General features: G+C 37.1%; 3 protein-coding genes and 1 pseudogene across 10 annotated transcripts; 1 reads left to right on the top strand and 3 right to left on the bottom strand.

Moving 5' to 3' along the window:
- Positions 1 to 34,921: 34,921 nt before the first annotated feature.
- Positions 34,922 to 196,872, bottom strand: LOC118889450 (lysine-specific demethylase 6A-like). 8 transcript variants are annotated; one of them, XM_036841203.1, is made up of 30 exons: positions 196,410 to 196,872; positions 196,165 to 196,228; positions 169,849 to 169,957; positions 148,953 to 149,002; positions 135,154 to 135,212; positions 132,643 to 132,763; positions 124,306 to 124,360; positions 121,740 to 121,774; positions 102,663 to 102,756; positions 100,967 to 101,093; positions 98,056 to 98,154; positions 97,714 to 97,933; positions 97,064 to 97,198; positions 96,465 to 96,611; positions 95,806 to 95,901; positions 94,364 to 94,459; positions 93,442 to 93,753; positions 77,032 to 77,804; positions 72,189 to 72,318; positions 70,333 to 70,438; positions 69,690 to 69,895; positions 63,267 to 63,331; positions 63,113 to 63,187; positions 62,300 to 62,448; positions 58,014 to 58,128; positions 54,734 to 54,921; positions 51,202 to 51,343; positions 40,260 to 40,386; positions 36,712 to 36,882; positions 34,922 to 35,645 (listed from the first exon to the last, which is right to left on the bottom strand). In XM_036841203.1, the coding sequence occupies exons 1-30, from the start codon at positions 196,559 to 196,561 to the stop codon at positions 35,616 to 35,618; spliced, it is 4,248 nt and encodes a 1,415-aa protein (XP_036697098.1). In that variant the 5' UTR covers positions 196,562 to 196,872; the 3' UTR covers positions 34,922 to 35,615. The 8 variants fall into 8 exon arrangements, 6 of the variants coding, with proteins under 6 accessions (XP_036697098.1, XP_036697101.1, XP_036697100.1 ...); XR_005018535.1 differs by lacking the exon at positions 40,260 to 40,386; XM_036841206.1 differs by lacking the exon at positions 97,064 to 97,198.
- Positions 162,850 to 163,779, top strand: LOC118889451 (gamma-glutamyl hydrolase-like). The gene has a single exon (XM_036841210.1). The coding sequence runs from the start codon at positions 162,850 to 162,852 to the stop codon at positions 163,777 to 163,779; it is 930 nt and encodes a 309-aa protein (XP_036697105.1).
- A 1,980-nt stretch (positions 196,873 to 198,852) lies between the features above and the next one.
- LOC118889444 lies at positions 198,853 to 199,873 on the bottom strand (annotated as a pseudogene).
- A 28,849-nt stretch (positions 199,874 to 228,722) lies between these two features.
- LOC118889452 (ATP-dependent RNA helicase DDX3X-like) lies at positions 228,723 to 241,030 on the bottom strand. The gene is made up of 17 exons (XM_036841211.1): positions 240,873 to 241,030; positions 238,862 to 238,922; positions 237,362 to 237,409; positions 235,219 to 235,348; positions 234,208 to 234,369; positions 233,674 to 233,773; positions 233,135 to 233,270; positions 232,054 to 232,139; positions 231,706 to 231,804; positions 231,464 to 231,624; positions 231,051 to 231,195; positions 230,808 to 230,952; positions 230,402 to 230,583; positions 230,207 to 230,324; positions 229,831 to 229,984; positions 229,422 to 229,555; positions 228,723 to 229,196 (listed from the first exon to the last, which is right to left on the bottom strand). Exons 1-17 carry the CDS (start codon positions 240,912 to 240,914, stop codon positions 229,117 to 229,119), a joined length of 1,983 nt encoding a protein of 660 aa, XP_036697106.1. The 5' UTR covers positions 240,915 to 241,030; the 3' UTR covers positions 228,723 to 229,116.
- Between the last annotated feature and the right edge of the window lie 32,773 nt (positions 241,031 to 273,803).

Consider the following 273,803-nt stretch of genomic DNA (forward strand, 5'->3'; position numbering starts at 1 on the left):
AAATATTTGCAAATGATGTGACCAAAAAGGAATTCATTTCCAAAATATACAAACAGCTCATATGGCTCAATTTAAAAAAAAGAATCCAATCAGAAAATGAGCAGAAAACCTAAATCAACATTTCTCCAAAGAAGACATATAGATGGCCAACAGACACATGAAAAGATGCTCAACATTGTTAATTATTAGAGAAATGCAAATCAAAACTACAATGAGGTATCACCTCACACCAGTCAGAATGGCCATGATCAAAAAGTCTACAAGTAATAAATGCTGGAGAGGGTGTGGAGAAAAGGGAACCCTCCTACACTGTTGGTGGGAATGTAAATTGATACATCCACTATGGAAAACAGAATGGAGGTTCCATAAGAAACTAAAAATAGAACTAACACATGATCCCATAATCCCACTCCTGGGCATATCCAGCAAAGAGGAAAACTCTAATTTGAAAAGATACATGCACCCCAATATTCATAACAGCACTATTTACGATAGCCAGGACATGGAAGCAACCTAAATGTCCATCAACAGATGAATGTATAAAGAAGATGTGGTACATATATACAATGGAATATTACTCAGCCATAAAAAAGAATGAAATAATGCCACCTGCAGCAACATGGATGGACCTAGAGGTTATCATACTCAGTGAAGTCAGACAGAGAAAGACAAATATCATATGATATCACTTATATGTGGAATCTTAAAAAATGATACAAATGAACTTATTTATAAAACAGAAATAGAAAACAAACTTACAGTTACCAAAGGGAAAAGTGGGGGTGGTGGGATAAATTCGGAAATTGGGATTAACACATACACACTACTATGTATAAAATAAATAAACAGCAAGGACCTACTGTATAGCACAGGGAACTATACTCAGTATCTTATAATAACCTATAACGGAAAAGAATCTGTAAAAGAATAGATATGAAACTAAATATATACACAAAACTAAATTAGTTTGCCGTACAACTGAAACTAACACAGCATTGTAAATCAACTATACTTAAAGAGAAAAAAAAACAATCGAAAGGCAAATGAATAAGTCTCTGTCACCTGGGGTAAAAATAAATAGTCAAGGAAAACAAGAGACTCAACAAGCCTGGGAGGAAAAGCCATGGAGTGAGGTTTTGAGGGGGAAAAGGGTCTTTGAAAAGCTACCACTTATTGGAGGAACCTCAAAAGTTACACACATGCTCAGAAAACACTCATGAAGAAAAAAATCTTTCACCTCAGGCCAGTCTTTAGGCTCATGCAAGGAGAGAATGAAAGCTAAGGCAGAGTAGTAAACATCATTCATTGTAAGTGTTTAAAGAGTGCCCCAACATAAGCCAGTCAACAGAGACCTGAGTGTATGTTTTTTTCCTTTTCCTTTTTTTCCCTCCCTGTTTCTTTCCTTCCTTTCTTATTTTTATCTAGCATAATATCAAACTTTCAACATCAACAACAAAATAATAAAGCATGCAAACAAGGAAAAGAGAAATTAACAAAAACTGTCCTGGAGGAACCTAAGCCATTGGACTCACTTAGACTTTAAATAAATTATTCTTAAATTAGTTTTAAAGAGCTAAAGGAAACTATGGTAAAGAATTAAAAGGAGGAGGAACCAAGATGGCAGAGTAGAAGGACGTGCTCTCACTCCCTCTTGTGAGAACATCAGAATCACAACTAGCTGCTGGACAATCAATGACAGGAAGATGCTGGAACTCACCAAAAAAGATACCCCCCATCCAAAGACAACGGAGAAGCCACAATGAGATGGTAGGAGGGGTGCAATCAGAGCAAAATCAAATCCCATAACTAGTGGGTGGGTGACTCACAGACTGGTGAACACTTATACAACAGAAGTCCACCCACTGGAGTGAAGGTTCTGAGCCCCACGTCAGGCTTCCCAACCTGGGGGTCCAGCAACAGGAGGAGAAATTCATAGAGAATCAGACTTTGAAGCGTAGTGGGAATTGATTGCTGGACTTCGATAGGACTAGGGTAAACACAGACCCCACTCGTGGAGGGCACACACAAAATAGTGTGTGCATCAGGACCCAGGGGAAGGAGCAGTGACCCCGGGGAAGACTGAACCAGACCTACCTGCTAGCATTGGAAGGTCTCCTGCAGAGGCAGGGGGTGGCTCTGTTTCACCGAGGGGACAAGGACACTGGCAGCAGAAGTTCTGGAAAGTACTCCTTAGCGTGAGCCCTCCCAGAGTCTGTCATTAGTCCCACCAAAGAGCCCAGGTAGGCTCCAGTGTTGGGTTGCCTCAGGCAAAACAACCAACAGGGAGGGAACCCAGCCCCACCCATCAACAGTCAAGTGGATTAATGTTTTACTGAGCTCTGACCACCACAGCAACAGTCAGCTCTACCCACCACCAGAGCCTACCATCAAGCCTCTTAGATAGCCTCAACCACCAGAGGGCAGACAGCAGAAGCAAGAAAAACTATAATCCTGCAGCCTGTGGAACAAAAACCACATTCACAGAAAGACAGACAAGATGAAAAGGCAAAGGGCTATATACCAGATGAAGGAACAAGATAAAACCCCAGAAAAGCAACTAAATGAAGTGGAGATAGGCAACCTTCCAGAAAAAGAATTCAGAATAATGATAGTGAAGATGATCCAGGACCTCAGAATAAGAATGCAGACAAAGATCAAGAGGATGCAAGAAATGTTTAACAAAGACCTAGAAGAATTAAAGAACAAACAAACAGAGATGAACAATACAATAACTGAAATGAAAACTACACTAGAAGAATCAATAGCAGAATAACTGAGACAGAAGAACGGATAAGTGACCTGGAAGACAAAATGGTGGAATTCACTGCTGTCAAACAGAATAAAGAAAAAAGAATGAAAAGAAATGAAGACAGCCTAAGAGACCTTTGGGACAACATTAAACGCAACAACATTCACATTATACGGGTCCCAGAAGGAGAAGAGAGAGAGAAAGGACCAGAGAAAATATTTGAAGAGATTATAGTCAAAAACTTCCCTAACATGGGAGAGGAAATAGCCACCCAGGTCCAGGAAGTGCAGTGAGTCCCATACAGGATAAACCCAATGAGAAACATGCCAAGACACATAGTAATCAAATTGGCAAAACTTAAAGGGAAAGAAAAATTATTGAAAGCAGCAAGGGAAAAACGACAAATAACATACAAGGGAACTCCCATAAGGTTAACAGCTGATTTCTCAGCAGAAACACTACAAGCCAGAAGGGAGTGGCATGATGTACTTTAAGTGATGAAAGGGAAGAACCTACAACCAAGATTACTCTACCCGGCAAGGATCTCATTCAGATTTGATGGAGAAATCAAAAGCTTTACAGACAAGCAAAAGCTAAGAGAATTCAGCACCACCAAACCAGCTTTACAACAAATGCTAAAGGAACTTCTCTAAGTGGGAAACACAAGAGAAGAAAAGGACCTACAAAAACAAACCCAAAACAATTAAGAAAATGGTCATAGGAACATACATATCGATAATTACCTTAAATGTGAATGGATTAAATGCTCCAACCAAAAGACACAAGCTTGCTGAATGGATACAAAAACAAGACCAATATATATGCTGTCTACAAGAGACCCACTTTAGACCTAGGGACACATACAGACTGAAAGTGAGGGGATGGAAAAAGATATTCCATGCAAATGGTAATCAAAAGAAAGCTGGAGTAGCTATACTCATATCAGATAAAATAGACTTTAAAGTAAAGAATGTTACAAGAGACAAAGAAGGACACTACTTAATGATCAAGGGATCAATCCAAGAAGAAGATATAACAATTATAAATATATATGCACCCAACATAGGAGCACCTCAATACATAAGGCAACTGCTAACAGCTATAAAAGAGGAAATGGACAGTAACACAATAATAGTGGGGGACTTTAACACCTCACTTACACCAATGGACAGATCATCCAAAATGAAAATAAATAAGGAAGCAGAAGCTTTAAATGACACAATAGACCAGATAGATTTAATTGATATTTATAGGACATTCCATCCAAAAACAGCAGATTACACGTTCTTCTCAAGTGTGCTCGGAACATTCTCCAGGATAGATCACATCTTGGGTCACAAATCAAGCCTCAGTAAATTTAAGAAAACTGAAATCATATCAAGCATCTTTTCTGACCACAATGCTATGAGATTAGAAATGAATTACATGGTAAAAAACACAAACACATGGAGGCTAAACAATACGTTACTAAATAACCAAGAGATCACTGAAGAAATCAAAGAGGAAATCAAAAAATACCTAGAGACAAATGACAATGAAAACACGACGACCCAAAACCTATGGGATGCAGCAAAAGCAGTTCTAAGAGGAAAGTTTATAGCTATACAAGCCTACCTCAAGAAACAAGAAAAATCTCAAGTAAACAATCTAACCTTACACCTAAAGGAACTAGAGAAAGAAGAACAAACAAAACCCAAAGTTAGCAGAAGGAAAGAAATCATAAAGATCAGAGCAGAAATAAATGAAACAGAAACAAAGAAAACAATAGCAAAGATCAATAAAACTAAAAGCTGGTTCTTTGAGAAGATAAACAAAATTGATAAGCCATTAGCCAGATTCATCAAGAAAAAGAGGGAGAGGACTCAAATCAATAAAATCAGAAATGAAAAAGGAGAAGTTACAACAGACACCGCAGAAATACAAAGCATCCTAAGAGACTACTACAAGCAACTTTATGCCAATAAAATGGACAACCTGGAAGAAATGGACAAATTCTTAGAAAGGTATAACCTTCCAAGACTGAACCAGGAAGAAACAGAAAATATGAACAGACCAATCACAAGCAATGAAATTGAAACTGTGATTAAAAATCTTCCAACAAACAAAAGTCCAGGACCAGATGGCTTCACAGGTGAATTCTATCAAACATTTAGAGAAGAGCTAACATCTATCCTTCTCAAACTCTTCCAAAAAATTGCAGAGGAAGGAACACTCTCAAACTCATTCTATGAGGCCACCATCACCCTGATACCAAAACCAGACAAAGACACTACAAAGAAAGAAAATTACAGACCAATATCACTGATGAATATAGATGCAAAAATCCTCAACAAAATACTAGCAAACAGAATCCAACAACACATTAAAAGGATCATACACCACGATCAAGTGGGATTTATCCCAGGGATGCAAGGATTCTTCAATATACGCAAATCAATCAATGTGATACACCATATTAACAAATTGAAGAAGAAAAACCATATGATCATCTCAATAGATGCAGAAAAAGCTTTTGACAAAATTCAACACCGATTTATGATAAAAACTCTCCAGAAAGTGGGCATAGAGGGAACCTACCTCAACATAATAAAGGCCATATACGACAAACCCACAGCAAACATCATTCTCAATGGTGAAAAACTGAAAGCATTTCCTCTAAGATCAGGAACGAGACAAGGATGTCCACTCTCACCACTATTATTCAACATGGTTCTGGAAGTCCTAGCCATGGCACTAAGAGAAGAAAAAGAAATAAAAGGAATACAAATTGGAAAAGAAGAAGTAAAACTGTCACTGTTTGCGGATGACATGATATTATACATAGAGAATCCTAAAACTGCCACCAGAAAATTGCTAGAGCTAATTAATGAATATGGTAAAGTTGCAGGATACAAAATTAATGCACAGAAATCTCTTGCATTCCTATACACTAATGATGAAAAATCTGAAAGAGAAATTATGGAAACACTCCCATTTACCATTGCAACAAAAAGAATAAAATACCTAGGAATAAACCTACCTAGAGAGACAAAAGACCTGTATGCAGAATATTATAAGACACTGATGAAAGAAATTAAAGATGATACCAACAGATGGAGAGATATACCATGTTCTTGGATTGGAAGAATCAACATTGTGAAAATGACCATACTACCCAAAGCAATCTACAGATTCAATGCAATCCCTATCAAATTACCAATGGCATTTTTTACGGAACTAGAACAAATCATCTTAAAATTTGTATGGAGTCACAAAAGACTGTGAATAGCCAAAGCAGTCTTGAGGGAAAAAAACGGAGCTGGAGGAATCAGACTTCCTGACTTCAGACTATTCTACAAAGCTACAGTAATCAAGACAATATGGTACTGGCACAAAAACAGAAACATAGATCAATGGAACAAGATAGAAAGCCCAGAGATAAACCCACGCACCTATGGTCAACTAATCTATGACAAAAGAGGCAAAGATATACAATGGAGAAAAGACAGTCTCTTCAATAAGTAGTGCTGGGAAAACTGGACAGCTACATGTAAAAGAATGAAATTAGAATATTCCCTAACACCATACACAAAAAGAAACTCAAAATGGATTAGAGACCTAAATGTAAGACTGGACACTATAAAACTCTTAGAGGAAAACATAGGAAGAACACTCTTTGACATAAATCACAGCAAGATCTTTTTTGATCCACCTCCTAGAGTAATGGAAATAAAAACAAAAATAAACAAATGGGACCTAATGAAACTTCAAAGCTTTTGCACAGCAAAGGAAACCATAAACAAGACAAAAAGACAACCCTCAGAATGGGAGAAAATATTTGCAAACGAATCAATGGACAAAGGGTTAATCTCCAAAATATATAAACAGCTCATTCAGCTCAATATTAAAGAAACAAACACCCCAATCCAAAAATGGGCAGATGACCTAAATAGACATTTCTCCAAAGAAGACATACAGACGGCCACGAAGCACATGAAAAGATGCTCAACATCACTAATTATTAGAGAAATGCAAATCAAAACTACAATGAGGCATCACCTCACACCAGTTAGAATGGGCATCATCAGAAAATCTACAAACAACAAATGCTGGAGAGGGTGTGGAGAAAAGGGAACCCTCTTGCACTGTTGGTGGGAATGTAAATTGAAACAGCCACTATGGAGAACAATATGGAGGTTCCTTTAAAAACTAAAAATAGAATTACCATATGACCCAGCAATCCCACTACTGGGCATATACCCAGAGAAAACCGTAATTCAAAAAGACACATGCACCCGAATGTTCATTGCAGCACTATTTACAATAGCCAGGTCATAGAAGCAACCTAAATGCCCATCAACAGACAAATGGATAAAGAAGTTGTGGTACATATATACAATGGAATATTACTCAGCCATTAAAAGGAATGAAATTGAGTCATTTGTGGAGACGTGGATGTATCTAGAGACTGTCATACAGAGTGAAGTAAGTCAGAAAGAGAAAAACAAATATCGTATATTAACGCATGTATGGGGAACCTAGAAAAATGGTACAGATGAGCCGGTTTGCAGGGCAGAAGTTGAGACACAGATGTAGAGAACAGACATATGGACACCAAGGGGGGAAAACTGCGGTGGGGTGGGGATGGTGTTGTGCTGAATTGGGCGATTGGGATTGACATGTATACACTGATGTGTATAAAACTGATGCCTAATAAGAACCTGCAGTATAAACAAACAAACAAAACAACTAATACTAAATTTTCATTGGGTTATTTGTATGGAAATATGTTAATATAAATGTTTCAGAAATTACATGAAATTTCTAAAAAAAAAAAATTCTGGAGCTGAGTGAAATAAAAAATGCAATAGAGATCATCTGTTTCAATATTGGTTCTGTTTCATGTTTTGGTTTTTCGGCCATTAGGCATGTGGGATCTTAGCTCATTGAACAGGAATGGAACCCACACCCCCTGCATTGGAAGGCAAAGTCTTAATCACTGTACCACCAGGGAAGTCCCAATAGCAGAATTCATAAACAGAAGATAAAAAAATCTGTGAACTCAAGAATGAATCATTTGAAATTATGTAGTTAGAATAGAAAAAATAAATAACAATAATAAACAGTAAAGAAAGAATATGTGAATTATGTGGCACAAGCAAGGGAAACAATACATGCATTCTAGGAGTCCCAGAAAGAGAAAAGGAAAAGAAAGAGGCAGAAAACTATTTAAAGTAATAATGGTGAAAATCTAGGATTCCAAAAATTGGGGAGAATCTGGGAATACAATAAATCCCCCAAATTCCCAAATCTGGGAGAGATAAGGACATCTGGGTATATGAATTTCATAGATGTCCAAACATATTCCACCCAAAATGTAATTCACCAAGACACATCATAATAGCTCTCAAAAGTCAAGTACAATGAGAGAATTTTAAAAGCACCAAAAGAATTCAACACATACTAGGAAACATCCATAATGCTATTACCAAATTTCTCAGCAGAAATTTTATAGCCAAGAGAGAGTGGTAAAAAAGAATGGCCAACCAAGAAAACTTTACTTGATAAAGCTATCCTTCAGAATGAAGGAGATGGACTTCCCTGGTGGCTCAGTTGTTAAGAATCCACCTGCTGATACAGGGGACACAGGTTCGAGCCCTGGTCTGGGAAGATCCCACATGCTGCAGAGTAACTAAGCCCGTGCGCCACAGCTACTGAGCCTGCGTTCTAGAGCCCCTAAGCCACAACTACTGAGCCCGTGCACCACAGCTACTGAAGCCTGCATGCCTAGAGCCCGTACTCCACAACAAGAGAAGCCACCACAATAAGAAGCCCATGCACCACAATGAAGAGTAGCTCCCACTCTCCGCAACTAGAAAAAGCCCATGCGCAGCAATGAAGACCCAGTGCAGCCAAAAAAAAATAATGATAATAAAGATAAATTAATTAGGGGCTTCCCTGGTGGTGCAGTGGTTAAGAATCTGCCTGCCAATGCAGGGGACACGGGTTCAATCCCTAGTCTGAGAAGATCCCACATGCCACGGAGCAACTAAGCCCATGCACCACAACTATTGAGCCTGCACTCTAGAGCTCGTGTGCCACAACTACTGAGCTTGTGTGCCGCAACTATTGAAGCCCGCGTGCCTGGAGTCCTTGCTCCACAACAAGATAAGCCACTGCAATGAGAAGCCCGTGCACCACAATGAAGAGTAGCCCCCACTCACCACAACTAGAGAAAGCCCGTGCACAGCAGCAAAAACCCAAAAATACATAAAATACATAAATTAATTTATTTTTTTAATTAATTAATTTTTAAAAAATGAAGGAGAGATAAAGACATTCCCAGACAAACAAAAGCTGAGAAATTCATCACCACTAGATTTGTCTTACAAGAAATGCCTAAGAAAGTTCTTCAAGCTGAAATGCAAGGATGCTACTTAGTAACATAAAAACATCTGGAAGTAGAAAATTAACCAGTAAGGCACTTCCCTGGTGGTCCAGTGGGTAAGACTCTGTGTTCCCAATGCAGGGCGCCTGGGTTCCATCCCTGTTCGGGGAACTAGATCCCACATGCATGCCACAACTAAGACCCAGCACAGCCAAAATAAATAAATAATAAATAAATAAGTAAATAAATAAATACTTTAAAAAATAATAATAAAATTAACTAGTAAAAGTAAGTATACAGTCAAATTCAGGATACTTTAATACTGTAATGGTGGTATATTTAGAAAGTATTTAAAACAGTAACAATTTGATAATGGATACACAATATGAAAAGATGTAAACTGTGGAATCAAAAACATAAAATGTGATGAGGGAAGAGTAAAAGGGTAGGATTTTGTATGAGAGTCAAGTTTAGTCATTATCAGCTAAAAATAGACGGTTGTAACTATGTTTCATGTTAGCCTTTTGTAACCAGAAGGTAAAAAACATAGCCCAAACAAGTTAGATTTATGATAAAAATTTTCAACAAAAAAGAACTTTCAAAAAACATACCTCAACATAGAAATGACCATATATAAATACCTGACAGCTAACAACATACTCAATGGTGAAAAGCTGAAAGCTTTGCCTGTAAGATGAGGAGGAAGACAAAGATGCCCATTTTTGCCACGACTGCATGCAACATGGTACTAGAAATCCTAGGCAGGGCTTTATGCAAGATAAAAGAAATATAAAGCATACTAATCAGAAAAAGAAAAGTACAATTATCTGTTTAAGGATGACATAATCTTAGATACCCTAAAGACTCCACCAAAACAAGTGTACAATTAATCCACAAATTCCATAGAGTTGAAGGATACAAAATCATAAAAATCAACTGTGTTTCCATACACTAACAGCAAAAAACTATCTGAAAGAGAAATTAGGAAAACAACATCATTTATAGTAGCATCAAAAGAACCAAATACTTAGGAATAAATTTAATCAGGCAGTAAAATCTGTATACATTGAAAACTAGAAGGTACTGATAAAAGAATTTGAAAAAGACACAAATAAATGGAAATACATTCTGTGGTTGTGGATTTGAAGAATTAAACTTTAATGTCTATCCTACAAAAGTGGTCTACAGATCAATGCAATCCTTATAACAATTCCAATGGCTTTTTTTTTATACCAGAAATAGGAGAAACTGGGAATTCCCTGGTGGTCCAGTAGTTAGAACTCCGTACTTCCACTGTAGGGAGCATGGGTATGATCCCTGGTTGTGGAACTAAGATACTGCAAGCTGTGGCACAACCAATTGAGAAGAAAAGAAAAGAAAAGAAATAGGAGAAATTCTAGTATCTGTATGGAACCACACAAGACCCCAAATACCTAAAGCAATTTTGAGAAAAAACAATTTTGAGATGCTGGATGAATCACACTATATCACAAATCATATATCAAAGTTATAGTAGTACAAAATGTATGGTACTGGAATAAAAACAGATACATAAAAAAATGTAACAAATTGAAGAGTCAACTTTGGTCCTTTTAGATCACATGAAGTTTGATTTGCAAATATTTTTATAGCTGAACTTGTATGTGTGGCTGCCTCCTTCGTAAACAACCTGATCATAATGTTTACTATTTAAGAAAAAAAAAAAAAAGAACAGGGACTTCCTTGGTAGCACAGTGGTTAAGAGTCCGCCTTCCAATGTAGGGGATGAGGGTTTGATCCCTGGTCCAGTAACGAGATCCCACATGCAAGCTGCAACTAAGAGTTTGCATGCCACAACTTAGGAGACTGTGGGCCACAACTAAGAAGCCCGCCGGCTACAATTAAGACCTGGTGCAACCAAAAGTAAATAAAAAGAAAAAAGAAAGAAAAGAACAAACCACCCATAAATAGTTAACATATCTTTAACAAGGGTGTCAAGAACACACAATCTAGAAAGATTAGTGTCTTTAATAAGTGGTGTTGGAATAACCAGATAATCATACGTAGAAGAATGAATTTGGATTGCTATCTTATACCAGTCTCCAAAAATCGACGCAAAATGGATTAAAGACTTATATGAGGGACTTCTCTAGTGGTCCAGTGGTTAAGAATCTGCCTTCCAATGCAGGGGACTAGGGTTTGATCCCTGGTTGGGGAGCTAAGAGCCCACGTGCTGCAGGGCAACTAAGCCCACATGCTCTAGAGCCTGCACATCACAACTAGAGCACCTGCACGCTGCAACTACTGAGCCCGTACAGCACAACTAGAGAGAAGCCTGTGTGTCATAAGGAAGAACTCACGCACCACCACGAAATATCTCACATGCTGCAGCTAAGATCCCGCATGCCACAACCAAGACCTGATTCAGCCAAATAAATAAAATAGTAAATAAATATTTTTTAAAATGACGTTTATGAGACCTGAAATTGTAAAACCACTATAAGAAAACAAGAAATAGTCTCACCGCAACAAAAGCACAGGACATGAGAAAGGTTCTGAACATCATGAATAATCAGGGAAATGCAAATCAAAACCACAATGAGAATTCACCTCACACCTGTTGGGATGGATATTATCAAAAAACAAGAACATAACAAGTGTTGACAGAATGTGAAGAAAGGGAACCTTTGTATAAAGTTAGTAGGATTGTAAATTTGTACAGTCGTCATGGAAAATACGACTTCTTCAAAATAAAAAAAAATAGAACCACCATATGATCCAGCAATTGCAGTTCTGGGTGTTTTTATCTGAAGAAAACAAAACCACTAAACTCAAAAATGTATCTGCATCTTCCCTAATCATTGCAGCACTATTTACAGTAGTCAAGATATGGAAACAACTTAAGTGTCCACAGATGGATGAATGGATAAGGAAATTGTGGTATATTATGATATATTAGGCAGCCATAAAAAAAAGTGAAATCTTGTCATTTGTGACAACAGGGATGGACATTGTAGGCATTATGCTAAGTGAAATAAGTCAGAGAGAGAAAGAGAAACTAGACAGAGAAAGATAAATACTATAAATATGATCTCTATTATATATGGAATCTAAAAGAAGCCCCAAAACAAACAAACAAACAAAAAAAACAAGCTCATAGATACAGAGACCAGATTAGTGGTTGCCAGAGGTGAGGGGTGTGGAGTGGGAGAAATGAGTAAGGGTGGGGGGGTCAAAAGGTTAAAAAAATCTATTCTTTACTGTCATCATTATTTTAATAAAATAAAGCAAAAGAAAGTATATTCCTCAGCTTGTTAAAGATACAAAAGACCTACAAATCATACCATATTTAAATATTTTTTCCTTAAGATTCTGAATGTCAAGGAAGCCCCACACTCTACTCCCATTCAACATAGTAATAGAAGTCTTAGCCAGTGCAATAAGCCAAGAATAGAAAAGATATACATGTAAGATAGAAATAAAGCTATTCCTATTTGTAGGTGACATAATTTTCTACCAGAATATCCCAAGGAATCCACCAGAAAACTTCAAGAACTATAGGTGAATTTAGCAATCTCAGGCTACAGGTTCAACCATAAAAATAAATCATATTTCTATATAATAAAAATGTACAATGAGAGGCCTCAAATCTTAAAAATTACCAATTATAATGGCTTCAAAAATTAAATATTTTGACAAAATTTTTAAACAAAATATACCACTTCTGAATACCTGTTTAAAATTCTTTAGTGTATATATCCAAGAATGGAATTGCTGAGTCATATGGTAATTCTTGGTTTAACTTGTTAAACCCAGCCAATTGATTTTTAACAAAGATTCAAAGCAATTCACTGGGAAAGGATAATCTTTTCAACAGATGGTTTGGCACAATTGAACTTCTGTAGACAGAAAAATTAGTCTTAACATAATCTTTCCACCTTGCACAATAAATCTCAAAATGGATCAAAAATCTATACAACTTTTACAAGAATACATATGATAAAATTTTTGTGACCCAGAATCAGACTAACATCCTTAGATGTGACACATGAAAGAAAAATTTTGATAAATTGAACTTCATCAAAAAATCATTGCTCTGTAAGACCCTCTTAACAGAGTAAAAAGACAAGGATATAGACTGAGAGAAAATACTTAAAAACCCCATGTTTGATAAAAGAGTTGTATCCAGAATATAAAAGGACTCTCAAAACATAACCTGTCAAAACAACTGTTCAACTGAACATTATATTAAGATGGCAACTAAGCACATGAAAATATTTGCAGCACCCATAAGGAAAATATTCAAACTCTGATAAGACACCATTAATAAGGCAGAGAATAAAGCAAGGCTGGGACAGGCAAGGGAGGCAATTACAGCATAATTTTTTAGAAGGAACTTACTCTCAGCTCATGCCTAACAGTGAGTACTTCCTTAAATGTTTTGATTTATATATATACGTATACCCTAAGAGTCAAAAATCCCATTCCTGGATAGTTAGCTTAATGAAGTAAAATTTTATTATGTTCATACACAAAAAAGACTGTTTACAGCAGCTCTAGTCCTAATCACTAGAATCAAGACAAATGTTCTTCATCAGTGAATGGATAAATAACCTGTAGTAAATTATACAATGAACTACCATTCAGCATTAAAGAGGAACAAGCTACTGAGGCATACAACACCTTGGATGGATTTCAAACCCTAATTAATGTTAATTGAAAGAAGCCAATCTCAAATGGTTACATAAAATATATACATTGCATTCACATAACATTCTCAAAAAGACAAAGCCATAGCAATGAAGGATAAACCTACTGGTTGCTAAGGATTGGGGAGAATAATATGAGGGAATTTTGGAGTGATGAAGCTGTCTGTATTCTGATTGTGGTCATGGGTATGCATTTATAAGTTAAAGCCATAGCACTGTACACCTGAAAAAAAGACCATTTTACTGTATGATAATTTTAAAAAATGAAAGTCGCAAAAATGTCTTTGGCTATTACTTATTCCTTAACACACAAGTGGGTTTTTTTATGTTTAGGAAAAAGCAACTCCCTCTACTTACATCTCATTGTCTAAAAGTTAGTCATACAAATATACCTAAATTTATATGTTCAGGAGGAAGGGGAGATTGGATTTTGAATGGCAGACAGCAATTTTCACTGCAATAGTATGTAAATTTTCTTTGTAGATTATAACACTTATCATTATATCAAATGTTTACCCTTTTTTCATAGTTTTAATAATTGTTATAGATTTTATTATAGTTCGAAATAATTGCCTCCTCTTTTCCTGGTGGGCCATCTTGTAGGAGTAATACAGATCTGCTCCATTATTGTCAAATTTGCTCAAATGACTTCCATTGATCAATGAAATGTGAGCGGAAGTGATATATTGCACACCTGAAAAGAAACTTTAAGAGCTATTCCATTGTTCTGTCCTTTATTTTTCTTGCTACAATGAGACCAACATATAGACTGAATGCAATTGAAGTCTTGAAATAAAGAAGATATTGAGCAGAGCTGCATTGACATATAAATAATAGGTAATGCTAATGTGAAATAATGTGATAATTCACTGATTGAGTAATCTGTTAACGTAGAATAACCTAGTAAAATCTGTTCATTACAATAATTATTTTTAATAGCTGCATTTATTCCATTTGGGTTATATAGAATGTCGAAATGGACACTTCCGTGTACGTATAGTTTTGCTTCTTTTATATTACTTCCTTAGGACTTGGTGGTAAATCAAGGAGAAGAAAATATTGAGTTGCTTCTAAAACCAACTAGTTCTTTTAATTACGAGAGCAATTAACATATGATTGATTACAGAAGTGGTGACAAGTCAAATAGAGGATGGTGAGGCCCGTTGTAGACTATAGATAGTTAGATCCTGTTTTATTTATTCAGCAACACTGTTTTTTGATTGAGGAATTTAAAACATTTGCACTTAATTACTGATAGGAAAGAACTTAGTATTGCCATTTAAAATTTTTTTCTATCAGTTCTATAGGTATTTCGTCTCTCTTTTCTTCTTGTTCTGCCTTACTTTGTGCCTTATTTTTGTAATTTCATGTTTCAATTTAATATAATTGTTTTAGGTATCTTCTATAAGTATTTTCTTTGCAGTTACCAGGCAGATTACATAAAACATAATGAACATGTAACAATTTAAACTGATAACACTAACTTCATTCACATACAAAAAGTCTGCTCCTTTACATCTGCACAACTTCTATTTATGTTACTGACATCACAATTAGCTTTTTAATACTATATACCCATTAGCAGATATATAGTTATTTTTATGTGTTTGTCCTTTAAACTATATGCCATAATTCAAAATAACTAACACACCAACATCACAATACTATGGGCTTATGTATTTGTCTGTATATTTACCCTTACTAGAAAGTTTTATATTTTCATATAAGTTAATTTTGCTGTCATTTGTTTCAACTTGAAGGACTCCCTTTAGCATTCTTTTGTAGGGCAGCTCTAGTGGTGATAAACTCCCTCAGCTTTTCTTTCTCTGTGAAAGTCATAATTTTTTCTTCATATTTGACAGATGTGCCAACTAGAGTTCTTGGTTGACAACTTTTTTTCTGTTGGTAGTTTATCAACATATCATATGGCTTGCAAGATTTCTGCTGAGAAATTGTGAGAGTCTTATAGAGGGCATCATATATAACAAGTGAATTTTCTATTGTTACTTTCAACATCCTCTTTGTCTGTTCCTTTTGACAGTTTGATAATGTTTCGAGGTGTACTGGGTTTATTGTATTTAGAGTTTGTTGAACTTATACTTGTATGTCAAGTTGTTTCCTCAATTTTGAGGATTTTCTGGACATTATTTTCTCAAATAGGTTCTTTGCTCCTTTCTCTTTCTTTTCTTCTGGGACTCTCAAAATGTGATATTGGTCCAATTGATGGTGTCCCACAAGTAGCTTACACTTTCTTCACTTTTCTTCATACTTTTCTTTTTGTTCCTCTGACTCAATAATTTAAAATGACATGTCTTCAAGTTTGCTGATTTTCTTTCTGATTGGTCAATACACTTTCGTTGTTGAAATTCAATAAAAAACTTCAATTCAGTTATTGTGTTTTTGAGTTCCATAATTTGTTTGAATATTATTTCTATCATTTTGTTGATATTCAGATTTTGTTCAGTGGTTGTGTTGTGTCACTGAGTACTTTTAAGGAGGTTATTTTGAATTGTCAGGTAACTCATAGATCTTTGTTTTTTGGTGTTGGTTTCTCAAGATTTATTGTTTCTATGATTGATTCATCTCTCCCTGTTTCTTTCTAAGTCCTATGATCTTAGGACTTTGTGGATTGATATTTGTGCATTTGAAGAAACCACCACCCCTCCCATTCTATATGGGCTGGCTTTGAACAGAGGAAGGCTTTCATTATGCAGCCTGCCTAGGCATTCTTGCGAGTTTTGAAACCTTTTCTGGGGATTTTCTTTGGGCTAGAACATGTAATTTCCCCATTAAAAACGTTTGTCCCTGGTTTCTCAGGATCCCAATTATCTTGTTCTCCCTGGTGTCTCTCTGTTGTACTGTAGTCTCTCTGATGCTGTAATAGTCCCAGCATTTGCCTTAGTTCACAGTGTCCCCCATGCTTGTGTTCAAAGCATACTATCATTGTAGTCCGTTATTAAAGCAAGTTTGAAACCAGTCCCTTGGACATCCCCCCGAAAGCCAAAATGATGGACACACATTCTACTCTTCTCTTTCCCTCCTAAGGATGAAGCTAGGGTTGGAAGTTTTCTCTTATGTTGCCAGGCAATACCAGGAAGGGGAAGGAATTATGGAAGGAAAAAATAAACTTTGCTATCTACTTTGATGGAGTTTGTGCCTTTGCAAGAAGATAGAATGTGCAGCAAACTTTAACAACTGTTTTCTGGAGTTTTCAGGAAGGTCCATATACTGTTAGGTCAGTGTTCACATTGGTGAAAGAGGTCCTAAGCCTTGCTATTCTGCCATCTTGCTGAAGTCACCCCTCCCCCTACATTTAAAAAAGTTGAATAATTGCCAACATTTTACAATCAGGAGGACTTCTCTAGTGGTCCAGTTGTTAAGACTCCACACTCCCACTGTAGGGGACATGGGTTTGATACCTGGTCGGGGAAGATCCCACATGCCGCTGCAGTAGGGCCAAAAAAAAAAAGTTTTTGGAAAACTGCATATAAAGGTCTAAATTTCTAGTCACATTTAAGAGATTAAAAAATCTAAAATTATTGTTTCCATTTTCCCAGGTGGCAAAATTTGAAGCATGTCTCTGAAAACAAGATCTCTATGTTAGCATGGAGCCTCTGAAGGTGATGGTCATCCTTGAGACACGCATCACTTCTGAAACTTGAAGCAGCAAAGAGGTATGGAGGCTGAAGTACTGATTTCTCGATTTCCAAGAAGAAAGATTGAATATGTTTTCTTCCATATCTGAAGACTGTAATTGTCTACTTTAGGATCTCAAATCTAGATACTTAATCAGGTCGATTCTCCAAACATTAAAATTCACTTAAACTAAGGTGTAGACTAGAACACATTTATTTATTTATTTTTGTCTGTGTTGGATCTTCGTTGCTGTGCATGGGCTTTCTCTAGTGGCAGAGAGCGGGGGCTACTCTTTGTTGGGGTGCGCGGCCTTCTCATGGCAGTAGCTTCTCTTGTTGCATAGCACGGGCTGTAGGTGTGCAGGCTTCAGTAGTTGTGGCTCGTGGGCTCTAGAGCACAGGCTCAGTAGTTGTGGTGCACGGGCTTAGTTGCTCTGAGGCATGTGGGATCTTCCTGGACCAGGGCTTGAACCTGTGTCCCCTGCACTGGCAGGTGGATTCTTAACCACTGTGCCACCAGGGAAGTCCCCTAAAATACATTTAAATAATAATAGCAAATATGTATTGAGCTTTTATAATGTACTATGCACCAACAGCTTTTCCAACGCCCTGTATCATACTTTCTCATAATTAAATTGAGGCTGTGGATTTGGGGGAAGAAAAACAGAGTGGTGATGTCTATCTGACTGAATTAAATCATGGGTACATGATATGCCCAATTTATCACTAGTGTGGTTAACCTTCACCACTTGATTTACAGTCTGCCAAATTTCTATAATGTATTTGCTTTCCATACTCTGTTCTTCGTAATGTTACAAAGTCCAATCCTGCACAAGTGAAGGGAAATTAAGTTCCATCTCCCTCCCATGTTTTAGTTGAATTATTCCTTAATTACTGTTTGAGAGTTCTTTATGTATTCTGTATGCTACTTCTTTGTCGGATGTGTGGTTTGCAAATATCGCTTGGTCTGAAGCTGGTCTTTTCAACATATTAGCAGATTCTTTGCATCTTTGTCAAAAATTACTTGGGTTTTTGAAGACTGATTCAACCTCCTTACTTGTTATAGGTCTGTTCGGATCTTCTTCATGATTCAGTCTTACTAAATGGTATGCTTCTAGGAATTTATCAATTTCTGCCAGGTTGTTAATTTGCTGGGGTATAATTGTTCATAGTAGTCTCTTATGGCCCTTTGTAATTTGTGTAATTTATTTTGTAATATTCTCCACTTTTATTTATAACTTTTGGTCCTGCCTTTCTTGGTTAGTCTAGCTAAGGTTAGAAAAACTTTCATTTTTTTTTTTTTCCAGAAAACCAACTCATTAGTTTTTTTTTTTTTTTGATAAATTTATTTTTGGCTGCATTGGGTCTTTGTTGCTGTGCACGGGGCTTTCTCTAGTTGTGGCAAGTGGGGGCTATTCTTCATTGCAGAGCATGGGTTTCTCATTGCAGTGGCTTCTCTTGTTTCAGAGCATGGGCTCTAGGCACGTGGGCTCAGTAGTTGCGGCACACGGGCTCAGTAGTTGTGGCTCGCGGGTTCTAGAGCGCAGGCTCAGTACGTGTAGCAAATGAGTTTAGTTGCTCCGCAGCACGTTGGATGTTACTGGACCAGGACTCGAACCCGTGTCCTCCGCATTGGCCGGAGGATTCTTAACCACTGCGCCACCACGGAAGTCCCAATTCTTATTAGTTTTATTCATCTTCTCTATTGTCTAATCTCAATTTCATTTACTTCTGCTACACTCAAGGCCATGTTGGGAGGTCACAGTTCTTGGTGCTCTGTTTTGGGCCACATGCTATCCAGATGCAGCATTTTGTCACTCTCCATGAACGGCTGGTACAACTACATTGACAGGCGTCAGGTTGTGGTCCACAGTGTGTGCAAGCTCTGCAACGATGGTGCACTTTAGGACAAGCTCTATCAGGTACATATCAGAGAGCTTTCAGAAAACCTAATAAAATTGGAATATGGGTCATATGTGAAATTGAGGGTGGGGGGAATTTTTTCTCCTGCCCATAATGGTAATTTTCTAATTCACATTTTCTTTGTAGTGGAAGATCGTTTTTCTATTTTCACTTTTTTTTTTTTTTGGCTGCACCAGGTTTTAGTTGCAGCACGTGGGATTTTTAGTAGTTGCGGCATGTGGGATCTTTTAGCTGTGGCATGCAGACTCTTAGTTGCAGCACACAGAATCTAGTTCCCTGACCAGGGGTCAAACATGGGTCACCTGCTTTGGGAGCATGGAATCTTAACCACTGGTTCACCAGGGAAGTCCCCTTCACCTGTATTTTGGACAAACCATTTAAGGTGGCCTGCAACTCCTCACACAGCATCTCAAATTCCTTATTATTCTGAGAATGCATATTCTCTACATTTTCATTGGAAGGCTGCTGCTCTCTAATGCTACTTTACCTTTACTCAGTAAGCTGATATTCACGTTGGCAGTATTATTTTAAATGACACAGGTTTTGCTAGCACAATTTCCTATTTCAGGATTAAATTGTGACTATCAGATGGTTTGGCCTTCACTTATCTTGCACCAGAAGATAACACTGGGCTTTGCATGCCAAGAGTGTTTGCAATTTATTATATAGACTATAACTCAGGAACAGTTGGAAGGAGGAGATGCATAAGGCAAGTTATACGGGAAGAGCCCAGAGATACCATGTTGTCTGGGGATGAAACCCTACCTGAAACTTTATGTGTTCACCAAACTGGAAGTTTCTAGGGTTACTTTACACAATAATAAACATATGACAGTCTAAAAGCTAGACTCATCTTTTTAGAGAATATCAGGCATATTTCTAGTGTAATAAGGAGTAATGCTAGCCACTATCTGTGCTACTATCAAACACTGTACTAGGGGTATCATACAATGCAATGAGATAAAAGAAATCAATTTAAAACATAAGAATGGGGGTAAATACAATCTATTTGCAGATGATATGATCATTTATCTGGATTATCTGAGAGATATAAAATAATTAAATAAAACAGAATACAAAATCAACGTATTAAAAGCAATCTCCATGATGTAAACAGAGAAATGGAGAACATGATGGAAAATAATACCCCATTTAAATGGCCACCAAAAAAAAAAAAAAAAGTGAGAGAGAATTGAGTATAAACTTAAGAAAACCGTGAAGCCTGAAGAATAAATAAAGAACACATATTTGTGAAAACCAAATAGAAAGACACCTTGCCTTGGATAAGTTCATACTACTTAAAAAGACAGTATCTAAAAAAAATAAGACAGACAGTATCTCGTCAGTTTTAGAAAACACACATCTCAAAACTCAGAAGCAATAAAAGATTTATAAATTTGACTACATTAAGAAAAGACGTTTGCAAAGCAAAACAACACTTTCAACAAGGTCAAAACACTATTAACAAATTGGGATTGATATTCAAAACATATACACAAAATAAGATTTAATATCTCTGATTTGTGAAAAAAAATTTTTTTAAAGGCAAAGGGCAAAACCTGGATGAAGGGAAAACTATGAACAAAAAATTCATAACAAGAGGTTAAACAAAATTGGCCATCAAACATATAGAATATTCAAAAAAAATTTATGAAATTCTAATTGAAACATCACTAGAAGAATATTTCTCATCTTAAATTTACAAAATTAAAGAGTATGGCAGCACATTCTCTGGTGAGGCTATGGGCAAACAGGAACTCTCTTAAATTGACGGTGGGAATTCAAATTGGTAAAAGAGTTCTAGAGAGCAAGCTGGCAATCATACTACCTATGAACTTGCCTTCTGACCCAGCAATTGCACTACTAAAATTTTATATTGAACATAAACCTGTAATAATAAGAAAATACATTATGGCCAGGATATACAGAACAGCAATATTTGTATAATTGCAAAATATAAAAAACTCCCTTAAATTTGATTAAACAGGACAGTGCTTGAAAAATTGTACTTCCTCACAATGGAGTACTGTGCAGTTAAAAAAAATCATAGAAGTCTCAAATAGCTCACTTGGAGTGATTTCCAGTGTATATAGTGTTAAATGAACAAGGCACATACTATGCTTACATGTAAGGAAGGGGATGAAAGAAAATACATGTGTCTGCTCATTTGTGCAAAAGAAATATAGGAAGAATAAATGAGAGTCTAAAGGAATCAGCTGATTTCAGGGAGTGGCAGGGAAGAAGAAAGATGGAAAGAATAATTGGGTAGTAGGGATGAATAGAGAGTGACACTTCTCTGACACTTATCTTGCAATGACTGTTGGAAGCATGTTTCCCATATATCCCATTTCCCTAATATAAAGTTAAAATACACTATGACTTTAGAGGAACCTAAAACAGAATACAAACAATTAAGACAACAGCCTAAATGTATTATAAATGAATAACAAGCCCATTGAATGAATGCGGAAAAAAGGAACTATCCTAATTAACTTTGGTAAATAGTGTGGATACTGTAAAGCTAAAGCTAAAAAAAACCCTGTAAACAAAAACTACTGTATTCTGCTTTTACTGTGGGTATAGGATACAGTTTTAAATTACTTTGTATGTGTTCCAGACTTGAAAATATAAATTATAGATAATTTACACCAGGTTTTTGTTATTCTTTTTGTTGCTTTGGCCTTATTTATTAAAGAGGGTCTAAAAGAAATGACCCTCTAGGAGAAATGAACACATCCAAGCCAAAATCTTGGTTTCTAAACGTCATTCTGTAATAACGGTTCCAGGAGTCACTGGAGGAATGGCTGACTCAGGAGTGGGGCGATATTTGCGAGGAAAATATAAGATGAAACTGGAACATCTTGCGATGCCAAAAATAAGGAAATGTTCCAAGAAGAAGGAAAGAAAGGAAGAAAAGCCATACTGTATGGCAAAAAGAGAAAAATGATAGAGGTAGAGATAGGTAGAGTTTAAAGACCGTGAGAAAACTCTGGTTCTAAATTCAGGTTGGCTTAGTACCTAGATGTCAGAGGGACCTAGGAGGAAGCTAATCATGTACATGCAACTGATTAAATAGACTCAAGAGTCTCACAGTACAATACCCAAATTCTACTACACCATATAAAATAATTTGTCTTAGAAGTATCATAGAATATCAGAAAATGAATGAAATTTTAGTCAATAGATATCAACACCAAGACGAATTAGTTACTGGAAGCACCTGAATAAGCTATCATGGGATTTCTAGAGGACCTGGAAGCGGAGACCACAGAGTCAGGGTCATAAGACACAGGGAACAGTTGACTTTCAAAGACGTGGCCATCGAATTCTCTCAAGAGGGGTGGGAATGCTTGGACCATGCTCAGAGGGCCTTGTACAATGAGGTGATGCTGGAGACCTAAAGGAACCTGCTCTCTGTGGACCTCTCTCCTGTACGTGTGATCAAGCAGTTATAACCAAAATGAACAGTGATACAGGAGAAGTATTCCAAAGAGTGATGTTGGGAAGACCTGAAGGTTATGAAATCAAACATTTTTACCTCAGCGAAATCCAGTAAAATATGTATGACTTTGAGTCTCAGCAGAGAGAAGATGAAAGGAATTATAAAGGAATGCCTAAAACCCGTAATAAAAATCTACGAGAAAACTATTAGAGCTAATCAATGAATTTGGTAGAGTAGCAGGATACAAATTTAATGCACAGAAATCTCTTGTATTCCTATACACTAACGATGAAAAATCTGAAAGAGAAATAAGGAAACACTCCCATTTACCACTGCAACAAAAAGAATAAAATACCTAGGAATAAACCTACCTAAGGAGACAAAAGACCTGTATGAAGAAAAGACACTGATGAAAGAAATTAAAGATGATACAAACAGATGGAGAGATATACCATGTTCTTGCATTGGAAGAATCAACACTGCAAAAATGACTATACTACCCAAAGCAATCTACAGATTCAATGCAATCCCGAGAAAACTACCAATGGCATTTTTCACAGAACAAAAAAGTTCACAATTCGTATGGAAACACAAAAGACCCCAAATAACCAAAGCAATCTTGAGAAAGAAAAACAGAGCTGGAGGAATCAGGCTCCCTGACTTCAGACTATACTACAAAGCTACAGTAATAAACAGTATGGTACTTGTGCAAAAACAGAAATATAGATCAATGCAACAGGAAAGCCCAGAGATAAACCCACACACATATGGTCACCTTATCTTTGATAAAGGAGGCAAGAGTATACAGTGGAGAAAAGACAGCCTCTTCAATAAGTGGTGCTGGGAAAACTGGACAGCTACATGTAAAAGAATGAAATTATAACACTTCCTAACACCATACACAAGAATAAATTCAAAATGGATTAAAGACTTAAATGTAAGGCCAGACACTAGAAAACTCAGAAGAAAACATAGGCCGAACACTCTTTGACATAAATCACAACAAGATCCTTTTTGATCCAAATCCTAGAGAAGAGGAAATAAAAACAAAAATAAACAAATGGGACCTAATGAAACCTAAAAGCTTTTGCACAGCAAAGGAAAAATAAACAATACAAAAAGACAACCCTCAAAATGGGGAAAATATTTGCAAATGAAGCAACTGACAAAGGATTAATCTCCAAAAAATAAAAGCAGCTCAGGCAGCTCAGTATCAAAAAAACAAACGACCCAATCCATAAATGGGCGGAAGAACTAAACAGACATTTCTCTAAAGAAGACATACAGATTGCCAACAAACACATGAAAACATGCTCAGCATCATTAATTATTAGAGAAATGCAAATAAACACTACAATGAGGTATCACCTCACACCAGTCAGAATGGCCATCATCAAAAAATCTAGAAACAATAAATGCTGGAGAGGGTGTGGAGAAAAGGGAACTCTCCTGCACTGTTGGTGGGAATGTGAATTGATACAGCCACTATGGAGAACAGTATGGAGGTTCCTTAAAAAACTAAAATCAGAACTACCATACGACCCAGCAATCCCACTACTGGGCATATACACTGAGAAAACCATAATTCACAAAGAGTCATGTGCCACAGTGTTCACTGCAGCACTGTTTATAATAGCCAGGACATGGAAGAAACCTAAGTGTCTACTGACAGATGAATGGATAAAGAAGATGTGGCACAGACATACAATGCAGTATTACTCAGCAATAAAAAGAAACGAAATTGAGTTATTTGGAGTGAGGTGGATGGAACTAGAGACTGTCACACAGAGTGAAGTCAGAAAGAGAAAGACAAATACCGTATGCTAACACATATATATGGAATCTAAAAAAAAAAGGTTCTGAAGAACCTGGGGCAGGACAGGAATAAAGATGCAGATATAGAGAATGGACGTGAGGACATGGGGGAGGGGGAAGGGTAAGCTGGGACGAAGTGAGAGAGTGGCATGGACATACACACTACCAAATGTAAAACAGATAGCTAGTGGGAAGCAGCTGCATAGCACAGGGAGATCAGCTCGGTGCTTTGCGACCACCTAGAGGGGTGGGATAAGGAGGGGGGGCGGAAGACGCAAGAGGGAGGAGATATAGGGATATAAGTATGCACATAGCTGATTCACTGATTCCATCTCCAATAAAGATGTTTTTAAAAAAAAGCTATCATATAAATACTTCAAAAAGCAATTACAAATCTCTTCAGAGAATAGAAAATCTCAACAAAAAAAGGTAACAAAAAAGTCTAAATGTAAATTATAGAACTGAAAAACAGATGACTCAAAATAAAAAAACAGATTTGGCCCAGTAACAGAATGCAAGAGACAAGAAAAATGTAACGAACAAAGGCAGCTCAATATTAAAGAAACAAACAACCCAATCCAAAAATGGGCAGAAGACCTAAATAGACATTTCTCCAAAGAAGACATACAGATGGCCAAGAAGCACATGAAAAGATGCTCAACATCACTAATTAGTAGAGAAATGCAAATCAAAACTACAATGAGTTATCACCTCACACCAGTTAGAATGGGCATCATCAGAAAATCTACAAACGTGGAGAGGGTGTGGAGAAAAGGGAACTCTCTTGTACTGTTGGTGGGAATGTAAATTGATACAGCCACTATGCAGAACAGTATGGACGGTCCTTTAAAAACTAAAAATAGAATTACCGTATGATCCAGCAACCCCACTACTGGGCATATACCCAGAGAAAACAGTAATTCAAAAAGACACATGCACCCCCAATGTTCATTGCAGCGCTATTTACAATAGCCAGGTCATGGAAGCAACCTAAATGCCCATCGATAGACGAATGGATAAAGAAGTTGTGGTACATATATACAATGGAATATTAGCCATAAAAAGGAATGAAATTGAGTCATTTGTTGAGACGTGGATGGATTTAGAGACTGTCATACAGTGAAGTAAGTCAGAAAAATATCATATATTATAACGCATGTATGTGGAACCTAGAAAAACGGTACAGATGAACCAGTTTGCAGGGCAGAAGTTGAGACACAGAGAACAAACATATGGACACCAAGGGGGAAAAACCGCAGTGGGGTGGGGGTGGTGGTGTGTCGATTTGGGCGACTGGGATTGACATGTATACACTGATGTGTATAAAATTGATGACTAATAAGAACCTGCAGTATAAACAAACAAAGCAACTAATACTAAACTTTCTTTGGGTTATTTGTAGGGATATACATTAATATAAATGTTTCAGACATTACATGAAATGTCTAAAAATCTTATATGTTCTGGTATAATGTTATGTCATAATTCTAGTTATTACTTTAAAATGTATATCTCAGAAATAACTAAATTTCCTTGTCAATTCCATTACTATGAACTTTCATCAAATCTTTAACCATGGTCATTTTTCAGTCTTTTGTCATTTACAGACAGTCCTTGGTGTACTCTGATGCTTTTGCAAAAATGTTCCTATAAAAGGCTTTCATCTTCAAGGAATTCATGGAAAAGACTCTGACAAGTACAGGTTTCTGGTAACTGACTATACTGCTGAACTGAATGAATAAGCATTTGCAGAACTCTAATGGAAAACTGATGAACTCATAAAAGTGGTAACAAAAGATCAAGATAAAAAAAATTAATTACATGGGACTGAGTGACATGATGAGGATGATTATAATTTTTGTGACTTTCTGTTTGAATTAAAAAAGAAAATCCCACAAGGGAAAAAAAATACAACTTATCAATATGTGAGACAAAGTTGAAGCATTGAAAATAGAATTTATTTTACTAAGTGTATATAGTCAAAAAACTTCTAAATCAAACTGAGCTCTTACTTTAAGTAACTAAAAATAGCAAAACCGAAAGCAAAAAAAAAAAAAAAGGAAGGAAACATAAGAGAAACTGAATGCGCAAAATAATAAATCAATAACGCAAAGTTCTAGCTCTTAAAAAATAAAAGTTGGCAATATTGACAAAGACAATGCACACAAAATCACAAAACGCCAACAATAAATAAGACAGGATATCTCTATAGATACTACCATTAAAAGGGTAATAATGAAAGACGAAAAAAATTAACTCTTAAAAAATGGAGCAATGCCTCAAAATTTACAGGAATGTAAAATGGTAGCCACTCTGGGAAAAAAATTTTAACTACATGTGCAAAGACTATACAACCTAGTAAAACTGCCCTTGAACATTATCCCAGAAAAACAAAAACGTATATCCCCACAAAGACCTGTACATGAACATAGTGACTTTATTCATAACAGTCCCAATATGGAAACAAAGTTCTTTGATAGGTGAATGGCTAAATAAATTGTGGTACATCCATACAATGGACTACTCCTCACCAGGAAAAGCAAAAAGCAAAAATCCAGATACAAGCAACAACTGGGATACACCTCCAGGAATTACAGCATGTGAAAGAAGCCCTTCCCAAAATATGACCTATTTTATGATTCCCTTTGTAAAACATTCTTAAAACTTACTAAATTACAGAAATAGAGAACATACAATGTTGCCAGTGATCAAGTACAGGTAAAGGAGAAAATGAAGGTGGGTTTTAATATAAAATGGATCCATGTGGTGAAGTACAAATTCTGTATATTGACCATATCAATATTAGTATCTTGCATATGTTCCTACACGGTAGTTTTGTAGAATGTTACCACTGAGGGGATGTGAGTAAAGGTACATAGTTTCTTTGCATTATTTTCTTACAATTTCATTCCAATCTCCGATTAAGTGAAAATAAAAACTGAAACAAAATATACATTGTTACCCTAATTATAGGCTATCAAATTCAAAATCAGCATAATAAAAAGATTCCTCAAACACAAAAGCCTTGTAAACATTTAGCAATCCCAAATTTGCTATTGTGGGAGACAAAAGCACTTTACTCAGACAGCCAGAATGAGTTTCTACTCCTCCATCCCTCAGTCCCTTGTTAGGATGAAGATAGTTTCTACCTCAGAGGAACTGTGGGAAAATGCATGGAAGTTTTTTGCACAATATTATCCACAAGTGTATAATAAATGGTAACATATAGTTGTCATATGAACAAACAGGAAAGATGAAAGGTGCTTCTTTATTTCCAAAGCAAAATGCCAACTGGGTTGCTTCAAATACTGAACACTAACATTACTGAATAAAGCAATCTAGGTCAATCCTACAAAAAGTTCATTGAAGTTGGTAATTTCTCTAGCATATACCAAATACCAACATACTCTCATAGGGGGATTTCTGGACATAACTGACCACACCACTCTCAATATCATAGTATTTCCCCTAGAAAGGCAGTCTTTACTACCATTACTTCACTAAGCAGCTCAGATTAATGTCACTTGCTATGCTCATGTCTTTTCACTTTGTATCTTTTCAGGATAATGGGGACTCGGTTGTTCCAAAAATTCTGACTTGACCAACATTACCACTTGTTCTTTTAGCTTTTCTCCTCTTCTCTCATTTCTTCATTGTGAGTTGTAGTTCCAAGGTACATTTGGTCTTTCTCTCAACTTTGTTACCCTAACTTGTAACTTCCAGCCCAAACCACTCCTTAATTCCAGACCCACAAATCGTTTATTAACAAACTAAAATTACTTAGATGGTCTAATGACACTGTAATCCTGTGCTATGCCTTTTGAATTTGTTAAAAGCACTCTCTCCACTGGGAAGACAACCAAATGTGGCTTGTGGACTTTATTCCCCAAAATGCTTCCCAAATCTGTGCCTTTGAACTCCATTCTCATCTGAACTCCTTTGAGTTCAAGTCCAAAGCATTTCTTGATCTTCTATTTTTAGAAATATTCCTCTAGGAAGTGTGTAAACAAATGGAGCATGTTAAAAAGGAAGAATATTGCAAATTTAATACTCTCCTTTAAAACCTGTCGAAAACTCCATTACTTAACTGCAGTGAAGGTTTACAATGGCTGAGACTTCATGTAAGTATTATACTTCTATTTTTTCCAGTAGTCTGTTAACTCCCTCAGTGCCTTCAGTCACGCCAAAATACCTGACGTTCCCAAACATTCATGTTTTGTGAGGTGTGAAAAAAGTAGATGACTTAAATCTGTTCTGAAATGCAAATCCTAAAAATACTTATTATTTGATATATTTACAAGAATCTCCCAAATTAGTGATAAAATTCTTGTAAGGACAGCAGGCAAAGTCTTCATCTTTTCCATACTTGTCTTTCAGGAAATGGTAAAGAAGCAGTCATTAATAAATGAAAGTATCACAGAAACATAAAAGAGGAAAAAGAAAAAAACCTTACAGCACAGATCCTACATTTATCTAAATTCACATTATAAGAGCTTAAACTTCAGCTGATCAAATACAACTATTTTAATATTTCATTTTATTAAAAAAAACTACTTTATTAAGGTATGATTCACATACATAAAAATCCTAATTTTCAGTTTACACCTTTGGAAAAGTGACTTAGGTTTTATTCCAAAATGCAAAAGCCAGGATATTTTGTAAATAATAATTTAAGCAAGTGAATTGCACATTCATGCTGGAAATGTAAACTAATTTTCACAACACCAAGAAAAGTTCTTATTAAGTTGGCAACATAGAAAAAAGAATATGACTTAGTTACTACTTTCTGAATTAGTATCCCGTTTTATGCAACTTGTGGATTAGGTTCTTTTTCTAAATAATGTATGTGCTATTATACAAATCTGTTTAATTAAAAGGTACTAGAGAGAACTGTACAATTTGGGTAAGCATAAAGACCCTGAGCTCACCTCCTACTATGAGCACACCAAAATCACAACTTTTTCCAGTAAAACCATCATCTTCTTCAACTAAAGATACAAAGGAATCACAGGGAGATGGGTAGGAGGGGCAGAATTGTGATACAGTCAAACCCCATACCCCTGGGTGGTCTACCCACAAATGGGAGAATAATTACAAATGCACAGGTTCTCCCAAATGAATGAGAGGTCCAAGCCACATGCTGGACTACCCAGTGTAAGGATCATGCACCAGGAAGACAAGCCCCCAGAGCATCTGGCCAGTAGGAGTTACTTCCAAGAGATCCACAGGGCTGTGGGAAAGACTCCACTCTTGAAGTGTGCATAGAAAATCTCACACACTCTGTGATTCAGGGTAGAAGCAGTAATTTAATAAGAGCCTGGGCCAGAACTATCTCGTCACCTGGGAGTCTCCCAGAGAGGCAAGAAGCAAATGGAGCTCACCCTGGGGACAAAGACACTGGTGGCAGCCAATTTTGGCAGCTCATTCTACTATGAGGACACCGGTGTTGGGAATACTTTGGAGTCAACCCCCTAGTTTATCAGCACCAGGACCCAGTCCTGCCCCAGTCCAGCAGCCAGTAGGCACCAGTTACAGAGGTGTCTCAAGCCAAGCAACTAAGTGGGCATAGCCACAGTTGCACCCATTGGCATTCAGGCTGCCTTAAGACCCCCTGAGCCCATAGGCCACCTTTGGACACAGCCATACCAAGGACCATGAACCTACGCAACAGTGGGAAGGCACCAGGCTCAAGACCTCCGTGACCATCCAGCCAGAGACCCTGGGAACCAGCTCTACCCATCAGGGGGCAGGCACCAGCTTCAAGTAAACCACAGCCCTGCAGTCTGTGGACATGGTCTGCACAGCAGCTGGCCAGACATTGCCTGGGACCAGCTGGGTCCAGACCCCACCCATTAGAAGGCCAAAACAAGCTTCAAGACACTCCAAGCCAGGCATCCAAGTTATATAAGTAACCAGTCCCACCTACCAACGATTTCACACCAGCTGCTCTTGGGACCCCTGGGCCCTGCAATCAAACCCCAGGACACAACTCTGCATACCAGTGAGCCAGTACTAGCCCCAAGGCTCCCTATTTCTGCAGTTAGCCACCTCGTGACCCGGTCCGGTCAAACAGTGGCTGGCACCAGTAATCCTGGACTTCCCTGGTGGTGCAGTGGTTAAGAGTCCACCTGCCAATGCAGGGGACACGATTCAAGCCCTGGTGCGGGATCCAACATGTCGTGAAGCAACTAAGCCCGTGTGCCACAATTACCGAACCTGCGCTCTAGAGCCCATGAACCACAATTACTGAAGCCTGCGCACTTAGAGCCTGTGCTCCGCAACAACAGAAGCCACCACAATGAGAAGCCTGTGCACTGCAATGAAGAGTAGCCCCCCTCTGCCGCCGCAACTAGAGAAAGTCCACATGCAGCAACGAAGACCCAACACAGCCAAATACATAAAATTTTATTAAACAAATAAAAAAACAGTAATCCTGAGGAGAGGGAAGTGAAAATGAAGGACTGTAAAAATGCATTTTAAATTAAAAGATCAGAAACTTCGAACAATCATATGCATATGTATGCGTGTGTGTGTACTTATATATAAACCCCAGGGTAACCAACCAGAAGTCAAAAATCTGTAACAGATACACACACACAAAGGAAAAGACATCCAAACATAAGTCATTAAGGGGCTTCCCTGGCAGTCCTGTGGTTAATACTCCGTGCTTCCACTGCAGGGGGCGTGAGTTCGATCCCTGGTTGGGGAATTAATACCCCATGGGCCACTCCATGCAGGCAAAAAAGAAAAAAAAAAGTCATTAAATCACAAAAGATGAGAAAAAGACCTACTAAAAAACCCCACAAACAACAAAACGGCAATAATAACATACACTTCAGTGATCACTTTAAATGTAAATGGACTAAATCTTCCAATCAAAAGAGATAGGGTGGCTGAACTGATGTGAAAACAAGACCTATCCACAGGTTGCCTACAAGAGACTCACTTCAAATCTAAAAACACATGTAGATGGAAAGCGAGGGGATGGAAACGGTATTCCAAACAAATGGAAATCAAAGGAAAGCTGGGGTAGCAAAACCTGTATCAGACAAAATAGATTTTAAAATAAAGATTGTTACAAGAGACAAAGAAGGACATTCATTACATAATGATTAAGGATTAATCCAAGAAGAAGATAAAACAGTTATAAACATACATGCACCCAACATAGAGCACCTAAATATAAAGCAAATATCAACAGACACAAAGAGAGAAATCAACAGTAACACAGTAATAGGAGGGGACTTTAACACTCCACTTACATCAGTGGACAGAGCATCCAGACAGAGAAATCAGTAAGGAAACACTGGCCTTAAGTAACACATTAGACCAAGTGGACTGAATATATATATATAGAACATGTCATCCAAAAGCAGCAGAATACTCATTCTTCTGAAGTGCATACAGAACATTCTCAAAATAGATCACAAGCTAGGCCCCAAGACAGCTGGAAACCATAAAACCCCTAGAAGAAAACAGAGGTGGAATACTCTTTGACATAAATCATGGCAATATTTTGGATCTGTCTCCTAAGGTAAAAAAAATACAACCAAAAAAACAAACAGAACCTAATTAAACAGAAATGCTTTTGCAGAGCATTCATTTTCATCAACAAAAAGACAACCTAATGAATGGCAGAAAATATTTACAAATGACATGGTTGATAAAGAATTAATACACAAAATATATAGAGTTCTTACAAATCAATATCAAACAACCCCCAAATAACCCAAACAAAAAATGGGCAGAAGACCAGAAGACACATTTTCCCAGATGAACAACGAACACAGGAAAAGACTGTTAACCATCACAGAAATGTAAATTAAAACCACAATGAGGTATCACCTCTTGCCTGTCAGAATGGCGGTCATCAAAGAGAACACAAGTCACCAGTGTCTGAGAGGATGTAGAGAAAAGGGGACCTTCCTACACTGTTGGCCGGAATGTAAATTGGTGCAGCCCCTATGGAAAATGGTTTGGAGGTTTCTCAAAAAACTAAAAAGAGAACTACCATGTGATCCAGTAATTCCATTCCTGGGTATATATATGCAACAAACCCCAAAACACTAATTCGAAAAGATACATGCACCCCAATATTCATAGCATTATTTACGATAGCTAAGATAAGAAAGCGACCTAGGTATCCTTTAAGAGATACGTGTTTAAAGAAGATGTGGTATACAGACACAATGGAATACTACTCAGTTATTAAAAAAAAAAAAAAAAAAGAAATGTTGCAACAACATGGATGGGCTTGGAGGGTATTATACTAAGTAAAATAAGTCAGACAGAGACAAACACTGTATATCATTTATATGCAGAATCTAAAAAATAAAACTAGTAAAAATAACAAAACAGAAAGACTCACAGATACAGAGAATAAACGAGTGGTTACCAGTGGAAGAGGTGGGGCGAGGGCAAGATAGAGGTAGGGAACTAACAGGTACAACTTACTATGTACAGAATAAATAAGGTACAAGGATGAATACACAGGGCATAGCCAATATTTTATAATACCTATAAATGGAATATAACCTTTAAAAATTGTGAATCATTATGCTGTACACCTAAAACTTACGTAATATTGTACCTCAACTTTTGGAAAAACTGCATACTGGAAAAAAAAGGCTTGGGTGGAGTCTATCTTAACAAGTCTTATACCTCTGGCAGTAAAATAACAACCACCTCCAAAATCCAATTTATAAAGGATATTAAACTGACGAAAGAAGATAGGAAACAGAAGACTTCTTTCATGTAGACATACTTCTAAGTGATGTTGGTATATTTGATTTCATGTCCTGTTCTCTACTGCTGTAAAGACTGTAAAATTCTGTGAAGTGTAATTCTTGACAGGCAATCCAAATAGAACTAAGGCTTTTTTATGTGCAGGTAAATACAGTAAGTTCAATTTATATGAATCTTGGCAATAAATCATCTCAAAAAGAGATGAAACAATAAGATGCTCTGTAAGAAATACAAAATAGAGCTAGTTAAAAAAATTCAGATGTAGCACTAATACATTATAATATAAACATAATACTTTATAAGTCTCCGATGGTTAAATTTTAACTTTTGTTTCAAAAGAGTCTGTCTTGAGTTCTATCATCAATGAACTTTGGACAAAAACCATTTACATGAAAATCAGAAAATATAGCTGTTAAAATAATATGAGTGGCATTTGCTAGTTTTCATAACTAAAATGGAATTATAATTACTTCCTTTTGAAATTATATATACATGTGTATACATATGTGTATCTATATGTATGTATATATATATATGATTACTGTTAAGATTTCAATTATTGAAAAACTGTTACCTAAATTTAATAAAATATGCACAACTTTTCATCTTTAAATTATTTCAAGAAGTTATTTGACAAAAGTACTTCATTAATACAATCATAAAGGCATTTCACCAGATAGGATTATAAATTCTCTAGACATTTGCATAACTTCATTTGTAGAACTTTACCAAAACTCCCTGGAAAACTGTTAGAAAGAAAAATGTGATAAAATGAGAATACAGGCCAAATGCTTCAGCAAGTACAGATAGAAAACAAGGAAATCTTACAAAATGGTTAATGGTTAATTAAGAGTAATTTGTTCATATGAAGTAAAAAACCTTCACCTTGTTAAAATTTACTAGTGATACAGAATTTGAATATATTCCCCCCTCCCCTCGCTGAACCATGCTGTACAAGCAGAAGATCATGAAATTTTAAGTCATGTAACTCCAGAAAATAAGTCACTTAATATATTTGTTCTTAGAGTGGAGGCCATCATTTTGAATCTCCTCTTCATAATAAACAAGATTTATCAAACCTACATAATGTTTCTCTTTAAAATCTTAACTTCACTATTCATTTCCTACTCTACACTTTTCTGGTACTTATTTATTGGCGATCACTGCAATAACTGAAACCTAACAAATTAGATGAAAGACATTTACTTTCAAAATAAACATACTTTTGCAAGTAATACTTCAGAGTAGGTACCTCAGAAACTACCATATATGTGAAAATGCAAAATTTGCTTTATCTTTTTACAATTATATATTGTATTATATATGTTATACATGTGTGTGAATATATATGTACATATAAAATATATATAATCAGATTTGAAAATGAATAAAATCTGGGTCTTTACAGAAAGTCTTTCTACAACTCAAACAGTGGAAAACCCTTTGAACATTAAACAATTTTAACAAAAGATTCTGTACAATGCTAAACAGTTTTATTTATACATACAAAATATAAAAGGAGTAGTGTTTAAAATTACAGAACTCCTTAATATTTAACGGCAGGCAATCTCAAAAAAAAATAACATTCCATTTACAAATATTTTCAAGCAATAAATATGTATTCATAAATAGTGTAAATCTGTATCAAGATTAGAAACAAAATCACAAATTTAAAGTTTATTCCTTAGTCTATGTGCAATCCATTATCTTTGTATCTTTGTTATTAGGCTACTAAATTTTTAAAAAAGTTTTAATTTGGAACCATTATGGCCTCAAAACAATACAGAAAAACTTAATGCAGTTAAAAAATATTTTTCTCCTTTAATTTTTCACATTAAAAAAGTTAACCAAAGATTTAAATTTATTAACTATCTTCACGAACAAATGGCCAGTGAGGACAGTGTATCTTCCTCCAGGAAACTTCTGAAAGGATAAAATATAGATGAAAACTAATTTATCAGTCCAGAAACAGAGAAACAAACAACAAAAAAGGTATCTTCAAGTCAGTAGTCTGTTGGACAATGCCAGTTTTTTCAGATACCATAAAACATGTGATAATTATTATTAAGCAAAGCTGGATCATCCTGGAGCAGAAAAGTGCTCTCCTACATTCAGTTGGTTGACAATATTCTTGGAAGGTTGCATAGACATTAGCTTTTAGTCAGCACTCTTATGAAGCAGCTACAAACCCAGTGGTGCAGAACTTTCCTGAAGATCAGAAAAGATGTCATTTAATATTCATGGAACAATATCAAGAAGAGGAGGATGATACTGAAGGAGCCTAAAATTAAAAGTGAGGTGTATTAATTATTTTAGTATATTATTAATCCTTAAAAGTGTTCTCTAGTTCATGGCTATAAACGATATACAGCCTACTTATGAAGTGAGTTAGAAACACCAAGTCTTAAGAAAGTTCAATAGCCTGCTAATTATTATGTGCTTTTATTGTGTCCTTTAGGACCATATTTCTAAGAGTTCTAAATTGTTACCCTCATTTTTCTGTACATCATTTAGTCACAAAAACTTACAGGACATACCAAATTGACTGCTAAAACAAAGAATTTGTGAAAAACTTTTAAAATTTTAATTAAAATTTCACTAGTTATTGGTTCATGAACATTTCTCAGCTAGAGTATATATTGCACATATTTCTCATAATTTTTCTCTTTTTTAAGCAAGCGTAGGCACCATTCAATTAAAAATACTACAAACTAAATTTCAATATTTAGAACAAAAGGCACTTGACCAGTATTAACAACTCATGAATAACTGTATTTCCATTCATAAAGCCATTCAAAGTCAAAAGTAAAGGCAACCTGTCTTTGATATTAAAATCTGCAGAATTCACAAACTTCTGAATTTAGTTTCATGCATCTTATAAACTGTATCATTAGTCAAAATCCATCAAATATTTCCATGAGTTTAAAACATAACCAGAACGAGGTTTTAAATAAATACAATTAAGCTCTGAAAATAGAAGAATATTAAAAACATAATGATTTTTCTTTAGATCATAGCTACAGAATTAAGTAACCAACATTTGGTTTTATCAATTAAGTCAAGTAGCATAAAGACTATGATAATACTCTAAAAGTACACAAAGATTTTTAAATGTAATTATTGTTATTATTTAGGCCATTCTCACTGAAAAGGACAAACAGTAATATATATTAATTTCATAAAAGGCTTCAAAGTATGAAAAAGAGGAATATTTTCTTACACATCATCTATTGAACCAATGGAAAATGTATACATCTTATTAATCCTTATTAACTAGTTAGCAAAAACAAACACTGCTTCTTCACAACCCAGCTAACTATGTACTCTCACATGATGAATTCACTTACTAATGTAAACTGGTCATATACTTGCATGAGGTCCTCCATTTTGTATTCTTCTAGCACCACAAAATTGTCCAGATTTCCACTTGTTTTTCGTGCACAGTCATGGCAATGTACTATGTATGTCTTTTGAGAATTGCTTTCAGTAGTAACAAAAAGAAGATCAAAAACCTCCACCTATTTTATAAGAGAAAAAGCACTGAACAGAGACAGCTGAATTTATCTGCACAACTTATAAAACTATGGAATTCTACTTTACATGAAAATGTGGACAGTTATTTTTGTCTAAATGCTGGGACTTAAAAAAGCCAGAGGGTTGTATGTTTGAGATACCAGGTTTATTTTGTAGGACATCCAAAGACAAGGGTAATGTTATATATTTAGAGATTAAACTAATGGAATGAAATCCTCGTTATAATCACTAATTAAAGTTTAATCAAACATTTACAAGGATCAGCCTATTTTTATTTTCCCCAGAATATCAGAACAAAAATAGAAAAAAGAGATAAATGATTTTTTTTTTACTTTTTCATAATAGTATTCATAGTGTTCTGGTTTTGGTTGTCTCTCTCTCCTCACACTGAGCTCCACAAAGGTTGTCACTAAACTATTTTATTCATTTTTGGACTCTTAGATATCATAGTGCTTAGTCTGGAAGCAAACCAAACCAAAATAATAATAATAATAATAAAAGTAAAGGAAAAAAAGGAAACAAAACACTTGAATGAACATGATGAGATTATTTTCAAGAGCCCAAAACTCAAGGATGACTAATAAAGGGTGTTCACTTCTAAGCCTACTATATTAAGAAAAGTAAGTACAGGGTGTATTCATGAACTTTACCATACTGAGAGACAATAAGTGCATCTTAGAAAGAATGTGGAGTTGCAATGACTCAGCCAGGAAAATGGATAATAGATAGAATACTTGTTTTCATATACAGAATAGATTCTTATTTATCTGAGGTATAATACCTAACCAGAATCTGTTTGGCCTTATAATAATATACTTCAATGAGGCTATACAATATTAAAATAGCTAACAGATTTAATCAGTATATCTCATAAGTGTAACACAATTTCAAGATCTAGTTCAGAACTTTCCAAGTTCTAGGCAAGTGATCTGATTTCTGTTTGACTTGTTCAGTTATTAGAAACTCATCACCTCAAATCATCTTGGAACAACTTAATTAAACTTAAAAGCTTTTGCACAGCAAAAAAAAAAAAATCCCATAAAAGATACGAAAAGACAGCACTCAGAATGGAAGAATATTTGCAAACGAAGTAACTGACAAGGGATTAATCTCCAAAATACACAAATAGCTCATGCAGCTCAGTATCAAAAAAACAAGCAACCCAAACAAAAAATGGGCGGAAGACCTAAATAGACATTTCTCCAAAAAAATGACCATACAGATGGCTAAGAGGCACATGAAAAGATGCTCAACATCACTAATTATTAGGAAATGCAAATCAAAACTACAATGAGGCATCATCTCACACCAGTTAGAATGGGCATCATCAGAAAATCTACAAACAACAAATGCTGGAGAGGGTGTGGAGAAAAGGGAACCCTCTTGCACTGTTGGTGGGAATGTAAATTGATACAGCCACTATGGAGAACAGTATGGAGGTTCCTTAAAAACTAAAAATAGAATTACCATATGATCTAGCAATCCCCCTACTGGGCATATACCCAGAGAAAACAGTAATTCAAAAAGACACATGCACCCCAATGTTCACTGCAGCACTATTTACAATAGCCAGGACATGGAAGCAACCTAAATGTCCAATGACAGATGAATGGATAAAGAAGATGTGGTACATAAATACACTGGAATATTATTCAGCCATAAAAAGGAATGAAACTGGGTCATTTGTAGAGACGTGGATGGACCTAGAGTCTGTGACACAGAATGAAGTCAGTCAGCAAGAGAAAAACAAATATAGTATACTAACACATATATGTGGAATCTAGAAAACTGGTACAGATGAATTTATACGCAGAACAGGAACAGGGATGCTGCATAGAGAACGGGCATGTGGACACGGGGGAAAGCAGAGGGTACAACGAATTGGGAGATCAGGATTGACATAAATACACTACAATGTGTGAAACAAATAGCTAGTGGAAACCTGTTGTATAGCACAGGGAGTTCAGCTCAGTGCTCTGTGGTGACCTCCTAGTTGCATGGGATGGTGGGGTAGAAGAGGGGTCCAAGAGGGAGGGGATATATGTATACATATAGCTGATTCACTTCATTGTACAGCAGAAATTGTAAAGCAATTACAAAAAAATGCAGAGTTCATAAGGTTTTCTTTTACTATGAATAGGCAGTAACATACTTTAGCGACCCCAGTTAAAAAAGTTGTGTTTCTTCAACTTGTCATCATTTGTCATTTGATCAACTATCCTATTGATTTTACTTTCTAAACACTTCTCCCTTTCTTCTATATCCCTAACACTACCTATGAGTCTCAGCCCTCCGTTAAGTTCTCTTAACACCATTCTAGCGATTTCCCTGGCAGTCCAGTGGTTAAGACTACGTGCTTTCAATGCAGGAGGCATGCGTATGATCTGGGAACTAAGATCCCACACGCCTCGTGATGCAGCCAAACAAACAAACAAAAAAACAAATAAACCAAACACACTACCCATTCTAGTAGTCTCCCAACTAGCCTCTTCACTTTCTACCTCCATCCTCTTCAATGATCAACTACCACTCCTCCCTGAAACACGTATCTTTACTTAAGAGTCCCTTGCTCTAAAACTTTTAATGACCTTAGAATAAACATCAGATTCCTTAAATTCAAGATGCTCACAAGCTACACACCATCTCTTACACATTCTGAAAATATGTGCTACATTTTCTAGCCACACTGAATTACTTAACCTCTTTATTATGTACACCACTTGTTTCCCCATCTGTAATACCTAATGATGCTTTATTCTCCAATTCAAGCCATTTTTCACCTGCTGAAATCAAATTCATCCTTCAAGGGGCTTCGATGGTAATGTTACAAAATCATTTTTCGTAAACATTTGTATAGTAGTCTGTATATATGCCCATAGTCATTACGGTTTCATATATATCACATTTAGTTGTTAACAAACTGTATTATCCAAGTAGAATATAAGCTCCTCCAGAACAGCTACCACATCTTTATCTTTGTACTTTTTACAAGTCTTGGTCACAAGAGAAAAAAATTAAAAATTAATGAAATTAACTAGAAAGGACTTAACACTTATCAGCCTAGGCCTATACTGAAATAGATCCAGTTTGCTGGCAACTGTGCACTTACTACAAATTGTTCCTGATTTAAAATCTGAGATGATAATCATCTGGTAAGAAGGTACAACACAAATACCACTGTTAGGAGATACTTCTGAGTTAATATTTAATGAAATATTATACCATCAAATGAAAATTTAATACAATTGCTATGATAGTCAATTTCAATAAAATACATTAAAGTATAGGTAAATTTATAATTAAAAAACAAAAGAAACTAAATCTTAGAGAAACCACAACAAAACTGTCAATAAGAAGTTACCTCGCAAATGCTACAGTAATGCGCTGGTTCATCATTTGTCCGCCCATGCCATATAACCTCTTTTCCTGCTGTAATAAGAGCTTCCCTCAGTGTCTGACACTGCTTTAGAATTTTCATAAGACAATACCTATTATGGAGAAAAATTATTGTGACAACTGAATACTGAGTATTCTTAGCACAAAAGAAACACCAAATAGAAATAACTTTGACATTCTTGGTTCTAAGGTCTATTCACATAATTTTCCTTTTTTCAATTTTTCAGGTCTAGTAGGCCTAACAATGATAATACTAAAGCACTGAAAGTTGAGAACTAATATTTGAATATAAAAATACAATGTTCTTAAGTCTACCAAAAAAACCCTCACATCTTATTTGAAGATATATTCTTACTTTTTACTTCAATTTAGACAACTGAGAGAGTTTCCCTAAGAGTCAATTTCTTCATCTTTGAAATGACCAGTCTGAACTGCAGGCTGACTTTTGATTATAGTAAGGTAAGAAGGTACATATTTACATCTAGATACAACAGAATTATTTTTATATAATTGATTTTAAAATTCTGGATTATGTAAAAAATTATCTATGAATTATGATATAAAATTAGTTTAACTATAGTACTAAAGGAAAAAAGGGTATTATTGTTTCAATTTAAATTTGAAGGTAGTATAATGGAATCTTTATATTAACACAAACTTTTTTGTAATTTATACTTTCCTTACGTGCATACTTGATGCTAACAATATATTGAATTCTCACAAAAAGTGCTAATTTTTCTATAATTTGCTGTCACTGCTCAGAATTGTCTATTACAGTTGCCACAAATGTGGCAACAATGGGAACTTTGAGAACTCTCAAAGTTCTCCTTTGAAGGCAGAGCTGGACTAGTTGATCTATAAGGTACATTTCAACTCTAAAATTATCCTAAAAAGCACGAAATTGGTTTAGCAAAAATGATGTCACAACAATGTCTGTGAATAGTATAACCCCCTGGAATCATGATCAGACTAACTTGGAGCTCTTTGATATACTGAATTGCTACTAACTTAGAATTTGGAACGTATTATTATTACATAAACTATTATTTGAAAAAAATGATATTACATTAACAGTATCTGAAACTATCTTATCTTTATAGGCTTTTAGTCTTTCTTTCCCATTAGAATGTAGGATTAATGAGAGCAAAGGCTTTGTCTATTTTGTTACCTGCAGTAGGACTGTGCCAGGTATACAGTAGGTATATAATAAATATTTGATTACTAAGCAAGTAAGTAAATTCTACAATATGATACATAATAGCAGATTTAGATTCCCTTAATTTATATTTCTATGCTATTTGTTATTTGCCAGGTTAAACTATTATTATCCGTTTTTTAAAATCAAAGAATAAGTCTGGAGTAAATTTACTTTAAGTAAAAACTTGTTCATTTATTTAAAAACATAAAAAGTATAATAATATTAAATCTAAACTTGCATGAAAATTTTCTTGAGTATCATATAAAATCATACCACTTTCAATCTGCCTAGACAAATTCTTTTCAGTTTTTAAGAAACAAAGCCATACCTTACCTGTATTTGTATATCGAAGTAAGAAAAGCTTTGTAGTGTGGTGTGGTGTGTTTGTGTGTGTGTGTTTGAAAGAAGTGCTAGGACAAGCAAGAAGTAAAAATTCAGTTCTGGAAAGAAAATATATATCAAACTAGACATACAGCATTCCTTGATGTCCTCCTCCTACCCCTCTCCAATATGGTTTCACCTCTGGGACTAGACATCTTTTCACATAAGTACTGCTTCAAAATATTTATTTCACAGGAAAATAATGATTAAAACTCTGCAAATTTTTATTTGCACAGACAGCAATGCTCATAAACTTAACAATGCTATCATGTGGGAAAATAAAATGTTAACATTTTATTCATGAAGATAGCATTCATGAAGGGTTACATACATTAGGCCACCTAAGTTTTTATGCTACCTAAGCCCACTGTCAGAGGCATTATTGTCCATCCCATTTTACAAACAAGGAAAATGGAGAACAGAAGGGTGAAATTTCCCAAAATAAGATCCCAAATGATGCAGATAGATACTGGAATAAATAAAAGTTAGGCTGACTCAATATTAAAGTCTTTCTGACAACAATCTCAGACTGTCACCACAATTTTAGTAGATGATACGGAAATTAAAAACCAAGAGATGCCTTGCCTTTTCCAGCCTATCTTACTGACAGAGGCATGTAAAAAAAGTGAGCCTAATATATGGTGATAATTGTGGGCATACTACGAATCACTGTAACTGGCTTCATTTACCATTCAACTGCATAAAGAACACTTGCTATTTATATTACAAAGTTGAATCAGTACCAAAAGATCTCACCTACTACATTATCGTTTAATTCCTTTCAAGGATTTTATCAAAAGGAATGCTCTAATATTAATGAACATATGAGTTGCATGAAAATGAAGAAAATCAAAGCACTGTAATAAATTTCAAATATCTTCAAATATTAACTATAATTTGAAGAGTGAGGATTCCCTTAAACTTTCAATCAACTCATTTTTTAATTAAAACCAAGAAAGAAGAAATATTTATTTTGGAGAATACAGATAAAAATCAAGAATAAACAACAACTCCATTACCTGTATTTTAAGCTTTAAAGTACATATTTAGTGTCCCCTCATGATACATAAATGATAATACTTAGAAATAGGGAAGGAAATTATTTTTCAGCTATCCAAGGAAAAATATATCCACTCAACTTAACTCCAATCTCAAATAGTGACCAAAGGAACAGTATTATATATCTCCTGATATGATACAAATAGAAAACACATTATCTCTTTTCAAAAATGTTTAACCTGAATCTAATGTAAGGAAACACCCAGACAAACCCAACATCTGAAACATTATAAAATGCACCTGGCCTGGTCTCTTCAAATAAAAAGACAATGTCGTTAAGAATGGTTCTTGGGCTTCCCTGGTGGCACAGTGGTTAAGAATCTGCCTGCCAATGCAGAGGACACGGGTTCGAGCCCTGGTCTGGGAAGATCCCACATGCCTCGGAGCAACTAAGCCCGTGAGCCACAACTACTGAGCCTGCGCGTCTGGAGCCTGTGCTCCACGACAATGAGAAGCCCGCGCACTGCGATGAAAAGTACCGCCCGCTCACCGCAACTAGAGAAAGCCTGAGCACAGAAACGAAGACCCAACAGTCAAAAATAAAATCAATTAATTAATTAATTAAAAAAAAAAAAAAACCGTTCTTAAAAGAGACCAAAAAGACATGACATGATTGAACGAGTCCAAAAAGAACAGCCAAATACTATATTCAACGTGAACTCTGAATGACTCTAAATTGGGAATAAGAGTGAACTAAAGAGAAGCGATACCTTTTAAAGAACTATTTGGACAGGTGATAAATTTTAACTACAGATAATATGATATTCTGATTTTAGTTATCTTAGGTGTGACAAAGCTACTATGAGTATGAATGGTAAGGCCCTTATTTTTAAAAGATGTAGAATAAATTAGGCAGGATTCCATAGATAGTAAGTAAATGTGGCAAAAACTTAAATGGTAAACTAAGATGAAAATTCTATCAATATTCAGTGTACTATTCTCCAACTTTTCTGCAGGGCTGAAAAAGTTTATACAATAATATAATTCAACTTGTGTAATTCAATTTGTGTAGTGCAGCTATGTTTTGTGGTAAAATTTACTTTAAAAATATATATATATCTTAATATGGAAAGATACAGGAGTTGAGTAAATTAAAATAAGACATCAGTGGACTTAAACTTTAAGTACTCTTAATGCAGCCTTTCTGTGATGTTTTAAAAATAGCTAATAGTTCAGAAACCTCAGCATCTCAAATCTTAGCAGGAATTATATATAAGCTAGCTCCAGCTATCAGTCCTCTATACTAGGCAACAGAGCTATCTACCCCTCTGAGTGTTTACAGAAATTTTTCTTTAAACATTCTATGAAGACTTTAAATTCTGCATGTTGAAAAAGCCAGGCTGTAACATCACTATCAATATCTAACTCATTCCTCTCCTTATTCTTTAGCCACAATCTCAGTGACAAGAGCCAATGCTGTGTAACAATCCCTAATCAAGCAAAACAGATGCCTCCCTTATCTCAACCATTCAACCATGAAATATATCTTATTTTATTCTCTAAATTCTGGCTGCCTCTTGTCTGAACGGTAGTAATTACCTTTCAATTCATGCCTATATTCTTCCTATCTTCATCATACTGTGGCCAACTGATTTAACCTCCAAATTTGATATTTTTACTTCCAAAATTAAAAATTCTTCTCATTAGCAACTGTTGCTGGTGTGAAACCTACGTGAAATTTTTAGCCAAACAGTTTATATATGTTCCATAACTATTATGAATGAACAAGTTGAGCTTAACTGCAAAGACACAGTTTTAATTCTGATCCACATCAGGAGAAATTCAGTTCAGTTGTAACATAAAGGATTTGTCAAAAAGTTTTGACAGTAATTTAAGTCAAAAGAGAAATTTCTACACTGAGATCAACTATTAGAGTGATTCCTCGAGGTTTAGGATTAAAATCTTTGAAGTCAAGTCCGTTGCATTCTAAAATGACAGACAATAATAATCAACATAATGAATATGCTTTTCACTCATGATTTTCCTTGCTGCCATTTTTAGGTGGTATCTGGAAGAATATGAAATAAAGTACGAATGAAGATTAGTCCAATATAGTAAAATGGCTAAGTTGTAGAAATCTGAAAAGATGTACTAAATCACTAAGTCACACAAAAGGCTTTCTAGCTTTAGAAGGCACTGATACCAAACTTGAACTAACTACAAAGGAAAAAAAAATTAGGCATCTTATAGAGTAGTTTGAGAAAAGAAAGATAATTCAGTCTTAAACCAACAAAGAAATCAGTAGTTGGCAAGTGGAAATACCCTTGCCATTTTAAAATCACATAGTGCAAATACAAACTAAGTGGCAAAGCACTTATAGTTTAGTTACACCAAGTATTCCTAAGGTTTGTAAAACTCAGTTGGTGTTTAAAACAGGCTACTATAGTTATTACGTAGCTCATTTACAGTGCCCATTCACGTTTCACTACAGAATTATTAATGTGTTTAAGAATGCTGTCCTATACCCTGCTAGTATGGGTGGTAGGGAAAAATATGTATCTTTTTTTTCTTTTTTTTAATTTTTGGCTGCACTGGGTCTTCACTGCTGTGCCCATACTCCCTCTAGTTGCGGTGAGCAGGGGCCACTCCCCACTGCAATGCACAGGCTTCACGGGCTTCTTGGGCTTCTCACTGCGGTGGCCTCTCCTGCCGTGGAGAGCAGGCTCCACGTGCGCGGACTTCAGTAGTCGTGGCTCACAGGCTCTAGAGCGCAGGCTCAGTAGTTGTGCTGCACGGGCCCAGCTGCTCCACAGCATGTGGGATCTTCCCGGACCAGGGCTCGAACCCGTGTCCCCTGCATTGGCAGGCGGATTCTCAACCACTGCGCCACCAGGGAAGCCTCAAAGTATGTGTCTTTTTAAAACCAAAGAACGGAACTATAACCTAGAGTATTTCTTCTGTAAAGTTTTTCCTGAATTCTCTCTTCAAAGAGCCGTCCTCTATGCTCCCCCATTGTACCTTAGCAACAGTTCCATTAAAGCAAAGAGTATGTTTCTCGGGCTTCCCTGGTGGCGCAGTGGTTGAGAGTCCGCCTGCCAATGCAGGGGACACGGGTTCGAGCCCTGGTCTGGGAAGATCCCACATGCCGTGGAGCAACTAGGCCCGTGAGCCACAACTACTGAGCCTGCGCGTCTGGAGCCTGTGCTCCGCAACAAGAGAGGTCGCGATAGTGAGAGGCCGGCGCACCGCGATGAAGAGTGGCCCCCACTTGCCACAACTAGAGAAAGCCCTCACACAGAAGTGAAGACCCAACACAGTCAAAAATAAAAAAATATAAATAAACTAATTAATTTAAAAAAAAAAAAAAAAGAGTATGTTTTTTCAATAGCTGTGCAAAGAGTAGATTGTTTCTAATAGTTAGCACCCGAAAAATTGATCACACCTTTCAAAGCATCCTGCAAAGTACCTAGGCACCCAGTTGGTTCACAATGAACACTGACTGAATTAAAGAATAGAAAGATCTCTTTACACCTCAGTAGATGACACTGGTAAATATTCCTTATTTTCTTTTTGGTTGATTTGCTATACTTAAGCATACTATATTTAGCTACAAACCAACTATAAAGAGGTTTAAAATAGTAAACATGGTGGTAAAAATAGAATATTTAAGCATACATCTAAAAGTAGTAGTGTGAGAAATGACTATCAAGAGAGCTGGAGGTGAGGGAGTGTCAAATTCTTTCAGTAATTCATGTGCTAGGCTTAAAAATGTAGATTCTCAAGAATTCTACAATTGTGATGTCTTGTATTTAAAATGGCTAGTCACTGGTTACCTCAACCAAGTAGTTTCAGGGATACATCAAAGTGAAAAGCCATACTGCTATGAATGGAGGAATGAAAAAGATGCCCAAAGCTAACACATCAAATGACTCAAAGCAAAGGGAATAATTACAAGAAAGAAACTGTTTAGGAATCAACACAGCACACAAAACAGGTTAAATTAATACCACCTCCTTTTGACAGGATTTGAGGACAAAAGCAATGATATGGATACAATAATTAAACAGCAAAAAAACTTCTGGGAAGACAACAAAAACGATAAATCTTTGTTATTTCTTTAACAACATATTCTCATTGCTCTCCTGCCTCTCTCTGTTCATTCTCTTATCTAGTTCCTCATTTTTCCTGTTCTTAAATACAACTACTCTTTGAAGTTCTATTCCTCATTGTTAGTTCTCTTCCTGTAAAGGTAATAATCACAAAATAGTAGGTAAAACACTCCCCAGTTAGTTGGCTCCTGCTTTGCTCTCTGAAGTTATTTCCCATAGCTTTTTCTAAAATCTGTTTCCATCTTCTCAGTCTTGCTACTGCCCCAAATGAAGTGATGTGTAACAATTACAAACAAAGACCTTCCTCCTGAACCAATATAGGTGTTTTAAAATGCTGATTCTGCACCTAACTAGATAGGCAACCTAAGCCTGGTGTAACTGAAATAATTTTTGTTCAGCACTTAGAATAAAACTTAGTAAGATTACAAAGTACTACTGGACATCTAAAACCTACTTAATATGGAAACCCAAAGGGATATTTCATTCATTCTTTTCCCACAACAAATTCTCTACTCTTTCCTTCTCCTATACCTTCGTCCTTCACATAAATTACCTTGCTTTTCCAAAGAACAGCTCCCCGCAAACATCCCTGACTCTGTAGGACCCAAGATATATAGCATTAACATTTTAAAAAATTAGGATATTATTTTTTTTTTTACTGAGTTGTAATTGATGTCATTGATACATTTTAAAATCTACAACTTTTAATCCATGTATTTACATGCTCTACAACTTTTGCCCTCCTACCTCCACTGTCTCTCCCCATCTTCCCTAAATGAAGACAGGAATTTGCACAGAATATTTATAAATCTTCAGGGCTCAGCCCAGTTCCATCTATTCAGCTAGTACTCAAATATCTATAAAGCTAGTACTCAAATGTCTATTAAATGAAAGACACTGCAAATAAGAGTTGGTGGTGAATGAAAGTACATTTTGAGAGGTGGCTGAATGACCCTGGTTAACATTTTTAATCAGAGTGATAACAAAAAGAGGAGCTAATTAAACAGAGACAACTAAAGGTGGAAGTAGAATTCTGAAATTATAATAAATGCAGTCAATATTCAAAATGATTCCATATTTTATAAGGAAGTATTAAAAAACTCTACAAGAAACACAGCACCAATAAGTAAATATATTCACTTAGGGTATTAAATATATTTTTAAAACTGTGTAAGGAAAATATGGATGAAAACTATTTCCAGTAATTTAAATAGAAGAAAACCTGGATTTGTATACTCAAGTCCAATATTAAGACAACTGCTATGACAAAGAAAACGTAATTTAAAATGCCACCATAGAAAAATGGGAACATTTCCATTCATGGAAGGCAAGACTTGGTGTCCTGCATTTTAAATACTGATAGAGACACTGACACAGTGGAAGGGGTCTAGAAGATGTTGAGAACAATGAGGGTAGAGAATGAAAATGACAGAAGTGAGAGATGTTTTAAGTTTATGAACTAGAGATAACAAAACCACAAGATGATAATTGTCTTTTCTTGCTTCCTTTTTCCTTATCACACTATCCAATCTATGTGTAAACATTTGACAATAGACTGCAGTGTGATACTTCTTCCCAGTTCCACTGATACAATCAAAATCCAGGTTAGTCTGGATTTCTGCAATTGACTTATAACTGTTCTCTTTAGTTCTAATCTTCCATTCTCCAATCCTTTTTCCACAAAGTAATAGACAAATTCACATTTTTAAAATGTAAATCAACATCTATCCCTCTCCTTCTTCTACACACACACACAATTAGTACCTAAACTATTTAACAGTGCCTACACATCTATAATTTCGTACCTCACCATTTTCATGAACTCATTACCACAGCTATTCCCCTCCTTCACTCTGTTACAGCCATTTCTGTCTCATAAATACACCAAAGTTGTTCTCATTTAAGACTTTCACTTGTTTTGGGGGCCTGAAATGCTTTATCCTAGCTCTTCTTCTAGTGTCTCCTTTTTATGATTCCGATCCAAGTATGGAAACCATGCTCTCAGAAGCCACTTGAACAAAAAGTGCAGCATTCTTCACCCCCTAACCAAAAAACAAACAAATATGCAAAAATAAATTTTACTCATATTACTTAACAGTAACTTATTTATCTGTTTGGGAATTTGTCTGTCTGGCTTCACTACAGATTAAACCTCACAAAGGAAGAGATTTAGTTTTATACTCTGCAGTATTTATTTTATTGCCAAGAACAGCATCAAGCATAGAGTATGTGGTGCTCAAATACTTGTTGAATGTTATTCGTTTTGCGTAAGTCCTAAAAAAATCTGGGGCATTGAGACAAAAAGTACATTTTGGATCAGCCTATGAATATATTCATGAATTAGAGCTGAGGTAATGACCATACTGAGGAAGTTACCAAATGACCACCCATAAATTGTGGATTTTTAATAGGAATTACTCTGTTAGTTAAAAATTTGAATAACATTCTTTCAAACTTTTCTAATTTTACTTCTCAAACATTTAACAAAAAGGAATGAATCAATAAGTAAAACAGTGCATAGGCACATTACCCTGACCCTGCAATTTCTGTTTGGATATATTGGTTAGAACAAAATTTTGAAAATAAGTTTAAAATTGTTTAAAATTAGCCAGCATTATTTTTAAAGATACTGGTTTGGGAGACACTGTAAATCTCCCTCTCCCATTCACAAAGTTCATGAACATAAACAGGCCCTGAAGTGACTTAAGAACAACTAAAAAAATTACTGGTTTAACTATTTAGCCTGTAATTTCCCAAATTCATTTCAGCAGAGTTATTGTTCATTAGTGATGCAGTGGGGGGAGGAGAAGGGCAAGAAAAGCATGTAAACTGAAATCTGGAGAAGCACTAAGTGGCACTGCTTGAAAAAATGTACAAGCAGAAACATCATGGTTCCATTCCATACCACTGCAATAAAGCAAATATTACAATAAGGCAAGTCACACAATTTTCTGGTTTCGCAAAAGTTATGTTTACTATGTATGGTAGTCTGTTAAGTCTGCAATAGCATTATATCAAAAAAATAACAATGCATACACCTTAATTAAAAATACTTCATTGGGCCTTCCCTGGTGGCGCAGTGGTTGAGAGTCTGCCTGCCAATGCAGGGGACACGGGTTCGAGCCCTGGTCTGGGAAGATCCCACATGCCGTGAAGCAGCTAAGCCCGTGAGCCACAACTACTGAGCCTGCGCGTCTGGAGCCTGTGCTCCCCAACAAGAGAGGCCACAATAGCGAGAGGCTCGCGCACCACGATGAAGAGTGGCCCCCGCTTGCCGCAACTGGAGAAAGCCCTTGCACAGAAACGAAGACCCAACACAGCCATAAATAAAATTAAAAAAAAAAAAAAAAAAAAACTTCATTGCAAGAAAAATTGCTAATTAGCATGTGAACCTTCAGCAAGTCATAATCTTTTTACAATAGTAACATCAAAGAGCACTAATCATAGATCACTGCAGGAAATATAGTAATAAAGAAAAAATCTGAAGTATTGTGAGAATTACCAACATGAGACACAAAGAAAGAAAGTGGGCAAGTGCTCCTGAAAAGATGGTGCTGACAGACTTGTTCTCTATAGGGTTGCCACAAACCCTCAATTTGTAGAAAACAATATCTGCAAAGAGCAGTAAGGCAAAGAGCAATAAAATGAGGTATGCCTGTATTCTAAATATACTTACAAAAGAAATGGAACAGAAACTAGGCTAATAAATCAGAAATTACTAGAATATATATATTCAAATTATTTACCTACTAAATTTGTAATGAGTGGTTCAAGAAGGTAAGGGGATGATTTAATTATGGCAGAAAATTTAAATAGTTAAAACACTTTTTTAAATGCTAATTTCTTTACGAGATATTTTTATTTTATTATCATTCTCACTCCCTGTGCTGCAGGCAGACATCAAATATTAAAACTAAAGATACCCCAGGACGTCACTTTGGTCAGAGGGTAAGGGAAAGCACAGATGTGTGAATTTACTGGTAAAGACTCATGTATGCCTTCATTCCTCTTTGTACCACAACAATCTATCTGGAAAGAAAAAATATTTTTTTACATGCAAATGCTCTTATTTTGTCAAGATTTCTGAACCACTTTATCATCTGATGTCAACTGATATAATTCTTTGGGGTAAAAATAATTAGGAAACACTCTTCACCATATTCCCTATCCCCACCACCACCCCCAAAAGAGGAACTACAGCAATTTTGGAAAGTACTTACTTAATCATTTCAAAAAGCTGGGGATCTGAGACTTTGATATTTCGTGCCATATTCCAGGAGAGATGAACCATGGGTACCACTGACTTCACACTTTGCAATTTGTTCCACTCATACCGTTCTACTGCCAGTTTATACTGGCAGGCTAGGAGGAAAAAAAAATTTTTTTAAGTTATAAAGCAAACTAACAAAATATATGAACATAATCATTATGACCTCTCAGGTGACCATTTTAACAGCAATTCTGAAAAACTAAAAACACTAAAAAACTGTTTTATAAGTTGCAGGATACACAATGCACAGAAATCTCTTGCATTCTTATACACTAATGATGAAAAATCTGAAAGAGAAATTATGGAAACACTCCCATTTACCATTGCAACAAAAAGAAAAAAATACCTAGGAATATACCTACCTAGGGAAAGAAAAGACCTGTATGCAGAAAACTATAAGACACTGATGAAAGGAATTAAAGATGATACAAACAGATGGAGAGATATACCATGTTCTTGGATTCGAAGAATCAACAATGTGAAAATGACTCTACTACCCAAAGCAATCTACAGATTCAGTGCAATCCCTATCAAACTACCAATGGCATTCTTCACAGAATTGGAAGAAAAAAATCTTACAATTTGTACAGAAACACGAAAGACCCCGAATAGCCAAAGCAATCTTGAGAAAGAAAAACACCATACCAGAGCTGGAGGAATCAGGCTCCTGGACTTCAGACTATATTACAAAGCTACAGTAATCAAGACAGTATGGTACTGGCACAAAAAAAGAAATATAGATCAATGGAACATCATAGAAAGCCCAGAGATAATCCCATGCATCTTTGGTCATCTTATCTATGACAAAGGAGGCAAGAATACAGAGTGGAGAAAAGACAGTCTCTTCAATAAGTGGTGCTGGGAAAACTGGACAGCTACATGTAAAAGAATGAAATTAGAACACTCCCGAGCACCATACACAAAAATAAACTCAAAATGGATTTGAGACCTAAATGTAACACCGGACACTATAAAACTCTTAGAGGAAAACATAGGAAGAACACTCTTTGACATAAATCACAGCAAGATCTTTTTTGATCCACCTCCTAGAGTAATGGAAATAAAAACAAAAATAAACAAATATGGACCTAATGAAACTTAAAAGCTTTTACACAGCAAAGAAAACCATAAACAAAACCAAAAGACATCCCTCAGAATGGGAGAAAATATTTGCAAATGAAGCAACTGACAAAGGATTCATCTCCAAAATATATAAACAGCTCATGCAGCTCAGTAAAGAAACAAACAACCCAATCCAACAATGGGCAGAAGACCTAAACAGACATTTCTCCAAAGAAGATATACAGATTGCCAACAAACACATGAAAGAATGCTCAACATCATTAATTATTAGAGAAATGCAAATCAAAACTACAATGAGGTATCACCTCACACCAGTTAGAATGGGCATCATCAGAAAATCTACAAACAACAAATGTTGGAGAGTCTGTGGAGAAAAGGGAGCCCTCTTGCACTGTTGGTGGGAATGTAAATTGATACAGCCACTATGGAGAACAGTATGGAGGTTCCTTAAAAAACTACAAATACAACTACCATGTGATCCAGCAATCCCACTACTGGGCATATACCCTGAGAAAACCATAGTTCAAAAAGAGTCATGTACCAAAATGTTCATTGCAGCTCTATTTACAATAGCCAGGTCATGGAAGCAACCTAAATGCCCATCAACAGACGAATGGATAAAGAAGTTGTGGTACATATATACAATGGAATATTACTCCGCCATAAAAAGGAACGAAATTGAGTCATTTGTTACGATGTGGATGGATCTAGAGACTGTCATACAGAGTGAAGTAAGTCAGAAAGAGAAAAACAAATATCGTATATTAACACATGTATGTGGAACCTAGAAAAATGGTACAGATGAACCGGTTTGCAGGTCAGAAGTTGAGACAGAGATGTAGAGAACAAACGAAAAACACCAAGTGGTGAAAAGTGCGGTGGGGTGGGGATGGTGGTGTGCTGAATTGGGAGATTGGTACTGACATGTATACACTGAAGTGTATAAAATTGATGACTAATAAGAACCTGCAGTATAAAAAAACAAACAAACAAAAAACAACTAATACTAAACTTTCTTTTGGTTATTTGTATGGAAATATGTAAATATAAATGTTTCAGACATTACATGAAATTTCTAAAAATCTTGTATGTTCTGGTATAATGTTATAAGTCATAATTCTAGTTATTACTTTAAAATGTGTATCTCAGGGCTTCCCTGGTGGCACAGTGGTTGAGAATCTGCCTGCCAATGCAGGGGACACGGGTTCGAGCCCTGGTCTGGGAAGATCCCACATGCCGCGGAGCAACTGGGCCTGTGAGCCACAATTACTGAGCCTGCGCGTCTGGAGCCTGTGCTCCGCAACAAGAGAGGCTGCGATAGTGAGAGGCCTGTGCACCGCGATGAAGAGTGGCCCCCACTTGCCACAACTGGAGAAAGCCCTCGCACAGAAACGAAGACCCAACACAGTCATAAATAAATAAAAATTAAAAAAAAAAGATCTTTAAAAAAAAAAATGTACATCTCAGAAATAACTAAATTTCCTTGTCAATTGCATTATTATGAACTTTCATCCAATCTTTAACCGTGGTCATTTTTAAGTCTTTTGTCATTTACAGACAGTCCTTGGTGTACTCTGATGCTTTTGCAAAAATGTTCCTATAAAAGGGTTTCATCTTCAAGGAATTCATGGAAGACTCTGACAAGTACAGGTTTCTGGTAACTGACTATACTGCTGAACTGAGTGAATAAGCATTTTCAGAACTCTAATGGAAAACTGATGAATTCATAAAAGTGCTAACAAAAGATCAAGATGAAAAAAAATGGGACTGAATGAACTAATGAGGCTGATTATAACTTTTTGACTTCCTGTTTCAATAAAAAATTTTTAAAAAACTGTTTTATAAGAATTACAGTTAAAAATTATCATTAAAGATCACTTACTATGTGGTAAGCATTGTGCGTGGCTCTTTTCACATCTCATTAAATTCTCTGAAACCCTCATTTTTTCAGACTAAAAGAATTTCTCATTTTTCAGATTAAAAGAATGAGGCACTGAGATTTCAAAACACTTATCCAAAGTCACAAAACTAACAAAGACCAGATTTTTCATCTTATATATATTAGACAGAGTTTGACATAAGACTGTTCATGTGATATATCAGAAGAAATAAAAGTCTAAAAAATAACTATTCTGCTTTGCTTTTCCCAATAAAAGATTTCCTTTATAAAAAGGACACACAACAGTCTAAAATATCAAAAGTATATCCTCTGTGACTACAAAAGCATGCATTTGTTACTTGCTACATCCATTTCTTAACTTGAATTTACTCTCTGTACTAACAATTGAGATTTTTCCTAGGACACAATTTTTCAATTTTTGTGAGTTATTTTCTAATAGAAAAATAATACATATTAGAATTCTTTAAAATGTAAAACCTGTCATTATTATTTATAATACCTGTAAGTGGACCAACATTCCAAGCAATATTGTTGCACCAGCCAACAGCCTGAACCCAGTGCACAGTGCCTGCATTTATCCAGACCAAATCTCCAGGTCTTTGAATAAACCTATATACAGGAACATTAGCTTCATAAAGATCTTCAAGATTGGGCCACCAAGAACTCATCAAGAAATTCAAATTATTTCTGAAAAAAATAATGAATAATGTTAACAGATAAAGTTTCTTTTAATGTCTCATCAAAAATGGAGAGATAATTTCAAAAGACTAAAAGATGCTCTTACTGTATACTTCATTAAAACTTAACTACAGTACTGTAGCAAGAACTATACATTTCAAAACTGAGAGCTCTAGAACATAAGAAGCAGTCCTGAAAAAAATTAATAGCAGATGAAAATAGGTATAATTATTCAAAGATCTGTACCATATGCCTAAACTTACTTTTCAAAAGTACAAAAGTTAAATTTTCAAATTATACTTAAATAAACTGATTTTTTGGTTTAATGTCAATTTGATTTAGATATAATTCACATACAATAAAATTCACCCATTTAGGAGTGTTGACAAATGGGTAAGTACCATCACAAGACAGAACATTTTCTTTAAGATTTGGGGCACTATGATTTCAGTGGCAATTATTCAACTATGTCAGTAAGAAAGCAGTCACAGACAATACATACATAAACAAACAGGTGTGGCTATGTACTAGTAAAACTTTACAAGAGAGTTGGCAGGCCAGAACAAACTAATTTTTAAATTTTCTTTCAACAAGGAATATTTTGATTTACTCCTTCTTCTTAAAGAACCTCTTTAATATCTACAAATCTGTTAAACAGGAAATTTAGAGACTACTTCTTACCTAGAATCCTATGGCAGATGTAAGAGCAAAGACCTTCCCTCAATTCAACAGTGGAAGAAGACTTCTGCCTCTTGTTTTCTCCCAGGAATTTGAGAGAAGGTCCTTGTTCTTACATGAATCAACACTACCAGCAACACCAAAGCAGGTAAACCAAATTATTAAGCTTTTATTTAAATTCTGTTTTTTTATTATTCTGCTTCATTACAGTATTAGGTATTTTAATGAAACTATGTTACCAATTTTTCTACTAGGAATAGTAAGATTAACAATTTCAAATTATTTAATTTTTTTCAATAGAAAAAATTCACATGGTATGACTGTTCCTTTCTGAAGATCCAAAAAAAGCTTTTGCTTTATTTCTATGTTTTCTCTGAAAAAAATATGACGGAGGGTGCCTTCGAGTTGTCTCTAAGAATCCACCTTCTATTTCTTTTTTTTCCTTCTAAAATGGAAGGATTTTCTTGAGACAAGTCTGACTGACATTGACATTTAAGGGATAAACACTGGTTCTTTTTTGGTATAAGGTTTCAAATACTGCGAGGAAGGGGAGGGGAGAGGGGAGGGGAGAGAAGGGAAGGGAGAAATGACGAAAGAAGAAAAGAATAAAGTATAAGCACAGTACAAACCTTAGCCCTATTTCACCCAACACTGCCAACATGAAACTCTCCATAAAAATAAAAAATTCTCCATAAAAATTTAAAAAACTCTCCATAAAAATAAAAACTAAAATAAAATAATAAAAGAAAAGAAAAAAGAAAAAAATAATAGAAAAAAAAAAAGAAAGGAAAGCCAACCATGGCATATAGATCAAGCATTTTTTTCAAAAGTTCAAAACAGGGATTGATTTTAACATAACATGTTATCCGGAATCATGAAATAAACTACAGAACTTACAGACATTAGAAGCAATATCCTTCTGCAAAACAATATATAGTAAAAAGCTGAGAGGACAAGTGGCATTCTGCAACTTAAGATAACCTGATTATTTTTATTACTCTGGAGTTTAAACTTCGGGGATGTCACCTATCTTTTCCAACTATACTTGACCTAAGATATTTGAAAGCAAAGAAAGTTAAACCTTGCAAATAGTCAGTTTCTACTCAAAATAATAAGAATCACTATATTGTATGTGTAACAACTACCACACAATATAAGAAATAAATGCTTTCTGCAGCACAATGGAGATTTCCCATATGACAATTCTTCCGCCCTGCTTAAGTCACTAGTTTTCTGGTGGACAAAAGTTCAGATAGAAGATTATACTATTTTCCGGGGGGGGGGGGGGGGGGGGGGGGGGGGGCGGGGGGAAGAAAAACAAAACAAAAAGAAACAAGAAAGATTATACTGTTTCCCTGATCAATTTTAAAATTTAAAAAATTTCATCTTTCTTATCATAAGGAAAACTTATACATAAGACATTAAAAACTGACTATATCTTGACAGTAATTAAGAGAAGTTTGGAGTATTTTTCTTTTTAACCACTATGACATACTTTTTACTAAATAAACTATGAGTAAAGACCCTCTATAATGTTAAAGATTTTAGTATATGAAATATGTGTATTGATTTTAAAATAATCACACATGAAAATTATGAGAATTATATCCAATTTTTAATTGTGTAAGTATATGATGTATAATTTACACTACAGCAGTATCATTACCAACTCTGAAAACAGCACGTAATTTGCTTGCTACTGGACACTGATAATTTTAGGCTGAATTTACAAAGATATGCAAGCTTGAGTTATGAGTAAGGTGATTAATTTTGGAATTCTTGCCATTTCTAAATTCAATTATAATGAGCCTAATTTTTCTTTAAAGCACAATTTTCAAATGAATGTATCAGTTTTAAAAATTAACATAAAAAACAATTCACTCCCTAGTCTCTGAATTCATATCTATTACTATTGCACAGACTGGTTTCATGGCATCTTTCATTTGATATAAGAAAATAAAAGATGTGAAATAAAATCATTTATAATAAATTGTTAATGGTATTTATCATTAGATAAATGATAATTAAAACTTCAGGATCAGGGCTTTCCTGGTGGCACAGTGGTTAAGAATCCGCCTGCCAATGCAGGGGACACAGGTTCGAGCCCTGGTACCAGAAGATCGCACAGGCTGCGGAGCAACTAAGCCCATGCGCCACAACTACTGAGCCTGTGTGCTACAAGTATTGAAGCCTGTATGCCTAGAGCCTGTGCTCCGCAGCAGGAGAAGCCACCACAACGAGAAGCCCCCGTTCACCACCACTAGAGAAAGCCTGCGCGCAACAACGAAGACCCAATGCAGCCAAAAATAAATAAATAAGATAAATAAATTTATTTTTTAAAAAAATTCAAGATCAGACTTTGTCCTTTACAATCACTGTTTTCTCATAATTATTTTAAAAGAAAATTTAGTTCAGAAACCTACTTTTCACAGAAGTCATTCAGAACACCCCAATAATCCTCAGGAACAACAAACCATTCACAATCACCTGGACCAATATTTATGTTAACAGAACAAAAGTTGTTATTTTCTTGGTGACCTGAAATGTAAAAGGAAAAAAAAAATCATTATTACACTGTAAATTCAATGAGAGAAATGAGCCTTTGAATCACTGAGTTGTTTTGAGGATTAGGTGAAGAATAAATGCTTATAAATCAATGAAGAGCATATAAATAAGCAATAAATACTAGCTATTATCACTATTACTACATCCACCTCTAAAAACTACCCCAACTCACAAACAGTATAGAAAATTAATGAATGAGGTATGGTTTTCAAAATGTAACTGGCCCCTTAGCAACTTGTAACTACGATAAACATCCCAATTTGATGTTGTTACATACTGTAAATGCTTATAACTCTCCCACCAGAGACAGAGATGGTAATCTCTTAGAATGTGGGTTGAGAGCAACCTAAATTTTTCAGAACACATGTAAAGGCCATGTCAGAATGTAAACTGTTGTAGCACATACCATTTCTTTTATGTATCAATAAGTAAGAACAGTAACTTCACCAAACAGGAACTTAACACGATGTTTGTTTGAATTATACAGAGCAGACTAAAACATATCACAAATTTCTTCTAAGGAAATCCTTAGATATCCGTAGGATAATATTGAGGAACTACTGACATATGAACAAATGAAACACCCAAGAACTTTCAGGCACAAAGAGGTAATATACTAAATTTGGCTTCTGCCCCTAGATTTTAAATGCAAGAAGACATTTTCTATTTCCTTTGACTCATTTCATTTTCACATATTTACTTTTTAAAAATATTCAAAATAGGATGAAATAATTTTCAAATACAAATGAACCTTAATAGATCTAGTCCAGGGACTTCCCTGGTGGTCCAATGGTTAAGAATCCACCTTCCAAAGCAGGGGATGTGGGTTCAATCTCTGGTTGAGGAACTAAGATCCCACATGCTGCAGGGCAACTAAGCCCGTGTGCCACAACTAGAGAAAAGCCCACGAGCCACAACAAAAGATCCTGCACGTTGCAGCTAATATCCAACGCAGTCATTAAAAAAAAAAAAAAAATCTAGTCAATACTATACATACATTTAAAAATCCTGAAAGGTGAAATTCTTGCCTGGTATTATGAAGTTATTAGTGAAAAAGAATGCCAAGATATTAAATCTTTTTTCAATTATTAGCATTTTTCATATTTCTTTCCACCTGACCCAAATACTGACAAAACAGTATCATGTAAAGTGAATTTCCAATAATAGCCTGGGAATAAACATTCCAACCAATGGGTTCTATGCCTGGCTGTACAACAGAATCCCTGAGGAGCTTTTAAAAAGTACTACATCTCATCCTCAAAATGATTCAGTATTTCTTCTAAAAGCTTTCCAGAAGATTCCAATGAGCACACAAAGCTGGGCACCCTAACTCATTACATAAAAGCAACAACCTATTTTAAAAAGTTAGTTGGCCACTTTACAGTGAGAATGTGGTGAAGAAGAAAGAACTATAGCTGCTGCAAGGAGAAAACAGAAAAACAAGAAAATGACATGTAGCCTGTACATATCAGCATATAGTTGAACTGGCTGTTTCCTCTGTTAGGTCTCTGACCTAACTTCCAGAGACCAGAACTTACAAAATTATTATGTATCTAGACTGTCACCTATGACATAAGCAATGTCAACACAAAGGGAACAAAGATGATTTTATATTTGCATTGAATGAAACTTTATGATTTTAAATCAGGAGATGGCAAACTATGGCCTCTTGGCCAAACACCTGTTCTTATAAATAAAATTCTTGGGATGCAGATAGGTTTATTAGTTTATGCTCTGTCTACAGGTGTATTCATACTACAACATCAGAATTAAGCAGTTATAACAGAGACCTTGTGCACTCTCATAACTTCACACTGCTGGTTGGCAAACCATATACAAATTGCCTTAACACCGTTATAACTCAATGGCATCTTAACTGGAAAGCACATCATCATACTTCAACATTTCATTTCTTTAAATTACAAGTGCATAACCATAATGTGAAGAGAAGAAAAACAAATGACAAATGTAACACTTTTAAGGTATTTAGGAATGTGAATGATTTACTCCATTTAACAGGAAAGCAATGCACTTACACTGTGCTAAAATATTACTATGTTCCTTGAAACTACCAAACCAAATGATCATTACATTATGTCTCATATGGCAACAGTGAAAGAAAACTTAGAAAACTTAAAATGCATTATATGATCATGGCAGAAATTTTCACCAAACAAACAAACAAAAAAAACAAAACCAAGGCTGAATCAAAGTTCGTCTCTGGGCAGGCAAGCAAAGCTATTTACAGATAGCATGTTAATTAAATCATGTTTGGTTGTAGCGGGTAAAAAAACATTTCTAGAGAAAACAAAATGTTTCCACATGATTAGCCTTTTGTTGAGAACAGCTACTCAATGAAGATGATGGAAGTCATATCCGTAATCAATTAAAAAATGTAGTAAATAACTTTTGAGGAAACAATGATCTATTAAAAACAAAGAAAATCATTTCAAGCAGTTTTTCTTGGCCCTTTATAAGTCAACAAGTACTACTAATACTACTCAGTTGGTATTGTTTACTTGAGGAGTCAATGCCAAATGTGAAGTCACTGAAGATTTTGTCTCTAAAAGTGATCTTCACAGGACCAACTGTTAAGTGAGAATATTTTCAAAGTTGCAAAAATATTAAATCAAGTACTACTGCATTGGAATCTACTAAGAAGAATTACAACTAATGGTAGGGAAAATATGCCTGGGAGAAAAAAGTGTACTTGGAAAATTAACAAAGTCTGTGAAAATGTTCAGGTACTAGATGTCTGTGGTTTTTCATTGTACTATTATTCACTGACAGATACTTTACAAAAATTGCGTGTGTGTGTGTGCGCACGTGCGTGCCACTCTCAAAGACTTAATACCAAATCCATGAATTTGGGACAGAAACAGAAGCCGACTGTCCTGATATTCCCCATGGCTTTGCAGTGGTGACACTGTGCTATAATTTTTAGAGACTGGAAATTTTTGGAATGAAGCCAACTGTCAGCCATTGATAAAGGTACATTATACTCTGCTGTGGTATTAAAAATTAAATGAAATGCTACATATTCTTTCCCTTAAACATCTGTTGCAAACCCTAATGCAAACCCTAATGCAAGTGCAGAGAACATTTCCATATTGCAAAAGCCTTCTAACTGACCTTCAACTGAAAAAACTGCATCTGAAATGCAATTAAATACAAAAGGAAAATGTAAAGTAAGACAAAAACAAAAACAACAACAAAAAACCCTAACAGAATTCTGTAAATGCCTGCCAACTAGTTAAAGGCACTCAATAAAATAAGCTCATAGATTAATAACAATATCTGGCAGCATTTATTTACATGAAAAATATTTTTAAAGATGAAACATGTAAAAATCTCACTACATAAAGCTTTAACAGATGTACATTTGTAGCTTATTCTGATGACAGGGAATATTGACTTTGAGCCCCAGTAAGGTAAAATGTTATTCCCCCTTTAGGGTTATTTGTATGTTGTCAATTATTTGTCTCAATTTTGTCTCAACTATTAGGTATTTTGACTTTCATCAATGAACAGACATGGAAGTAAGTTTTTTCTATTTTTACATATGTATCATCATAATAGTCTCAATTTAACCTCTTGGCTTATAAAGCATAAAATACTTACTATTTAACTTTTTAAGTTACCTGACTTCTGCATTAGTTTCTGAATTACATTTTAAGAAATATAATGGGACAGTTTAGCAAATACTAGAGCATCCCAAACTTTAAGTATTTTCAGTGAAGCTTTTATTACATGTAGTATACATACTAGTTCATTATTAGTAAGAACTGTAACTGTGATGAACAAGAAGTGGAAAACTGACAATCTGCAGTCAATGGAATCAAGACAAAGCCTCTCAAGCGCTTTAAGTTCCTTTACTCACTGAGCAACTTAATGTCCCCTTGCTAGGTTAAATTTTTCTGATCGTCTTGATGTTTACATATAAAAAGGATAAAAGTCACACTGACGGAAAAAATTAATATTCTCAGCTTTAATTAGAAATTATTTTTGCCTATTAGAAAGAATTTTTAAATCCTTTTGGCTTTATTAGTTACAAACGGGAAACTGATTGCAGGTGCATCTATCACATTTAACTAAATAACTCTTTTTTTCAACTCTACAAGGGAAGTTATTTCATAAAAATAACCTGGTGTCCGACTCCCTGGAACTTTCATGTACAGCTGAACTGTATTCATGCCCAGTACAGTATGACCAAGATGGCTTAGAAGATTTCCTGCTGATACAACACGTACAAAAGCCGGAAGTTTAGTCAGTTCATGCAGCTGCAACTTCCACCTGAAATACAGTAACAGATTACAAGTATAATCCTGCAGCAAATATTTATGAGAATTAACCATGTCCTCAAAAATCTTGTGATCCAATTAGAAAACATTTAAATCTCTAATATTATACTTTTAAGATCAAAAAAAACTAGTATTTAACTTTTTCCAAAAACAAGTCCTAAAGCAGGTTACTTAAAAAAAAAAAAATCATAAAAATTTATGATAATCTTATAAATGAAAGAAATAATTTTTATTTGTAAATCTGTAAAACTGTTTTGGCATTCTTTGGTAACAAAAATCTAAATTCATAATCTAGGGACTTCCCTGGTGGTCCAGTGGGTAACTCTGTGCTCCCAATGCACAGGGCCTGGGTTCAATCCCTGGTCCGGGGAACTAGATCCCACACGCATGCCGCAACTAAGAGTCCACATGCCACAACAAAGATCCCATGTGCCCCAACTAAGACCTGGCGCAGCCAAAACAAATAAATAAATAAATAAATAAATAATGTAACAAAAATCATTCTGTAACACTAGCATTTTTAGCTAGAACTTCTTTGTCAACACACACACACACACACACATTATAACCACTGGATTAAAGAAAATATGAAAGTAGGCAGTTTCCAATCCTGCAATCCTATTTGTACTTCATGGAAATTGAACAGGAGGCCTTACTTTTTGGCATCAGAGAGGTCAATGTTAGTCCCAAATTTTATAGTTTTAAAAGGTCCTTTCCTTCTCCTTCCAGAACTATAAAAAAAAAAAAATTAAATTAAATTAAATTCATGCCTTTTGGACAGAAATAGAGTGCACACTAAAATTTACTTACTTATCTGAAGATGTGGATTCATTATCCGAATATTCTTTATGTTGCATTCTTTTCTCATTTTCTTCCTATAGATTAAGCAAATATATTCACACTAGTATTGTGCTACAGACTACAGTTCCCATTATACAACTGAATAAAAGCCATATCTACATGAGTGCTATTGGTTATGATCTGAAAACTAATTTGCTATAGGCACATTTCACCAAAAAAGCAAAGTTTGTTTTTCCCTACATATACTCTTCAATAAGAATGAAATTTGCAGGTTCTTGTACTTGCCACAAATACAAAATGATAAAGAAAAAAAAAATTAAAGCAAGATTCTGTAATCTTGCTAAGTATCAAAATTACTTATGAATGCCAAGAATCAATGCTGAAGCACATATTCTAAACTGGCAGAAGTGTGTGTGCATACAAAAACAACAGTTATGAGATGTATAGGGTAAGAAATTCAAGATTGTCTATTATTAACTATAGATCTCTTTTGTTATTATGACCTTGCCTGTGGGGAGTACACTAAGAAAATTAAGGGAATATAAAGAAATTCTTCACAGACGAAATTACTGACACAATAAATTCTATATAAATAACAAAACACATAGCACTAGTAAGGAAATTAAATGCTGAATAAAAATGTGTTATTCTCTTGACAAAGGTGTTAATATGAGGAAATGGTGCTGTAACAACTGGAAATTCACATTTAAAAGAATGATGTTAGGCCCCTTCCTTTTATCAAATAGAAAAATTAATGGATCAATGACCCAAATGTAAGAGCTACAACTATAAAACTCTTACAATAAAACATAAGAGTAAATCTGAATGACCATGTAATTAGGCAAAGATTCCTCAGCTCTGACACCAAAAGTAAAGCAACTGAAAAAAAAAGTATTCACCTAAACTTTAAAATTCTGTGCTTCAAAGGACACCATCAAGAAAAAGTGAAATGACAACTCATAGAATAGGGAAACGAATCACAAATTAAATACTTTACAAAATGACTTTGTCAAACATGTAAGAAGCTCGGAAGTAGCCACTGCATCCTAACCACAAGTACAAACCACGCAATGAATAATTCTCAGATTACTTAAGAGAAGTGAGAACACATGGCAAACTGTTGCCCCCAAAACTGGAGAGAGGGGTGAATAACGGAAATCAAAACTAATGGGAGCAGAAACCTCCATGGATACCTATGCTGGGGAAAGAAAAACCACAGAAAATATCAGAAAAAATCCCCTTCTGAAACATACCAGAGCATTATTTTCTTCTTAGCAAGATCTGCCCTCAGGAGAAACTACTTAACCAGAGCCTAACTTTCTGGGATTTTATCAGACTTACATCTCCAGAGAGGAGGGAAATACCCATCTCCAGCTCACTCTAGCCATCCAGTCTTACTCAAAGAATGGGGAAAACAAAAACCCAAAGATGAAGCACTAGTGAAGTTCACAGTATAGAGGCACAGGTTCACAAAGACTGAGACCAAATCACAGGATAATAGAATATTTCCCCTACCCCAATATTTTTTACCAATACATTACTAAAGCTTATTTACAGCAGTTCCTTTTACCCAGCACATCATGTCTGTCTTTCAACAAAAAATTACAAGGTATACTAGAAGTCAGAAAAATAGCATGAAAACACATAGCAAGCACCAGGAACAGTCTCTGACATGGTGCAAATGCTGGAATTCTAAGACTAATAATTTTAAATCGTAGTTTATTATGCAAGGAATTCTAAATGATAAAGTAGAAATCATACTAAACAGATGGGCAATGTAAGCAGGGAAACGGAAATTTTAAAAAAGAACCAGAAAGAAACGCTAGAAGTCAAAAACATGAACAGAACTGAAGAATGCTTTTCATGGGAGTATTAAAAATGGTTACAGGTAAGGAAGAAATTTGAATTTGAGGATATCTGAAATTTCCAAATTGGAAAAAGAAAAAAAAATTCACAAAACACCCCCCAGAAGATGCAAGGACTGTGGGAAAGTTATGAAGATGTAACATACACAAACTGGCAATGTAGAAAGAGAAGAAATATATGAACAAGCAGGAATTCCCAGTGGTCCAGTATTTAGAACTCAGAACTTTCACTGCTGGGGCTGGGTTCAATCCCCAGCCTGGGAACTAAGATCCTGCATCCTGTGCAGTGCAGCAAAAATAAATAAATAAAAATAAAAAATAAGTAAATAAATAAACTCCTGCTCCCCCTCCCCAAATGAAGAGATATTAAACCACAGAACACAGAAGTTCTGAGTAAAATCAAGAAGGATAAATGTCCAAACCCTAAAGCTAGGTGTACAATACTCAAACTACAGAAAATCAAAGATACGGGAAGAGTTGAGAATTGGAGCCTGAGAAAATGAAAACATCTCATTTATACTGGATCAAACATAAGGATTAACATCCAACTCTTGTTCAGAAACCATGCATGCAAGAATACAGTGAAGCTGAAAAAAAAAATCACACTAGAATTCTGTACCCTCAGAAATGACCCTTTAAAAGTAAAAGAGATGTAAAGGCTTTTCAGGTGAACAAAAATTTACAGACACTGCTGCTAGAAAAACTGCCTTGTCAAGAATATTTAGTTCTTTAGAGAAGATAAATGATACAGGTCAGAGTTTCTGATATACAAAAATAAAAGCATCCAAAAAAGGAGTAAGTGAAAGAAAATAAAAATATTTCTTATATTTGTTTTTATAATTGATATAAATAACATTTAACACTGTATCATGTTTAGGTATACAATAAATGATTTGATATATGTATGTATTATAAAATGATTAAAATAAGTTTAGTTTTTGTTGTCTACACACACACACAGACACACCCATTTTCTTTATCTCTTCAATCTGTGATGGACACTTAAGTTGCTGCCATTTTTGGTCTTGTAACTAATGCTACAATGAACAAGGGGCTCCAGATACCTTTTTGAGATAGTCATGATATATTCTTCAGGTATTTGGCAAGCAGTCCAACTATTGCATCCATGGCAGGTCTATTTTTAGTTTTTTTGAGGAACCTCCATATTTTTCTCCATAGTGACTGTGCCAGTTTACCTACCCACCAACAGTACACAAGCGTTCCTTATTCTCTACATCCTCACTTATCTCTAGTTTTTTTAATGATAGCCATTCAAACAGGTGTGAGGGTAGTATTGCATTGTGGTTTTTATTTGCATTTCCCTGATGATTAGTAATGTTGAGAATTTTTAACATGAACCAGCTGGCCATTAGTCTAACTTCTTTGAAAAAATATCTATTGCAATCCACTCCTCATTTTTAAGTGGATAATTTCTTTGTTTTCTGTTGAGTTATATGAATTTTTAAGTGGATAATTTCTTTGTTTTCTGTTGAGCTATATGAGTTCCGTATATACTTTAGATATTAAACACTTACCAGATATAAGATTTGCAAATATTTTCTGCCATTCTGTAGGTTACCTTCTTGTTTTGTTGACTGTTTCCTTTGCTATGCAGAAGTTTTTTCGTGTTGCCTTTGCATTTAGTGTCAAATCTGAAAAGTCACTGCTGAGACCAATGTCAAGGAGCTTACTGTCTATATTTTCTTCTAGGAGGTTTATGATTTCAGGTCTTACATTCAAGTCTTTAATCCATTTTGATGGTCTAATATTCTTCTTATTCTTAACTAATCTAACAGATTACACTTTGTTTAAAATAATAATAGAAACAAGGTATTTTATGTATGCAGATATATATATATATATATATGAAATGAATGACACCAATGGTTCAAGGAGCAGTAGTGAAAAAATTGGCATAATGTGTAATAAGATACTCGTGCAGCCCCTGCAGCTGTACAGTGTTACTTGAAAGTAGAATTGGATTAGTTGTAAAGGTATATTGCAATCTCTAAGGCAACCACTAAAAAAAAAAATTTTAAGTATAACTGATGTGCTAAGAAAGCAGAGAAAAAGTATCATATACTATGCTCAATTAAAGTTTTTAAAAGGCAGAAACAGTGAAAGAAAAATATAAAGCAAAATATTAGTAAAATTAGCACAAAAAGTAACAAAATGGTAGGTATTAATCAAACTATATCAGTAAGCATTTTGAATGTCAATGGTCTAAACACACCAATTAAAAGACAGAGGTTGTCAGAGTGGATAAAAAATTAAGACCCAAATACAAGTGGTGTATGAGGACCATGTTACATATAAAGACACATACACATTAAAAAAGAAATGGATGGCAAAATATATACCATGCTAACACTAATCAAAAGAATGTGGAAGTAGCTAAGATTAATTTCAGACAGGTTATACTTTGGAACAGAGACAAAGCAGAGCAATACAATGATAAATGGGTGAAGTCTTCAATAAGACAAAAATAATGCTTAATGTGTATAAGCCTAACAACAGCATCAAAATACATGTGGCAAATTTTCTTTTTCATGTGGCAAAAACTGATGGAATTGCAAGGAGAAATAGATGAATCCACTAGTAGAGTTGGAGATTTCAATGAGGAATATTTTCAGCAGGCACACAACTAGTAAGGACACAATGGAACTCAATAGCTCCATCAATCAACTGAATGAAATGGACAATTATAGACTACTACATCAAAAACTACACATTCTTCTCAAGTTCACATGGAATGTTCTCTAAGACCACATTCCAGATCACTAAACACACCTTTGCAAATTCAAAAGATACAATACCTCCTGTCAGAGAACAGTGGAACTAAACTAGAAATCAGTAAAACAAAGATAGACAGAAAATCCCAAAACACATGGATACTAAACAACACATGGTCAAAAAGAAAAATCTCAAAAGAAATAAAAAATTATTTTGAACCAAATTAAAATGAAAACACAGAAGTCATAAAATTTGTGAGATGCACCCAACCCAGTCGTTGGCGAGAAATTTAGAGCAATCAGTACACATCCTTCTGAAAAGAATCTGAAATCAATCATCTAACTTTCCACTATACAACAAAATTAAATCCAAAAGAAGAGCATATTAAAACCAATGTAACAGCATAAGAAAAAAAGTATTAAGAATTAAAAATGAAGTCAATAAAACTGAAAATAAAACTCAAAAGAGAAAAATCAATGAAACCAAAAGTTGGCCCTTTGAAAAGATCAACAAAATTGATAAGGCCAGGCTGGGGGAAAAAATGAAAAAAACCCCAAAAACAACAACAAACCACAGGACAAAAATTACTAATAACATAAATAAAAGGCAGAACATCATTACAAACCCCATGGTCATTAAAGCATAATAAAAGAATACTATGAACAACTCTACACCCACAAATTTGATAACCTAGATGAAATGGACCAACTCCTTGAAAGACACAATCTACCACAAATAACACTGGGAGAAAGAGATAATCTGAGTAAACCTGTAACTACTTAAGCTGAATAACAATATCTTTCCAGAACATAAAGCACAACCCTACCCAGATGAGTTCACTGATGAGTTCCACCAAAAATTTAGGAAGAAATTATGCCAGTGCTCTACAACCTATTCCAGAAAATAGAAGCAGAGGCAGTATTTCAACTATACTATGAAGCCAGGATATCGATTACCCTAATAGCAAAACATTACAATACATTACCAAAAACATTACAAGAGAACTACAGACTAATATAACCTCAACAAAAATCCTCAACAGTTATCAGCAAATCATACCCAACTATGTAGAAAAAGATTTATACATGATGTCAAACTGGGATTTATCCACTGTATGGCAAGGTTTATTCAACATTAGAAAATCAATTGTTACAATACATCACACATCCACAGACTAAAAAAGAAAAATCACATTATCATGATAACAGATGCAGCAAAAGAAGTGACAAAAATTGAACACTTGGTACATGATAAAATTACTGTCACTGAACTAGGAACAGAGAGGAACTCCCTTCATTTGATAAGAATATTTACAAAAAACCTATAACTAACACCATATGTAGAGGGGAGAAATTCAAAGCATTCCCCAATAGGATCACAAACAAGGCAAGGCATATATTTTGAGATATTTTTGTAAATTTCTGCTTCTTTTGTAGTCTTCTTCAGAGACTATGAATGACACAGAAAGAGTACTAATGATTCTCTATGGAGTATATATCAAATAAAACAAAATGGAAACACCTTTTCATAGACCAAATAAACACAAGAGCGCTACCCAGGTAATATTCTTCACATTAAAATCACTCTGGAACTATTATGTAGACCCACTTACTCTACAATTTTAAATAGAAACATTTCAAAAACAGGGAAATCTTGTAAAACAGTACTTTCTCTATTAACAGTATGTATTTTTGTTAACTGTAACTTTGTTTAAATACGTAAAAGTTTAATAATTTGTACATTTATAAAACCTAATTATATTAACTGAATACACTGTTAGAAAAGTAATGTGCATTTAATTTAGCAAAATAATCTCCATGAAATAAACACTTACTCTCAATGATTCCTGGAAGGAGGAGGCCTGGTACTGTGCATACTTAGCAATTGTAGTATGAGATCTATTACTTTCACAGTGCCAGATTTTCTTTGTTCCAGTGGGATCCCAGTTTTCATCTGCTGGTTGCAACAACTGTGTCCTCACCTCTACTTTGTGTTCATTGTTAGCTTCTACCAAAGTTTTGGTAGAGAAAAGTCCAAGATCTTCACGAATAAACAAATTTTGTTAATAAATAAAATTGTATTTGGTACAATGAATGTTTCAAAAGTACTTGAACAAACCTGCACAGCAGTCCCATGAAGCTTTACATCTAACCGTCATGACAGGCTATTAACAAGGGACTGAAGGAAATAGCAGGATCTAATTTTACCTACATTTTACACGCAAAAGGTCTTCTATTATCTAACTTAAATCACTCATGATGCCTAATAATACCAACTTAAAAACAAGGAAAAACCCACCCAATATTTGCCAAAAGCCGCCAATAGAGGCATCATGTTAAAAATGTGCTAAGGAGACAGAAAGGAGGGGAGAACATTTAAATAAAAACAGAAAAAACTGGGAAAAAATGCATTTTTGCCAGTGTTTTAAAAAACGCAAGACAGGAAAAGAAATGTTCCAAGTTTTTTTTAAACCTTACCCAATTTAAGAACTCCAGCAAGGCCACGTATTACTGTAACAGGGTTTTTGGGATTTATACAAAATTGATGTAATGGAGGAAAGAAAGCATCACGCTTATTTTCCAACTGTAAAATTGAAATATTGTGTTAGATTTCAGAAAATGACTAAATATAATCCTGCAAATATGTTTTCATTTTTTTTGTCAGGCATTTTTACATTAACAATGTACCTTAGCCATTAACATTTAGGGCTACATATTACAGTATTTTATCATTAGTCCTTTCAGGAAAATCCTATTAGGAGAAAATCACTATATTAGTTTATTTTTTTAAAAATACATTTAATAAATTCTGAAATGATGTTATTAACTTCTGATATCGCACTAACATTCACAAAATGATTTAAATAACTTAATAGTTCAAAGGTATTTCCCAAGCTTACTTATCAAGTGTACCTCCATAATTCCTGTATAGAAGAGGTAAAGAAGTAAAATTTTAAATTCAACATCAGAAGTGTTTTAAAAACTATTATCAGAATAAAAAATGATTTGATAAGACCCCCAAAAGATATATCTCCAATTTGCATTTATTCCCACAAAGTTCAGTTTCAGAGGCTTAGTTTCATCTTTATATCTGGACCCTCCTTCACAGCAAGCTATCAGTAAAGTTTCATTTGGTAAAGGATTTACACAACGTCTGGTCAAAAAAAGGGCTAGAGGGCTTCCCTGGTGGAGCAGTGGTTGAGAATCTGCCTGCCAATGCAGGGGACACGGGTTCGAGCCCTGGTCTGGGAAGATCCCACATGCCGCGGAGCAACTAGGCCCGTGAGCCACAATTACTGAGCCTGCGCATCTGGAGCCTGTGCTCCGCAACAAGAGAGGCCGTGATAGTGAGAGGCCCGCGCACCGCGATGAAGAGTGGCCCCCGCTTGCCGCAACTAGAGAAAGCCCTCACACAGAAACGAAGACCCAACACAGCCAAATTAATTAATTAATTAATTAATTAATTTTTAAAAAGGGCCAGATTTCAAAAATGCTCTCTTATCTATAACATCATTCTAAATACTTCTGTCTTAGAAGCTGATTGGAAGGACTTTTTTTTTCACAAACTCTAAAAAAAAAAATCATAGAAACTTTTGATTTAACTAATACCAACCACATTTCTTTAACAAATGCCTAAATTTCTGAGAAGTAAAAACACTTAGCTTCAAATTGAAAATTTATAATTATCTACTTATATTTAATCTTTTTACTAACATGCACTAATCATCATTTTTATAACCTCAACAACTTTTTTAGTTACAAAAAACTCTTTTTTATTGAAGCATAACATCAAGGTCCATATAATCAGCAGACGGCAGAACAGAGATTTAGAAGCATGTTAACAAAAAACTGACATAAAACCAATTACCTATTGTTACTCAATTACCTATTGCTATATAATCCCAGTTCATAAGTGAGAAGCCATTTTAAATTTAAATATTCTCTTCAAAAACTCTTTTTGAATACACCTGTGGTCAGTAACATTTTCTACAAAAGGACAGATGGTAAGTATCTTTGGTTCTGTGAACTACCTATGCTCTTTTGCTACTAGTTAACTCTGCCAATCTAGTGCAAAGCAGTCAGACAACATATAAATAAATGAACATGACTACGTAACAATAAGATTTCTATTCACAAAACCAGGCAGTGGACCATATTTAGACTGAAAGATAGCATTTGTGATCCTCTGGGATACAAACATGGTTTTCCAAAGTTTGTAACTTTTGAGAAAAAATTAAATTTTCCCTAAAAGGATCTATACTGGTTTAAAAATATATCTATAAAGACAGACAAGTTCAGACACTTGACATTTCTAGTTAGTTGATGAGACTCACATAAATACTAGGTGTGGGTGGATTCAACTTGTCCTTTGGCAAGGGTGGGTATGGTGAAGACGGTGGTCTTGGAGGTGGACATTTATCCAACAAAATATGACTATTGGATAGGCCATTTTTATCTAGATTCCTAGAAAACAATTAAAAGAAAAATATCAGTTATATTGTAATTTTAAAAACACAAGATTAAAACAAGAGAAAATCTTAGGTTCTGTGTATAGGGCGTTTATAATAATAAAATCATTCTAGAATATTCATATCCATTCAGAAAAAAAGTTAATTTCAAAGAATAACTAAATATACTATATCCACATAACATGAATCATTCACAAAATATTTTTCCTCATAGTTTTCCAATTTATTTCCTCATCTAAAGAATATGAACTCCATTTCTTTCATATTTCACCTTTAGATTTGTTTCATTTAATGTTAAAAAAATAACTTGAACCAAAATATTTTAACTACCAATAATTTCACAGCAGTATTTGTCTCTTTTCCTACATCATATATCCAGATTACCTTTGTGACTACTTTCAAATCTAGGAAGCCCATTTGTTTTTTATTATCAAAACTGATTTTCTGTGCAGCTCCCTAAGATTAAGCAAGAATCCAGTCTACTATAGTTACAGACTATAATAATTTTTGAAGTGATTTGTATAGTCACTAAACATTCTCACATTGTATAAATTATTACGTGATGGTATCTGAATTATTTTTTTCATTCATTGAAAGGTATATTTGGTAAGTTATAAATTCTTTAAATGTAAGAATATTGCTTCCAAACTCTAACTCTCTTTTTAATATAAACCCATTATGGGGATATTTTTAAATTCTTAAAATTTTAAACTCAGAAAACAATACAGAAACCTGTTAAGCTTTTGAAATCATTCAAGTTGTCATATTCAATCACTGAAAGTAAAAACTAATCAATGAATTAAAATACACAAGGAAAATAGCTCTTAAAAATATTAAATTTCAGATAAGAATCCAAAAGCTCTACTTTGGAAACTGAAATAAATATACACTGTATTTCTTCAGAACAAATAACCGTATTTCTGAAAAACAAATTATATTTAAAATTTTCAAATTATACAATTACAGAGGTTGAAGCAAAATAACCATTCCTTGTTTAGCTTTACTTTTGCTAAAGGGAAGAAAAGCCTGAAAGTCAGGATATTTTGGTAGGACTAATGAAAACTAAAGTTTCAAATGGAGTAGTTATCAACTTTGAAATGCCATAATAAACAGCTTCCATGTGTGTAAAACCTATTTTTTAAAAACAAAGAGTTGTGATTTTTTTTTTCCCCCTGGCTGAGCCCTGTGTGCCTGCGTCCTGGGTTGCTTCCCTGACCAGGGGTCAAACCCAGGACCTTGGCAATGAAACTGCGGTATCCTAACCACTGGACAGCCAGGGATTTCCCTTGGATGGGGTTTATAGTTATGAATTAGATTGAAAATGCAGATTTCTCTATTTTTAAAGAAAAGAATTTATAAACATGAATTACATTAAAATTTTATACTTAACCACCAATTAAGTTTAAATGCTAAATCAGCATCTAGGTTTCATTATCTGTCCACAAGTCATAATGACCCGTGTGTTTAAAGTCTTTAAATTTAAAAACAGAATTGATCCTAATTTATAAAATCCACAGAACTGTTGTTTACAACAAAAATACACGTCTGAAGCTAACAGAGGAAAAAAATTCAAGTACCCTTGTTAGGCCAGTGCAGTAAGACTCAATTATCTCTGTACAATAAAAGGAATCGGTTTCAATGCTGAATTACCTATCTGTCACTGTGTATTTTCCATGAAATGATTCAGTTTGATTACAAAAACTTGTTTTCCAGAGACAGAGATATGATACAATATAATATAAATATTTTAGAATACCCTAACATATGGATCAAGTATTTGTGTTCGAAAAAAATTTTATAAGCTTATTTAACATACTCTATATGAAAAATGAGACACAGTGACAGGAAGTGACAGCCAGTATAATTCTGCCTGTATGGATTTTATGGTCCTGTAACAGAATAAAGTATGAATATATAGAAAAGTCAAGTAATGGAAAGTAAAAACAGATTTGAAAACGGGGGGCGGGGGGCGGGGCGGGGGGGTGGAGATGAAGCATGATCAAGGGAGCCAAAACTAACCAATCACTTGAAATGCTGAAATTACATTTTAAAATCTAAAATCTTAACAGAAGCAAAGATGCGATAAATGCAACAAAAAGGAATGAAACAACAGCAGTTTAAAATTTTAACAATACTTAAAAAACTTGTGAGAAATGTAGACAAAAGAGAAAACTGCTCAATAGTTCAATTACACAGATATTTACCAAAAAGAACTGATATGTTTTTGAAAATAAAGGAACCGTGTTTTTCTCTGTTAAAATATCTATCAACCTTAATGCATAAGGATAGGGCTGTGGATAACAGAAAACAGATTAACTTCTAAATAGGTATGACTGCATTTTTTTTTAATGTGGATTATTTTTTAAAGTCTTTATTGAATTTGTTACAATATTGATTCTGTTTTATGTTTTGGGTGTTTTTGGCCGAGAGGGATGTGGGATCTTAGCTCCCTGACCAGGGCTTGAATCTGCAACCCCTGCATTGGAAGGTGAGGTCTTAACCACTGGACCACCAGAGAAGTCCCTGACTCCATTGCTCTTCAAGAGAAACTTTTTACCATAAAAATCTAACAAGGAAAGAAATGAAGTTGGGAAAAAAATGGAAGTGGGAAAGGCTAAGGGTACCTCATTATTGCAGAAATGTACTACTACATAAAAATTATTTTTTAAATATCTTACTTTAAAATATCTTACTTTAAATTTACTTTTAAATACAACATTTAAATACAAAAAAATGAAAGGTGCTCTACAGATAACTCATATACAATTTAGATATTTTCCTCAATAAGTTTCTTAATCAGTGAGATTATACTCTCACACTTATGATTCTTTGAACTAATCTGAATGCTGAGTCCTGCAAAGAACACACCACTATCAGTTAACACAACTGGTCCCCATAGGACAGTTATCATTTGCTGTCTTGGCTCTTTCTCTAAACTGGATAATAATTTTATCCTCAATTTTCAGAACCTGTCCTTTTATTCTCTTTCCTCCATCCTTTCTTTTCTATTCTTTGTTCTTAGCTTTACAATTGTTGGGGAGATGGTGAAAGGTTATATATCCCTTCACTAGTAAACTGGTAGGCATATTTACTGGAAAAACCAGGCATCCATAGGAATCTATGGCATTTTAAAGTTATTTGCAACTTATAAAAATAAATTTACACATCTGCAGTAATAAGGCAAAAGTCCTTTTACTAGTTTCTGAGCCAAAAATTAAGAATGTTAGCCTGAATTAGGTGTTCACATACATTTCCAATATAAGGTGAGAAGATTAAAATTTAATCCACAATGAAAGTCAAAAACTTCTTAATTTTAATTATATTTTCACAAAATAGTAATTATTTCCATTTCTCTATTACTCTACCCCAGGTAAGTGCAAGTACAATCTATATAAATATTTAAAAGTCTTCTTTCAGTTTAGAATTTTGTCAGTAACACTCAATGGATGACTGGTGATGCCTTCTAATAAAATAATCTTAAATTCCTCAAAAATCTAAACATGTTTTAGTTTCAGCAATACAGAAGAGACATAAAACCTCCTAGTTTCAGGAAGAGATAGTCATTAATCAAGAATATTTTTTACATTTGAAATTCAAAACCTGCATTAAATAAAATAGTCAAGGTAGATTAAATAATCTTTAGGTTACATAGTTAATGGTATATATTTTCTATTTTATTTCATTTCAATCTTAATTAGAAAGACCTTTTTAAAACTTAGTATATTATTATTCAAATTTCAAATGTTATGTTCTAGAAAACTGTACAGAAGCATTACGCGTGGCATTCTAACAAACCTTCATACAGGTTTTATTCTCCTACACAGAACATTTATGAGTAACTGTGAGAAATAAAGTAATTTATTATTTTAGATTAGATTTTGTGTTTAATATGAACAGAATAAAAACTCTACTTTAAAAATCGTATAACAGGTGCTGAAAAATTCACTGTGGTGACGGTTGGCACACATCTGAACAAACACTAAAAACCACTGCATTGTACATTTCAAAGGGACAAATTATGAGGTATGTGAATTATATCTCAATAAAGCTGTTTTCAAAAAAGGTGGATTTGAATCTGTAGAATGTGGCAATCTACAGTTTCACAATATCAAAGAAAGTGTTCCTCATTCTTTGAGTCTTCTTTTTTGTGTGAAGGCAATAAAACCAATTAAGAAATCAATTTTTGAGGCCCATTCTTCTAAGAGTAGCAGAATATGGCTTCTCTTCCCAGGTAGTGTATTAACATTTCTCAATCCTTTCTTCCTTTCTCTTGTCCCTCCTGCTTAGTTTATAACTTCTTCTAGAGTCACACAAAATGTTACCAGAAAGAAAACAAACAGTAAGGTTTCCCAGGCTTTGCTGTTTTCTACCAAGTATAATTTAACCCATTCTCTGGTTTCAATCCCCAGAGTAAGGTCAATCACAGAGAAGCCAATAACAACTCCGATAACAGATCAGTAATGCTACAGACATGCCTCTCAGAGAAAGCAGGTTGTAGAAAAATGCTTTTCACATGTGACACACTGATACGATAAAACCATAATATTGAGGTATAACAAAGTTAGATATGAAAGTTATTTTGGACAAGTGACTATATTATCACCTTTTACATAATTTTTATTTCTTATAAAATCAAGTATTATTTCAGTTTTCTGATCAAGTCAGGAGTCAACTATTTTCCCTTTGTGATACACTTTCCCATACTAACCTGCATGCCTTCAGAACTTCTGTGGAATTTGAGTATATGGACACAGACATTGATGGTATGATCTGATGATCAGTTTTGTGGCTAATTGTAGGCAGGTCTGTTTTATTAGAGCTCTGTGAGTTCTCTAGCCCTTCTCCATTAATTGTTTGTAAACTAATGTGAGGACTGTTAAGGCCGGTAATACCATGTGTGGTTGTCTGCTCAGTGGATTTTGGAGAAGGTGTTGTGGTAGAAATGACTGAAGAGGGTGAAGAGGCAACAGAAGTATTAGTCTTTGCATGACTTTCTGGGTGAATATTATTGACTTTGTCACAAGCTCCAATCACCATACTGTCACTGCCTTTTCCAACCAACAAGGTAGAGACCTGAGGATTGCATGAAATTAAATTTGGTGATGTAGAATCTCCATGGTTTGGATTGCAAACAGGTTCTGCCATCAACTGCTGAACATGATTAGAAAGTCCCTTGACACCAGCACAGCCATTAAGTGTGTCTCCACTGTGCCTGCTTATTTCAGGCACTGAAGATCTACTTCCTGAAGATGTGCTCTCTTTGGTAAAGGTAATGCCTCGTTGTCCACCTGAGGTAGCAATATGAGAGGAGAGGTGATTGAAAGCAGTTCCCTGTGTTGAACTGCTAGGCAGCGTTCTATGTCCAGTCTGTTTCTGAATACTAGTGCTAGCCGCCTGGAGATACTGGGCAGGACCAGTGGAAAGTGAAGGTTGTTCATCATTAGATCCTGCTAAATGTGAACTCTGACCTTTGTGAAGCCCCTAAAAAAAAAGAAAGAAGACTTTAAAAACCCAATGTTGTGGGTTTCAACTGAATATTATGCAAACTCCCAATGTATACAAAGAACAATACTGAGGGTTAAAAATTTTAAATAAAAGGAAAGCAAACAAACTAAACAACTAAATTGTGAAACATAATATAACCAAAATCCTAACAATTGTTTTTAAAAGTTTCCATAATCTGCTGATTGAAGTGGTTAGTAATCTTTAGGTAAAATTATATAACTGGGCTGCTTAAAAGATTTCATTTATTAGTGTGGCAATATGTTTCTTCACATTAAGTCTTTGAGAATTTTTATTATTCACTTCAGATACTTACATTTTCATCTTAAGAGAAATTTATCAGTAAATTTAGATATGGAAAACCATGCATATGGTCATTACCAATTAAAGCCATGAACACAGACTAAATAAACCAATCTACAATGCATTATGTTAAACATAGAAAGTATATTTATTAATCCTTTAAAATTACCACTGAACCTATAACATAGATCTAGGAGCTATCCTCAAAGAAGCAAAACTATAAAATGTATGAATTTATTCCAAGGAATAACTTATACAGATTTCCATCCTCATTCTCTGACACCCCACAATCCTAAAAGACATTCTAAGTTCAGTGTACCCACTGCACTTGACTGAAGGATAGTACTTTTCCTGAAATTCACACAATTAGGAGAATATATTGATCCTATTAAAACATTGTGATAAGGCAGTTTTTCAAAATTAATAAAAGTTTGAAACCAGAGAACAGATATTTCACAGAACAAAAATCAAGCTATTTTTACCTGAAATTTATCCTTGATGGCAAAAACTGCCTTAAGAAGATTCTCATTATATTTTATTGACAAAGTAACTAAAAAAATAATTACCAGCAATACTAATTAAAGTTATGGGAACAGTAAAAGAATAATTTAATAGTTTCCAGACAAACAACAGAACATGAAAACTAGTAACTTCTCTGAAGTTAGAAATATTGTAATACACTAATATATTTCTTACTGAAAACTCCATATTAAGTGGTACCTCAGAGCCCTACAGAAAATTTTAGAACTGCTACTTCCTGAGATAGTAATTAGTTCCATAACAAGGCTAAAAGCCTTTTTCTTCATTGTGAAATGAAATGTGTCAGTAATAACCTGAAAATTAATAAAAAATGAACTCACAAGTTATAAATACATGTCACTTTCAATCATCTACTTAAAATTTGACATCAGGCCGAGTTTGAAAATCCAGTATCAAGTTTTACCATTTAAAACACCTTGAACTAATTTTTAATCAGAAATATTGTCTATACACTAACCACTTTCACATTGGACACATTAAAAATGGATGTGTGTAGGGAAATCAAAAGTTCATTCATGATCATCAAAACTGACTGACAAATGAAATAATTAGAAAATAAGCAGCCAGCTTAAAAAGTAACAATTTTATTACTCCTCTAGCTATAAATCAAAGTATTTTAAGCTGATAAATTCTTTTCAAGGGAATCCATGGTACAGTAAAGCAAAGGGAAAACCTGAGAACTAACTGCAACTTTCAATGTATTCCTGAACTGACAGTCAATATTCAACTGAAGGACTGTAAACACAACACAGGCCCTAATAATTAGCAGACCACTAATCTATTATGTACAAAGGGGAAAATCACTAAAATTTAAAAATAAAAACAAAAGATAATGGCTACAAATTTCAGGTGACAGCCCTCAACAAGGAAGTTACTAAGATGGAGTTTTTAAAAGGTCAGAAAGAGAAAACAGAAAGGCTAGTAGAGATTAAAAATGACCAGTTATCAAGTAAAAAATGGCTAAGTATAAAAGAACAGACTCCCAAACACAATATATGAAGAACCCAAAGCAGAACACTTATATTGATGAAAAACATTGTTACAAAAAAGTTCAGAAAAATACTAAATACCGTAAACACAATAACTGCACCTAATACATCATAATAAAACTGCTAAAAGCTACAAAGAGAAAATCCAGAGGCAGCAAAGAAAATGACATCATATTAAAAGGTAAAATGATCTCATAAACAACACTCTCATAAAACATGAAATCTAGTAATCAGTGGAATAACATGTTCAAAGTACTCATAAGAAAATGAACGCTAAGTGAGAACTCTATATAAAGAGAAAGTATACTTCAAAGATAAAGGTGAAAGAAAGACATTTCTAAAAAAAGTCATCAGCAAGCACAGAGTTAAAGGAACATTAAAAAAATACTAACAGAAATAATTCAGCTGAAAGCAAATGACATTACATAATACCTCAGGAACACAAAGAAGGAACAGCAGTAGAAATTTTAAAATGTTGACAGATGTAAAAGACTGTGTGTGTGTGTGTATATATATATATATACATATTTTTTTCTTTTAAACATACAAATGTTAAAGCAATTAAAACACTGCATTATTAGGTTTATACACACAGTTATTAATACACATGGCAATAAAATCACAAAGGCAGAGAAAATGAAAGCTGCTATTCTGTATTTAAATAATTCAAAGATATACCAACAAATATTTGCTAAACACAAAAAAGGCAGTTAATATGGAAAAGAAGATCAGAAAACAGATGGGACATAGTTAGAAAACAAAGAACAAAGGAGGAAGTAGAAATTAAGACAACATTAACAACAACATTCAAAACAAATAGACTGAACCTTCTCCCTGCCAATGAGCAAAGACTGTCAGACTGGTTAAAAACATCAATATCCCACTATATGCAGTATGCAAGAGACATTTAACTTCAAAGATATAAAAATGCTGAAAGTAAAGGAATGACAAATGATATTTAGTGCAAACAGTAACCAATGCAAGTTGGTGTTAATAATACCAAAGAACACATTACTTTTCAAGTTCACGTGACAGTCTAGGAGAAAAACCACTCTTACTAAAATTATAAGAATTAAATCATACAAAACACATTCCCTGAACAAAATGGAATTATACCAGTATCAAAAATAATAAAATCTCAGAAATACTGAAATTCTGAAAAATAAACAGAATTCTAAATATCCCAAATTAGGAAATTACAACAGTAATTACAAAATACCTTAAGGAAATGATTTGAACATAAATCAAGAATATAACGTATTCATAATCACATAAAAACATGGCTGAGAAATTAAAAGAGAACTAAGTAAATGGAAAGCTACTATGTTCATGGCTCAGAAAAATTAATAATTTGATTTATATATACAACACAACCCCTACTAAATGCCAGTAGGCACTTTTGGTACAAACTGACGTGCTGAGCCAAAAAATTATATGAAGGTACAAAAAAAGCAAAATCAAATCAACTTTTAAAATAACTAAAATGTTAGAGCTATATCATCTAAATTCCAAAACATAAAGTTACAGTGATAAAGACAATGTAGGATTATTAAGAAAAACAATATTGATTAGCAGAACAAAACAGAGCTGAAAAATACATTTACAAACTTGGTAAGTTAGTTTCTGACTAAGTTGACAAGTTGGAAAGAAAAAAAGTTTTTCATAAATTATGCTGAAATAACTGGATATTCACAGACAAAATATACAAATATTAACTCAAAAAAAACTGAAGTGTGAAATAGAACTGTAAATATTCTGTAAGAGGATACAGCAGAAAATTTTTCAAACTAGGTTTTGGCAAAGATTTCTTATATGTAATAACAAAAACATTAAATTTTAAAACCTTTGAAAAAAGATCTTCAGCAAAATAAAATTTTTCCACTTTAAAAGACATTACTAACAAAGTGAAAATACAACTTAAACACTATAAAGATATATTTGCAAAACCTATGTCTCAAATAGAACTTGCACTCAAAACATAATGAAATTTACATCATCATCGTTTAAAAAAAAGGCTTAAATACAAAAATTGCAAATAAGCACATGGAAATATTAGTTACTAGAAATATATAAATTAAACCTTATCATGAACCATTATACAGCTAGAATAAAAAACTATCAATATCACATGTTGACAAGTATATGGAATAAGTGTGGCCTCATACATTGCTATTAGGAATGAAAATAGTTCAGTCACTTGGATATAAGTTCAGAAAATCCTTAAACAGTTTAAACATTTTATCATATGACTCAGGGACTCCACTGATACAGACTCCAAGATACAGAAAGAAAAACATATTCACAGAAAGACTTTTATACAAATGTTCCTATTGGCACTGCTGATAATTTTTATGACTGAAACCAGAAAGACAAATATTCCTAAGTTAATAAATAGATTAAAAAATAAAATATATGCATGCAATGCAATAATAAAGCACCACATACACGAAAAGGTAGGATTCTGTTCATTTTGATCCCCATAAAAGTAAATGTTAAAGACAAAGAGCAAATTTGTGGTTCCCAAGGACAGGGACTGAAGAGGGAATGGATTGCAACTTATGAAGAAATTTTTTAAATCGGCATTATAGCAACAGACATACAACAAAAACATTTACAAAATATATTTTGTTGTGTGTCTATTATTTGAATAGATTTATTAAAGTGTACATAAACTGTACCTCAATAGACTATTAGAGAAAAATAAATGCATGTCATTCATCCATTCAGAGCTCTCATACATTTTTCCCCCCTCACAAAAACTGGAACTCAGTATCTTTATAAACATGGATATAACTAAAAAAGGTCTACCTAACTGTTCTTACTCAAAACTCATAAAGCTATTTATCCGTCCCTAGGTCATAATACTCAGCCATACTGGCCATCTTGAAAATGAAAACACAAAACTCATAAAATTTGTGAGATGCACTTAAACCAGTTGTTGGCGGGAAATTTACATCAATCAATACATATGACAAAAAGAAAAGAATCATCTAAATTTCCACTATAAAACAAAATTAAATCCAGAAGAGCAGAAAATTAAATCCATTGCAAGAGCATAAGAAGTATTAAGAATTAAAAATAAAGTCAATAAAACTGAAAATAGAAGAGGGAAAATGGCAGAAGCAAGAATAATTACAATCCTGCAGCCTGTGCAACAAAAACCACATTCACAGAAAGGCAGACAAAATGAAAAGGTAGAAAACTATGCACCATATGAAGGAACGACATAAAACCCCAGAAAAACAACTACATGAAGTGGAGATAGGCAACCTTACAGAAAAAGAATTCAGAATAACGATAGTGAAGATGATCCAGGACCTCAGGAAAAGAATGGAGGCAAAGATCGAGAAGATGCAACTAATGTTTAACAGAGACCTAGAAGAATTAAAGAACTAACAGAGATGAACAATAGAGTAACTGCAATGAAAACTACACTAGAAGGAATCAACAGCAGAATAACTGAGGCAGAAGAATGGGTAAGTGACCTGGAAGACAGAATGGTGGAACTCACTGCCGCCGAACAGAATAAAGAAAAAAATAAGAAAAGAAATGAAGACAGCCTAAGAGACCTCTGGGACAACATTAAATGCACCAACATTCACATTATAGGGGTCCCAAGGCAGAAGAGAGACAGAAAGGGCCTGAGAAAATATTTGAAGAGATTATAGTCGAAAACTTCCCTAACATGGGAAAGGAAATACCCACCCAAGTCCAGGAAGTGTACAGAGTCCCAGGCAGGATAAACCCAAGGAGAAACACGCCAAGACACACAGTAATCAAACTGACAAAAATTAAAGACAAAATTACTAAAAGCAACAAGACAAAACTGACAAATAACATACAAGGGAACTCTCATAAGGTTAACAGCTGATTTCTCAGCAAAAACTCTACAAGCCAGACGAGAGTGGCATGATATACTTAAAGTGATGAAAGGGAAGAACCTACAACCAAGATTACTCTACCCGGCAAGGATCTCATTCAGATTTGATGGAGAAATCAAAAGCTTAACAGACAAGCAAAGGCTAAGAGAATTCAGCACCACCAAAGAGCTCTACCACAAATGCTAAAGGAACTTCTCTAAGTGGGAAACACAGGAGAAGAAAAGGACCTACAAAAACAAACCTAAAACAATTAAGAAAATGATAATAGGAAAATACATATCGATAGTTACCTTATATGTGAGTGGATTAAATGTCCCAACGAAAAGACACAGGCTTGCTGAATGGATACAAAAACAAGACCCATATATATGCTGTCTTCAAGAGATCCACTTCAGACCTAGGTACACACACAGACTGAAAGTGAGGGGATGGAAACAAAGCTATTCCATGCAAATGGAAATCAAAAGAAACCTGGAGTAGCAATACTCGTATCAGACGAAATAGACTTTCAAATAATGTTACAAGAGAGAAATAAGGACACTACATAATGATCAAGGGAACAATCCAAGAAGAAGATATAACAATTATAAATATATATGCATCCAACATAGGAGCACCTCAATACATAAGGCAACTGCTAACAGCTATAAAAGAGGAAACTGACAGTAACACAATAATAGTGGGGGACTTTAACACCTCACTTTCACCAGTGGACAGAACATCCAAAATGAAAATAAATAAGGAAACAGAAGCTTTAAATGACACAATAGGTAAGATAGATTTAATTGATATTTATAGGACATTCCATCCAAAAAGAGCAGATTACACTTTCTTCTCAAGCACATGTGGAACATTCTCCAGGATAGATCACATCTTGGGTCACAAATCAAGTCTTGGTAAATTTAAAAAAACTGAAATCACATCAGGCATCTTTTCTGACCACAACGCTATGAGATTAGAAATAAATTACAGGGGGGCTTCCCTGGTGGCACAGTGGTTGAGAATCTGCCTGCCAATGCAGGGGACACGGGTTCGAGCCCTGGTCTGGGAGGATCCCACATGCCGCAGAGCGACTAGGCCCGTGAGCCACAATTGCTGAGCCTGCGCGTCTGGAGCCTGTGCTCCGCAACAAGAGAGGCCACGATAGTGAGAGGCCCGCGCACCACGATGAAGAGCGGCCCCCACTCGCCACAACTAGAGAAAGCCCTCGCACAGAAACGAAGACCCAACACAGCCATAAATAAATAAATAAAATTAAAAAAAAAAATCAGTCATGGTTTAGAAAAGTTTATTAAAAAAAAAAAGAAATAAATTACAGGGAAAAAACATAAATAACACAAACACATGGAGGCTAAACAATATGTTACTAAATAACCAAGAGATCGCTGAAGAAATCAAAGAGGAAATCAAAAATTACCTAGAGAGCTTCCCTGGTGGTGCAGTAGTTGAGAATCCACCTGCCAATGCAGGGGACACAGGTTCAAGCCCTGGTCCAGGAAGATTCCACATGCCGCAGAGCACCTAAGCCCGTGCCCCACAACTATTAAGCCTGTGCTCTAGAGCCTGTGAGCCACAAGTACTGAAACCACATGCTGCAACTACTGAAGCCCGTGCGCCTAGAGCCCGTGCTCTGCAGCAAGAGAAGCCACCGCAATGAGAAGCCCATGCACTGCCAAAAAGCCACACACCCGCTCTCCACAACAGAGAATGGCCACACACAGCAACAAAGACAAAACACAGCCAAAAATAAATAAATACAGTAAATAAGTTTAAAAAAAAAAAACAACCTAGAGACAAATGACAACAAAGACATGACCATCCAAAACGTATGGGATGCAGCAAATGCAGTTCTAAGAGGCAATTTTATAGCAATATAATCCCACCTCAAGAAACTAAAAGAATCTCAAATAAACAATCTAACCTTAAACCTAAAGGAACCAGAGAAAGAACAAACAAAACCCAAAGTTTGTAGAAGGAAAGAAATCATAAAGATCAGAGCAGAAATAAATGAAATAGAAACAAAAGAATAGCAGAGAAAAGTAAAACTAAAAGCAGGTTCTTTGAGAAGACAAACAAAATTGATAATAAACCTTTAGCCAGACTCATCAAGAAAAAAAGGGAGAGGACTCAAATCAATATAATTAGAAATGAAAAAGGAGAAGTTACAACAGACACCACAGAAATACAAAGCGTCAAAAGAGACTACTATAAGCAACTGTATGCCAATAAAATGCACAACCTGGAGAAACGCGCAAATTGTTAGAAAGGTATAACCTTCCAAGACAGAACCAGGAAGAAATAGAAAATATGAACAGACCAATCACAAGTAATGAAATTGAAACTGTGATTAAAAGTCTTCCGACAAACAAAAGTCCAGGACCAGATGGCTTCACACATGAATTCTATCCAACATTTAGAGAAGAGCTAACAACCCCAATCCTTCTCAAGTTCTTCCAAAACACTGCAGAGGAAGGAACACTCCCAAACTCATTCTGCGAGGCCACCATCACCCTGACCAAAACCAGACAAACATACTATAAAAAAAAAAAATTACAGACCAATATCACTGATGAGTATAGATGCAAAAATCCTCAACAAAATACTAGCAAACAGAATCCAACAACACATTAAAAGGATCATACACCATGATCAAGTGGGATTTATCCCAGAGATGTAAGCATTCTTCAATATATGCAAATCAATCAACGTGATACACCATATTAACAAACGGAAGAATACAAACCACATGATCACCCCAATAGATGCAGAAAAAGCTTTTGCCAAAATTCAATACTCATTTATGATAAAAACTCTCCAGAAAGTGGGCATAGAGGGAACCTACCTTAACATAATAAAGGCCATTTAAGACAAACCCACAGCAAACATCATCCTCAATGGTGAAAAACTGAAAGCACTTCCTCTGAGGAACAAGATAAAGATATCCACTCTCATCACTATTATTTAACATAGTTTTGGAAGTCCTAGCCATGGCAATCAGAGAAGAAAAAGAAATAAAAGGAATACAAATTGGAAAAGAAGTAGTAAAACTATCCCTGTTTGCAGATGACATTATACTATACATAGAGTATCCTAAAGATGCCACCAGAAAACTACTAGAGTTAATCAATGAATTTGGTAAAGCTGCAGAATACAAAATTAACGCACCCAATTCTCTTGCATTCCTATACAGTAACAACAAAAGATCAGGCCCAGAAATTAAGGAAACAATCCCATTCACCACTGCAACAAAAAGAATAAAATACCTGGGAATAAACCTACCTAAGGAGGCAAAAGACCTGTACTCAGAAAACTATAAGACACTGATGAAAGAAATCAAAGATGACACAAACAGATGGAGAGATATACCATGTCCTTGGATTGGAAGAATCAATATTGAGAAAATAACTATACTATCTAAAGCAATCTACAGATTCAATGCAATCCCTATAAAATTAACAATGGCAATTTTTACAGAACTAGAACTACAAATCTTAAAATTTGTATGGAGACACAAAAGACCACTAATAGCCAAAGCAATCTGGAGGGGAAAAAATGGAGCTGGAGGAATCAAACTCTCTGACTTTAGACTATACTACAAAGCTACAGTAATCAAGACAATATGGTACTGGCACAAAAACAGAAATATGTATCAATGGAACAGGATAGAAAGCCCAGAGATGCACCCACACACCTATGGTCAAGTAATCTATCACAAAGAAGGCAAGGATATACAATGGAGAAAAAACATTCTCTTCAATAAGTGGTGCTGGGAAAACTGGACAGCTACATGTTAAAGAATGAAATTAGAACAATCCCTAACATCATACACAGAAATAAACTCAAAATGGATTAAAGACCTAAATGTAAGACCAGACACTATAAGACTCTTAGAGGAAAATATAGGAAGAACATTCTTTGACATAAATCACAGCAAGATCTTTTTTGATACACCTCCTAGAGTAATGGAAATAAAAACAAAAATAAACAAATGGGATCTAATGAAACTTAGAAGCTTTTGCACAGCAAAGGAAACTATAAACAAGACGAAAAGACAACCTTCAGAATGGGAGAAAATATTTGCAAACAAATCAACGGACAAAGGATTCATCTCCAAAATATATAAACAGCTCATGCAGCTCAATATTAAAAAAACAAACAACCCAATCCAAAAATGGGCAGAAGACCTAAATAGACATTTCTCCAAGGAAGACATACAGATGGCCAAGAGGCACATGAAAAGATGCTCAACAGCACTAATTATTAGAGAAATGCAAGTCAAAACTACAATGAGGTATCACCTCACACCAGTTAGAATGGGCATCATCAGAAAATCTACAAACAATAAATGCTGGAGAGGGTGTGGAGAAAAGGGAACCCTCTTGCACTGTTGGTGGGAATGTAAATGGACATAGCCACTATGGAGAACAGTATGGAGGTTCCTTAAAAAACTAAAAATAGAACTACCATACGACCCAGCAATCTCACTACTGGGCATATACCCTGAGAAAACCATAATTCAAAAAGAGTCATGTACCCAAATGTTCACTGCAGCACTGTTTACAATAGCCAGGTCATGGTAGCAACCTAAATACCCATCAACAGACAAATAGATAAAGAAGATGTGGTACATATATACAATGGAATATTAGATATAAAAAGGAACGAAACTGGGTCATTTGTATAGACGTGGATGCATCTAGAGACTGTCATACAAAGTGAAGTAAGTCAGAAAGAGAAAAACAAATATCATACATTAACGCATATATGTGGAACCTAGAAAAAAGGTATAGGTGAACCGGTTTGCAGGGCAGAAGTTGAGACACAGATGTAGAAAAAAAATGTATGCACACTAAGGGTGGGAAGCGGTGGCGGGTGGTGGTGGTGGGATGAACTGAGAGATTGGGATTGACATGTATACACTGATGTGTATAAAGTGGATGACTCATAAGAACCTGCTGTAAAAAAAAATAAATTTTTAAAAAAAGATGTGGCACATATATATAATGGAATATTACTTAGCCATAAAAGGAAATGAAATTGAGTTATTTGTAGTGAGATGGATGGACCTTAAGTCTGTCATACAGAGTGAAGCAAATCAGAACGAGAAAAACAAATATAGTATATTGACGCATATATGTGTAACCCAGAAAAATGGTACAGATTAACTGGTTTGCAGGGCAGAAATAGAGACACAGATGTAGAGAACAAACATATGGACACCAAGGGGAGAAAGTGCTGGGGGGTTGGGGGGGTGGTGGCGTGATAAACTGGGAGATTGGGATTGACATATACACACTAATATGTGTAAAATAGGTAACTAATAAGAACCTGCTGCATAAAAAAATGAAATTCAAAAAAAAAACTAGAAACAGAAACTCAAAAGAGAAAAATCAATAAAACCAAAAGTTGGCCCTTTGAAAAGATCAACAAAATTGATAAAGCAGGGGAAAAAAAACCCAACCCCCGTAGGACAAAAATTGCTAATAACAGAAATAAATGGCAGAACATCATTAGAAACCCCATGGTCATTAAAGAATAATAAAGGAATACTATGAACAACTCTATACATACAGATTTGATAACCTAGATGAAATGGACCAATTCCTTAAAAGACACAATCTACCACAAATAGCACTGGGAGAAAGAGATAATCTGAGTAAACCTGTAACTATTTAAGCTGAATAACAATTAATATCTTTCCAGAACATAAAGCACAACCCTACCCAGATGAGTTCACTGATGAGTTCCACCAAAAATTTAGGAAGAAATTATGCCAGTGCTCTACAAACTATTCCAGAAAATAGAAGCAGAGGCAGTATTTCAACTATACTATGAAGCCAGGATATCGATTACCCTAATAGCAAAACATTACAAGACATTGCCAAAAACATTACAAGAGAACTACAGACCAATATAACCTCAACAAAAATCCCCAGCAAGTATCAGCAAATCATACCCAACTAAGTAGAAAAAGATTTATACACGATGTCAAACTGGGATTTATCCACTGTATGCAAGGTGTATTCAACATTAGAAAATCAATTGTTACAATACATCAGACATCCACAGACGAAAAAAGAAAAATCACATGATCATGATAACAGATGCAGCAAAAGAAGTGACAAAAATTGAACACTTGTGCATGATAAAATTACTGTCACTGAACTAGGAATAGAGAGGAACTTCCTCCACTTGATAAGAATATTTACAAGAAAGCTATAGCTAACACCATATGTAGAGGTGAGAAACTCAAAGCATTCCCCAATAGGACCACAAAGTAAGAAAAGATGTTCCCTCTCACCAGTCCTTCAGCAGCACACTCAAAGTCAAATGACATGACAAAACAAGAAAATGATGTAAAACGCATACAGATTAAAAAGGGAGAAAAGAAACTCTCTTTGTTGAAAGGTGACATAATTGCCCATGCAAAAATTAGAAGAATGAAGAAAAATAATAAGAAAGGTTAATAAGAAATATAGCAAGGTTGCAAGACACATGGTTAATACACAAAATTTAATCACTTTCCAATACCAGTAATGAACAAGTGGAATTTCAAATTAAAATCATAGTACCGATCTGTATCAGCAATTGCCCCAAAATGAAACACCTAAGGAAAAATCCAATGAAATACATGCAAGACCTATGTGAAAAAAGTACAAAGCTTTGATGAAAAAAATAAATAAGTAAATAAAAGAACTAAATAATTCAAGAGAGTTTCCATGTTCATCAATAGGAAGACTCAAATTTCTTAAGATATCAGTTCTTACAAACTTGGTTTATGGATTCAATGCATGCAAATTAAAATTCCACCATTATTTTTATAAATGTTAACAAAGTGATTCTCGAGTTTATATGAAGACACAAAAGACCAAAATATCCAACACATTATCAAAGAAGAACAAAATTGGAGGACTGACACAACTTTATTTCATGATTTAGTACAAAGCTAATAAACTAATCAAGGGAGAATGGTATTGGCAAAAAAAAAAAAAAAAAAAAAAAAAAAGGACAAATGATCAGTGGAACAAAATATACACCAGATAAATAAACCCACAGAAATACAGTCAACTGATCTTTGACAAAGGAGCAGAGGCAACACAATGAATTAGAGATTGTCTTTTGAACAAGTGGTGCTGGAACAAATGAGAATCCGCATTTGAAAAAATGAATCTTTGCACACATCTTACACCATTCACAAAAATTAACTCAAAGTGGGTCACAGACTTAAATGTAAAATGCAAAAGTATGAAACTACTAGAAGGTAACGTAAGGGAAAAGTCTAGATACCTTGGGCATGGTGTTAACTTTTTAGATATACTTCTAGCACATGGTCATGAAAAAGAATTGATAAGCTGGACATGATTAAAATTTAAAACTTCTACTCTATGAAAGACACTATCATAGAGTGAGAAGACAAATAGAGATAGGGAAACTATATTTACAAAAGACATATCTGATTAAAAACTGTTCCCCAAAATACAGGGGGAAAAGCTATTAATACCTAATAGTTAAATGAACCACCCAATAATAAAATGGGTGAAAGAGGTAAACAAACAGCTCCCCAAGGCACATATATAGATGGCAAATAAGCATATGTAAGGATGCTTCAAAAATCATTAGCAATAGTAAATTTTAAAAATGAGATACCCCTACCTCTCTATTAGAGTTACTAAAATCCAAAACACTAAGGCCATTAACTGAACATGTCCCCAGAAATGTTACGTTGAAATTCAGTTCTCACAGTATCTGGAGGCGGGCCTTTAGGGGTGATGAGCTTAAAAGTGCGGAGCCTTTAAGAAAGGAATCTGTGTGCCTTATAAAACAAACCACAGAGGTTGATCCTTTGCTATCTGTGAGAAATGTGACTATGAAAAAGGATGAGGGCCCTCAAAAGACATTATAATTTGCTGATGGCTTGATCTTGGACTTCTCAGACTCCAGAAGTATAACAAATACATATCTGTTGTTTATAAACCACCCAACCTATGGTACTTTGTGTCTGCCTGAACTAAATAAGCAACTCTCAATTGGTGGGTGACGCTAGAGCAAAAAGAAGCCTGTCACTGTGAGAGGCAAATAAACATAAAAGTCCCTTTAGAACAGCGGTCCCCAACCTTTTGGGCACTTTTTCCACAGGGGAGGAGGGAAGGATGATTCCTACGCATCACATGTACTGTGCACCTTCTTTGTATTATTACATCATAATATATAATAAAATAAGTATACAACTCACCATAATGCAGAATCAGTGGGAGCCCTGAGCTTGTTTTCACTTGCCACTCACTGATACAGGTTTGTTATGTCTGAAAACAATTTATTATGGTCTCTGTGCAGTCAAACCTCTCTGCTAATGATAATCTGTACTTGCAGCCGCTCCCCAGCACTAGCATCACTGCCTCAGCTCCACCTCAGATTATCAGGCACTAGATTCTCATAAAGAGCGTGAACTCTAGATCCCTCACATGCGCAGTTCACAGTAGGGTGTGCGCTCCTATGAGAATCTAATGCCACAGCTGATCTGACAGGAGGCGGTGCTCATGTGGTAATGTAAGCGATGTGGAGCGGCTGTAAATACAGATGGAGCTTTGCTCACTTGCCCACTGCTCACTTCCTGCTATGCAGCCCGGTTCCTAACATGCCACGGACCGGTACCAGTCCTTGGCCCGGGAGTTGGGGACCCTGCTTTAGAAGACAGTTGTCAGTTTCTTACAAAAGTATTGATAAAAGTCTAACAATATGATCCAATAATCATGCTCCTCAGTTTTTACCTAAATAAGCTGAAAAGTTAGGTCCACACAAATCTGCAGGTGAATTTTTATAACAGCTTTACACTATAACATTCCGGAGAAGGCAACTATAGAGACAATAAGAGTATCTGTGGTTTCCACACATTTAAGGGAGGTAGGAGGAATAAAGAGATGGAGCACAGGATACATTTAGGACAGTGAATCTATTTTGTATTTCTTTGAAGGGGGTTGCAAGTCATACACACTGGTGAAAACCTACACAATGTGCAACAGAGTGCATCAGAATGTAAATTATGGGATTTAATTAACAATGAAGTATTAATATTGTCTTATCACTTGTAATTAATGTACCACATTACTATGAGATGTTCAGGATAGCGGAAACCATGGGTCAGGAACTTTGGGGGACTTCTTGTATTTTTGGCTCAGTTTTCTATAAACCATTTAAGAAGTGCTCTAAAATGCAGTCAATTAATAAATTTAAAGAAGAGGGTGTTTAAGAAATTCCTATCTCTACATCAAAATTTGAATAACTCCTATTTGCCCTTCACAAATTAAGCTGCATCCTTTGTGTTCCCTCTTCATAAACTACACTGTAGCCACATCTGTACTGCCTTTCCCCTTCTAAATTCTCAGTTTTCTGAGACTGTAACATCTTGGTTCTCACCTAAGCTACTTTCTCTGCATAACGCAAGTCACATTTTATTGTAATTTATGGTTAGTGAAACCTTATTAGTCTTTTTACCACATTAAAATAAACGCTTCACAACTGGCAGAGCACTTATTATATGCAGAAAATATTTGCAGATATTAAATAACTGCAATTAAAAAACATGGTCATGATGCCTTAATTCATTAAGCAATAGGATTTTAAAAAATTATAAGACTGTGCTTTCTTCCTTCTTTGCCCTTATCGCCAATAACCTAATTTATGTATATTAATTTTTACTGGATAAAGAAATACACTCATGTGCACAGATGAGCTTACAATGTAGTATTAATACTGTTAACAAAATTCTCAGATAATTGTGAATTATTTAAAATTAGTTTTTAAAGATAATATTTCTTATATTTTAATTTCTTCTCCTCAAGATGTATACAAGTTAAAGAAAAACTACTATATAAGAACAAACAAAGCAGCTAATCTTTCTTTTACCTGAGTGGAGTTAGATAGTTGTTTTCTCCATGGCTCTTCTGTGCTGCTGGTCAGGTTTGTGCCGTTATGAGGTAGAGTGAGTGTGTTTTGCTGCAGATAAGGCACATTTCCATTACTTCCACTTCCTGTTATATAATTATCGCCTACCAAAATGGTGTCTGTACTCCCTAGCATTTTTGATGTGCCGCAAGGAGTATAGCCCGCAGAAAAAGGTCCACTGGACAAAGGCTTTTCAAAACAAGCAGAGCGTACTTCAAGCTGAGAGACACTAGGTACTCTGGGTAGAACAGTAGTTTGTCCTGTTTGTCTCATCTTCAAAAACAAAAAAGAAAACCTCCGTGTATGACTTTGAAATGTATAATCAATACGTTCCTAACTTTATCATAAAAGTTAATCTCTCTAGATTAAAAAACATACATTTTAGAAATGAAATGCTATGTTCCTATGGGTAAAGCACAACCTTTTTCACTATAAGCTAAAGAAAGCTCTCATTAGTGGTATAATGGCAAAAGAAAGCACTGAAAATTATAACTTAGTAATTTATAGGCCTTATTTCCCATCATAAACTAGGGAATTTCAAATAGCCATTCCATTATGTTTATACCAAATCCCTGATAACCATCCTTCCAACATCTCCACCTCAGTATGAATATTTTGTTAATTATAAAAAAATAAAAGTAAGCCTACAGAACACACCTGAAATATGCAAAAAAATGTAAAATACCAACTGTTATTTTCTAAACTAATTTGTGGCTATTTAAAGAAAGCGAACTGTCCATTAGTGACATTTAAAGCTCAGATATATAAATTCTATTGACTACACATAGGAAGTAGAAATATGTATTAAACTCTAAAAATATATTGCATTCAAGAAAAATACTTAACATAATAATAAATATCAGAATGAAAATGGTATACATACTTGTTGCATTAAGACAAGCTGAGTTTCCAACTGTCCCAGAATCAGTTTCTGTGCCGGATTTAAACTGTCTCTATTAAAGCGCAGCTGTTCCAAGTGCTGGAAAAAGGAAAAAGTATTCAAAGAAATAAGTAAGTCACTATCAGGCAAAGCGTCACTGAAAAGACTACAAACTCAGAAATTTTGAAGTGAAATACAGTGATTTCTAACCAAAAGTAATCAGTCCCAAAATGAAGTCCTTACAAAAAGCTAAGAAAAAGTAAAAAAACAAGAATTCATCTAAAGAAGGTAATTTTTATGTTTTGAGTTAAATATATGGACAAGAAATCACAATCTTCAAAGAGAAAGCTGTTTAACTGTAAGATGTGTTATAACAACAATGCTTAAGAGCAACATCATTTATAAAATACTGGAAATGATATAAAAGTCCAACAACAGAAAACCAGTTGAATAATATGTGGCTTCCGAGGAATTTTAAAATGTAGTATTATGTAGCCATAAAAGAACAAGGAAGCAATATAAAGACATGAAAAGGTCTCAAAGATACATCTTTGGGTAAAGTGAGCGAGGAGGGAAGACAAGGTCCTGATATTTATACATAGCATTCTACCTGCATTTGAATAAAAGACAAAAGGGAATCTATATATATATATATAAAAAAAAAAGGGAATCTATGACATCAGCATATTTTCTTGTACATGTACAATGTTATCTCTAGTAACAAAACAAAAAAACAAAACAAACTTTTGATTATTTGTAGGAAAGGGAAATTAAGTGGATGGAGGCAGGAACTGGAAGGACTCTTTATACCTGTGCACCCTATATTCTAATAATTCGGTTTTTTAAAATAAATTTAATTAATTATTTATTTATTTTTGGCTGAGTTGGGTCTTTGTTGCCGTGCACGGGCTCTCTCCAGTTGCAGCGAGCGGGGGCCACTCTTTGCTGTGGTGTGCAGGCTGCTCACTGCAGTGGCTTCTCTTGTTGCGGAGCACAGGCTCTAGGCGCACAGGCTTCAGTAGTTTAGCACGTGGGTTCAGTAGTTGTGGCTCGCGGGCTCTAGGGCACTGGCTCAGTAGTTGTGGCTCACAGGCTTAGTTGCTCTGCGTCATGTGGGATCTTCCCGGACCATGGCTCAAACCCGTGTCCCCTGCACTGGCAGGCAGACTCTTAACCACTGTGCTACCAGGGAAGCCCTCTAAAAATTCTTAAATTTCAAACATATGAATACACTGCTTGTTTTAAAAAGGTAAAAAACAAAAATGAATTATGATCTCTATTCCTCTGGAAAATGTAGGCTCATTATACTTATGTATGTATTAATTTATGCCATGTCTGAATGGCTTACTGCCATTCAATTTTAAGAATACCCAGAAAAGCTTAAAGTTTACTACCTCAACTGAGTTAGAACATGGTGTTAAAACCGTCAAAAGAGTATTTCATACCTGTAATTTCTGTGGTGTCAAACACCATGAATGAACTTGCTGCTGTACTGAAGTATGTGAAACAGTATGGCCACTATTCCAGTTCTCAGAACTATTCTGAGGAAAATTTATTTGTAAAAATTAAAAAATACTTGGTTAAACTCATACACCAATAATTATGACTAGTGAGATACCAAATGACTAGGAATTGGAGTATTTACACAGAAATAAACTTATTTTTTAAAACCATTTTTAAAAATTTTAATGCATAATCAATTTGGAAAATTATGAATTTGAATTGTCATTCATTCTTTAACTTCACCTTAAAAGGTTTGTATATAAAAATGACTCAAAGCTCTAACAGGCTATCCATTATATCCAACACTTAATTTATTTTAATGTCTGAAGTGGTGGTATAAAGTACATTAAATTCATAAAAGCAGGGAAATGAATAAAATGACTTGATGAACATAAAGTTATCACTACTTTCTATATTTCTATCACTACTTTCCATAAATGATGCTACAATTTCAGGGTAGGAAATACTGCTTATAATAGCAAAATAACAAAACCTTTTCACTCTCTGATGTACATAGTTTAAAATTTAAGACAGGCACAATTACAGACTTTTAGCTTCACTTCTGATTGGAATTTTCCATTTCTCTAACATGTATATATACCTTTGTTGGACTTTTCCTCTTGGCAGGACTGGACAGGCCATCTACTTCATTAGAAGTAATCATGTGTACTGGCAAGGGCTGTTGTGAAATTGGAGTTTGACTGAGGCCTAATACAGGTTCAGTATTTGGATGATGAACTTTGTAAGCCTAAGGATCACAGAAGTAAAACAAAAATATGGTTCTACATATTCTTAATTCATGCCTTCAAATTACAAAACTTTATAAGCTGCATACTTTCAAAACTATGTGGACATCATGGATTGCAACTGAAAATCAAAATCAAATGATTCATCAGTGGAGGAATGTGTATCTTCTTTTGAAAAACTTGGTTTTTAAAACATTAAATAAACCACTGTGTAACAGTCCCTTAAGAAATCCCTTTTGAAATCATGAAACTATACAAAAGTTTTAAATTGGTACCCCAAGTTTCTTCCCATATCAGAGGAAGTTCTATTTTGATCTAAAATCCCTTTGTAATTAGATTTGAAGGATTTAAATTTTTTAAAAAAGCCAATTCCACTGTAATTTAGGTCTGATCACTACCAATTGGAAAGAACCCTTAAAGCTGGGCACCTACAGAAGATAACCCAACTTCTCACCTGCTGTGCTGTGTTCATGGCACCCTGCCTGGAGGTAAGCTCTGCGGGTATTGGTAGGCTCCATGCCTCCTCAATACTAGGAAGTAATTTAGTTTTATTCTGTAGACTACCTTGTGGAAGGTTACACAACTGAGCCTAGGAAAAATTATGTAAAAAGCAAATTTAACATAGGACTACTTGAGTCATAGCAAGTCCACAAAACTTCCTCAATGTTACAGGTACTTATTTTTTTAAAAAAGCAGATTATAAATTTGGGGTTTCAGATATATGCTAAGTATAAAGAGGGCAACTAGAATATACTTGCGAGAATCAGAACAAAGCTAAGTTCTGTTTATCAGAATTGCCATGGATACCTTCTCATGAAATTTCAAGCAAGAGTGAAAAACAATGTGTTTTTTTCTCTAAAATGCTATAACTTAAAAACATAGCACACACAATCAGGCAAATTAACATGCATCAACAAAATAAAGATGCAAAAGAACATTTTCAATACAGTATATCTTAAAGTGAAAAATAATATCACAAAATATTAAAAAGTACAGAAACAAGTTATTCACATCAAAACAAAAACAGACAAACTTTCCAGCCACCCTCCTGTGCCAGTTATCATATGGAAATGTCTTTTAAAATATGCTATTTTTAAAATTTACCTGTAAAAACTTAATTCTTCCTGTGAGCATAGAGCTATTACTACAACTTTTGCTCCTAGTTGCATTTAAGTAGCATTTAATGGCATCCTGAGGTTGGTTGCAGGATTCATAGAGAGTGCCTAGGTCCATCCAGGCTGCTGCATGCTCATGGTCCAACTGTACAGCACAAATATAGGCCTGTAATGCATCCATAGGCTGATTTTGCTGCTGATAGAGCACACTGGAAAGAGAAATGAAGTTTTCTAAAACTGGGTGTAAGATTAACACACAGTATATTAGATGTAGTTCAATAAATCTGTGTATCAATTAAAAATGTTACAAATTTAAACACACAAGCCTTACCCTATTGAACACCAGGTATCTGCACTTGCTTCTGATTTATCAATAGACTGCCTGTAAGATATAAAGGCATCCTGAACTTTCCCAATACTTGAGTAGCACCTGGAAGAGGGGAGAAATAGATAGATATAGTTATAAATATATATATTTATATGAAGTATTCCATAAATGCTTAAATTAACTATATTAGTTTACCAAAATTATATACATGGAAAGGGAAAATACTTATTAGCAACATATATGTTTACATATAGATTTAGACACTGATTTTAATCTACATTATAATTTGCTGTTAAATGAACTCTCTCTTATAACTGCAAACACATGTTACATAATGAACTCTTTTCAAACCACTATAGCGCAAATTTGTTCACTGCTAGAACATTCAGTGTTAAATACACAAAGCTCTTTTTATATGTACTTTATACTCAAGCTTCTTATACTACAAGAATATAGAGCTAAAAAACAAAGAGAAATTAAATGTTGATAATGATTTCAATTTCACTAGCACATCCGAATTTTCCTTTCTGAACTTATAATACTCATAACAAACATTCCTTAACTCATGAAACATACAAAACTGAGATACAGTTAATATCAAATTGCACATAAAAAAAGCAGTAAAAGTAAGTTTAAAAAATGGCTATTTGTGGGTTGAGAGACCTCAGAAATGCCGGTAAAAGAGAAAGAGACGCAATTTCAAAGAGTGCATACAACGTAAGAATCTGAGGCAGAATTAAAAAGGGAACAGTAATGCAAACAGGCACAGATATTAGAGACTATATGAATAGTAACAGACAAAAAAATTTTTTAACAAAACCAAATTTCAGATTATCAGACAAATGCCATGTGTGTGAGTGTGTATATATATGTATATACATATCCTTCCTAAATATTAGGAGAATTGGAAGTATTTCCTGAAACCAGCATTTTCACATTCCGTGTTTTAAAAATCAAAAGAAGAATTCAACGTGTCCAAGTTTGTCTAGTCCACTGACCAGGGCTTTTCTCTCCAACACAAGTTGTCTAGGTTCCTCTGAGGCAGGCTGGTATAACAGCGGCAGCACTGAGTAAAGCTGGGTTCTAGCTCTTTTTGTGACATTAATTAGTTACCTTCAAAAAAACCACTTTACTTCTTTGAACTCATGTCCCCCATTTGTATTATAAGAGGGTGAACTAAGTTGCTGCCTGATCATTCCCAACTCTTAACAGTTTTCTGATTGTGGGAGACTATTTAACATTGTCATTACCAGTGTTATTACTGTATCACCCCATTCCCTTAACATACGAATTCCAAACAAGAAGCAGCAATAATATGCAACACAGCCTTGAACACAGAGGTAACATATGGTCTCTGAAATACTAGGATCATCAAATCTCTGTAAATTTTACCAGCAGTGAGATCCCCATTCACAGTGTCAGTAAGTTTTAAAATATTTTTCACAAATTTGATTTTTCTAACAATAAAGCCAATTAGAAGCAATATATCAAAAGGCAGAAGATAAACAAAGTTATAGAAAAAAACAGACTAAAAATAAACTGTCTAAAATGATTATCCTTAGACCAAAAAGGTAAGTATCTTCTAGTTGAGAAATCAAGAAACTGCTCTGTACCTGCAGAAACTTTTATCCAAAAAAGTTAAAACAAAGCATATGCCAATGTTTTAAATTCAGATAACCTCTAATAAAGCCCTCTGTGGAATACTGCTGTTCTTAAACAGATGGGAAAGTGCACCCTACTAAAATGCTGACTTTAAACATATTTCATTGCATCTTCATTGTACATAGCTGTGATTAAACAGAAACAACAATAAGGATCCCTTATACTAAGAAGTCACACACAATGTAAACTACATTATGCTATAAACTTTTATCTTGGATAAAAAGGAAAAAAATATCCTGGGTCATATTCTTCTAATCTATACTAGCAAAGTGCTAATAAAAACCTAGTATTATATGTCACACCTCTCCCTCTTTCTAAAGATAAGCCTCTTTTACAATCACTGTATGAAGACAAATATTGTGCAAAGGTGGTAATAATATTAGCTCCAAACCCAAACGCCACTTATTTAGTTCCCTTATTCCATTTATTAAATATTGGATCAATCCAGGCACATTGCAAGGCAATGGAAGATAGGAAAGATTCAGTTTCTCCTGGAGGACCTTTAGTAGACGAGAAAAAACTAAGTTGAGAAGCAACTCAAATTAGACTCTTTTAATAAGCCTGGGGGAGACTATGAAAAACTCCCCTAAAAGTAGCTAACTTTAATTCTTATTATACATAATAGAAAATCAAATATTTTACAAAGGAACTATCCTAATACTAATCTGACACAAATATAAGTATACTTTACTTTTTAAAAGAGAAAGATATTAAAAACTAAAAATTAAATTAACACAAAACCTAAGTTTGATTTAGACTTTATGTCAAACATCCTAAAAAACAAAAAATTCAATGTGAAAAAGTATGGGGCAAAATTCACAGTCAAACCAAGAAGGACAACTAAATTTATAACCTTGAGAAAAGGTACCTGACATATCTAATCCAATCCATTCACTAATAGGTGGAATGAAAATTCAGACCTCAAAGAATTTAAATAAACTTTTCCACAGGCTATTGGTGGTCCTCAGGTAAAATAAAAATGAATTTTCTGAAAATTCTTTAAAACTCTTCAAAACTCTCTGAAAACTAGTGATAATTCAAGTCACGTGAAGACAATGTGAAAATAAAATCTAATAAGCAAAATAAGAATTCCTCAGTAAAAGCACCTAACTTATTTAGAGTGATCCAATTTTACCTCCCAAGAGTCTCTATTATAATGTATTTAAAATAAAATGTCACTAAGCAATTATGTTATTAACATTTTAGATTATAAATCAACTCTGGGCAGCACAACCCAAGTGTCTGGTCTCACCTGCCAAGGAAATACCAAGACTGGCCAGAATTAGGATCTGCCTCCAATGACTTTTGGAGATACTGAATAGCATAGCTTTCCTTGGTGGCTTTGTCTCCTAGTAGATCCACGTTATGATGCATCCATCCTATAATTAAACAATTGCAAGCATTTATCCATGATTAAACTATTCTTCTAGCTTCAAGAATACCATGAAGCACACAAATAAATTAAAATACCCTTTTAGTACATTTATTTGTTTATCTTGAATCAAACTTTCCCTAAATTTCAACCTACCAAAAGTAACTACTACAGGAAAATCCATTTTACTAAAAAGATATAATCAAAGCTATGAGGACTCTTAAAGAATAGAATGAAATTTAAAACATCAGGAGTAAGTACTGCATAGAAGCCGTAGATAGATTCTCCTTTCCTAAATTTAATTTGGAAAAAAGTTTTCCAATTTATAAACCAAAAAATACAAAGATGATTAATTTACTTGTGCTTTAAAGGTTTATTTTGAAAACAATCTAGAAAGCCCATGCTTATCTCACAGGAATCAATAAAAGTAAAAATATTCAAAGATAAATCATTAAAAACAAAAACACCTTCCCAAAGATCCTACACTTTAATTACACTAATTGTTCTCATATAATCCTAAATATAACAACATTAGATAAAAAACAAAAACAAAATACCTCCAGGGATATATGGATATCTAAATGAAAAACTGGTTCGAAAAGTTATAAAAGCAGTACCGTGCTTAATGAAGAGGTTTAGAGTTACAGCTACAGAGACAATGTTAAAATTGGATCATGAAAAAATGGTAAACATTTAAGACAAACAGAAATTAATGCTTCAGTTGTTAGTCAATTTATGTGTATATAATTAATTACCTTTGCAAAACTATCACTTAGGCATAAGTATTACTAATTGCTTTTGACATTATAGGTAAAATACTGCCATTATAAAAATATTCACATTATCACAAACTTGATTAAAATTTAGAAATTACTCAAAACCAAAAACAGAGAAAGGAAAAACAAATTTTAAAAACCCAACCCATATATTAAATTATACATGATAAATAACCAACAAAATGAATTACTGAGTATTCTATCATCTGAGTAGTACTGATGTATTACTTATATTATTTTTGAACACCAAACCTTTGCTTTTAAAACATAAGAATATAACAAGTAGCTGGAGAAAATAATGAACTACTCTATAATTTTTAGGTGAGATAGTTCCATTAAGTCATACAATAAAATATATTGTATTTCAAGCTCAATAGCACTTACCTAGCCATTTGAATTATTTCAATTCAATTGACTTCAGAGTGCTAAGCACATGGAACTATTCAAACCTCCTCCAGAGGTCAGTTACTGAGGGATAATTTTGAGAATTTAAAAGGACTAGTTGCACTGGACCACTGTATTTAGATAAATTTTGAGATGAACTGTGCTAGATAGTAGGAATAAATATATTATCAACTCTTGACAAAAGAAGAGAAGGAATACATTTACAATGGAAACATTTACAATATAAAATACTCATTTTAAATACAATCTCAAAATAATTTGTCAAAATTAATCCTAAAACACAGAAGTTTAATGAAAACTTACTTTTAAGCAGAAGAGTCACAATTGCTCCCACCCACCAGTGCCAAAATGTTTAAAATACTACAATATATAATAAAAAGTAAATTTTTATGTACCTAACTGTTGTAAAACAGTTGCTTTTACTTGTGCAGGTAGGTTTTCTGTCCCTAAAAGCTGTTCATAAGCTTCTTTTGCAGAGTGATACTTTCTCTAGAGAGTAGAAGATATTCAGAAGAAAAAAAAAAAGATAAATCATTAATACAACAAAAATAAAACAGACTCATAATTATGGAGAACAGACTAGTGGTTACCAGTGGGGAAAAGGAAGGAGGAAGAGGCAAGATAGGGGCACTGGATTAAGAGGCACAAACTACTATGTATCAAATAAATAATCTAAAAGAATATATTGCAGAACACAATGAATACAGCCAATATTTTATAGTAACTACAAAGGCAACACGATCTTTAAAAACTGTGAATCCCTATGCTGCACAACTGAAACTTACATAATATTGTACATCAACTATACCTCAACTTAAAAAACAAAAAAAACCTTCAAACAGGTTTTAAACATCACTGTAGATGTTAAAAAGAAATTAATGTCATGATTTAATTAACTTTTCCACTAATAAAGTGGAATAAACACTGATGTATATGTGTACATATATCACAAAAACTTACTAGTATATGAAGATTTAGACAATAATATTTTACGTTTCAATTATTAAAAAAAAAGAACATAAAGAGTTCTAATTTATTAACTGAGTATTTCCTTACTGTGGACCACCATGTTTCAAAATAACTAACAACTAATAAAACTACCCTTCAATATAACAAGGTATTAGTAAAATATGCCATTTATAACATTTGCTGTATCTCAAAAGTTACAAAGAAAATAACTCCAACCTTAGACATTATTTAATAACATTCACAAGGCTGGAGAAATATTCTACCAGCAAATGTATAATTAACCTAGAAAGACTTTTGAAGATACGGACATCTTATAAAGCAAATACAAGTGCTACTACTATCCTTTACGAAGTCTAAGACTGAGGAAAAGTAGTTTTCGTCTTAATTTGCATTTTGAAATTTATTGCTTTTTTATAGAAAATACTTTTGGAAAGTGTTCATAATTAAAAGTGGTTTTTAAAGGCATAACATTTCCCATAGATACGATACAACGCTCGTATTACAAGTACAGGCAAATTTACAAATGAGACCATTGCCCACAGTTCTCCTTTAAAAATTATTAGTAAGACTAAAACCTATTATTGTTACTGTGATATTAAACACAACTCTTCCAAAATAACAGAAAAAATTAAAAAGAGAAAATCCAAAGTATGGTCTCTTTAAAACGTACTTGGGAGTGGCATGGACATATATACACTACCAAATGTAAAACAGATAGCAAGTGGGAAGCAGCCCCATAGCACAGGGAGATCAGCTCGGTGCTTTGTGACCACCTAGAGGGGTGGGATAGGGAGGGTGGAAGGGAGGGAGATGCAAGAGGGAAGAGATATGGGGATATATGTATATGTATAACTGATTCACTTTGTTATAAAGCAGAAACTAACACACCACTGTAAAGCAATTATACTGCAATAAAGATGTTTAAAAAAAAAACAAAACATACTTGGAAAAACTGTTTTAGACATTTAAAGAGTATTAAAAAAAGGGATGATAAAGTCATTTCCAGGACATTTTTATTAAATGAGCAGAGCAATATGATTCATTAAAATAAATGTATAAATTGGTGCTAAAAATACTGTTTTTACTTTAACCAAATGAGACAAGGAAAGAAGGAGAAAGAAAAAAAAACCCATCTCTTTTTTTTATCTCTATCATATACCCACATACATATGTACATACACACATATGTATACATAGGAACGCCATGGCTTTAACATAGACAGCAAACCAACATCCACAAAGAAGCCAACACTTACAAGGATAAACACTTCCCCAAGCATGAACAACCACAATTAATAAATTCAGCAGCATACAAAATTAACAATCAAAAATCAGCTGCATTTCTATATACTAGCAGAGAATACTTAAAAAAGGAAATTATGAAAACAAGTCAACTTATCGCAACACTAAAAACAAAATTAATTTAAAATAAATTTATTGGGCTTCCCTGGTGGCTCAGTGGTTAACAATCCACCTGCCAGTGCAGGGGACACGGTTTCAAGTCCTGGTCTGGGAAGATCCCACATGCTGTGGAGCAACTAAGCCCGTGTGCCACAACTACTGAGCCTGCACTCTAGAACCCGCAAGCCACAACTACTGAAGCCTGTGCACCTAGAGCCTGTGCTCCACAACAAGAGAAGCAACCGCAACAAGAAGTCTGCATACCACAACAAAGAGTAGCGCTCACTCGCCGCAACTAGAGAAAGCCCGTGCGCAGCAACAAAGACCCAACGCAGCCAAAAATAAAATAAATTTATTTAAAAATTTAAAAATTACAATAACATGAATTTACCAAATATGTGACTTGTGTACAAAACACCACACTTTCTTTATCCACTCATCTGTTATTGTTTCCACATCTTGTCTATTGTTAGTGGTTCAACAAACACAGGACAATTCTTATTTTTTTTAATGTATTTATTTTTATTATTATTTTTTATTTCTGGCTGCGTTGAGTCTTCGTTGCTGCATGCAGGCTTTCTCTAGTTGCAGCGAGCAGGGGTTACTCTTGGTTGTGGTGTGCGGGCTTCTCTTGTTGCGTAGCATGGACTCTAGGCACGCAGGCTTCAGCACTTGTGGCTTGCAGCTCTAGAGCGCAGGCTCGGTAGTTGTGGCGTATGGGCTTAGTTGCTCCGTGGCATGTGTGATCTTTCCGGACCAGGGCTCAAACGTGTGTCGCCTGCATTGGCAGGCGGATTTGTAACCACTGCGCCACCAGGGAAGCCCAATTTCAATTTTTTTGAATAAACACTCAAAGGTTGGAATACTGGTTGGATCCTATGATACTTCAATTTTTAATTTTTGAGGAATCTTCATACTCTTTCTATACTAGCTGCACCATTCTGCATTCCCACCAACAGTGTATGAGGGTTCCAATTTCTCCACATCCTCACCAACACTTGCTTTCATTTTTTGATAATAGCATTTAGACAGATTTTAACTAATGTGTATATATATATTTTTTAGACATGTTTTTGCACACTTAATAAGCTATAGTACAGGGTAAACATGACTTTTATATGCATTGGAAAACCAAAAAATTCATGTGACTTGCTTTATCGCAATATTTACTTGATTGCAGTGGTCTGGAATTGAACCTGCAATATCTGTGAAGTATTCCTCCTGCATTAAGATAACACAATTGAAGGATTCAATGTAATCCCTATCAAAATCCCACTGTATTTGCCAGAAATTTTAAAAATCATCTTAAAGTTCATACGGAATTTCAAAGGGCCTCAAAGTCAAACAATCTTGGGGGGTAAAAAAGAACAAAAAAAAGAACAAAAATTCAATTATTTACACATCTTGGGTTAAAAACTTTCATTTTTTCATCATATACTACACCTTTATCTTCTTCATTCATCATTACTAGAAAACTGCTGAAGGGAGAAATAATCCAAGTGTTTACTCACAGATGAACATATATTTGATAAATCAAACAAAATTTGGTATATATATATGGAGTCATCCCTGATATCTTCAGGAGGTTAGTTCCAGGACCTTAGTGGATGTTCAAGTCCCTTATACATGCAAAATGCAGCAGCAGATGCATATAACCTATGCACATCCTTACATCTGTCTTCTTCATCTCTAAATTTCTTATAATATCCAGTTCAATGTAAATGCTATGTAAATAGTAGCTGGAATGTAGTAAGTTCAAGTTTTGCTTTTTGGAACTTTCTGGAATTTTTTTCCCAAATATTTTTGATCTGAGGTTGGCTTAATATGAATATGCAGAACCCATGGACAGTGAGGGCTGACTGCAGATATAATGGAGTGTTATTCAGCCTTAAAAATAATAAAATTCTGATACATGCTACAACATGGAAGAACCTTGATGGTATTATGCTAAGTGAAATAAGTAATACACAAAAGACAAATACTGTAGGAGCCTATTTATATGAATCCGCCTGCCAGTGCAGGGGACATGGGTTCGAGCCCTGGTCCGGGAAGATTCCACGTGCCACGGAGCAACTAAGCCTGTGCACCACAACTACTGAAGCCTGTGCACCTAGGGCCTGTGTACCTAGGGCCCATGCTCCACAACAAGAGAAGCCACTGCAATGAGAAGCCCACGTACCGCAACGAAGAGTAGCCCCACTCGGCTCAACTAGAAAAAGCCCACACATGGAAACAAAGAACCAACACAGCCAAAAAAATAAATAAATAAAATCAATTAATTAATTAATTTTAAAACACCTAATACTGTATATTAAGGAACTAAAAAGTAAGGAACATAATAAACACAAAGGCAGATGGAAGGAAATAATGAAGATGGAGAGCAAGAAAACAAAAGACAAGGAAATCAACAGCTGAATCTTTGAAAAGATCAACATTAACAAACTTAGGTGGACTGATAAAATTACAGGAAGACCAAATCACAAATCATAAAGTGAGACACTACTAACTTCATAAAAATAAAGTGTTAAGAGAATTAAAACTATGAAAAACTGTATGCCAAAAAATTACATAACCTAGATGAAATGGACAAATTCCTACAGACATGTAAGTTACCAAAACTGACCGAAGAAGAAGAAATAGGAAAATCTCAACAGACCTATAAACAGTGAAGAAACTGACTCAGTATTCATGAATCTCCAAACAAAGAAAAATTATGAAACAAGTGTCTTCACTGGGGAATTCCACCAAACATTTAAGAAAAATGAACAGCAATTCTGAAATCCTTCATAAAAAATGAAAACAGAGGGAAAACTTCCTAATGCATTCTATGAGGTCAGTATTACCTTGATATCAAAACCAAAGACATTTTATTAAAAAAAAGAAAACTACAAACCAATATCCTTTATGCATATTTATGCAAAAATTCTCAAAAGAATACTAACTTACTGAATTCAGCATCATATTAATAAAAAATGAAGTAGGACTTATTCCCAGAATGAAAGGATGGTTCACTCAATGTAATATTGCACATTAACAGAAAGAAGTCAAAAGAACATACGATCAGCAGAAAAAGAATTTCACAAAACGTGACAAAATTCAGCATCTTTTCATGATAAAAAATATTCACCAGGACTTCCCTGGTGGCACGTGGTTAAGAATCCACCTGCCAATGCAGGGGACACTGGTTCCAGCCCTGGTCCGGGAAGATGCCACATGCCATGGAGCAACTAAGCCTGTGTACCACAACTACTGAGCCTGTACTCTAGCACCTGTGAGCCACAACTACTGAGCCTGCGAGCCACAACTACTGAAGCGCATGCGCCTAGAGCCCGTGCTCTGCAACAAAAGAAGCCACCACAATGAGAACCCTGTGCACTGCAACGAAGAGTAGCCCCCGCTCACCACTAGAGAAAGCCCATGTACAGCAATGAAGACCCAACAGCCAAAAATAAATAAATTAATTTTTAAAAATACTCACCAAATTAGGAATATAGGGGAACTACTTCAATCTGATGGAAGGGCATTTATGAAAAACCAAAGTGATTACATAGCAGCTTTATTCATATCTGCCACAATTTGGAAGAAACCACTATATCCTTCAGTAGATGAATGGATAAATAAACTTGGTTCATCCAGACAATGGAATATTATTCAGAGCTAAACAGAAATAAGGTATCAAGCCATAAAAGGATATGAAGGAAACTTAAATGCATATTACTAGGTCAAAGAACCCAATGTGAAAAGACCATATTCTCTGATTCCAACTCTCTGATATTCTGGAAAAGGCAAAACTATGAAGGCAATAAAAGATCTGTGATTGCCAGGGATTGGGGGAGGCAGAAGGGTTAACTGGAAGAGAACAGAGGATTTTCAGAGCTGTGAAAACACTCTGTATGATACAATAATGATAGATAAATATAATTATACATTTGTCCAAATCCACAGAATGTACAACACTAAGAATGAACCGTAATGTAAACTCTGAACTTTGGGTAATGATGGGTTGTCAACGTACGTTATTAACTGCAACAAATGTACCACTCTGGTGGGGAATGTTAATAACACGGAAGACTATGGGGCAATAAATATACACAAAATCTCTGTACCTTCTCTGCAATTTTGTAGTGATCCTAAAAATGCATGGGGAAAAAAGTCTTGAAAAAAATTAGTGAACATAATACACAATGCTGAAAAAGTGAAAGACTATCCACTAAAACCAATAAAGAGAGAAGGATATCTATTTTCACTACAGCATTCAAAATTTTATCCAGAGGACTTAGGCAAGAAAAATAAAAGATATCTGACTTGGAAATGAAGAAGTTAAATTATAGTATCTGCAGATGACATGACCATTTTAATGACTAATTCAATTACTTTGAAAGAGGGCTCTTCAGGCTATCAAATTCTCCTTCAGTGAATTCTGCTACTTTGTGTCTTTTAAGGAATTGATCCATTTTATCCAAGTTATAAAATTTCCAGGCATAGAGCTGGTCAGGCATTCCCTTACTGTACTGGTAATGTACGTGGACTGAGTTGTGATATGATGCTTGGTTTTATATGTCAGCTGACTGGGCTAAGTAATGACTGGGCTAAGAAACATTATTGCTGGGTGTATCTGTGAAGTATTTCTGGAAGAGATTCCATTTGGATGGACAGACTGAGTAAAGAAGATTGCCCACCCTCTCCAATGTGGGTAGGCATCAGCCAATACAAACAAACAAAAAAAAGGCAGTGGAAGTGTAACTTTGCTCACTGCTTGCTTGAGAATGGAACGTCATCTTCTGCTTTCAGATACTCGAACTCGCGGTTCTTGAACTAAAGAACTAGACAGATTTGGACTAAAGTTTCTTTGGCTTGCAGACACAATTCCATCAGCAAGTTCCTATAATAAATGTACACACACACACAATATACACATACACACATACTATATATATATGTATATTTATACATGCAAACATATACACACCCATACGCTCCTATTCGCTGTTTCTCTGGAAAATCCTGGCTAATACAAGTGACAACCCCTCTTTCTTCTTTTTCTTTTGTTTCGTTCTTTCTTATTTATCTGTTGAAATTTTTTAAATGTTTTTCATTGTGATGATTACCCCTCATCACATGAATGAAATGAAAGAGGATTTATCTTCTTTCATTCTTCATAATGGTAGTTGTGTCTTTTTTTCCTCCAATAGCTGAAACTGAGGTCTATCAAATCTACTGTTAACAAAGAACAAGTTTTCAACTTTGTTCATACTGTTTTTTCTTTTCAATTTCATTGATGTCTGATCTTATCTTTCTTAGTTTCTTCCTTCTGCTTGCCTTAGGCTTAATTTGCTCTAAGTTCTCTCAAGGTAAAAGCTGAGGCTATTGACGTTAGATCTTTCTCATTTTCCGTACAAGCATTTAAGCTATACAGTTCATTCTAAGCTAACTCTCTAACCACAACCCACAAATTGAGGCTGTATTTTTCACTTTTATAATTAAAATTTTTTTTAGTTTTTCTTGTGACTTCTTTTAGACCCATAGTTTAGAACTATACTGTTACATGTTCAACTATATGAGAATTTTTTTGCTACCATACTGTCACAAGTTTATAATTACACTGTGTTTTAAGAACGTACTTAGTATAATTTGTTATAAACTCTTTTAAAAGTTTGTATATGAACTCTTTTAAACTTTCAAGGTGTAGTCCATGGGCCAGAAGGTTACCTATGTTAATGAATGCTCCATGTACCATGAAAGCTGTTAAGACTCTACTATTGACTGTGTGTTCTATATAAGTCAATCAGTTCATAACATGATTGATAATACTGTTATTTAGACTGACAAATTGACTGATCATACACTGTTCAAGTTACCCTGTATACACTTTTTTCTGTAGCTGATTATTCATTCATTGAATAAGGCTGGTTAAGATTCCAGGGAGAATAGTTGATTCATCTACCTCTCAAAACCTCATGTATTTTGATGTTCTGTTGCCAGCTGTACCCATGTTAGGATCCATATATCCTTCTGGAGACTATATTTCTATATTCCTTTGCTTAAAAGCTATCTTTGTCTTTAGATTTAACTAAGTTTATAAAATATACCCATAACAAATCTAACTCCATCACAAAGAATACTATACCATTTCCAAGTATAGTGAGTGTAGCTATACTTGCTCAGAATATTCCCAATTTCTCCTTCCTGTCCCTATTAATATTGTTATTTCATTTTATATATCCATATGCTATAAACACCCAATATACTGTATACTGTCACTATTAATGTCTTAAAGAAGAAGATATTGAGGAATGTCCCTGGTGGTGCAGTGGTTAAGAATCTGCCTGCCAATACAGGGGACAAGGGTTCAAGCCCTGGTCCAGGAAGATCCCACATGCCATGGAGGAACTAAGGCTGTGCACCATGACTACTGAGCCTGTGCTCTAGAGCCCGCGAGCTGCAACTACTGAGCCCATGTGCCACAACTGCTGAGGCTGCATGAGACAACTACTGAAACCAGCCAGCAGAGCCCATGCTCTGCATCAAGAGAAGCCACCGCAATGAGAAGCCCATGCACCGCAACGAAGAATAGCCCTCACTTGCCACAACCAGAGAAAGCCCGTGCACAGCAACGAAGACCCAGTGCAGCCAAAAATAAATAAATTTATTTTTTTAAAAAGTATTTCTCCTACACATTATGAAATAAATTTCAACCTTAATTTTGTCTAATTTATAGAAAAAATGTAAACATACTACAGTGTTCTAATAGAGTCATACTAAATTTTCCATATTATTGATATTAGTATGGCATACATCACAATGAATGAACCAATGTGGATATACAGTTATTACTGAAACCCATACTCTATCCAATGTCCCTTTTACCTAATATCATTTTGCTGTTCCAGGATACCACATTTTACTTAGTTGCCATGTCTCCTTCAGTTTCTTTTGACTATTATAGAGTCTCAGGTTTGATTAGTTTAATAGAAGTTTTTAGTAGCACTGGCAAGTACTTTTTAAGAGTTCTGTGTATTTGGAGTTTGTGTGATATTTTCCTCCGGGTTAGAATGGGGAAATATGTTTTCAGAATGAAGACTACAGAGGTAAAATACTCTTCCCATCATCTTGTATCAAGGATACATCATATCAGGGCTTCCCTGGTGGCGCAGTGGTTGAGAGTCTGCCTGCCAATGCAGGGAACACGGGTTCGAGCCCTGGTCTGGGACGATCCCACATGCCGCGGAGCAACTAGGCCCGTGAGCCACAATTACTGAGCCTGCACGTCTGGAGCCTGTGCTCCGCAACAAGAGAGGCCACGATAATGAGAGGCCCGCGCACCGCGGTGAAGAGTGGCCCCCACTTGCCGCAACTAGAGAAAGCCCTCGCACAGAAACGAAGACCCAACACAGCCATAAATAAATAAATAAATAAACCCAAAGTTTTTTTAAAAAAAAGGATACATCTTATCAAACATGACCTACTACTGATGCTGTTAACTATGTACACCTGGCTAACATACAGTATTTGTCAGCTCCAATGAAAAGTTCCCCACCACTAACTCTTTCCACAAATGTACTCTTTGGACAGAAGTCATCATTCTCAGTTCACACTTAAGAGAGGCACCTCTTTAATGGGGGAGTATATAATTAATTTGTAATTCTTCTCTGAAAAGATAACGGCACCAGTCATAGAATTCTAAGTAGGTAGATGTTATTCTTTCAACACCTGGAGGGGATATTTTACTCCCATACTCTTTGCACTTGCATGGTTCTGATTAGAAGTCTTGCAATGATTTTTATCCTGATTCATCTATACGTAAGATGGGTTTTCTGATCATTTCTTTTTATTATTAGAATAATGATAATCAAGAGTTTTATCCTTTGTCCTTTCATTTTTAAGCCCTTTTTTTTCCTTACAATTACTTATGTTCAATTGTCAGTGAATTCATTGCATAAGGTCTACCTAATCATTCATGATATGATTACTTTTAAACAAAACCTGAATTACATTTATCTTTATGTACAGTTTTCAATCCGTTTATAAAAATGAATTCTGTCTGTATTCTCGGTATTAAAATTAATTCTAAATTCACTTAAGTGTTAATGTAAAAAATAAAGTAACAGGGGCTTCCCTGGTGGCGCAGTGGTTGAGAGTCTGCCTGCCAATGCAGGGGACACGGGTTCGGGCCCTGGTCTGGGAAGATCCCACATGCCGCGGAGCAACTAGGCCCGTGAGCCACAATTACTGAGCCTGCGCGTCTGGAGCCTGTGCTCCGCAACAAGAGAGGCCGCGATAGTGAGAGGCCCGCGCACCGCGATGAAGAGTGGCGAAGACCCAACACAGCCATAAATAAATAAATAAGTAAATAAAAGAGCATGCATTTCAAATTGTCTGAATAAATAAATAAATAAATAGCTTTTTTTAAAAAAAGTAACAATTCCACTCATTTTGAAAATGACTTAAATAAAGGATTATTCAATAGAAGCATTGTTTGTAATCATTCATAACTGTTAAATTGATGAACTGACATTAATAAGCAAATATAACAATACAGTTCTACCTGTCCTGCTACATAAAGACTTAGAAGATATTAACAAAAGAAGTTAAGGCAGTCACCAATGAACATACATAATGGACTGTAATTTGAGTTAAAAAAAATTATACTGTGTGTGTGTGCGTGCACACATGCATGTGTATAAACAAATGTGTGAATTTGCCTAAGTAGCTGAAGAGTATTCTTTTTGCAAGAATACTCAAAATTATATTCACTGATGTCTGATTACAAGGGGAATTGGTAGCTAAGGACAGGAAGAAAGGAACTTAACAGCGCACACTTTCGTGTCTTTTTATTCTATATAAACTATTCAAAAATAAACACCATTGTAGAAACATAAAAAATTCAAAAATTTTCTTAACCTCTAAACTTTATAGGATAGTTAGAGTCATCCAATAATGTGATCATCTAGTCCATGTGGCTTTTCATTAAAATATTTTATATTAAATATTGATTACCACGAGTAAGACTGGAATGGTAACTCATCTATTCAAGTGTTTCACTTCTTGAATAAAATTGGGTAATTTATATTCTGACAGGAAATTATTTCATCTATATTTTCAAATTTCTCTGCTATAATTTATGCAACAATTAACACTTTTTAAAACAATATATGCCGTGCTCTATCCTAATTTTGTACACTTCTGCACTTTTTCCTCTTTATACAGGCTTATGAAAAATAATTTTTGAAGAATCAGTTTCTGGTTTCATTAAGCCTATAATTAAAGAATTATCCAACTCATTAATGGCAGCACACAAAGAGAAAAACACAATAGGACTGAGTGAAAGAGGAAGAAGGAGATCTACTTATTTATGAGAGAAACCAAGTAATCAAAACCAAAAGAGGTAATACTATAGGGTTAAACACTCTGAGTATATCATTAAAATGATGCAAAAGATATTGATGCCAATCATAAATGGTCAAGAAGAAAAATATTATCATTATTTGGACATAAGATTAATACATCTTAAAGGATCTAAATTTTACGAACAACTAAGAAATCAATGGTTTTGGCGGCAAGACTAAAAACGATTAATAGGAAATAAATTTCACAAAATTGAGGGGAGGGGTTCCAACACTGGGTCTATCCTGGCTTCCTTTTGATCTTTCAAGTTCCTAGCTCTATATCTTATCAAAGTGTTTTCTGTTGCTAACACAACTACACCCTGGCACTCATGCACATTTAAATACATCCCATCCTCACAACTAACTCCATATCTTTATCTGAGCATAACTCAAATAGTTGCTGTTCAGAGAAGCCTAAACTAACCTCACTAAACAAAAAGAAATCCATACATTCCATTACTTTAATTCTGTAAAATTTTAAACATTATAGTGCAGAAAGTACAGAAAACATAACAAAGTTCTAAGTACTCGTCACCTCCTTAAAACTATTAAATCATTTCAATTACCCACATTTGATAATTTTGAAGGAAATCCTAGACATTATCATTGTTATATCCATAAATACATTAGTATATATCCCTTAATATACATAATTATGTATTCTAAAACCTAAGTACATGGCCCTTAAAAAATGACAATAATTACTTAATATTAAATTACCACTGTGTATCAAAATTTCTCACACAACTTTCTCCTAGCTGCCTTTTTATGGTTGGCTTAACTCAGGACCCAAACAAGGTCCAACCATTGAATCTGGTTATGTCTCTTAAAAATCTTTTAATTTATAGGATTTCCTTTGCCTTCCCTTAACCTCCCGCCCACTCTAAAGTCTTAAAATTTTACTACACAATCTATGTTATTTATCCTGTCCCCTATCCATTCCAAGGTTTTTCCTTTGTCCCCTCTTCTTAAACCAGCACATAGAAGAAAATGTTAGAGTTGATTTCAGTTTCCCTTTTCTGCAAGAAATAACCACAAATGGTGGTATTTTTTAAATTCTACTATTGACTTTTTGGCCTTTTAAAAATTTCCTTCTGATAACGATGTAAAAAATCCACAGACTCTAAAACTCACACAAATTTAAGCCCTTACAGATGGTTTTTCTTTTTTATAACACAAGTGCCTGACGTAAGCTTTGCTCTGAAATAGCCACTAGAAAGCTGGCTAATCTGAATAAACACACTGCCAGCTATGTGACTAGATAAAGAACCAGGCTGTCTGCCACGCATGCACCGCCTCCCCCCCCCAACTCTGTATTAGAAATCATAGCTGACTTAGATAACTTATCCTTTAGGCTGCACATTTTTCTCTTCCTGAGCTTTAAATTCCTGCTCAAATGTTTTGTTTTTGTTTTTGTTTTTTTTTTAAAGATCACTCTGGTGCAAGTCTATTCTTTATTTATTTTTATTTATTTATGGCTGTGCTGGGTCTTCGTTTCTGTGCAAGGGCTTTCTCCAGTTGCGGCAAGCGGGGGCCACTCTTCATCGTGGTGCGCGAGCCTCTCGCTATTGTGGCCTCTCTTGTTGGGGAGCACAGGCCCCAGACGCGCAGGCTCAGTAGTTGTGGCTCACGGGCCTAGTTGCTCCGCGGCATGTGGGATCCTCCCAGACCAGGGCTCGAACCCGTGTCCCCTGCATTGGCAGGCAGATTCTCAACCACTGTGCCACCAGGGAAGCCCCCTGGCTCATATGTTTTAAACTCACCAATAAAAAGTGAAATCTTGAAACCCTCCTTTGATTCCAATAAAAGCAGAACTCTTCATGCTCTTCCCTTCTCTCTTCTTGTGATCTTACTGTGTGGTCCCAAGGGTGACAGGCAATCACAGTAAGAACTGGAAGGGCAGGTCCAGCCAGCCACAAGAGTTTTTACTGACTTAGACCAGCACACAACAACAAAGTATAAGTTGAGAGAGGTACACTATATTAACTTCTATTTAATCACACTGTTTCTGTCATCTTCTTGTGGATAAGCAGTTATTAAAACTTCTAATGATTTATCCTTTGGCTTTTTCAAATAATAACACACACATATGTCCAAATAAGTTACAGTATACCCGACACATTGCTTCATTTTCCTCTATGCACTTAAAAATATATATGATATCCTCCCAAAGGATACACAATAATGAATATTCCTCATTCCATTAACATATGAATGATTACACTAGATAGTACAAAATATACCGTATTTTTTTCAACTTCTTCCCAAGTGACAGACATCTGAGTTATCCTTGATATCTCCCTGTAAAGCACTCGATCTCACTGACCTATTTTATTTTCCACGTAATATTCATCACACTGCATGATTACTGTCTCTTTTCCCAGAAGAAAACAACTTTCTATTGTTACAGAAACTTATCCCATTTAAAATGGGATACCAAAAAATCTCCATAAATTTAAGGAAATGTCCTCCATCTTTCTCATGGAGGGCTACTTATACAAGCATAGAAAGAAACCCAACAAAGAAGAGTATGACAAAGCACCCACCTTTCCCTTTACGGCACTGGGGAACCATAACATTTCTAGTTGAGCATGGCAACAGGTCCTGTCAAATACATCCCAAGTATGTAGGTAAATCTCAAAATTACTATAACCTTGATAAAGGGTGAACTAAAATCTAAAATCATACAAGGCCTTGTAATACAAGAAGACCATTTTTAGATCACATTATTGCCTCACTGGATTATGGTGATCTTTCCCCAGTCTAAGAATTGGCCAGGGGAAAAAAAGGAAAACTGAAACAAGCCCAGAAGTTAAAATGATCTCTGTATGTTTTCATACATGTAGGCTGGCATTCAGTAAATAATTCAAAGCAAATTGTAAAGGAGTAAAAACAAAGGAGAGAAAAAATTAAGTAAAAAATTAAGTAAAAATTAAGTAAAAAAATTAAGAAAAATTTTGTAAATACCAAATGGTCAAAGGCAACAGGAGATTCAGATATCAGAATTATCAATGACTTTCAAATAACTAAGATTAGTATGTTCGAGAAAATAAATGATGAATAATTTCAGCCCAGAATGAAGAACTATGTAAAAATCCATCAGAAATTTTAGGAAAAAAAGAGAATAATTAAAATTAAGAACTCAGTGGTGGCTTAACTGCAGATTTGATACAGAAAATGAGAAGATAAGTGACCTGAAAAATAAACCAGAAGAAAATACAGATAAAGAGAGAGAAAAAGAAGTAGAAAATACAGAGAAAAATAGAAAAGACAGTGGAAATCTGTAATGTACATGTACTTGGACACTTAAATGAAAAAAGATAATTGGGCAAAAGTAGTTTTTGAAGAAATAACCTCCCTGCATAACATAAAGGAGAACATGGTACAGATTCAAGAAATACAAGAAACCACAAACAGAAAACCATAAAGAATTAGGATCATGGTAGCAAAACAGCACGAAACTAAATACAAAGAAAAAATTTTAAGTAATCAGCAGAAAATTAAAAATCAGGGTGAAGGAAAGCTTCACCTTCTAAGAATCAACAAGGGAATCATGAGACTTCAAATCAAGAAACAATAAAGCTTAACAAGAGTGGAACATAAATTTCAAACTGTGGGAATAAAAACAAAATTCCATACCCATTGAAAACATTCATTTAAAAAAAAAAGGAGGAAAAGTTGTAGTCGAAAATCAGGGCACACTAACACACATAATCATGTTTAATACTATTACCATACATACTTCTTCAAGAACGGATTTAATGGATAAGCAAGAATTTTTAAATTAAAAAGTTGAAAAGGATATAGGAAAACCTGAACACAACCAAGTCTACATAACTTAACCACAGTATACCCAAGAACAACAAAATACACGTTTCTTTCTAATAAAAAAAAAATGAATCATTAACCAAGACCGATGATACCATGGCCCAAAAGCAATCTAAAAAATTCCAACTTATTTAAATAACAAAAGGGTAAACAAAAAATTTAAGATGGAACTCAATACCAAAAACATAATCAGAAAATTCTTTCATCGTTGTAGTTGTATACGTTATTCAACACATTACATAACCACAGGTCAAACAAAATAACAAATCACAGGTGAAATTAGAAAATATTTTGAAATAAGAAGTACATGACATAGCAAGTTTTTAGAATGCATCAAATCATGTTTGGAGAAAAAATACTTTAATTCACATTGTTTTTAAAACTAAAAATCAATCACCTATGTATGTCAAAAATTAATAAAAAATAACACTGACTAAATTAAACCCAAAGAAAGTAGTAAGAGAGCAGCAATTAATAGAAAGCAATCACGTAACAGAAGCATATGAAAGGTTACTACATTTGACAAACCCTGGCAAGACCAATAAATAAAGGTGCTCACCACAGATCTTTACACACTTTATAAGAAAATATTATGAACCAATTCATGCCAATAATTAAGACGAAATCAAAAAAATTCTCTTCCCTAAAACAGAACTGAATCAAAATAAAAATCTACAACTCTCTCCTAAAGTAGTGACAAATACCACTTTTCAAATGTATCCATAATCAAAACTCTTTCAATTATGAAAAATCCAGTCCTAAATGGCTTAGACATTAAATTTTTCAAAACATTATGAGAAGAAATATAGTAACAATATGTAACACAAACTCTTCCAGAGAATACAAAAATAAGGTAACATTTCCAAAGCACTTTTGTAAAACAGTATAATCATCATTCTAAAATCTCCAAAGGGCAGAACAAAAAGGTAAAAACCTATCTCATGAACAAAGACACAGAAAACGTGTATGTAACATTAACAAACTAGAACTATAGTAATATTTAACAATAATAAACCTCAATCTAGTATATTTACTTCAGGACTACAAGGTTGCATTATAATTTGAAAGACTGACATTAATTTCCAATTCCACACTAGGTGTAGAAAACAGACTTTTATTTCTCCCACTAAATCCAGTTAAAATCACTCCAAACTTTGTTTGCTTGTTTTATATGTAATATCGGAAAAATATGGAAAAAAGTAAACCATTCATTGATCTTTGAACTCAAGGAAAAATACAGCAGTAAATATATATTTTTTAAATTTGTTTAGTTGGGGTTTTGGTTTTTTTGATTTTGGTTTTTGTTCGTTGGTTTGTTGTTTTCTTTTGCCTCCTAAATTCCTTACTAAGTTCTGGAGAAGCCAAACTTGGAAATACCAACAACTATAAAGAGAAAAATCTTCAAGAAAAGACTGATCTATACAGGTAAAAGATCAGTAAAAGTGGCAGCCAAACAAGTCAGAAAACTTTAAGACAGTAAGTTCTCTACTCCAGCAAATACCAGGTAGTCTACTCTCACCTTCATCAGCAGTCTACATATACAATGAAACAGCATACAATTATATATACATAGTGTGCCAATGTCAATTTCCCATCTCAATACTGTATTACAATTACAGAAGATGTAAACACTTGAAGAAGAGATGAGGTGAAAGGTACACTGTATCTTCTGTGCATATTTGCTACTTCCTGTGAATTTACAATTATTTCAAAACAAGGAGTTGGAAAAAAATCAGTAGGACTCATGAGAATACCAGAATAAGGGTAAAATTCTGTTTTCATTTAAAAACCCTCAGAAACCATCTCAATAAATTAATGATTTTAAAACAGTAAATAATAACCCTATCAAATTTCAGAAAACAAAATTATCATCTTTCAGGAAGATAAAACTGTAAAAATATGACAAATAGAGTATTTATAAATAAGAACTTTTATGTATAGGTGAAAATTAGAAAAATCAAAAAGACCTACATAGAAAATTATATTTTACTCAAATTATTTTATGAAACTATAATCAACTATAAGTAGAATGTTTTTTACAATGGGAGAACTATCTTGGATTAACAAGAAAAAGATATTCACTGAAATGAAGAATTCTTGTAGATACCAAATGTAAGTATACTACTCATATTTTCCTTTCTAAGAATATCTCAGTTTATACTTCATGCCCCCATTCTATTAAAGTGCCATCAACTATAAAATTTAATAACACCACAATCTAATTTTTAAAAATTCAAATGGGAAAGGTCTATAACTTAATTGATTACTTGGGTTTAATATATATTCTTTTCCTTCTTTGAAAATTGTAATGAAATTAAGATAGTTTTAACATCCGAAAATACCAAATTGTCATAACATAGTAATCCCTCGGTATTTGTGGAGATTGGTTCCATGACACCTGAGGATACCAAAATCCGCTCAAGATACCTTACAGAAACAGTTTAGTAGGGTCGGCTGTGTGAATCCCCAGGTTCTGTATTGCAGATTCTTATCTTACCTGCAGTAAGGAACCTGCAGATTTGCTGGGCCAGCTAAAGATTGAATATACGTAAAATCACTTTCCCTACATCAAAAGATTAAGGGGGAAAAAGAAAAAAACTAATGAATAAAAGCTCTATACTTAACAAAGACTCAGACCAGGAGGTAAGAATTTTTATCTATAACAATAGATATAAGAAGGCTGCCATTCATGTTATAAAATAGAAATTAGCAGATTACCAGAATATCCTACCTTGATATCAACTCTGATTCAGAAAATATGGAAATTTCGGGGGTGTTTTCTGGGGAGTAAGGGAAGATGGACAGGGTATAGAAACCTGATGTCAATTTTTTTAAAGCTCCCCAAAATGGCTAACCCATAAGCAGGGTTTGGGAACTTGACACTTAAATGATCTCAAACTATCTTACTACATCCATTTATAATATGAACAAAGGAAGATGCCAGCATCTTTCCTTGTTTGGTATAAATTTGCATAGTATCTACCCTCACCCCATTAATTTATACTTGGACTAAAAACAAAAGAATAGACCTCACAAATGTTTACTACATAACAAGTGCTTTTTCACCCCTGAAAAGCTGCTATTAAATGCATGTTATAACTGAAATACAATCTTAAATCTTCAACTACTCATACTATTGATAAACTCTATGTACTTTTTTCAGCCTCCTAGCAACTTCCTGATTTCTGACCACAGACTGTAAATTTATATGATACTACAGTTTTTAATCTAACAGCCAAACAAAATATGCTATGCACAAAATATTACAAAGTTAAACTGAAACAGTTTTTAAAGCCAATGTTGAAGTTATGATAGTACCATTAAAAGGTGACTATACTTTGTGTTACAAATAAGATGTTTTAAAGACACTTCGATATTACAGAAAACCAGAAGCAATTATTCTAAGACAATATCAGATTTCAAACAGGCAAAAATATTTTGGAAAAATATACATACTGACATCAGGATGGTAGAACACTTCTTAAGTAAAGTCATTTCAAACCACGCAGATGACTCAATTTAGAGGCAAACTGCATTAACTGACAATTCCTAGTGTACAGCCAGAGAGTGTTCTGGAAATTTATTAAATCACAGTGAGTTGAAAATGGTTACCAAAACTATACTCATTCTCAAATACAAACCTCAAATTCCTTCATGTCTCTTGTTTGGTTTTATCACTAATCAAAATTTCAAACACATTTAATGAGTTTAAAATATTAAATATATGCAGGAGTTTATACTCAAAACTGAACTAAAATTTACTGATAATTATTTCATTTTAAGTATGAAAGTGTAAAGTATGAAACTGTCTTATATAATTTTTATTTCACTTAAAGTATGGATAAGGATTTTGTTCTTGTTTTCAGTAAAGTAAATTAAAACACTTACCTGGGTTTCATACAAGTGGGCAATATGAAACTGAACTACAACAGATCATGGAAAAGAATTAATTACAATACAGCTAAGTTTAAGGTAATGAGTGAAAACAGAGATTATACAACATTTAAAACATAAGGAAATGCTAAAGAAATGGATCACAAATTTGATTTAGAAGTGCAACTTTTGTTTTTAATAGAACAATGTACAAATAAATCTATAAAGATCATGAGCATGCTAAGAAAACACAATTAAAAGCCATTATTAAATAAAAATTTAATCTACTTATTTTTAATTCTAAGAAAACACACTGAAATACATTAAAAACATTAAACATCAACAGTAAATAAGTATACTAAATTTAAATCAGCAATATTAAATAAACATAGCCTTTCAAATGTATATATCCTAAAACATGATATTCAAAATGTTCACCTTAAAAATATAGTAAAGCTATTAAATAAAGACATGTTTTTAAACATACACACATTTTTCTTCAGAGTAAATCTATTTAAACATTTTTTAAAAAGTCATAGATTGAAACAGTATTAGTAAAACCACACACAAGAAATGACTTTGTTCTAGATATTCAGAATTTAGTGACTTTTACTTAAAGAAGAAAAAAAAGTCGTACCACCACCTAAAAATCAAAATTATAAACTAAGTATATCTGATAAATCAGATAAAGGTACAACACGTTTGCCCCTTCTTCCCGCCCCCCCCCCCCACGCTCTTCCTGTTGCTCAGTTTGCAATTACCAGAACATGAAAGATTCAATGAAAACTGTAAGGATCAATAAAACAAAATCACAATAATTACAACTAAATTCTAGCTATTTAAATTCTATGGGGTTTATGTGTCAATAACAAATCTCTTTTCATGTTTTGTTTTAGGCTGTAACTAGAAGAAGCTTTCAAAATTTTACAGAGAACATAAAATGAGGATTACTTTCCAGAAACGTCTTAAAGGAATCATGAAATTCTCATAAGTAACAAGATGTTTATTTTCCTGTCCTTTCCTTCTCCTCCCACGCCATCCTTATCTTTAATTCTCTCTCAGCAAATGGCCTGAAGATTATATTCTCTCTAGGAAGCATTAAAAAACTACCAATTCTTAAGCTCAGCTCTTAAAAACTGTGATTTAGTGATCCTGTGTTATTAAAGGCTTGAAAAGCTATCTCCTTTAATAAACTCCTTAGCTTTCTAATAACTTCTCCACATCCAGATTAGCAAACACTGCCCTAGATATCCATAATTTCCTGCACATAACAGAGAAAAATTGTCCTAAAATTTTGTAATTAACTCTAAAATCAAATAAATTTTGGGTACAAAGTCACTGCTCTCCCTAACTGGTTACACATTACAAGTTAACAAACCTCCTATGAATAAAAACATCCTCTTCAGAGAAAAGGAAAAGTCTATCACAAGATAATAACTAAATAAACAAAATACAATTCACAAATTTTTTCTAGTCTCATATATAAAAACAACCTCTTTATTTTAGTAGGTTAAGTGATTTTCTTTCTCCTCACTGCCCTTTCCCAACATAACCTCAAATCCAGTTAATAGAAATTTCATCTCCATTATCTGACAGAAATAAGGAGAAATTTATTAGGGAATCTAAATCCCATTCTTCTCATCTTCATATCCATCTAATAAGTAACAAGAAAGAAACGATTATCTAACTGGCACCCTAACACCATGTGAACTTCCTACCAATTCAATCTCGGGTCCCATGTCTCTGGCCTCACAATCCCATAAGGTGACAGTGTCATCTTTCAAAAAGTGAAAATCTCCGATTTCATTCTTAAATATAAGTTGAAAGAGGACCATAAATATACAACTAGGAAAATACTCAACACGGAGATTTTCAAACATATGTACTAAAATACTGGCAACATTGCCAAAAGGATCTTGAAATTTGAACTTCATTAGAAACGTTATTTTCAGAATATTAAGAATACATGCTATCATGAAGGACAATCATATAATGAAAGTTTTATATCATCTAATTGTTTTCAAAAATATTAACTGGATACATACCTCTTTCTAACTCGAAAAACAATATGTATAAACAATGAAGAAACTGTACATGTGTAAGTTACTCATAAACAAAAATACGTTTTCCATTCTTTTTTTTTTTTAACTTTATTTTGAATACTTTGATCTTCCCAATTTCATAAGCAGAGGCTATGAGATTCAAAGACCAGTCATGGCCTGTGGAATATGTAAAGTCTCAAAGACATTAAAAGAAACAAGAGAAATAATTTATGGGTTAAAAACAGACACTACAAGATAGTAATGCCTACCACCAATAATATCTAGCAAAAGGTAAGCAATCACTATATGTTAGTGCTCTGTGAGAAAACAGGGATTTCTACAGTTATCAAGTGATTATGCTGATCAACTATCTTAAAGTCTCTGAATCAGGCTTGTGTTCTCCCATTCTTGTTCTCAAAAACCAACAGAAACAAAGATACAGAGTATCTGAAAAGGTATTCATGGTCATAATTTGAAACGTTTCATGGATATTCTGTTCCTCAAAAAGACAAAAAACTATTGTATGTGGAAATACTTACTTTCAACACTGGACAAAGTACAGGGATTAGAGTCAATCAAAGCTAACTGAAAATGCTGTAAGAAAAAAGTGAAGACATTAATGTGCTAAATTTAGAGATACATAAAGTCAACTTTTATATTTCAGTCTTTATCAGTCTAACATGTATAATGAAACCATGTTATATAACTAAAACATAATAGCCAACCAAATAAAATTACTATGATTCAAAATCTATTGTGGAAACAAAGTGTTATCAAAGTATTTCCATAGGATAGTTAAGAAGGGAGGATGTGGGGGGAAAGCTACTACTACTGCTAAAAACTACTACTTTACCTACTTATCCTCTGTCTATTTTTATTAGGTTAAAAAAAGAAAAATATTTCAGTATTCAAGTAAAGAGAAAAATTAAGTTATAGAAATGTTTAAATTCTATGCGTTTCAATTCACCATACAAAAATCTATAAAGCCCAATGGTATCATCTTTTAAAACATCAGTGATTATCTTAAAATGAGATCTAGACTTTAGAAATGAAACAATACTATTAGATATCTCCTAAAGAATAAGTCATATAGGCTTATTCCTTCTTCAATAGCAGTATATTTCAAGATATTTAAAAACCATAACCCATGTTGAAATTCATCTCTGAAATATAGTTGGTTCTTTTAAAAGGTATGTAAATTGTGTGTAAAGCATGTAGAATCATTCATAAAATATTAAAACATCCTACTTGTATCAAATAAGTGTATGCAGAATGTAAATATATATAATTGTCTATAGATAGATGTTAGATGTATATTAATATATATAAACACTAACAGATCATTACTAAGAAATTAGTTACTAACCAGTATTAGTTAATATGACAGTAAATAGAAAACATAATGTATAATTAATATATATATTAGATATTATATTTAATAACTCACTCGTGTCTGTCTACAGAGACTTATTACTAAAAACACAGATAACATTAAAACATGAAAACACTAGCTGTCATTGAAAAACACTGAATAACAAATGACCTCTATTAATTATCAATGTAAATGTCAGAGTTATAAACTACTTAAGCAGAGAAAACAGGTAATAAAATATTTTTTAACTTAAATGAAACAGGAATAAGCAAGCCCCCATCAACTATCCTACAAACTATTCCCACAAATGTACGTTCAATTTTCAGTCTCCATTAATTATTCAACAATTAAAATAATCAACTATAATACCATTAGGTAACCAAAGGACAAGTCATTAAACAATCAACTACATAAATGTCATTCCTATCTACAATTCATATGATAGACATACTGACACTTAAAATGCCAAGTTGGACATGTAGTCTAAACACTGCCTTGTTCGTGAAAAGAAATCTTCTTCAGCAAGTTTTAAGAATCATACTTCTATGGAGAATCAATGTGGGATCATTGAGTACATAACTATGCTTCCTCAAATAGCTGTAACTAACAACAAAATTAATGCTTGCTATCTGATATTGTAACAAAAGAATGGCTATAAAAAGAATCATTGGAAAGAACACTGTAGGTGGTACACACAGCCTATTATGCTCACACACCATACATAGGACAACCTTTTCAACAAATGGTAGCTGTGAAATAGCCACGTGGAAAAGAATGAAGGTAGACTGTTATCTTCCACATAAACATGAGGAATTAAACTATAAAACTCTTAGAAGAAAATACAGGAAAAGATTTTCATGACAAAGGTTTTGGCAATGATTTCTTGGACACCAAAGGCACAGGCAACAAAAGAAAAAAGAAGACTAGGATTCTTAAAAATTAAAAACTATTATGCATCAAAAAAAAACTATTACTGGGAGAAAATATTTGAAATTATGGCTCTCATCAGGGATTAATATCCAGACTATATAAAGACACCTATAACTCAACAAGAAGAAATCAAAGAATGGAATTCAAATCTGGGCAAAGGACTTTGGTGTACATTTCTCCAAAGAAGACAAATGCACAGGAAAAGATGCAAGTGAAAAAACCAAAGGCAGTATCAATTCACTTCCATGAGGATGGTTATTACTTTTTTAAGAAATGGAAAAGAGGTTTTGGCAAGGACGTAGAGATTCTGGAATCCTAGTGCACTGCTGATAAGAATGTATAATGTGCAGGCAGTGAGAAAAGCATAGCAATCCTCACAAAGTTAAATATATGATACAATTCAGCAATTAGATTTCTAGGTATATTTCCAAAAGAACTGAAAAAACAGAGTCAAAAAAACACTCATACGTGAACGTTCATAACAGTATTCTTCACAACTGCCAAAATATAGAAAAACCTGCAAGTCCATCAACAGATGAATAAATGAAAAAATTGTGTTATATACATACAATTGAATATTATTTACCATAAAAAGGAAGCCTTATATATGCTAGAACATGGATGAATCCTAGAAACATTAAGCTAAGTGCAATAAGCCAGACACAATAACATATGATTCCATTTGTATCAGGTACCTAAAACTGTCAAGTTCATAGAAACAGAAATTAGAACAGAAGGGTATCAGAACCTAGAGGGGGGAAAAGGAATGGAAATTATTGTTTAATGTGAACAGAAGTTTTTACATGTTACTGAAAATTCTGGGAAATGGATAGTGATGATGGTTATACAACACTGTGAATATTATCAATGCCACTAAATTGTATATTTTAACTGATACAGTTGAATGTTGAAAACAGTATCATGTAGTGTGTATTTCTGCACAATAATTAAAAAACAATACTAGAAAAAATTTATGCTAGCCTATATGAAGTACATTTTAAAAACTTACTTAAAACATATTCTGAAATGGATTAATTTATTAAAATGCATGTGGCCCTTAAATAGCAAATGCATTATTCTTTCTATAAACAGAGTCAAAAATGCACAAAATGATGCAAAGGATACAATGCTACAAAAAACAAAAGTTTTGGACTTTATGATAATGTCCAATCCTGGTTGTAATAAGATATTATAGTTATGCAAAATATTACCACTGAATGAAATTGTCTGATGGGTATATGTGAATTCCCTGTACTTTTTTTTTTTTTTAGTTTTATTGGAGTATAGCTGATTTACAATGTTGTGTTAGTTTCAGGTATACAACAAAATTAATCAGTTATACATATACATATATCCACTCTGTTTTAAATTATTTTCCCATATAGGCCATTACAGAGTACTGCGTAGAGTTCCCTGTGCTATACAGTAGGTCCTTATTAGTTACCTATTTTATTTATAGTACTATGTATATGTCAATCCCAATCTCCCAATCCATCCCTTTCTCCCTTCCCCCTTGGTAACCATAGGTTTGTTTTCTAGATCTGTGACTCTAGCTTTTTTTTTTAATTGCATGAAAATTTACTACGATCTGAAAATTTTAAGTTAATAATACAACCAAAACGGGGGAAAAAACCTTTTTTACTCAGGCATATCTAACATTTGAACAGTCTGAATACTGCTTTCATTTTCATCTATCCTGCAAAGCCAAATACATATCCTTATTGTGCTACCAGAGCCAAGACAAAACTATTTTTAAATATGTATATTATTTAAAACAAAATATATTTAATAACAGCTTTCCTCTAACAGAAAGAGCAGCATAACAGTTCCACTTTGTACTGTAGTACATTTTTAAGTCTAACTGACCTTGAAAACATATTAAAATGTTATGTGAGAAAACAGACCTTTCCTAAATGAGTCATCAAAGGAAATAAACTGATCTTAAAAGAGATGACAGTATTTCAGTATTACTATTACACTAAAACTCTAAAAAAGCAGAGAGATTTGTATAATTCGAATTGCCCAGCCTACATTTTCTCTCTCAGTATTCAAGATCCTAAAACAAAAAAAAGTCCACAAACTTTTGAAAGCAGCAGGAAAATTAATGCTTTTACTGTTTCAAACCCCAAACAACATAAAATGATAAATATTTTCAAACAGCAATAATTCTGCAAATCTTGACACCAGATCCTGACAGCAAAAGCAAAGGTAACAAAAGTGAAAAATAAGCAAGTGGGACTACATCCAACTAAAAAGCCTCTCCACAGCAAAGAAAACCATCAACAAAATTAAAAGGCAGTGTACTGAATGGGATACAGTTGCAAATCATGTATCTGATACACAGTTAATATCCAAAATGTATAAAGAACTTATACAACTCAACAGCAAAAAACCCCATTTTCAGTTTGATTAAAAACTGGACAGAAGACGTGCACAGACATTTTTCTAAAAACATACAGATGGCCAACAGGCACATGAAAAGACAATGTACATCATGAATCATTAGGGAGATGCAAATCCAAATCACAATTAAGTATCACCTGTCAGAATGTGTACTATGAAAAAGGCAACAAATAACAAATGTTAGTGAGGATGTGGACAAAAGGGAACCCTTGGGCACTGTTGGTGGGAATGTAAACTGGCGTAGCCACTATGAAAAACAGTATGGAGATTCCTCAAAGAATTAAAAACAGAATACCATATGACCCAGTATTTCCACTCCTAGATATGTATCCAAAAAAACCAAAACCACGAATTCAAAAAGATACATGCACCACAATGTTCACAGCAGCATTATTTACAATAGCCAAAATATGGAAGTGACCTAGTATCCATCAACAAATGAATGGTTAAAGAAGATGTGGTGTGCATGCATGTGTGTATGTGAGTGTATGTGTGTGTGTATGGGAGTGTATGTATATACGTGTAATTACTTAGCCATAAAAAAAGAATGAAACTTTGCCATTTGAAGCAACATGCATACACTTAGAAGGTATTAGGCCCAGTGAAATACATCAGACAGAGAAAGCCAAATACCAAAGGATCTCACATTTACGTGGAATTTTAAAAATAAACAATTAAAAAATAATTTAAAAAAAAATCAAGCTCATAGATATAAAGAGCAGATTACTAAGTGCCAGAGACAGGGGTTGTGGGGTGGAAGACAACCTATGGAATCTGCAAACAATATGACCAACCAGGGGTTAATATCCAGACTATATAAACAGCTCATATAACTGAACATCCCCCTGCAAAAAAAAAAAGAAATTTAAAAATGGGCAGAAGACCTGAACAGACATTTTCCCAAAGAGGACATAAAGATGGCTAACAGGCACATGAAAAGATGCTCATCATCACTAATTATTAGAGAAATGCAAACTGAAACAACAAGCTATCACCTCACATCTGTCAAAATGATTATCATCAAAAAACTACAAAAAACAAGTGTTGGTGAGGATGTGAGAAAACAGAACTCTCCTACACTGTTGGTGGGAATGTGAACTGGTGAAACCACTGTACGGAGGTTCCTTCAAAAAACTGAAAACAGAGCTACCATATGACCCAGCAGTCAATCCTACTCCTGGGCATATATCCTGAGAATACTCTAATTCAAAAAGACACATGCACCCCAATGTTCACAGCAGCACTATTTACAACAGCCAGGACTTGGAAGCAACCTAAATGCCCATCGACAGATGAATGGATAAAAAAGACGTGGTGCATATACACAGTGGAATGTTACTCAGCCATCAAAAAGAATGAAATATGCCAACTGCAGCAACATGAGTGGACCTGGGGATTATCATACTAAAGGAAGTTAAGTCAGAAAGAGAAAGACAAATTCCATATGATATCACTTACATATGGGATCTAAAAAATTATATAAACAAATGTATATATCAAAACAGAAAGAGACTCACAGATATAGGAAACAAACTAGTGGTTACCAGTGGGAAGAGAGACTGGGGGCATCGGCGTATTAGGGGTGTGGGATTAAGAGACAAGCAACAAGGCTATATTGCACAGCACAGGGAATTATAGCCATTATCTTGTAAAGACTTTTAATGGAGTATAATCTGTAAAAATACTGCATCACTATGGTGTACACCTGAAACTAATATAATACTGCATATCAACTATACTTCATTAAAAAAGAAATATTAATGTCAAAGAATATTAAAAGAATTAAAAGAAATATTAATGTCAAAAACATCCTAACATTAATGTCAAAAACATCTTAACATTCTTTCCAATATAATACTGTATATCAACTATACTTCATTAAAAAAGAAATATTAATGTCAAAAACATCCTAACATTCTTTCATACAACGAAATCAGAGTTATCAGAGTTTAAAATAAGGGGGAAATGGCACAAAGAAAGAAAAAGAAAACTGCATGCCCCAAAATTTTCTGCTAAAATCAACATCCTTTGAAGGTCTGTTACTCTTTACCTAAGCCTAAACAAATAAAACTGGATACAACACTGTTTCCATTATGCCAGAGTAAGCCAAAACACTTGCAACAAACCAATGAATGTTATCGAACTCTGCTCTGCCTAATTAAAGGCTATTTTACATATTGACAATTTTCTTTTGCCCTCCAACATATTTTCAGAAAACACCTAAAATGCTGCTATATGATAACAACTACATTACAAAAAAATTACACCACATTTAACTTATTTTCTGCCATATGACATGTTAACATTTTTGATAGGCTAATTTATACACTGTGAATGTATAAATGAAAGAAGGGGTTAAAATCTACAAGGTGCCAAAACTGTACTTTCTTTACATTTTAAATCCACTGACACCTCACAGTATACAGTTTCATAAACTCTCTTCTAATCTTAACAAATAACTGATAAACCTAATCCCATTCTCTGCACCAAGTGCGTTTAACTCTGGACTTATTCCTCAGCTACACTGATCTCTTGACCAGTGTGTGATCTAAATTCTTTACAGTCCACTTGCAATGGTTTTTAATGTTCTTGGTTGAGTTTCTATGTGCCCTCAGTATCACTCCTATATAAACCCATAAAATGCAGAGATAGTTTGAGGCACTTAATATTTTAAAACCTGAAAGAATTAAGGAACTGAATGAATACAGAGTGCAGAAAGGAATTAACTCAGCTGGTCTGGGTTGTTGAAACCCTGCCTATTCAAAAAAAAAGCTCTAGCCTTGACCAACTCCTGAGAGAGAAATCTCTAAACCTTTAGAATATCCTGCCTTGCAAGTGTACCTTTGTATACCTAGGACCTTGGGTCATCAAGATAATTCATTCTAACAACATTACAGTTTGATGTCTAAAGTGGCTGGTGATTAAGCAACTAAAACTAAGGTCAGTCAGGTGGCTCTCTCCCTTTCTACATTACCAAATGTCAATATTATACACATATACACATTTCATGGAAAAGAACAAAACCCTGGAAAGGCTTGGGAATACTCCCTGCATGTAACTAAACATCATTTCAGGGAGAATTAAGTGTTATCGATATGACTGCAATGAGACAGGACAAGTGGACTTTTGCACTTTTGACTCTGTTTTTAGTGTCTTTTTCCTTTGAAAATTTTTATCTATTTTCTTTCACTGTAAATAAACCATAACCATAAATAAAACTGTTTTCTGAGTTCAATGACCTCTTCCGAATCACTAAGCTTGAGGCTGGCAGTTTAGGGGACCTGCAATCGCATCAGTTTTTAAGTAGCCTTTATTTAGCATTTTCCTTGTTAATGAGTTCAGAGTATGTGACACACACATACGCACACCACCTCTGTAATCAATATACTCTACAATTCACATCTATAAGGAAAAGAGCAAACATTCTAAATAGTCATAAATTCTCAAAACCTTTTTTCTCCAGAAACTTGAATTCTTTCAAAGAGCCATTCTTCTGATATATAGGGAAGCCTCATTCTCATTAAAGACCCTTGGAAAACATAAAATGATAGCACAAACCCAGAAACTCCTAAAAATGTTAAGTAATGACAAATCAAATTTCCATTACAATCAAAGTATTTAACAATAATGTACCATTCTTTTCCAATGATGTTTATGTTCACCAACTAGCAGTCCACAAGCCTTAAAAGATAACAAATCTATTAAATAATTTTGCCATGACACATACCATGCTATTAAAAATGGGCAGATTTCATCAGAACCACAGGAAAGAACAGTCAATAATTAGATCACAGACACAGCATAACTAACGACCTCTTCATCTCTACAGTGCCAGTCACATATTGGAGAGTGTTTTACATACTCAAAAATGAAATAAAAACCTCCAGTGTCTCCTTATCACAAACATCAATATTTACATTTTGTAAAAAGACAAACCAAAAACAAAAATCTAAAGCACTTAAAAGTTCTTCTGCGTATCTTAGCACCATGTCTGCCTTGTATCCCGAAATCCAATCCTTTTTTTCCTTTTTAAGTTCATATCCTAAATTCATTCAATAGCAGTAATATAACTTCCAGTATTCCTCTATATTCTTAACATTTAACCCCCACACTCTACACACACACACACAAATGAAATAGTGCATTTCTAGGAAAAGCCCCAACCACCTACCTTTAAACTAGATTCATAGTCTGTGTTCACTTTGAACATAAGCCCAAGTCGTAAATGAATTTCCTTGGCTCGACAAAAGCTGGGATCAACATAAAGCACCTCCTGAAATGCTTTAATTGCCCTTGAAGAATACAGACATAAGAAACTGTAAGATTAACTGTATTTGCTTTGGAAGTACAAAAAATACAATAAAACAAATTATAACTTTATAAAAACACTATGAATGTAAAAAGGTAACTTTACCTTCCTCAAATTATTTGGCAATATTTAAATATTTAATAATATTTTCAACGTAAATAAACAATTTAACATTCTCTGAATCAACTTAGAGAAGAAGACAGTAAGAAAGCTTTTAAAATGGCAAAAAGGTTAAGAGTGTTAACCTTGGTTCTATACTGCTCCATATATATCCACTGTTAGAAGCCTTACTTTTACCTGCCTCATTTTGGTTTACATTCAGCTTGGAACCTATTTTAAGTATGACGTGATTCAGATAGGGGTTAATATTTATCTTTTCCATATGGGATTCCTACTGTAGAGAAAGCAGTGCCACCTCTATCATAAATCAAGGACCCGTGTTTACAGGACTGCTTCTGACTTCTATCATCTACTTCAGCCTTCATTTGCCTACTTTTGTCCTAATTCTATTCTGTCTTGATTATTGTCTTTTTAACAGGTCCTTAGTATCAGTGGAGAATATCCAGATATGCTGGATATACTCTGAATATATTTAAGTGCTTGGAAGAGACAGAAAAAAAAGAAAAAAGTCTATTTTGAATTTCAATTATTCTATACTCTAAAAACCTCAGAGGTCACTATCTAGGACTGTAAATGTTTCCAAAGTCAATTCTCTTTTTATTATAGAAAGATGCAGATAACAGTCATATCACAATTTAGTACCAAGCAACACACCACATGTCTTTAGTAAGTTACTTCAGTTAAGATCCTACTTGTCAAATGCTGTGGTATATACACACATTTATTGCAAAAACAAGTATTCTGAAAGGAAAATTTTCTCTGGGAAATATAGAGATATCATTTACAGATGAGTTATTAAAATTTAAAATCATCTTTCACACAACTAACTTAACACTGTCACACACATATCAAGCAATTAATATTTTCAATCTATAGACTTATCTCCTTCCTGATTGTACATTCCTATCTTCAATCTAAGGGGGTTCAAAAGTTGTAACTACATGAAAACTGTTCAATGTGAGTCACACTTCTCTGTATCTAAAATGTACAGTTCTTTGTTCCCAGCCTTATACTGGATTTCACCTAAATTTGTTCTGGCTAGCTGAAATGACTATCTATTTGCACAACAACTGCAAATAATGATTTTTAAATATCCATTTTTCCATCTTGACATAAGGCAAAGTACAATAAATTATTCCATTTAGAAAAACTTAAAACCTTATTTCTAAATACATCTCCCTACAAACTTTATAACTCCTATTACTGGTTTCCGTAACCATCTGTCCTCTTCTCATTTGTAAGTGATCACAAGTCCATGACCCAATGCCAGTGATAGTGTCGTTCAAAAAAAAAAGAAGAAAGAAAATCTTTCTTTTTTCTAAGTATGGAATATGCTTTCAATTATTAGACTAGAGTCCTGAACATGAGACCTGCTTCCACTACTAAATAGTTCAAGTAACACTAAATAAAAATAACACATCTTATTTACCCCATCAACAAAATTTTAAAATTAAAACAAAATGATCTCTAAGATCTTTTTTAGTTCTAAAAGTTCAGAATAGTGAGTTCTGTGAATAGGATTTTCAGGAAATTCATAGAGACCTTAAAATTGTCCTCATTCAATACAAAAGGTAAGTTGACTTAAGTTTAAAATCTCTCAAAGAAATACACAGTTCATAAAATGAAGTTGTAACATCTATAACCTACAAGTTCATGTAACAAACAATGCAGTACTTCTGAACATGGCATAAACAATTTCCCAAAAAGCCAAGGAGTAAGAAAAATAATATACACGAAAAGTCATACAACTAAAAACTGAATATTCATTCACATTTGGGAAACCATATCAAATACTGGTCAGTGTATACTTAAGGAGTCTATTAATATTAGGAATGACCTACAGGACATGGTTGCAAACACAGGTGGTGTACTCACTCGCCTTCCTTTGAATTCTCATAGCACTTAAATGAAAAAAAAAAAGGACAAAACCAAAAAAGTTTCCTATACTTTACTGTTTACAAAATCATACACATTACTATCATAGTTAATCCTCAACACTGAAGGAGGTATCATTATTCCTATTGTGGGAAATTGAGAGTTCATAATCAAGTTACTAGTTACTGGGTATCAGAAGGTGTTTGCAAATGTGCTGAGTGGAGGGAATGAGGGCTGGACTTGATTTGAACCTACAAAGGTAATACACAACTAATGAAATGAGAGTTTACTGACATTAAAATATTTTATGTGTTTCTCATACACACACACACACACACACACACAAAGTGGGAAAACATCTGATGTAAGTCAACTTACCAGTGAAATGCATTGTAATAGAAGTAAACCAAACCAAGGCCATATAAAAAGGCAGCATTCTGTTTAAAAAAAAAAAAAAAAAAAAAAAAAAAAAAAAAAAAAAAAAGCGCCATTTAAAAGCTTTTATGTCTACTTTATGTTATTAAGTAGAAACATAATACATAAAATGTTCTTTAGTTCTAAAAATTCTATCCTATCTTACAATATGATTAAAAGAAACAATGAAGTCATGAGCCGACACATAATGCAGAAGCCAAACAACTTGGAGAAATATTTTCAGTTCCTTTTAATCAAGCCCACAATGAAAATAATTTTTTTTAACTCCTACAATTTCTGTGAAACCACAAAGTTCCCAAATAGCCAAAGCAATCCAGAGAGTGAAGAACAAAGGTGAAGGTATCACATTACCTGACAGCAAACTATACTACAAAGCTACACTAAGAAAAACAGTATGGTAACTGGTATAAAAATATTAGCACATAGACCAATGGAACAGAATAAAGAGACCAGAATTAAACCCCCACATTTATGGTCAACTAATATTTCACAGGGAGCCAAGAATGCCCAACTGTAAGAGGACAGACTCTTCACCTCTTTAAAACTGATGCTGGGGAAAATGGATAAGCCCATGCAAAATACTAAAATTGTAGTCCTATCTTACTCGTAAATATTAACTCAAAATGGATAAAAGATTTAAACATAAGGTCTGATACCATGAAATTTCCTGGAAGAAAATACAGAAAAGAAGCTCCTTGACCTTGGTCTTGGCAATGTTTTTTGGATATGACACAAAAAACACAAACAGCAAAATCGGAAGTCAACAAATAGGACTATGTCAAACTTGCAAACTTCTACAAAGCAAAAGAAACAATTAAAAACATGAAAAGACATCCTACAGAAAAGGAGGAATTTTCCAGATGTCATAAAGAACATTGAAGATTCATGGAAAGAGCTCAAAACATTAACAGGAGTTTGGAAGAAACTGATTCCAACCCTCATGGATGACTTTGAGGAGTTCAAGGCTTCAGTTCAGGAAATACCTGCAGATGAGTTGGAAATAGCAAGAGAACCAGAATTTAGAAGAAGAGCCTAAAGATGTGACTGAATTGTTGTAATTCACGATAAAACTTGAACAGATGAGAAGTTGCTCCTTATGCCTGAACAAAGAATGCTGTTTCTTGAGATGGAAACTACTTTGGTGAAAATGCTGTGAAGACTGCTGAAATAACAGAAAAGAATTTAGAATATTACATAAACTTAGTTGATAAAGCACTAGCAGTCTGAGAAAACTGACTGTAATTTTGAAAGTTCTACTGTGGGTAAAACATCATGCTATCAAACAGCATTACATATTACTGAGAAACTCCTTGTGAAAGGAAAGAGTCAATCAATGTGGCAAACTTCATTGTGGAGTTACTTTAAAAAACTGCCACACCCATCCTAACTTTAGCAACCATCACCCTGATTGGTTAGTAGCCATCAACATCAAGGTAAGACCCTCCACCAACAAGAGGATTATGTCTGAACTAAGTATTTTTATTTTTTTATTTTACTGTTAAACTACTTATCTTTGTTTGATTTTATTTTTTGCTACGCTGAATTGATTTATTTTATTTTTATTGAAGTATAGTTGATTTACAGTGTATTTTTAAATAAAGGTATGTACATTGTTTTTTTGACGTTACTGCACACTCAATAAGACTACAGTACAGTGTAAATTCAACTTTTTTTAAGCATTAGGAAACAAAAAAATTAGTGTGACTCAATTTACTGCAGTATTTGCTTGATTGCAGTGGTCTGGGTGAACCCCTAATATCTCTGAAATATGCCTAGTCTGTGTCAGTGTCTATCACAAACCCTAATTAAGAAATTATAGGGCTTCCCTGGTGGCACGTGGTTAACACTGCCTGCCAATGCAGGGGACACAGGTTCAAGCCCTAGTCCGGGAAGATCCCACATGTCGCGGAGCAACTAAGCCCGTGCGCCACAACTACTGAGCCTGTAATCTGGCGTCCATGAGCCACAACCGCGGAGCCCACATGCGCCTAGAGCCTGTGCTCCGCAACAAGAGAAGCCACCTCAGAAGCCCGCACATCACAATGAAGAGTAGCCCCCGCTCACCGCAACTAGAGAAAGCCCGCGCACAGCAACAAACACCCTACGCAGCCAAAAATAAATAAATAAAATAAATGCTTTTTTAAAAATACCTTAAAATAAAAGAAATTATAGTTTCATGTGGTTTACCATCAACCTATATACAATGTGTTTGTATTAACAGGGCAGGGGTGGGGGGTGGGGGGGACGTGGCTGGGACTCCGTGCTTTCACTGCCAAAGGCCCAGATTCAATCCCTGATCGGGGAGCTAAGAACCTGCAAGATACACAGCTCAGCTAGAAGAGAAAAAAAAAGTGACTGAATGTCACCAGGATGAAGGGATAGGAGGGCTGCTGGCTTTTCCTACTGCTAGCATCAGAGCACATATAAAACTACATGGATTAACTCCCTGAGCGAAATCCACAAACTGAGCATCTCCTACACACTGGGCAATGGAAAAAACTGAAATGGGTGGGAAAGGCTAAGACACACTCTCACAGTAAGCCCCACTCCCACCATACCCCCTCTTAAAATCCTGAGATAACCTCCAACTCCAAGCTTCTCCCTGGGGAGCGAAAACAAAGCGTTTGGACCACATATCTAGTGCCCCAGTTTTTAAGGCTGCCACCCCAAGGATCACCTAGCTCTGAGAATCAATGGAGTTTGACAATTATGTATTCCTTGGGATCTCTGTGAACAAGGAAGTGTCTGTTACACAAGCACCCCAGTACTACCTGTGGCACACCTACTCTCAAGATAAAATAACAAATTTCTTAAGGAAAATGAGAAAGACACCAAGGAAATTTGCTAACTTTTCAAAGAAAAGGGAAAACAATGATGTATTTGTAAGTATATATACTGTAGCTACGATCAGGAAGCAATGGTACAGCATCCAAACTGGACTCATGGTCTTTTTAATGCATAGTTGCAGGTCTAACAACAGTTTTTATATTTTTACAAGTTTATTAAAAAAAAAAAAAAAAAGAGGAAGATGAAGAGGGGACATCCCTGGTGGCGCAGTGGTTAAGAATCTGCCTGTCAATGCAGGGGACACAGGCTTGAGCCCTGGTCTGGGAAGATCCCACATGCCATGGAGCAACTAGGCCCGTGTGCCACAACTACTGAGCCTGCGCTCTAGACCTCGTGAGCCACAACTACTGAGCCCACGTGAGACAACTACTGAAGACTGCATGCCTAGAGTCCATGCTCCACAAGAAGAGAAGCCACTGCAATGAGAAGCCCGCGCACCACAATGAAGAGTAGCCCCCCACTCGCCACAACCAGAGAAAGCCCGCACACAGCAACAAAGACCCAACACAGCCAAAAGTAAACAAAAAAAACAAGTAATTTTTTTTAAAAAAAAGGTTATTAAAAAAAAAGTAGAAGAAAACTTTCCAATTTTCTACAACATGGATGGATCTTGAAGGTATTATGTTAGGTGAAACAATTCACACAGAGAAAGACACATATTGCATGACCTCACTTACAAGTGGAATTTTTTTAAACAAGCTCACAGAAACAGAACAAACAGGTTGGTGTTTGCCAGAGGAGAGAGAAAGTAACTACGTGAAGGCAGTAAAGAGGTACAAACTTCCAATAATAAAGTAAGTAAATTCTAGGGATGTAATTCCTATAATCAACAATTCTGTAGTATATATTTGAAATGTCACTGAGAAATTAGATTTTAAAACTTCTCACAGAAAAAACTGTAGCTATATAAGGTAAACACAGACATGTATGTATATATATATGTATATGTGAAATGTATCAAATCATTATGTTGGGGGACTTCCCTCGTGGTCCAGTGGCTAAGACTCCACGCTCTCAATGCAGGGGGTAGGGGTTCCATCCCTGGTCAGGGAACTAGATCCCACATGCCCCAGCTAAGAATTCGAATGCCACAAATAAAGATCCCACATGCTGCAACAACAACAACAAAAAGATCCCCCAATGCTGCAACTAAATATGCCGCGTGCCGCAATGAAGGTCCCACGTGCCGCAACTAAGACCCAACGCAGCCAAATAAATAACTATATTTTTAAAAACTATGTTGTACACCATAAATTTACACAATGTTTCATGTCTATTCCAGTAATAACAAAGTGCTGTTCTTTCCAAGGTAATCAATTTATCATCAGATAGCTTACTGATCTTTCCAGAAAATGGTGCCATATGGGGAACTCAGTGTTGATCTCTGCTGCTCACAAACTGGACACTCAGTGGTGGTCATACACAGAACAGCCTTGGTGAATGAAATCCATGTTGCTGAGACCATGCAAAGCCTCTATGGTTGCCACTGTGTCCACATTATTCATTAGCCCTCTGCGTGATCACAGGGTTGGCCAGGAAAACAGGCTGACTGTTATTCACATAACCAGTCATTATATCCACTTGATTATTAAAATGATCCTCAGCTGAGGTGACCCTCTGGCAAGTATTTCGCATGTAACACAAATACCTTTATGTTTTTTCCCTCATTCAGAGAGGTACAAATGGCTTTTCCCCAAATTTTCTTCAGAACAATTTTCAACCATCCTTCTTCCACGTCCCTGACCATCTAGACAAACCAATGGACACAGCTAATGAATCGCTATATAATTGCACAAATGACTGTTACTTCTTCCAAGGAAAGTGTACAATCAGGTGCACTGGAAGGATTGCTATACGGATATTCCATGAATCATTTGGCCAATGCCCTCGTTGTCCAGTTATTATCTTAAGATATATGCATAGAAATAACTTTCCTTATCAAATGAACTCTAATCAGAACTTTAGGACACAGTTATTATTTCACTTTGATTCTTCTTAGAAAGTGTTTATAATCAGCTAGAGGCAGGAATGCTTTGTGGTGGCATCCAGGAGTAATTTTGAGACCATGTCTCAAGTGTAAGTATTTCCAAAAGTAAGGAAGAAGATAATGGAGTCATAAAACTGCTAGCCCAAGAAAAAGCTGAACAAGAATTAATTTCATGGCTTTGAATAAATTGATTAAGACCATTATAATTTCTGATGAGTTTATTTGAAACACTGTTGGTGTTTAAATGTTTGTATTCAAGATTTAAGAAAACATTTTTCTCTTAATCTATGTATAATTAAGTAAATTTGTAAAGTAATTCTTTGTGAACAAAGATACAATAGTTACTTTTTCTCCCTACCTGCTCTTCTACAATTTGAAAACTGAGTATTCTTATTTTTAATGAGAATATAATTATTTGCATAAATTCAAAAAGAATCTCTTTTCCTTGTAAAGGACTCTACTGGAAACACTGATTATAACACCAAGGCTCTGACTGGAATGTCTGAGAATGGTATGTGCACTGAATCACATATGATCCAAGAGCTTGAAGGAACTAAGGAGCTACTGCTTACAAAGCTACCTTTGGAAAAATTGGCCTGAACCTGCCTAATAGAGTTCCATACCTTATCAGAGAAGTAAGGAAGGTCACTTCCTGGTAGGCCCATGAACCTTAGAATATTTCGGGAACACAAGACAAAGGAATTCAACCAAACCTCTACATTGCAGGCAAAATGTAGTGGGAAGTTCCTGGCTTGACTTCCTAGACATAAGAGGCTTTTAAAAGTCTAGTCTGAAATTTCTTATGAAAAGTTCCAGGAAGAAAAGACATTTGTGACCAGTTACTATTCTTGCCACCTCTATGTAAATAATCAGGCAAAGCCAAAAATAAATAAAAACAAAAACAAATTTATATTTTTTAAATTAATTTATTTTTAAAAAATAAATCTGTTGTTTATAAAAAAATAATCAGGCAAAATTTAATGAAACTACTAATTTTGTAAACAAATTATTCTGACCTTGATTCTCTGACAAAATAGGTGGTGAAAAAAATGTTTACAATGGAAAACTATAATGTAACCTTTGGATTCAGTCTTGCATATTTACCAGTCCTTGACAAATACTGAATTCCTCCAATTTACACCTCTCTAAATTAGTGCTTCCAAATTTTCTCCATTATGACTTGGAATAATTATGAACAAACAGCCTTTTACCCAGAGCCCTGAAAGCTGATGCTACACAACATCATATAAACTTCAAGAATATTACCATAACAGATCATTAATGAACAAACTTCATGCCTACTACTGACTGGTCCTCGCATAAAGTTTGTCATCACAACTCAAGCCAGTAATTCTATGTATTGCCCTTGTTGTCCACACTCTACCATCTACTGATGCTTTGAGCCCATCATCTACAAATCTTGACTAACTGTCCTCTGGAATCAGAAATTGGGTTTTTAACATTTATTCTTTGTTTTTCTGTTATTTTCACATAAATTCGCCCCTCCTTAAATGCTTACTGCCTAGCCCTGAATGTAAAATGTAACTTCTATTACCAATACTCAACAGACTATTCATATTCAGCTGGTCCTAAACGTACAAAAGGCTATAGAACAAGAAATGAACTAACATTGTTCTAAGAAAGAAGAATGTGTCTTCTTCACTCCTTTAAACAATAGTGGGAACTAACAACCAAACTATAGGTCAGATTCCTGAACCTGTTCCTTAGCACATCTGCACATTTCCTTCTAAAATCGCAAGAACCACATTAAGTGGGTTTAGCAAAAGTGCCTCATCCTCTGTATGTGAAACACACAGTATTTAATCGGGGTTCCTCATCCTCTGCTACTCACCTTGATGAGGATGGCTTAGCGCAAACTGCCTTGTTATTTCTTTTAGTAATTTTCCAAAGGCTGACCCTTACAGGGCTCCTTGGCAATAAATTCCTACTTGCTCAGGCTGTAATCAGAACTGACCCCGGTTCTACATTGAATATCATTTCCCCAACTGCAACAGTACTGAAAAACAATGTTTTTCCACTTTAATTCTTATCCTCCTTTGAAAAACTAACAAACAACAACTACAAAAACACCAACAAGGTAACTCCCTTGCTTGCCTGATGAGTCACAGGCATGAAAATGAAATGAAAAAAGGCTATTTGATAATCTTAATGTCCCCTTCAAGGGAATCATTATTTTTGTCTCCTTGTGGAAGAATTCCTTCCTCTGGAACTAACACCTCTCAGTCATTTTGGCATGAAGTTGTGGGTACAAAAAGCAAAAATGCTGCTATTGGATAACCAGGGTAATGGCGGGTGCCACTCCCAATTCCACTGTCTTGATGGCTGGACCCATGAATGCTAGCTATTAGAAAAACACCACCAATTCAGAGCATTATAAATCTCTTGGTGAACCCTGCCCCAGCTTTGCAACATACTGCCACATAACTGGCACTGTAACTGAGTCTTCAAAAGGCCCTTTCACCTCTCTATCAAGCCAGCTGTTGTTTCAGGATAATGGGGAACATGGTTAACATCACTGAATTTCGTAACATGGGAGTCCACTGCTGTATTTCTTTTCCTGTGAAGTTAGTTCCTTACTCTGAAGCAATTCTGTGTAGATTACCGCAATATTAGATAAGGCATTCTGTAAATCCACGGATGTCAGTTTTGACAGAAGCACTGTCTGCAGAGAAGGCAAATTGGTAATGCCAGCAAATTTCTATTCCAGTGTCGACAAAATACTGACTCTTTCATGATGGAAGCAGTCCACTGTAATCAACCTGGCATTGAGAAGCTACGTGAACACCTTAGGGAATGATGCCGTATCAGGAATTGAATGTTATTGTCTGTTGCTGACAGACTGGGCACTGGCATTGGTGAGTGAAAGCCCATGGTGCTGATCCCATGCAACACTTTTGTCTCTGCCTCCATTAAAATTTTGTCATGTGCCTGTTGGACAATGACAGATGTGGCTGGGGAAAGAGCCCATGCTATGTGCTTTCCATTAAGTGTACCAACGTATGTAGGAATGCCAGAAAAGAGAAAAGACAGAAAAAAAGTATTTCAGTAGTAAACAGCTAAAAACTTCCCAAATTTCAGAAAAAAACTTTATCTGTAAATCAGTAAGCACAACTAAAACTCAAGTAGAATAAACGAAAAGACATTCAGAGACAGATCACAGTAGAAAATGCTGAAGATCAAACACACGGAGAAAATTCTGAAAGCAGCAAGAGAAAAAAACTCTCTTACAAAACAAAACAGAAAACCAATCAGATTAAGCTGATTTCTCCTCAGACACTATGATGGTGAAAGGCAGTGGGATAGCATAATCAAAGTGCTCAAAGAAAACAAACTGCCAACCAAGAATCTTCTATCCTAGCAGAGTTTTCAACTATGAAAGCTAAATATTTGTAGATTATAAAAAAGAGAGAAAGAATCCACTTCAAACACACCCACCTTACAATAAATATTACAACAAATTCTAGTGAAGTTCTTTAGGCTTAGAACAAGTGTCCATGTCAGTTTTTCAAAGTCAAAAAACGGGGGTAGGGGGAGGGTTGTTTAACATCTAATTATGCAGGTATGGGACACAGTAGACTGCATATGTATTTCTTTTCTTTCCTTCCTTCTAACTGATTTAAAAACCAGCTCTCCATATAATTGTATTATTATGCCAATTAATATATAGTAATATAACTTAATGACAGAACAAATGAGTTAAGCTGGGAACAAAGCTATACTGGACTACAGAAAAGACTCAAGATGGTCAAGCAGATATACAAGAACAAATGAAGACAAACAGATATGGGAACTTAAGAGGCTAAAATACAAAAGCCAAACATACCATCTTTTCTTCTTAAACCTCAACAAATTACATAATATTATAACAACATACTACTACATAGTTCATACATAGTTCAACATACCTGTTGAAGGTGCAACAAATAAAAGAACGCAAGTACATAATGTCATATTAAGAGTATCATTTCTATAGCTCAGAAAAACTAGTTTGGTATAAATCAAGGTAAAGTCATATAACTTGATATATACATGGTAAGCACTAGGGCAACCATTAAGAAAATAACTCAAAAACATATAATGAGGGAGGAGGGTGGGGGAAAAAAAAAAAAAAAAAACATATAATGAAAAAACTTGAAGAAATTAATTTTAAAAATCTGCTTCATGCAGTAAAACAAGAATAGAAGAAAAAGAGACATACAAAAGAAGTACAATGGCAGATGTATATACAATATTTTAATAATAACATTAGACAAAATTGGATTAAATAATCAACACGCAAATTATCAGACTGGATAAAATTAAAAGATCCAACTGTATGCTGTCTTCAGAAGACATACTTTATTATTATTTTTTTTAATTATTTTATTTATTTATTTTTGGCTGCATTGGGTCTTCGTTGCTGCGCGCAGGCTTTCTCTAGCTGCGGCGAGCAGGGGCTGCTCTTTGATGCAGTGCACAGGCTTCTTATTGCAGCGGCTTCTCTTGTTGTGGAGCACAGGCTCTAGGCGCGCGGGCTTCAGTATTTGCAGCACGTGGGCTCAGTAGTTGTGGCTCACGGGCTCTAGAGCGCAGGCTCAGTAGTTGTGGCGCATGGGCTTAGATGCTCCGTGGCATGTGGGATCTTCCCTGACCAGGGCTCGAACCCGTGTCCCCTGCATTGGCAGGCGGATTCTTAACCACTGTGCCACCAGGGAAGTCCCAGAAGACATACTTTAGATTGAAAAACAGACTGTAAATAAAAATATGAAAAGCAATGAATCATGAAAACACTGATTATAAAAATTCTGGGGACTTCACTGGTGATCCAGTGGTAAAGAATTCGCCTTCCAACGCAGGGGACACGGATTCAATCCCTGCTCAGGGAATGAAGATTCCACATGCCACGGGGCAACTACGCCCTCGCACCGTAACTACTGAGCTCCTCCACCTCACCTAGGGAGCCTGCATGCCGCAAACTACAGAGCCCACGCGCTTTGGAACCCACATACCACAACTACAGAGCCCACGCCCCCTGGAGCCTGCGCTAGAAAAGAGAAAACCCACATACCACAACTAGAGAGAAGCCCCCTGCTGCCACAAAGAGCCTGAGCGCCTCAACGAAAGATCGTGTGTGCCTCAACGAAGATCCCACGTGCCGCAATTAAGACTCAGAGCCAAAAATAAAATTAAACAAATAAATAAAAATTCTGGAATGGCTATACTACGACCAAACAAAATTCTTCAAAACCAAAGAACGTTAGTAGAACTAAAGCAGGACAATAAAAATAATTACATGACATGGAGATGTTGGCTAACGCTACAGTTCCAAATGCTTTGTGTATAAATGTATCACATCAACATACAATATACACCTTAAACAAATAGTGATACATGCACAGGTCAATTATTTCTCCATAAAGTTGGAAGAAAAATTTAAATAAAATAATTTATCCATCAAAAATACATAGCAACTCTGATACATGCACCCAACAAAACATATGACACAAAACCTATAAAAATGACCCCCAAAATAAGCAATTCATCAGTAACTGGAGACTTAATCTCATATTCAATATAGATGGAACCACCAGAGAGAAAGAACATAAAGAGGGAATAGATAGCTTACACAAAACTTTAACCCACCAAACTTAACAAATATTTAGAGAATACTTCAAATAAAAACAGAATATATATATTCCTCTCATGCACATTAAACATTCTCCAAGATAGAACAAATATTATGCTGCAAAATAAATCTGAGTAAAAAACAAATTGAAATAATATGAAGTATGTTCTTTGAACAAAACAAAATGAAATTTTAAAAAATAATACCAGAATGAAATGTGGAAATTAAAGAATACATTCCTGAATAACCAATAAGTCAAACTAAGAATCAAATTCTCAATAGACACAAAAAAGAAATTTGACCAAACACATCACCTTTTCATGATGAAAAAAACATAACTGAATAAAATTAGAAAGAAACTTCAACTTGATAAAAGATAGCTAAGAGGGCTTCCCTGGTAGTGCAGCAGTTAAGAATCCACCTGCCAATGCCAGGGGACATGGGTTCAAGCCCTGGTCCAGGAAGATCCCACATGCAGTGGAACAACTAAGCCCATGTGCCACAACTACTGAGCCTGCGCTCTAGAGCCTGTAAGCCTCAACTACTGAGGCCCGCAAGCCTAAAGCCCCTGCTCCGCAACAAGAGAAGCCACCGCAACGAGAAGCCCCCACAACGAGAAGCCCGCGCACCGCAACGAAAGAGTAGCCCCCACTCACCACAACTAGAGAAAGCCTGAGCGCAGCAGCGAAGACCCAATGCACCCTAAAATAAATAAATAAATAAATAAAATGTTTTAAAAAATAGAAATAAGTGTCAAGTGAAGGACTTTCCTGGTGATCCAGTGGTTGGGAGTCTACTTCCCAATGCAGGAGACACAGGTTCGATCCCTAGTCGGGGAAATAAGATCCCACATTCTCCAGGTCAACTAAGCCTGCATCCTGGAACTACTGAGTCCACACGCTCTGGAGCCCACAAGCCGCAACTAGGGAGCCCACGTGCTGTGACTACAGAGCTCACACGCTCTGGAGCCCACGTTCCACAACCAAAGAGAAGCCCACACACCACAACGAAAGATCCCGCATGCCACAACTAAGACCCAACACAGCCCAAAAATAAATAAATAAATATTTTTTCAAAAATTAAAAAAGTAAAGGGAAATTATGAAAATAATTCTATTTATAATAAAATATGGTTCAACTATACGTTATCGGCAAGACAAAATTTACATTGAAAGATACAAGTAGTTTAAAAGAAATAGGCTGTAATGTGTGGTACCAACACAAAACCAGGCATAAAAGATCAACAGAACAGAAAGTTTAGAAATAAACTGTTTTCTGTTTCTTTGAACAGAAAGTCTAGAAATAAACCAACAGATTTGTGGCCAAGACTGGTGACAACAGTGTCAAGATCATCCAGTTGGGGAAAGAATTTTCTTTTCAACAAACACTGCCAGGACAACTACATATCCACATGCAGAACAATAAAGTTGAAACCTTACCTTACACCACACAAAAAAAATTAACTTAAAATGATCAAGAACCTAAGAGTTAGAGTTAAAACTACAAAACCTTTAAAAGAAGAATGTGGATAAATCTTTATGACTTGGATTGGTACTGGATATACGGTACAAGCAACAAAAGAAAAAAAAAGTTATATGGGAATTCATAACAAAACTTTTGTGCCTCAAAGAACTCTATTAAACATGAAAAAAAGACAACCTAGAGAATAAGAAAACATTAGCAAGTCAACTAGATATATAAATAATATTGCAACTCAATTTAAAAGGGGCAAAGAATCTGAATAGACATTTCTCAAAACAAACAAACACAAATGTCCAACAAACAAACAAGAAAATGTCCAAACAGTTAGTCATCAGGGCAATGAAAATGAAAACTAGAGTGAGAAAACATGTTACACCCATTAGGATGGTGGAATTTAGAAAAGACAGAACAAATGTTGGCAAGAATATGGAGAAAATGGGGTCTTCCTACAATAAGTGTCAGAATGTAACATAGTGGAATCACTCTAGAAATTAGTTTAACAGATCAAAAAGTTAACAGCACAGCAAATTCAACTCTGAGGTATACTTCCAAAAGGAATGAAAATATGTCTTCAAACAAAACCAGGGACACAAATGTTCAGAGCAGCACGATTCATAGCCAAGGAGGAGACAGCAAATGCCCATGAACTGGTGGAATAAATAAAATTAATATCCATAAATTGTAATTTATAGTTCTAAAAAGGAATGAAGTACTACTACTGATACATGCTACAGCAGACACAAACCTTGAAAACACTAAGTCAGAAAAAGAGTACAGACTAGACAAACATGTAGAAACACAAAGTAAATGATCACTTTCTTAAGAAAGGGATCATGGAGGACTGAGAGAGAGAATACATGTTCTCATTATTGTATGATAAAAATATTTTAAATAGTCTAAAATCAAATGTGGTATAGGATACACAAACTTTGTGAATATATTAAAAATCATTAAACTGTACCCTTCAAATGGGTGTATTCTATGGTAGATGAATCATACTTCTATAATACTATTATCAAAAAATAATAGTAGTAAATCTAAATAAACTTATGTGAACGTTTCTGGATTAAATAAACCTTCATACTTAACTGTTTCTTTCCACTCCAAGTACTTCACAAAAGCCAGCAACACTTTCAGTTACATAAGGGGTCAACACATGGGTTTTCAAACTCCTTGGGTAACCTAAAATTTCTTTGCAGGTAACATAACACTACCTATAACTAATTCTCATAAAAGTTATATATAAAACGGATATTATAGGTTATATCCTATTATAAGATAAATTTGTTTTGAAAAGCAATCTATTTAGCAATCTATTTAGCTATCTGTATCATACTTGAAAGCACATATGCATTGAAAGATTAATCTGCTAGCTAGTTTAACTTTACTGCTTAAATTAAGATAACACAGTGGATAATTTATCCTTACACGCCATTCTTACTTAGACAGATTTTCTAACATGGATGACTTTAATTTTCCCCAGAGATCCAACTATAGCTTTTTAGCCTTTTAGCCTGATTCACCCATCTTTAGAATCACCATTATGCATCCTTCATCTATTCCCAGCTACAAACTTTAAAAAGGAACAGATTTTTTTACTTGATTTTGTTATTAAAGTTTCACACTTAGAATGTCTTTTTAATTAGTCAGAAAAATACTAATTACGAACAATATACTTCACATAAAACAGCTGGCACAAAATACCTTTCTCCCCCTTTCCATGTTCCCTACTTAGAATTAGTATTTCAAATAATTTGCCCCAAAATAAGAAAACAAAATCGGTATTCAAAGGTGTACTAACCTTCCAGTAGTCAGACTGTAAACTGTAGTATCTCTGATAAGCAGATAATGCTGAAAAAGGGAAAATAGTTATTAGTCCAATTATGTCCTATTTAAAAATCCACAACACAGATTTTAATATTTTAATACAAGCTGCCCATCATTCCTGCCTCTCCACAATTATATAAACAGCAAAAAACTTAAAGTTTATGCCCTACCAAGTTAATCACCTATGGAAATAAGAATTATAATGGAAAAATAAATAACCTACAGGATATCAGGTATATAAACCATCATCAAATCTCATCCATGCACTTAGAAAAATGTAAAACCTTGGCACTTACTTTAATTCACTTGATCTCCGTAATCAACCAAATGTCATGAAAATTTTCTAAGGCTGTTTTTACACACTATAATGAATTTTCTCAGAATCCAACACTTTCCAGAAAGATAAAACCTGAGCTGTAACAAACCCTTGTTTCTGGTGCTTCCTTTCACATAATCAACATCATCTTGGGCTACTAGCTTCAATACAATTCCAAGATGGTTATTCCCACACTCCCTAATCCATCTAAAGGCACAAAAAGTCTGGAATCACATAAAGAAGTTCCTGTCAGCCTAAAAAAAAGGCACATAAGGTAAAAAGGTAAATAGGAAATCACATAAGCCAGGGCTCCCCAACCCCCGGGGCTGCGAACTAGTACAGTCCTTGGCCTGTTAGGAACTGGGCCGTACAGCAGGAGGTGAGCAGCAGGCAAGCAAGCAAAGCTTCATGTGCCACTCCCCATCGCTCACATTACCACATGAACCATCGCTGACCATCACTACCCCACCATCCCAGCCCCCCATCCATGCAAAAATCCACGAAACCGGTCCCTGGTGTCAGAAAGGTTGGGAACTGCTAAGATAAGCACATCAGAATTAGTGTGAACATTCTTTAAAACTAAGAACAACAGGAAACTCCATCATGATTCCAAAGGAATAAGAATGTTTTTGAATTATCTGTTAAAGTTCCCAAGGGACAACGTTTAGAATGAAATACACTTAGGAATGAACACTGCCTTAAAGTCAAAGTAAAATAGGAATATTACAGTACGTGAAAGGAAGAGCAGATTGCACACAAGTATTGTAACACTGAAGATTTTCATATTTTCAACAATCATTTTTATGAATTTCAGACATTTTCTCAATAAAGCCAAAAACATTATCTAATATCCTTTCATGAAAATAACTAGAGTTACGAGAAAACAAGACCTAATGAGAAAAACCTGCTTTTTCAAGTATTATCATAAAATTATAATAATAATCAGAATTTCAAGATAACCAAATGTGTGGTTAAAAGACACTACTATATATGAGAATCACTGCATACAATACATCTGAGAACTGACTGACTAAAATGTTTGTTTTTACAAAAAAATTTAAAGGAGCAAGGCTAACACAAGTAGTCACAGATTACCAGAGAAAACACTCACCGAGAGAAACAACCCTTGAAACAAGTGTCAGGGTACAAAAGTTCAGTGCAGACATGCCTGAGATTTAAAACATCCAGGGCTCCCAGGTAAAGGAGGAGCCCCACAGTACTGCAAGACTTCCTTCTAGGGGCCCAGTCATACTGCCACATGTTAATCTGAGAAAGAGCTCCACAAGCTTCTGGCCAAAGAATGGGAAAAGGAACAATTTTTAAATACCCCAGAGCATTCTGGTCGTAACAATCTGGAAAGTAAGAAAAACACTCAATTCCAGCCCACTCCAGTCATCCTATCCAACCTAGAAGGAAAAAAACAGAAATTCTGATGCAATTCACTTTGCAAAGGCATAGGCTAACTAAAAAGACTGAGACCTAATCATAAAACTATAGAACACTTTTCCCTCCCCTAACACCTTGCTACCCCATTACTAAAGGCCTATTTACAGCAGTTCTTTTTAACTGGTACACCATGTAGAGATACCAAGAAAAAATTACAAGGCACACCAAAAAAAAAAAAACAGAGAGAGAGAAGCAGCAAGGGGCACAGCAAGCATCAGAAACAGATGTGGCAGTGATGTTGGAATTATCACATCAGGAAATTTAAAACTAGTAAAACTAATATGCTAAGGATATGTAATAGCATACCAGAATGGAAAAACAATGTAAAGAGAGATACAGAAGGCCAACAATTTCAAGTACAAATGCTGAAGATCAAAAACACTATAACAAAAATTATGAGAGTCGCAATAGATTAGATACTGCTAAGGAAACGGTATCTGAGATAGAGGCTTTATCAAAAGAATCCTCAAAAACCCCTAAAAAGGGAAGATTGGGGAAAAAAAGAACAGAATATCCAAGGCTGTGGGACAACTAGCAAAGGTTTAACAAAGTGTTACTATCCTAACAAAAGATAAAAAAATACTATACTATCAAAAGATAAAGGAAGAGAGCACAGGAATTATTTGGAACAATAATGAATGACAATTTCCCCCAAATTAATGTAAGACAATAGACCATAGATTCAGGAAGCTAAGAGAACAGCAAGCAGGGAAAATGACCAAAGCAAAAAAATACACTGAGGCATATTTTCAAACTGCAGAAAATGTTTATTAAAAAAAAAAAGACCATGGATACACGGATAGTAAGGCTAATGTATCTTTTGTTTTGTTTTTTGACTGTAATAATAAGATCTGTATTGAATGATGTCTTGAGAGAGGAAAAGTAGTGATAGGAATGATGACAACAGAAAGAGCTTGGAAAAGATAATTCAAGCCTATCTTCAGTTAACAAAGCCAATTATTGACTTATATGAAGAAATGGGGAAAGTCAAGAAAATAGATGCTTCTAAATCTGTTGATGAAGTTTTTGATGAAGCTGTGAAGATTTTTGACAAAGAAGGCTAACTCTAAACCTGAAAGCATCCTTTAAATAATGTTTGAAAATACTGCTTTGATAGCTGCTATCACAACCTCTTTTTTACATCTCAATTAATGTAATCGAGATGTATAATTACATCTGAATTAATGGCCGGAAAGTACGTAATAAGACAAATTAAATTTTTTACCTTTTTTTTTGGGAGGGAGGGTCACAGGAGTAGACAGTAAATTTGAGTCTGACTTCATCTTAGTTACGGTGTCCACAAAACAAAGAAGGGCATTAGCTAGTTTTTGTTTTTACTCAAAAAGAATATCCCTTTTATTAGTTTATAGTTTGTGCCTTCTGTGACCAAAACTTTTAGTATGTCTATCCCTTCAGTAATTACAACATGCTTGGATTAGGGATTCCCCACGTCTTTTTCTCTTGCAGGTTTTAAATTCCCAACATATTAAGTTGTAGGCCAAATTCCAAAGGAACTTTTCGTGTGGTCAGTTCCAGCACAATGTGTTTGGTAAACAAACTCATGAAGTGAATTCCCATAAGTGTTTGAGTATTTATCAAATAACTGACCATTTCCAATAGAAAAGTAAGAAAACTTCAGCTTTGTTTTACTACAACTTGTACAAGGTTCTGTGACAGGGCACAGTCTTTGCTTCCAGGGATTGGGATGGGGGCACTGCGGGGACCTGGCAGAATTATCCCCTTTATTCTGACATAAATCTGAGGGTAAGGGGCAAGTATCACACCCTGGACATGTATTCCTTATGCTCTATTATATAGTGTTATTAATGATTAAACTGATCTTAACAAAATTCCTAGCGGTGGAACCTTGAAATGCATGTACTTAGATTTATGGCCAAATTTTTTAGTTAGCATTTTAGTTTTACTTCAAAGTTATTTTCTTTGTTTTCCAGACGCATAGGGTTAGTACAAAGGAGATGAAATCTAATGGTTAAATTTCCCATTTGTATTTTATTTTCTTGAACATTTTTTTTCATAGCACTTTAAGAAGATTTACAAATCAATGCACTTTGGTCAGAAAAACAATAAATTTATCTTATTTAAAAAACACACAAAGAACTCTTGAAACTCAACCATGGGAAAACAGCCTGATAAAAAATGGACCAGAGAACTTAACAAACACCCCACCAAAGAAGAGATACAGAGGGTAAAAAATCATATGAAAAGATGCTTTACATAATGTCATCAGGGAAATGCAAATTAAAGCTATATACTTATTTAGAAAGGCCAAAATAATGGCAAGTAATGGCAAGGCTGTGGAACAGAAACTCTCATTCATTCCTAGGGAATGCAAAAATGGTACAGCCAATGGAAAACAGTTTGGTGGTTTCTTACAAAACGTACACATCTATCATATGATCCAGCAATCATATTTTTTACCCAAAGGAGATGAAAATTTTATGTAACTATAAAAGCCTGCACATGGAGTTGCCTCTTGCCCAAGTTTCCATTTTAAAGTTTAGATATCTCCCCTTAAGGAGACAGGCTGTCAATCTTTCTTTCCCCAACTCATCAACGTGTTGCAGAAGCTATATTCCAAGCAAGTGCAAATGACAGCTAGGGCTACTTTACTCTACAAGCTCACATTCATGGGATGGAAGCTCTAATGCACAAACAGCAGAGAAAACTATGTTCTCTAATTGCCCTTACCTATATCATACTCCATGTCAGGAGAGAAAAGGTACCTGTCTAACACCTCCTACTGTATCAGAGGATCATTCCAAAAGAACAAGGCCACTTATCCCACACTCCAGCCCTGGAAAAATGTGGCAGAGGTTCTATGTTATAGAACACAGAACTCAGTGGCTATCCCTAAATAACTGAATTTACATGGAAAAGAGGTTTAAAAAGTTAAAAACTAACACTATTGTTGAAAACAACGGAAACTTTTTTATATTAAGTAATTAAGAGGAGGTTGTTAGCTCTAAGAAAGGAAAAATCAAGTACCTGATGAAGGAGTTGTACACACAATACTACACAAATAACTCTCAAAACTCAATAATAAAACATATAAAACAAAAAGTGTAATAATAAAAGAAAAACATCACAGACTAAGACACCAAGTAAGCACAGGAAAAGATGTTCACCATCATTATGGAAATGAACCATACTAACAATAACAAGTTCTGACAAAGATAAAGAGCAACAGTGATTCTCATAAACTGCTATTGTAAATACAAACTTGGAACAGCTACTTTGGGAAATCATAAGCAATTTGTTGTAAAGTTATAATAAACTTACCAGCAATGCACTGACCCAGAAATTTACTCCTAAGTAAAATTAAAACTTAAATTCATACAAAACCTGGTATGTAAAAATTTTAGGCACTTTTTCCACAACTGCCAAACTTCCTTTTTTAATGGGTGTTGGGGTACACAAACTGTCGAACATCCAGACTACAGAATATTGTTCAGCAATACAAAGTAAATATTGATACACCCCATAACATGAAGAAATCTCGTGTGTCATGCTAAATTAACAAAGTTCAAACTCAAAACATTGTCTAAATTTATCCTAACAGAAAACAAAGCCCAGGTCTCTGATAATTCTGTGGCGTCAACGTATCAGAACTGTACTACCTGCCTCCGAACTTCTTAGGTGAAAGAGAAAAATGCTAAAAAATACACAGATCGCTCATGCCGCCATGGTACTTTTACTAAAGGATAATTTATTAATTATTTTAAGTCTTTATTGAATTGGTTACAATATTGCTTGTTTCAGGCTTTGGCTTTTTTGGCCCCAAGGCATACGGGAGCTTAGCTCCCAGACCAGGAATTGAACCCACACCCCCCTTCATTGAAAGGCAAAGTCTTAACCACCCAACTGCCAGGTAAGTCCCTAAAGGAGGTTTAAAAAGAAGTAATTCTAAAAGACACAACTCTTTTGTAAAGATATAAATGAAAAATGCAAATAAAAATCAAATCAAGCCAAAGTATCAAATACAGACCAAATTTTTGTATCTAATATTTAATGAGTAAGTTGACACATGATTCAAAACAATTATTAAAAATTATCCTTCTGAAAGAACATCTCTCTGTGCCCATGGGCATACATAATCAATCAGTGTTCAACAGTTCTAGTCAGTGAAGCATATAAAGCTGAATATGAACTCAAAACCACTGCAGGCACCAAAACCAAATTATAAACAAAGTATATACCACTGAGACAGGCTGGGAACTGGGACCCTTTACTGCAGTGCTTGCTCCTCTACCTGAGCAACAATAAGGGACTAAAATAACTGTGCACGTGTATAGCTGGGGCAAACTATGAACAAGTTACAAAAAGACCAAAAACCACCTACCACAAGGTGCCAGGAGAAAAAACAGTACTGTGCACAATTTCCTGCACACAGCACCAACAAAGGGAGTGGGCAGACCACCCAAGCCACCCCTCTGGCCTGACCCCTGGATCCGCCCCTACCCTCACCCAACTTAAGGGACCAGCTAACACCCTTTAGGGAGTAAGCCAGGGAACCTGTTAACTTGTTTTTGCTCCCCCCCTGCTGCAGCACTGAGTCCCAATAAAACTTTGCCTTAATTTTTCTTCTAGCCTCTTATCAATTTCTATTGATAAAGTCCAAGAACTATGGTCAGTAACATCACCAGCATATTTTATACCTTTTTATGACAACAGATTAATGTCAGTACTGAATTTCCCTAATATATTGCTTAGCTAAACTTTAAAAATTTTTGTTTTTAGTACAATTATCAATAGCAGATAACCATGAAACATACTAAGTACAGACTTAAATGACAAAGAAAGGTATATACTATACTACTGCATAAAACTGTAACAGGAAAGAACAATTCTGACTCCATATTAGATGTTTTTTATTTTAATCTCTGTATTCTATTGCTTTTGCTTTGAGTTAAATTCAGGCCCATAGCCTGAAATATAGAGGATAGCCTATTCTCAAGGCTCTTACCTTTAAGAGTATAACACTTTTCCATTCACATAGAAATTAAAAGTTGCAGAACAGAGAATAACATATTTTTTGCTGGAGGTTTACAGGAACATCATGACCTGACCTGAGTGGACAATTATAAGAGCAAAGGATTCCGATACCAAAAAGTATGCAACAAACAGCCACTCCCTTCCTCTTTTAGTATAAAAGAAGCCTGAATTCTGACTGGGGTAAGATGGTTCTCTAGGACAGTAGTGCCTGAACTTTTTGGCACCAGGGACCAGTTTCATGGAAGACAATTTTTCCACGAACAGGGCAGGGGGGTCAGGCAGTAATGTGAGGTATGGGGAGAGGCAGATGAAGCGTCACTCCCTCTAGAGATCGGGGGTTGGGGACCCCTGCTCTAGGACATTACTCTACCATCTTCTCAGTCTGCTGGCTTTCCAAATAAAGTCATTACCCCTTGCCCCACCAGCACATCTCCCAATTTAATGGCCTGTTGTGCGGCAAGTAGAACACGTTCTCACTCTGTAACAAAACTACTATGGTATTATTAAAGCAAAGCATGGACAGTAAGTATTCATTACTAAAAATAACCTAAGCTGAAGTAACATAATCAATTTTCTGATTTTAAAAAAGTTCAAAATTTATAGAATATTTAAGGGCCTAAAGGAAAGAAAGTATCAAGCTGAGAAATTAAGAGTTAAAGATACACTTTAAATGCTAAGCTAAAGGGCTTCTCTGGTGCCATAGTGGTTACGAATCTGCCTGCCAATGCAGGGGACACAGGTTCGAGCCCTGGTCTGGGAGGATCCCACATGCCGCGGAGCAACTAAGTCCTGGGGCCACAACTACTGAGCCTGCACTCTAGAGCCCGTGAGCCACAACTACTGAGCCTGCGTGCCCCAACTACTGAAACCCGTGTGCCTAAAGCCCGTGCTCCGCAACAAGAGAAGACACCGCAATGAGAAGCCCGTGCACTGCAACGAAGAGTAGCCCCGGCTTGCCACAACTAGAGAAAGCCCACGCACAGCAACAGAGACCCAGTGCAGCCAAAAATAAACAAATAAAAATAAATAAATAAATTTATAAAAGGAAAAAAAAAATGCTAAGCTAAAAATTTAACTTCTAGGACAAGGGTTCTCCAAGTTTAATCCCAGATGACTCAGTTACCAATTCCACTGGGAAATCCACATCCTCAGGCCCTATCTCAGATATCAGTGAGCCAGAAAATCTGGGGATGGAGCCCATCAATTGGTGTTTAACACACTGTAGGTTTCTGATACACTATGAAATTTGATAAGCATTGTTTTAGGGACTCAGAAGTGAAACTCCTACAAAGGGAAAACTGTAATTACATGTAAGAATTATCCTTAAAAGGGGGGGGTTCTATGGGAGTATGCTAATAAATTTAAGAAACACTGGCTTACCCTCATTATTTCCATTAGGACCCTTAATAATCTAAGATGTTCTATAATTCAGGTTCACTGCTATGGTGGGAATAGAGAGTATATACAATAATTATAAGATAAACGCTTAATTCCAAACATATTTTACAATAGAAACCTCTTTTTACCCAGAGATAATACATTCTGTGAAACTGTACAGAAGAAAATATTATCAGTAATGTTTCTATGTGTACAATATACTGGCTTTATATAAAGCCCAGCCTAATAGTAAGGAAAAGAACCTTTTGAAATGTTTAGGGTATCAGTTTATATAAAACTAATTTCTTTCTGTTACTCAAAAGTAGCTGAATTAAATTTTAACAAATGTAAAGCATATGTTTTAAATAAGCTAATGCATGTGTCACCTAGCTTCACAAAATTTCTCTTCAGAACAAGAAAATTGTGATTAGCAATTAAAAGAAACAAGGCATCCCATATGAATATACAATAAACTAGAAATTAAAGTATTCTCAAATATAAATCCCAAATTCAAAGCCACAACAGAAAATGTCCCAAGAGACTTTCTGTTTGGAAAAGAGAGCAGACACTATTCTTCCTGCTCCTCCCTAATAAGTAAGACTACAAACCTTGGAAATAATAAACAATGGTACGCAAAGAAAGTTCAGAAAAAAGTAAAAAAGAAATGCAGAATGTTTAAGAACTCCAGGCCTGAAGGAAAAATATAGCTACAGGGACCTTTACTAGGTTCACCCAAGAAAAGGTCAACAAAGTACAATGAATACAATGATCCCACATGCCAGAGAGCAACTAAGTCCACGAGCCACAAATAATGAGCCCGCATGCCACAACTACTGAAGCCCGCGCATCTACAGCCCGTGCTCGGCAACAGGTGAAGCCATGGCAATGAGAAGCCCACGCACTGCAATGAAGAGGAGCCCCCACTCGCCGCAACTAGAAAAAGCCTGCACGCAGCAACGAATACCAAAAAATAAATTAATTAGTTAATTAAAAAAAAAATCACCTGAACGTTAGTTAGGTATTCTGCCTGATTACCATCCTCTATAAGGAAAGTAACCTTGCAATATCTTATCCACTTCTTTTCTATTACAGCTTCTTTGTTCCTGACTCCTGCTACCTATAAAATGTCTTCATGCCTTCTACAGCTCTGCAAAGCTCCTTTCCATCTGCTAGATGCCACCCAATTTATTACGAGCTGAATAAAGGAAAAAGATCTTAAAGGAAATGGATCAAGGTGGTGGAGTAGTAGGATGTGAAATTCACCTCCTCCCACAAACACATAAAAATACATCTACAGGGACTTCCCTGGTGATCCAGTGGTAAAGAATCTGCCTTAAAAGGCAGGAGACGTGGGTTCGATCCCTGGTCAGGGAGGGAAGATCCCACACGCAACAGGGCAACTAAGCCCTTGTGCCACAACTACTGAGCCCATGCACCTCAACCAGAGAGTCCGCATGCCTCAAACTACAGAGCCCACGCACTCCTGAACCTGCACGCCACAACTACAGGGCCCACATGCCCTGGAGCCTGCGCACCACAACTAGAGAAGAGAAAACCCGCATGCCACAACCAGAGAGAAGCTTGCACTCTGCAACAAAAGATCCTGCATGCTTCAACAATGATCCGGCGTGCCTCAACAAACATCCTGAGTGCCACAATACAGAACGCAGCCAATGAAAATTAATAAATAATAAATTAAAATCCTTAAAAAAAATACATCTACACATGGAATGATTCTCACAGAATCTCCTGAACACCTGACAGAAAACCTCAGACGTCTGAAAGTGCAAGAAAATCTCCATGCAACTGGGTAGGACAAAAAAAGGGAAATGGGATAGAAAATGCACACCTGGGAGGCGGCTGTGAAAGAGGAAAGGTTTCTGTACCCTGAGAAACCGCCTCACCCATAGGGAGATCAACCAGGACAGAAGGGAACTTCAGAGCCTCAGAGGAGAATGCAGCAACTGGTACGGAACAGCCAGAACAGACAGAGACCAAGAAAATTCCCTTGAAAGAAGCAATGAAACAGACTTCTTCAGTCTAACAAACACTGATTTCTAGAACATTCTCTTCTGTCCTGATTCGCTGTTTCTATCTGGATTCTAGAACACTCAATCAATTCATACCCACCTTCATCACACTGACAAGGTCTTAGAAATTCTTTGTAACTAACACCCCCCAAGTATATAACTCATCCTTTATATTTCTCCAGTCTAACAGAAATTCAACGTTATTCATCACTTGGGACTATTACAATTTTACAGCTCATCATTCTCTATTCAACCCATTTATCACTGCCTACTTAAGCTTTCTGAAGTACAGCTGAGATACAACTCAACTCCCCACAAAAAACCATTTTTCACCACCTCTAAAACCATTCATCTTCAGTTTTCTAGTTGTGAAAATCCTATTTATTTTCTAAAACCCAGTGTGAAATGTCACTTCCCTATAGCCTTTCTTGGTATACAAACTCAGTGCTACTTCTCTCTACATGCTCAAGTAATATATCTGTGCAATTTTAGGCCTCTTCATTATATTAATTTTTTAATGAAATACTATGTACAAATGCCTTATCATTGCTACCACCATAGGGTACTTAAAAATAAACAGGGCTTAACATTAATAGCCAAATGTTTAATATTTTTTTAATTAATAAATATAATGGATAAACAAACTGTGCTCCCTCCATACAGAAAAACATTATTCAGCCATAAAATCAGTCCAAAAAATCAGACAAAGGTATGTCACTGATCGAATAAAATTTATATTTTAAGGCAGGACAAAAGAATTTAAACATGAAATTCTCTCTGTGTGTCCATTTGGACCTCCTCCCTCTATCCCTAATGTGCAGCGTGCAACCTGTATTACACATTAACCAGACCTTCTTAAAGACTGGAGTGCCTGCTGAACCACAAGGATCATTTTTTTCCTGTCTTCTAATGCTAGCAAATGTAACTTAAATAATAGTGCTCTTTCCAACTCTGTAGGGGTCCATGGTGACTTGCTGCTACCTTTATACGTGCTTACCTAGACTACACATCCTTGGTGAACTTTATGTAAAATGTCAGTATGTCATGTGATATATGATCCTTTGTCTTCTTTGTCTTGAAAATGTATTATGACTCTGTCTTCAACTTCTAATAGAACACTTCTCAGAGTGTCTGTCTCCTGGGTTATAATCCTCGATTTGCCTCACATAAAATTATTGTTTCTTCTTAATTTGGTTATTAATTAAAGTTTCATCAATATTTCCTTGGTGTAGCTGACAAAATAACAGAGATAGGACACCTTAAGTCCACCCTGACACAGCACTTGGAACCAGAACAGGCCCTATGCCCCACCTCCATTCTCAGTATTCCTTAGGTGCTTTAATGAGTTCTCCTTATATCCAAACATCATTGCTTTAAATGATGTCCTGAATTTTATTTGAATTGGTTTTCCTGGGACTTGGAGTCCTAAGGGGATACCAGTACGTTTCCTGGGCAGGGACATAGAGGAAACTGTAAAGTGAGCTGGGTTGGCCTGCCTTTTTTTTTTAATTTGTCTTAAATTGTAAAGATTATACATATACGGTCTGAACTAACTGTTTGCTGGTGAAATGACAGACTGACCCTGCTCAGCTCAAAATAACAGAGACTTTTTTTTTTTTTTTTAGAAATTCACGTTCTTTTATTTATTTATTTATGGCTGTGTTGGGTCTTCGTTTCTGTGCGAGGGCCTTCTCCAGTTGTGACAAGTGGGGACCACTCTTCATCGCGGTGCACGGGCCCCTCACCGTCGTGGCCTCTCTTGTTGCGGAGCACAGGCTCCAGACGCGCAGGCTCAGTGGTTGTGGCTCACGGGCCCAGTTGCTCCGTGGCATGTGGGATCTTCCCAGACCAGGGCTCGAACCCGTGTCCCCTGCATTGGCAGGCAGATTCTCAACCACTGCGCCACCAGGGAAGCCCCATAACAGAGACTTTTGCTCCTTTTGACCACAAAGAGTTTTCAGCTAACTGAGAATCTAGCAGAAGTGTCTGAGGATCAATCCTCTGCCATGTACTTGTCCTACAGGAGATCCCACTACAACCACTAAGTAAATTCGGGGAGGGGGTGGGGGGAGACACGGACACAAGGGCACATGTACAATAGGGCTGATCACCTAGTGCTCTGAGCACCCACAGCAGTTTTAGACTGTTGGAGGGAGAAACCAACACATATAAAACACTTGAACCTCACTCAAGGGTACTCCTTGGGAAGCTAGACTCAGAAGCAGCTGATCCATTACACTGGCCTCAGAAAGTTGTTCACATCACATCTGACTTGGGCTCCCAAATAGAAACGGTGCCACAAAGGACAAGCAGCTCCCTGATGGACAGCCGCTCACTGGAACTCCAGGTGTCTTTATGTACAATGGAAACAGAGCCAGTGCTTGCAAGCACTTGTCTGAGCTATTAAATGGCCAGGATCGAGCCCTTTTGACATGCCAAAATTATAGAAAAAACCAAATTGATAAGACATCTTTTCAAACTTCTGACCTTGACAGAAACAAAATATTCCTAGAAGAAAGCTCTTAAGTAAACACAGCAAACATCACCTGACACTACAGTCTTGGCTCAATTATTAAAACCTAAAACTGATATTTCAGGGCCTCTCGCCATCTGAGATGGCCCACACTCTGTGGCCCACACTCTGTCTGTGGAGTGTGTTTCTCCCAAGGCCATTCTTGCCTTTTGAGATGGACCGCATTCTGTCCATGGAATGTGTACCTCTCTAAATAATACCATTTCTTCCTATCACTTTGTCTCTCACTGAATTCTTTCTGTGATGAAACATAAAGAACCTGAGCTTCATTAAGTCCTCGGGCCAGATGGTGGAGGAGAAGGACACGCACTCACTCCCTCTTGCAAGAGCACCAGCATCACAACTAGCTGCTGGACAATCATCGACAGGAAGACACTGGAACTCACCAAAACAGATACCCCACATCCAAAGACAACGGAGAAGCCACAGTGAGATGCTAGGAGGGGCGCAATCACAGTAAAATCTAATCCCATAACTGCTGGGTGTGTGACTCACAGACTGGGGAACACTTATACCACAGAAGTCCACCCACTGGAGTGAAGGTTCTGAGACCCACATCAGGCTTCCCAACCTGGGGGTCCGGCAACGGGAGAAGGAATTCCTAGAGAATCAGACTTTGAACCCTAGTGGGATTTGATTGCAGGACTTCGACAGGACTGGGGGAAACAGAGACTCCACTCTTGGAGGGCACACACAAAGTAGTGTGCGTATCGGGACCCAGGGGAAGGAGCAGTGACCCCAGGGGAGACTGAACTAAACCTACCTGCTAGTGTTGGAGGGTCTCCTGCAGAGGCGGGGAGCAGCTGTGTCTCACCACGGGGACAAGGACACTGGCAGCAAAAGTTCTGGGAAGTACTCCTTGGCATGAGCCCTCCCGGAGTCCACCATTAGCCCCACCAAAGAACCGGGTAGGCTCCAGTGCTGGGTCACCTCAGACCAAACAACCAACAGGGAGGGAACCCTGTCCTATGCATCAGCAGACAAGCAGATTAAAGTTTTACTAAGCTCTGCCCACGAGAACAACACCCAGCTCTACCCACCACCAGTCCCTCCCATCAGGAAGCTTCTTGCACAGGATCGGACAGGAGTCCATTGCTGCCTCACTTGGCTGCACGCCCACAGTGCCTTTGAAACGCAGCGGGAGGCAGCGAGTGCAATGGCAAGCTTCAGTCCTATGCTGAGCATGCTGGGACTGGTTCTGTGCAGGGTGGCAAGCCTTGGGCTGTCGGCTGCTCCCACCCCAACCTCCAAGAACACCATCATCGGAATATTAATGCAAAGATGCCACAGTGAGGACATGAAAATCCTGAGAAAATATTATATTCCTGCATCCTATGTAAAGTATCTGGAGTCCGCAGGTGCGAGAGTTGTACCCGTAAGGCTTTATCTTAAAGATAAAGAGTATGAAAAGCTTTTCAAATCTATCAATGGGACCCTTTTCCTTGGAGGAAGTGTTAACCTCATGAAGTCAGGTTACACCCACGAGGCCAAAATATTTTACAAGCTGGCCGAACAGCTAAACCCCAATTATTTCTTATTATTCCAGAGTTTTGGCAATGGAAACTATTTTCCCACGTGGGGAACCTGCCTTGGATTTAAAGAGCTTACTTATCTGGTCAATGGAGAGAGCTTATTAACCCTCACAGACAGTGTTGGAATTAAAATGCCAATTAACTTCACTAGAGGTCCACTACAGAGCAGAATGTTCCAGAATTTTCCTGCTGACTTGCTGCTGTCATTAGCAATAGAACCTCTGACTGCAAATTTCCACAAGTGGAGCCTCTCTGTGAAGAATTTTACAAAGAATGAAAAGTTAAAGACGTCTTTCAATATATTAACTACAAATACAGATGGCTGTATTGAGTTTATTTCAACAATGGAAGGATATCAGTATTCAGTATACGCTGTCCAGTGGCATCCAGAGAAAGCACCTTATGAATGGAGGAAAGTAAAAGGCATTCCCCATGCACCTAATGCTGTGAGGGCTGCTTTTGATTTAGCAGAGTTCTTTGTGGCTGAAGCTCAGAAAAACAATCACCATTTTGAATCTGATGTTGAAGAAGGCAAAGCACTAATTTATCAGTAACAGCCAGTTTATACTGGAGACATTTCTTTATTTCAGCGAAATTATATATTTGGTTGAAAGTTTTCAATGTTAACAGAGAAATTTTGATTAACTCCATGATTAAACTGTTATAACAACTTGCTACTCATGACGATAATACAAGGCCACAGAGATTCCTTTTCTATGATGTTACTGGCTCTGATTCTTCATTCAGGATATTCAACTATTTATACCCCATATGATAATCAGTCATTGAAGCAGATACATAATCTGAATGTTTTTCATGGAAAAGGTTTCTTTTATCTAAAGAATAGAAAAGATAAATTTACTGAAAATACAAAAATAAAAACAAAAAAGGGGGGCTTCCCTGGTGGCGCAGTGGTTGAGAATCTGCCTGCCAATGCAGGGGACACGGGTTCGAGCCCTGGTCTGGGAAGATCCCACATGCCATGGAGCGACTAGGCCCGTGAGCCACAACTACTGAGCCTGCGCGTCTGGAGCCTGTGCTCCGCAACAAGAGAGGCCACGATAGTGAGAGGCCCGCGCACCGCGATGAACAGTGGCCCCCGCTTGCCGCAACTAGAGAGAGCCCTCGCACAGAAACGAAGACCCAACACAGCCATAAATAAATAAATAAATAAATAATAAAAAAAATAAAAATAAAAAAGGAAGCTTGCACAAGCTTCTTAGATACCCTCATCCATCACAGGGCAGACTGCAGAAGCAAGAACAACTACAATCCTGCAACCTGTGTAACGAAAACCACATTCACAGAAAGACAGACAAAATGAAATGGCAGAGAACTATGTACCAGATGAAGAAACAAGATAAAACCCCAGAAAAACAATTAAATGAAGTGGGCATAGGCAACCTTCCAGAAAAAGAATTCAGAATAATAATAGAAACGACAATCCAGGACCTCAGAAAAAGAATGGAGGAAAAGATCAAGAAGATGCAAGAAATGTTAACAATGATGAAAAACACAGTAAATCAGATTAAAAATTTGCTAGAAGGAGTCAATACAATAACTGAGGCAGAAGAACCGGTAAGTGACCTGGAAGATAAAACAGCGGAAATAACTACCGCAGAGCAGAATAAAGAAAAAAAGAATGAAAAGAATGGGGGACAGCCTAAGAGACTTCTGGAACAACATTAAACGCACCAACATTCAAATTACAGGAGTCCCAGAAAAAGAAGAGAAAACGAAAGGGTCTGAGAAAATATTCGAAGACATTATAGTTGAAAACTTCCCAAACATGGGAAAGGAAATAGTCAATCAAGTCCAGGAAGCGCAGAGAGTCCCATACAGGATAAATCCAAGGACAAACATGCCGAGACATATATTGATCAAATTATCAAAAATTAAATACAAAAAAAATATTAAAAGTAGCAAAGGAAAAGCAAAAAATAACATAGAAAGGAATCCCCATAAGGTTAACAGCTAATCTTTCAGCAGAAACTCTGCAAGCCAGAAGGGAGTGGCACAATATATTTAAAGTGATGAAAGGGGGACTTCCCTAGTGGCGCAGTGGATAAGACTCCATGCTCCGAATGCAGTGGGCCTGGGTTTGATCCTGGTCAGGGAACTAGATCCCACATGCATGCCACAACTAAGAGTTTGCATGCCACAATTAATAGTTCACACACCACAACTAAGGAACACAACAGCCGCAACTAAGACCAAGCACAACCAAAAAAATAAATAAAAATAAACATTAAAAAAAATCGGTTGGGCTTCCCTGGTGGCACAGTGGTTGAGAATCTGCCTGCCAATGCAGGGGACACGGGTTCGAGCCCTGGTCTGGGAAGATCCCACATGCCACGGAGCAAGTAGGCCTGTGAGCCACAACTACTGAGCCTGTGTGTCTGGAGCTTGTGCTCCACAACAAGACAGGCCGCAACAGTGAGAGGCCCACGCACCACGATGAAGAGTGGCCCCCGCTCGCCGCAACCAGAGAAAGCCCTCACAGAGAAACGAAGACCCAACACAGACAAAAATAAATAAAAATCAATAAAATTTTTTAAAAAAATCGATGAAACGGGAAAACCTACAACCAAGATTACTCTACGCAGCAAGGATCTCATTCAGACTTCACAGAGAAATTAAAACCTGTACAGACAAGCAAATGTTAAGAGAATTCACCACCACCAAACCAGCTATAAACCAAATGTTAAAGGAACTTCTTGAGGCAAGAAACACACAAAGACCTACATAAACCAAACCCAAAACAATTAAGAAAATGGTAATAGGAACATACATATCGATAATTACCTTCAGTGTAAATGGATTAAATTCTCCAACCAAAACTAAAAGACTGGCTAAATGGATACAAGAACAAGACCCATATATATGCTGTCTACAAGAGACCCACTTCAGACCTAGGGACACATACAGACTGAAAGTGAGGGGATGGAAAAAGGTATACCATGCAAGTGGAAATCAAAAGAAAGCTGGAGTACCAATTCCCTTATCACACAAAATGGACTTTAAAATCAAGACTATTACAACAGACAAAGAAAGACACTACATAATGATCAAAGAATCAATCCAAGAAGATATAACAAATGTAAATATTTAGGCACAAAAGATAAGCACACCTCAATACATAAGGCAAATGCTAACTAAGAGCCATTAAAGGGAAAATTGACACAATAATGTTAGGGAACTTTAACACCCCACTTTCACAGAACATCCAAATTGAAAATAAATAAGGAACCACAAGCTTTAAATGACTCATTACACCAGGTGGACTTAATTGATATTTATGGGGCATTCCATCCAAAACCAACAGAATATACTTTCTTCTCAAGCACTCATAGAACATTCTCCAGGATAGATCATATCTTGGGTCACAAATCAAGTCTTGGTAAATTTAAGAAAATTGAATTTGTATCAAATATCTTTTCCAAAAACAATGCTGTGAAACTACATTTCAATTACAGGAAAAAAACTGTAAAAAATACACACACATGGAGGCCAAACAATACGCTATTAAATAAGCAACAGATCAATGAAGAAATCAAAGAGGAAATCAAAAAATACCTAGAGACAAATGACAATGAAAACACGACATCCCAAAACTTACGGAATGCAACAAATTCCTTCTAAGAAGGAAATTTACAGCAATACAATCCTACCTCAAGAAACAAGAAACATCTCAAATAAACAACCTAACCTTACACCTAAAGCAATCAGAGAAAGAAGAACAAAAAAACCCAAGTTAGCAGAAGGAAAGAAATCATAAAGATCACATCAAAAAAAAAAATGAAAAAGAAATGACAGAGTCGATAGCAAAGATCAATAAAACTAGAAGCTGGTTCTTTGAGAAGATAAACAAAATTGACAAACCATTAGCCAGACTCATCACTAAAAAAAGGAGGGACTTCCCTGATGACACAGTGGTTAAGAATGTGCCTGCCAATGCAGGGGACATCAGTTCGAGCCCTGGTCCAAGAACATCCCACATGCTGAGGAGCAACTAAGCATGTGCGCCACAACTACTGAGCCCGCGTGCCACAACTACTGAAGCCCATGCGCCTAGAGCCCGTGTTCCGCAACCAGAGAAGCCACCACAATGCGAAGCCCGTGCACTGCAAAGAAGAGTAGCTCCTGCTTGCCGCAACTAGAGAACGTCTGCAGACAGCAACAAAACCCAACGCAACCAAAATTTAATTAATTTTTTAAAAAAAGAAAAAAAAAGACTACTCAGATCAACATAATTAGAATGGAAAGGAAGAAGTAAAATTTGACACAGCAGAAATACAGACGATTGTGAGAGATTACTATATGCAACCATATGCCAATAAAATGGACAACATGGAAGAAACGGAAAAATACTTAGAAAACCACAACCTTCCAAAACTGAACCAGAAGAAATAGAAAATGTAAACACACCAATCACAAGCACTGAAATTGAAACTGTGATTAAAAATCTTCCAACAAACAAAAGTCCAGGACCAGATGGCTTAACAGACGAATTCTATCAAGCATTTGCAGAACAGCTAACAAGTTTCCTTCTCAAACTCTTCCAAAATATAGCAGAGGGAGGAACACTTGAAAACTCATTGTACAAAGTCACCAACACCCTGATACCAAAACCTGACAAAGATGTCACAAAAACAGAAAACTATAGGCCAATATCACTGACGAACATAGATGCAAAAATCTTCAATACAAGCAAACAGAATCCAAAAACACATTAAAAGGATCATACACCATGATCAAGTGCAGTTTATTCCAGGAATGCAAGGATTCTTCAATATATGCAAATCAGTCAGTGTGATACAACATATTAACAAACTGAAAGATAAAAATCATATGATCATCTCAATAGATGCAGAAAAAGTTTCTGACAAAATTCAAAACCCATTTATGATAAAAGTTCACCAGAAAGTAGCCATAGAGAACCTACCTCAACATAATAAAGGCCGTATGTGACAGACCCACAGGCAACATAGTTCACAGTGGTGAAAAACTGAAACCATTTCCTCTAAGACCAGGAAGAAGAAAAGGTTGCCCACTCTCACTATTATTATTCAACAAACTTTTGGAAGTTTTAGCCACAGCAATCAGAGAAGAAAAAGAACTAAAAGGAATCCAAATCAGAAAGGAAGAAGTAAAGCTGTCCACAATGAGAGAAGCCACCACAATGAGAAGCCCGCGCATCACAAGGAAGAGTAGCCCCCACTTGCCACAACTAGAGAAAGCCTGAGCCAGGCCAAAAACAAAAAACAAAAAAGCAAAAAAGAAAGAAAGAAAACATATGTTCTCCATGTAAAAAAAAGAAAAAATCAGTAATCTTTTGATGTTCCGACTACCTGTTCTTTGCTGCAAAAACTCCTATACACCTGGGTTCCCCACCTTGTCTCTGTGGAGCAATCTCTCAGAGTTATCTGAGATGCTGTGTCCCAGGCTTAAGTCCTCAGTTTTTTCAACCAAATAAAACATAACTCTCAACCTTTTGGTTGTACATTTTTTCAGTCAACAGCTCAAACTTAGAGAAGATTATCAGTATACCATACAATGCCATGAATAAATGTCAGATTTTCGAATATTTTCTAACTTAAATGGAAAATTTTTTAAAAATCAAGAACAAAAATAAGAAATGCTGTTTGTGTTTCAATACATTAAAAAAATATATTTGGCCTAAGGTCTCATGATAGAGAGCTCCTAAAACACTTGGAACTTCCTGAGTGAAGAGTGTTTCTGTTTTTCTTAAGAGCCACTTATTCACTTAATGCTAATAAGATGACTTAACAGAGAGCCCTTAGGTATCCTTAGGATGAGGCAGGTAGGTGGGAGAAAGCGTGCCGATTAAGCTCTACAATAAATTCCTGGAAACTGAGATTTGATGCATCCAATTCCTCAGGGAAATAAGTTCCTGAGCTCAGGAAACTTCCAGACCTCATCTATGTACCTCTTCATTTAGCTGTTCATTTGTATCCTTTAAAATATCCTTTATAATAAATTGGTAAATGTTTCCCTGAGCTTTGTGAGTCATTTTAACAAATAAATCAAATTCAAGGAGGGGGTTTGGGAAACTCTGATTTACAGCTGGATCATCAGTACGACACATAACAACCCTGACACAACTGGCTTCTAAAGAGGGACAGTCACGTGGGACTGAGTCCTTTACCTGTGGGACCTGTTTTATCTCCAGATAAATAGTGTCAAAATTGAGTAAAATTTATAGAACAGTGACAACTGGAAAATTGTTTGATGGTGTTGGAAAACACGCCAGGGTTACTCTTCCGAAAAGTTCCACACTTGTATTTATAGATGAAAATATCAAACGACATCTCTTTCTGTGATAAGGTTTTAAACACAGGTTTTCAAAAAGGCAAGCACAGCAGCAACACACATGTATGTTGTTATGAATTTTACATAATGATCAAATTTATTGAATATTTACATGGAATTACGTAAAATTTTCACATTTCCATCTACTCTGTTTCTCATTGCTTGTTTTGTTTGAGCTTAGAAGAAACTAAACAACAGTTCTAAGTGCCTTGATAAAAAGTAAAAGCAATTACATTTTTATATGACACAAACATAAATTAAGCACAAATTTTAAAAGAGAAAAAGATTACCTTTTGGATAATCTTCCAGTAAGAGGTTGAAGTGACCTAACTGACAAAAGAATTCAGACTCCACTTTTCCTTCAGCTTTTAAGATTAAAGATTCGTAGCAGCGAACAGCCTAGAAATGAAAAATATAAGTATTAAGAAAAAGGTAAAATCCTAATTGTATCCTTTCTGAGAACGCATATACACCCCATGAGATCACCTGAGAAATCAAAACAATCAGTGTCAGCTCTACCACAGACACAGGACTCAATTTCTCTCAGAAATTAGAAGAAACAGCTTTCTAATTACATATTAAAGGAGCCACTGCTGATGATCAAAGTGCTCTCCCATATGAAAAAAGGGGGGACTAAAACCTGCCAAATAAGATAACTTAGGAGTTCCCTTAATGACTTTGTTAACTGTATAACTAAATTATAACTTTGATTCTTGTTCACATAACAAAACTACTCTCAAATAAACACAGAAAGAACTTTCTTGAATTCAGGGAGCTAATAACTACATGTGATTTTTGAACATTTGAAATGTAGCAAGGGCAAATTGAGATGTGCTGTAATTGTAAACTAGACAACAGATTACAAAGACTGCATACAAAACAGTAAAATATTCACTAACAATTTTATGTTAACCATTAAGTTAAATAAAATATATTATTTAATTTCATGTTTCTTTTTACTATTTCTAATACAGTTGTTATAAAATTTAAAAATCACAAAAGACATTAAAATTTTGTGCTTCACAACATTTCTATTGAACCAAGTTGCTCAACAGTACCTACCATCTGTACTGATCAGCTATCTTTGCAAAGAAACACTAGCTTTTAGACCACCATACACAATTTAGTGTATTTTCTGGAAAATACGTCAATTGTTTTCTAACTAATGCTCCTCATATATTTCAAACATACTAACTTGAATATTATCCCACCCCAATACCCACAGATACCTCTCACACTTTTATTAGAGAAAAAAATAACACTTAAAGAATCCCCTTTTTTTAACTTCAGAAGTCTGCAAAAAGAAGAAATAATTTATTAAAAACATCATAAAGAACAATGTTCTGCAGAGTTGTCACTAACAATGGGAAACTTTTTCATGTATTAAGATATGGAGGAGAGTTCCCTGGTGGTCTAGTGGTTAGGTTTCCACACGTACACTGCCATGTCCCAGGTTCAATCCCTTGTCGGGGAACTGAGATTCTGCAAAGCTGAGTGGCATGGACAAAAAAAAAAAAAGATATGGGGCAGTCATTCTGGCTTTTAGATGGTTCAGCCTAAACTTTGTGTGAACTAAAACAGCCTGACCTATTACCTATCAAACACACATAGCACATCTGGTTTAACCATTAACATAAAGAACTCCATGTTCAAAGATAAGGATAAAAAACTCCCTTCCTATAGTGTCCGTGTTAACACTCCTTGGAAGACAAGGTTCGCTTTCCAAGATCATGCTGTCCAGCTGTATCCATCTCTTTTGAAACCTGGAAGGAATGTAACCCTGTCATGTTTGATATATGTTCTTTGTTCTGATAAGTGTAAGACTGTGCTGAAAACCATGCTTCAAGGAACAGTTCCTCAGAGCTACTGAGAGGCTACGCTGGCCCCTGTGCTAGAGTTCTCAGTTTGGCTTGAATAAAACTCTTTCCTAACCTTAATTAAAGATTGATTATTGCTTATCTGCATCAACACTAACCACAAGAGATCTTAGAAACTTAACATCTTCCTGTCTTATTCTTAACACGTTACTGACCAGAGACATACCAATACGTTTTTAGAGAGTGATACAATTAACATCACTGTGCAAAGTTGTTAAGAGCTTAAAATTGATCAAGGGTTCATTTTACAACTTATGATGGTCCCTCCTCCTTTCAGCCCCTCCCAAATTCTCCAGGTTAGTTCTCCGCAGCAGCACCACATTCATCAGGACCTCCTACTGTGAGACAACTCAGGGAAGCAGCTATCACTATGCATGGCTGGTGAAGGCAGGCAGTTTTGGTCAATGGTTCTCTAATACACTTAGCTAACTATGCAAAAGTACCAAATCAAGAAAACAATTAAAAGTCTGAATCTACTCTTGAGTCCCAGAAATCACTATAATTAGGAAATACAAAATTTCAAGATTCTCTCTTACTCAGGTCATCTATGATTTCTACCTGGCAGATGGTTATAATACAAAACACAAAACTTACCGAAGTACTTTAACATTAAAGACTTAATACCTTAAAACTATTAGGCCACACTGATCATTTTAAAAACTTACATTAATAAAACAATAAATTTGACATTTTAAAATTAATATAGCCATTCTAAATAAATCTTCGGTTATTTTCTTACTTTTTAAACTCATATGTTATTTAGAAACTTCAAATCTGTAATAGTTTCTAACTTTCTGTATCTACTTAAATTAATGGGCAAATGAGTTTTCTGACTCAAAAAATATTTAAAATATCAACAATAGAAATTTCCATGATTTAAGCAAATGAATACTAACACACAATATATATCCCCCTCATCATTATGCATTCATACCACTGCCAGTGCCTTTTGCTTCTTTATTAATACACAATTGTTCACATCTAAAATTGTAACTGAGCAGGACCCTATGGGGTCTTCCCAGGACTGACCCTTCCCCCATATTCTCTGCTGTAGCAGCCACATATCCTGATGTAGCTCCTAAGTACCTACATAGTATCTGATGCACACTTCCTGAGTTTACAGATGCTAAAACCACCACCAAATATAAGAAATTAACTACTGATGATCATGAGCCCCCAGACCTAATGGCACCTGAACACTGATAATATTAACTGTCCTATTACCTCAACATCAACCAACCAGAAAATTGTGCCAGAGCTGATCACATACCCTACCATCTCCCTTCCTCACCTGGCCTTTAAAAACGCTTTGCTGAAACCCTTTGGGGAGTTCAGGGTTTTGGGGGGTACAGGTCCCCCACTCTCCTTGCTTGCCCCTGCAATAAACCTTTCTCTGTTCCAAACTCCAATGTTTCTGTATTGTTTGGCCTCACTGTGTGTTGGTTGGGTACACAGACTTGAGTTCAGTAACAAAATTAAGAGTATCACTGATTTTCTCATGAAAGATAATGCCTAGTAAGAACTAGGAATTTAAATGCATCCGCCCATAACTCAGGCTTGAGTACCCGATTAGTAACCCACCACTAAATACATGTCGGTGATAAAAGATGACGCTGACAGAATCAAATATCAAAGGAGATGAAGGTGAACAAGGTGGTGGAAAAAAAGACAGTCTCCAGGTACTTACACGTCAGTCTTTCATAGTGATGTAACTAAGCAGGACCCTCTGGGGCCTTCCTGGGACAGACACCTCCCCCATACCCTCTGCTTTATCTCCTATCTGAAGTACCTAGGTAACAACAGTATCTGATGCACATTCCTGAGCTATTTTACAGATGTGAAAACCCCCACCAAATGGTGGATGTTAACTACTTGATGACCATGAGTTCGCAGCTCCCCAGGCCTACTAGAGCCTGAGAATTGACAGTGTTAACTGACACCTGTGACATCCGCCCTGTTACCTCACCATCAGCCAGATCAGAGAATTGTGCAGGAGCTGATCACACACTCATGCCCCGCCCACCCCAAATCTGGCCCTTAAAAACTCTTCCCTGAAACCCATCAGGAAGTTTGAGTTTTTTTGAGCATTAGTTGCCTTGACTTCTTGATGGCACCCTGCAATCAATAAAGGCTGAACTTTCCTTCACCACAAACTGGTGTCAGACCCAGGTCTAGTTCAGTAACACTAAAACTCCTACATTTTTTAATGTGTTATAATTTCTGATACTAGATACGTGAACTCTGTTTAAAGGAATATAAGTAAATAGAGATATATCCCACTGATGCTAGAAGAGTAAGCTACAAGAGACACTTGATTTTTTAATAATACTATTTGAAGTCAAAAGACTAATTAAAAATGTAGACTATACATAATTAGCTATTTAAAACAAAACTCAAGCAAATTTCCATCCTTTTTGTCTGTCTGACCTTAAACATGTACATGGTTTGTTGGTGGTAAAAATTGATGCTGACAGAATAAAATATCAAAGCAGATGAAGGTGAACAACGTGACAGCAGTGGTTTTACAAGAAGAATGGAGTTGGGGGTAGGGATTTGCTCCTTTCCTAGGGGCATTTGGCAAAGTGTGGAGACATTCTGATTAACCACCTACAATGCACAGACAGGTCAGCTTCCCACAATCCAATCAAAAATGTCATCAGTGATCGTGAGCAGACAGCAGAGTGAGCTTGGACTCCGAAACATTCCCTGGTAATTCAGTGCATATGACTCCATGATCCCAATGCAGGGGGGGTGGGTTCGATTCCTGGTCAGGTAACTAGATCCTGCATGCATGCCGCAACTAAGAGTTCATTTGCTGCAACTAAGAAGTACGCATACCACAACTAAGACCCGAAGTAAGCAAAATGAATAAATAAACATTAAAAAAAGAAAGAAAGAAAATACAGGATACTGGCCCCAGAGAGCTGAGGTGCACATGAAAAGAATGAGTCCAGTGAGCGCAGTGTATGTATCGTCTCACACATAGGAAAGCGCTGAATTCCTTAACTTGGGATATCTGGTTTTCTTTAATTAACAGTAATCTTTTGATGTTCCGACTATCTGTGTTACCGAGTCGAAGCTTGCTCTGCTGGCCGAATGACAGGCCAATAAATCAGGAGACCAGGTGTTGAGGAAAGGAATACAACTTTATTCGGAAAGCCAGCAGACCGAGAAGATGGCGGACTAGTGTCCCCAAAAAACCATCTTGTCAGGGTCTGTTTGCCAGCTTCTTTTATAGAACAGAGAAGGGAAGGACATGAGAAAGTAAAGTAAAAAGGCCATTAGTATTGCCTGGCTAGGCCAGCATGGGGAGGGGACGTATTAATTTCTTCTTTTCTGTAGCCATTCACAGGTGGGCCGGGTCAGATTGTCTCCCTGTAAACTGAACAAAGGCACTTTAGTTTAACATTCAGGCAGAGGGGCAGGGTTCCCTGAGGCAGGCCATTATGTATGATTATGTTAAAAAAGCAACAAAAAGCAAAGGTTAATGTAAAAGAAACATCCAAAGTGGAGTCCAGTTTTGCTCTTCCCTGTTAAAATTCCCCACTGTCAATGTCCACTCCACAATATTGTGGAAAAAGGGGTGACAACCGTTCTAACTGCTTCGTCAGATGGATCTTTCTGAAAGTGCCCACCATTGGTGCCAGTTGTTCCAAATGCTGAGATTTGTCTTCTTTTGTTCCTCTTTGGAAAATGTCTACTTAAACAATATTCACAGCCTGAAAGTTGAGATTTATGTTTTATTCAGCAGGAATTTTTTTAGGACTTCAAACCCAGGAGCATCTCAAGATAGGAAATTTAGCATTTTTCTATATATGGGAATATGCATGAGTCTGGGCTCACTGAAATTATTCCTTTGATATACACCTCAGGTATCTCAGGCTTGTATCCTATATTTTCACATCCTGAGTTTCCTCACAGCTCAACTGAGGGAGTGGCTGCAGTCTGATGGCTGCTAGATGGCAGGTATTCTCCTTTCTGAGTTTCCTCAGGGCTCATGGGCTCACGCTGGCGGGCTGCAATCGCTGCTGACTGATATGGCAGGAAGCATTCTATTCCTCAGATCTTCCCCTCTTCGTCAGGAATTTGACCAATATTTGGGAGACATTTCATGATCAAATTTTGTCCCACAACTGGCAGGCTCATCCAAGGTCAGGCAAAAATTGTTGATATGCCACTCCAGGTGCTAATTTTTGGATTAGGCCCTATCAATAATTAAAGATTCTCTGGATCCTCTAAATAGTCTAATATGATCCAGGAGATATTTTCCCTTGTTGCTTCTTCCCATACCTAGAAATCACACTATTACAATTATTTTACATTATAAATGTAATCTATTTAATCTATTTCCTCATGATGTTAGCCATCATCTATTTCGTATGGAGGCCTGGTTACACACTACGTACTGTAAGAGAAAACAATTTTATAAAATAAACAGGATAAAAGTAATGCAGCTAGGGACTTCCCTGGAGGTGCAGCGGTTAAGAATCCACCTGCCAATGCAGGGGACACAGGTTCGAGCCCTGGTCCAGGAAGATCCTACATGCCGCAGAGCAACTAAGACTGTGCCCACAACTACTGAGCCCATAAACCACAACTACTGAAGCCCATGCGCCTACAGCCCTGTGCTCCACAAGAGAAGCCACCACAATGAGAAGCCCGCACACCACAACGAAGAGTAGCCCCCAGCTCACTGCAACTAGAGAAAGTCCGCACGTAAATAAATAAAGCAGCTAGTAACATTAACAAAGTCACAGTGCATCAGGGAGACACAAACCACAAACAATTTGGAAACGAAGAACAAATTAAAGCAATGATTAGGATAACTAGTTGTAATCCAGTCCCAATAAAATATCAAGTCAGGAGAGCCAGCTGGAGAGGCCAAATTCTGGCAGGATCAGGTAGAGAGAAAAAGATAAATGCTTAATCTTTGTTCACAAAGAAATACTTTATAACAGGAAAAGTTTTCTGGAAAATAAAGATTAAAGCTAGTATATTTCCCAAAGTCATAAAGTTATACATCATATTCATCAGTTCATTTATTCCCATGTAATTAATTACCATTGATGTGAATAAAATTATCAGGTTTCCTATTAGTTTTGTCCTTTGTTACTCAGTCCAGTGGTATTATCTAAAGGTTATAAGAAACTTTTATTGGCTAAAGTTTCCTTTTTACAAGTCTTCTTGAAGATGTGGCAGTTTTTTGCAAAGCATTACCTTAGCTGCCTATGAATGATGAAGGTCTTAAAGAGGCAAGGTTAAAAATGATTACAATTTTTCTTGGCAAAGAAGTTTATCCAAATTGCTGTAACTTACAACATTTTAAGATAAAGATTAAAATTATAACATTATACCAGGACATATATTTATTTCAGGAACTTTACATAATTTCTAGAAGGTCTATATTAGTGACATTTACCATACAATATAACCTATGAAGATTTACTACTCATTTGACAGTTCTTCCCATGTAATTTAACATACTGAACAAACCTATCTTTCTTTGGGATGTTACAGGAGCCCTTTGAAGCATACTAAAGTTAGCCAGAGGCCGAAAGAACTTTATCAGAATTTGATTTAGGAAGTTTTGTCAAAAAACAAAGAAATATATATATATATATATATATATATATCTCAAAGGGTCTAGAACACTCAGTCAGATAGGATCACAGGTCACTGAGAAACAATAGTTACTTAAACCAAGGTAACAGTAAAACATTTCAAAGGCAAATATAGAACTGATCACTTCAAAGGTAAAGAAACTTAAAACCTGTTATCAAAGGCAGTTCAACATTTTAAGAAAACTTGTCCTCTTAACGGAGAGAAAATCCAAATTCAAGTTTTGCACCAGCTTACTTTTAAAAACTCAATTAGGTTAATCTCAGCCTGACCATGCGTAAAACTCCTTTTACTCAAAACATATACCTCGCTTACATACTCTATACTGAAATGTTTTATTATTTTCAGTAGCTTTAAATACATATTTAAATTAGAATCCCCGACTCTTAAAAATCTTACTTTCCAGTGAAGACCAAGAGGCAAGTAATAGTACCGAAATCTGGAGAGACTTTTAGATCATTTTCAGAACATAATTATTCCTATAGAGTTTACCTAAAGGCTCTTATCTTGTTTACATTTACTTTAGTTAAATCACATCAAGGGATTTTTCTTGCTGACAAATTTGCAACAGATATAACAAGATTTCATTTAAGTTCTATTACACCTAGGTGCACTGAAAGTATTATACTTGATGCCTCTAAAGACGTGTCTATATAAATTGCATCAACAAACTTAAACATCAATACCAGGTATTAATTTAATACTAAATATTTCCTAGTTCACATGAACCTGAAACTCATTTAGCTTAATTTCTCTTGTATTTAGAATTGTTTGGTTTGTAAGCGCTTACTTTTCTTTAAGCCACTTTAACAGAGCTCATCCACAAGTCAACCTCAGCAATGTAATCCAAAGACAAAGACACATTCAAACACACAAACAGAAAGACCTCATAGTTCTCATTTCAAAATTTCAGCCCTGAGTCAGGTAATGCAATGTAAAACCCATCAATTTACATAAGTAGCTGCATTAAAGTTGGGTTTCCGGTAGATGGAACAAATCAAGTTTACTTGTTAAATTTTTTTATTTACAGAAAAGACACTTAGGATTTCTATTTACCCTTGACAAGTCAATTTCTAAATTACTTTACTTTCTTTTCAAAATTTGCATTTTAAAAAGATGGCAGGGATGAGGGTTCCTGAGAAAACCAGATAGGACATTTCCATCTCAAAGAGAGACAAGTTTCTTCTAGGATGATTTTGTTTCCTTCTCTGGGGTTTCCATGAGTGGCATGTGTAGGCTTAAAGCATGCTCCAGTGGGACCCTGATGTCAAGCTGTTCTGGCGAAAAAGTTACTTGAGCATTTAATTTACAAAGGAGATCTCTTCTCACAAAGGGGGATTGGACACTCTGGCATATATAAGAAGCTGTATTTCAGGGTAAGGTCTCCTAGTTGGCATTCTAGAGGTTGTAAGAATTAATGGTTTTGTACTTCTCCAGAAACCCCCATCACTGGGATAGACTGAGATGTTTTCTGTGCCACCTTGGTGTTTATCACAGAATATGTGGCACCCTTATCTATTAGAAAGTCAATCAACTTGTTCCCCACTGTCAAAATTACCCGGGGCTCCTGTGGGGAAATTAGAATTGGACGCCTCAAGTCTAAGGGAGTCCCCTGGCCTCCTAACAGGATATCAGTGCAAGGGAAATTGTCCTGCTACGGAGGTGGACCCCGGTCCAACCATGGTGCCCTGTCGGGTCTTTGATGGTGATACTAAACGATGTCCTTGTGCCTTGGGGGTTATCATAGAAACTTCTATTTGATCCCCATTGGTAGGGGAAACAGAAGATGGTGAAAGGCGTGAATATGTTGGCAGAATGGGGGAGCAGCTGGAAGAACTGCCAGTGCAGGCTTCTTGGCCAGTGGGGGAGCTGGATAGGCCAGAGGGGGTTTAGGTTTTGGAGTAACACGTTCCCACTCTCGTTTTCTCCCTCTTTCACCTGTAGAACAGGTTCCCCCTTGGGTTTCCCTTCAGAGTGCTACACCATAAGGTGGCAGCCCTCTGATTCCTTTTCCTCCTGATGCAATAGAGTAAATGCTTCTACAGCATATGGAATCTCATCTTTTCCCTGCTCTTTTGCAAAATACTTCTGTGAGATCAGATAATAATTGAGTAAGCCACTCCAGGGCCGTCACTCTTCTGTTCCTAACATATATTGGGTCCACACCCTATTATAATAGTATATCAGGTCTTTCTTAGTCATAGGCTCATGGCTATGTTTTGCCCATTTATCTACTATACACCCCAAAGGGCTCCCCTTCGGGATAGATGGAGTATTTCCCATTTTTATAAGTTTGATAACACCAAAACACAAAAGACGCAAATTCCAACACAAAAAGCACAAATTCCAATATTGATGCACACAAAACCAAAACCAAAACCAGCGAACCGGTTCCAAATCAGGTAGAGTCCAAGAACAATTCCCCTCTCCAACAGGGTACCCCAACCAAACAAACTAGCTTGTCCCATAAAGGCAATGCTCCAATTGAGGGGGGAACATGTTCCCCGTGTGCACACCGGAGTGACTTACCCTCCAAATTCGAGTCCATTGACTTGCAGAAGTTTGTCGATTCCTTGCTCCAACTGCCAAGGGCAGGGGTAGCCAGTGCTGCTTCAGGGAATTTTGAAGGGAAGATCCTCAGGACACATGGTCCCGGCAGCTGTTAGGGCCTTGCCCCAACATCGCCTGACTGGGGCCAGCTAGCCACAAAGCAGCTAGGCTCCTGGCTGGCTAAGCCAAATTTATTACAGGCCTATAAATCAGGAGACAAGGTGTTGAGGTAAGGAATACGACTTTATTTGGAAAGCTGGCAGACCAAGAAGATGGCAAACTAGGGTCCCTGAAACACCATCTTATCCAGGTCTGTTTGCCAGTTTCTTTTACAGAACAGAGAGGGGGAGGAAGTGAGGAAGTAAAGTAAAAGCCCATTAGTATTGCCTAGCTTGGCCAGCATCAGGAGGGGATGTGTTAATTTCTTCTTTTCTGCAGCCATTCACAGGTGGGCAGGGTCAGAGTGTCTCCCTGTGAACTGAACAAAGGCACTTTAACATTCAGGCAGAGGGGCAGAGTTCCCTAAGGCAGGCCATTAGTATGATTATATTAACAAAAGCAATGAAAAGCAAAGGTTAAAGTCAATGAAACAGATGCAAAGTGGAGTCTGATTTTGCTCTTCCCTGTTACACCTGCTCTTTGTTGCAAAACACCTGGCTCCCCACTCGCCTCCTCAGAGCAGTTCTCTCAGGGCTACCTGACATGCTGCCTCCCAGGCCTTAAGTCCTAAAAATTCCCATCGAATAAAACATAACTCTCAACTTTTAGGTTGTGAATATTTTTTAACCCAACAGAACTAAAGCTTAAATTCTGTCAACATTTGCCCAACTCTCTTTTGTCAAGCCCCTTCATGAATACGCATGTACCTTTAACTTAAAATTTCCCCAATTCTGCAGTCACTGCTTTGGGAAAGATCCCAGGTATTCTCCTTACTTGCTGCAAGTAATAAACCCTTCCATCAGTCTTTGGCTTTGTTGCGCCTTTTGGCTTGACATCCACCAAGAGGCAAACCCAGTTTTCAGGTAACACTTTCATTTCAAAATAAAGACTATAACCAAGATAAATAGAGTAATTTAATAATGATAAAAAGATCTGATACCAGGAGGACATAACAGTCCTGAACTTCCATGCAACTAGAAATGGTGTCCAAAATACATGGAGCAAAAGGCAACAGAAATATGAGGTGAATCAGAAAAGCCAACAATTATAGCCAGACAATATAACATCTTTCTGTCTAAATGACAGACTGAAAAAGAACCCCCTCCAAAAAAAGGAATTGTAAGACTTGAAAATACCGTCAACCAACTTGACCTAATTCACATCCATAGACCACTCCACCCGGCAACAGTAATACACATTCCTCTCCAGTGCAGTCAAAACATGGACCAAAAAAGATCATAAAATAAATTTCAATACATGTAAAAGAATTCAATTCATACAAAGAATATTCTCTAACAACAAAGGAATTAAATTAAAAACCAGTAATGATGAAACAAAATTACTTTAAAGCAGGACGAGAAAAATTTAACATAAAATCTTCTCTGCCATTAGAGCCACTACCCCTTCCCCTTTAATGTGCTTGGGCATCTATACTATATTATGTTAACTAGATCCCCTTAGAGGCCTAGGGATACCTGCTCACCAAAAAAAAAGGAATTTTCTCCTGGCACTAGCCAAGTAATTTATTGGGTAATACACTTTTCTCAATTCTGTAAAGCGTTACAATAACCCACTACTTGCATTGCTGGACTATGTAAACTGTCAAAATGTTACTCTGATGTGTAACTTTTGTCATGGAAACTTAGATAACTGTGCCTTGACTTCTAACTGGTGAAATGATCCTAAGAGCTTTCTGAAAGACTGTCTCCCAAGTTATAATCCTCAAGTTGGCTTGAAGATTTTCCTTTACTTTCTTAGACTACTAATTTTTTTGTTGACATTAACATAAAGGTATCTGGAAACACCATAATATTTGGAGACTGAATGGCAAATTTATAAATAAACCTGGGTGAAAAAAGAAATCAAAAGGAAAATTAGACAGTATTTTTAATTGCATGAAAATGAAAACAGCCTATTTAGGAATAAGCTTAACCAATACATTGGAAAAGGAGTAATCCTTTCAACAAATGGTGCTGGGACAATTGAAAATCCATTTATTGGGGACTTCCCTGGGGGTCCAATGGTTAAGAATGAAACTGAGCAGGGCCCTGTGGGGTTCCTGGGTACGGGCGACAAGGAGGCCTTTTTGTCCCCCATTTCTTGTAGGCAAGACTCCAGCCTCCGTGACCTCCCATGAGTCCCAAGTGGCAGATTCAAACAGTTGCTAATCAAGGGAGGAGCAGCCAAGAAACCACCTGAGGCAGGATTAAAGAGACCAGAGAAGCCCATCAAGATTAGATCACCTGAGACCCTGCACATACCCTAAACTTCTCAGCAACTCCACCCTTGGGAAGCATTGTCATAAAACGCCTCAACAAATTCTCCTGGGTTTGAGACACAGTTTTTCGAGGCAAGAGCCCGCTCTGTCCCCCTTTGCCTGGCAAAGTAATAAAGCTATCCTTTTCTACTTCGTCCAAAACTCTGTCTCTGAGATTTGATTCAGCACCAGTGAACAGGAGGCTGAGCTTTCAGGATCAAGACTTCGCCTGCCAATGCAGGGGGTGCAGGTTTGATCCCTGGTTGGGGAGCTAAGATCCCACGTGCCTCAGGGCTAAAAAACCAAAGTACTGCGATTTCCCTGGTGATGCAGTGGTTAAGAATCCACCTACCAATGCAGGGGACACGGGTTCGAGTACTGGTCCAGGAAGATCCCACATGCCAAGGAGCAACTAAGCCCGTGCACCACAACTACTGAGCCTGCGCTCTAGAGCCTGCGAGCCACAACTACTGAAGCCCAGGCGCCCTAGAGCCCGTGCTCTGCAACAAGAGAAGCCACTGCAATGAGAAGCCCACACACAACGTCTTCCACCCACACTACAGCCAGAGAAAGGCCACATGCGGCAATGAAGCCCCAGCGCAGTCCAAAAAAAAAAAAAACCAAAACATAAAACAGAAACAACGCTGAAACAAATTCAATAAAGACTTTAAAAATGGTCCACATCAAAAAATAAAACTTAAAAAAAAGAAAATCTATTCATTAAAAATGAGAATTTTGACATATTGCATGCACAAAATTACTAACAACAAATTACACATCTAGGTAAAATATAAAATAATAAGACATTCATGAGAAAACAAAGAAGACAACCTCTTTTACCTTAACTTAGCTAAAGACATCCTTAATAAAGCAAGAAAAGCACAATCCACAGAATAAAAAAGGTGAAATTTATGAAAACTGCAAAACTTCTGCTCTTCAAAACACACTAATATTAGGAGAACGAATACACAAAATGGGAGACATGTTTTACAAATTACTTATCAGATAAAGAATCCAGGGCTTCCGTGGTGGCGCAGTGGTTGAGAATCTGCCTGCCAATGCAGGGGACACGTGTTCGAGCCCTGGTCTGGGAAGATCCCACATGCCACGGTGCAACTGGGACCGTGAGCCACAACTACTGAGCCTGTGCGTCTGGCGCCCGTGCTCCGCAACAAGAGAGGCCGCGATAGTGAGAGGCCCGTGCACCACAATGAAGAGTGGCCCCCACTTGCAGCAACTAGAGAAAGCCCTCGCACAGAAACTAAGACCCAACACAGCCATAAATGAATAAATAAATAATTCCCCCCCCCAAAAAAAAGAATCCAAACCAAAATATATGTATTTTTTTTAACTCCTAAATCTGAGTTTAAAAAAAAGTAACTTTCAAAAATGGAAAGACTTGAACAAGCACTTCAAAGAACACATACAGAGAAGCAAGTAATAAGATGCTCAAGTTTTCCAAAGAATAAGCTACTGACAGAACAAAATCAAAGAACCTGAAAAGAAGCTGAGGGAGGGAAGAAATACTGAAACGGTTTATTTTGTATAATTCCATTTATAGAAGTTCTATAAACTGCAAAACTAATCTTTAGTGACAAAAAACAGATCAGTGATTATATAATGACAAATGGGGCAGCAGTGCTAAAAAGAGAATGATTACACAAGGGCACAAGAAAATTGAGAGGTTGATGGCTATATTCACTACGTTGCTTTCAGTGGTGGCTTCATATTTATATACATACCAAGTCTTAACAAACTGCACATTTTAAATATATATCATTTGGTTTATATTATCAAACATAATCTAATGGGGAGGGAAAGGAGTAAATCTGCAAAGGATACTCAAGTGTAATCAGAAGTGAAGTCAATGCAAGTAGTATATTTAAAAAACCAAAAGAAAGTGTGTTTCAAGAAATCTCTTTAAATTGTCCCCTTCATTTCTAAACCACTGCCTGAGTTCAAATTAAAATGTCTTTTCCAAAATAATATATTTTTAAAAATTTATGTATTTTATTTATTTATTTTGGCTGCATTGGGTCTTTGTTGCTGTGTGCGGGCTTTCTCTAGTTGCGTCAAGCAGGGGCTACTCTTCGTTGCGTTGCATGGGCTTCTCATTGAGGTGGCTTCTCTTGTTCTGGAGCACAGCATCTAGGCACACACGCTTCAGTAGTTGTGGCACACGGGCTCAGTAGTTGTGGCTCATGGGCTCTAGAGCTCAGGCTCAATAGTTGTGGCGCATGGGCTTAGTTGCTCCGCAGCATGTGGGATCTTCCCAGACCGGGCTCGAACCCATGTCCCCCACACTGGGAGGCAGATTCTTAAGCACTGTGACACCAGGAAGCCCCCAATAAAACATTTAACTTGTAATAAACTGCCACTGTGTCAGGCCCAATGCCAAGAACTGCACATAAATTTTCTTCCCCATCACAAAATGCAGTATCCCAAAAAAGTACTTCCAGCAAGGGCACCATTTAACAGAATAATTAATACCCTCTTTAAAAAAAAAGGAAGGAGAGGAAAATATTTTAAATACAATCTTGAAAGTTACAAAAACATTAATTTCAGGACACTGGAAATAGATTAAAGAAAAACAACTCAGAAGCTTTTATTCTGGAGAAGCTGCTAAAGCTTCAACTATAGAATGTATACTTAACAGATATGAAGTCAGCAGCTTTGCTACATAAAAGGTCAAATGCAAATGGCGAGTTAGTGAAAACCCATAGTCATACAAGGTAAAAGTAACAAATATGACAGTGGGTGACAAAAACTCATGGCTTTTCTAGCTTTAGTTTGCAGCCTCAGTGTGGGTTGAGCAGCACATAAGCACATCATGGCTGATAAGAAAGTACACATGTAAGGGAAAGATCCAAGACAGCCTCAAGTGAAAGTCAAGGGAGATTTAAAAACTGCAACTTTTGGGGACTTCCCTGGTGGCGATAAGAATCCACCTGCCAACACAGGGGTCACGGGTTCGGTCCCTGATCCGGGAAGATCCCACATGCCTTGGAGCAACTAAGCCCGTGCACCACAACTACTGAGCCTGCACTCTAGAGCCCACAAGCCACAACTACTGAGCCCGCGTGCCCCAACTACTGAAGCCTGCACACCTACAGGCCATGCTCTGCAACGAGAAGCCACTGCAATGAGAAGCACTCGCACCGCAACAAAGAGTAGCCCCCGCTTGCCGCAACTAGAGAAAGCCCGCTTGCAGCAACAAAGACCCAAAGCAGCCAAAAGTAAAATAAATTTTAAAAACTGCAACTTTTAATGTGTTCTGCAAGCCACACATAATTATCCTACACAGAACAGAAGGTTCATGGGTTTGAGGTGTCTTTAAATTTCTGCCCCAACTATGGACTATGAAGACAGTAAGACAACTTCTACAGAGCTAAAACGGAAAAACAAAAATGTATAATATCATGCAGACATTCACAGAGGAGACAGTTCCACATTGTAAATCCAGCCCCCCCCAAAGAAAATTGCTATAATACTTATCTAAAATGTCCTATTTTTACTCAAAAATTACTAAACACATAAAAAAAGGGAAAGTATTACCTGTATTAATCAAAAGGAAAAAAAAAAAAGGTCAACAGAAACTGACCCCAAATTAATCTATATACGTATTCACAAAAACTTCAAAAGTGCTATTACAAACATATTCATAAAGAAAATTGTGTTCAAAGAAATAAAAGAAAACGTGCTCAAATTAATAAACACATCCAGAATCTAAACACAAATTAAAAGCCATGAGAAAGCAGACAGAAATTAGAGCTAATAATATTATTTTTATAGTTACAATGAAAAGCTAAAGTTGATATGCTCAACAGAAAGTATGAAATAAGCAAAAGAGCCATTAAAATACATTTCATACATCGATATGACTGTCCAATCCAAAACAATTACAATACTTAACTTTAAAAAAAGAGTTTCTGACCCCTGTGGAGATAATGTCGAGCATTACAACCTAGCTGTAATGAGAATCCCAGGGGAGAGGAAAAGGATATAGAAAAATATTTCAAGTAATTACCACAGAAACTTCCCAACTTTTATTTCTTTTTTTAAAGATTTATTTAATATTATTTTTTTTATTTTGGCTTTGTCAGGTCTTAGTTGCGGCACACAGGATGTTTCGTGTGGCACACAGGCTCTTCGTTGTGGCGCACAGGCTTCTCTCTAGTTGTAGCATGTGGGTTTTCTCTTCCCTAGTTACAGCGCACAGGCTCCAGGGCGTGTGCTCTGTAACTGTGGCACGCGGGTTCCAAAGCACACTGGCTCTGCAGTTTGCAGCACGGGGGCTCTAGTTGAGGCGCACAAGCTCAGTAGTTGTGGCACTCAGGCGTGGGATCTTACCCCCTAACCAGGGATCAAACCCTCGTCCCCTGCATTGGAAGGTGGATTCTTTACCACTGGACCACCAAGGAACCCCACAACTTTGAATTTTGAAAAATTAAGTACAGATGCAAGAAGCTAAAGAAAGTCCAGAGACTAAAACTAAACAGAACTAGACGTAGGTATATCCACAAGCAAACTGTTAACAGCCAAAAACAAATCAAACATCTTGAAACCAACAACAGAAAAATGACTTACTATGTTGAGAGGCAGAAAATGATCTGATTACTGGCTGGCTTTTCATCATTAAAACCGGAGATCAGAAGGCAGTGCCATGACATATTCCATGTTTAGAACTGATACCTACCACACAAGAACTGTGTCGTAAAGGCAGGAGGAACACCAACAAAATCTACTACAGTAGTCCACCCTTACAGTTGGGGGATATGTTCCGAGACCCCAGTGGATGTCTGAAGCCTATATACACAACTGACCCTTGAACAATGCAGCGGTTAGGGGCACCAACCCCCAAGCAGTCAAAAATCCAAGTATGAGTTCACCATCTGTTGGCCCTTCCTATCACCAGTTCTGCATCCTCAGTTCTGTACTCAAGGATTCAACCAACTTCCATTCATGTATCCCTATAGTATTATACATATTAACTGTGTAAAAAAAAGAATTAAGTGAACTCTGTAGTTCAAACCTATGTTTTTCAAAGGTTTATTGTACTATGGTTTTTTCCCAATACATACATAACAAACATTGCAATTTGGATATTTTCTTACTGTGCCTAATTTATAAACTGCTGGAATCACTACTTTTCTACTTTGGGGCCATTAATAAGTAAAATAAGGGTTACTTGAACATAATTACTAGGACAGTCAATCTGATAACTGAGAGGGCTACTAAGTGACTATGGGGTAGGTGGCATTTACAGCATGGATACATTGGACAAGGGATGATTCACATCCTGGACAGGAGGTAGCAAGACAGGGAGAGATTTCATCGTGCTACTCAAAACAGCACACAATTTAACAATGATGAATTATTTCTGGAATTTCTCATTTATTTTTGGATTGCAGCTGACTGAGGGTAACTGAGACCAGAGAAGCAAAACCAGGAATAAAGGAGGGGTTACTGTATTCGTAAGAGGCAAAAACTGAAAATAACCCAATGTTCATCGAAGGATAAATGAATAACCAGAATGTGGCATATCCACATTATGGAATATTAGCCACAAACAAGAATGAAGTACTGATACATGATACAACATGGATGAACCTTGCAAACCTTACGCTAACTGAAAAAAACAGACACAAAAGGCCACATATTGTTTGTTTTTTAAGGGGTGAGCAGAGAAGGGCCACGGGTAGCAATTGCTGGGGTTTTTTGGTGGGTGATGATGAAAATGTCCAAAATCAGGTAACAGTACAACCACACATTTTGAATGTACTAATATTAAGCACTAAACTGTATAGATTTAAAGTATTAAAGTGGTGAATTTTATACTATGTGAATTTTACTTCAATAAATTTTAAAAGATACAACTAAAAAAAAAAAAAAAAAAGGAAGGACTTCCCTGGTGATACAATGGATAAGACTTGGCATTCCCAATGCAGGGGGGCCCGGGTTTGATCCCTGGTCAGGGAACTAGATCCCACAAGCATGCCGCAACTAAGGGTTCACATGCCACAATTAAGGAGCCCACGTGCTACAACTAAGGAGCCAGTGAGCTGCAACTAAGGAGCTCGCCTGCCGCAACTAAGACCCGGTGCAACCAAATAATTAATCAATTAATTAATTAATTAATTAAAGGAATAAAAAATGAGAGAGACAGGAAGCAAATAAAGGACTAGGTATCCTTAAGTTGAGACTAAATGTGAACAGTATACACATTCCAAACAAAAGTTAGAGATGCCAGACTGGACTTGGGAAAGCGCCAACTACAGGATGCCTATAAAAGATACACTTTGAATCCAAGCGAAAAGCTGGGAAATGGTAAACTATGAAAACAAAAAACACACAAGAGGACTCCCCTGGTAGTCCAGTGCTTAAGACTATGCGCTTCCACTGCAAGGGGCGCAGGTTCGATCCCTGGTTTGGGAAGTTCCGCATGCCACACAGTGCAGCCAAAAAAAGGAAAAAAACATGTGGAAAACAATTCGTTCCTCAAGATTTAACTTTGAATTACCGTATAACTCAGCAAATCCACTTCTAGGTATATATAAAATCTGTACTCCTGGGTACCGACTAACACAGTCTTTTAGGTGTATTTTAAGTTATATACGGCCATGTTAAAAAAGGGGAGACGGGCTGGGAACATAACACGTAAAACAGCCCTGGAATATGGGTCCAAGATGACCATTATTAAATATTCCCAAGTATCCTTCCAAAAATCTGTCAGAGAACTTCTTAAACTGATCAATGAATACTCGTTAAAAAGTCTCAAGATAAAAAACTATAGCATAAGTAAATATTACTACAAAATGACCCCAGAGAGGAACAGAGCTTACAACAGATTATCCTTTAAGCTTCTAAGAGCTAAAATCTTAATTTTAAATTATGTTTTTTAAAATAATATTAGAAAGTACTTCGATATGCTCTAAATCAAGAAAACAATTACCAAGAAACGTTATCCTGCTGAGAAAGAGCTATTCAAACTTTAATTTGTTAAACTGATCTTTACTGTGAACTTTTAAAGCACTTTATACTTTCCTTCTTCACCGACATTCTGGGGTCTTTGTCTTACATCACTTAAGGGGTAACACACTCAATATAATGAAAGGTAGCAGAATATGCCACCACAAAAAAGCCTCTGGCATAGATAGGATTATTTTGAAGTGTTTGCTCTTGAGAAGCCACAGACCCAAGAGTATCTCTGCAAATGGAATAAAGTTGTCAGTTGTAAACATAAGGAACACTTACATTTATAAGGGAAGACAACACTCTACGGATGTCTCCCTTTTGGTACCAAGAAGAGATAGAAAACTCTAAATCACAAGAAACTATCATCAACAGACAGAACCCCAGATTTAAATCTACATAACAACCTTAACCTCTGTTTCCACACTTTTCCCTCTTAACTTGCCTCCCATCCCGAACATCTTTTTTGCCTTAATCTGTAAATGGTATTTAAGGTGGTGGCTTGGGCCATTTTGGAGTTATTCAATTTTCCTGGGTATCTCTCATGTATACAGAGGTACACATGTTATCAAACTCTTTTCTCCTGTTACCTTCTATTACAGAGGGATTTCAGCCAACAACCTAGAAGAGTGGAGAGAAAATGATTTTTCCTCTCCTACAGTAGGCAGAAATATCTATTATCTCTATAGATTAAAAAAATCTTGCTGTTATCACACTTGACTTTTTATTGCTCTGACTTATTATCTCAATTTATAAGCCAATCATTTGAAGATTCAATGTAAGTTCACAGATGGCAATCATTAAATAACCTACATTAACAACAGTCTGTAGAGAAATCCCTTGTGGTCCAGTGGGAGGACTCGGCAGTGGTTGGAACTGCTTTGGCCCGATTTCAATCCCTGGTCACGGGACTAAGATCCTGCAAGCCACGTGGTGTTGCCAAAACAACAAACCCCACAGTCTATAAATGTGCAGGTAGGCCTTAATTTGTCAACTCAATATTATAAGTTTCCTTAATGTAAATTAGCTCTCTGGACACCTCATTGCAAAAATATTAGTATCATTCATTTAGCATTAGTTGCAAATAGCTCAAAGCATCACAAGAGGCAATGCAAAAACAAACTTTAAAATAAAAAATCATGTAACCAGTGTCAAAAAAAAAAAAAGTCTGCATTGATTCCATAGTTGGCCAAGCACTAAAACTTCATTTTTGTTTAATGACTGAAGGCTTACAAATTTTATGACCCAAGTCACAACAATTCCTATCCGACAGAACAGTTTTATTCATACCTTAATAAGAGTGTCAAATATTCCCCACTTTATTCAATTCTAAAAAGAGCTACTTGGGACTTCCCTGCTGCCGCAGTGGTTAAGAATTAGCCTGTACGTGTTCCATCCCTTCTCCAGGAAGATCCCACATGCCTTGGAGCAACTAAGCCTGTGCACCAAAACTACTGAGCCTGTGCTCTAGAACCCGTGAGCCACAGCTACTGAGACCGTGTGCTACAACTACCAAAGCCCTAGTGCCCAGAGCCCGCGCTCTGCCACAAGAGAAGCCACCACAATGAGAAGCCCTCGCACCGCAGCGAAGAGTAGCCCAACTGGCTGCAACTAGAGAAAGCCCGCACACAACAAAAACTCAAAAGCAGCCTAAATAAATAAATAACTAGAGCTATTTCATTTTTAAAAAGAAAGCCGAAACTAAGGAAGTTTCCATCGGGACCTCACTGGTGGCGCAGTGGTTAAGAATCCACCTGCCAAAGCACGGGACACGGGTTCGAGCCCCAGTCCGGGAAGATCCCACATGCCTCGGAGCAACTAAGCCCGTGTGCTACAACTACTGAGCCTGCTCTCTAGAGCCCGCGAGCCACAACTACTGAACCCACGTGCCACAACTCCCAAAGCCCGCATGCCTAGAGCCTGTACTCCGCAACAAGAGAAGCCACCGCTATGAGAAGTCCGTGCACTGCAACAAAGAGTAGCCCCTGCTCGCCGCAATTACAGAAAGCCCACGCATAGCGACGAAAACCCAACGCAGCCAAAAATAAGTTCATTAATTAATTTTAAAAAAACAAAGAAAGTTTCCATTTATAACCTGTCAGTTCTGAATTGTGCCTATATATGAAAACACTTCCTATAATCTCTTCTGGTCTTTATGACTAGTGTTATACCAAAATTCTATACTAACATTCTTACATAATGCCTAGCCAAAACTGTGTCTAGTAACGTGCACTGAAACTATAATGGTTTAGAATACAACTTTCCTAACAAGAAAACAGTTTTTAATGCCTCAAATTAAAGACAATTTCTAAATAGCAAAACATGATATTTCTATTGTCACTTTTTTTAACCCAAACAACTTTCTTAAAATGGAAATGAATATAAGGAATTCCCTGGTGGTCCAGTGGTTAGCACTTGGCACTTTCACTGCTGTGGGCCACCCCCCTCCTGTCCCTCCCTTGCTCAGTTCAATCCCTAGTCAGGGAACTAATATTCCAAAGGATGCGAGACTCAGCCAAAAAAAAAGGAAATTAATATATGCTTAAATGTCAGCAAACAGAAAATACACATAATGTAAGGGTACCTTAAATATCACCACTGAGATATCACTGTATAAAAAGCCACTTCTTAAAAAAAAAAAGCCACTTCTGAAACCATTTAAATAAATTTTTCTCCATGCATTAAGATCAAATCTAGAAAAATGCATGCTTCAATTTTTTTTTTATAAATTTATTTATTTTATTTATTCATTTTTGGCTGCGTTGGGTCTTCTTTGCGGTGCCTGGGTTTCTCATTGTGGTGGCTTCTCTTGTTGCAGAGCACGGGCTCCAGGCGCATGGGCTTCAGTAGTTGTGGCTTGCAGGCTCTAGAGTGCAGGCTCAGTAGTTGTGGCTCACAGGCTCACTAGTTGTGGCTCCCAGGATCTAGAGAGCAGGCTCAGTAGTTGTGGCGCATGGGCTTAGTTGCTCCATGGCATATGGGATCTTCCCGGACAAGGGCTCGTACCCGTGTCCCCTGCACTGGCAGGCGGATTCTTAACCACTGCGCCACCAGGGAAGCCCTTCAATCAATTTTAAACCACTTCCATTACTCAAAAACTTTTAAATGTCAACTCTTCTAAAACTAGTCTTCAGGGTAAAGCACACATTGTTTTTGGTGGCGGTGTTTAAATATGTATGTATGTATGATTTATTTATTTGGCTGCGCCAGGTCTTAGTTGCGGCATGCAGGATCTTTGTGGTGGCATGCAGGCGTGACGGCTCTTAGTTGTAGCATGTGGGATGCAGGATCTAGTTCCCTGACCCAGGATGGAACCCGGGCCCCCTACATTGGGAGCATGGAGTCTTAACTACTGGACCACCAGGGAAGTCCCACACACATTGTTGAATAGTAAACAAACTACAACTTCCCTACTAATCTTTTTACTGGTTAACATACTTACCCCAAAAAAGCAAAATTTCAATAACACGATGTAGATCAGGGGTCCCCAACACCCGGGCCGCAGACCAGTACTAGTCCTGGGCCTGTTACGAACCAGGCCACAGAGCAGGAGGTGAGCTGTGGGCAAGTCTGAACCATTCCCCCACCCCCACTGCCACCCCCGTGGAAAAACTGTCTTCCACAAAACCAGTGCCTCGTGCCGAAAAGGTTGGGGACTGCTGCTGTAGGTAAGACTAAAAACTGAGAAAGATACTTCTAAACAAACAACAGTAGCAATGGGTAACTCAGCAATCATCAGACTACCTTCCCCCAGCATTCTTTTAAAGCAACACTATATTAGTAATATTCTGCCAACTAAAGAATGTCATTTGTCATCTGCCTCTACAAAGATTGAGCCACTAGCCATGGCAGTTACTGACCTTCAACATCCCGGAAAGGAGATCAGGGTGGAGAACAGGCATGAGGCACTCTGTGCTCTGGAAAAAACTGGCAAAGCAGGGCTTCAGATAGTTAAGATATTTTCAAGAGAAAATTTTATAAACCCAATTTCTTGAATCTTCCCATACTTAGAAAAACACTTAAATCATTAAGATATTTGTGCCTCATGAGTAGCAGTAAACCTTCTACCAAGATACATACTGACCTCCCCTCTTACCTATACAAAGCAGTGCCTCAGGACTGAGAGGCTGTCTCCCAGTCTAGAGTCCTCAGTAAGGCCCCAAATAAAACAGAAACTCAGAGCTCTCAGGCTGTGCATTTTTTATTTCAGTGGACAATTCTATTTCAACTCTATCCAACATAAAATCAACCCAAAGCATTTTCTAAACTGCAAGAAAAGTCACTGTCGATAATTTCTGTTAAAAGGCCTAGTTAATTAAAATACACTCATTTAAAAATAAGTTGAAATATGGGTATTCCCTGACAGTCCAGTGGTTAGAACTAAGATCCTGCATGCCACATGTTGCAGCCAAAAAAAAAAGTTGAAATATACGTTACCATAAGATTAAATGTTAGCACTGGTTAAACTGCACCCTAGTTAAGGTCATGTGATAGTTCAAAAATTTTGATTAAGTAATGACTAGCTGTTTACAGCTTATTTTTAAAGTATTACTAAAAGCAATACATTACTAATTTATTTTTCAATCTAAAATTCTGAACACTGTATATTATGGCAATCCTTCAAAAATTCTTATATTTCAGAGTTTTAAGCATCTATTATTAAACAATTCTAATGGTACGTGACAACATTTACACTTAAAAATTTTTTTTCAGAGACAGAGAAGCTAACCATTGGAAGAAAGCACCCTTGAAGACTAGGAAAGTTGAGAGAAAAGAGCCTAATTCAAACACAGCCTTTGAGGAAGTATGTCCAACTTGTCAAGCTGTGCACATTAAACACCAGCAGTTTTAGTTTATGCCAATTATAACTCAATATAGCTAGAAAGGGAGGAGATGCATCCATGAGGTCGCTCACATAGCCCAGAATATTTCGCTGCACTTAAGTTACTTTAATATTAAGGTTAATGAGTCTTCATTAGGAAGAGGTAGGAATTCACAAGTCACAAAACTAAATGTTAATCAAGTTAATTATTTATTTCCATTTCACTCAAAACATTTACAGTAATTTAACAAAATGTAACATTACTCAAGCATTTTATTAAGCTACAAATCTTCCAAACACAATGAAACTTCAAGTCTTCTCACTATTAAAATGTTACTGTAATTTGAGAAAGACATGCTCACCTTCACAATTAATAATTGAAGACAGCTCCTTAAAATTTAAACCTGATACTGCACAGTATCCGAACAGTTCATACCAAATTCCTATCCAACATTTAGCACTACTAATTGAGAATTTATCTGAACTCATGCATATGGATATTTAAAGTTCTGAACACATAAAACATCACAATACTTTTTTTCTTCATTATCATAACCAAAGTAATAGATTTGCCCATTCTTTTCCAAATTACCATCAGTATGACTCAACTTGACCAACCTTAAGTTAAAGGATCAAGTCACACTGCAGTATAAAATAACATTCTGGGAGGGTGGGAGGGAGCAAGACACAAGAGGGAAGAGATATGAAGATATACGTATATGTATAACTGATTCACTTTGTTATAAAGCAGAAACTAACACACCATTGTAAAGCAATTATACTCCAATAAAGATGTTAAAAAAAAAAAAGAAAATTAAAACCGCAATGAAATACCACAGAACTCTCACTAGAATGAGTTAAATAAAATGCCTGAAAAAAATAATAATAATAACATTCCCCTAAGGTCAGAATTTTTTCAGTCTATTGCAATAACTCTGAAAATAAAATACTCAATTTTTTTAAAGAACAACTATGAAGAACAACAATCACTGCTGCTTATATCATATCAGAGCTCATCAATATTTATTTTGCCAGTGATAATTTTAATGGAGCAACTCTTACCTACATGATGAAAGTTTAATTCAAGTTTTATCAAATGGACTAGATTTAGTGAAAAAATTATTACAGTTCAGTTCGTGGTCATTATTTGCCTTTAAAACAAATACAAAAGTGAGATTACAGGTAAAAGAAAGTTAATTACACAAATTCAAACTAAAGATAAGAATCATGGCAGGGAAAACATCTTAAAATGAAAATTACTTAATATTTCCTTTTCAATTGCATTACAAACTATGAGAAATCCACAGCTATCAATTTCAGCTAGAAAAAAATATCTAATGGAAGCAACATTTGTTGCACAATTACCAACTTTTATGGAACCAACTGACAACAGAAAATACTTCAACCAAATTTTGTTCAGGAGACAGAAAACGACAGAGACTGAAAACTAGAGGGCCTTTGTGCAATCGTTTCCATAAGATTAAACGGACTACAGCACATTCAATGTTTATGAATGCTGCTGTAAAGTTTGGTAACGATACAAGAACTCTACTTTTAAACAATAGGGCTTAGTTTTTATTGAGCACCATTGAGCTACTCAAGCCTACGTAAAGGCCTACTCATTGCTACTCTTTCCTTGTTTTTATCTCCTCCCTCCCTCAAAGCTCGCCTTGTCATTTCTCCACCCACTATTTCCCGCCATCTTGGCCAACAGGGGCAGCCATTAACTAAATGACAATCTCAACAACTTTTCACACAAACAAACGTGGAAAGCTCCCTGGTCTCTGTCAGACACAAGAAACAAGGCTCCAGAAACATGATCATAAAGTGGCATTCACAGCAATATTCTCTGCAGCTAGACGCAAACAAGTAAACAAATCACTTAACTTCAGATCAAACACGTATCAGTGTACTGGTCAAATAGCCAATTTATACTCTTGACTGCTCTAAAGTACTGCAAGTTACACATTCTGAGAACAAGGATATAAGAAAGCTTAAAATGCTAAAATCAGACGTCAAAGAAAAAACTGCAAAAGAAAAAAACTCCACAAGTGATATATCAGTCTGATAATTTTTAAACTGCACACATTCAGGATCTTGTGATGCTAAAATTCAGACAGCATTTCCTAACGAAAATGCCCCCAAACAACGTTACGCCTGGTCACAAAGTGCGGCCCTCTCTGCTTCTCAGGCTACGACTCAGAATTTCGCAAGGCAGCAAGCGAAGTACTTTTTGCAAAAATAATTTTTCACTTGCGACCACAGCGAGGTCTGATCCGCCTCAGGAGCCGCAGGAGCCAAAGCCCACTGAGAGCGAACGAAGAACACTGTAGGTCCGAGGTTGCCTTACCTTCACCAATAGGGTCTTAGTCCTGGCGCCATCTTCGTGAAGGCTCACGAACCCAAAGAGTCGACTATGGGAAGAAAGACACGCGACTTGTTAACTAATGCTCGGGTAAAGCCACTGACCCTTCCCTTCCCGACCCCAGCGACCGCTGCCTGGGGCCGCCACCGGAGGCAACCCGAGCTCGGGTCTCCCAGAACAGCGGCTCCAGCCCGTGTGGAAGCAGCTGGGTGAATGACTGTGGTCCGTACCTGTCCAATCCACTAAGTGCCTCACTCTCTTCGGCTGTCAAGCTGAGGGACCCCTCCTTGGTCTCGCTGCTCGGTTTTACCGCCGCCATTTTCTTTCCCTCATCACCAAAAGCAGCGGCGGCGGTAGCTACCGACACTCCGCAAGATTTCATGCAAACGCAATAAATGTAAAACTCCCAACGCTGAAACCTACCAACCCCCAGTCCAGAGCTCGAAAAGACGCCCTAACCTCGAGAGACTGGCAAACCAACTTTACCACCACCACCTGCTCCCATACAGGTGGCGGCGACGAAAAATCCCAAGGTGACAGCAAAAGCAAGGGATGCGGAGCTAGGCTCCGGGAGTCACATCGCGGGGTTCGCGGGGACAGCAGAAAAAGCGGAACCTCGCTGTAATGGAAGAATTTCTTAGAATCACAAACTTCGCCAGCACCAGCACAAAGTTGTAACCGTATCACAGGGCGAACCCCAAGTCGCCGTCACGTCCGCACCCCCAAAGCCGGGCGCCGCCAATTGACGCGAACGGTTCTTTTCACGTGACCTTTGTTGTCTTACGTCAGTTGCGGCTCCACAGAACTTGCTTGATACCAGAGGCCGACCCAACCAGGGGCCGGAAGGGGAGGAAATTCCCGCTGGTAATTGGTTAGCTGACGCGTCAGTTGCGGAAAGGGTAGTCACCAGATTTAGCAAAACGTTCGGGTGTTTAAATTACACCCTTGTTGAAAAGGGAGGGTCCGGGCCTTGCTACGCGGTAGCCCAGATGACCAAGGAAGGCAGTGGTGGCGAATGATGAGATCAGGAAGTGCGTCCTCGAGGCGGACTTAAGTGCGCCTCGAGGACGGATAAATCTCCTTTACCTGTCCCTTAGCACGAGGTATTACATGGCGGTGGGACTCCTCAGGGGCTGGTTCACATTATTTGCAACTAGTGTATGGCACTGATCTCCGCTCCCAGAACGGGAGACTTTTGGCATCGCTGGGAAATAACGACCCCGCGGCCCGGACTCTCCCTGCCCCGTTTCCTTTCAACCTTGTGGTAACAGAAGAGGTTAAGGACCTTAAGATTTGCGCCCACATACCAGTCGGGAGGGAATGAATAGTTTTCCCTGTGGTCTCCTGGGCCCACCCAATGGCACTCCACACACTGTTACTGTCTACGGCACTTATCCCAAAGTGGGGCGTTAATCCGAGCTGCTGTAAATAAATACTATAGTTGTCAGAAAAACTAGGTCTCTGTAAAAATTACTCTTTTCAAAAGGAAAGTTGCATAATATTTCATGTAACAGAGCTTTTACAGCTGTACCTCCACTCGTTAAGGGTAGAAAAATGCTAATTTTTGATAGGTATCTTAAGAAATACCTAATTTTATTTGTTGGGGGTAAATAAATTTCCCTTGGTCTGAAATAGACATGTTTAAACTTTGACTTAAAGAGGAGGACAGGGCTTCCCTGGTGCCTCAGTGATGAAGAATCTGCCCACCAATGCAGGGGACACAGGTTCAAGTCCTGGTCCGGGAAGATCCCTCATGCCATGGAGCAACTAAGCCCGTGTGCCACAGCTATTGAGCCTGTGCTCTAGAGCCTGCGAGCCACAACTACTGACCCCAGGCACCACAGTTACTGAAGCCCACGCGCCTAGAGCCTGTGCTCCGCAACAAGAGAAGCCACCGCAATACTAAGCCCACGCACCGCAAAGAAGACCCACTCGCTGCAACTAAAGCCTGCGCACAGCAACGAAGACCCAACGCAGTCAAAATTAAATAAATAAATAAAGAGGAGGACAATTTAGAGATAGTTATCTCAATAAATTCTAAGACATTTAGTGAGGAGCTCTGGAAACCCTACTATTTTGCACACATGCACATATTTTCATTATTCTTTGGTGGGTAGTAACTATGGTAACTCCAGTTCTGTAGTTTATAGTCTGTGTTTAATTACTTTCTCTGAAACACCTCTACTGTATTTTCCTCTATTCTGTTTTACTTGAATGATTACAGATTCCTCAAGAATTTAAATGCCCGTATTAACATAAGTAAATTTATTATAATAAGAGAACCTTAGACTGAGGAATTTTTGATATTTATACACACATTTGCACAAGGAGAAATACAGATATTGTAGAATGTATAGATCATAATTTATACAGATCTTAAAAGGTCACATAACAAAATCATAATTTATCTAGACGTACAAGTAGACCTAAAGGTTATCCTTTACACTGGCACCAAAAATACTTTCAAAACTTTTTACAGGCAAACCTAACTTTTTTTTTTTTTTAATCCATCTGGTTTATTGGCCAAGAGCTAAAATTTTGGATCTAACTGGCACCCCTTCTTCAGTTAAATTGCCACTAAAGAAGGTCAAGGAGACAACTTCAGAATTGGGTTGGGAGAGGGGTAAGCATGGAGAGACTGGGATGGTGGTGGGAGGTTTGGGGCTGAGCCCCTCAGGAGTAGCTGCCTGGCCCTCCCAGGGGGATGACAAAGACCAAGATGTCATCCCCAGAACCCAGCTTGTTGCTGGGGAGATGCCAATCATGGTCCCAGGGGGGTGCCCCGGGTCCCCAGGACCAGAGCTTGGGCCAGAGCTGTGTACCTGCTGGGGTCAATGGGCTCATAGGCTGACAGCACCCTGTCCACAGTGGCAGCTACCTCACAGTCAATGGTGACATCTCACAGCCCATCTGTTTCCAGGACTAGCACGTCATCTGGGCAGTGCTCATACTGTGTCAGGTCATACACTCGTACCTCAGGGAAAGAGGAGAGGAAGGGCTTGATGGGCAGGGTAGAACTGCAGACCCTGACGTTGTGGTCTCCCAAGCCCTGGGTCACCCCAATGGTGGCCATCATTCGAGCCTTTTTGCCCTCCCCACAGACCAGAGGAAACCTGAGATCCTCCAGCTCGATCTTTTTGTAGGCCCAGCCAGTCATGTTCTGGTCCTGGTACAGCATCCTCTGCCCCAGCTCCTTAGGCTGAACTCTGCAGGGGAACTCAAGGTGGGTGAATTCACCACCCAGCAACTCTGGTTTCAGGAAGCCAAGCATCTGAAGATGCTGGTGCTCAGTATCCGGGGTAAACACCCGGGACATTGGAATGATTTCTCCATTCCGGACAATGATGGCTCTGCTGTCACCTGCACTGGGTACATACACCTTGCCTAGCAAGTAGACCACAACCAGTGCACGGCAGCCCCCCTCCACTTGGTGGCCATGCCGCTCCTGGGCCATCTGCTCATCCATGAACTGGAAGGCATTCTCAGTGGAACCCACTACCAGGCTCTCATGAGTCACTTCCTTCTGCAAAGACCAGCAGGACTGAGGACCAACAAAGTGAGAGGAATCAGAGGAACCTGGAGCCCCCGGGGTGGACGGGAGGCAGAGGGGAGGTGGCGAGGGGTCCTGGAGTATCTCTACCAGGTCCTTTAGCTGCTCCTGAATGCGGCGATGCAGGAACCTAGAGGCCATTTAGGCAGCTCACAGGCAAACCTAACTTTTACCAATGTTCCCAATGCTTACAGGTGTCATGAAGCTTGTGACATTTTTTTTTTAAATAAATTTATTCATATATTTTTGGCTACTCTTGGTTGAGGTGCCCAGGCTTCTCATCACAGTGGCTTCTCTTGTTGCAGAGCACAGGCTCTAGGTGCACGGGCTCAGTAGTTGTGGCACATGGACTTAGTTGTTCCACGGCATGTGGGATCTTCCCTGACCAGGGCTTGAACCCGTGTCCCCTGCATTGGCAGGTGGATTCTTAACCACTGCGCCACCAGGGAATTTCTGAAACTTGTGTCATTGACATAAATAAGCATCAATAAGAGAACTAAACACTGATTTGTAATTGAAAAGTGGTAGAGGGCTTCCCTGGTAGCACAGTGGTTAAGAATCCACCTGCTAATGCAGGGGAGACTGGTTAGAGCCCTGGTCAGCAAAGATCCCACATGCTGTGGAACAACTCTGCCTGTGCGCCACAACTACTGAGCCTGAGCTCTAGAGCCCATGAGCCACTACTGAAGCCCATGCGCCTACAGCCCGTGCTCTGCAACAAGAGAAGCCACCACAATGAGAAGCCCACGCACAGAACAAAGAGTAGACCCCCACTCACTGCAACTAGAGAAAGCCCACACACAGCAACAAAGACCCAAAGCAGCCAAAAATAAATAAATAAAGTAAATAAATTTATTTTTTTTAAAGTGATAAAGAGCGAAGAGTGAGCAGACTTTCAGTTTGAAATTTTTTGCTGTAAAAATGCTTTTTGTTCTAAGCTAGAATCTTTTGAGGTGCAGGTTTATGGACAATAATAAATGGTGTGATCACTTTATTTCTGGTAGCTAGAAAAATAGTCAATTATGGATTGCCCTGTGTTACTGGGGTTATAGGTTGGTCCCATTTTTTATGGTTCCGTTCCATTTTTACTCCAATTCCTTGAAGCATTGGTCAAGTATCCTATTACACTTCTCTTTTAAAAAAGAGGTTGGGGGAGGGAAGAGGAAAGAAAGGAAGGGCAACCTTTAATATAAACGGTATTCCAGTGAGTAATAACAAATAGATGATTACTGCTTTTCTCAGCTTTTGGTTTTCCTTTTCCTTCTCTGTCCGACAAGCACACTTTTCTCTAATTACATGTCTTCTAACATTCTCTGCCTTCTTTTCATTATTGTTAACCTTTGTCTACCTGCTTTTGTTTATGGAATGGAGACTGCTAGTAACCCTAGCCCTTGAAAAAGTTCATACATGAACTCATTGACAAAGTTCCAGGAGATGGCAGCCTAATCTCCAAAAATGCTTTTGAGCAGCAGACAGCGACTTCCTATGCTCAGCGTTAAGGTACTAAGCTTTACAGTTGAGAGCCAGCTGACATGCTTAGGCATCACTAACTGCTCCCTGACAGACCTGAATCTCTTTACCTCTTCAGGAGCAAAGTGTGTATGGTATCATCTCTAAATAAATCATGCAGCAAGAGTGAGACACTGATAGGCCTTTCAAAACCATAGAAGCAAGCATAGAAAATGAGCAAGTAGAAAACCATCTACAAATTTGGGGATTGTAGCCATCATTTCATTGGAGATGGAAGAAGTGCTCATGGAATTTTGTTAGCTGCCAGCAATAAAACAGGAAATGTTCAAGATAAATAGGTAATAATTTTAAAAATGCTTTCCAAAATTTTACTGTTTAATTAATTCCATGATTTACTGAACATTTACTGAAAATAAATCTCCTATAGGCCACCCTGCTCCCATGTCACCCTTTCTTGGGAAGCTGTATAAGTAAATTCTGCAATACAGAGGATGATCTCTATGAAATTTACCCAAATTTTTGCAGAGCTTACCAAAGAGGCATTTGCGGCAGCCTAAAGGAACCCAGAAGGCTCTTGAAAAAGAGGAGGTGGATAGGCAGGAGCTGTGGTTGGGGGTATGTGTTGCAGGCAGAGGCAAAAACATACCTGTAAAAACACATAAGCCAGAGAATGTCGGGGTTCTGGTAAATTCAAGAATTTACTCAAGAACTTGAGTATGGCTGTGACCAAGAGAATGAAGAATCTTGAGTTTGTAAATTAGGCAAGACCACGAAGAGTCTAGAATGGAACACTAAAGAATTATACCAGAGTTTATAGTGAGCTACTAATGGCTCTCAACCATTCTTTTAGTACTAAAAGGCAACTTGTACTGGAAAAATATAATGATGTGGTTATTGTTTCCCCTTTTTTAAACAGAGGTTTCTTTTCACTGAGCTCAGAGCTGGCTCAGAGCTGGTACCATGCTCAATAAGTATTGGTAAGTTGACTGACAGATATTGCTAGATACCAAAACACTTTTAAGGTGCTCTTAGTTCTTGGGCTCTGAGCTTCCAGAGTCAATGAGAGCTTTTAGCTCTCTCCAACCCAAAATCAAGTCTAAATTTTTATGATAAAAAAAAAATTGGGGGCTTCCCTGGTGGCACAAGGGATAAGAATCTGCCTGCCAATGCAGGGGACACAGGTTCGATTCCTGGTCCGGGAAGATCCCACATGCCGAGGAGCAACTAAGCCCGTGAGCCACAACTACTGAGCCTGCACTCTAGAGCCCACAAGCCACAACTGCTGAGCCCACGTGCACCACAATTACTGAGCCTGAACTCTAGAGCCCACAAGCCACAACTACTGAGCCCACATGCCGCATCTACTGAAGCCTGCGCACCTAGAGCCCATGCTCCACAACAAGAGAAGCCACCGCAAAGTGAAGCCCATGCACCACAACAAAGAGTAGCCCACGATCCCTGCAACTAGAGAAAGCCCCATGCAGCAATGAAGACCCAATACAGCCAAAAATAATAAATAAATAAAAATAAGTAAATTTATAAAAGAAAAGTTAGGAATCATCCAGTCTCATGATTAACCATGTTCTTTGGAGCTCCGGGCTCCTCAGCCCTCAGAGATGATGGAAGTGGAGAAGACGGTGTTGTTTAAAGAGAGATTAGTACCCAGCAGTGTTGCAATTATTTGTTTTATAAAAGGGGTAAAGGGAACACTCTACATAAGGTCTAATTTAATAAGTGTTCCTGGGCTTCCCTGGTGGCGCAGTGGTTAAGAATCTGCCTGCCAATGCAGGGTACACAGGTTCGAGCCCTGGTCTGGGAAGATCCCACATGCCGCGGAGCAACTGGGCCCATGAGCCACAACTACTGAGCCTGCGCGTCTGGAGCCTGTGCTCCGCAACAAGAGAGGCCGCGATAGTGAGAGGCCGGTGCACCGCGATGAAGAGTGGCCTCCGCTCTCCGCAACTAGAGAAAGCCCTCGCACAGAAACGAAGACCCAACACAGCCATAAATAAATATTAAATAAATTAATTAATTTTTAAAAAAAGAACAGTGTTCTTCTGTTTGAGAAGAGTTTTATTTATTTTTAAATTTTTATTTATTTATTTATGGCTGCGTTGGGTCTTTGTTGCTGCGTGCCGGCTTTCTCTAGTTGCAGAGAGCGGGGGCTACTCTTCGTTGCAGTGCGCGGGCTTCTCATTGCAGTGGCTTCTCTTGTTGCAGAGCTCGGGCTCTAGGCGCGCAGGCTCCGTAGTTGTGGCGCACGGGCTTAGTTGCTCCGTGGCATGTGGCATCTTCCTGGACCAGGGCTCGAACCCGTGTCCCCTGAATTGGCAGGAGGATTCTTTTTTTTTTTTTTTTACCAGAACATCACGTAAGTTTATGTCAGATGTAACAGCAATGTTAGGCAGGAGGATTCTTAACCACTGCTCCATCAGGGAAGCCCGAGAAGAGTTTTAAAATCGCATCCATTGTACATACAAAAAAACAGATCCAGCTAGGTCAGGTGACTAGCCCAAGGCCACCTGGCCAAATAATGGAAAAACTTGGAGTAGATCACCTAAATGTGGAAATTTTCAAAATAAGAGATCATAAATTAAGCTTTAATTTTTTTAACACATGAAATAGTGCCAGTAGTATTTCTCATACACACACTCTCTGATTGTCCTCTGACAGGAGGACTATGAGATTTTCATTGTTTGTAATAAGGTACACTGAGTATCCCGAAAGACATTCTGCCTCAAAAAAATAAAAACTCAGTTCTTTAAATATTAGCTTTGTCCCAAAATAATGTAAGGGCAATTCTCAGTGAACAAGAAAAAAACATACTGACATCATCTTTGTAACTGCCTTGCAGCCTCTGCAACAAAGAGCATGGGAGAGTAGGGGCAGCTGTCCCAAAATCTAAGGAGTGTTATTTTAATAACAAGATGAGAAGAAACAAAGATCCTTAAAAAAAAAAAAAAAGGGCCTTTAAAAGTCAGTTAGTTAGTTATATGTATATTCAGTAGAAAAAAATGACAGGAAGAAGGAAAAACATGAGACCAGGTTGGTGATGAGGAAACTTATTATAGCATTTCTTTGGGGTGGGAAAATGAGTCTCGCATGAGAAGAGTTGTAACCTATGTTTGTCCTTACAAAGTCAATAAAAATTAGTCCTGGCCTTCTTACTGGAATGCCTTCAAAAATCAAAAGTAAATTGATCTGATACATACAGAAAATGAATTTATGCAAAAGTATGTAAAACACAAGGAAACAATCCCATTACAGTAAGCAAACAGTAAAATTAAATCCAATAGCCTAGAATTTAAAGTTGTAAATGAAAAAATGTTGCCTGCCATATTAATAAACAAAGGATGTTGCTGCCATTTAGCCACTGCAGCCACCCCCAGCGGTTTACAGTGATGGGAATCATGATGGGAAAGAACAGGATACTGGCTCTATGAAGTTAAGGTGCATATCAAAGAAATGATTTCAGTGAGCCTACACCCTTGCACCTTCCCATACATAAAAAAGTGCTAACTTTGTTAACTTGAGATATTGCTTTTCTTTAATTAACACTAATCTTTTGATGTTCTCACTACCTGGTCTTTGTTGCAAAAACCCCTATATACCCTGGCTCTTCCCTTACCTCTTCAGAGAGTCTCTTCAGAGGCTGCCTCCTGGGCTTGAGTCCTCAGAAAGTCTGCCCAATAAAACATAATTCTCAACTCTTAGGTTGTGCATTTTTTTTCAGTCAGCAAAGAGATAGAACTTTCTGGTAAAAAAGAAATGACAGCCCCAAAATGGAATCTCTTGTGCTAAAGCCCAGTCTTAAACCAAGACTTAATTGAGCTTCAGACTCCCTCAGGAATGTGACCTTTCATCATTCAGTCTGGAATTGCCTGGCCAGCACTAGTAAGATAATCAAACTGATAGACCCCCGCCTTCACCCACAGGAAGACAACTTTGCCTGAAATAATTCTTTCTTTTGTTTGTGACTTTCTTGTCCCACCCCTTTCTGTCTTAAACAGCTTTCCTTTGTATTTGCTAGGTGGGATGCTGCTCAGTTAATGAATCCTTGAGTAAAGCCACTAGGATCTTCACGTTTTCTCAGTGAAATTTTCTCAGTTAAATTTGGTATAACATTTCCAAAGTGCTATCCGGATTCTAAAACAAGTATGTTTAAAATCAAAAAATATTTAAAATAAAGAAATTTTAAACATCGAAAAGACTTCAGATTGGATACGATTTCTTTTTTTAAAGAGAGTAAGATATTTTTAAAATGAGAATTTCACCAAAAGGAAATTATAGTCACAAAATTTAAGAAAGAAATGTACAAGTTATTAAAAAAATTCTAGTTAATAAAGTATTAGTTAACTAAAAAGTAAATTTAGGGATTCCATAGGCAGGAAAATAACCTAGATACAGAAATGAACCTGAATGGATCATTGACCTAAAGTTAAAAATGCAAAAGTATAAAAATTCTAGAAGGAATCATAGATGAAATTCTATGGGATCCTGGGTTTCATGATGAATTTTTAGATACAACACCAAAAAGTATAATGCATGAAATTAAAAAACTGATAGGGGCTTCCCTGGTGGCGCAGTGGTTGAGAGTCCGCCTGCCAATGCAGGGGACACGGGTTCGAGCCCTGGTCTGGGAAGATCCCACATGCCGCAGAGCAACTGGGCCCGTGAGCCACAATTACTGAGCCTGCGCGTCTGGAGCCTGTGCTCCGCAACGAGAGAGGCCGCGATAGTGAGAGGCCCGCGCACTGCGATGAGGAGTGGCCCCCGCTTGCCGCAGCTAGGGGAGGCCCTCGCACAGAGACGAAGACCCAACACAGCCATAAATAAATAAATAAATTTTTAAAAAAAACTGATAAATTGATAAAAGTCCACACAAAAAACCTGCAAGTGAATGTTTATAATAGCCTTATTCATAAGCACTGAAAACTGGAATCAACTAAGATGCACTTTAATAAGTGAATTAATGAACCAGAAAGCTATAGTACCTGTATACAATGGAATATTATTCGGCACTTAAAAAGGAATGAGTGGGCTTCCCTCGTGGCGCAGTGGTTAAGAACCCGCCTGCCAATGCAGGGGACATGGGTTCGAGCCCTGGTCTGGGGAGATCCCACATGCTGCGGAACAACTAAGCCTGTGCACCACAACTACTGAGCTCTGCGCTCTAGAGCCCATGAGCCACAACTACTGAGCCCACATGCCACAACTACTGAAGCCCGCAAACCTAGAGCCCATGTTCCGCAACAAGAGAAGCCACTGCAATGAGAAGCCCACGCACCGCAACGAAGAGTAGCCGCCTGCTCGCCGCAACTAGAGAAAGCCTGCACAGCAACCAAGACCCAATGCAGCCAAAAGTTAACTAATTAATTAATTATAAAAAATTTAAAAAAAAGGAATAAGCTATCAAGCAATGCATACATAGATGAGTCTTAAATTTCTATGGTAAAAGAATTCAGTATGGAAGGGCAACTTACTACATGATTGCACTTATATGACATTCTGGAAAAGACAAAACTACAGACAGTGATCCCCAGGAGTTTGGAATGGGGAGAAGGTTGAACAGAGAAAACAGTGGGGATATTTTTGGAGATGAAACTGTTCTGTATAATTCTGTAATGGTAGATACATGACACTATGCATTTGTCAAAACTTATAGAATTTTGCAGCACAAAAGGAGAATCTTTATGTTCGTATATACACACACACAAATATTTAGGTGTCAGAAGAGGCTTGTGTGGAATGCAAAGTGCCAGGAAAGACTCTAACTGTATTGCAAAAGTGTCAAACAACCACACTGAAGAGAGAAGAGGGAATTGCTTACCTAAGTAACTTTGGAAATGAGGTGGGGTCTGTAAAAGTAAAGGCAAAAGGAACTGTACAGAAACAATGTACAGTAGTTGATAAAGTTGCTTCCCATGGGGGTACAGGTTAACAATTTTGAAACCACTATATGGGTATAATGAAATTAAACAATTAAGCAAATAGATGGTGAAATAGTAGGCACCAGGGTCTCACTACTGGAGTGAGAGGTTACAGACAAGCAAAACGAGGAGGCTTGAATGATCTCTATGATAATTGATTAGAGCTGGACACATAATTATGAACTTTTAGCTTAATTTAAGGTATCTTAATAGGGATATAAAGTAATTATAGATACAGGTATATGCACAACATAATTTTCACATATATATTTCCTTGCTCTATAAGGATAGGGCGACTAGAAACCTTGACTAGTAGCAATAGCAGCCCCAGTACCTGGATATTGGTTTCTAATATTATTCTCTAGTAAAAGGATATTTGGCTCCTTGGAAAATTGGGTGATTAAAGACTGGGGCAGGAAATATATGACACAATGAGATGTGTCTTGAACATCTAGCAGTAGCAAAAAGTAAAGAAGTGCTAAAATCAAAGATGAAAATATGTCAAAGAGACACAGGAGCCAGCAGAAAAAGTTGCCAGTACTCCAAGCATGAACAATTTAAGCAATTAAATAAATATAGTAGTATGGATTAAAACTCAAAACACTAAGTAAATATGAATCCATATTAATATAAATAAAAGATTAAATAAATAAATGTGGAAAAATAGACAAATCTGTGCAGATGAATTTTAAATAATGTATTGGAAATACTCTGACTTCAGGAACCTGGAACATTAACTCCATATTCTACTCTTTACTTGAACTGGTAACATGTCAACACAAGTAGACTGTGACAGGTTATGCACGTCAAATGTAGTACCTACAGCAACACCAAAAAAAAAAACTACATAAATCTACACATTTATTTATAAATAGACCAAAATACAAGTCTAAGCAAAGTTCAAATCACATACTGTATAAACTGATGAATATAACTTCTTGCAATGACAAATTTTAGAAATGGGGACAGATTACTAGGTACTGGGATAAGAAGTATGGTGGGTGTTCCTGTTTGGGAGTTGTGAGATGAAGATCTTTGTGGTGATAGAATACTTTTTTTTATACTTCTATATCTTGATTGCTGTCCTGGTTACACAAATCTACATGTGTGATAAAATGGCATAGGACTCTGTGCACATCAGTTTCCCAGTTTTGATATTGTCCTGTAATGTATGTAAAATGTATCCACTGGAAAACAGAATAAAGGGTACATCTATATCATGTTTATAACTTCCTGTACATTTATAATTATTTCAAAATAAAAAGTTTTAGAAATGAAACAAAAGGCCAGTACAAATTGTATTAAAACCTGAATTGAACATTCTTACTATATTTCCAGTAGTATAATTTTGGGAGGAGGTACCACAAAGTTGTTCTATGTTTTAGGACTAGAAATGTCAAATTTGGTACTGTCAGTTGATAGGTATTCAAATAGGTCTTCTGTTAGTTCATAAATCCCAATTTTTTCCTGATGTGATTTCTCCATAACTCTAAAGAATCATATTAACAGGGCTTCCCTGGTGGCGCAGTGGTTGAGAATCTGCCTGCTAGTGCAGGGGACACGGGTTCGAGCCCTGGTCTGGGAAGATCCCACATGCCGCGGAGCAACTAGGCCCGTGAGCCACAACTACTGAGCCTGCGCGTCTGGAGCCTGTGCTCTGCAACGGGAGAGGCCGCGACAGTGAGAGGCCCGCGCACCGCGATGAGGAGTGGCCCCCGCTTGCCGCAGCTAGGGGAGGCCCTCGCACAGAGACGAAGACCCAACACAGCCATAAATAAATAAATAAATTTTTAAAAAAAACTGATAAAGTGATAAAAGTCCACACAAAAAACCTGCAAGTGAATGTTTATAATAGCCTTATTCATAAGCACTGAAAACTGGAATCAACTAAGATGCACTTTAATAAGTGAATTAATGAACCAGAAAGCTATAGTACCTGTATACAATGGAATATTATTCAGCACTTAAAAAGGAATGAGTGGGCTTCCCTCGTGGCGCAGTGGTTAAGAACCCGCCTGCCAATGCAGGGGACATGGGTTCGAGCCCTGGTCTGGGGAGATCCCACATGCTGCGGAACAACTAAGCCTGTGCACCACAACTACTGAGCTCTGCGCTCTAGAGCCCATGAGCCACAACTACTGAGCCCACATGCCACAACTACTGAAGCCCGCAAACCTAGAGCCCATGTTCCGCAACAAGAGAAGCCACTGCAATGAGAAGCCCACGCACCGCAACGAAGAGTAGCCGCCTGCTCGCCGCAACTAGAGAAAGCCTGCACAGCAACCAAGACCCAATGCAGCCAAAAGTTAACTAATTAATTAATTATAAAAAATTTAAAAAAAAGGAATAAGCTATCAAGCAATGCATACATAGATGAGTCTTAAATTTCTATGGTAAAAGAATTCAGTATGGAAGGGCAACTTACTATATGATTGCACTTATATGACATTCTGGAAAAGACAAAACTACAGACAGTGATCCCCAGGAGTTTGGAATGGGGAGAAGGTTGAACAGAGAAAACAGTGGGGATATTTTTGGAGATGAAACTGTTCTGTATAATTCTGTAATGGTAGATACATGACACTATGCATTTGTCAAAACTTATAGAATTTTGCAGCACAAAAGGAGAATCTTTATGTTCGTATATACACACACACAAATATTTAGGTGTCAGAAGAGGCTTGTGTGGAATGCAAAGTGCCAGGAAAGACTCTAACTGTATTGCAAAAGTGTCAAACAACCACACTGAAGAGAGAAGAGGGAATTGCTTACCTAAGTAACTTTGGAAATGAGGTGGGGTCTGTAAAAGTAAAGGCAAAAGGAACTGTACAGAAACAATGTACAGTAGTTGATAAAGTTGCTTCCCATGGGGGTACAGGTTAACAATTTTGAAACCACTATATGGGTATAATGAAATTAAACAATTAAGCAAATAGATGGTGAAATAGTAGGCACCAGGGTCTCACTACTGGAGTGAGAGGTTACAGACAAGCAAAACGAGGAGGCTTGAATGATCTCTATGATAATTGATTAGAGCTGGACACATAATTATGAACTTTTAGCTTAATTTAAGGTATTTTAATAGGGATATAAAGTAATTATAGATACAGGTATATGCACAACATAATTTTCACATATATATTTCCTTGCTCTATAAGGATAGGGCGACTAGAAACCTTGACTAGTAGCAATAGCAGCCCCAGTACCTGGATATTGGTTTCTAATATTATTCTCTAGTAAAAGGATATTTGGCTCCTTGGAAAATTGGGTGATTAAAGACTGGGGCAGGAAATATATGACACAATGAGATGTGTCTTGAACATCTAGCAGTAGCAAAAAGTAAAGAAGTGCTAAAATCAAAGATGAAAATATGTCAAAGAGACACAGGAGCCAGCAGAAAAAGTTGCCAGTACTCCAAGCATGAACAATTTAAGCAATTAAATAAATATAGTAGTATGGATTAAAACTCAAAACACTAAGTAAATATGAATCCATATTAATATAAATAAAAGATTAAATAAATAAATGTGGAAAAATAGACAAATCTGTGCAGATGAATTTTAAATAATGTATTGGAAATACTCTGACTTCAGGAACCTGGAACATTAACTCCATATTCTACTCTTTACTTGAACTGGTAACATGTCAACACAAGTAGACTGTGACAGGTTATGCACGTCAAATGTAGTACCTACAGCAACACCAAAAAAAAAAACTACATAAATCTACACATTTATTTATAAATAGACCAAAATACAAGTCTAAGCAAAGTTCAAATCACATACTGTATAAACTGATGAATATAACTTCTTGCAATGACAAATTTTAGAAATGGGGACAGATTACTAGGTACTGGGATAAGAAGTATGGTGGGTGTTCCTGTTTGGGAGTTGTGAGATGAAGATCTTTGTGGTGATAGAATACTTTTTTTTATACTTCTATATCTTGATTGCTGTCCTGGTTACACAAATCTACATGTGTGATAAAATGGCATAGGACTCTGTGCACATCAGTTTCCCAGTTTTGATATTGTCCTGTAATGTATGTAAAATGTATCCACTGGAAAACAGAATAAAGGGTACATCTATATCATGTTTATAACTTCCTGTACATTTATAATTATTTCAAAATAAAAAGTTTTAGAAATGAAACAAAAGGCCAGTACAAATTGTATTAAAACCTGAATTGAACATTCTTACTATATTTCCAGTAGTATAATTTTGGGAGGAGGTACCACAAAGTTGTTCTATGTTTAGGACTAGAAATGTCAAATTTGGTACTGTCAGTTGATAGGTATTCAAATAGGTCTTCTGTTAGTTCATAAATCCCAATTTTTTCCTGATGTGATTTCTCCATAACTCTAAAGAATCATATTAACAGGGCTTCCCTGGTGGCGCAGTGGTTGAGAATCTGCCTGCTAGTGCAGGGGACGCGGGTTCGAGCCCTGGTCTGGGAAGATCCCACATGCCGCGGAGCAACTAGGCCCGTGAGCCACAACTACTGAGCCTGCGCGTCTGGAGCCTGTGCTCCGCAACGGGAGAGGCCGCGACAGTGAGAGGCCGGCGCACCGCGATGAGGAGTGGCCCCCGCTCGCCGCAACTGGAGAAGGCCCTTGCACAGAAACGAAGACCCAACGCAGCCAAAAATAAATAAATAAATAAATAAATTTATATATTAAAAAAAAAAAGAATCATATTAACAAATGCATTTATCCCAAATATGGATCGATGTTTGTTACCTCCTACAAGGCTAAGCAGTGAGATCTAAATTAAAATCCAAAAGATTCAGGTGTACCACAGGTATTAATGGGGTATTACAGGGAATACCCCATTATAAAGAGAAAGGCACCTCCTTTCCCTTTACAAACCTTTCATACTCTGCCTCACCATTGTTATTATCACACTTAGGGTTTATTAACCTCAAAACAGTGTCAATATTCTAAAAACAAAAACTACGTGGAATCCTCTTACTGTCTTTGTTAAAGTCGGCAGTGTTAATGCAGTTTCGTTTTATTTATCCTAAAAAAGTATGTCAAAGACTAGGAAAAGTTTAGAGAATAGCAACAGTGTTCAATAGAATATTCAGTAGAGATTTTTTTCCTTGGTGGGGGTGGAATCAGATTATAGAATGAAAACAGCACATTTCTGGTAGTATGACATATTAGAAGCCCTGACTGAATATGCCAATTGAAAAACGTAGAACAATGGAGAAAGTATTTTTAAAATCCTCTTAAAACATATTTTTGTGCTGCTCTGACAGGAGTAGTAGGAATTTGCAGATCTCCAGCTTATCTGAACAGTATCTCAAATTTAATATATTAAAGAGTATTTACCAGCAAATGTACATCATGTGGAGAATTCCTCATCTCTATCAATGACAAATGCAACCTTAATTGTTTAAGCAAATAAGCTTGGAGATATCCTCAACAGTCTATCACACTTCATATTCAGTCAGGAGATACTGCTGTCTCTACCTTCAATCTATGTGAAAGTGGAGTGTTCCTATGAAATCTTTACTAGGCTGAAAACTGGAAAGAAAAGAAACAATTACATTAGGACATATGTTTTTAAAGGAGGCACAGTACAAATCCAGACAAAGCATAGACGCTCACAGCACAGTTCAAAATTATAGCAGTTTGATTCTGAGATACTATTCCAGGGGAAACAGCTTTTGTGGTATTGTTCTTTGTGTTGCTCAGGGTATGAGCTGACTCTGTAATGGCTCACTACAAACATACATGAACGCCATTTTTGCTTTTAAGAAAAAAGGCAAAAATTCTCTTCAGATTTCTTTTGGTTGGTGAAAACAGATACTAATGTAGGTATTTCATAAATGTAGAATGGCCTAAAGCAAACTTCTGGAAAGGGGATGCCTGTGTATTCAGAACCCAATACTTCCTGGAATTTACATTGTTATCACCCTGTATGAGCCAAATGTCATCTCTAGGTCAGATTATAATACGGTACTAATTGGTTTCCCTGCTTCCATTCCTGCTCCTTACAACCTCTTGTCAGTGCGGTAGCCAGGGAGACTTTCAACTTTACCGAGATCGTTTCACTTCCCTTCTCAAATCCTTCAGAGATTCCCCATCTCAGAGTAAAATCTAATGTTCTTACAATGGTCTACAAGACTTTACATGATATGCTCCTATTTAACTCTGTAAACTCATCTGTTTTTCCTGATCATTCTTGGCCTACTTGCTTTTTCTTGAACACAGCCAGGGATACTTATGCCTTAGAATCTTAATACTGGTTCTTCTTTCTTCCTAATGTCCACGTAGATGTCACATCAACTCCTTCAAATCTTTGTTCAAATTCCTCCTATTCAATTAGGTCTATATGCCTAATCTAGTAAAGTTACAGTCTTCCCATTTTCTCTCATAAATTCCAGTCCTCTTTTTGTACTGCTCCAGTTTTGTTCTTCTTGTTATAGTTTATCAATTTCTTAGTTTAATTTTGTACATTATTCATTTTTTGTCTCTTCACACTAGAATGTAAGCTCCTCTAGTACCATGATCTTCATATTGTTCATTGATATACCAAAAGCACATTGAATAGTGCCTGGCACACAACAGGAGTTCAAGAAATATTTATCTATAAGCAAATTAATCCCAAAGGCAAAATTGATTGAGGATTCTTGTGAAGTAAGTTAATAAGGTACCAACTTTCACTGTGAGAGTCTTTGCTGAATGAGGAATTTTACTTTTTATTATTTTTAAAATATATATATATATTCTTTTTTTTAAAGGGCTGGTGAGGTGTGGTGGACTCTCAGAGCCAGGCTGTAAAATCCAGACCCATTTTTGGCTTCATTGTGGCCCGTAGCGATCTTTCATTGTGGTGCGTGCGCTTCTCTCTAGTTGTTGGTGCATGAGCTCTGTACTTGCGATGTGCAGGCTTAGTTGCCCCGCGGCAAGTGCGATCTTAGTTCCCCTGCCAGGGATCGGACCTGCGTCCCCTGCATTGCAGGACAGATTCTTAACCACTGGACCACCAAGGAAGTCCCTAAGGACAAATTTTAACTTCCACTTTTATGACTCTATGATACGCAGATACCAAGATCTAAAAGGGAAACACTCTAAAACTAGGAAGTTAACAGCAATACCCTGAACAAAAACACCCTGAACAAAAAGGTGAGAGAGAAAGAAGCTAAAAGCTTGCTCTCACTCAGGTTTTTTAGTTGAATTCACACCTATGTGATGTATATTTAGGGACAGAATTTTGTTTAGTATCCACAACACTGGCAGAAGAGAATGTATGAGAAAAACAGAGAGAAACAATAGTGTAAATGATGGTCCAAGAACAATGGGTAAGAATCTTCCATAATTGATATCATTGGGAAGTCCAACAAATTTCAAGCAAGGTAACGTATAAAGAAATTCTCATTGTTACCACATAGTGAAACTGCAATAAGTCAAAAGACAGAGATCTTAGTAACTATTCTAAAAAAGAATAAAATAGCAGATCCTACAAAAAATAACCATGGGGATTTCTCTCGTGGCACAGTGGTTAAGAATCTGCCTGCCAATGCAGGGGACACGGGTTCCAGCCCTGGGCCAGGAAGATCACACATGCTGCAGAGCAGCTAAGCCCGTGTACCACAACTACAGAAGCCCGTGTGCCTGGAGCCACACACAACAAGAGATGCCACTGCAATGAGAAGCTTGCACACCAAAATGAAGAGTAGCCCCTGCTTGCTGCAACTAGAGAAAGCCTGTGCGCGGCAACGAAGACACAATGCAGCCAAAAATAAATTAAAAAAATTTTTTTTAAATAAAAAGTAACCGTGAGGTGAATGCATGGCTGTTTAACAGCAAAAATTGACATGAGAAGATAGAAAAACAATATCTTTAATGGAAAGAGGAGAGACAGAGAAACTGACTGACTCTAACTAGAATTCTGCATCCAACAGAACTTTTTTTTCACCCAGATAAAAACCATCAACGGGGGCTTCCCTGGTGGCGCAGTGGTTGAGAGTCTGCCTGCCAATGCAGGGGACGCGGGTTCGAGCCCTGGTCGGGGAAGATCCCACATGCCGCAGAGCGGCTGGGCCCGTGAGCCACAATTACTGAGCCTGCGCGTCTGGAGCCTGTGCTCCGCAACAAGAGAGGCCGCGACAGTGAGAGGCCCGCGCACCGCGATGAAGAGTGGACCCCGCTTGCCACAACTAGAGAAAGCCCTCGCACAGAAATGAAGACCCAACACAGCCATAAATAAATAAATAAATAAATAAATAAATAAAATAAAAAAAAAAAAAAAAACCATCAACGGACCAAGCTGGAGAAATTCAAATGATTGTCAATGAAAATAATCAATAACCAATCCATAATAAGAATTGAGGAGAGTTTTATTTCAGCCAAACTGAGCCTATAGCCCATGAGACAGCTTCTCAGATAACTCTGAGGAATTGCTCCAGAGAAGTAGGGTTTTCAGCACAGTTTTTATTTCTTGTCAGAACAAAGAACATCATCAGACATGTCAGGGGTACATTCCTTTAAGGTTTAAAAAAAACATAAAAATAAAAGTGAGTGACCTGGCACCTGGGGAAAAATTCTTATAACAGTTTTACTGAGATATAATTCACATGGCAAGCCATTCGTTTAAAGTATATAATGCAATGGCTTCTTTCAGTATATTCAGAGAGTAGTGCACGTATCACCACAATCTATCTATTTATTTATTTATTTATATTTAAGTACAGTTGATTTACAATGCTGTGCCAATCTCTGTAATATAGCAAAGTGATTCAGTTATACACAGAGACGTTCTTTTTACGTATATATTCTTTTCCATTATGGTTTATCCCAGGAGATTGGATATAGTTCCCTAATCTTTATGTTTAACATGGACATTCATTATGTCTGGTCAATGCATCCTTTTCTTTAATAATTAAAGCATATGTTCAAAGTATATGTGATAGCCCACAAACATAGTTAGAAAAGATATATTCTGAAAAGATAACAATTTAATTGATTTCAGAATAAACAGACAGCCTCAGAGGTGCTGACCTCAAGTCAATTGAATCAATAGCTTAAAATTTTTCCCACAAAGAAACACGCCATACCTATAGAGCTCTACCATTGCGTAACACCTAATATTCAAGGAATAATTTATTCTAGTCTTATTACTGAGCAAGGCTTGCTGCCTGGTGTAGAAGACAATATTTTTACCTTTGAGAAAAGAAAGAGCTTTATTTCATGGCCCATCAGGGAGGAGACAGGAGGCAGGGCTCAAATCTGCCTCCCTAATCTGAGGTTTGGTTAAAGTTACATGAGTTAGGGAAGGCAAGTTGGTGTATGGAAATGCTGGTGGGGCAGATTTTGACTGGAGGAATTTAAACTTGGTCATTTATGGTAAGATATGGAATGTTGGATTTCAGCCCTACATCTTCCTGGACAACAGACCCCTTTTTTCTGAAAGAGTTCCAGCAGTCAGGTTCCAGTCATGTTTCAGTTTTCTTGGTTGTGTAGGGAGGAAATGTGGGTTCCAAGAGTTAATTGAGGAGGGTTTTCCTTCTCTGTGTATGCCCAGGTGACATGCCTAGCAGGTTTGGCTTTGCTGCATCTGCAAGACAGCTAGACGTCCTGTAATGGACACAATAGGATCAGCTTGAGCTGGTCCCATGGTTATAGTTTTATACAAAATTCTTCCAGAAAATAGAAGAGGGAGTTATCACTACCCATTTTAAAAGATTAATGAGACTTTAACAGATAAATAGATTTTTTAAATGCTTAACTAATTATTAGCAAACTTTATTCAGCAATGTGTGATAATTTCAGGTTGAGTTTATCCCAGGAATACTAGAAACTGCTTATTGTATTAATGAAAGATCAGGTGCAATTTACCAACTGTCTTCCTGAGAACACTGTATAGTGTGCTATGCATAGTATATTTCACTTAAATATATATTTGTTTGAAGGCATCAGAGAGCCAAAAGGGCAGTGCAGAATCACAGGGCCAAGTTCTGGGGAAAGATTGAAATAGAGTACTAACTACTGAGAAGACTGATAAGAGGCTTAATTGGGCTTATTATAGCTTTGTAAAAACAAGGAGACAGAAATTGGAATCCAGAAACCATCAAAGCTGAGGATGGGGGATATGGAGTAAATTCTTGCCTTTTTGGGTGGATGCTTACAAGGCTGCATCCTACAAAACAGGATAAACTGGAAAAGGCTGGACCACATATTGACTTTAGCCTAGCTTTAAATTCTCCTAGACACTGAAATTGAAGAAAGATTATTACAAATGTCTTGTGTTCCACTTCCCTAGCAGAAGCAAGTAGAAATGCTCTCTGCAAAATATATTATTGTCCTCAGATTGTAATTACTTCTTCACATTTTCAAAAGCAATGACTAACTAAGAAAAATAAGGCAAAAATGTACTTCTTGTTTCCATGTCCAGCGTGTAAGAAGTGGAAGTCAACCTTCCACCTAACAGAAACTTTTTTTAAAAAGCAGGCATACTGGGCTTCCCTGGTGGCACAGTGATTAAGAATCCGCCTGCCAATGCAGGGGACTCAGGTTTGATCCCTGGTCCGGGAAGGTCCCACATGCCGTGGAGCAACTAAGCCCGTGAGCCACAACAAGAGAACGCACTGCAATGAGAAGCCCACGCACAGCAATGAAGAGCAGACCCCGAGCACCACAACCAGAGAAAAGCCCACGCCTGCAAAGAAGACCCAACACAGCCAAAAATAAAATAAACAAATAAAATTTTTTAAAAATGCTGGCATACTGAAAAATCATCGACTTTTATTTTTTATAAATTTGTTTATTCATTTATTTTTGGCTGCATTTGGGTCTTTGATGCTGTGCATGGGCTTGCTTTCTCTACTTGTGGCGACCAGGGGCTACTCTTCATTGTGGTGCGTGGGCTTCCATGGGTGAAACTCTCCATGACTGTTTCATTTTGATGGATTATTTATTAAACCTTCCTGATGACTTGCAAGAATCTGCCTTGACCAGTGCTGATCTTTCCTGGTTTACTGATGGCTGTGACTTTAAACATGAAAACAGTAAATTATGTGCCGTGTATGCAATATCAATCCTATTGAAGTCATTGACACTTGCTTTTGACCACTTCAGCCCAACAAACTGAATTCTATGCCCTCACTCCACGATGTATTCTACCTAAAGGTAAAACAGAAAACAACAATACTGATAGTTGATATACTTATGGGGATAGTTCACGACTTTGAAATGTTATGGGAACAATGAGGTTTCCTTACTTCCAGTGGAGAAAAAATTTAAAATGGCCCTGTGTGGAACTTCCTTGGTGGCAGAGTGGCTAAGACTCCATGCTCCCAATACAGGGGGCCCGGGTTCCAGCCCTAGGTCCCACATTCCACAACTAACAGTTCACATGCCACAACTAAGGAGCCCATGTACTGCAACTAAGGAGGCGGCGAGCCGCAACTAAGGAGACCGCCTGCCGCAACTAAGACCCAGCACAACCAAATAAGTAAATAAATAAAAAAAAATATATTAAAAATAAAAGAAAGGAAAAAAATAAAAAAATAAAAAAAATAAATAATAAAAATAAAAGAAAGGAAAATGCCCTGTGTCCAAAATTTGTTGGATGCCATGCTCCTGCCAACAGCTCTGCCTATCATTATAGTTCCTGGACATTCTAAGTCCAACTGGTAGCCAAAGGAAAACACCTCACTGAATTTCTGCAAAAAGCACAGCTCTTATGAAGTCCATAGACCAGACTTCTGTCATTGTTCAAAATATTATTCCCTTTGGTGCAGATCTAAGGGAAAATAACCAGGGAAATGTAGCAGTTGCCCACTGAAATAAAAACCGAATTGGAAATTTTAAAGCTGGTGGTACCATGAAGGAAAGAAATTCTTATTGGGACCAAATAATAAGCCAGTCCCACCAGAAAACCTAAAATTTCCATTATTAAGTGCTATATATGAGTTAACCCATTGGTCTAACATTCATGCATCAATATTAGTAGGGAAACATAGGCAAGTCTACAAAAAGCACTTATCTTGCTTGTTCCACTTGTCCTAACTTTAACCCTGGGAAACCTATTTGCCCCATACCAGGATATTTTAATTTACCCAATGGACCATCTCAGGTCTGGCAAATGGATTTCATACAGTTGCCCCCATCTTGTGGATGGAAATGTTTTTCATGTTTTCACGTTGAACTGAAGCATTTCTAGGTGATTGCCTTTTCTGCGGCTAAAGTCCTTTTAGAAAAGATTGTTCCCACTTGGGAAACCCCCCAGACCACCACAGTGATTGTGGAACCCCCTTTACTGGTCAGTTATGTTGAGAAGCCTGTGCTGTCTTGCCAGTTCTGCAGCATAGACCAGTTTTCAGGACTGGTCAAAAGTACAAATGGAAAGGACTTCCCTGGTGGTGCAGTGGTTGAGAATCTGCCTGCCAATGCAGGGGACACGGGTTCGAGCCCTGGTCTGGGAGGATCCCACATGCCGCGGAGCAACTAGGCCCGTGAGCCACAACTACTGAGCCTGCGCGTCTGGAGCTTGTGCTCCACAACAAGAGAGGCCGTGACAGTTAGAGGCCTGCGTGCCGCGATGAAGAGTGGCCCTGCTCACTGCAAATAGAGAAAGCCCTCGCACAGAAACGAAGACCCAATACAGCCAAAAATAAATTAGGTTTTTAAAAATTATAAAAAAAAAATACAAATGGAACTATAAAGATTCAGTTTGCTAAATTAGTTGAAACTTTCCAAATACCCTGACCAAAGGTAGTGTCATTAGTTCCCCTAAATCTTAGATCTATTCCCTTTGGAATTCACAAGCCTTCACATTTTGAAATAATTACAGGACAACCAGTGCCATTGGTCCCTGCTTCCTTTGACCCTCAACTCATAAAGGGGGTATACTTCAGTTTTGCAAAGCTCTGATTAAACCCACCAAGAATAATAATGGTTTGGTAGAACAATCTTTCCACAGCATGCTCCTAGGAGATGAAGACAGCAAACATTATATTTTACAGCCTAGAGACTTTGTCTATTGGTAAAGACATCTCCAAAAAGAGTCCTTCCAAACTCATTGAAAAGGCCCTTATCACATGTTATGGACTAATTACCGTGGCATGGAACTTGAAGAAATAGACTTCTGGATTCATGTGTCCCATCTAAAGAAAGCCTCAAAATCTGCACCCTGATTAGTGACGTAAAGCTGAGAATTTCTAGGGCATATATAACAGACATCTGATGGAGACTGCTTTCCCATGATCTCCACATCAGGTCTGTATAATCTTTTCTGCTTTGTAGACTGCTGCCATAGTACTTACAACAATTCTAAAGATTTCTTAGCCCAAAAGAGCTACTTTAAAAATGTAAAGGGGGGGGTGGGATAAATTGGGAGATTGGGATTGACATATATACACTACTGTGTATAAAGTAGATAACTAATGAGAACCTAATGTATAGCACAGGGAACTCTGCTCAGTGCTCTGTGGTGATCTAAATGGGAAGGAAATCCAAAAAAGAGGGGATGTATGTATACATATAGATGATTCACTTTGCTGTACAGTAGAAACTGACACAGCATTGTAAAGCAACTCTACTCCAATTTAAAAAAGAAATGTAAACTTAAACTCCGTTACTGGGAATCTGGAATTGATTCTCAATTTCAATGAAATTAAAAACTATCATTATAAAATTTTTTAATTTTCCCATTAAAAAACTCAAAACTGTAATCTCTGATAAGAAATACTTCCTCTATCTACCTGAGGTACAATTAGAGGAGTGGAGTTTTTTAAAGAAAAAAAAATTTCTCACTCCCCCAGATTTAGTACATTCATACAGTTCTTGCATGGGTGAGACTGGGTCTGTTCTTTGAGGAGGACTTGGAGAGTGCATTTTTTATAAATCCTTTGTTTCTTTGCAAGTTATGGAGGAAATATCACAAGACCTTTTAAAAATTAATTAAAAATAGGGCTTCCCTGGTGGCGCAGTGGTTGAGAATCTGCCTGCCAATGCAGGGGACACGGGTTCGAGCCCTGGTCTGGGAAGATCCCACATGCTGCGGAGCAACTGGGCCCGTGAGCCACAACTACTGAGCCTGCGCGTCTGGAGCCTGTGCTCCACAACAGGAGAGGCCGCGATAGTGAGAGGCCCGCGCACCGCGATGAAGAGTGGCCCCCGCTTGCCACAACTAGAGAAAGCCCTCGCACAGAAACAAAGACCCAACACAGCCAAAAATAAATAATAAATAAATAATAAATAAGTTTAAAAAAATTAAAAAAAAAAAAATTAATTAAAAATAAAGACTGGTCATTCCAGCAATGCTTGCCTTTACTGACATGATTATCCATTAGTGTCCCCTGATTAACATTTTTTGATGCAATTATGACTCTTTTTTTTTTTTTTAATGTGGACCATTTTTAGTCTTTATTGAATTTGTTACAATATTACTTCTGTTTTATGTTTTGGTTTTTTGGCCACAAGGCATGTGGGATCTTAGCTCCCCAATCAGGGATCAAACCCGCACCCCCTGCATTGGAAGGTGAAGTCTTAACCCCTGGACCGCCAGGGAAGTCCCCTGATGCAATTATAAATTGGATTGTTGGACTTCCCTGGTGGCACTGTGGTTAAGAATCCACCTCCCGGGCTTCCCTGGTGGCGCAGTGGTTGAGAATCTGCCTGCTAATGCAGGGAACACGGGTTCGAGCCCTGGTCTGGGAAGATCCCACATGCCACGGAGCAGCTGGGCCCGTGAGCCACAACTACTGAGCTTGCGCGTCTGGAGCCTGTGCCCCGCAACAGGAGGGGCCGCGATAGTGAAAGGCCCGCGCACTGCGATGAAGGGCGGTCCCCGCACCGCGATGAAGAGTGGCCCCCGCTTGCCGCAACTAGAGAAGGCCCTCGCACGAACCGAAGACCCAACACAGCCAAAAATAAATAAATAAATAAATAAAGTAGCTATAAAATTAAAAAAAAAAAAAAAAAGAATCCACCTCCCAATGCAGGGGACACGGGTTCGAGTCCTGGTCCAGGAAGATCACACATGCTGCGGAGCAACTAAGCCCATGTGCCACAACTACTGAGCCTGCACTCTAGAGCCCGTGAGCCACAACTACTGAGCCCGTGTGGCACAACTACTGAGCCTGCATGCCTAGAGCCCGTGCTCTGCAACAACAGAAGCCAACGCAATGAGAAGCTGGCGCACTGCAATGGAGAGGAGCCCTCGCTTGCTGCAACTAAAGAAAGCCCGTGGGCAGCAACAAAAACCCAGCACAGCCCAAAATTAATTTTTTAAAAAAAAGCAAAAGGTAAGGAATTATATTACTGTCCAACATCTAAAATTTTGCTGCATATTAAGACCAATTATAGGCTAATAGTTGTTACTCAGAAGTGCAGCTTCAAGAAATAGAAAGGTGGAGTTTTTTTGGTTTTGTTTTTCCTGATCAGTTGTATCTGTGTGTACCAACCTATAAAAATTAAAAATTATAAGGTATGAAAATTGAGTCCTTTGCATTATTTGCAAGGTGGGTCAGATCAGAGATACAGCTTTTCCCTTCCACTGCCTTGTTACTAAATCCCATGTTTCATTGAGTCAGCAGGGCCACCATGAATGTGCACATCCTGATAGCAGCCAAAATTCAGGAAAGGTGACTGTATACAATAATTTCAGTTCTTGTTTTGGGGATGGATATATGTGGAAAATCATTAATAAATAGCTGCTCACACATGAGAGTCATCACATAGTTCTCAAAACTTGAGGCTTTTTTTCTTGCTTCCTGGAATTTCATTCCTTAGCATGAGAAACACATTCACTTACGACTTTTGTTTGTGTTTTTTCTTTTGTTTGGCTGTGCCATGCCGCTTACAGGATCTTAGTTCTCTGACCAGGGATTGAACTCCCACCCTTGGTAGTGAAAGTGCTGAGTCCTAACTACTGGACCACCAGAAAATTCCCCATTTATGACTTCTGAATGAAAGCTTTAAAAAAAAAAAAAAGGATTATCTCAGGGTTGCTATCTCAAGGCTTTTGTGTCTCATTATCTCCCTTTTTAGATCTCAGTGAACTCTTAACCTCTGATCCTTTGCTTCTCAGAGAGTCACACTACTTCTCAGCCTCTCATTTTCAGCTAATGAAAGTGTGATTAAAAACCTTCAGTCCAGATTGTTGTTGAATTCCTAAGTAAGGATTCCAATGGCAGCCTACAAACCTCCCCAGAGCTCTAATTAAACAGTGAACAAATGTATCCAGAGATGAGTGCACTGGATCACTCACAGACATTATGGTATATGAACCCACTAAGAAAAAACATTTGAATAGGAGACAACTATGTGAAAGTACAAGTTGCATCATGTATTTGCCTTGGTCAGCACGCAAACATCAATTAAGGACCAAGATAATCTTCAGATCTGTGTTCCCTCAATAACTTCCTTGCAGCTCTAGCCCTACTTCTTTCAGACTGGATTAGAGCTGTCCACATCACCAGGATAAAACAGACTACGCGGTTTGACTGGATGGTAACTTTGGCAATCATCCTTAGGAGCAGTTTCCAGGGCACCATTAGCACCCCTGCACCTGACACTTAAGGGTACCATGTGAGGAGCTGATAATGGGGACATGGCTCTGTAAAATAGCTATGTCCTTTACCCTGTTTGCTCCCTGCCTGGTCACATGGAAAGGGAACATATTTTTCCAGAAGGGCAACATAATGGTTGCTGATTTAAACTAAAGACAAAAGGCATTAAGGCAGTTTTTTAAATTATTTTTGCCATCCCTCTACCAGAAACCAAATGCTAACCAAGTTGCTATCATGAAGGGTTGGTCTCAACTTCTCATGCAAATATTCCTCAGTGGTGACATGGGGTATATAATGGCACTGTGAAGATGTTAAGATAAAATGAGATTAACTCTCAAGACTGCTACTAATGTCCTGCATCTTGATGTATGTGTGGATTATAAGAAGTGTACACATTTGTCAAAAAACATGGAGCTGTTAGGACTTGTAAAATAAAGGACCTGTGGCAAAAAAATATAAAATTAAATTAAAATTAAATTAAATAAATAAAATAAAATAGGACTACAAAGCACTCTGGGGCTTCCCTGGTGGCGCAGTTGTTAAGAATCCACCTGCCAATGCAGGGGACACGGGTAGAAGCCCTGGTCTGGGAAGATCCCACATGCCATGGAGCAACCAAGCCCATGAGCCACAACTACTGAGCCTGCACACCTAGAGCTGGTGCTCTGTAACAAAAATGAGTCAATTAAAAAAAAAACTTTCTATAAATTGGCAAATTGGACAATAATCTTAAATGGGGAAAAGTCTTTTTTTTTTTTATACATTTATTCTTGTCCACGTTGGGTCTTCGTTGCTGTGCGCAGGCTTTCTCTATTTGCAGCAAACGGGGCTACTCTTGGTTGTGGTGAGCAGTCTCCTCATTGCAGTGGCTTCTCTTGTTGCGGAGCACGGGCTCTAGACACACAGGCTTCAGTAGTTGTGGCATGTGGGCTCAGTAGTTGTGGCTTGCAGGCTCTAGAGCGCAGGCTCAATAGTTGTGGCGCACGGGCTTAGTTACTCCATGGCATGTGGGATCTTCCTGGACCAGTGATTGAACCCATGTCTCCTGCATTGGTGGGCAGATTCTTAACCACTGCACCACCAGGGAAGTCCCTCTTATTAATTTTTAAAATGCATCTGAGACCTGAAGGAGACAAATGCAATCCACATCAGGCAGACCACAAGCCTAGGCGAGAGGAAGGGCATTGGGAAAGTTTTTTCACTGGAAGGAAAAGTTACCTTTAGTTATTTCAGCTTCCCTGAATCCCATTATTCATCTGTAATTAATTATTTACTAATTTTTAATATGAAAAACCTTACATCAGCTCAACTCGGTGCTCTGTGGTGACCTAGATGGATGGGATGGTGGGGGGTGGGAGGGAGGTTCAAGAGGGAGGGGATATATGTATACCTATAGCTGATTCACTTTGTTGTACAGCAGAAAGTAACAACATGGTAAAGCAATTATACCCCAACTAAAAACAAACAGACTTGTATAACTGAACCTCTATGTTCCCATCACCCAACTTCAACAATTATCTGTATCTTGCTAATCCAACTTCACTTACCGTTTTCTGTAAAAAGAAATCCCAGATTTCTTTTAGCTTTTTGTATGTCAGCATGTTCCTAAACTGGATAAGGTCAAATTATTTTTTTTACATTAACCTCAAGAAAATGGTTCAAATGTGAAGCACTAGTCATCAGGAAAATACCAATTAAAACAATTATGTTATCAATACACACCCACCTGAATATCTAAAATTTAAATACTAAGCCAAAATATGATGAGGGCATGGAGCAAACAGATCCCTCATACAACTGTGGAAGAAGTGTAAAACAAGAATAAATGCTTTAGAAAACTGGTATTATCAAGTGGAAAGATGGAGGTCATGCAATCCACTTCTAGTTTAGAATGTATCCAAGAGATATGAACTTATCTTTCATAAAAGCTGGCACATTCTATCCTGGACCAAACTCTACTTGTGCTCCTCTGAGCATTTTCCAACTAGGCCTCAACTTTTGGACATCTATTGTTTGTCTCTGTATTGTCCAATTTTAACAAGAATCCTAAGTCAGTTTAGCCGAATCCAATCCTCAGTATCTGGTCACTCTCGATGACAACAGGGTTGTCAGTCCCCCAACACCCCGCCGGTGTTATCTAATTATTACCCTAAAACCACCTTCAGCAAGTCCTGTTAGGTCAGTTAAGCAAAATACATACCCCTCCCCTTGTTTCTTTCCTCTTAGTAATTTTCTATCCACTGACATTCCCCCCACCCCGCCCGCCTTGCTCCTTGGGTATATACATTCCCATTTGCCCATGTATTCAAAGTAATTGAATCCAGTCTCTCTTCCACACTGCAAGACCCCATAGACCCTACTGAATAGTCTTTACTCTCTTTAACAAATGTCACGAATAATTTAACATAACCACAACCTGGAAACAACCCAGGTGTGTTCAGCACACAACAGAATTCAATATAGCAGTTAGACCAGGACAGCTCAGACAGTATTTTATCTCACACATGTAATGCTGAGTGGAAAAAACTGTATAAGAACGTAAACTGATCTCATTTACAGGATGTTTAGTAACAGACAAAAGCCAGTCTACAGTGTTAGAATTAAGGATACATGGGAGGTTAGTTCTAAAGCTTAAAAAAAACACACACACAAAAATACCTATTTCATAAAGCTATTGTAATGTTAACATGTTAAACTGGTTTGGTTCTTTAACAATATCTCTTACTTGGTAGTGGCTGCAAGCATCAGTGTGGGTAATAATGATTTATCAGCCAACAGAAGGAACCAAAGTTGGAGACTGGGAACCTCTGCCATCTCTGTTACCTGTTCCAATTAATTCTTGATCCTGAAATAGATCAGTGCAATACATGCTATATAGGTCTTTTAGATTTCTGCGATTTATAATAAAAAATCCTGTTTCTCTATATCCCCACCTTACACCACCTTCATTTATTCAAATACTTAAAACACAGGAATACTACTTGCTTCATGAAGAAGTATTTCACAAATGGGTTTGGCAGATAACCAAGAAATATCACTTTCAAACTCTTCAGGTTGAGAGCACAGATTCATTTCTACCTCTCATTAAGCCACAACTGACAACAAAGGTTGTATTCAACTCTTTATTTTAGTAAAATCAGAAAAAACACAGCACATGCAGTGCTAGCATCTAAAACTAATACTTTAAGCAATTACTAAACTTACAGTGACTTGAGGTTCGATGTTTACATACAGCAAATTTTGATTCTATTCTTATTTACTGAAAATATTGCTGGCTGACAAAACTGAATGTAAAAGTCACTTATTATGGCATACACAAAGATAACCACGTTTGAGAACTACAATTTGCCAGACACTGAAAACCAAACAAAACAAAGTATGTACTAAATAAAACTGAGAACCTTTTAAAATGTGGACACTTCATATGTGTTTAGAAGTGTTTCGTTAATATTTTAAGACAAATGTATCAAAACCTTGGCATGTTGTAATTTCAAGTTGCCAATTTTGCCTTAAATAATGTCAGAAAGTTACAGCTACCTAACATTGCCAATGCTGGGTCTGCTTAATTTGACTCAAGTTTAATAGGACTTAACATTATAAGCTCACACTACCCTGAAATATTTTACTTCACATACGGTGACATTCAACATTCAAGTGCCAGTGTTTTTGTACTTTTGGTCAAGTTTCTTTAAACTTCCAAAGAATCACTTTTAGGCTTACAAAAATAAATATATGTCAAAATGTTCAATAAATATTACACAAACTAGCAGCAAAAAGTATCTACAATCTGTCGTGTGCAAATAGTTTCTTCTCAACTATCATTCCATGGTCCCAAATAAAATTTTAGAATCTAGTTCCTACCACGCTGCGTTCAACAATTTCCAAGAGACAAAGATTGGAAATTTAAGGACACGCACACGAGACATATATATAAAATTCTCTGAACGTGCAATAAGTATTTTGTAAAAATTTATGGGCAAAAGGTACAAGAGTCTAAATCTATACTAGTTGAAATAGCACCGTAACAAATGACCTCAATACTGTCAAGTGCACCTACAATAAAGTTTTAGAACAAGGCACAATATGCTTGAAAATCTATTGCACTTTAAGAAATTTTTGCCTTCTGAAGCCATTGTAAAGATTAGCCTATAAAGATCACTATATTCCAACCACAAAATCGGCCCAGAATTCCAAGTGGCAGAGGCATTTTTAGTTGGTGAACAATCATCTTTGGCCAAATTTAGCAGAAAGTGACTATAAATACAATGGAAACCTATGCAACTAAAATACATTAAAACTGCACTATATAGAAATAACACCTTGTGCAGTTTAGTACGTATTTCCAACCTGTGTGATCTCAAGGATTTCAGAGTTTGTTGCTACTCTGATTTACCAACTCTACAAGTGTTAAGTCATTTTAACATTTCAACGCAGCCTAAACAGAAAAAAGAGAATCTGCATTAAAATAAAAGCCTGCTGCACAATCCCTCCTGCTCATATCCTCTTGACCAAAAAACATCAACACTAGCATGCACTGAAGACCAAAATCCAAGCAGGTCCTTTGGACTGGTCACTGGCATGGTCAGCCATTTTACCATCTCAGTTTCATTTATGGCAGGCATTAAAAACATCTAATTAGATAAAATTTCCCCTAAACACTTCTGTTATCAAAACTTTGAAACTTTTCCTATAATATGCCCGCATTTGCCTAGCTTAGAATAACCTAAACATTAATAAAGGAACTGTTATATTTACTTGCATTAACTTCGAAGAGTGCTTTGAAAAACATATGGATGTATTCATACATGCCACCTCATCATGACCGGAATGGCTTATTTAAAGATTACAAGTGCCTAGCCAGGATAGAGTGAGCAAGTCAGAACGTCAACTTAGTACAGGCTGCCACATTAGAAACTAATTCTGCTCTAAGATGTTTTCCTCCCCACTCTGCAAGTTATCAGAAAGTCCTAATGCAGGATACCATCCAAGATTTTTTCTTTATAATATCTACAGATGAACTGATGATTCCTGTTAAGTTGCATCACACCTGTGCACCAAAGTTTGATTTTAGCCCAAGTTCAGTGGATTTATTTTGTCAAAACAATTGAAAACTAGGACATTACTGAGCCAACAGGACATCAAAATAATAAGTTGCCTAAAGTTAAAGTCACAGTACATTAACAAATGATCTTCAGTCACAAAATTATAAATGTAGTTTGGGATGGAAATAAGCAGGAGGGGAGTTAATCCAAACTACAGCAATTAAGTTTTCAAAGCAACTTCTTAATAGGGTTGTTGATTGTTCCTTTCTTTTCTTCCTTTGGCTTTGAGCTCCCTTGAATTTTCAGAAGAATCACAGTTGGTAATGTACTGCTAGTTCTTGAAGCTATACGGTTTAGTCTGCTTAAGTTACATGTGGTTTCCATATTAGCTTTTTCAAAAGGGTGACTTTGCTGTGAAGCGGATTCAGTTGCCCCACCAGTCAACCCCCTGAGAATTGCAATTTCCTCCGTATCCATCACTATTGTAGAAGCCTCCATAGCCACCTATCAAGAAATGTTAAAAAAGACAAATTAGGTCAGCCATTTTAAGTATCTTTTCTCTTGCTTCTCAACTACTTTAATATAAGCATAACAAAAAAGGATTAACTCTTAGTGTTGGTTTTGTGTTCTTTGAAATAAAATTTGTCCAATAAATTACGCTGTGAAAAACAAGGGGGGGTGAAGAAAGCCCTTGCCAAAAAATGAAAGGGGGAAAAAAATTAAGATTACCTCCACCAAATCCTCTGGGGCTGCCACGACCACCTCCAGCACTGTGGCTGCTGCTTGCATGACTACTACTAAAGCTAGAACTGCCAGAACTGCTACTTTGTCGATAGTCTCGGGCACCAAATCCTCCACTGAATCTGTTATTACAAGGAAAAAGATAATGTGGTGGTTTTATAAATATAAAATTGAATTAAAATGACAATTTCCATGCCTAAACTTCCCAATCCTTAGTTTCAACTCAATTTCCTCTAATACTGGTTCTGACATCTAACTACTCCATGTCACCCTTTCTAAAAATATCCCCTGCCCAAAGAAATGTAAGTAGTGGTAGCATTTTAGTTATTTAACCTTGGACATAACTTCCTACCCCAAACAAATAATATTAATGATGAAGGTTCAAAACAATCTGTACCTCTTAGAACGCCCACGACTGCCACCCTTATAGTGGTGATCATAAGCCATATTTTCTAACCAAGATGGCACTTCTTGTTTAGCTTCAACAAGAAGATCCAACAAATCTTTTGTGATATTTATATTTCTTTCATTGAAAAATGAGGTGGCAAGACCTACAAGAGTCCAAAAAGAAGTACATTAAGTCTAGGCTTCCATTAAGTCATATAGAACATTAATTACAACGCAAAAATATAACATTATAATTTACAATATAACCAAATTAGAAACTAAAACAAAAACTTTTAGATGTCTGACATCTGATGTCAGCTTTCCCTTGAAAGTAATGTTCTAATATTTAAATTTGTGTTAAACCATCAAGCAACTGAACACTTTACCAAGGTTTCCTACACGTCCTGTACGGCCAATCCGATGTACATACTCCTCAATATCACTTGGCAAATTAAAATTGATAACGTGTTTCACATTTGAAATGTCTAGTCCTCTTGCTGCCACCTAAAAAAATAATTTTTGTTAAAATAAAGCAATATTCAAACATGTTTAACTGAAAAAAAAAATTAAAATATACACACAGCAGTAGCCACTAGAATTGGGCTTTTTCCTGAGCGAAACTGGTGAAGGGCTTCCTCTCTATCTCTCTGTGATCGGTCTCCATGAATACTGGTACAAGCATATCCTGCATTGTATAAGAAATCCTCCAGCGAATCGGCACCCTTTTTGGTCTCCACAAAAACTAATGTCAGTGAATTCCTCCCTGAAAAATTATATAAAAGATTTTCTTTACTAACAGCAACTTTGCATCACTAAATATTAACTGGTTAGTTCTCTTTGCACTCAATAAGAATGCACATGGAGATAATTAAAAATAAGCTTGGTTTTAATGGTTAAAAAGGTGGGCAAAGGAAGGATAGGGTACAGGCTCAAGAAATCCAAATAGAGTCTCTTTATTCCTAACAATATTATTATTCATAATTTTACCTGTTGCATTTAAGAGGTCAAGCAGAAATGACCGTTTATCTGCCTCTTCTACCCAAACTACTTTCTGTGTGATGTTCTCAGAGGTGGAACCAACTCTACCTACGGCCAGAAATATATATTCATCTAAGAAATCACGAGCAAGCATCTGGAAGAGGAAAGAAGGTGTTATTTTCTACTTTAATTGTTTAAAATTGTCTGTTAATTTATCACTTACAAACACAAATGTTCTAAAAAAAGAACTACCTGAATTTCCTTAGGAAAAGTAGCACTAAACATCATGGTGTGGCGGACACCCCTTGGTGGCATGGTATCTCTTTCAACTATACGACGTATTTGAGGTTCGAACCCCATATCCAGCATCCTATCAGCTTCATCTAACACTAAGTATCTGTTATGAAAAAGACTCAGTTAAGAATTTGATGAGAAACTGTTGACTATAGTTGTGTATATAATTAATTATGCTAATATATTCATTTTAACATTCTAGCTTCATAATTTAATACATGTGAAACACACATAAAACACATACCAAATTAGCTGTTATTCGATTGTTCCAATGAACCACACAGGTTAACTCTAATACTAATAAAATACTACAAAACTAACGTTCACTAATATAAACATTAGTTACAAACCGTATATAAAAATTCACTTACTTGCAGAACTCTAACCCAATCTTTCCTCTTTCCATCATATCCACCAGGCGTCCTGGAGTGGCGACTAACAAGTGACATCCACGTTCTAAGTCTCGAATCTGCTGACCAATATCAGCACCACCATATACCACACAAGGACGAACTCGAGACCGGTATGAAAACTACAAGTAATAATTTATTGTTTATAAAAACATCACTAGAATCAATGAAAAAGGCAATAATCAGTAAAAATGCATATTTACTTTTCTGGCTTCCTCATAGATCTGTACAGCCAATTCTCTTGTTGGGGCTAAAACCAAGGAGATTGGATATTGTTTACGGCGTCCATTCCTTCCATTTTCCTAAGAAGTAAGGACAATTTATAAATTAAGCTCAAAGACTCAAAACTTTATTCATTTCTGAAGTTCACGACAGCAAAATCCCCTCTGTAATTTAAGGATTACACCCAAATATGTGTTTTCCTTGAGTAAATAGATTGAAAAGGAAACAAAGTATATTCGGCTTCATTTAGAAAGAATGGTGCCAACAGGTATGTACAAAAATTTTTCTAAGCAAAAACTACTTATTTTATAAAGGAAAGGAATCTTTACCTTCACAGCCTTCAAAGCCGCGCCTGGACCATCTGTATAAATTTGACTCAAGATGGGCAAAAGAAATGCTGCAGTTTTTCCAGACCCTGTTAGAAAATACTGCCTTATTACGTTTGAATAGTAATTAAAGTATTCTAAATGCCCTTTTAGTGAAAAAAAAAAAAAGAATTATTTTATGCCTAATTTTCTGAAATATATAGCATATCTATACAGCTAAGCAAAGAAGGCCAAATGATTTCTGTTCTCCATTTATAACAATGCAATCAACATATACTTCTCTGCAATTTAATCTGTACAACACAAGAAATTTTCTTCTAAAATGGCATCAACTTCCATTTCAATTCTTCCTTGTGTTATTCTGTAACTGTCAACGTCAGCAAACTTTCTGAAGTTTATAACAAGAGGACTTTGCAGGTCATTCTGTTACTTTGCAAAATAAAACCAACAGGTACTAATTAACTGTACTAGAACTTTATTTTAAAAAACAGGTAATAGTGTTGGCCCAAAGGTCACAAATATAAAAGACATAATCTATTTCTTAAAAAAGAAAATATTAAATAAACAAGTGAGTGAAGTTTATATATTTATATAAACATACCACTATATAAAAAGAAATTCAATACTTAAGTTTAAGATTTGCCATCTTTTACCTATGCCAAATTCTGATAGAGGAGTCAACCCTACCTCAGCCCTCGTATTTCCTAATTAAGTACTAGGGGATAGGAGGCACCTCTTCCTTTCCCTGTCCACATTTTTTATGAATCATAGACTCCTGGCTCTTCCCTGATTGTGGATTTCCTATTCCAATTATTGCTAACTTTCCCTGCAGTGAGTTCACAGGAGGGGAATATTATGAACTCAGTGGACAGAATGCTAGCAATATTAATGGGCTGATAATCTGCTGTAGAATTCCCCAAGATGCCCTGATGAAAATACAAGTTTCACCCAAACGATCCAAAGACATGAGACATCCCCAGCTAATCTTCACCTGACTCTAAATCAGGCTAAATACAGGACTCAGGCCTCCCTACAATGTACTGCTTTTAAGGCTAGTCAAGTTATTCTTCATTAATGAGCTTACCTGTTTGGGCACAAGCCATCAAGTCTCTCTTTCCTTTAATAATAGGAATGGCATGTTTCTGCACTGGAGTAGGACGAGTGTAACGAGTAAGCGCAATGTTACCCATGATAATTTCTCCCATCTCAACATCACTGAACTGTCAATGAAATTTAACCAGGTTAATCAAATACATATACAACTAGAAACGCCTTATGTTCTGCTGCAGTACGTGTTTTATGTTAACATTAGAACGTAAATTACCAGCCAAATGTCTACTTGTGGTTAAATGTATAGTTGCTTTGGATTTTATGTAAAAGTATCAAGGTATTTTTAAGAAAGTGGACTCCTGAGGGATCTAATCTACAACAAAGTAGTTTTGATTTTTTTTTTATATTTGACACATTTTCTATTTTAGGATTACTCAAAATGGTGACATTAATCTCAGTCTCTCCTTTTTCATAACCCAATGAAATTTTTAGCAAGAATTTTAAAGAAGAGTTAAAAAGTGAATCAAAACAACTTACACACACACAAAAAAACAAAAGCAAAAAGCAACTTACATTTTCAATACATGGAGGACAGTTATTGCCAGTTGCCTCTACTGGTATATTATCGTATTTCTCAAAGTTAATCCCAGTGTTTCCTCCAGAAAAGAGTTCCCTGAAACCAAACCAAGAGTTCCCTGAAACCAAATCATTACTACATATATCATACTAAGTGTGGTAAGTTTCATATCAACATATCAAAAACTCCAGGGACTTCCCTGGTGGTGCAGTGGTTAAGAATCCGCCTGCCAATGCAAGTGACACAGGTTCGAGCCCTGGTCCAGGAAGATCCCACATGCCGCAGAGCAACTAAGCCTGTGCACCACAACTACTGAGCCTGTGCTCTAGGGCCCGTGGCCACAACTACTAAAGCTCGTGTGCCTAGAGCCCGTGATCCGCAACAAGAGAAGCCACTGCAATGAGAAGCCCACGCACCACAATGAAGAGCAGCCCCCGCTCACCGCAACTAGAGAAAGCCCGGCGCACAGCAACGGAGACCCAATGCAGCCAAAAATAAATAAAATACCAAACCAAAACAAAAAAACTTACTGCTCCAAGCGTTCACTTGGTGGAAGTGGTTTTGACCAATCATCTTCTTCGTCTGACCTGTCACACCAACGACCGTGTCCACTACGTTCAAAGTTGCCAAAGCCAGTTCTGTCACCACGACTGCCAAAACCACCATAGTCATTCCGTCCACGATCATCAAACCTAAACAGCACACGCAACTGATCAGAATATGTCATTTGGCCAATATCATATTATCATCTCTCCAGAAACATACTTGTACATTAGTAATTCAATTGTTGGTCACAAGTAACTTTCAAAGATGTCAACAATTCACTCATTTGTGAAAATACGACTCTCTAATTAACCTGTGGTTATGTATAATTTATACACCTTTAATTAAAAAAGCAGAGAAATAATATATTAACATCAACTAAGTTATATCTGGCTATATACAAATGACAAGACTAAGGTTTTTAAGAGTTTTACTCCTACTTGTAAAAAACAGTATAGAACTAACTGGATATTAAGTTCTTAAGATCAATATATCACACTTGTGCAATGATTATGATCAAACTACAATAAACTAAAATTGATTAAACTACTATAGAGACGCCATTAAAAAAATAAAATTAACATTCATCAAGTAAGCATACTCTTACTGCCTGTAATTCCTGTTTAACAGATTATACTTAGTAAACTTTTGTTTAAAGTTTATACATCTATATATATAGATGTATAAACATCTATATATATCTATAGCGGGATTTCCTTGCAGTCCAGCAGTGGTTAAGACTCTGCACTTCCACTGCAGGGGGCGTGGGTTCGATCCCTGGTCAGGGAACTAACCCCACATGCTGCATGGCGTGGCCAAAAAATTTAAAAAAAAAAAGAAAATCTTATCTATAATAGGATGGTCTATAATAGGATGGTCTATTAATGAAAAAAAATGATTAAATGTCAAGGAAAGTACAAAGAATGAGAACACATCAAACTAAGAACTGATTCCTCAAATGCTACTGTATACACACTCACAAACTGAGAATAACTTACCTTCCCCTTGATCCACCTCCTCGATCACTGAAATAACTGGACTTTCCTCTTGAATCTCGAGACCCGAAACTGCTGTAGGCACCCTTGTCTTTACTACAACTCCACCCTGAACTGTTCTTATCATAACATCCTTCCAAATAAAGTAAAAATTAGAGAAGGTGACAATATTTTTACAACATCCCAGTCTTTTCAAAGACATAGCCTTTCTTTATCTTATCCTTGTGGGACCAAGGGTCATTGGAATTATTATCAAAACACTGGAAAAGAGAACCAAGATTGAGATAATTATTTTGATTAACAAACAGAGTTTTCCTATCTTTAATTCTCTTTTCCATTAGAAATTATTATATTAAGCAAAGTAACCTCATGGAATGAGAACACTGTACTGAATGAATACCACCCCTAAGAGGGTAATAGTTTACATGAAACACAAGTATACTACTGATACATTACATACCATTATCATACTAATAATTTAAGATACATTCTTTTTAAGTGTCAATGTTTGCTATCTACCAAAACCAATAAAATAGGAGCCTACTCTAAAGTGATTACTTTAACAAGACTGTGTGACAAGCCCCCCTTTTTAAAGATATGACTGCTCTCAAAGGAATGCCAAATCCACCCCCTCCCTCAATTTTTAACCTCAATGGCAGTAGTTAGATCAGCTCTAAATTAGTTTTTTAGTTATGTCCCATCCCTAAATATTAATCTCACAAACCCTGAATACAAAAGTAGGTCAATTTAAAATATATACTATATGCCATATATAAATTTCAGAATTCCCAACTAAATAAAACATTATTCTGTTTCAGCCTTAACCACCAAAATAACAGTTCGTATAACTGTTACTGTGCTCTGCATTTATGTATACTGTTATCAAATCCTAAGAGTACAATAATATTTTCACAACTATAAGTTTAGTGAGAACCAAGTATACCAAGGAAAAAAGAAAACTCCCATCCTTGCCTGTTTTCCTTCTGGACATGTCTCCAGGCACGACAAAAAGTTAACTCACTGAACAAACGATTAAGTTGAGAATTTAACTAGATTCACACGTTTCATTTAATATTCTGAAGTTTACAAGTTAATGAAGTTACTTTCCCTCTGCTTTATAGCTCCATCATCATTAGCCAGCCAACTGACGAATGATCTTTGCTAAGTGGGAAAAAGACTGTTAGATTTTTAAGGTCTCTTCCATTTAACTTCCTAAGATGCTGGTAGTACTCCCCCTTTGAAGCAATTACACCTTAGATGCAATTCCAGCCAAATATTCTGAGGAATACCCATGATGAAAGAAACTGCAGTTACTTTGAAAAAAGAATCCTCTTATTACCCAACCGATCTTCTGGTAGACATACAGACTTAAAAGTCTGCAGCTGTAAACAACAGACTACATATGGAGGCACAATATCCAACCACAAGCTAGTTTATTTCCACCCTTCCCACCCCTGCACCCTACCCCTTCTTTATCCACCACCTTTTGGTTTCAAATAGTTTTCCTGACCTTTCCTTCTCTTGAAAATTTCAGGACACCCGTGTTGGTTAATATACAGCACTCAAATCATCATCACAACAGTATATTCCTAATAACTTTATCACTCTACATTAAAAACTTAATACTGAAAGACACCAAGTGTTTTAATAACATTTCAGACAAAATCTTTCAAATGAAGGATTTCAGCAAAAAGGTGAGACCAGACTTCTCCAACGTACTGAGTATGCACAAAGACGTAATCCTGCAATTCCCAACTATTCTGCAATAACCCCATTTTCACTGAGGCAACGTTTTAAGAGCAAAAAGTAGGACTTGTTTTGTGGTCTGTTTTACATAATAAGGCATCCCCAGATACACAAACGCACCTCTCTCAGACTGAAATCAGGTCATCAACGTTTACAAAGAGATGAAAAGCACTAGTAAAACTAACAGTTTGGGCTCAAAACTGGGTAAAAGAAATAAGAATTATACATTATGCAATATTAGACGAACTCTTTCAAAGTTAGTAAGTGCTAGTTCTTAAAAACAGAAAACAGCACGGGGCGGGGGAAATGTGTATACACTTCCCAAAGTTATCTGATTTCTCCTTTGACTAACTTTCAAAACACAGAAAAATCTGAATACTAAGTTGCCATAACCACTTACCTTTAGATGCTTCCCTGTTCCTTAAGTGAGGAGGTATATAGCGCCCTTCTGTAAGAGAAAATATAAAATTAAAAGCTTATCATATCCTTTAAGACACAGCTTTTTGCAAAAATGTCTATTAAAAAACTAGTCCTAGAAAACAAACTTCAAAATCCTAATCCTAAAACCAAAAACGCTTCAGTAGCTACTAGAGCTTACTCAAAATTTTTAAAAAGCTCTGCTCTTTCAGGAAATTATTACGTGAATTATAACCTTTAACTAACAAATATAACCATTACTATATACAATAAAACAGGATACAAAGAGAAAAAGGGTATGTACTAAATCGACTGACCAATTTCAACTAACCAACTTTCCATTTCACTATTATGAACACTAAACACTTGACAGCTGCAAAGGGAAAATGATTCTAAAAAGGAACTGACAGTATATCCAAATTGCTAACTTAACTAAGATTAAGTATTCAAAACTGTCTACCGGTGGAATTAAATCCTTTTGATATTCATACAACGGCAAATAAGATTTGATATAGGGCTTCCCTGGTGGCGCAGTGGTTAAGAATCTGCCTGCCAATGCACGGGACACGGGTTCGAGCCCTGGTCTGGGAAGATCCCACATGCCACGGAGCAACTGGGCCCGTGAGCCACAATTACTGAGCCTGCACATCTGAAGCCTGTGCTCCGCAACAAGAGAGGCCGCGATAGTGAGGGGCCCGCGCACCGCGATGAAGAGTGGCCCCCGCTCGCCGCCACTAGAGAAAGCCCTCGCACGGAAACGAAGACCCAACACAGCCAAAAATAAATAATTAATTTTTAAAAATTTTAAAAAAAAAGATTTGATATAAATTAACGAGACTTGAAGAGGCTTTTCAGGGTGCACCAACTGCTCTCTTGGAAACCCGGGTCCAAGGTGAAATCTGCTACCACATAACAGAACACCAACTTCCTGTCCCTATCCACCTAACTGTGACACTAACCTCTAACAAGTCACAAGTAAATAAAAACAATCCAGAAACCCCACTCTCCTCCAAAGATTTAACTTCTCTTCAGAAGAATTTAATAACATGGCTAACATTTTAAATTTAATTACCACCCAAGAATCAGTAGAGCCAGGTTCCATCTGTTCTCCAGAACCAGGCTCAGGTTCTCCAGGGGGAATGAACAATACCTATAGCACACAGATGTACAGGTTCCCTTTATTAGGTTTAACACAGTTCAGGCCAATTCACAAGAGGGACTGACATATCCCCACCTCCATATTTGACCAGGATTCATACTGGGCATAACTGGTTTCCTAAAAGTGTGACTATTACATGAACTTTCTTCTAAATGATTATCTGTTTCCACTGAAAAACAACCAGTGTCATCTTATCTGAACATGCCAAAATACTTTATAAATTCATAGAATAACAACATTTTTTAAATTTAAACTTTCTAAGTACAATGAAATATTAACATTAAGCTCTAATAAAGATTCTAAATAAACAAAAATTTTACTTACTGCTTGCTGTACTTCCTCCTCCACTCGGATTATCAGAGGAGTTCAGGTCTAGACCAGAAAACTAGGAAAACAGAGATATTAATACCTCTTACATGCTGACACACTACACTAAGGGAAACATAAACACAGACAGCATTACAAAACACAAATCAGAAGTCCTAAATTCTAGTCCCACCTTCCAGCATTTACTAGCCAGCTCTCTGCTTTGTTTTTAACAACACTATACAAGTCTACAAATTATGGCAAATGCAAAAGGTAGGACTTGGGTGCCAAGTAGTACACCAGTATAGATAATTCAAATACATTCGTTCAAAACAAGCTGTCCCTCTAACAGTCTTCCATAGTAAAATCAGTCACCAAAACAAATTGTTACCATTTTCTCAGAGCCACTGGTTTTCTCCGTGGCATTATTTTAAGCCTGAAAAATACACCTGAGAAATGTTACGGCAACCTGAAGATTCTTTGATTTTATTCCCTAAAGACTGTAACTTAAAAAAAATTTTTATTTTATATACTTAAGTATAGTAACTATTTTTAACTCAAATTCCTAGGCAGCAACAGCACCACCCATCATTTAGTGAGCACTGTGTCATTTTATCACTGAATCATTTAACGCTTGCCACACCATGAAAACAATATTTTTATCTCCCATTTTAGAGATAAGTTCAAAGAGATTGATGGTCAGTTGGCACAAATGACAATGTTTTTACAAGATAAGTATCTTTAATCTCAATTCCTACCTGTCCCTTTACACTGATGGGCTTCAATACTGTAGAAAAAAGGTTATTTCACTTAACTGCATTTCTTAAGAACGAAGAAGTTAACTAGAAGTAGTGAAAAATTATATATGCCAAAATAAATCTTAAAAAGTACAAAAGATCAAGGAGCAAAACTGACACCTGTTTGCAAAGGAAAGCACTGTATTTAAAAAGAACAGGTCCATGTCGCTGCCATATTTGAATGTTTTTAAAGTCAGGAAAAAGAAAGCAGTAACAGAAAGTTAATCTTTCGTGCGAATCCCCTTTTCTAGTTTTTTTTTTCCCCCCTCTGATCAACTTCAAAGTCAAACACATAACCTGAGAAGACGTACAACACAGTACGTCTCACGACGGAAGACCGTACCACCCTCAGATTAACGGCCATTCAGTGACTCTTTTTGAATTAAGTAAATGGAATACGGCAAATCCAGATCCCTAACCTCCCAGGAGCCTCCCCGCCGGCGTCCAGTTTCCATTACATCCAGACAGCAGTCAACGGAAGCAAGCGGCGGCCACTTTTCGCCCCCATTCCCACTACCCCTTTGCCGGCTCTTCTGCGTCACAAAACTTTCCACTCAGGGAACACGGCCTCGTCATAGACTCACATCGACAGTACAGAGGCAGAAGGACGGCGGCGGAAACAGCAACAAAACAGCAGTTTTTTTTTTTTTTTTCTGTAGTGAAATCGTCCGCCGAAAATTACGGAGCTTGGGCCTTCTGTGAGCGGAGACCCAGCGCCGCATAGTCGTGCGAACCAAACAAAGGAGGCCGCCGCCATTACCCCTAGAGCAGGCCCTGTTACCCCCCGCCCCCACCCAATGTCCGCAATCCACCTTTCACCTATACGCCAACGACACCTTTGGACCTGAAATCAGTGCCGTCCATTGAGAGCCGAACGCCCTTGACACACAAAAAATGGTCCAATTTCGCTCACCTCCCTCCGTCACAAACCAGTCGGTACTAGCACATGCGCACCTCTGCTAGAACCGCAAGCACACACAAAAGCCGCCATTGTGCGCGGCCGAGATTCAATAGCTAAACCAAACCAGAGTACTACCAACTCGTTTTTTTCTCCACGCCGCCTCCATATGCTTTAATTCAGTTTTCTCCCCCGTTTGCCCACAGTCCAACCACGGCCAAAGGAACCCAGCAGGAGTAAGATGAAGGTGGCTAGTTAGCACTGCGCCATAGGCCACGTTAAGCCAGGGAAGAGCTCCAAGTATGAGAGCCTAGATAAAAACATTTCGGCTCACCTGCTGGTCCAGCCCGGGCTCGTTTCCCGCCGCATGACTCATGCCTGAAGTGAAGCGGGAACTCCCGGTCTCCAACTGCAGGTCTAGCGTATCCGGCCAGGCCGAATTAGGCCCACTTCGACCGCTTTACGTCAGTACGTAATCGGTGCGTCTTCTCTCCCGACAACCAACCCCTTTATGACTACATTAACGTCTCTCCGGCCAACGTGAGACCATTTACTCATAACCTCGCGAGATCTTTTCATCAGTCCCGTTCCCCCAACGCTCTCAGAATTCGCGAGAGCTTTGTTTCCCCCGCCCTCGCGCGAAGTTTTGGAATCTTTGGGAACTAGCGAAAACTTGCGGTGTACCGCTTTCAACCAGTTGCGGGGCTTTTAAACATTACGCCAGAACGTCCCAATCTTTCTCACCCTCCTCCCAGCTCTTTTCCCTGCTCCTTTCTCTAGCGCTCTGCCTTTCCCTTCTCTTACAGTTCGAGGAATGTGAACTCGTGTTAAATATCTCCGTTCCAACTAGCCCTCTCCCACCTTTGGGAAGCTTGCCCGAAGTCGAAACTAGTGAAATATCCCTGAATCTAAGAAGGTTGAGGGTCACTTGATGCCAGGTGTCGAGCGAGTTATAGAGCAGTCAACGATGGCTTAATTAGAATAGTCTGGCCGGGTGGGCGAAAACAGAGACGAGCAGACGAGCTAGGGGAGGGTAGATAGGTGTAGGAGAGCCGGGAGGCGGAGGTAAGCGGAGGGGGAGGTAGGCGGAGGGGGAATCCGTAGGGCGGGCGGACGCTACCCAGCTATGGTGGCTTGGCCAGGAACCCGAGGCCCCTACGCTTTGCAGGCAGCGACTGTGCCCTTCAAGCTCGTAGGTAGTCCGGGTGACGGAACAATGAAACAATGGTACGGTGAATGACGTCGGTGATAACGGGCTTTCCCGGTAGGCCGCTCTTCACCCATCCCCCACCGTGCAGGTACTCACTTTGCAGTGAGTATTTGATTTTACCCACTGGTTTAGGTACGGTGGCCGCTGGTAGTGCACTTCTCCAAAACCACAGGGCCCTGTGGGGTTCAGAACTACACTGTTGAAACCCAACAGGCCCAGGGCTATTTGTGGCTAGGCTTGCTATCAGCCTTCTGAACAAATTTTTAAGTGATTGGACGTAAGCTCGTTATGACCCTCGGGCCGCTGCATTGGTTGTGATTTAGAAGGAAATGGGCTACTTTCACAGCAGGAATCGCTTCCTCTTGGAAGATTCAGCGCCATAGTCCCCTTAAATGGAAGAAAACGTTGACTACTAGGTCCCTGGTTTGAAGTGCAGGACAGCTTATACTTAGTTCCTTAAAAAAAACGCTCTTCCATTCTTCTTACTGAAAAAAGAAAAACTGCATGATAGGGTCTCTTCCTGCTAGGGTTCAAAAAACTGTATTGTCAAAAAACACTGCCACAAAAAACGCTTTTTACTTTTTCAATTTGAAAATGGAAACATTCAGAGGTGGTTGGAACAAGTTGCTTTACTGCTTTGCACACTTGTAGGTGTAAGCTAGGTTAGCCCTTTTTATAGCAAACACTTTGTGACAACACTTTTACCATTCTAAACTTAAATTCATAGATAACGTAAATTAAACCCACAAATGCAGTTTCTCTGCAAAATGACCTAACTGTACTACAGAGAAATGTAAGGAAAATAATATATAATAAAATATTTAGTATGTAAATATCCTGCACTACTGAAACAGGAGGTAAGGGGGCAGGGCACAACCTCTAAAAAAATGACATAGCCATTGTGGATATGATACAAACTAATTAGGCCCAAGCTGGTAGAAGATTCGACTTCCAGTGGACCTAGAGCCTCATTATATGCTCATTGTAATACCTTAGCATCTAAATGATATACCTACTGGTACCATGACAGTTCAGAGGCTAACCGTCAAAGGCCAAAAAGTGGGCAGTGGCCCAATTCTTGGAAATCCCCACCCCTTCCCCCAAAATAGCTGGAATACTCCTCCCACTAATTAACCTATGAAATTACCCAGCCTGTGAAAACTAACCACCCTGTATTTTGGTGCCTTTCGCATTGTGAGAGAGCCCACACTCTATCTGTGGAGTGTGTTTCTCTCTAAATAAATCCACTTCTTACCTATCACTCTGTCTCTCACTGAATTCTTTCTGTGATGAGATATCAAGAACCTGAGCTTCAGGGGGACTTCCCTGGTGGTCCAGGGGTTAGGACTCCATGCTTCCACTGCAAGGTCAGTCCCTGGTTGGGGAACTAAGATCCTGTGTGCCTTGAGGCACGGTCAAAAACAAACAAAAAAACCTGAGCTTCATTAAGTCCTGAGACCAGGTGTGTGATCTCAATTAAAAGACAATAGCGCAGGGGAGGGTGCTTCCCGGGGGGGGGGGGGGGGGGCTTCCCTGGTGGCGCAGTGGTTGGGAGTCTGCCTGCCAATGCAGGGGACACAGGTTCGTGCCCTGGTCTGGGAAGATCCCACATGCCACGGAGCAACTAGGCCCGTGAGCCACAACTACTGAGCCTGCGCATCTGGAGCCTGTGCTCCGCAGCAAGAGAGGCGGTGATAGTGAGAGGCCCGCGCACCGCAATGAAGAGTGGCCCCCGCTTGCCGCAACTAGAGAAAGCCCTCGCACAGAAATTAAGACCCAACACAGCCAAAATAAATAAATAAATAAAGACAGTAGGGGACTTCCCTGGTGGCTCAGTAGTTAAGAATCCACCTGCCAATGCAGGAGACATGGGTTTGAGCCCTCTTCCAGGAAGATCCCACATGCTGCAGAGCAACTAAGCCCGTGCACCACAACTACTGAGCCTGCGTGCCACAACTACTGAAGCCTGCACGCCTAGAGCCCATGTTCTGCAACAAGAGAAGCCACCGCAATGAGAAGCCCGCGCACCGCAACAAAGAGTAGCCCCCGCTCACCACAACTAGAGAAAGCCTGCACGCAGCAACTAACACCCAACGCAGCCAAAAAAAAAAAAAAAAAAAAAAGACAGTAGGGACTTCCCTGATGGCGCAGTGGATAGGACTCCAAGCTCCCAGTGCAGGGGGCCTGGGTTCTATGCCTGGTCAGGAAACTAGATCCCACAGGTATGCCACAACTAAGAGTTTGCATGCCACAACTAAGGAGCCCGCCTGCTGCAACTAAGGCCCAGTGCAACCAAATAAATAAATATTTAAAAAAAAAAAAAAAGACAATAGGTTCTGGCTGGTTTTGAGTCAGCTGTGGGTTCAAGTCCCAATCTGGGTTTAGGCTGGGTTTGAGTTCTGGTATGTGGGTTCAAGTCCCATCTGAGTTGTGCAGTTTCAGTAGCACAATGAGGATAGTCAAGCACTTCTCTAATTCTGCCATGAAAACAAATAAAAATGTGTTCAAAACTCAGGTACATAAACAGTGTTGCCATTGGTATTATTTTCCAAAATGGTGAAAACAAAAGAAATTTACCCTTTAATTATAATAGTAGCATTCCTGAAAATAAATCCCAATATGTTGAGACTAGTCAAAAATACTTCGTGTTTACAATCCTATAACCTACACATGTACTCATTTTAACTTACTTAAAGGTTACTTATAATACCTAATACAATGTAAATACTATGTAAATAGTTGCTAGTGTGCAACAGATTCAACTTTTGCTTTTTGGAACTTTCTGGAAAACCTTTTTTTCCAAAGCTTTTTAAAATTTGTTTATTTAATTTTGGCTATGTTGGGTCTTCGTTGCTGTGCGTGGGCTTTCTCTAGTTGTGGTGAGCGGGGGCTACTCTTTGTGGAGGTGCACAGGCTTCTCATTGCTGTGGCTTCTCTTGTTGCGGAGCACAGGCTCTAGGCGCACAGGCTTCAGTAGATGTGGCACGTGGGTTCAGTAGTTGTGGCTTGTGGGCTCTAGCGCACAGGCTCAGTAGTTGTGGCTCACGGGCTTAGTTGCTCTGTGGCATATGGGATCTTCCTGCACCAGGGCTTGAACCCGTGTCCCCTGCATTGGCAGGCGGATTCTTAACCACTGCGCCACCAGGGAAGCCCCCAAATATTTTTGATCTGTGATTGAATCAGAGGATGCAGAACCCAAGGATATGAAGATGTGACTGTATATGTAAGGAAGTGTTCTGACAACAGGATTTTCACCATGTGAAAGAACTGTTCATTGCATTGCAAGACAGCTAACATGCCTGGCCCCCACGCCTACTAAAATACCAGTACCCTTTGCCAGTCACTGCTCACACAAATTTACACAATCCTCTCTTGAGAAACATTAGGTTTGATGATCTTTAGGGTCTTGTCCAACTCTGAGATTTGTGAATTCATATTATGGAGCACTTAGTGAGTTGTATCCTTTTTGTTTTTTGTTTCATGTAAGACCAGGGCAAGTATGAAGCTGAGAGTCAGAAGCCATGAGTTCTGGCAGCTCTTCTATCTGTATGTTCAAATTAGCGTTAACGGAATTTAATGACTACTGGGTCTGGGATTGATTTACTTTTGAGTAGTGCTGGAGTGCAGGTACTGTCATTGATGCACCTAAAAGTGATTTGAAAAATAGCAGTTTTCAGGACTTCCCTGGTGGTCCAGTGGTAAAGAATCCACCTTCCAATGCAGGGGACGCAGGTTCAATCCCTGGCCGAGGAACAAAGATCCCATGTGCGGCAGGGCAACTAAGCCCACGTGCCACAATTACTGAGCCCACGTGCCTCAAGTAGGGAGCCTGCATGCCACAAACTACAGAGAGAAAACCACACAGTCCAGAACTAGAGAAAAGCCCGCGCCCCAGTGAAGAGCCCACACCCACAACAAAAGATCCTGCATGCCTCAATCAAGATCCCGAGTGCCGCAACTAAGACCCAACGCGGCCAAAAAAAAAAAGAAAAAAATAGCAGTTTTCCATTTTCAATTAATTATAACTCATAGACATACTCAGCTCCAAACAATTAGGATGATTTGCTAATCAATGTGTTAGGATAGGAGTATCAAAATGAGAAGCAAAAGAGAAATCTTTGTGTTAAAATATATTCACTTTGAAAAAGAGAATACACCTGAGACAGGTAAGTGAACCTACTTTTCATAACCTCTCAAGTGACTTTACCATTAAGCAATCTTTTCCACTCTAACATTTTACCATGTTCTACTGTAACTGTCCTTTCTCCTGGAAGAGTCTACCAAAGGAAGAAACCTGTCACTGTCAAATAAAAATTGGCACTTGCACTGGCACTTGCCATCTGTCTATATCTGCCTCATATGGTATGAGCCGTATGTGAGCAGCTTGTGTACACTGAGCTGTATTGAATTACAGTGAGCCGTGTGTGTGTGAGTGTGCTAGTATAGGTTGTGCATTGAGGCACAGGGAGCCGTGTGTGTGTTAGTGTGTGTGTTGGTATAGGCTGCGCATTGAGTCTCAGGGAGCCCTGTATATGTGTGTGTGTTCTGGAATAGGTTGTGTGTTGAGTCAGAGTGAGCCGTGTGTAAGTGTGTGTGAGTATGTTTCTGGGTGTTCTGGTATGGCTGGTGGTTTAGGCACATTGAACCGTGTGTGTGTGTGTGTGTGTGTGTGTCTGTGCTGTTATAGCCTGTGGTTTGTGTCACAGTCAGCTGTGTGTGTGTGTTTGTTCTGGTATATTCTGTGCCTTGAGTGACAATGAGCCATGTGTCTGTTGGGGTGCGTGCGTGCGTGTGTGTGTGTGTGCTGGTATAGGCTGTGCATTGTGTCACATTGGCCGTGTATGGGTGTGTGTCCGGTTATAGGCTGTGCATTGAGTCACAGTGAGCCATGCGTGTGTGTCTGTGTGTGTGTGTGCTGGTATAGGCTGTGCATTGAGCAACAGTGAGCCATGTGTGTGTGTCTGTGCTGGAATAGGCTGTGCATTGACTTACAGTGAGCCATGTGTCTGTGTGTGTGTGTGCTGGTATAGGCTGTGCATTGAGTCACAGTGTGCTGTTTGTGTGCCTGTGCATGTTTGTGTGTGTGTGATGGTGTAGGCTGTGCATTGAGTCACAATGAGGTCTCTGTGTGTCTGCGTGTGTGCTGGTATAGGCTGTGCATTGAGTCACAGTTAGCCATGTGTGTGTGTGCTGTTATGGGCTCTGCATTGAGCCACAGTGAGAGGGGTGTGTGTGTGTGTGTCTGTGTGTGTGCTGGTATTGGTTGTGCATTGAGTCACAGTGAGTTGTGTGTATGTTTGTGTGTGTGCTGGTATGGACTGTCCATTGAGTCACAGTGAGCCTGGAGTGTGTGTGTGTGAGTGTGCTGTTATACGCTGAGCCTTGAGTCACAGTGAGCTGTGGGTGTGTGTGTGAGTGTGCTCATATAGGCTGTGCACTGAGTCACAGGGAAGTGTGTGTGTGTGCTGGTATAGGCTCTCCATTGAGTCACTGTGAGGGGTGTTTGTGTGTGTGTTTTTATAGGCTGTGTATTGAGTCACAACGAGGTGTCTTTGTGTGTGTGTGTGTTGGTATAGGCTGTGCATTGAGTCACAGTGAGCCGTGCGTGTTTGTGTGGGTTCTGGTATAAGCTGTGCATTGAGTCACAGTGAGCCGTGTGTGTGTGTGTGTGTGTGTGTGTGCTGGTACAGGCTGTGCATTGAGTCACTGAGAGCCATGTGTGTGTGTCTGTGTTCTAGTATAGGCTGTTCAATGAGTCACATTGATCTGTGTGTGTGTGTGTGTGCTGGTACAGGCTGTGCATTCATCACAGTGAGCTGTGTTTGTGTGTGTGTGTGTTGGTATAGGTTGTGCATGGAGTTACACTGAGCTGTGTGTACATGTGTCTGTGTGTGTGTTTGTGTCTGCTGATATGGGCTGTGCATTGAGTCTCATTGAGCTGTGTGTGTGTGTGCTGTTATAGATTGTGCATTGAGTCACAGTGTGCCGTGTGTGTTTCTGTGTGTGCTGTTATAGGCTGTGCATTGAGACACATTGAGCCGTGTGTGTGCATGTGTATGCTGTTATAGGCTGTGCATTGAGACACAGCAATGTGTTTGTGTCTTGTGTGTGTGTGGTGGTATAGGCTGTGCATTGAGTCACAGTGAGCACTGTGTGTGCATGTGTGTGCCTCTGTGCTGCTATAACCTCTGCATTCAATCACAGTGAACTATTTATGTGTGTGTTTGCTGTTATAGACTGTGCATTAAGTCACAGTGAGCCATGTGTCTGTGTGTGTGTGCCGGTATACGCGGTGCATTGAGTCACAGTGAGGCGTGTATGTGTGCATGTGTATGTGTGTTGATATATGTTTGGCATTGAGTCACAATGAGGTGTGTGTGTGTCTGTGTGTGTCCTTGTATAGGCTGTGCATGGATTCACAGAGAGCTCTGTGTGTGTGTGTGTGTGTGTGTGTGCTGTTATAGACTGTGAATTGAGTCATGGTTAGCTGTGTCTGTGTGTGTGGTGTGTGTGCTGGTATGGGCTGTGCATTGAGTCACAGTGAGCCGTACGTGTGTGTTTGTGTGTGTGTCTATTTTGGTGTGCTGGTATAGGCTTTGCATCGAATCACAGCCGTCTTTGTGTGTGTGTGTGTCTGTGTGCTGGTATAGGGTGAGCATTGACAGTGAGGTGTGTGTGAGTGTGCTGGTATAGGCTGTGCACTGAGTCACAGTGAGTCGAGTGTGTGTGTGTGTGTGCGCTGGTATAGGCTTTGCATTGAGTCACAGGGAGGTGTGTGTGGGTGTGTGTGTGTGTTGGTATAGGCTGTGTATTGAGTCACAATGAGGTGTCCACGTGTGTGTGTGTGTGTGTGCTGGTATAGGCTGTACATTGAGTCACTGACAGCCATGTGTGTGTGTGTCTGTGTTCTGGTATAGGCTGTGCAATGAGTCACATTGATTCTTGTGTGTGTTTGTGTATGTTAGTATAGGTTGTCCATGGAGTTACCGTGAACTGTGTGTATATGTGTGTGTGTTTGTGTCTGCTGATATGGGCTGTGCATTTAGTCTCATTGAGCCATGTGTGTGTTTGTGTGCTGTTGTAGGCTGTGCATTGAGTCACAGTGAGCAATGCGTTTGTGTCTGGTTTTGTGTGTGTGGTGATATAGGCTGTGCATGAGTCACAGTGAACCGTGTGTGTCTGTGTGCTGGTATATGTTGTGCATTGAGTCACAGTGAGTGATGTGCCTTTGTGTATGTGTGTCCTGGTATACACTGTGCATTGAGTCACAGTGAAACATGTGTTTGTGCATGTGTATGTGTGTGTGCTTATATAGGTTGGGCATTGAGTCACAGTGAGGTGTGTGTGTGTCTGTGTGTGTCCTGGTATAGGCTGTGCATGGATTCACAGAGTGTGTGTGTGTGTGTGTGTGTGTGTGTGTGTGTGTGTGTGCTGTGCTAGGCTGTGAATTGAGTCACGGTTAGCTGCATGTGTGTGGTGTATGTGCTGGTATGGGCTGTGGATTGAGTCACACTGAGCCATATTTGTGTGTCTGTGTGCTGGTATATTGTGTGCATTTAGTCACAGTGAGCTGTGCCTGTTTGTGTGTGTGTGTGTGTGTTTGCTGGTATAGGGTGAGCAATGACTTACAGTGAGGTGTGTGTATGTTTGTGTGTGTGCTGGTATGGGCTGTGCATTGAGTCACATTGAGCTGCATGTGTGTGTGTGTGCTTTTATAGGCTCTGCCTTGTATCACAGTGAGCCGTGTGTGTGTGTGTGTCTTTCTGTGCTGTTATAGTCTGTGCATTGCATCTCATTGATCCGTGTTTGTGTGTGAGTGTGTGTGTGCGTGCTGGTATAGGCTGTGCACTGAGTCACAGTGAATCAAGTGTGTGTGTGTGTGCTGGTATCAGCTGTGCACTGAGTCACACTGAGGGATTTGTGTGTGTGTGTGCTCTGTAGGCTGAGCTTTGAGTCACATGGAGGTGTGTTTGTGTGTGTGTGTGTTGGTATAGGCTGTGCATTGAGTCACAGTGAGCCATGTATGTGTCTCTGTGTGCTGGTATTGGTTGTGCATTGAGTCACAGGGAGCTGTGTGTATGTTTGTGTGTGTGCTGGTATGGGCTGTGCATTGAGTCACAGTGACCCGTGTGTGTGTGCTGGTATATGCTGTGCATTGACCCACAGTGAGCCTTGTGTGTGTGTGTGGGTGTGTGCTGGTATAGGCTTAGCATTGAGTTACAGGGAGGTGTGTGTGCGTTGATATAGGCTCCGCATTGAGTCACAGTGAGGTGTTTGTGTGTGTGTGTGTGTGTGTTGGTATAGACTGTGCATTCAGTCACAGTGAGCCGTGTGTGTGTTCATGTGTATGTGTGTGTGTGCTGATATAGGCTGGGCATTGAGTCACAGTGTGCCGTTTGTGTGTGTGTGTGCTGGTATAAGCTGTGCATTGAGTCATAGTGGGCCGTGTATCTGTGTGTGTGTGTGTGCTTGTATAGGCTGTGCATTGAATAACAGTGAGCTGTGTGTGTGTGTGTATAGGCTGTGTATTCATTCACCTTGAGCCGTATGTGTGTGTGTGTGCTACTGTAGGCTGTGCATTGAATCACAGCCATGTATGTGTGTGTGTTTGTTTGTGCTGGTATATGCTGTGCATAGAGTCACAGTGGGCCATGTGTATGTGTGTGCTGTTATAGGGGGTGCATTGAATCACAGTCATGTGTGTGTGTCTGTGTGTGTTCTGGTATAGGCTGTGCATTGATTCACAGAAAGCCGTGTGTGTTTGTGTTTGTGCGGGTATAGGCTGTGCATTAAATCACAGTGAGCTGTGTGTGTGTGAGTGAGCTTGTATAGGGTGTGCATTGTGGCACAGTGAGTCATGTGTGTGTGTGTGTCTGTGTTGGTATAGGCTGTGCTTTGAATCTCAGTGAGCAATGTATGTGTGTGTGTGTTCTGGACTAGGTTGTGCGTTGAGTCAGAGTGAACCATGTCTAAGTGTGTGTGTGTGTGTTTCTGGGTGTGCTGTTATGGCCTGTGCATTTAGTCACATTGAGCTGTGTGTGTGTATGTGTGTGTGTGTGTGTGTGCTGTTATAGCCTGTGCTTTGTGTCACAGTGAGCTGTGTGTGTGTGTTTGTTCTGGTATATGCTGTGCCTTGAGTCACAATGAGCCGTGCGTCTGTGTGTGTGTGTGTGCTGGTATGGTTTGTGCATTGAGTCACTGTGAGTCGTGTGTGTATGTGTCTGTGTGCTGGTATAGGCTGTGCATTGTGTCACATTGGGCCGTGTGTGGGTGTGTGTCTGGTTATAGGCTGTGCATTGAGTCACAGTGAGCCGTGCGTGTGTGTCTGCGTGTGTGCTGGTATAGGCTGTGCATTGGTTCACAGAGAGCCGTGTGTGTGTGTGTGCCCTGTTATGGGCTGTGCATTGTGCCACAGTGAGAGGTGTGTGTGTGTGTTTGTGTGTGTGCTGATATGGGCTGTGCATTGAATCACATTGAACCGTGTTTCTTTGCTTGTATAGGCTGTGCATTGAGTCACAGTGAGCCATGTATGTGTCTCTGTGTGCTGGCATTGGTTGTGCATTGAATCACAGTGATGTGTGTGTATGTTTGTGTGTGTGCTGGTATGGGCTGTGCATTGAGTCACAGTGAGCCGTGTTGTGTGTATTTGTTCTGTTATAGGCTATGCATTGAGTCACAGTCATCCGTGTTTGTGTGTGTGTGTGTGCCTGTATACACTGTGCCTTGATTCCCAGTGAGCCGTGTGTGGTGTTCTGTGTTTGGGTGTGTGTCTGTATGCTGGTATAGGCTCTGCATTGATTCACAGTCATCTGTGTGTGTATGTTTGTGTGTGTGCTGGTATGGGCTGTGCATTGAGTCACAGTGAGCCGTTGGTGTGTGTGTGAGTGTGCTGGTATAGGCTGTGCACTGAATCACAGTGAGTCGAGTGTGTGTGTTCATGTGTTGTATAGGCTGAGCATTAGTCATAGGTATTTTTGTGCGCTGGTAGAGGCTCTGCATTGAGTAACAGTGAGGTGTGTGTGTGTGTGTTGGTATAGGCTGTGCATTGAGTCAGAGTGAGCCGTGTGTGTGTGTGTGTGTTCTGGTATAGGCTGCACATTAAGTCACAGTGAGCCATGCGTGTATTTGTGTGTGTGTGTGTGTGTGTGTGTGTGTGCTGGTATAGGCTGTGCATTTACTCACTGAGAGCCATGTGTGTGTGTGTGTTTGCTGATAGAAGCTGTGCATTCATCAAAGGGAGTTGTGTATGTGTGTGTGTGTGTTGGTATAGGTTGTGCATGGAGTTACAGTGAGCCGTGTGTGTGTGTGTGTGTTTGTGTGTGCAGATATGGGCTGTGCATTGAGTCTCATTGAGCCGTGTGTGTGTTTGTTTGCTGTTATAGGCTGTGCATTGAGTCACAGTGTGCATGTGTGTCTGTGTGTGTGCTGTTATAGGCTGTGCATTGAGACACAGTGAGCCATGTCTGTGTGTGTGTGTGTGTGTGTGTGTGTGCTGTTATAGGCTGTGCATTGAGTTACAGTGAGCAAGGCGTTTGTGTCTGTGTGTGTGGTGGTATAGGCTGTGCATTGTGTCACAGTGAGCAGTGTGTGTGCTTGTTTGTGTGTGTGTGCTGCTGCTGCTATAGGCTATGCATTCAAGCACAGTGAACCATTTGTGTGTGTGTGTGTGTGTGTGTGTGTGTGTGCTGGTATAAGCTGTGCATTGAGTCCCAGTGAGCCATGTTTCTGTGTGTGTGTGTGCCAGTATATGCTGTGCATTGAGTTATAGTGAGCCATGTGTGTGTGCATGTGTTTGTGTTTGTGTACTGTTATAGGCTGTGCATTGAGTCACAGTGTGCCGTGTGTGTTTGTGTGTGTGCTTTTATAGGCTGTGCATTGAGTCACAGTGAGCAATGCGTTTGTGTCTGTGTGTGTGTGTGCTGGTAGAGGCTGAGCACTGAGTCACAGTGAGCAGTGTGTGTGCATGTGTGTGTGTGTGTGTGTGTGTGCTGCTATAGTCTGTGCATTCAAGCACAGTGAACCAGTTATGTGTGTGTGTGTGTGTGTGTGCTGTTATAGGCTGTGCATTGAGTCACAGTGAGCTGTGTGTGTGTGTGCATGTGTATGTGTTTGTGTGCTGTTATAGGCTGCACATTGAGTCACAGTGTGCCATGTGTGTTTGTGTGTGTGCTGTTATAGGCTGTGCATTGAGACACAATGAGCCGTCTGTGTGTGTGTGTGTGTGTGTGTGTGTGTGTGCTGTTATAGGCTGTGCATTGAGTCACAGTGAGCAATGCGTTTTTGTCTGTGTGTGTGTGTGTGTGTGTGTGTGGTGGTATAGGCTGTGCATTGAGTCACAGTGAGCAGTGGGTGTGCATGTGTGTGTGTGCTGCTATAGGGTGTTCATTCAAGCACAGTGAACCATTTATATCTCTGTGTGTGTGTGTGTGTGCTGGTATATGTTGTGCATTGAGTCACAGTGAGCCGTGTGTGTGTGCATGTGTATGTGTGTGTGTGCTCATATAGGCTGGGCATTGAGTCACAGTGATGTGTGCATGTGTCTGTGTGTGTCCTGGTATAGGCTGTGCATGGATTCACAAGAGCTGTCTGTGTGTGTGTGTGTGTGTGTGTGTGTGTTCTTCTAGGCTGTGAATTGAGTCATGGTTAGCTGTGTATGCGTGTGTGGTGTGTGTGCTCATATGGGCTGTGCATTGAGTCACACTGAGCCGTGTTTGTGTGTGTGTGTGCTGTTATAGGCTGTGCATTGAGTCACAGTGAGCTGTGCATATGTGTTTGTGTGTGTGTTTTGGTGTGCTGGCATAGGCTGTGCATTGAGTCACAGTGAGCCGTGTGTGTGTGTGTGTGTGTGTGTGTGTGTGTGCTGGTATATGGTGAGCATTGACTCACAGTGAGATTTGTGTGTGTGAGTGTGCTGGTATTGGTTGTGCATTGAGTCACAGTGAGCTGTATGTAGGTTTGTGTGTGTGCTGGTATGGGCTGTGCATTGAGTCACAGTGAGTTGAGTGTGTGTGTATGTGTACTGTTATATGCTGTGCATTGAGTCACAGTGAGTCAAGTGTGTGTGTGTCCGTGCTGTGTAGGCTGAACATTGAGTCACAGGGAGGTATGTGTGGGCCCTGGTATAGCCTCTGCATTGAGTCACAGGGAGGTGTGTGTCTGTGTTTGTTGGTATAGGCAGTGTATTGAGTCACAATGAGGTGTCCCTGTGTGTGTGTGTGTGTGTGTTGGTATAGACTGTGAATTGAGTCACAGTGACCAGTGAGTGTGTGTATGTGTTCTGGTATAGACTGTGCATTGAGTCACAGTTAGCCATGCTTGTGTGTGTGTGTGTGTGTCTGTGTTCTGTATAAGCTGTGCAATGAGTCACATTGATCCGTGTGTGTGTGTGTGTGTTGCTACAGGCTGTGCATTCATCAAAGTGAGTTGTGTATGTGTGTGTGTGTGTGTGTTGGTATAGGATGTGCATTAAGTCACAGTGAGCCATGTGTCTGTGTGTGTGTGTGCTGGTATACACTGTGCATTGAGTCACAGTGAGCCATGTGTGTATTCATGTGTATGTGTGTGTGTGCTGATATAGGCTGGGCATTGAGTCACAGTGAGGTGTGTGTGTGTCTGCATGTGTCCTGGTATAAGCTGTGCATGGATTCACAGAGAGCTGTGTGTGTGTGTGTGCTGTTCTAGGCTGTGAATTGAGTCCTGATTAGCTGTAAGTGTGTGTGTGATGTGTGTGCTGGTATGGGCTGTGCATTGAGTCACATTGAGTTGTGTTTGTGTTTCTGTGTGCTCTTATAGGCTGTGCATTGAGTTACAATGAGCCATGTGTCTGTGCGTGTGTGTATGTGTGTGTGTTTGTGTGCTGGTATAGGCTGTGCATTGAGTCACAGTGAGCTGTGCGTGTGTGTTTGTGTGTGTGTGTTGGTGTGCTGGTATAGGCTGTGCATCGAATCACAGTGAGCCGTGTGTGTGTGTGTGTGTGTGTTTTCTGGTATCTGGTGAGCATGGACTCAGTGAGTTGTGTGTGTGAGTGTGCTGGTACAGGCTGTGCATTGAGTCACAGTGAGTTGTGTGTATGTTTGTGTGTGTGCTGCTATGAGCTGTGCATTGAGTCACAGTGAGACGTGTGTGTGTGTGTGTGCTGGTTTAGGCTGTGCACTGATTCACAGTGAGTTGAGTGTGTATGTGTGTGCTGTATAGGCTGAGTATTGAGTCACAGGGAGGTATGTGTGTGCTCTCGTATAGGCTCTGTATTGAGTCACAGTGAGGTGTGTGTGTGTGTGTGTGCTGGTGTAGGTTGTGCACTGAGTCACAGTGAGCCGTGTGTGTGTGTGTGCTGGTATAGGCTGTGCATTGACTTACAGTGGGCCATTTGTGTGTTTGTGTTCTGGTATAGGCTGTTTTAGTCACAGTGTGCCGTTTGTGTGCCTGTGCATGTTTGTGTGTGTGTGCTGGTATAGGCTGTGCATTGATTCACGGAGAGCCGTGTGTGTGTGTGTGCATGTGCTGTTATAGGCTGTGCATTGAGTCACGGTTACCCATGTGTGTGTTTGTGTGCTGGTATGGGCTGTGCATTTAGCCACAATGAGAGGCGTGTGTGTGTGTGTTTGTGTGTGTGCTGGTATGGACTGTGCATTGCATCACATTGAGCCGTGTTTCTGTGTGTGTTTCCTGGTATAGGCTGTGCATTGAGACACAGTGAGCTGTATGTGTGTGTGTGTGTGTGTGTGCTGTTATAGGCTGTGCATTCAGTCACAGTTAGCAATGCGTTTGTGTCTGTGTGTGTGTGTGGTGGTATAGGCTGTGCTTTGTGTCACAGTGAGCAGTGTGTGTTCGTGTGTGTTTCTGTGTGCTGCTATAGGCTGTGCATTCAATCACAGTGAACCATTTATGTTTGTGTGTGTGTGTGCTGGTATAAGCTGTGCATTGAGTCATAGTGAGCCATGTGTCTGTGTGTGTGTGTGCCGGTATACACTGTGCATTGAGTCACAGTGAGCCGTGTGTGTGTGCATGTGTATGTGTGTGTGTGCTGATATAGGCTGGGCACTGAGTCACAGTGAGGTGTGTGTGTGTCTGTGTGTGTCCTGGTATAGTCTGTGCTTTGAATCACAGTGAGCTGTGTGTGTGTGTGTGCTGGTATAGGCTGTGCACTGAGTCACTGTGAGCCGGGCGTGTGTGTCTGTGTGTGTTTGTGTGTGTGTGTGTGCTGGTATAGGCTGTGCATTGAGTCACAGTGAGTCGTCTGTGTGTGTCTGTGCTGGTATAGGCTGTGCATTGACTTACAGTGAGCCATGTGTCTGTGTGTGTGTTTGCTGGTATTGGTTGTGCATTGGGTCACAGTGTGCCGTTTGTGTGCCTGTGCATGTTTGTGTGTGTATGCTGGTATAGGCTGTGCATTGTGTCACAGAGAGCCGTGTGTGTGTGTGTGTGTGTGTGTGCGTGTGCTGTTATAGGCTGTGTATTGAGTCACGGTTAACCATGTGTGTGTTTGTGTGCTGGTATGGTCTGTGCATTGAGCCACAGTGAGAGGTGTGTGTGTGTGTTTGTGTGTGTGCTGGTATGTCCTGTGCATTGAGTCACATTGAGCCATGTTTCTGTGTGTGTTTGCTGGTATAGGCTGTGCATTGAGTCACAGTGAGCCGTGTATGTGTCTGTGTGTGCTGGTATTGGTTGTGCATTGAGTCACAGTGAGCTTTGTTTATGTTTGTGTGTGTGCTGGTATGGGTGCAGTAGTTGAGAATCCTCCTGCCAATGCAGGGGATATGGATTCGAGCCCTGGTCTGGAAAAATCCCACATGCTCTGGAGCAACTAAACCCATGCACCACAACTACTGAGCCTGTGCTCTAGAGCCCACCAGCCACAACTACTGAGGCTGCGTGTTGCAACTACTGAAGCTCATGTGCCTAGAGCCTGTGCTCCGCAACAAGAGAAGCCACCACAGTGAGAAGGCCACACACCGCAACGAAGAGTAGCCCCTGCTTACTACAACTAGAGAAAGCCTGTTTGCAGCAACAAAGCCAAAAATAAATTTTAAAAAACAGATGTGATATATATATATAGATACACACAGACACACACACACACACACACACATAATGGAATATTACTCAACAGTAAGAAAGCATGAAATAATGCCGTTTGCAGCAATATGGATGGACCTTAGACATTATCATACTAACTGAAGTAAGTCAGAGAAAGGTAAATAACATATGATATCACTTATATGTGGAATCTTTTTTAAAAAATGATACAAATGAGTTGATTTACAAAACAGAAATAGACTCACAGGCATAGAAAAAAAACTTATGGTTACCAAAGGGGAAAAGGGAGACAGGGAAATTAGGAGTTTGGGATTAACAGATACACACTACTGTACATAAAATAGATAAACAACACATTACTGCATATAAAATAGATAAACAACAAGGATCTGTATTAACAGATATACACTACTGTATAGCACAAGGAACTACACTGAATATCTTGTAATAACCTATAATTGAAAAAAATCTGTAAAAGAATATATATATATATTTATATGTATACACGCACATATGTGTATATACCTGTGTGTGAATCACATTGCTGTACACCTGAAACTAACACAAAATTGTAAATCAACTATACTTCAATTAAAAAAAACACACATAGAACAGTTAAATGAATTTTTATAAAAACCAAGACACATCCATATACTGCCTACAACAGACTCACTTTAGAAGTAATCACACACACAAATGAAAGTGAAGAGATAGAGAAAGATATTCCATGCAGATGGAAATGAAAAGAAAGCTGGAGTAGCTATGGTCAAATCAGACAAAATAGACTTTAAAACAAAGGCAGCTAAAAATAGCAAAGAAGGGTATTATGTAATAATGAAGAGGTCAATCCAGCAGGAACATGTATTATTTATAAGTGTATATGCACCAACAGGGAAGCACCAAGATATATGAAGTAAATATTGATGGATTTAACAGGAGAAAACAAAAGCAATAGAATTATAATAGGGAACTTTAACATCCTACTTACTTCAATAGATAAATCATCCAGACAGAAAATCAGTAAGAAAACATCAGACTAGGGGCTTCCCTGGTGGCGCGGTGGTTGAGAGTCTGCCTGCCAGTGCAGGGGACACAGGTTCGTGCCCTTGTCTGGGAAGATCCCACATGCCGCGGAGCAACTAAGCCCGTGAGCCACAACTACTGAGCCTGCGCGTCTGGAGCCTGTGCTCCGCAACAAGAGAGGCCGCGATAGTGAGAGGCCTGCGCACCGCGATGAAGAGTGGCCCCCACTTGCCACAACTAGAGAGAGCCGTTGCACAGAAACGAAGACCTAACACAGCCATAAATAAATAAATAAATTAATTAATTAATTTAAAAAAAACTAGCTGTTTATCCTCAAGCAACCGCTCTCTTTAAAATAAAAATTAAAAAAACCCACAGCATGTTATACTAGATATATATCATTCACATTATAAACACATCATTAAAAAAAAAAAAAACAGCAGACTTATACATTAGATCATATGAACTTAATAGATATATACAGAACATTCCATCCAAAATCAGCAAAATACACATTTTTCTCAGGTACACATGGAATATTCTCCAGGGTAGATCATATGTTAGGTCATGAAAAAAGTTGTAAAAATTTCAAGGAGGATGCAATTATATCAAGCATGTTATCCCCTCACAATGACATAAAACTAAAAATCAATCACTAGGACGAAGTGGGGAAAAAAACACAAAAACACAGAGATTAAACAACATACTACTGAACAATCAATGGGTCATCTAAGAAATCAAAGAAAAATCTAAAAATACTTGGAGAAAAATAAAAACAGAACATACCAAAATCTATGCGATTCATCAAAGGTAAGAGGGAACTTGATGGCAATACAGGCTTAACTGAAGAAACAAGAAAAATCCCAAATAAACAATCTAACTTTGCACCTAAAGAAACATGAAAAAGATCAAGGAGAACCCGAAGTTAGTAGAAGGAAGGAAATAACAAAAATCAGAGCAGAAATAAATGAAATAGAGACTTAAAAAAAAAAAAGTAGAAAAGATCAATGAAACTAAGCCCTGGTTGTTTGAAAAGCAAACAAAATCAACAAATCTTTAGCTAGACTCACCAAGAGAAAGAGAGGACTCAAATAAATAAAATCAGAGATGAAAAAGGGTAAATTACAACTGATACCACAGAAATACAGAGGATCATAAGAGACTGCCATGAACAATTACACACCTTTAAACTGGACAACCTAGAAGAAATGAATAAATTCCTAGAAACATAAAATCTTCCAGGAATAAATCATGAAGAAATAGAAGATATAACTAGACTGATTACTAGTAAGGAGACTGAAACAGTGCAGGCATACCTTGAAGATACTGTGGGTTTAGTTCCAGACAACCACAAAACATAAATATCACAATAAAGTAAACCACACAAAACTTTTGGTTTTCCAGTGCATGTAAACGTTTTATATACACTGTACAGAAATCTATTATGTATACAATAGCATGTGTCTAAAAAAGTATATACCTTAAATAAAAATAATTTATTGCTCAAAAATGCTAACCATCATCTAAGTCATCAGTAAGTTCTAATATTTTCTTTATTCTTTTATCTTTTTTCTTTCTCTTTTTTTTTCCCCCCTAGTGGAGGGACTTGCTTGAATGTTTATGGCTACTGACTAATCAGGGTGGTGGTTACTGAAGGCTGCAGTGCCTGTGACAATTTCTAAAAGTAAGACAACAATAAAGTTTACTGCATCAATGGGCTCTTCCTTTTACAAATGATTTCTCTGTAGCATGCAATGCTGTTTGATAGCATTTTACCCACAGTAGACCTTTTTTCAAAACTGGATTCAATCCTCTCAAGCTCTGCTGCTGCTTTATTAACTAAATGTATGTAATGCTCTAAATTTTTATTGTCATTTCAACAATCTTCACAGCATCTTCACCAAGAGTAGATTCCATCTCAAGAAATCACTTTCTTTGCTCATCCATAAGAAGCTACTCCTCATTAATTAATTGCAGCAATCCTGTGAGTGGATCTTCAGGCTCCCCTTCTAATTCTGGTTCTCTTTCTGTTTCCACCACTGAAGTCTATATTTTCTTCCTCCATTGAAGTCTTGAAGCCCTCAATGTCATCCATGAGGGTTGGAATCAACTTTCAAACTCCTAATAATACTGATATTTTGACCTCTTCCCATGAATCACTAATTTCTTTGTGGCATCTGTAATTGTTAAATTGTTTCCAGAAGGTTTGCAATCTACTTTGCCCCAATCCATCAGAGGAATTACTATCTATGGCAACCATAGCTTTATGAAATATATTTCTTAAATAAGACTTGAAAGTCAAAATTACTCCTTGATCCTTGGGCTGCAGAAGGTATATTGTGTCAGCAGGCATGAAAACAACATTAAACTTTCTATCCATCTCCATCAGAGTTCTTGGGTTTCCAAGTGTATTGTCAATGAGCAGTAATATTCTGAAAGGAATCTTTTTTTCTGAGCAGTAGCTCTCAACAGTGGGCTTAAAATATTCAGTAAACCATGTTGTAAACAGATGTGTTGTCATCTAGGGTGTATTGTTCCATTTATAGAGAACAGGCAGAGCAGATACAGAATAATTCTAGGATTTTTAGAATGGTAAATGAGCACTGGCTTCAACTTAAAGTCGCCAGCAGCATTAGCCCCTAAAAAGAGAGTCAGCCTGTTCTTTGAGGTTTTGAAGGCAGGCATTGACTTCCCTCTAGCTATGGAATTCTAGATGGCATCTTCTTCCAAGAGAAGGCTGTTTCATCTACACTGAAAATCTGCTGTGCAGCGTAGCCACCTTAATTAAATATCTTAGCTAGACCTCTGGATTACTTGCTGCAGGTTTTACATTAGACTCGCTGCTTCATCTTGCACTTTTATGTTATGGAGAGAGCTTCTTTTCTTAAACTTCATGAACCACTTTAAAAGGTTTCTTCTGCAGCTTTCCCACCTCTCACAGTCTTCATAGAATTGAAAACATTTAGGGCCTTGTTCTGGATTAGACTTTAGCTTAAGGGAATTTTGTGAATGGTTTGATCTTGTATCCAAACCACTAAAACTTTCTTCATATCAGCAATAAGCCTTTCACTTTTTTAAAAAAAATCATTTGTGTGTTCATCGGAATAGCATTTTTAATTTTCTTCAGGAACTTTCTTTGCATTCACAACTTGGCTAACTGACACAAAAGGCATAGCTTTCATGCCTTCCTCACTATGCTTAATCATTTCTAGACTTTGATTTAAATTGAGAGACATGTAATTTCTTCTGTCACTTGAACAATTTCCAAGCCGTTGTAGGATTATTAATTGGCCTAATGTCAATGTTCTTCTGTCTCAGGGAATACGGAGGCCTGAGTAAAGGGAGAGAGATGGGGGAAGAGCTGGCCAGTGAAGCAGTCAAAACACACCCAATGTTCATCAATTAAAATTGCCAAAAAAAAAAAAAAAATTGCCATCTTACATGAGTGCAGTCCATGGCACCACAAAACAATTAAAATATTAACATTAAAGATCTCTGGGGAATTCCCTGGTGGTCCAGTGGTTAGAACTTGGTGCTCTCACTGCCGAGGGCCCAGGTTCAATCCCTGGCCAGGGGACTTTTGGTGCAGCACAGCCAAGAAAGAAAAAAAAAATCTCTGATCACCAATCACCATAATGAAAAACTCTGAAATATTGCAAGGCTTACCAAAATGTGATACAGAGACATGAAGTGAGGAAACGCTGTTGGAAAAAATGGTAGAAATATATTGCTCTATGCAAGATTGCGACAAACTTTCAATTTTTAAAAATCTCAATGTCTATGAAGACCAATAAAGAAAAATCCAGTCATCGACAGGAGGACGCCGGAACTCACCAAAAAAGATACCCCACATCCAAAGATAAGGGAGAAGCCACAATGAGACGGTAGGAGGGGCGCAATCACAATAAAATCAAATCCCATAACTGCTGGGTGGGTGACTCACAGACCGGTGAACACTTATACCACAGAAGTCCACCCACTGGAATGAAGGTTCTGAGACCCACGTCAGGCTTCCCAACCTGGGGGTTCGGCAACGGGAGGAGGAATTCCTAGAGAATCAGACTTTGAAGCCCAGTGGGAATTGATTGCTGGACTTCGACAGGACTGGGGGAAACAGAGACCCCACTCTTGAAGGGCTCACACAAAATAGTGTTAGCATCGGGACCCAGGGGAAGGAGCAGTGACCCTGGGAGAGACTGAACCAGACCTACCTGCTAGTATTGGAAGGTCTCCTGCAGAGGCGGGGGGGTGGCACTGTTTCACTGTGGGGACAAGGACACTGGCAGCAGAAGTTCTGGGAAGTACTCCTTGGTGTGAGCCCTCCCAGAGTCTGCCATTAGTCCCACCAAAGAGCCCAGGTAGGCTCCAGTGTTGGGTTGCCTCAGGCAAAACAACCAACAGGGAGGGAACCCAGCCCCACCCATCAACAGTCAAGTGGATTCAAGTTTTACTGAGCTCTGACCACCACAGCAACAGTCAGCTCTACCCACCACCAGAGCCTCCCATCAAGCCTCTTAGATAGCCTCAACCACCAGAGGGCAGACAGCAGAAGCAAGAAAAACTAAAATCCTGCAGCCTGTGGAACAAAAACCACATCCACAGAAAGACAGACAAGATGAAAAGGCAGAGGGCTATATACCAGATGAAGGAAAAAGATAAAACCCCAGATAAGCACCTAAATGAAGTGGAGATAGGCAACCTTCCAGAAAAAGAATTCAGAATAATGATAGTGAAGATGATCCAGGACCTCGGAATAAGAATGCAGACAAAGATTGAGAAGATGCAAGAAATGATTAACAAAGACCTAGAAGAATTAAAGAACAAACAAACAGAGATGAACAATACAATAACTGAAATGAAAACTACACTAGAAGGAATCAATAGCAGAATAACTGAGACAGAAGAACGGATAAGTGACCTGGAAGACAGAATGGTGGAATTCACTGCTGCGGAACAGACTAAAGAAAAAAGAATGAAAAGAAATGAAGACAGCTTAAGAGACCTCTGGAACAACATTAAACGCAACAACATTCACATTATAGGGGTCCCAGAAGGAGAAGAGAGAGAGAAAGGACCAGAGAAAATATTTGAGAAGATCATAGTCGAAAATTTCCCTAACATGGGAAAGGAAATAGCCACCCAAGTCCAGGAAGCGCAGTGAGTCCCATATAGGATAGACCCAAGGAGAAACACGCCGAGACACATAGTAATCAAATTGGGAAAAATTAAAGGCAAACAAAAATTATTGAAAGCAGCAAGGGAAAAACGACAAATAACATACAAGGGAACTCCCATAAGGTTAACAGCTGATTTCTCAGCAGAAACTCTACAAGCCAGAAGGGAGTGGCATGATACACTTAAAGTGATGAAAGGGAAGAACCTACAACCAAGATTACTCTACCCGGCAAGGATCTCATTCAGATTTGATGGAGAAATCAAAAGCTTTACAGACAAGCCAAAGCTAAGAGAATTCAGCACTACCAAACCAGCTCTACAACAAATGCTAAAGGAACTTCTCTAAGTGGGAAACACAGAGAAGAAAAGGACCTACAAAAACAAACCCAAAACAATTAAGAAAATGGTCATAGGAACATACATATCGATAATTACCTTAAACGTGAATGGATTAAATGCTCCAACCAAAAGACACAGGCTTGCTGAATGGATACAATGCTCCAACCAAAAGACACAGGCTTGCTGAATGGATACAAAAACAAGACCCATATATATGCTGTCTACAAGAGACCCACTTCAGACCTAGGGACACGTACAGTCTGAAAGTGAGGGGATGGAAAAGATATTCCATGCAAATGGAAATCAAAAGAAAGCTGGAGTAGCTATACTCATATCAGATAAAATAGAGTTTAAAATAAAGAAGGTTACAAGAGACAAGGAAGGACACTACATAATGATCAAGGGATCAATCCAAGAAGAAGATACAACAATTACAAATATATATGCACCCAACATAGGAACACCTCAATACATAAGGCAACTGCTAACAGCTATAAAAGAGGAAATCGACAGTAACACAATAATAGTGGGGGACTTTAACACCTCACTTACACCAATGGACAGATCATCCAAAATGAAAATAAATAAGGAAACAGAAGCTTTAAATGACACAATAGACCAGATAGATTTAATTGATATTTATAGGACATGCCATCCAAAAACAGCAGATTACACGTTCTTCTCAAGTGTGCATGGAACATTCTCCAGGATAGATCACATCTTGGGTCACAAATCAAGCCTCAGTAAATTTAAGAAAATTGAAATCATATCAAGCATCTTTTCTGACCACAACGCTATGAGATTAGAAATCAATTACAGGGGAAAAAATGTAAAAAACACAAACACATGGAGGCTAAACAATACGTTACTAAATAACCAAGAGATCACTGAAGAAATCAAAGAGGAAATCAAAAAATACCTAGAGACAAATGACAATGAAAACACGATGATCCAAAACCTATGGGATGCAGCAAAAGCAGTTTTAAGAGGGAAGTTTATAGCCTACTATACAAGCCTACCTAAAGAAACAAGAAAAATCTCAAGTAAACAATCTAACCTTACACCTAAAGGAACTAGAGAAAGAAGAACAAATAAAACCCAAAGTTAGCAGAAGGAAAGAAATCATAAAGATCAGAGCAGAAATAAATGAAATAGAAATAAAGAAAACAATAGCAAAGATCAATAAAACTAAAAGCTGGTTCTTTGAGAAGATAAACAAAATTGATAAGCCATTAGCCAGATTCATCAAGAAAATGAGGGAGAGGACTCAAATCAATAAAATTAGAAATGAAAAAGGAGAAGTTACAACAGACACCGCAGAAATACAAAGCATCCTAAGAGACTACTACAAGCAATTGTATGCCAATAATATGGAAAACCTGGAAGAAATGGACAAATTCTTAGAAAGGTATAACCTTCCAAGACTGAACCAGGAAGAAACAGAAAATATGAACAGACAAATCACAAGTAATGAAATTGAAAGTGTGACTAAAAATCTTCCAACAAACAAAAGTCCAGGACCAGATGGCTTCACAGGTGAATTCTATCAAACATTTAGAGAAGAGCTAACACCCATCCTTCTCAAACTCTTCCAAAAAATTGCAGAGGAAGGAACACTCCCAAACTCATTCTATGAAGCCACCATCACCCTGATACCAAAACCAGACAAAGATATTACAAAAAAAAGAAAATTACAGACTAATATCACTGATGAATATAGATGCAAAAATCCTCAACAAAATACTAGCAAACAGAATCCAACAACACATTAAAAGGATCATACACCACGATCAAGTGGGATTTATCCCAGGGATGCAAGGATTCTTCAATATATGCAGATCAATCAATGTGATACACCATATTAACAAATTGAAGAATTAAAACCATATGATCATCTCAATAGATGCAGGAAAAGCTTTTGACAAAACTCAACACCCATTTATGATAAAAACTCTCCAGAAAGTGGGCATAGAGGGAACCTACCTCAACATAATAAAGGCCATATACGACAAACCCACGGCAAACATCATTCTCAATGGTGAAAAACTGGAAGCATTTCCTCTAAGATCAGGAATGAGACAAGGATGTCCACTCTCACCACTATTATTCAACATAGTTTTGGAAGTCCTAGCCACGGCAATCAGAGAAGAAAAAGAAATAAAAGGAATACAAATTGGAAAAGAAGAAGTAAAACTGTCACTGTTTGCAGATGACATGATATTATATATAGGGAATCCTAAAGATGCCACCAGAAAACTACTAGAGCTAATCAATGAATTTGGTAAAGTTGCAGGATACAAAATTAATGCACAGAAATCTCTTGCATTCCTATACACTAATGATGAACAATCTGAAAGAGAAATTATGGAAACACTCCCATTTACCATTGCAACAAAAAGAATAAAATACCTAGGAATAAACCTACCTAGGGAGACAAAAGACCTGTATGCAGAAAACGATAAGACACTGATGAAAGAAATTAAAGATGATACCAACAGATGGAGAGATATACCATGTACTTGGATTGGAAGAATCAATATTGTGAAAATGACTATACTATCCAAAGCAATCTACAGATTCAATGCAATCCCAGTCAAATTACCAATGGCATTTTTTACGGAACTAGAACAAATCATCTTAAAATTTGTATGGAGACAAAAAAGACCCCAAATAGCCAAAGCAGTCTTGAGGGAAAAAAACGGAGCTGGAGGAATCAGACTTCCTGACTTCAGACTATACTACAAAGCTACAGTAATCAAGACAATATGGTACTGGCACAAAAACAGAAACATAGTCAATGGAACAAGACAGAAAGCCCAGAGATAAACCCACGCACCTATGGTCAACTAATCTATGACAAAGGAGGCAAAGATATACAATGGAGAAAAGACAGTCTCTTCAATAAGTGGTGCTGGGAAAACTGGACAGCTGCATGTAAAAGAATGAAATTAGAACACTCCCTAACACCATAGACAAAAATGAACTCAAAATGGATTAGAGACCTAAATGTAAGACCAGACACTATAAAACTCTTAGAGGAAAACATAGGAAGAACACTCTTTGACATAAATCACAGCAAGATCTTTTTTGATTCACCTCCTAGAGTAATGGAAATAAAAACAAAAATAAACAAATGGGACCTAATGAAACGTCAAAGCTTTTGCACAGCAAAGGAAACCATAAACAAGACGAAAAGACAACCCTCAGAATGGGAGAAAATATTTGCAAACGAATCAACGGACAAAGGATTAATCTCCAAAATATATAAACAGCTCATTCAGCTCAATATTAAAGAAACAACCAACCCAATCCAAAAATGGGCAGAAGACCTAAATAGACATTTCTCCAAAGAAGACATACAGATGGCCAAGAAGCACATGAAAAGATGCTCAACATCACTAATTATTAGAGAAATGCAAATCAAAACTACAATGAGGTATCACCTCACACCAGTTAGAATGGGCATCATCAGAAAATCTACAAACAACAAATGCTGGAGAGGGTGTGGAGAAAAGGGAACCCTCTTGCACTGTTGGTGGGAATGTAAATTGATACAGCCACTATGGAGAGCAGTATGGAGGGTCCTTAAAAATCTAAAAATAGATTTAACATATGATCCAGCAATCCCACTACTGGGCATATATCCAGAGAAAACTATAATTCAAAAAGACACATGCACCCCAATGTTCATTGCAGCACTATTTACAATAGCCAGGACATGGAAGCAACCTAAATGCCCATTGACAGAGGAATGGATAAAGAAGATGTGGTACATATATACAATGGAATATTACTCAGCCATAAAAAGGAACAAAATTGAGTCGTTTGTTAAGACGTGGATGGATCTAGAGACTGTCATACAGAGTGAAGTAAGTCAGAAAGAGAAAAACAAATATCGTATATTAACACATGTATGTGGAACCTAGAAAAATGGTACAGATGAGCTGGTTTGCAGGGCAGAAGTTGAGACACAGATGTAGAGAACAGACATATGGACACCAAGGCGGGAAAACTGCGGTGGAGTGGGGATGGTGGTGTGCTGAATTGGGTGATTGGGATTGACATGTATACGCTGATTTGTATAAAATTGATGACTAATAAGAACCTGCAGTATAAAAAAACAAACAAACAAAACAACTAATACTAAACTTTCATTGGGTTATTTGTATGGAAATATGTTAATATAAATGTTTCAGACATTACATGAAATTTCTAAAAATCTTATATGTTCTGGTATAATGTTATAAGTCATAATTCTAGTTATTACTTTAAAATGTATATCTCAGAAATAACTAAATTTCCTTGTCAATTGCACTATTATGAACTTTCATCAAATCTTTAACCGTGGTCATTTTTAAGTCTTTTGTCAGTTTCAGACAGTTCTGGGTGTACTCTGATGATTTTGCAAATATGTTCCTATAAAAGGGTTTCATCTTCAAGGAATTCATAGAAAAGACTCTGACAAGTACAGGTTTCTGGTAACTGACTATACTGCTGAACTGAATGAATAAGCATTTTCAGAACTCTAATGAAAAACTGATGAACTCATAAAAGTGCTAACAAAAGATCAAGATGAAAAAAAATTAATTACATGGGACTGAGTGAACTGATGAGGATGATTATAATTTTTGCAACTTTCTCTTTGAATTAAAAAAAAAATCCCACAAGGACTCAGAGGCAAAGAATATACAAATCAATTTTCACTGCAAAGTAAAGGAGCTGTTACAGTGGAGGATTACTGGACTGAATGTCAATATTATGACATAGTATGAGTGTGTTTCGTGTTTGGTAATTGCAATCATTGTTGCTTTTGTTGTGGTCATCCATGTACAATGCTTGGTGTCAGTCTATTTATCTCTTGTAAAAATAAAATACAGTGTGTGTGTGTGAAAAACAAACAAACAAACAAAAAAAAACGAGGTATGCCTGTACTGAAAAACTCTTACAACAAACAAAAGCCCAACAGTAGATGGCTCTACTGGAAAATTTTACAGAGTATTCAGAGATTTGATACCTATTCTTCCCACATTCTCCCCAAATAACTGAAGAGAGGTAAATCTTCCAAACATACTCTATGAGGTCAGCATTAGCCTGATACCAAAACCAGACACGTATACCACAAAAAAAGAAAATTATAGAACTATATCCTTGATAAATTTTGATGAAAAATCCTCAATAAAATATTAGCAGCATTCAGCAATGTATCAGTAAATGGAATCCATCAATATATTGAAAGGATCATATACCATAATCAAGGAGAACCTATTCAGGTATGTAAAGATGTTTCAACATCCACAAATCAATCAATATGAAACATCACATTAGCAAAATGAAGGATAAAAATCATATGATTATCTCAATAGATGAAGAAAAAGTATTTGACAAAATTCAACATTCATTCATGATAAAAATAACTGTCAACAAAGCATGTAGAAAGGGAATGTAACTCAACATAATAAAGGTCATATATGACAAACCCACAGATTACAGCATACTTAATGATGAAAAGCTGAAAGCTTTTCTACTAAGATCAAGAACAGGACAGGAATGCCCACTATAACCACTTTTATTCAACATAGTATCAGAAGTTCTAGCTATAACAGTTAGGCAAGAAAAAGAAACTAAAGGCATACAAATAGGAATGGAAGAAGCAAAACTCTCCCTAATTGCAGATGACATGATCTATATATAGAAAATCCTAAAGACTCCACCAAGAAACTGTCAGAACTAATATATTAATTCAATAAAGTTGGAGGATAGAAAATCCCAGAAATCTGTGGCATCTATACTCCAATAATGAATCACATGAAAGAGAAATTAACAAAACAATCCCATTTATAATTGAACCAAAAAGAATAAAATACATAGGAATAAATTTAACAAAAAAAGTGAAAGACCAGAACTCTTCAAACTGTAAGACTGATGAAAGGCATTGAAGAAGGCACAAATAAATGGAAAGACATTCCATGTTCATGGATTCAAAGAATTAATATTGTTAAAACATCCAAACCACCCAAAGCAATCCACAGATTCAGTGCAATCCCTATCAAAATCCCAGTGACAGAATTGGAACAAATAATTCTAAAATTTGTATAAAAACAAAAAATTCTGACTTGCCAAAACAACCTTGAGGAAGAAAAATAAGTGTATAGTAATCAAAATACCACGGTACTGGCAAAAAACATAAAACAAAACAAAAAAAACACAGACACATAGGTCAATGGAGCAGATTTGAGAGCCCAGAAATAAACTGAAACATATATGGACAATTAATTTACAACATACGAGCAAGGAATATACAATGGAGAAACTATAGTCTCTTCAGTAAACAATGTTGGGAAAACTGGACTGCCACAGTCAATGAATGAAATAAAGTAGTCCAGAATGGAACGAGACCACTGTTTTATGCCACAAAAAATTTAACTCAAAATGGATTAAAGAGGGAAACAAAAGAAAAAATTTTTAAAATTGGACTATATCTGCACAGTGAAGGAAACCAATATCAAAACGAAAAGGCAACTTACTAAATGGAGAAGATATTTGCAAGTCATATATCTGGTAAGGATTAATAGTCAGAATATACAAATAATTCAAACAACTCAACAACAAAAACCCAGACAACTCAATTTAAAAATGGGCAGAGGATCTGAATATACATTTTTCCAAAGAAGATGGCCAACAGGCACATTAAAAAAATGTTCAACATCACTAATTTTTAGGGAAATCATGAAAACCACAATGAGATACCATCTAATGTGTTTTATAATGGCTGTTATCAAAAAGACAGGAAATAAGAAATGTTGGAGGGAATGTGGGAAAAAGGAAATCTTTGCACACTGTTAGTGGATCTGTAAATTGGTGTGGTCTCTATGATAAATGATATAGAGTTGCCTCAAAAAATTAAAAATAGAACTACTCTATGACCCAGCTATTCCACTTCTGAGTATTTACTTGAAAAACATGAGAACACTGGTTCACAAAATATGTGCATTGTTATGTTCATTGCAGTATATGGCCAAAATATTGGAACAATCTAAGTGTGCACGGATGGATGAACAGATAAAGAAGTGGTGTATATATATATATACATATATATATATGTGTGTATATATATATATATATATGTATATATATATTCACTTGCTACTCAGTCATAAAAAAGAATAAAATTCTGCCATTTTCTACTACATGGATGGACTTTGAAGGTCCTATGCTAAGTGAAATAAGTGAGAGGAGAAAGACAAATACCATAATTTCACTCATGTGGAACTGAAGAAAACAAAAGAAACAAAATAAGGAAGATGAGATTACTGTACTTCTAAAATGTTTATGTCATTTATCCAGAGAGTACTCAGAGGAAAATTCATATAGTTTCATATTAACAGAGAAAGACTAAAAATATGTAAATAAGTGTACTTCCCAAATTGAAATAATTACAAAATAATTATAATGAAACAATAGAAAAGATTAAATGTAAAAAAGATTGATCAATCAATAGACAATAAAATTGAAAATTAAATCTAAGAGCTTGTTCTCACAGACAACAATAAATAAAAATAGATAAAACTTTGGCAAGTCTAATGAAAATAGAGAAAAAATTAATGTATAAACTTGAAGATATATTAGGACCAGAGTAAAAAATGTAGATATTTCATGGGAAAGCCTATGAGAGTACTGGAAATTTTGAATAATATGAATTATTTTCTTGGGAGTTATAAATAGCCAAAGTGAACTCAGAAAGAAGTATGAATGAAGAAATAATTGACAGTGTAAACAATGAAAAGTTTGAAACATCTCACAAATTATGTATGGCCCAGAATTTTCATCTGTAAGTTATGTATTTTTTAATGCTAGTAAGTACTTTGAAGTGCAGTAAATGTTAGAAATCTTTCTGTTTCATTTCAGGATGGTTATTTAATGGTCAAAAAGATAACATCTCCAAGAATTAGACAAATATATTTATGAGTCATTCCCTCCCCCAGGGAAGAAGTGTATATCTAAACCTATGCATCTGTCTATATTTCTATAGAAAGAGACTTAGTTTTTAAAACTGTTAATATTTCATCATGTATTTGTGCAATTAATGTCAACCTTCCTAGATTAAAATGTGTCTGAAAACTAAAATGTTCTTTTAATCAGAATTTTCTCATTTTATAATGTCATATTAGTGATAGCATTCTATACTAAATCTTTTAAAGAAGTCAAGTATTTTTTAGTCTTTTTTGAGATAATTAGCAATTTTCTACTGACAATGTAAAATATAAAGACATTTTGCATAGCAAAGGGCTAACCTGAAATACACATATCTGAAAATAAATAGATGTTGGAAATAGAATTAGCTTTTAGAGTTATTTCGGTAATGAAACTGACTTGAACAATTCTTGAACAAAGCTTGTTCTGAAAATTAATGCAGTGATTTATTCTAACTTTTTTATATATTCTACCTCTTTTTTGAAATTCTCACTTTGTTTGTTGTTCTCATTGTGCTCCTGAGTTTAGTCAGCATCTTTATGACCATTTGGGGGAACACTTCTTCAGGTAAATAACTTAAACGGAGATTTAAGATTGTTCCATATGTAACTGTACATTCAGTTTTTTATTTGAGGGGTTTTTTTTCCTTAGAACTGATTTGTCTGTTCTTTTATTTTTCTTGACTCTCTGTGACTATCTATGCATTAGATAAAATATCCAATTCTCTCAGTCTTGAAGGAGTGGCCTCTTGTAGGAGAGAAACCTTATTGTTCAATCCTGCCCCAGCTCTTAGTTGTCTCTCAAAACTTTGTGGTTGTCCAAGCATCCGTATTTGTTTTTAGTGGCTCCCAGTAGTTGAAGTGTGCCAAGACCTGTCAGGATCTGAAAGGGGAGAATTTTAGTCATCGCCTAGATTCAGGCTGATTGAAAGCCTGACCCTCAGGCAGCAGCTTTCAAAGTATATGAATATACCTCTTTCAGAGGAAGACTAGGAGATGAGTGTTCCTGTGTGATGAGTCCTAGGTAATAGCCAGCTAAGAACTGTTTCTTTGCTTGCTACAATCCCACTGAACCTATGAACACAGGCTCTGTCAGCCAGTGGAGTCACCAGGGCATGGTCTCCTGGGTGACAGCCTCAAAAGCCAAGGTGCCAGATGTGTACAAAGCTCCTTTCTCAGAGATTCCAGAGACCTGGAGTGAGATAGAGGAAGAGCATGAAGATGGTACCCACCAACCTCTTTATTTGGAGAGTATTTCAGTATGCCCCTCAATGTGTATTAAATTAGAAACCTGCATCTAAGGCCAAAGCTTTAAGGTAAGCAGATAGGCTTCTTTCACAGAAAGACTGGACATTTCTCAGTGGGCTGCCTCTGTGCTGGCATTGGGGTGGGTGAGTCTACATAGCCTGTGAGTCTCATTGACACAAGCCCTGTTGGCTTTCAAAGCTTTGGAGGCTTGTCTCTTAGGTGCTTTTCTTAAAAGTTGGAATGCCCAATGTGGGGTTCAAATCCTACCCTTTTCAGGGAGAGGCTGAGATTGTGAATTTCAGCCTGATTGTGGGTAATGGCACCAGGCATGGTGTTTATGGTAAGACTGTATCTCAGCCTCTTTTAACTGCTTTGATGTCCATTTTTTTCTGTTTGCGTGATGTGTAGGAGTTACTCATCTACTTTTGGGGGTTTTATCAGATAAGATTGTTCCATATGTAACTGTACATTCAGTGTGTTCACATCAGGAAATCTTCAGTAGTTTATTATTGAAAATAAATATTTCACTCCTATAAAAGGAGATTTCCATTCAGTTATACATCATAATGAAATAAAAATCTACATTTGTATTTTTAAATTAGGAATACATTTAGAAGATATTCTTCTTATTATTCTGAAATAAAAGTGGTCTAATTTATAAAGAATGTTACAGCGACCCAACACTTACGCTTTCTGAATGTCAGCAATCTCAGCCTAAGTCACAGGGACCAGAAAATTGCTGACTTGAACAATTAGAACATTTTATACTCTGAGGGAATTCTCCAATTTGTTGGAGGAAGCCATCAGCAGATATGACCACCAGATGACCCTGAGCTGGACCCGGGTGATTGGTCCTTTTCTCTGTCCTTGGAATGTGCATTCCATTTGCCTTCCCTGCTCCCAGAAGCTGCTCTAAGGATACAGCCTTGAAATAGAAATGTTGTGCTGAGCCTATCTGGTCTGGTGGGCAGATCCAGAAATCTACTTGTCTTGGGGCCACCAAAGATAAGATTTGTAATTAAGTTTCCTTGCGTATTAAAACTGCCACCTAGCAATCTGGAGTGATCTGCCTCTTTCTCTGGTTTCTCTCTGCCCTGTGAGTATGGGGACCAGGTTCAGACTGCACCCTGGAAACTCTCAAGAAACAACTCAGTTTATGTATACAATTGCCAAGTCTCTACCTTCAAGGAGTTTATGGTTTATTGGTAGAAGCAGACAGGTAATGTCAACAAAGTGCAAAATAATATGAGAGCTGTTATTTACT

Source organism: Balaenoptera musculus, chromosome Y (assembly GCF_009873245.2).
Source record: "Balaenoptera musculus isolate JJ_BM4_2016_0621 chromosome Y, mBalMus1.pri.v3, whole genome shotgun sequence".
Classification (NCBI taxonomy): Eukaryota; Metazoa; Chordata; class Mammalia; order Artiodactyla; family Balaenopteridae; genus Balaenoptera; species Balaenoptera musculus.

Excerpts from the sequence above, each read along its gene's own strand:
- LOC118889451 (XM_036841210.1), top strand. The coding sequence starts at position 162,850 with ATGGCAAGCTTCAGTCCTATGCTGAGCATGCTGGGACTGGTTCTGTGC.
- LOC118889450 (XM_036841203.1), bottom strand. The coding sequence starts at position 196,561 with ATGAAATCTTGCGGAGTGTCGGTAGCTACCGCCGCCGCTGCTTTTGGT. Across the intron at positions 93,754-94,363 it reads AGCTTGTCTTAATGCAACAA|ATGAGACAAACAGGACAAAC; the intron begins GTATGTATACCA and ends TTGTTTTTGAAG. Across the intron at positions 36,883-40,259 it reads ATTACTGTAGCATTTGCGAG|GTGGAGGTTTTTGATCTTCT; the intron begins GTAACTTCTTAT and ends CTTATAAAATAG.
- LOC118889452 (XM_036841211.1), bottom strand. The coding sequence starts at position 240,914 with ATGAGTCATGCGGCGGGAAACGAGCCCGGGCTGGACCAGCAG. Across the intron at positions 238,923-240,872 it reads AGCCCGGGCTGGACCAGCAG|TTTTCTGGTCTAGACCTGAA; the intron begins GTGAGCCGAAAT and ends CTGTTTTCCTAG. Across the intron at positions 231,196-231,463 it reads ATTGGGTTAGAGTTCTGCAA|ATACTTAGTGTTAGATGAAG; the intron begins GTAAGTGAATTT and ends TTTTCATAACAG.